At 42.0% G+C, this 288,358-nt stretch overlaps 4 protein-coding genes and 1 long non-coding RNA gene across 7 annotated transcripts; 3 read left to right on the plus strand and 2 right to left on the minus strand.

Annotated features, from left to right (window-relative positions):
• Positions 1-11,472: 11,472 nt before the first annotated feature.
• On the plus strand, positions 11,473-33,348 carry ppm1ba (protein phosphatase, Mg2+/Mn2+ dependent, 1Ba). 2 transcript variants are annotated; one of them, XM_049600006.1, is made up of 7 exons: positions 11,473-11,850; positions 17,895-18,813; positions 20,863-20,980; positions 22,111-22,225; positions 23,160-23,217; positions 28,131-28,147; positions 28,967-33,348. In XM_049600006.1, coding segments are annotated over exons 2-7 (1,197 nt in total). In that variant the 5' UTR covers positions 11,473-11,850; positions 17,895-17,925; the 3' UTR covers positions 28,968-33,348. The 2 variants fall into 2 exon arrangements, with proteins under 2 accessions (XP_049455963.1, XP_049455962.1); XM_049600005.1 differs by lacking the exon at positions 28,131-28,147.
• Positions 33,349-35,869: 2,521 nt separating this feature from the next.
• slc3a1 (solute carrier family 3 member 1) lies at positions 35,870-42,996 on the plus strand. Its single transcript, XM_049600216.1, has 10 exons — positions 35,870-36,388; positions 37,207-37,386; positions 37,494-37,639; positions 37,782-37,907; positions 38,798-38,917; positions 40,565-40,689; positions 41,139-41,340; positions 41,831-42,013; positions 42,205-42,330; positions 42,411-42,996. The coding sequence occupies exons 1-10, from the start codon at positions 35,962-35,964 to the stop codon at positions 42,840-42,842; spliced, it is 2,067 nt and encodes a 688-aa protein (XP_049456173.1). The 5' UTR covers positions 35,870-35,961; the 3' UTR covers positions 42,843-42,996.
• A 20-nt stretch (positions 42,997-43,016) lies between these two features.
• prepl (prolyl endopeptidase like) lies at positions 43,017-51,806 on the minus strand. The gene is made up of 15 exons (XM_049600215.1): positions 51,481-51,806; positions 49,537-49,665; positions 49,364-49,430; positions 48,930-49,110; positions 48,737-48,819; positions 48,518-48,644; positions 48,224-48,440; positions 47,839-48,030; positions 47,309-47,521; positions 47,039-47,214; positions 46,657-46,873; positions 46,270-46,419; positions 45,252-45,378; positions 44,176-44,264; positions 43,017-43,151 (listed from the first exon to the last, which is right to left on the minus strand). Exons 1-15 carry the CDS (start codon positions 51,610-51,612, stop codon positions 43,074-43,076), a joined length of 2,178 nt encoding a protein of 725 aa, XP_049456172.1. The 5' UTR covers positions 51,613-51,806; the 3' UTR covers positions 43,017-43,073.
• A 153-nt stretch (positions 51,807-51,959) lies between these two features.
• Positions 51,960-198,782, plus strand: camkmt (calmodulin-lysine N-methyltransferase). 2 transcript variants are annotated; one of them, XM_049600218.1, is made up of 11 exons: positions 51,960-52,309; positions 53,556-53,734; positions 54,870-54,934; positions 147,889-147,949; positions 149,877-149,928; positions 156,601-156,664; positions 163,358-163,424; positions 167,231-167,305; positions 179,817-179,880; positions 182,670-182,801; positions 195,897-198,782. In XM_049600218.1, exons 1-11 carry the CDS (start codon positions 52,148-52,150, stop codon positions 195,993-195,995), a joined length of 1,020 nt encoding a protein of 339 aa, XP_049456175.1. In that variant the 5' UTR covers positions 51,960-52,147; the 3' UTR covers positions 195,996-198,782. The 2 variants fall into 2 exon arrangements, with proteins under 2 accessions (XP_049456175.1, XP_049456174.1); XM_049600217.1 differs by lacking the exon at positions 195,897-198,782 and adding an exon at positions 191,704-192,567.
• LOC125903346 (uncharacterized) lies at positions 182,668-197,629 on the minus strand. The gene is made up of 3 exons (XR_007451293.1): positions 197,540-197,629; positions 184,169-184,258; positions 182,668-182,794 (listed from the first exon to the last, which is right to left on the minus strand). It is a non-coding gene; the product is annotated as an uncharacterized LOC125903346 (long non-coding RNA).
• Positions 198,783-288,358: the final 89,576 nt, after the last annotated feature.

The raw sequence follows: 288,358 nt of genomic DNA on the forward strand, positions 1-288,358 counted from the left end.
CAGGTGGAAGCTTCTTGACATGAGGCATAAAGATGACACACAGGTCATCTGCAATGACAAAATATAAAAGATTTCTCTATCCTTCAGTCTGACATCACCATCTCAATACTCTCTTACTCATCTGCTTCATGCATCACTTTCTTTCTTTTACAGTACCCCTCCGCCTTTCCTTGAACTCTCCATCTCAAGAGCATCCTTCCACAAAGCCGAAACAAATCTACTGTAACTCGGTGTGTTCCCTTGAGTGAGATCGACGTGACACCACAACCTCAGAGCCGAGCTCGAATGCAGACAGAGAAAGAGCTGGGATCGACTATGAAGATGAGGTAGATGCAGGAATGGAGGTGGCGGCCTTCTCTCTGTCCGCTCAGGGAGAAGATCGTCCTTGCTTTGTTAAACGATTTCTTCCAGCTGAACTCTTCTCCCAATACCAGTCAAAGAGAGGTCGCTGAGAGATCTCGGAGAGAAAACGAGGATTGCATGTATACCCAGAGTTCCCTGGGTCACCTTGGCATACAGCTCACTCAGTAAATCAATCAGCTTATTGCCATTTCAATAGCCATTCAGGTTGTTTTTGTCACTCTGTGCTGTGCACGGGCCAAGTAGACCCCTGCAGAGTATGCTTGATATTTTTCATATTTTATAACTGTAATAGAAAAATAAACCTGTTAGAAGATGTTTCAATGCAGTGATATAAATATCACACTCATATCAGGGAGGTTTTCAGTAGATTGGAGGAGGGGTTCAATGCCTTTCCACTCCAACAAGAGACATATTTTAGGGGACAGGTTCAAGTAGGTTCTCTGCATATCAAGTACCTGAGCCTCTGACACAACCTGTACACATATATGCCTACTCACCAGTGGATTCACAGTAAAATCCAATCAAGAATAAACCTTTTTCAAGATGTATAAGGCATTAATTTTGCCACAGATTGGTATCATAACCAGAACTTCTCTTTGACCCCGCTACTCTCCTCCTCTCCTCCTCCTTTTCACTTGCTTGATCCCCATCTCTCCTATATGTGTGGCAGCAGTACCTCTCTCTCCCACTAGATGGAGCTGTGATACTACTGATGACCCACAGCAGCCATTCATCTCTAACCCGGCACAGTGGGCGCACTTAGCCAGGGCTCTAATTTACCACCTCAGGCCAACCTTTCTATAGCAGGGCATTTTAACAGCACTGTAATTACACTTAAACTGTACTGCACTGCATGGGATTCTGTATCCGCTCAGGTCTCTATAGGCCACTGCAGCCTGAAGTTTACAGAGACAGACTTGTGATAGGAAGGTTGTCGGTTCAGTGTTTGACTGGCAGGATGAATCTGGCTGGGGAAGTGAATCAGTGGCTTCATGTTCCTTTATTACAGACATTTGAGGAGCATTTGAGCAAGGCATTTAGTATCTAGCCATTCAAATCCCTTCTGTTGGACTCACTGTAGATTGTTTAGACTTAAGAGACATGTCAAACTCCATGTCACCTTACTCATTTCTATGGCCCTGTGACAAAGTTCAAGAAATGGGCTGCATGGACAAAATATGGATTTGTTTTGTACTCCCTTGTTTTATTTGTTGAGTTTTGTCTTGTTTCAAATCTCTGTTTCTGGAGTGTGCTTATGTTGACAACCAAGGACAACTGGGTATGTAGTGATAGGGTTTGTAAGTATATTTGTGATGTATTCTATTTTGTACTCTGAGCATTTATGTATGCATTTAAGTAATCTGCAGAAGGACTTAAACTTGCACTCTTTGGTTCATCTCTGTCATTTTAAAGCACTGTTGCAGGATTTTTGTTTCTTCTATATGCCAATGTCACAGTGTGTCTTAGCTATTCTTTATTATCATGTGTAGTTGTTGTTTTTTGCATTTTTTATGCTTCATTTCTAGTATATATTAACCTAATTTTGGGCTTTTCTTTGTAGTAATCTTATTTTATGTTTTAAAGTACTTGTTTTAGAGATGTATATTTTGTATTCTGTGTTTTTGTTCTATGTTGTCTTTCTGTAACTTATGTTGCTGTCTGTCTCGGCCAGGACACTCTTGAAAAAGAGATTTTTAATCTCAAGAGGTTTTTCTGGTTAAATGAAATAAATAAATAAATCCAGCCAATTTAGTGGAGCTGCTCAGTGGTCAATAACTGTGGTTGTATGGCAGCTTCCAGGTCACAGATTAAAATCCTCAACTTCAGCTCAGCATTAATTGTGAAGAGTGTTAAGCTGAGACGTCAAATATGACGCAATAGGAGATGTAGAGGCCAACTTTACCACAAGAGTAAAATCAACTGTGAGTATTTCACTACAGTAAATATTAAAATATTTCTGATTTACCTGAAAATGCAGGGATGGGAACTGATAAGATTTTATTGCTACTAATGCCATTGTTATTTCTGCTTTTTGATCCATTTTTTATTGATTCCCTCTCTGATTCCTGATCAACTTTGTGTGTGGAAAAAAATAGGCCTACACAGGTTTTCAGCGTCACCTTAGCTGTTTTAACTGACAGAAATGCATGCCCACATCGATAAAAGAAATTGACGAGTTATACGATTCAGATGGATCGGAATATTTGGAGCCGGTTCTCGATTCCCATCCCTGCACATCAAAGCAAAGCCTGAGATTATTACAGCTGCAAAAGTCCAGACCAGTTAACCAACTTTCACCATGATGACATTCATCTCATGTTTTTTCAAAGTAGAGCTGGTCCCACAGTGTCACTTGCTGATGCCTGGCGACATATGGCTGCAGCACACGCCCCCCCGACACCACTATACAGACCATGTACACACATGTTCCTGTGGCACACTAAAAGTAGTGGGTGTGCCCCAGCATATGTCTGCTACTGGACATTACATGTGATCAGAACGGCCTGTGTTTGTGTGAGAGCATGCATGTGTGAGATATATTCATAGTATGACATATGCTTGGAAAAGACATGTGTCAGCAAGTGTTGGCTGTGCGTGTGAGTGAAATATGTCCAGGCGTATAGCCCACTGTGTTTACGTGCACTGTTTTCTCTGCGTGTGCACGTGTGAATTTGTACATCGAGCACAAGCCTGTGTGTGTGATAGTAATCCGGATTGGGCAGCTGCGCTCATTCGTATTCAGCCCCCAGGCACTTCTAGGCCGTCTCGCTGATTAGGGATCAGAGACAGAGAGAGGGAGGGAGAAACAGTAAAGAGTGAGAAAGAGAGAGTGAGAGACAAAGAGAGGGAGCTGGAAACAAAGCAGGAGAGAGAGGTCCTCTCCCATTTAGTAAACAGTTGGTTAATGACTCTAATCCCATTAAGCAGGGGGAGCAGCATGCCCCCTCACATAACATGCATTAATATGTATGTGTAAGTGTATGGTGTACATTCTCTTTCTCTCCCTCACACACACACACAAGTGAGTACACTCCATACACCATACCCAGGAAATGAAATTGATTTGCCCTCACAAACATTCGATAACGCCCTAATGTAACATTGTAAGCTTTTAAGGACGCTTGAAGAGCAGACTTATGAAAATGACATGTAAATCAAATAAGTGTTGTATATTTTCAGGCACGATTTGCCAACAATTATTGTTTTGACCCGGCTCCTCAGTTGACAAAAGAAACCTGCTCCCTCTGAGGAGCAGGAAATCAGCTTTTCAAGTGCTCTTGTGTTTGAAGAGCGGAGGGCAAGGCAAGGCGTGATTGCTGCACTCTGCGGAGAGGATCAGACATGGGGTGATTTCATACAAGCAGAGAAAAAGCAGCGAAGGCACTTAACTCAGTGTTTACTCTGCTAACTTGTGCTGATCCGTGGAGAAAAAATAATGATAAAGAAATCTCTCTCTTTCGTGTATTAAGCAGCAGATTAAAAAAAAAGAATTCAACATTCCAGCTTGTGGCCTCCCTCACACAAAGCTTGTGTGTGTGTTTCACCTCATTTATATAATGTCTGGGTGGCAAAATAAACAAGTGCCCGGTGCAGGAGTCTTTAACCCATCAACAGATCAATCCAGCATACTAAACACATGAATATGCGTGGGCAAACACTGGCATCAATATGCAGGGGAAAAAATACATATGCTTCTCATCTGCAGTACTATCAAGGATTAAAGTGAGGATAGGGTTTGTTTCAACATGAATTTCTGCATCAATTCATGTGTTAATGTCTTTAATTTTGTTAAAATAAAAGTCCTCTGCCACTTTCATGTTTGCTTTTGGGTCCTTGGATGAATATTGTTCTCAGCTGCAGCCATATTTGTGAATAGCATCAGCAAAGATTTTGCAAAGATCCTGTAGAGAAGCAGTTACAGTATCCAGTGTTCTGGGATGGAGGGTGGGCAGCGTTGAGCACTTTCTTCTCAGTGGAGCCTACAGAGCACAGAGAGTAGCAGACAATATATAGCACTGTACTTATATATAATGTAAACTGGCCGTGGCCTGAAGACATTAAGTCGGTGTTCCTACAGACAGGCTCCCTTTGGAGACACATAAGTTTAGAGCCGGTCTGCTTTAGCTGTTGTTGGTGCTATTGAGATACATACTGTAGTGGAGAATGACTTGCATGCTATATTGTAGCCTCTGAAACATGCATTTCCTGCATTTCCTTATTAATTATACTTTATTGTAATGATGCACCATATCAAGTATTGATAATACAGACTCTTCCAATCATTTTAACTTGTCTCCTGAAACTATATAGCTCAATATCTCCAAACTCTACACACAAAACTGAAATTATTAATTAACCCCTTCTTCAAAACTCTGCTGCCGTCAAAACCATGTTCTGTCTTCTTAAAACTGTTTCTTTCCACCACAGATATCCAGTGGGCTTTAGTGATGTCTGCATTGCGTAGATATCCTCCTGAGACCCTGCGTCCTCATATGAGGACATCACATTTTGGGTTTACTTGAGCTTATACGTCATTCTCCTCAGCTTAAAGTTCATTTATACTTCTGTGTCTAATTGACTCCACGTTGACGTAGAGCCTCCGCCGTAGCCTGACGTGCACCTCCCCAGAATTCTAACTACACATCCGGTGACACAGACCTCCTGTCTGTCCCTGTATACTGAAACCATTTCCTTCAGTGGAAAGCTTGTAGTTACTTTAATTTCACAGATAAGAAACAATAAATTGTGAAGACAATAAAGCCTCCAGAAAAATAGCATTTTAAGTCTTGTGTGTTATTTATCCTGGCTTCATATGAGGAATTGAGATAAATTTTCCATCCGTCGCTACGCTAATTTATACATTGTAAAATGCCACAGGCTGGCGCTAATGTTAGCATGTTGTATTTGTTTGGAAAATGTGTTTAGTATAAGACAGTTGTTTTGTCGGTGAATGCTGTAAGTTGTAATGGAGCCAAACTGTGTGCCATTACATTTGTTAAATGTTGCTATTGTCCCTGGTTTTATATGAGAAGAGGGAAAGATCACTAGCTGCTAGGCTAATTTATACAATGTAAAATGCCATAGGCTGGCGCTAAAAACAGTAGCATGTTGTATTTGCTTGGAAAACGTGTTTAGTATAAGACAGTTGTTTTGTGCGTTAATCTCGTGAGTTGTAATGGAGCCAAACTGTGTGCCGTTACCTTTGTTAAATGTTGCTGTTGTCCCTGATTGTATATGAGAAGATGAAAAGATCGCTAGCTGCTAGGCTAATTTATACAATGTAAAATGCCATAGACTTGTGTTAATAACGTTAGCATGTTGTATTTGTGGGGAAAATGTGTCCAGATAAACATAAAGTCGATGTTTGTTTGAAATTGTCTCTATTAAGCCATGTTTAATGTGTGTTTTGAATCAACTAAACTTCACAGCACTTCACACAAACCTCTAACGCCAACTAGTGGTAAAAATGCTCACAGTTACAACAGTGAAAGCTACGTGCGTACCACCATAAATTAGACCTGTTGTAGTCCTTCACTGACACTTTTTTGTACCATCTAATGGTAATAAGACCACAATACACTAATCCATATAAAAACATTTTTTGGTTGAAATTTGTTTATTTATGATAAATAATGTTTATGGTTTGATATGGCTACAAATTTGACCAATTTTAGCAACAGTAACAAGCTAAGACACTGTTGATTAGGAAGTACTCTTTAAAGACATTGGGTCTTAATTATCATTGACAATGTTTATGTTTTTTATACTTATCGGTCCTACTGATCCCAAATAGCTAGGAGAAAATTAAAATGACAACCATACAAAAGTTCGGGTCTCGGGAGGATATAAAGAGGCCCAGCCTGTGGATAGCTTCAGAGGCGATCTCCCTTTATCCCTCTCCTGGCGGTAAATGGCAAAAACAAAAATCCTCCGTCATACACAACCGTCCAAACTCCAGCTCCTCTCCCACAGAGCACAGAAGCAAAATGGCGCCACGTTACATTCAATTAAGCACAATGAAACACAGAAAACATACCTGACAGCAAGTGGCAACACAAAATCTTCCGTCACACACAACCACACAAACTCCAGCCCCTACACAAATTAACCGTCACAAGATAACGTTAGCATAAAATGAACTTATAAACATAACTTAACAGTGCTAAAACAAGGAAATTACCACAAATACTGCAATGTCGCTTACCTCTCCCATGGAGCACCACAGCAAAAGGGGAGAGGTAAGGCAGGAGAAAGGTGAACGTAGGGGTACAGAAACTGAGTATCAAACGTTCCGCATATTGTGTATGGAGGCCTAAGTGTAATAACGACTAAAACAAATTTTGTAGAATTATAATACTTAAAATAACAAATGTTACATACGCTGTTGTGAATATATCATATAAATATTCCACTGATGCGATCACTGTACCAGGATTAGATACATTGCACATTTGGCCGTCAAATAAGCTCCATTAGGATTAACCAAGCTGCCCAGAGTCATGAGAAAATGAGATGAATGAGAAACACTATGGTGGAGAATGTCTGGACTGTGTATGGGGGTGTAAGGATGAAATCACTGCACAGATACAAACATGTAACAGAAAATATTGATTTGTTTCTGTAATGCAGTAAAAAGTTCAGTCAGTGGACTTTTGACTGTTAGATCTCTCATTTCACATATGATGGAAACGCTTCCATAAAACCGTTGCCAGAAAAGTCAGTTTTAATTTCACAGTTAAGAACGGCCACTGACTCTGTGTTATTGTGATCATTATTAACTCCATTATGGTAATCTAACCTGGCAGCAGTCACACCTTACCCACAGTTTATATTCGTGTGAACAGTTAGTATTCTGACTCCACCAGTGTTGATTGCATGCTTCATTTATTCAACTGACCTTTTATATGGAAACCTTATTTTGAGTGTCATATTTGGGTGGGGAGTTGTATTACAGCGTTAAGCGTGTCCGATAAATTTTCGCAGCCAGCTTTTCCTCATATGCACATAAGTTATGGTGCTCTGAAATGTAATCTAACCTGCAGGAGGAACTTTTGGTGCCGGTATGAAGTTTATTACATTTCACTGAATGATCACATTCATTATTGATGGTATACTTCAACTGTTCTGATCTATTTATAAACACACAGACAGACACACAGGCGCCAACATGATGACATCATGCTCAGTGTAATATACATAATGGAGGGACATTAAAATGAGTAGTTTGACAGGTTTTTCTTGAAAATGTGTGTTAAATTTACTTCCACATGAAAGCAAAGTAGCAGAAAGCATGACGTGTAGCCTCACTGCCTCAATAACTCCTCTGTGTATAGATAAGACAGAGAAAGTATGGCTTATATTGCAGTCAGTAGAACTTTTTTAGTATTTAGCATTGCAGTATTTTAAATAAAGATGGTTAACATCTGTCGGCTCCAGCACAGGTGCTTCCAATGAAGTAGTTAGAAGCCAAACTGATTGCTCGGCTAGTAGAAAATGGCTACTTCTTTGATATGTTGCTAAAGTTGTTAAGTCATTTCTAAATGACATTAGTGGATTTTACTCTATCATGTCATGTGGTTAGGTGCAACCATAAATAGGAGTTTCACATGTGTGAACAGATCCAGACAAGCTTCTGATTAGTTGCGTAAAGAACACGTGGATCCGCCTGTTGTAACATGTTGTTGATGGGCACTGGAGGTTGGCGCTAATGTTATCTTAATGTGGGAAGAAAGCTTTTGCTCACCCTTACCTGTAAGGGAAAGAAACTACGAACAGAATTATAGCTGCTGCGCAACGATGGGTCGGGTCCGGGCATTTTTAGGCAATTCTGAGCAACAAGCAGAAGAATTGGAAGACATTAAGGAATTTAGCAACACAATCTGCCTTTTGCATCAGCTGAGGCTTGAACTCACAACCTCTGAGACTAGGAATCAATTTCTATCTCACTGAGCTAATTAGTCAGTGACAATTCATGTGTAGCTTCACAAATTGACGAAGCCAGATGTGCAGGTTTAGCAGCCGTCCATGCATGGAAAAGCAGATTTCAAACCACTGTAAAAAAATTCAGTTATCAAAACAAAAATCTGAAAATACACATATTGCATCTAGACAGCATGGAGATGTTGGTAATTTATTTGTAACAGTGATTGATTTGCTCCATAAGTTAAAAACTGATGTTTAACTAGTTGAGCTATGTGCAAAGTGAGAAGCCTCAGACAGTTTCACACTTAAGTATTGACACTGGATCTTTGAGCAAAGTTTGGTTTATTTTCAAGCATGAGAAGGCAGATTTTCTAGCAGAAAAAAGACTTGTAGATGCTGCACAGTGATCAGTCACTCTCAGGCAATTTTAAGCAATAAGCTGGAGCACAAGAAGATGATTACATTACAATATGGATTCTGCACCAGTTGAGACTTGAATCCACAACCTCTGGAACCTAAGTCAGTCAACTACCACTCTGAGCTAACTGGCAAGTAGCAACTCAACAGTGGCTTCACAAATTGAGTAAGCCATTCACTGGTGTGTAGGAAAGCAGCCATCCGTGCATGGAAAAGCAGATTTGAAACCACTGTAAAAAATTCAGTTATTAAGACAAAAATCTGAAAATACACATATTGTATCTAGACAGCATGGAGATGTTGGTAATTTGTTTGTAACAGTGATTGATTTGCTCCATAAGAGAAAAACTGATGTTTAAAATTGCCATTTTTACATCGACTCCAATTGTTCACATTAGAGCAAAATTCAAAATGCTGTCAAAAATTCAGTTTTTGAGATAAAATTCTGAAATTTGCCACACATCATCTACCATGACTCTAGAATTTTGTCATTTTTTTCATGAACATTGAAGATTTATTTAGCAAGAATTTGTACGTATATGTTTACAGTACCGTTTACAGTCAAACATTTTTGATGCACTGCAGGCTCAATTTTTGATAAATCAAAAATCTGAGAAACATAGTTTGTGTAGGACAGTCTGAAGATGCTCTGTAGCAAGTTTGGTGTTAATTGAGCAAAAATTGTGGGAGGAGATAGGTTTAAGAAGTTTTACAGTTTTTGAAAAAAACAGAGTGATGAACTTCATTTCACTTCTTTTAATAGGTTTAAATGTACAAAAGTTTCTTCAGTATTGGGGCTACAGTTTGATGGAAGTTGTGAAGTTGTAGCACGTATGGTTGATTTGTTATGAATTTTCAAAGTTTTGAACTTTAGACGCTTGCTGTAGCGCCACCATCAGGACTATTGGCTTGACTTTACAGCTGAGGATATCTGGCATGAGACTGGACCTTTGTGCAAAGTTTGGTGAGTTTTCACCCATGGGAAGTATGATTTCCTTGGAAGAAAAAAGAAGAAAGAAGAAGAATACCTAGGATTACAATAGTGTCCTGGCAGCTTAGCTGCCCAGACCCTAATGATATTGTAGAGAAGACCTTTCCCACTGTGAGCCTGCTGGAGTACTACCTGAGCAAGGAGTGGCACTTTTTTTTTAAAGATTTTTTTGGGGCATTTCAGCTTGATTTGATAGAGAGGAGAGAAACAGGAAAGGTGAGGGGAGAGACAGAGGATGACTTTTTTTCTACAAAGTTCCATCTTTCAACCGATTCATCCAGCCAATTTTGACTTAATTATTGCATTAATTACTCCCAGTAAGTCCCACTTTTCCCCCGCGACAACAGCGCTCCTGGCTGTAGTGGACTCCTTGCTTTGGATCATGTCCTCGAAGGTGCTTTGCATTATATCCAACCATCTCCTCACAAATATCCCCTTCCTCTTCAGGGGATGAAGTACATGCATGATCAGAAGAAATGTCTTACCATTTTCTGTCACTTACGTTTGGGTCACAGTGGCAACAAGCTAAACAAGGCAGCCAAGACGTCCCTCACCCAGCCACCTGTGGCCCAGTTCCCACATGTTACAGTTTCTCTTGATTGCTAAGACACACTTAATGAAACTGGGATCCTCTTGATCTTCATCATCAAGTTCTTAGCATAGCAGAGGTCTTCTCCTGTAAATGTATTGACACTTTTATTAGTTTCAGACATTTTCCACACCCTTTTTCAAAACAGTGAAAACAGGTCTCATAGAAAGACCCCAAACTCTACTGGATTAACCGTGTTAAACAAAAGGAAAACATATATCAAGAGCTGATGGAAATTACTTGCATAATTTTGAGTATCCAATGCACCTGTCAGAGATGTCTTTACACAATTCTTCAATCAGCCGTCAGTCCGTATCCATGTATATAAGATACCACCTCTGTGTTGCTTTTTGCAGGCATGGATTAAAGAGGCCATGGGCACGCACAAATGAATGAAGGAAACTCTTAGAAAATGTTTTTCTTTTTTTGTATCTCAACAGGGCATCTAAAAAAACACAACAGTGTAGGTGCAGAGTGCAGCAGTGTTTGTTATTTCTAGTAAAATCATCTTCGGGGTACAGAATACAACTCAGGCTGTGATATGCTTGCTTGCCTTTTTGGCACCTATTTTAACTCTGTAAAGTGAAATAAAGCACAAATTAGGGTTAAACTGGTTCATATTGATTACTGTATTTTGTATTTTGTTGTCCAATGTGTAATGATTGATTGAAGCAATATATTCATTCGACCACATGTTGTGTTGATTGATGGAAATATAGCTTTAGTTGTATGTTGTTAATGTTTTGTGACTTGTCATTTTGGCAAGCAACTTTCAGTTTATGCCTGTGTGTGAAAGTGTGTTTTAAAAGTATAACTGCTGAATGGACAAATGCGTTCAAGCAAATGGAAAAAAACTGTAATGTCCATTATTCCACAATCTACATATTATATGTAATACTTTGACTGGCAAATTGTGGTGAAAATAGCATGAGTATGTGTATAAACACAAAAGTTTGGAGGGCATTTCTCTCTCTCTCTCTCTCTCTCTCTCTCTCTCTCTCTCTCTCTCTCTCTCTCTCACACACACACACACTCAAACAACTTCATTTTTACTGTTTACATTATGTCAGAGAAGCTGTTTGACTGACTGATTATTTGACCAATCGTGACTCAGCTTCGAATCAGGATTTGTCCAATCACAGAAGAGAGTGAGGTGACTGCCCCGCCTCCAAACTGCATGTTGAAAAAGAACGTCATCTGCCTCATACATTTAGCTTTAGCCAAAATTAGCTAGTTGTTCAAATCATAGACACATCTCACCCGAAACGAGTGTTTATCTTTCCAACCGACAGCCTCCGTGACGGTAACTTATTCGGTGCTCCCCGGGTTTACCGAGCCGCCAAACATGTATCTAAAAGCCTTATTCCGATGCAGGGACATGCTGAAAGCAGAACTGATCGTGTGAAATGCTGGCTAGCTTAATCAAAGCTAGCTGACGAGCAGGGGCCGAGAAACGAAAGTGGCTAACACTAACAAGAGATAAGCCTATCACAAGAAGCCTGGGTACTTTACCTGCCACTGAAGCCACAGGACGGAGGACTGATAGAGACAGAGCCTTTCCTACAAAGTAAGTGAAGTCTGCTACTCGGAATAAGCAACGTTTCTAGTGAACACCTCACACAAACATCGGCTAGTCACCTGCTAACGTGTAGACAAACACTTTGACAACTTCGCTAGCTGGCTTGCTAGCAGCACAAGTGGCCTCAGTTTCAGTTAGGGACAACTGACGTTCTGCTAACGTGATTATGGAACATAGGAGTACAGTTATATTTATGTTATTGGCGACCATCTTAATTGTGATATTATCAGCACTGATGTTGCGCCAGTTATTAATATGCTGGGTTCCTGTTTTGTTAAGTGAGTTGTTGTTACCTTGTATTTTGCTGGACAAATGTCAAATGCACCATTAGCATCAGTCTGCCAGTGTATTATTAATGACATTAGGTGGTTTAAACAGGGAATGATGTTCCAACTTTTGTTAAATGCGCATTATTTTGGTAAGTAATGTAAAAGTTGTCATGTTATGATGATATATTTGCATCTCTCCTATTAAATACATCCTTGTTTTCATTTTATAATAATAATCTAAGGATAAAGAGATAGTTTGCCAACAATGGTGTGTGTCAGGATTGTTTGTTATACCACAGATGTTCAAGAGGGCAAATGTTTTATGCCAAACTATACCCATGTGGTACAGTTATAGAATTAATATTCTGTTATTTGCAGTTAGCATACATAGCAGAGTCTAATGTCACTAAAAACTAAAGTTCCTTCATGTGCAAAGAAACCCCAGTGCAGGAATTAACTTGTTTTATTGCCTTGTTGTGGGTAGTTTTATTGGGTGGTTGGTGTGTGTGTGGCTGTGTGTTTGGATCTGTGTTTGTGTGACAGTGTGTTCCAGAAATGGCAGCATCATCAGTGGCATGTTTGTGTTGGCACCTTGATGTGAAACCCTGCACTAGCCGTGCTGTTTTAGCCTATGACGACTGCAGGTCTGCAGGTCTGCCCAAAGGCATTTATCTATACACTGTTGGTGGTGTCTGTTGATTGAATTGCCTCGTGCGCGCACACACACACACACACACACACACACACACAGATGTACTTTCAGATACAGTGTTAACTGGCAAGCCTGAAATAACCCAAAGATAAATTTGTCAAGTGCAAAGAGGGGGAGATGGATGAGCTGTGCGCATGTGTCGGCACAGAAAAGAGTTGCAGATGAATTTTATGATAACACTGTTTTCTATTTTAGAGTTAGCCAGCTTAAATGATTATTTATATTTATTATATTTATTATTATAATGTTAAAACTGATGTCCAGAGCATGAATATGGGGTATGCATAATTATCCATGACACTAAGGTGAGTTAACACTTTATGTTATTTACTATCAATATGATCACCATTCACTTACCAAAGGGTTTTGTAATTTAAGATATGCACATCTTGGCTGTGACTCTATCACTGATGTCATCTCGATAGTAGAGTCTCCACTGCTTTAAACCTGTGACACACAGTAACTGTGGCAAGACTCAAGCACTGAACCTTCTGGATACATTTCATTGTCTGTGGCAAGATGCGACCACATGACACGTGTTGTTGCAGTATGAATTAGGATTGCTTTTAAACCGTTTAGTACATGGTAAATGTTGAGGCCTTACAATAACATATCACTGATCCCTCCGCCTCCCTCATCATCTCCCTGTTTCTCAACTTTTGAGGCATGGGAGTCAAATTCAAAGCAATCCATGTGTCTGTACAGAGCGAGCAGGCACAAACACACATGCTCTTCTTCTCCATTCTCTGTACAGCATAACATCACACATATACTTTCCTTCTCCCTGGCTATAGTCTGATAGACTCCCGTCTGGTCAAGTAACGGCCCCAGCATCTCCGACGCCACTGCACTGAAGATGACTGAAACTGTCTGTTCAAAGAGCACTTGTTCCGGGAAATTGACTGCTTCTGAGGCGACTTCGATGATGAGTCATCAAAGAGGGGGATCTTAGATATCTTGTTTGTTCCACCTCTCCAATTTGTAAAAAGAGAGCCCTTATTGAATGGTAACAGTGATTCCATTTTAGTTACAGTTTTGATCATAAGACAGGGCAGTCCCAAATAACTTGAGTGTTCTAGTCTTTCAAATGTGGATGCAGCTAATGGATACTTAATCAGCAGAAAGATCACCCCCTGTCTAAATGGCAATATAAGCACGTTAATAGAAATGGATCATTTTAAAATGTATCCTGTGGTCTAAGTATTGGCTTTCTTAACCAGAGATGTAAACTGCAGAAGGAACTGAGTCAAAACATGGACTTAAATTATGATATGTACACTGCAGCTGTTTATATGCATTTATGTGGCATAGCTTATGTGGCATAGCTGCATTAATATAATTTGGTTTTAGCACTGAGGTAAGTCAATGGAGCCTGGAAGCTCTCCTCATTTTCAACAGTTTTGTTTCTGTCTGCACCATTGTACATGATGGTAGTTAGCTTTTGTGTGTCCATTGTTTTTTCTGCTACTTATTACGTTGCATTGTGGGATAATTTTAGTCCACGACATAGTGTATAAAAACTCTCACCAGGCATCCAGGCAACACTACATTACACAGTCAATGATTCTAGACACAGCGCTGGATCACTGGTCCATTTAAAGTTACATTTAATGCCATTTTAATGCCAATTAATTAAATGTAATCAGGTGTATCGCTGCTGAACCCCAAAATGAACTAGCCAGTCTGACTACTGTACAAACTATACTTTTAGGATTAAGCAGGAGGGCCTTTATCTGGCACCAGTATCCTCTATCCTGGTATTTTTCTTTTGGGAAACACATGCAAATCATGCATGTGTTGATTATTGTTTTATTTCAATCATCTGCTCCTCTATCTATAGTCCTCCAGCACCTGCTTTCTACTACAGCACCATGTTACTTTTCCCATCAGCATGTTCACAAGAGGACTCATTGTGCTCTGATCATATTGTGTTAATTTATTGCTCATTTGGTACATGGCCATAACACAGTTCATTGTTCATTTCTGTCACCTGTCAGTTTCCTATCAAATACAGCACATCTGTTGGGTGATGCTGCCATCTGAAATGTAGATGTAGGCTGTTATATACTTTACACTGCACGTCATGAAAAAGGGAGAGAGAGCTATTGTGTTAGTGGTAGTTCACTGCTGTGTGCAGTCTGTGGTCTGTGTTTGACAGGCTAATCTGGCCCTGCGTGGATCCCATCAGCAGCTGACTGTTAAATTGAGTTAGCTTGTTAAAGCTGCCCTGCTCGTCTGAAGTCTGAGAGCTGCGGGCCGGTCTGTTTGCCAGCTTTCAACTTTGACTCTCAAACAGCATCAGCCGCTCACTTCATCTTGCCATGTGAGAGAAACATCTGTGTGGTGTGAGTAAATAAGAGCGAGGTCAGTTTCTCCACCTTTGTCGAGACCTAGCCCTGAAATGTGTGCGCTTTATATAAATGGCCACATGAATGGACGCAAACACACACAGTGGCATGGCTGTGCAGATCTCTTGTCGCATGCTGCAACCACCAACATCTACTGCTTCTGTTGCTATGGCAACGACTCAGCTGCCACTCCAAGCTGTGTAACCATGGAGACATCAGACTGGGTGACATCACTCCCCGGAGTTCTCGGTGCTTACATCAGAGCTCACAAGTTCTGTATGCTGGCTTATAATTTTTTTATGCGAGACCGACAGCATACGGCACGTATTGTCGCTGTGCGTCCACGATGACTTATCAGCCTCGACATAAAAGGGCCCTCGCCTTGGTACAGTGTGTGTGTGTGGCTGCCTCACAGGTGAAAGAGCAAATGATTTGGTTTGGTGATTGTGTCCATGGCTTTGATATCCGCTCAGTAATAAGTTGAATGCGTGTGTGAATGCATTTGTCGTCAAGGTAATAATTCAAGTGGTTTGGACTAGTGATGCTTCCCAGGCCTTTGATATGTGATCAGTGGCCGTGTGTGTGTGAGTGTGTGTGTGTGTGTGTGTGTGTGTGTGTGAGTGAGTGTGTGTGCGTGCTGATATGCAAACCAAAACACACCTGTTGTATTTCCATTAAATGAATCAAGAGACTGGAAGTTACACAAACCACTTGGGTGCTGATCATAGACCTTTTTTTGTGAAAGTAAACACATAGTTCAAGTTCTTTATTTATCACGTGCACAACAGATACAGAGAAGCAATGAAAACCTCGAGTGTCAGGCTGTTACCGACAATGCTAAATAAATATGTCTAAAAAATGAAAAAGAAGATGACACAAGTGAAAACAAAATGAGGATCTAAACATGAAATGGTACAAGTTAAAGTTAAGTGACTAGACGAAGGTTTTGTGCTACAGTTACAGAGCGTAGATGATAAGGTTTGGGTCAGTTTCGTCGTTGATATCTTTTCGTAACTTTTCTTGTTTGGGTAATTATATTAAGTATTTATATTTGACATTCTCTGCTGAATCAGTCTGAAGCAACCATCAAGTTTGTGTCAGGTCTGAGTTTTGTCTGAATTACTTTTTATTTTAAACCATTATCAAGTGTCAAGTCATTTGTTGCTTGAATCTTAATACGTTGTCTACACCAGCTGCATTGCGAAAGCAGGAAAGGCCTCAAACCTCTGTCACCGTCACACAGGAGCCGTTAAGCCGCAGCACTGCTGTGTACTCTGAATTAATTTTACAGTGCACACAGCCCAATACAGAATCAGGAAATTGCACACAAAAATCAGTCATGCAGCATGAAAATATAAGTGAAGTGCAGCTGTAATGCGGGCGGTGTAGACAGTGGTAGTAGTTAAGATTTAAGTTTATCTGTTCAGTCTGATAAATGCAAGATGGATGACTAAATAAATAGAGCTTAAACGCTTATGTTTCAGGTCATGACATTGTTTCCTCTTCACCTATCGTCATTTTTGCTGGTAAAATATAAACCATGTATTTACCTTCAACCTTACGTCATGGGCCAAAGGAAATAAGAGATAATTTGAACTGGATAGTACTGTTTTTTAAAAAAATGTAACCTTGAGCCTTAACCACTTGTACATTAAGAGACCGGAACATTGAGTATGCCTGCAACTTATTTCTAATTAGCACTTACTGATATTTTCAGGAATTAAAGCACAAGTTAAGAGTACAATTTCCGAGGCTAAGAGGCCATTAAGTCGTGTGACAATCAATAAGGCTGTATAAGTCCATGTTCTCACATTACATATCCAATTAGCATTGCTGGATACAGAATTATTTTCTCCTATCAAGCAGCCTGATGTTCATTTAGCTAATGCAGGTGCAGTCACAGACAGATAACACACCCTCTCGACCACTCTGTGGAGTTTGTTAATGCTCTTAGTAGCCAGCTCTGGCTGGCCAAAGAAGCTTTTAAGCTTGCTCCTCAGTCTCTTATAGCATAAACCAAAGTGGCTGTGCTATTTCTGGATATGATGAGCAATGATCACTGTTTGGTCGAAGTGTTCCTGAAGAAATATTAAGTAAACAGTAAAAGAAATACACAGCAGAAGGCCGAACCACTACAACTGTGAGTGGAGGACGCCTAATATATGTTCACAAGCTGATTCAACAACTTGAAAATGAAACCCGGGCAGTATATGTTATGAAATGCAGTATCTGACTCATAAAGCAGGTGCACTTCTGCACATCTTTCCATTCAGATGAATTCAATTCACTTTACTGACCACACAGCTACGTAGGCAGAATGTGTTTCCAGTACAGTGCATGATTGAGTAGAATTTGAGTGAATATACAGTAACTGATTTTTCAAAATTAATTTTAAAACTTTGGTTCAGTTTTAGAGAGACTTGCCAGCTGAGTCTGAGCCTTTTAATCAACACTCAAACATCAAGAAACACAACTGATCATAGTTCAAATGTCTGCAGATGGAGTGATGTCTGAGTCAAGAGATGAACGTATATTAGAAGACAGCTATTTCTGTGCGTCTGTGTACTGCTTGTGTTAATATGCTAGTTCTGTGCTAATTTTATATTTAACTTTGATGATTAATATGACATTTCCTCAACATTCAAATCCAGTGTCTGGTTTTCTCTTTTCTGTCCTGTGTCTGGTTTTTCTTCTCCCCCTCAGGTAGCAGTGGGTCTCTCTCAAGGGCAGAGCCATGGGTGCGTTCCTGGACAAGCCCAGGACAGAGAAGCACAACTCACATGCAGAGGGCAACGGCCTGCGCTATGGGCTCAGCTCCATGCAGGGCTGGCGGGTAGAGATGGAGGATGCTCACACAGCTGTGCTGGGACTCCCTGCTCCCGGTATGACTGACTGGTCCTTTTTTGCTGTGTACGATGGTCACGCTGGCTCAAGGGTTGCCAACTACTGCTCTAAGCATCTTCTGGAACACATTATCAGTGCTAGCTTAGGGGGCGGAGGGACTCAAGGCTCCCAGGCTGGTTCAGACAGCTCCAGCAGTGAGCCCCCACCACTGGGTCCCCCCTCAGTGGAGAGTGTGAAAGCTGGGATCCGGACAGGCTTCCTGAGGATTGATGAGCACATGCGCAGCTTCTCTGACCTTCGAAACGGCATGGACCGTAGTGGCTCCACAGCAGTGGGAATCCTCCTGTCACCTGATCATTTCTTCTTTATCAACTGTGGTGATTCTCGAGCTGTTCTATACCGCAATTCACAAGTGTGCTTCTCCACGCTTGACCACAAGCCTTGCAACCCACGTGAGAGAGAGCGCATCCAGAATGCCGGTGGCTCAGTAATGATTCAGAGGGTTAATGGGTCACTGGCTGTATCGAGGGCCTTGGGGGACTACGATTACAAGTGTGTGGATGGGAAGGGCCCCACAGAGCAGCTGGTTAGCCCCGAACCAGAAGTGTTTGAGATGGTTCGGGCCCCGGAGCAGGATCAGTTTGTGATCCTGGCATGCGATGGCATCTGGGATGTCATGTCTAATGAGGAGCTGTGCGAGTTTGTGAAATCTAGGCTTGAGGTGACTGATGATCTGGAGAGAGTCTGCAACGAAGTGGTGGACACTTGCCTGCACAAGGTGTGTACAGATTGGTTTTTGAGCATGACATTTGTGTTTTTGTTGTGACTGCTGATTGCTTTTAGAGATTAAAATGTCTGGAATCTGGCACAATGATTCCTCTAAGTAACCAGTTTGCCACAAGTGACTTTGTGTTAATAAGACAGCCACTTCAATTCCTGGCGTCAGATATATTTATGATGACGACATATTAAATGTACGTAGTTCTAAAGACAGTTTTCCAATAAGGCAATGAACATAATAATCCAAAAATAAGGCCTTAAATGTCTTGAATTAATCCTTCAGATGTCTTAAAAAAGAAATGAAAAGTAGGACTTTATCAGGTTTTTTTTTTTGGTTTTTTTTTGTCAGTTTTGGTTATGAAAAATTTGTCTAAAATTTTATCTCAAATGGCATTAACAAAGTCTTACATTTAACTTGCCCTAAGCTACAGGAACCCTGAAAAGTGGTGTGTTATTTAGCTAAACAGGAACTAGCTTTAGGTGCATGGCTGAATGGTTTTGCAGAGAAGCCTGGAGGAAAAAGTGGGGGCGTCGATAGAAGAACATCCTTAGTGGATAGAGCAGGCGCCACATGTACAAAGGCTTCGTCCCTGGCTCGACCCCAGCCTGCGGCCCCCTGCTGCATGTCCCTCTCCTCTCACGCCTAGCTGTCCTATCAATTAAAGGAAAAATGCCCAAAAAAGAATCTAAAAAAAGGAGGAAAAAGTGAAATTAGTACAAGCTTTTAATTTTGAGGTATGAACCCTTCACCTTCTGTAGGCTTGAATGACAGATGTACAAATCCTGCAGGTCCTTATTAATCCTGAACAGCGGCTGTGATCAGTTTGAATTTGGTTTGTTACAATGAATTCTCATAGTGTTGAAATGGAAACATAGCATACAGAGGTGAAGTCCCTGCCCTTCCAAGTGCCCCATGGGAGCTTTTTTTTTTTTTAAGAATAATTATATACGATAGTCAGTGGCAAGAGACAGATTTATATATATTTTTATCCTGCTTGATATGCGCCATGAATTAATTTTAAAGGGAACTTTAAAAGTCAAGAAAGTCTCATTTTTTCGTAGGATAGTCTTCGTATCTCTCAATCAGGAGAGACTCGTTTTGATAGAAGAGAATATTTATGTACATGTGCACACAAGTTTGAAAAATGTGAAACGTCATTGGCGATTAGACCCCATCGTGATGTTATCTATTCCAGGAGGGTGGTAAAGATGTAGTATAATAGGGAACCCCCCCTTAGAGAGTCTAGACGCTGGTGGTGATGATGAGGGAGCTGACGATCTGGATGTGAAGAGGAGTGGACCCTAGGGGGGGAGGAGGGCACGACGATTCCGCCTAAAATGACAGCTGACAGGAGCAGAGAGGAGAGCAGATTTAAAGTTTGGCAGCAGCAACAAGAATGGCTGAAGAATATCGTCGCAAATTTGATTAGCTAACCAGCAGTGGGACCAGCCATAGTCAGCTGATTGGAGGAAGTGGTGGGAGTGGGATAAGGAGAGAATTGTGAATTGATATAGCATAAAGAAAATCTTCCTGATTGAACGTACGCACAAATATAATGTTACCTTACCAGGTGTGTTTTAGCTGGGAAGCAAAAGAACAAGCAAGACCTGTTGCTGGTGTGAGTACATCACGCTACGAAACAAACATGCAGGCATCGTAGCTTCAGTGAGAAAGCTATGACATCACCTGTGCGACTTGTGTAGTCTTTCCATGTATGCATTTAAGTCTTGTACTTCAACAGTATTCCGATGAACTGGGACTTTATCGACTTGCAGAATTGTCTTTTAAATTAACAAACATCATGTGTTATTCATTGCACAGTTCAAGTCCCACAGTGGTCCACCGTAAGGGGGGGGGGATTCCCTTCTCTATTGTACATAAAATAGCATATTTATGTTACGATATTGAAATTGTGTACTCTATCAACACTGACTGTCCCATTACTTGTGCCATGGAAGTCATCTTAATCATTTATTTCAGCACGACACAATAAGTCCTCCTCTTACCTGCTCTCTCTCCGCTCCTTTCTCCTCCCGTCCATCTCAGGGGAGTCGGGATAACATGAGTGTTGTGTTAGTGTGTTTGCCCAACGCTCCCAAAGTGTCGGAGGAAGCTGTGAGGAAAGACGCTGAGCTCAACAAATATCTGGAGTCTCGAGTGGAAGGTGAGAATGGATGGATGGAGAAAAAGAGCCCATGTTTACTGCATGTGCAAAAATAATGTGATTGTTAAATGTTTAAAATGTTAGTTGCTTATAATCTTCAATTTCTCCTAAAAACAGCTCTGGGGTGTTTCAATTTAACAGTATGGGTGGTTAATATTTGTGTGAAATTTTGACTGTAAACCTTGTTAATAATCTTAATACATTTCAAGAATTTTAAGGAGAAACAGTTTTTTTGGAGACACAGGATCTCTCTCCAACTGCAACATTATATCTGTATGTATGTTTTCTCCACTGACTGACCCTGGCACACTCTGTTGTCCAACCTCCGGCCAAGTTATCCCCGGCTCACAGCAGAGGAATGACACCGTCATGACCTCTTCCATTTCAGCAAGCATTTCCCCCCCTTTATTCCTTGTTCGCTCCTCTCCTCCCTCACTCAAACATTCCCTGTCTTGTTTGGATGGATTTAATTTCCTCCCGTTTTTCCTCTGATGAACACAGCGCAGCTTTTCTTCTGGCCACTGTTAGTTTGTGTAAAACCAGGGCTGGTCAGCTGTTTCAGATTTTGGCCAAAGAAACATTCTCTGGGAGGTAAAAGTAGCCTTTACACTTTACCAGTCTTGTCCTGATCAACAGAGCAGAAAAACCTGGGTCTAGACTTTGGAAACAATGTTGTAATATCAATTTTTTATGCAGGTGGTAGTCATGTTTGCTGAATGGTTTGATGGGCACTCCAACGTGGGGTTCAAATCATTTTACATTTCAGGGTAAAGTACAGTTCTGTTGGAGTGTTTGTCTCCAGGTGCTGTCTAATACTGGAAGATAGACAGAAAGAGAGAATAGAAAGAGGGAGAGGAATGCTTTGGCTGAACATTGATCTGGCCTCACGCCACTCTCAACTCAGTTGCAGGCCTCTTTCTGTCACCATCTCTCTCACACACATGCTCATTTCCACAAATTCACTTGTGTGTTTTCCATCTTCACGTCTTTTCTCTCTCATTTGTCACATTTTTGGTCTTCCTCCTCTGTTCTGTTCCTCTCTGCCTCCCCTATCTTCCCCCAGCTGTTCTTGGCTATCACCAGCTGTGGTAATACTGACTTGTGTAACAACATCTCTGGTATTGTTTTAGAGATGCTGTCCCGGCCAGGGGAGGAGGGGTTTCCGGACCTGGTAGCAGTGATGAGGAACCTATCCACTGACATCAACATGCCCTGTCTGCCACCAGGGGGAGGCCTTGCCAGCAAGTAAGAACCGATGCCCTTAAAGCGGCACTCAGTGTTCATTTACGTTCGTTTTCGTCTACGATGTCCAGTCATAACATCTGGAATAAAAATATTAAAGGGATAGTGCACCCAAAAATGAAAATTCAGCTATTATCTACTCACCCATATGCTGAGGAAGGCTCAGGTGAATTTTTAGAGTCCTCACAACACTTGCAGAGATCCAAGGGGAGAGGGGGTAGCAACACAACTCCACCTAATGGAGGCTGACGGCGGCCCAGATTAAAACATCCAAAAACACATAATTGAAACCACAAAATATCTCCATACTGCTCGTCCGTAGTGATCCAAGTGTCCTGAGGCTCCGACATAAAAAGTTGTTTGGAAAAACGTCATTTGAAGAGAGGCAGTGAGGCTAAAAACAGAGTTCAAATGACGTTTTTCCAAACAACTTTTTATGTCGGGGCTTCAGGACACTTTGATCGCTATGGATGAGCAGTATGGAGATATTTTGTGGTTTCAATCATGTGTTTTTTGGATGTTTTAATCTGGGCCGCCGTCAGCCTCCATTAGGTGGAGTTGTGCTGCTACCCCCTCTCCCCTTGGATCTCCACAAGGGATGTGAGGACTCTAAAACTTCACCTGAGCCTCCGTCGGCATATGGGTGAGTAGATAATGGCTGAATTGTCATTTTTGGGTGCACTATCCCTTTAAACTGCAAGGAGAGTAAAAAACAAAAGCAGGTTATCTAGTGTGTGTACTGAGTATTTGTATGTCATTAACTACCCACCTAAGTTTGCAGCCATTACAATACTAGCAAGATGGTTTACTTTTTTGACAGCTACACCTTCCCTTACCTTGTTTTCCACATACGCCCTTCATTGTTGCTTTGATGGATGGTTTGAATTGTATAGCTCAAAAGACCTTATCACATTCTTGTGTCTGTGTTCTCCTGCAGACGCAGTGTTATTGAAGCAGTATACAACCGTCTGAACCCATACAGGGAGGAAGATGGGGTGAGTATCAGTAGATGTGACACTTACACACCTTAAGTTTTTGAGGCCACATGAGTCTCAGTGGTCTCTGAAAACCTCTCACTCTAATGTTGATTCATCCTCTGTGGTGGACCAGACTGGAGATTTGTGTGTATTGTATTTATTTTCACACTCAAAATGAAGTATTATAATTGACTTCAGAGGCTTTGAGCCCAGCACACCCTTTCATTGTGATAAACATTTTTTTTCCTGTGCATAGTGCATGATGCACACCTTCCTGTCAGCCCTCATAATGGGTTATGCATGCATGACAGCACAGCTTTGTCAGAAGTTTTTCTAGTGGAACTGAGAACTTTTTCTCCCTCAACAAAGTCGAGTGAAAGCATTCTCCTCTGAAGTTATTTGCTCTAAGTGGGGCACTCCCTGTGCATCACAGATTTCTTTGATCAGCTCATTTGTTTGCTCTCACATCTCTGTATTTTCTCTGCTCTAACATAAAACATCCCCAGTGGACTCTTAAGCCAACACTTTCCGAATCAGTCTCTATTTATTAGACACTGCAGTAATATACAGAACAATCCCAAACAGCAGTATTTGCCACTGGCACTAGAACAGTGTTCCCCCCTTTTTTTTCTCCGATATTTTTTGGGGCATTTTTAGCCTTTAATGTATAGGACAGACAAGTGTGAAAGGGGAGAGAGAGAGGGAGAGACATGCAGCAAAGGGCCACAAGCTGGAGTTGAACCCGGGCCACTGTGGCAACAGCCTTGTGGGACGCCTGCTCTACCACTAAGCCACCGATGCCCCAGTGTTCCCCTTTTTGAGGATGCCTCAATGTTGTACAATTATTAGCTCACTTTTCCTTTTGTGAAAAACAGAAGACGAAACTAAATATATAAGTATAAATGACAGTAAGTCATGACAAATACGAGCAGAGTGAAGAGATTCAGCGTAACTCCAGGAACAATGGATTGCTGAAAGGAATCTGTTTCAAGTTTCAAACACTGTGTAGGTTTTCAACGCAAACAAAGAGTCAAAGTGTCCAAACATACTTTTCAAACCAGCAGCATTCATCTTCCCTGCTGTCCGTCCCTGTGCTCAAAATGTTCCAGGGACACAAATGTGCAGCTTCTGTTTGTCCTTAGCTCCTTTTACACAGATGAAGCAAAATGGGTGTAAAGAAAATCCACTATTACAGCAGCTTTGCTTTTTTACACTGAACCAAACAACACTGGCAGTATTATGGTGTTACAGTACACCAGGGTATTTAGAAATCTCGAGGGTATCATTTTAACCATCTAAAATACAGATGCTCATGCGAGTTTAAAAATTAACGTGCCACCAGAGGTCAGTCCCTATGAGTACAAAGGGCAACTGAGCTGACAGACATGGTGACTGCAGGTGGTGGGGATAACATTACAGGACTGTAAACAGCTGTGATGGCAGTGAGAGACCAATTATATCATGTAGCTAGGTGAATTAAGGGTTACTTCAACCAAACCAGAGTTGGTGATTGTTGGAACAGAGGATTAACTAACTGGGCAGCTAACAAGACTAAGACGGTTATGGTTTTATTTTGTTTTAGTCAAGTTTGAATAAAGTGTGATTTACGATGAGTTAACAAGGCAGTTCAACTTAACTTAGTCTTACTTTGGTAAAGGAGAGAAACTTGAGTTCAGAAGGCGTACGGTTGTACATATCTGTTTGATTAATAAAGATAGTGGTGCGCACTAATTCAGTCATATACTGTCTACCCTGGTGAAATTTCAGGAAGGTATTAACGTATGAAAAAATAGATTGCGCCCAAGCCCAAAGTGGAACACAACAGTATCGGCTTCTAGCGTGTGTGTGTGCCTGTAGTCCCACCATGCTGGCTGTACCTTTTTACAAAGACGTCAATTTGGTTTTGTTACCACCTCAACTCTGTCTCTCCACTTCATGTTCCTACCTTTTTATACAAAAAACAATAAAATATTCCTTTAAAATTGGAAATAAAAAGCAACGGCATGTTTCTAACAGACTCAAATAAAGACCTAGTTCTCTGTGTATTTGTGATGAATAAAGGCTGTGGCCACTGTTTGGGATTTTATGGCACTAAGGAGTCTGTGCTGAACAAATGTCAAACACTAGCAAGTGGTGTCTACGGATGTAATCGTGCCCACAGATAGGCAATATACACTTGTGTCACAGAAACATGCCCTCTCTGATGTAATGGCCAGGTGTCTATGAAACCTGTGTGTGTTGTGTTTGTTTGTTTGTTGGAGTGGATGGTTGGCTTCATATGTCAGCATCTGTATGTGTTTTTAAAAGATGGATCAGATGTGTCTGTAAAGGTATGGCACACTAAGATGCTGCTGTCCACTTGTCTGCTAGGTGTTACGTCTGGTGTGTTCTTGTCTGTTTATGTGTCTGCTGGTGATTGACAAGTCCTGAGGTGAAGCCAGAGTTGTGGAAGGGTGGAAGGGATCTGTGTGTGTGTGTGTGTGTGTGTGTGTGTGTGTGTGTGTGTGTGTGTGTGTGTGTGTGTGTGTGTGTGTGTGTGTGTGTGTGTGTGTGATGTCTCCTGTTTGGTAGCTCATGTTGGTGGTGAGGTGATGTTCACCTTGTACTGTCTTGGTTTGTCTGCGAGGACGGAGAGTTACTGTGATTGTTTGCTCTATGCAAACACGCACACAGTCACAAACACATGAAAAGGAACTTATCTATTCTGCTTAAAACCACAGTGTGTTAACTTTTTATGTGATTATAGCTAAATTATTGTGATGCAAAGTTTGTGTGATGGAAAATGTGACAGTCCTATTGGGAATCGCTGCTGTCTATGATGCCAGTCTGATTTTCAAACTCTGCATATAGTGGCTTCGAATAGAGTTAAGTTGTAATTGTCGTAGTAGCAACAATGTTTAAGGAATGCTGTAATATTAAGGTTTGTCAAACACTTATAGGTTTTTTTTTATATAATTTAATTTCTAACAGAGTTCTATCAAAGGTGCTATCAGTAAAATATGTCTTTTAATATCATCTTGTGGCGGCTTTGGGAAGCTACAACATCTGGAAACAAGTGTGCTCCTCTAAAACCTTCTGTTTATTAGATATCACATATGGCCCTTAAGAGATTTTTTAATACTATTTAATATCCATCATTGCCAATTTTACAAGGATCCATGTCTGCACTGAGTGCAGTATAGGATGACTCACATTTAAGGTTTAAACAACAACATTAATTTCTTCCTGACGTTCCTGTATAAACTGACAACTGCTACAGTGGAAAAAAATCATTTGCTGACAGAAAACACATTCTGATCGATGTATAAATCATACAAGGTGCAACTCCAGTGAAATGCAGTACCATCAGCTCCTTCAACCTGCATATTGTAATTTTGTACTTTTTGCCTCGTCTTATATCGTAGGCTGCTGCTTTATAACTTTGTGTTTTCAGACAGGCTGCAGCGTGTGTGTTTATGGCGTTCCAGATGGTTCTAGTAATCCACGGTTTCCGGTTGTGGAATAATTTAACTGTAGTTTTGGGTAAAGTTGCTTCTGTTCTACAAATTAAATCCACTACAGACTCAGTGAGCTTATTGATGCCATCTGTGATGCTGACGGTGGTGTCTTGGAACGTGCTCCAGACTCTCTGTGTAGTGCAGACTGTAGGGCGGCCTCTGAGGCGCATGCATCGTCGTTAGTTTCAAGTTTTTTTTTTTTGCTTATCCTTTTTATTGATTTGTCCACAGAGATACATTCTCACATAGAAACAGATCCCATCTAGTCCATCGTAACATTTCTAAATTTTTTTGTTCAGCCACACCTGCTGTATTTCCTCCTTAGAGGCCTCACTGCTTTTTGATGTTGTTTCTGGAGAATACCTCAAGGATTTTCAGCAGAAAATGCTTGACTACGTACATGAAATAAACTTCGAGACCATAACAAAAGCCTTTGGGAGTAAGTCGTTCGTCAAAGTTTTAAAATGGCCACATGGTCGCTCCTTGGTGTATTGCACTGATCCAGAGTGTTTATTGCCCTTGTGGCGCAGAGCGAGCAGGAAGGAAACTGCATTTCAGTAGTCCTACTGTCACACTGGTCCATATTCACCGTAAAACACACACCTGCTTTTTTCTCACCAAAGTCCTCTTTTCTGCCAGATCGCTGTGTACAAATAGTCTCACCTGGTTGAACAGGACAGTACAGCTGCTGATATCTCATTGTTAACTGTTGAGGGCACAGAGGTCGTTCGGTTTATCATTCAGCACCTGAACAAAGGTATGCAGAGAAGATCCATGTGGCCGAGGTTACATCAGTTCCTCCACACTTGGCACAGCGCCTTCAGTTAAGAGATGGATGCAGAGGTGGTCTTTTTGTCCATGTGGTCGGGATCGTCGCTGGTGCTCATCTTCTTCACCTTTTCCTCAATGTTTACTCTTATTTATACATTTGAAAACCTTGTGCGACTAAGTAGGCAAGTTGTCAGGAGGAGAGTGTTGAGTTGATTTCCCCATCCTGATGAGTGTTTCATAGCCAGATACCACCGTCATCCAACGGCGATCACGAATAGCTCAAGGTTGTTTTTGTAAAACAGATGTAGGAGCTTAATCTGCACAGTTGTAGCACAAGTTTCGCGGAGCTGACAGGGAGGAGACTAGAAAGGTGATAAATTGTGTGCAGAAAACGAGAAAGTGATTACTGATGGCACCTTAAACTTGAAAAAACCCAAAGCTTGTTATCAAAATGACCTTAGGGAAGACAAACAAATGAAACAAAAATCAGTGTGATCCTAAAAAATATTTAATCAATACTGAAAAATTAAAAGTGGCATGGTTCCACTCTTCAAATATATATTAACCAAATAGTGTGTGGTAATGTACACACGTACACTCACACACATTGATAAGGGATGTATAGATTTGTCTAACTGTGTGTTCACCCTCTGATTAACGCAGCCCTCCTGTTTCATTTGGTAAGTGATCACATATATAACTGTTACACCCTGTCCCCCCTTTCTTCCAACCCCTCATCTACACACACACACACACACACACACACACACACACACACACACACACACACACACACACACACACACATTCTTACAGGCATGTAAGTGGTGACCTGCTCCGCATATTCCCCCTGTCACTCCTTCATCAGTCTCTACTCCCCGCTCTGATCTACTCTCTGGCATGTGGAGCTCCGTGTAGAATTTAAGGTGTGTGTTTGGACGTCCGTGTGCAGACATCACTGTCCAGGTCCAATGAGGATGAATGGTCGTTGTTTCTGGTCCTGTCTGCCCCCCCCCTCCCCCGTCACACGCACACGCCCTACACGCATGCATCGCTGTCTCACTCAGTCTTTCCACAACTGCACGCAAGTCTATAACAGTCTTCGTTTCTGTGTCACTCCCTTGCAATAAGACGAAAGGCCTTGGAAATGTTGTGTTGGCATATTGCTGCAGAAAGAACCTACACACTGAGATTGAAAATGTGCCCTGGCTTACGCTGCTACTGTAACTGCCATTCAACTTTGTTTTGTTATTTTTTTTTGTTGTTGTGTTGATTGTAGGTAAACCTGGCCTTGAAGTCCAGGTTGGGGAAGAAATTCATTGAATGTGACTGTAATGGTTGTGTTTGTACATTTGATAACAGTGTGCCCTCCTTTGTCACCCTGCTCTCCCTCCTTCCTTCCCCCCCATCTCTCCTTTTCCTGCAATATTCCACTCTCCTCCTCCCCGTCTCTCCTCCCTGTCTCTCCTCCCCGTCTCTTTGTGGCTTTCCTCTTGCAGAGCGGAGCTGAGTTGGAGTACCACTGGTAGCTGTCCAGCACAACTGCCTGATTCCCAAAAAAACAGGACCACTTTTCCACACAAGATCACATCCATAGTCACCTCGTCATTTCCTCTGGGATTTTTATTTTTATTCCCCACACTGAGAGATCAATCAAAGCAGAAATCCTGGTTTTAAAAACAAACACACGTGACATGGAGGACGACACAACAGATTTAGTTTTTTGTAGAACAAAACAGGGACAAATAAGAACAACTGCATTGATAAGTGAAAGCAGAACTACATATACAGCGTATACATCAGAGGAGAGGCACACAAGCACAGTTTCTCTCGCCCCCTCGTTTCCCTCGCTTTCTTTGTGGTGGATTGACGGAGAGACACAGGAGTAGCCCTGCTCTGAACACACTGAGGCTCTGCGGTGCCTTTCTCAGAACTGAGAGAGAAGGGAGACCCTCACAACTCAACATTACAAAACCAGCCACTCGTGGATGTTTGTACCGAATAGACTGAAGTGGTTTGTCGGCTGCATTTTTTTTGGCGTTATTTGTTTTAAAGCGTGAACTTTTCTTGCACCTGAATGGCAGCCATTCAACCACGAAAGCCTGCAACCCCCGCACACCTCAAGCCACGCTGTTCAGTCCAGTCTTGCTTGGGGTTCTGGGCATTGCTGGTACTCAAACTGGGGCACAACACTTCACCTATTTGTGGATGTGGCTCGCAGAACTCCAGGATTTAAAACTCCCCATGTCCTCACGTCCCAAAGACTTCTGGATCAACATCATCACCTGAGGCTACACACCTAGCACTCACAACAGATTGGAGTCTGCCCGGCAACTTATTTCAATCAGCCTCCTCCAAACTGCGTCCAAACTACGACAGGACACGTGCTGGTTGCCTGGCTGCAGAACGGAATTACATGGACATGGTTTGAACTCAAGTGTGATGACTCTTCTTGCACGTCCCTGCTCACCTTCTCCCCTCCTGTCTCTTTAAAGGATGATATCAAACAGTCGATTTCCCACTCTGCCCCTCTGTCTCTCTCGTTTCTCTGTCTCTCCATCGGACACACGAGACTCGGCTGTCATGTGCATTGGCAGACATTGCCAGAATCATAAGCTTTTGAGCCTGCTGTTGTTAAAGACATAGAAAGATAGAAATTATATATTAAATTCATATATATATATATATAGAGAGAGATAGATAGAGAGAGAGAGAGAGAGAGAGAGAGAGAGTGAGATATATATATTTTGATTTGTTTGTTTCATCTTAATTCCCAGCCGTGGTATTCGTTGTGGCCTAATGTGCGTGTGGTCTGGATGTGTGCATACATTTTGTGTGTTGGCAAATTTCAACTCAAAGTTGCACACACGGTGTTCCCACACAGCAGCGTTCCAAAGACAGGGTTTTGGAAAAAAGAAATTCCAGCCTCACCTTTTTCTTGTTCTTCCCCCTTTCTCCTCAACACACAATCCTGCTTGTGCTACGACTTGCCTTTTCTATCTCTCTAATATCCTGTGTACAAAACAATGATGCCTTTTTTGTTTCGATTGAAAAAAATTCCATCTTTATCTTTTTCTTTTTTTAAAAAAAAATTGTGTTTTGGTGTATATGGCTTTTCAGAGTACTGTGGCTGTGGTCCTACTACAGATGGGCAAGGAAACGAAAAGAGGAGCATGAAATACACCTTGTACAGCGGGCGGGGAAGGAAGTAGGTTTTTGGTGTTTCACTGTAGGGACAGACGAGAATAGGCCTGACACCCAGAGATGTGTCCACACTGTCACTGAAATTGCTGTCCTCAGTTTCTCAGCAGCTACCTTCACAGACTTTGCCTGAGAGGCTCAGGACGGCTGCTGGGAAAGCCCTGGTTTCATCGACCAGGAGTCCATTTCATTTCTGTCGACCCAAGCACTAACAAGTGATCGAAACTTCTGAAACAAAGCCTCTTCCTTTCAGTCTTTTTGAAACAGATGTGCGCATAGACAAAGCGGATACACATACTTTGCATGTGTATTCTGTTCTGTAGATGAAAATAGGCGATAAGTATAAGCAAAACTGTAATATACACTTTTTTCCCCCTCAATCATTCAATGGCAAACTCATTGTGCTTTCTGAAGTGGTAGTGTTGAAAGAGAATAGGCCTAACAGAGTTTGCTGGCTGATTAATGTTCTTATGGTACACTTTGCTCTTGGTGCCATACGACAAATAGGTACTTGAATGTGTAGATTTTTTTTGTTTTGTTTTTTTGCAGTTGCGTTGTTTTAATGGGATGATTGGTTTTTCTTTGTTTGTGGTGGAGGGAGTGGGCGGGGCGGGATCTCTATAGTTGTGCATGTTTTGTGATTGAGGGAGGAGTGTATTTGTGTGTGAGATGTACTGGGCGGATGGGGGTAATGTGGGCATGTTCAGTGTGGTGGAACACAATGTTAGAGAGGAAAGGTGACGATAAAGAACAACATGAAGAAATATATGTTCTTTTAATAACTTTTAAACTCATTTAAGGACTCAGTTGGTCAACCTCTTTGTTTCTTAACTGAAAAGCAGTCCACATATTTCACCACATTTGATTTGATACTGTGGCTGACGTTGAGTCCTTTTCATTGCAGACACCTGATTTTTATAACTGCAGTTCCTGACTTTTTAACATTGGGTTGTGTTTCACCACACTGAACACGGTTCTCAGTTTAAGTTTATCTTTAAGCTAAATCAGACACTGGGTTAGGAGAGGAACTAAAGGGATAGTTCTGATCTTTTGGCGAGGAATTGTGTGGGGTACTTATCCATGGTCAGTGTATTACATACAGTTTGGAGAAGCAGGCTTGGAGTACCAACGCAGAAGTACTGCTGTGGATGGGAGGGCCGCAGCAAAATGTATTTTAGCCACCTAAAGAAATCAATATCAGTTCAAGTGTACACTATATTAACAGTATTTTTTACTTTTTAACACTTCTGTCAGGCACCCCTTTCCAGTAGGGAAGCTGTCAACGGCTTCAGTTCCCCATCTATGCGCTTGTCAAAGCCAGACTCCATTGAGAAAAACAGTCATTTTAGCTCACTGAACACGGGAGCTGCTGGTCTACCTCTGCCTCGATGTGTTAGTTAGTTTCTGTTAATGTGTGACTTTGGTTAATCCAAGCTAACCCTTTTAAATATCAAAGTCACACAGTAACATGAAAAGACTAAATTTTGGAGGCAGAGGTAGACCAGCAGCTCCTGTGTTCAGCGACGTTAAATCACTGTTTTTCTTAATGGAGTCTGGTTTTGAAGGGAGCAATAAAACGACCTCAGTTACCGTCTCAAATCGCTGTCTGACAGCAAGGTAAAGCACTGAAAATACTCTGAATATAGCATACACTTAAACTGTCATTGATTTTTTTTCTTTTTTTAAGATGTGACTTCTCTTAGGTGTCTACAATATGTTTTGTTGCTCACTGTCCACAGCAGCACATTGCTAGGCTCCTGTGTCAGTACTCCAGCTTCTCCAAACTGGAGGCATGCCAGTGGACATCTACTGTATATAACACATGACTGGTACCTCATACAACCCCACTTCAAAAGATCTGAACTATCCCTTTGAGGGTGGGACGGAAGGAGAAACATTTATTTTTCTGAATGTAATTTTTCATTATCACACTGATTCCACTGCATGGACTGATACAAGCAGCACTGCAGCATCACAGTCTCTCCTCATCAGTCATTTAATGACAAAACAGGCTCTCTTGGCTCCCTTCGTTTTTGAAAACAAATTTACTTGATCATTATTCTGGTTGTTGAATATAATCTTAAGACACTTCTTAGCTTTCTGAAGGAGACTTTGGTAATTGGGTGAATAATTTGACCCTGAGTTGTTGCTTTGATTTCACGATATGTTAAGTAAAGAGGATTTTACAAAGCATATTGTCTCCTGAACCTGTCAGTTATTCTCAGTGGGGTTGATGTGACCACTAAGACCCCAGCAGGGAAGCGAGACTTTTGGAAGCGGCTACAAAACAGCAAAAAGACGGACATGACATTCCTCATGTGGGCTTTTTAGGACGGAAATGAACCCTCGTGCTCTTTGCCACCTCCTTCCGTCGTCTCTGGTCACCCCTTCGATACAGATGTATGATGGCAGTGATCAAGTCCACACTTGTTTTTATTTATTCCAGTGCTTTTCGGCTCTTCTGAAAAATAATGCTGTATTTTGAAGACATACTAAGGTAATGTGTGATCCACTCACCTTCACCTTTGACCTTTGAGAGGACTAAAGGACAGGAGGTTCATGAGACACCCGGGGTTTCCACCATCCCTTCTTCCTGTACTAATTTCCCAGTATGCTATTGTGATGTTACAGACCATACAGTGAACATAAACGTCAATAAAAGATGGATTTAAGTTTAAAACGCTTTAAACTGCAAGGCTTCTTTTATTTCAGCGCCAACTTCAAGTGTCAGCTTTGTGTCTTTTTGTAAGCTTTCACCGTTCAGTAGCCGACAACACAGCAGAAAGTTTGTACATTTGTTTTGGTGTTATCCTGTGTGCGCTGTACATCGCTCTGTGCCAGTGCACACGAGACGGCTTTGTGAAGAAGGAAAAGTCACCGTGTAGTGTAGAAAAGAATGTAGAAGTCTTTTGGTACGGCCTGGTGTCCTCTAAAGTTTTAACATAACTTGGAATATGGGACAAATGATCGCAACTAATTATTATTTTGCAGTATTTAAATAGATCATACTTGACTGGCAGTCCTCTTTCTCCCAGTGAAATTGAGGCGCCTGCATTATTATTGCGGCAGTTTAGTTACGTAGAGACATATAAATCTCTATTATCTGTTGTTTTAATTGCAGATAACAGAACGTAGGTGTAAAATTTTGGTCCTTGAAATATCTTTTCCACATCCTGGATCCAAATATTGTTGCAGATGGAAGACATACAGCAAATGTCCCAGCTACTGGTGGAGAACAATGTACACAGGAAGGCAATCCAGGCACTCCAAAACTATATCAGTGAGGAAGGAAATATTAAAAAGCCTTTACTGTAGTGGTTAAATCATAAAAAGAGCCTATATTTTTTGAACGCTGTAGGTCATCATCATTGCTTTGAGTATAGGAAATACTTTATGTTAAATATTTATCTTTAAAGGTTGAGATTGTAGGATTTGGGAAGGCGTGTATTGGTTATTCAAGCAAGATCACAGCGATCATACTGTTCGTAGACATGCACCAAGTAGGACCTACGCAGGATTAACTGATGTGTTTTCGTAAAGCAATCCAATGATTACCAAACAGCAGACGTTCCCTGCTAGGTGGCAGACAGGACCACAGAAAGGCCAAAGGAGTGTTAAGCGAGGGCTGCTGCTTTCAGGAGCACTGGATGTAAGATGTGAGAAGCAGCTGGCTCTCAGCTATTTTTAACATTCTTAAATCTGGCCCCCATTCAAAAAGGTTTGGACACCCCTGATTTAGGGGTATATATTGGCAGAAATATAATGAGTATGTTGACTTGTGTCATTGTTACCTCAGAACAAAGGAATACTTTGCATTTCTATTTCCAAACAGGTTTGTAGGAAACGGACAACCAGAACACAACATGTAGAAAAAACTCCTGCACACTGTCTAAACTTGCAAAAATAATGATTTTAATGCTGCAACATTTTGGTGACTAGACCTTCCTCAGGCAGACACCTTTGCCTGGTGTGCGGGAGATTTTTCTACAAGTTGTTACCTTAGAATGAGCCCTTTATATCTGAACAGGGAGCAGGTCCTTGTCCACAGAGTCCGCCATATTTGTACAGTCGCTCAGCACAGATCAGATACATCCGTGTTGTCACGTCAGCTACAGAGAGCTTCTGGAAAAAGACTGAGTTTTTAAATGTGAGACTGCTTTATTTAGTGTTTCTACTGGTTTAAATCACTGTTTTTGGAGAGGAACCTCTGCAGGTAAAAACCTGAACATCTGGATCTTAGTTTATCAAACTGAGAAAAAAGATGAGCACACATGAGCAGGTGCTGAGCTAGTGGCCTGTCTGCAACAAGCTGAACCGTACTGGAGAAACACTAATTTGTAATGTGAAAACGTCTTTTCAATTTCTTTGTAGTAATTGTAATCACCCGGGGTCTCATTTATAAACATTGTGTACACACAAAACGAGGCCTGAAAGAGGCGTATGCTACTTCCCATGCAAAAGCTGTAATAAGAACAGACTTAGTGAGGGAAACTCTGACCCATGCTTACGAACATTTTGGAGAAAGGAAATTGGTGATGCACGTGGTGAGGTAGAAGCCTGATTGTAGAAATTGTTGAATATTTTTTGGGTACATGCCATTTTTGGCTTTTCTCCTTGTTTGTTTTGGAGAGGACGAGACCTCTGTGGATAATTCGGCTAAAACCTCCTGAATAATGAAAACTGAAGGACTGAACCAGACATTCTTGATTGACACACTGAAGAAGCTGGTTGCAATCTGCAGTCCTCACCACTAGATGCAATTAAATCCTGCACACTGCTCCTTTAATGATATGACAACTATTAGTTGAACTGTTGATAAAGACATTTATGAGAAATACTTACAGACGCACCCACTTACCCTTTGGCCTACTACTGATACTGAAGTATATTTTGGTGATGTAACCTAATGTGCATTGGCTCGAGCAATATTTTAATCAAATTACTTTTGTACTAGAGTATTTTCAAACTGTGGTCATGCTACTTTTATCAAAGTTTTATTGGAGTATGTTCAGGGCAGGAGGAATTCTGCACAACAAGCCGCAGCCAACACTGGAGTTAATCTGCAACCATTCACATCCAACTCTGCAGTTTCCCACATTCCTCAGGTGGCAGTGTGTGTGTGTGTGTGTGTGTGTGTGTGTGTGTGTGTGTGTGTGTGTGTGTGTGTGTGTACTCTGACCCCACAGGAGTAGTTAGATTAGTTAATGTTGGCTCCTCACAGTCAGTCGGTCTCTCTGAGGAAGAGGAGCGGTTGTTTTCAGGTTTTCCTCTTCAATATAGAAACTTATTTGAGATGAGTTTTAAGAAGGACACCGGGAGCATGGAGCTGGGGGAGTGCATCAGGAACCCGGAGTTTCAGGATGTAGACGGCGTTGTGACACCGGCGGACACCATCCACGCACACCCCGGGGAGAAGCGCGACTCCACCGCGCTGAAGGTGGACCCGGACGCGGCTGAGGAGGAGTACACGCAGATCAAGCCGTACGCCGGGATGCCCAAGGAGGTGCTGCTGCTGTACTCCTCCCAGGCCAAGTACCGGGTGCCCCGAGAGATCCTGTTCTGGCTGACGGTGGCCTGCACCCTGGCGCTGGTGGCGGTCACCGTCACGGTGATCGTGCTGTCGCCGCGGTGCCTCAACTGGTGGCAGGTCTCCCCGGTGTACCAGGTCTACCCCCGGTCCTTCAGGGACTCCGATGGAGACGGGGTCGGAGACCTCAAAGGTGAGATGACCCTGACCCTGCTGCATTGTTCTGATGATGGAGGTCATGATCTTTCATTAAACCTCCTTTACAAAACTCAGTGTTTCTTTCTTTTAACTCACCCTTTACGGAGGGTTCATAACCTGTAATTAACAGCTGTATTCAAGTCATTTAGTAATGCTTAACACATTAATTATAATTATGTAACAAGAATAACTTTTAGGTGCCCATTTGAGAGAAATCTTCCTCCAACAGGACACTGTATCCTCTCAATAGCTCTTAGGTTCATCAGGTACACTCTTTGGACCACTTCCCTTCCCTTAAAATCCATTTTTTAACAGTGTATTAGCCCATCCAAGGACAACTGAATGCAGTAATTAATTACTAGTTACAAAAACAGATTGATTAAGAAACTTTATTATGAACTCATATCAATGAATAAAGTGGTGCCTTAAAACACATTTTGTACTGTATTTGTCATTACAACTCAAACTATCCTCAATTCATGAAGTATCTCCAGAAAACAATATGTAGCTGGATGTCACCCCCCCCCCCCCCTCCCCTTCACACTAAACAATCTGTCCTGTCAAATAAAGGCAAAAGCCAAAAAAAAAAAATCTGTATTTGCCTATTCGTGTACTGGTGACACTTGTTATTCTCAGATTTCTGTCATCCACATTATGATTTTTACTCGTATGATGTATAGCACCATATGATCTAAATACATGTTATCTCTACTGTTGACAGCACCAGTATGAACACACGTTTTAAACTTATTTGACACTGGCGTTGTCACTGGGACTCCAGTATTCATCCCTGTGGTGCCTCTGGTCCGGCAGGAATTCAGGAGCAGCTCGATCACTTCCAGTACCTGAACATCAAGTCAGTGTGGATCAGTCCGTTCTACCGCTCTCCTATGAAGGACTTCGGCTATGACGTGGAAGATTTCCAGGCCATCGACCCGCTCTTTGGAACCATGCACGACTTTGAGGAGCTCCTGGCTGAGATGCACAAAAAAGGTGTGTGCTGTCATGTTCCCTGATGGTGCATCACCACACCTTGGTTTAGTAGTAGAAGAGTATTTGAATGATACTAATGAATGATAATCTGTTTCTGTGTCCAAAAGGTTTGAAGCTGATCATGGATTTCATTCCCAATCACACCAGCGACCGACACCGCTGGTTCAACTTGAGCCGGACTAGAGATCCTCACTACGAGGATTACTACGTCTGGACTGACTGCAATGAAACCGACCCGAGGCCCAACAACTGGGTCAGTACTGATTTAGACTGACCCCTCACTGATGCACTGCACTATAGAGATAGCTGTGATGTATTGGAATTTACAAACGGATGGTGTGGAGTTACAAAGATGGATAATTTCTTAATGTCAACTAATCCTCTTCTCCTCTCAGGTGAGTGTGTTCGGGAACTCGTCATGGACCTATGATGACGTTAGAGGACAATGCTACCTGCACCAGTTCCTCAAGGAGCAACCAGACCTGAACTTCAGAAACCCTCATGTCCGCAGAGAGATGACTGTAAGATTACATGCCTCACACACATTATCTCCTCTACTGACACACCTAGAAACATTAGTCTTTGGTGACTCATATCTCATCCTTAAACCTCAGTCAGTGTCCTCATCTATTTTGTCTTCTCTCATGTCCCGCGACTGTCGAGGTGTCCACAATCCTGTGTGATCTGTAGCGATAATTTATGATGGCTATCTGATTACACATTAACTTAGACAAGTTAATTCTTATGAGTTTCTGCTTCACACAGCTCAAAGTTCAAGAAAAGAAATGACAGACTCTGCATAAGTGAACAAATGACACTTTGGCACTAATGAGTCTGGTCTCAGGAAAATATCGGTACACTTGAGTATCTCAGTGTTTTATGATACTTTATTGATTCCCCGAAATTTTGGGCCGTAGTGCAGTGGATAGTGCCGGCGCCCCATGTACAATGGCGATGCCTCGCTGCAGCAGTCGTAGGTTCGACTCCGGCTTGCAACCATTTGCTGCATGTCACCCCCGCTCTCTCTCTCTCTCCCCCATTTCACTTTCTCCTGTACATTAAAGGCAAAAAGCCTGAGAAAAAAAATTAATAATAATAAATTGTCCGTAGGTGTGAATGTGAGTGTGAATGGTTGTATGTCTCTATGTGTCAGCCCTGTGATAGTCTGGTGACCTGTCCAGGGTGTACCCAGCCTCTCACCCAGTGTCAGCTGGGATAGGCTCCAGGATAAGCGGTTACAAAAGATGAATGAATGAATGAATCACGACCTGATCTGTGGAGATCTGTATTTCACTCCCATGTATGCTGACTGCGTAATATGGAAGTGACAAATACACCTGATTCAGATTCTGATATATTCTCAGTCATAATGTGGACACACTGTTATATTATATTTCTTGTTTCATTTTAGGACATTATTCATTTCTGGCTGGGGAAGGGAGTGGACGGGTTTCGGATGGATGCAGTGAAGCATCTCCTGGAGGCCACACACTTGAGGGATGAACCACAAGTGGACCCAAACAAAGCACCGGTGAGTGTCACCTCACTCAGTTTAGTTTGGCCACTGTCCCATTGTTTATTCTAATGGGCACCATTTTTGTCAGGCAGCAACATCTGTCTGCATAGACCTAGCAGCTGTTTGTCCTTACATATGCTAATATCTGTCTGATCTGCTAGTTGAAATTGATCCATGTCAAACAATACTCGGAGGGTCTGCTCAGTCAGTAAGGTCTATCTGTTTACAGTTTGTTTACCTCCTGCCACGGCTCTAGTGTCCTCATAACCTTGCAGCTCTTCTTCCTCCGAGCTCAAAGTTCAGTTTCAGTTACCAATCTCTGTTGTAACATTGTTATGCAATTACATTATGATGATATTTTTTGGAATTACATAAAGCGTGACATGTCAGAGTCCAGATTTTAACGATCTGAGGGATAAAAGTGGCCCTGTGGGCAGAGGCAGCTCCGCTGAAGCAGTACTTTCCACAGGAGCCGGTCGGACAAACATAATCAACAGCTGAGTGGGAGAGTCCGCAGTGTGCATGATGTATCATTCATCATTTATCTCCAGCTTAAATGGCAGGGTCATCTTGTGCTCCTCTGGAGAAAATAGTCATACTGGAATGCAAAAGGTTCATGATCCACGCAGAGTTAAGCTCACTGAGAAAGAGTTTTTGTTCCGTGGAGACTGAAGTTATTTCTCACTGAGGACAGATTAGTAGCAAAGAGGCATATTTTGGTGGATTAGCAAGTCACTGGGATTTACTTACCACTGAAGAATAACTCTGTAATACTGAGACTGACTCGTCTACTTACTGCTGACTGAGAGGGAACCTCACAGCAGCACTGACCCACTGATAACCCATGCCAAGCTGGGCTCTGTAGTGGTGTTGAACAAGGGTCACTGTTGGGCACTCAGAGATTTTCATGTGTTTACAAAAAACTTTAATCACTGCATTTCAATAAAAAGTCAAAGCTGTGTGTTTAGTGGGATATTGAGAATTTTACAGCGGCCATGAATATGAGTCAGACAGTCATACCTGAGCAGCTATCTGTGTTATTATTGCTTTAGTGGTTTAGTGCCGGTTTTAGCTTTAAACTGAGACAGTTTGTAATATATATTGTAATATAACGAGTATGTTCTCTCAATTAATAATCATTTAAAAATAAGAATTGTTGTGTTTTTATTATCTCAGAATGAGCTGTTCACATCTACATAGGGAGCGGGTCCTCATCCACGGAAATCGCCATGTTGTGTTACCATGTTTCCACGGTAGCCCAGAACAGACAAACCGAACACACTTTTGGAGAGGGAGAGACCGTTGGGGAAAATTTGGCTCCCTGTAAAAACCTCCTTAACAATGAGCACACCTTCATTATTGATCCTCTCCCCTCTCTGGATCTGGTTTCTACTTATTGTCCAGCTGCCTGGTCTGTGACTCGACCCCGTGCTTTGGCCTGACAAAGGGACTCATTTACACCCAAGCTCTCCTAACTCCTAGTGGGCAGAGGAGAACACTGTTGGGCTCTCTTAACCCACTATAGGTGATGCTCTCAGGGTGGAAGCTTTACTGTGAATGAACCACTAGTGCCCCAAACCAAATGTAAAACCTGACTGTAACACTTAGAAATCCAATAATAGCTACATTACCTCATTTTTCTTTATATTCCTAACACTCCAGGAGGATGTGACATCAGAGTGGGACCTTCACCATGACTACACCACCAGTCAGCTGGGTTTGCATGACCTGCTGAGGGACTGGAGGGCAGTGATGGATGACTACAGCCGAGAGCCTGGCAGATACAGGTACTGAAGGCCATTAGCAATTCAACAATGCTATTGTACAGATGGGAATGGTGATGCTCTTACTTACGAATTAAGTGTAAAACTATCTTGTCTTGGCATGGCAGCACACCGGTAAGGTAAGACAACACGTTTACATGTCGTTTTCTATATGTTCTCTGACATTTATTCTAACGATATGAGGCAGTCTTTGTGGAAAAAAAAGCTTGTTTACTGGACTAACTTTGCACTTGAAGGTTGCCCGTTCACTTACGTTTTAACAGGTCTGACACTACGGCTGTATTTAGGCTAACGGCTAACATGCTAACTATTATTTTTATGTCACTAGTCACTTGAAACAAATTTAGGATGATAGGAGACAGGTTGAAATAAACTGAAATTTCCCTTTAATTTGCATCTACATATCACACATAAAATCAAATCTAGTTACCTGTTAACTTGCTCTACTCCAGGTTCATGGTGACGGAGTCTTATGATTACCACGAGGTGGACAAGACCATGATGTACTACGGCACCTCACTGGTTAAAGAAAGTGACTTCCCCTTTAACTTCTACCTGCTGGACCTGCCTCAGAACACCAGTGGCCTGTGGGCTAAAGATCTGGTCCACCTGTGGATGGCCAACATGCCCGAGGGACAATGGCCCAACTGGGTGGTGAGTCGCCAGTCAAAGTGACATATTAGATTCTTAGCTCCTTTAAAAATGAGACCCTTGTACTTTTCTTTCACCTTTCTCCTCTCCTCCTCATCTGCTGGTTAGTTAAGACCACAAAGTAACTGGAGCACACATAATACACAACATAATTGCTTTCGATTACAGAGTAAAGAATCACATTTTGATGCTAAAAAACAAAGTTGCATGCTTCACTTTCCTTCATGGCTCAGCTACCAGCGGATTAGGATTTCCTTTGTCACAGCAAAGTGTTTCCAGTGTGAGCTACACTCCTCTGTGACAGTATAAGCCCATCTCAACTGCTCTCAGGCTTCTCTCTTTACCTCCATCTATCTTTCCCACCATATCCCTCACTTTAAAACATCAGCCTTTCTTCCATGACCCCAACCCACCCACTTCACCCTGCCGTCCTCCCTCCCAACTTATCTCCCTAACCTCTCCACCTTCTCTTTTATTCCTCCACCGCTATCAGGTTGGGAACCATGACAGGCCTCGGATTGCCTCCAGTGCTGGTCAGACCTACACTCGTGTCATCAACATGCTGCTGCTGACCCTCCCAGGCACAGCCACCACCTACTACGGCGAGGAGATCGGCATGGAGAACATAAACATCACAGACAGTCAGATACAGGACCCTGCCGGCAAATACAACTTGGTCAGTGCTGTGGGAAAAAAATACTCACTGTAACGTCTTTGCCAAATACAGACAAAATGTGTTTAGACTATACATAGTGAAATAAATGTATTCAACTACACCACGAAATACAACCTGGAAAAATGCCACAAAGTACAGTCACCACCCTGTATAATAAAAGTGCAAAAATGATTGCTGTCCTTTCATTGCAGAGCGCCAGTCGAGACCCTCAGCGCTCTCCAATGCAGTGGACTGGCGACATGAACGCAGGCTTCAACAACAAAACCAACACCACCTGGCTGCCTGTACACCCCGACTACAGGAGCGTCAATGTGGAGGTAAAGAACTCTTTCTATACATTTCAGCTCTTGAGAAACATCTCTTATATGTTTATTTTAAAACACGTGTCCCCTTCCAGGTCCAGAAGAAAGACGAAGGTTCTGTTCTAGCTCAGTACCGCTTCCTGAACACCCTGCGTCAGTCCGAGCTCCCCCTTCACCGTGGCTGGTTCTGCTACGTCCACGCTGACGCCAGCGTCTTCTCTTACCTCAGAGAGCTGGACGGGCTCGGCCGAGCTTTCCTTGTGGTGCTGAACTTTGGTAAAGAATCTGCCGTCACTGATCTCTCCTCCGTTTGGGAGTTACCGGATCAGCTGAGGGTGCTGATGAGCACAAACCAAGTCAACGACGGCAAAGTGCTGCAAAAGTCTCGTATCCTGACAGAGGCAGGGGAGGGTTTGCTGATGCAGTACTCCACCCACACTCGGTTTAACCGCAACCACCGTGACCAGTGCTACGTCTCTGAGAAGGCCTGCTATCTGAGTGCCATAGACATACTTTATAAATGCTAATGTAAGTAGACTGTGGCATTCAGTTATACAGTTTCACAGCAGCAATCAAATCGTTAAGAGTCTTCTTAAGTGTTTCCTCTGTAAGACGACTGATAATAAAAAGGATCACTGCAGATACATTAGCTGTTGATATTGTCCTCTCTTCTACTGGCACTGTTGTGTCATCCTACTTGTTGCGGCTGTCATGGTAGATGTTTGGGTCATTGCTGTTTTATTCCTGACTTCCTTCTGCTATCTCTTCCTCTTGCGTGGAGGCTGAGGACGGTCCAGGCCCAGCTCTGTGTACAGGAACGCTAGCGTTAGGGCTTCCTGCATCACGGAGAAAAGACAGAGGTCACATTAGTCAATCTGTACCCATCAACTCAACAAAACTAATGTGAGCATTCACAATGTGAGGAAGGGATTGGGCTAAATTAATAATGCAAAGCTCCAATAATGTAAAAAGAAAGATTAATCAGGTGCAGCTCAGATTCGGCAGATGCTGTGGTCACAAGTAATTTAAGTGCTAAATAGGATACAAAGTCCATTCACCTCCGTTGTATTTCAGTGTCTCCAAACCTTGAAGAATAAAATGAAGACTTCTATCCACAGGGCTAGATACTTCAAGGATAAGACACAAGAGTTTATGTGTGATTTGGGTAAATGGATTTTAAGAGATGTGTACGAGAAACAGAAGATTGGATTCACACCCAAACTGTGCAGGCACAAATATTTCTAGCGTGTCTACAGGTCCTTAAAAAGTCTTAAAATGTCTTAAATTCAATTTTATAAATAGTCTTAAATGTGATTTTGTGAGGTATTTATTGCCACAAACATTTGATCTCATTCCATTTATCCATCTTAATTTGTTTTTGTCTAAGTGAGTCAAACTCTTGTGGATAAAAGTCCACATTTCTCATATTAGAAATCTCTAAAAGTACCACTGAAACTAATCCACGTTTTTGACTTAATACATTAAACACACCTTTGCACAGGACCTTTATACTTACCTGTAATGCCTGAAGAAGAAAATATTTACCTATCCAAAAACTGAGCTTAAATGAGGTTAAAAATTACTTTTAACAGTCTTAAAAAGGATTAAATTTAAGTGTCTGGTACCTGTGGACACTCTGATTTGGCAGTGGGGATTTATAAGTAATAGTCTTTACAATACTGTCATTTTTCAGCATGGATGTGCATTTTAAGTGGATTTAAGAGCAAAATTAGTAATTGAGAGAAAATAAATCTAACACAGCTGCTTGTGTCTGATTTACCTTATCTGTAGTTGCATTTGGAAGCACACATTTAAAAAGCTAGACTTTAAAAACTTGTTTAAGACAGGAGAGAGCATTACCTCCTCCAGCATCAGCTCAAAGTCTTCAGGTCCGAGGTGATTTGCTCCAGGTTGGATGTTCAGAACTACGTTTGGTGCTGTTTCACGTTCTAGAAGAAACAGGAAGAGAGAAGTCAAAGGCCGAGTGGGGAAGAAGATCTCTAATGTTTAAAACTAACTCTCAGTCAGGCATTTCTCTTATCTCGCTGTATGCCCCCTTCTCCCTCTGTCCAGTTGCCCCAAATCTTCTCTCTCTCCCTCTCCTCTGACTCTGTCTTTACTCTCCTTTCATTCATTCGTGCTCCCATCTGATATTGCCCTCCCTCTTCTCAAACCCCACCATATTACCCCCCCTCCCTCCCTGTCTCTGTGGCACGGGCTGTTTCACAAGTGCGGTCTTGACCTTGACAGCTCCCAGTCTGTGGCGTCTAATCTCTTGCTCTGATACACTATCTCTTTACCATGCTAATGGGCCTGCCCACCCGCCTGCATGTGTCTATGCCATCAGCACTTTATCAAAGACTCCGGAGAACAGAGGGAGACAGATTAGGGAGACGTATACACACATACACAGACACTTAAGCTGCCGGCTGTATGTGTGTATGAACAACAGAAAAGTGAGACAGGGGGGAAAAGAGAGAGATAATGTGTGCATCTGAAACAAGAAGAGTGGAGGTAGAGAGAGAGAGAGAGGGGTGTAAAGAGGAGTACCACCAATGTGGGGAAGGCAGATTATAAGTGAGAGGGAGAAAGAGCCTGTCAAGGGGGAAATGAGAGCAATTAGCTGACACACACACACACACGCTATACTACAAGGTGACCTATGCTATAGTTTGGTCATGAACTTCAAACGCTGTTCGCAGTTTCCCCAGACAGACAGCCATACGTCTGCTGCAACGGATTGCACACTGACACTACTATTGGGAGCCGACCCTGAACTATTAAAACCTCTGATGATGCAGAAATTATACCTAAAACGATGTGGAAACAACACACACAGCACAGGCGACTGTACAGTAGCATGCATGGCTGCACACATAAGCATCCAAGTGATCAACAAGTGACGAAGCTGCTGTGACAGCATGCGTGCAACACACCTGACTTTGGCTTCGTGGTGAAGTGTGTATGAATGGCGTTGCTTAGCTGCTCGGCGTATTTGAGGACACCTGCCAGAGGAACCCTGGCGTCATCGCTGTAGACCGTCAGCAGAATTGATGGGTAGCGCTGGCTCACACAATCGCAAACGCACACACAAACAGAGATGGTTAACACACAGTAGTTTACATTACAGTGCTTGGCTAAAGGTATTAATCATTAGGGCTGTAACAACACCAACATCTGGATCAGTATATCGATACATCGATCGACAATCCATTATCACTGATGCAAATTAAAAAAATCTTGTCGTCTGTATCGTCATCTATACGATACGCCATAATTTATACGTTCCCATGGTGATATGATATCATATCGTGGTAAAACTTGTGATTTTCACTGCTATTTATCAATATTATTTGTCTTCTGTTTCCCCGTAATCAACATTTATGAGGCTTTTCCTACATTTTTCAGTGCAGATTAGCACAGTGGCTCTCAACCTTTTTCGTGTCTAGCTCCCTTAAATTGATACCAATTAGGTCACAGACCCCCATTTGATAAGATTTCTCTTCAGAGACCTCCAATCTGAGGAGATGTTTTTGTTTGAGATACGATTAAGACCTGAATTGGATCATTTTCAACTACAGCTGAGGAGATAACTGTGATGATAGTGAAACCTATGTTCAGCATAGTCACTCTTACGATGCTTACTAACACCAAATGGCTTCTATAGTGAATTAAATAGTGAAAATAAACTGTTCTTCATTTTTCTGGGATCATTTTCTGGATGAAAATGTGGCCATTTAACTGTCTGGTCGCTACCAGAACAGGCCAATTTACACTGCAAACAAAAATCAAGTGTGAAACTACATGGCAGCACATGAATCAAATTGACTCTTATAGTAAAACCTTAAATCACAGTATTGATGCCTAAAAAAATCTCGTGCCAAAATGCGTTTCTAAAGCCAGTGCACAACAAACTGCAGCTGCATCTTCTTCCTCTTCCTTTCCTCTCCATACCTGAGGGGTAATGTTGTGAAGGGGACAGTAGGAGGAGATGGTGAGTCTGTGTTCTGGGTTCCCGACTGGGTCCCCCCATTCTTCCCTGTCCTCCAACGTCAGAGGCAGGCTGAGATTCTCCATAGTTCCCAACACATCCAGGAAAGGAGCCTGAGCACAGGAAAAGAGATGGCATTGGATGTGTTTGTGTGTGTGTAAACTGTGGTGTAACAAGAAGGGAGACTGCCCTTCAGTCCATATTTAACCCTCACATATTGGCAAGCGCCTGCTCTGTTAAAGTGCCCTTGAGGAATACACAGAGTTCCTTATATTCTTACATAGAATAAGAGTAAAGCTACACACTCCAAGCACACAAACACACACATCTCCTGTGATTTCACATCTTACCTGCAGCGTGACAGCCCGCATCATGTGTGGGTGTGTGTTGCACAGCGCTCCTGCTGGCACAGCCCCGGCACTGCAGGCTGTGAGGGCGGTGAGTAAAGGAGAGGACACTCCTGAGGAGAAAAGGTGATGGAGGCAGGCTCTGAGGTCCTCCACTCCTCTCTGCTTCCCCTCCACTCGAGCTTGTCTTTGCCAGGACAGACCCCGCTCTCCTCCACCTCTAGAAGTTTGAATTTCAGACTTCATTATCCCTAACAGACATTTTCCAGCAATTTCCTGCTGCACAACATCAGTACATGAACAATTATATAAAGCATCTGATCACCAAATACCCTGCCGAACCAATCAGGTTAGTTTGTAGGTTGCTGGAAAGGTGAGACGTTACCTGATGTGGCAGTAGGCCAGAGCCCAGCCCTGCTCCAGCAGCAGCCTTTTCTCTGGACTGAAATCCATGTTGAGGTCTCTTCCGTAAGCTCCGTAGACATGGACCAGTAGTGGCGTCTGTTTCAAACCCTCCACAGCTGATGTATGGAACAGCGTCACTGGCACCGAGGTACCATCCTACAGAGGAGAGGCAGGATTATTAAATGATCTTCTTTGTGCCTGTATGCAGATGCATGAGTGTGCATATGTCTTATATGTCAAGTGTTCTCACTTGGCTGATGGCCTCTAAGTGTGTCGTGGTATAATTGCACTGCGTCTCTGGGGAGGACCCATCTTTGGTGCTGGATAAAAGTAGTCCATCCTCCAGGTATAGACAGTGGGGCACCGGGAAGTGGACTGGAGATGAAATCAAGAACTCTAGCACACTGCGCTGGTCTGCCATGCCTGGTTTCTTGGTTTGGATGGCACAGGCCCAGGAGGGGAGCTGTGGAGGGTAGAAATAAAAGAGTATAAGAGATTAATACATAAAAGCAAGATATGTATATGTGCAGATGTGACCAAGTGTGTATTTCAGGTGTTGTGTACAGCTGAAAGTTTCTGTGTGAAATATGTACTGGCTCCTTTGGGACATTAAAGACCATCTATCTCAAACTACAAAGCAATTTATCGGAAAAACAAGACCAAGAGGGAGCAAAACGGTGAAGATGCAAATTACATGACTAATCGTGGGCGTGCCAGCAAGGACAGAAGAAAGATATGCACATACAGAAATAGTAATTCAGAGTTTTCGGTCACACTGACCTGCACAGTGTATGCCTCCTGTGGATGTGTCAGTGGGACCACGATCAGGACGAGTTCACTGGCCGGTGTTCTCGCAACCAACACACAGTGATCTCCAACCACGTCCATGTCTTTGATTGCAGTGCCAGGACCAGGGGTAAATACAGGCACCCAGGAGACCATGGAAGGCTCTGAGAGAGGAGCCTGCACCACCTAGTTTTCCATTTTGATTTTAAAATTAAAACATAAAATATTTATCAGCATGCTTTTCTCCTTGCACATGTAATTCTCTGAGTTATCACAGCAGAATCATGCTCATAGAGATCAAGTACTTACACTCTTCCTGTAAAATGTGTGCAACCCATGAACAGTGTGTATCTGTTGGTGTATATTGTACAAACTCTACCTGATACTCTTGTCCAGGCCCTGTATTAGCCAGTATAATCAGATACTGTCTCCAGTGCTCCACATGGTACAGAAGGTCCAGCTGGCGTGGCTGAACCAGTACAGGCTCTAAATGGGAGGTTGCTCTATCAATCAGCAGCACCTCTGAACTGCTCCTGCTGCTGCAGTTGATGCTCAGTATCTGTCGGTCTCTGGAAAGGGCAACCTCCACAAACACACTGGGGAGATGTCGGTGGATCAATTATAGATGATGCGGGAGCTGAAACTGCCAACATGTGACACTGCTTACACTTACTCAGGATGTGTTTCCTCATACACAGACGTGATCCTGCTGCCAGTGGAGGTCAGGTCCAGACGAAACACTCGGCTGCAGCGAAGGCCCTCCAGGGTCGTGTAAAACAGGACCTGGTCTGTTGCCCACTCTTCACCAAAGCAGACACGAACATAGACAAAAAATATCCTTTTAATTTCGCCAGGGTTTTATTGGCTCAAGTGCAAAGTATTTAAAACGTACCAAAGCTTAAGACTTTGTCCAGTGTGAGTACGACGTGTGGAGGATCCAGATGAGGGAAAGTTTCAAGCCTCACAACCACACACCTGGATAGTTACAGGACAACCATTTATTTATTCATTCAGTAACTGTGACAGTTTTGTCGATGAAAGAAAAAAAACACACTGCTGTCAAATGTTTTGTTTGTGTAATTCACCTCGGCTCCTCTCTGTGTGCAGCTTTAAGTGTGGCAGCGAGATGCTTCTCGTGTGGGGACAGACGTATTCTCTGGACAGTCCACTGAAACCTCAGCTTCCTCTCTTCATTATCAAGTCCTCTCCTCTCTTCCTGTTGAGAGACTTGTCCCAGATTTAGCACCTGCTCTGGCTCTGGCTCACCTACAAACGGTGAGAGAAACTCAGCCATTCACAAAAGTGGGAAGGACATTATTTCTAATAAAGACCCAGATGTGGGCATTGGGTAAAAAAGAAAAATGTGCTGCAATATATTTTCTCCTGTTTGTCTCCTGTCCTTGTTTGACCATTTCTCTCGTAAATGTGAATGAACTCAGTGACATCATAGATCTCAGTTTCCAAGTTTCAAGCTTTAAAAGCTGTTAACAGTCGAGCTACATTCATGTTTTCAGCTTACTTTGTCTCTGGTCCATTCTGTAGATGCCATCACCTTCAATGAAATACACATGGTGACGTCCACACACCTGTAGAAAGAGAGATAACAGTGAATTGTAAAATATTATTTTGAATTTCACAAATGCCTAAAGTTAGCTGCATGAATGTAAACCCATATCAGAAGACAGGCCTTACCACTGAGTAATCAGGCGTGTTGGAGAATCTGCGGTACGTGGCCTTCAGTCGTCTTTTGAAATATTTCTGCAAGTCCTTGTAGCGTTCAAGTCCAGAGCTGAGATGATCAGCTGATGAGTTTTGAGTGTCCTGAAATCAAACAACTTTATAATTCATGGAAATACTTTCAATTCAATTCAACAAGCTTTAGTGGCATTACATTTCTTATGTGTTGCCAAAGCAGAATTACGATTTAAGACAGAGAAAATCAAAAAATAATCGACAACAATATTTTATTACAAAATCATAGACATAAACAGAGTGTGATCTGTGATGAGATGAACTACTATTAAATGTTGGTTGTCTCTCAGGCTGTGACATGCACTGACATCTCGCTGCATCTTTGGTGCTGACACTATTTCCTCCAAGGAAATGTTGCATTTTAGTCTGAACAGAGAGTGAATCAAAAATCTTGGAGATTACATTTCATTTTTGTAAAGAACTTTGTCCTGGTGTAGCAGGGAATGTTGCTCTGTCTCCACCTGTCTCTGAGGATGGAGCTGACACAGCCTGTCTTCTATCTCCAAGTCTGCCAGTCTCTATGCCCCGGCTGTGATCACTGAGTCTGTACATTGTCAGTATCTTTCTCAGTTTCTGATCCATCACTGCAGTCAGATAGTTTGCCATCACGTACTGTCTGTTTAGGGCCAAATAGCATTAAAGTTTGCTTTGATCGTTTTTGTGGTAGATGTCCAATAGTTGATGTAGTTTTCTTTTTCTTTAGCAATAATCTGTGACTGGAACGGTCTTCTTCTTTTTTCGTCTGTTCCCTTTAGGGGTTGCCACAGCGAATCATCTGCCTCCATCTAAGCCTATCCTCTGCATCCTCTTCTCTCACACCAACTGACTTCATGTCCTCTTTCACTACATCCATAAATCTCCTCTTTGGTCTTCCTCTAGGCCTCTCACCTGGCAGTTCCCACCTCAGCATCCTTCTACCGATACTATGACTGAAACCGTGAGCTTGGTAATTGCAAAGGCCATTGCTGTTCAAATCAGTATTTTTGTAGCCTGTGCAAGTGTCACTGGGACAACACAGATAGACAGATAGATAGATAGATAGATAGATAGATAACTTTATTGTCTCAGTGGAAATTTGTCTTTGGCTTCTCTCAAAAATCAGAGGTACAGATGTCTCAGTGAAGATTCTCAGTCATCCAGGTCGTGGTAATCATGAGTGCTACTGTATATTGTTTTCTTGAAGACATTTCGCCTCTCATCTAAGAAGCTTCTTCAGCTTTAGTGGCGTGACACTAATTTGAACTGAAGAAGCTTCTTGGATGAGAGGTGAAAGGTCTTCAAGAAACGCAAGTCCAGTTGCCTACGCTAGTGGTTTCTTAAAGTGTAAGCTCATACAGTTTAATATGGGAGTAAGTGATAGGAGGCCTGTTTGTGTTAAACATGTTATTGTAAGATAACCAGAGTACTTAAATTCACCACAATGATTGCAAGAGTCCTAAATTGTTCCCTGATGACATTAGGTTTGGAGAAGAGGATTGGAAAAGTGATTATTTAGTAGGGTGGTGTCATGACATACTTTCAATTCAACAAACTGCCTTGATAATTTGCTCTTTTCAAATTATTCATAGGCTTTATTTGTATCTTTGGAAATGATTATTGTAAAAAGATGAAGACTCTGTGAATTAATTATCCTGTCCAGGAGCCTTTGTGTCCATTTCCTGTGGCTAATTTCCGTGTCAGTGCGGTGAGCCACATCCAAACAGGCTCAGTTTCAGCCCTCTGCCCTTATCTGCGGCTCCGTTTTGTCAGCCTGGTGAAAAGACACCAGTTTTGAATAATGGATGACTTGACGTTACCGACGAGATAGCTTTAACAGTCGGTAACCTCACACCGAGCCTGAGGTGAGTAAAAACAGCATCTTTACCGTTAACTGAACACCCTTACCGACGTGTAACAGCGGTGGACGGACAGGGAGAGCAATGTTATCCGTTGGCACACGGCGAGCTCCCAAAGTCGTAACCGAGCTGGTGTAAGGAGACGAGCAGATGAAGACAGCAGAGAGGAGAGGACGGCCATTACGGAGATTAATCAGCTAAATTAACACGCGACAGCAGCGATAACGTGGATTTAGGTAGCTAACTGCCACTGCCTCGTGAGTTAATATCGGTCAACACGACAATAAACGCTGTATTTAAAGCTGAAATATTCATAATGTCGTTAATTAAATCAAGCATCCTTCCGTTGACAGCAGCACGTGCATTATTTCCTAAACAAAGCCCGCTGTTGATGACGTAGCTTGGATGCCAGGCTAGAATAATCGACTTCCGATACACGCGGCTCGCAGTGTGTAACTGACAATAGGGCATGATTGTCTCGATAATCAATTGCTATGCCTTGAATGCCAAAAGTGTACGGAAGTAGCATGTACCCATTGTGGGTGTAACAGGTGATCACAATCAAGCATATCTGCGAGTATAGCTGCGTTGGTGGAGTTTACAGAAAAAATAAAGCCTTATTTTTGTATATCCACGTTTCTACCGGTAACTGTGACAGCCCTACAGCTATTTAACTTGTTTACAGATCGATTTGCGCCCACATCTTCAAGGATAAAATGGAGAAGCACTCAACCGGTGGAGGAGACAAGACCGAGCCGGCTTCGCCTTTGAGGAAAACTAGTCATCAAGACACCTGCGCAGCTAACTCCCACAGCTCCCGGGAGGACACCTGTGCTACTACTGATGTCGCCAGGGCCAGGTGGACTCTGCTGAGACAGGTATTTATGTCCTCAGAAGAAAGCACAAACCTCCTGTGGCTGTAGACTATTTTTAAAAGCGTATTTATCAAAATATGTCGAGTGTTTAATTTAAAATGCGTGTTGCAGTTTGTACATTTGTTAGAATATGTGTCTCTCATAACTGTGGAGTAATACGGTTAACAGGGGCATATTATAGCAGCCCTGCCATGTTTCCTCCCTGATGTTGGCCACAAAGCTATTGTTTACTAAACTTTGAGATACATTTGCACTATGGAAATCACATATTATATATTCCTAGCTGTGGCTTTATAAAAAATGGAGGGTTATGGTGTATGTGATATACCTACTGGAGCCTGGTACACCAGTCTTGGTTCATCAGTACTCTGTTCTGCTTTCACATGCAGCTTAACCTGAACATTTACTTTCTGTAATTGTATCAACGAGTAGCTTTATAACAGTATATTCCAGATTTTTGTCACCAGTAAGAATGTGTTTTTCTCCTCCGGCTGCACAATCTGATTAGCTTTGCAAGTGCTAAAGCTGTGAACACACAGGAGCAGCAGCTGTGAAAGTGAGGCTTTTACTTTTCCCATAGATGGGCATGATACAGAGGTTACACTCAGCTCCCTGCAGTGGGACCATCCTGCAGTCTGCATTTCTGCCTCCTGGTGCAGCAATGACCTCTGTGTATGGGCTCCACCAGACTAGACAGATACTGTAGATAGAAGTTATGTCATGTTAAGGGTTCTTTTTTTACCATTTAAGGATGAAAAGATGCAAATTCATTCTATACATTAATTGCGTCTAATCGTTCTGGCAGTTTTTACTCTGTTTACAACCACACTGACTTAAAGTATTTAACTTTGGGAAAATTCAACTCAACTCAGGAAAACATGACATTGTTATTGAAATTTTGTTTCCCAAAGGACCTATGAAACATGACTGATTCATTCTGGAAATGCTGACACTTTATAACAGGGATACTTGGGCCAAATCTGGCCCCCGATAGATATATGTATTATATGTATATATATTTGATATATGTTGCCATTAAAAGCATCAAAATAGAGCTTGTTCATCAAATCAAGTGCTGTGGGAGGATCTCCCAGACCCCAAAAAGAGGCCCAGGCTAAGCCCCGAATGTCCTCATATCTTATAGAAACGCCTCTGCATACCCCTGACCTTTGCAGGTCACCCGTTAAGGAATGTGCTCTTATGTGGAAATCCATGACCTCTCCTTTATTTCCACCCCTATCTCTCACAGGTGTTGCGTCAGAAGCAGATGGATGCTCCAGAGGTCAAACAGGTGTCTGTTCGCAGGTTCGCAACGTTTGACCTTTTCAGCAGGAAAAGGCATCTGACACAAGACCCCAGTGATACCTCTGATGACCAGTGGGTGGAGTACAGAAGTGTCTACTTTCCTGAGTACAGTGCCTTTCTCAGGTATATAAACATGGAAGGCAAATAAGGCTCAAGTTTCATCCTGGCGCAGTTAAAGCACAGTGACAGTGCACCACACAAGAGGCTGTCTCACTCGTGGTTCCACAGCACGTCAGACTAGTTGGGTAAAAGTCAGCGTTGAAAAAGTTTATTGATATAACATTTTATCATTTTTATTTTCAAAATTCAGACATGTTATTCCTATGGCTTTAGACAGTCCAAAGATATTAGCAAACCTGTAAAACACTCTCTTATATAAAAAAGCTGAAGTGCCTAAACTCAAATTTTTAAAGTTTGGAGCTGGACAATGGACAATGAATGGGGAAGGATGTTGTAGATGACACTGTGAGCACCCAGGGGAATGCTCTGAGTATATGGGCACATTTCGTGTTTCAGAGCTGATGACATTATAATAGGATAAAGCTCATTTGGGCATACAGTAGAGAACAAACATACTGTGGGTCCACAAAATTGGTCTCCCATTCATCGTCTATGGAGCAGCTCCAGACTTTATACCCTATGACATCACAAGTTTGAGACTTCTCTGGTTTCTGGGTTTTAGAGAGAGCAGCACATGTTCACAAAATGTGATTCAACTTCCCTAGACCATAAAAATAACATCTTGAAATTTCTAGTGTGAAAAAAAGCATGAGTCATGACATCACCTAAAACTATCTAGAGTCTGTGGTTTGCTGTGAATCTAGAACAAATTGTGCACATCATGTCGTTAGTGCATTCCATTAAAACTGGTTGATATATAGTTATTGAAATGATGTTGAATTAATGGTTATGTGTCTTTGATGTCTAAAAAGTGTTATTTTTTCAGGGACAGTTGCCACAAAAGTATTTAAGAGGCCATAAAAAAAACGTGCTTTTAACTTGAAACCAAAGATAGTTATTGATTTGCAGAGATTTATTTTAATAGATGTTTAAATGTAACAAATGTTTTATGAGCCAAACACTTCATATAACTATGTAAATAAATCCTTGCTCAGGTTTTGATACTTTTTCCTTGAAACAATGCCGTTAGTTTAAAATAGTAATTAGGATTCACTGTCTTGTGTCACCGTGTAAGAAAAAAACATTATTTTATTCATCCAGACTGCTGTGTAATGCTCCATATGTTTGTGTCACTCAGGGATGACCTGGGGCCTATCAGAGTTAATGAAGTGCTCAACAGTTTCGACAACACCGGTAATGTCTGTAAGTACACACTTTATCTTTACTACTTGGAGGCATTGTACTTGTAATGTGTTTGTATGTGTGTATGTTCATGCATACAATGTGAATATGTTCACAGAGTGTAATTTTACCTGTGCTACTCCCTGGCTTTTATCCCATCCCACACACACACACACACACACACACACACACTACAGCATCTTTGGGTCAGCGTCATGCTGTGTGCTGCTAGTGTTTGATTGATGGTTTGATGCTTATGGTTTGATTCCATCTCTGTGAATGGGAGTACGTCTCTTGTGTGGCTTCTACAGCGATTTATCATGTACTCATTCCTCCCAACTACCTTCAAATGTCCTTCAGAGGGAAAGTGGGCTGCAGTTTTCTTATTGCTTCAGTCGACAGTGATGAGTGGTTTGGGAGAAAGGAAAGAGCATGACTCGAACAGGGGTTTGCACATGCTCTATGATATGGAGTGGAATAGCATCACCTGAAACACAAGAGCCTTGATTTCACCTTCAGTCTGTCAAGTTGCTGTGAGACATTTATCTCAGCTGAGTTTACTTCAGTTTGAGTTTAGTTCAGTTTTACTCTGCTTATGTCTTTAAATAATGTCAGTGCTGTCAGAGATGTTTCAACCAGACATGCAGGAGTGCAGTTTACATGAGTGGATGCACACACAATCTATGAATTGTGGATAAATCTAGCCAAGAGGGATTCTCAATGAGATTACAGACAATTATACTGTGTATACTGTGTATTTCTTGCATCACTGATATATTTTGGTTAATTTTTGACTTGTATACGATGCAGCACAACTTTATTGTCCAACTTAGGGGGAATTTTTGTTTGACTACACCTCAGCAGTTTTAAATACTGTGACATTACGACAAGAATAATTAAAAACAACAACAACAGTTGTTAACAAGTGCTAAAGGTCCAGTGTGTAGGCTTTAGGGGGATTCAGCAACATCTAGTGGTGAGGATTGCACATTGCAACCAGAGTGAAACTTCAGTGTTTATTATTTTTTCTGTGAGCAGAGTTATCCGCAGAGGTCTCTTCCTCTCCAAAACAAAGGGAACAGGTGATTAAAAATGGTTAAAACACTGAATAAAGCAGTGTCACGTTACAAATCAGTGTTTCTCCTACACTGCTAGCTCAGCACCTGCTAATGTGTGCTTATCTTTTTTCTGATCCAGATGATAATGAGGTTTTTATGTGAGCTGAATTATCTGCGGAGGTCTCTTCCTCTTCAAAACAAACGGCATCAGTGATTTAAACCATTAGTAAACACTGAATAAAACACTTTCATGTTAAAAATCACTGTTTCTCCGAGGCTGTTTGGCATGTCAGAGACGGGCCGCTAGCCTAGCATCAGCTAATGTTTGCTCAGCTTTTTTCTCTGATAATTTAAAATCCAGACTTTTTTACTGCAGAGGTCTCTTCCTCTCCAGAACACTGGACCCAGTGATTTAAACCTTTAAAAACAATGAATAAAGCGGTTTCACTTAAACAAAAATCAGTGTTTTTCTGACTCTCATCATGGAGTTGGCTGATGCAAAGACACAAATGACCCTATGTAGAGCCAGTGTTTGGCTTGTCTGTTCTGGGCTACTGTAGAAACATGGTGGTGCAACATGGCAGTCTCTTGAGGATCCGTCCCTATGTAGATATAAATGGTTCATTCTAAGGTTACGAAAACACAACAGTTTTATTTTTAGGAAATTCTACACTAAAACAAAACATCCTTATATTTTATTCAGTTTCGCCCTAAATCCCACACACTGGACCTTTAATACAGTGATGAAACAGACCTACTCCACTGATAGTACACTGAGATGTGACCCCTTTCAAGTCATTTTGTACCTCTTCCTGTGCAGGTCCACCTTCACTGGCATGTGGCGGGGTATGACAAAGGTCATGGGTTAGTGTTAACCAGCCAGATGGCTCCAAATCAGTCAGGGTCAGAGGTGAAGGTCATGGCTAGGGGCTACTTCACTGCACACTGGGATCAGACCATATAAGTCATGACAGAACTCAGAGCTGCTTCATTCCAACCTGCTACAATGGATAATCCCTTTTCTCTACAAGGGGACAATAGGATCAATACTTTTTTCTTTGTAGAGGTCATCATGTTTTTGCCTTGTGGCCCTCCAGCAGCTTTACTTGTGCTCTTTGTTTGTGCATTCCCTCTGTTCTTCTTTCTCTTCCTCCTGTCGTATCTGTAAAGTTGTCACAGGTCTAAATATCTTCCCCCTTGTTCCTCCTCCCTCACACCAGACATCCACACACTGCTCCCAGTGTACCCCCTCACTCCTCCCTCTCAGTCTACCCATTTCTCCTCTTTCTTCCTCCCCCCTCCATCCCTCTCTCCTCTCTGCTGGAGTCGTGCTTGGCCAGATGGGTAACTGAGTTCCTGACTTGGCCAGTGGATTAGCACAGCCGGAGATGAGAGCATAGAGGTGGGGAGAGGGGGAAAAGGGGGCGAAGGGGAGATGGTGGGTGGGCATGCCAGAGGTGGTGTGTGTGCGTGTGTGGATATATGTGTGGATATATGTGTGTGTGTGTGTGTGTGTGTGTGTGTGTAAGGAATGGAGAGCCACTAGCAACGGGACCTCGTTCCTCAAACAATAAGCCAGCCATCTCCCTCCTGTTCTCCATCCCATGTTTGGGACTAGTAATGCGTGAGATCAATTAGGATTGGTTGAGAGGAGGCTCTGAAAGGCCCAGAGGTGACCCTGTCAGAGCTCTGGGGTATATTTTTGGGGATGGGAGAGAAACCCCTCTAAATACACACACACACACACACACACACACACACACACACACACACACACACATATGTATGTGTACTCCTCACAAAGATATACACTCGTGCATTTACGCTTGCAAAAATCCACACAGTCCTGCTAATGAACACATTTTCACTTGGCCCACCGTCACACCCTCTCCACCTTTCCTGCTATCTTGATAATCCCCCACCCCTGAGGTGTGGACAAGCCCAAATCCTAGGGGTCCTTGTCCTCCTGAATAGCAGGCTAAAAAGCCTGGCCGGATTACCCCACTGCCTCCAAAATGTGTGGACTCAGCTTAAAATTGCTACCCCCTCTCAGCATGAGCCCCTTTCCTGGCCATTGTGTTTGTCCCACCACTGTGCACGTATGTGAACAATATGTTGTTTCTTAAGGTGACGATAAGCTGGAGTCAATGGTTTCATTTCAGGAGCAGAGGAGCAGGCAAAGAGGCTCAATGAAGATGTTTTAGGAAATGGAGTGTATTTTTAGAGAAGACATCATGCTGTATCAGTAGAAGAAGATGAAACTATATACCATTACGAGTAATTAGGATATTGGGGCACTTCTGCACAGAGCTCATAAAAGATTCAATCCTGAATTGAACCTTTTATATGGGTTGACGTTTAATGGTATGTTGGTGTAATCTGCAGCTGTTTGTATGTTTATATCATATCAGTCTGTACTGTGACACAGGGCACTTGGATGAAGACAGTTAATTGGGCACAGTTGAGTAGGAATAAAAGTAAAACGGTAAAATTGACTGAACCAAACAAAGGCTGTAATGACTTTGCTAATAAATTATACTCGGTCTAATCAGGTTGGATCATGTTTCGTTTTACTTCCTTAGGTCTCAGGTCTGTGTCAGTATGTCTCAATATCAACTAGGACTAGGTAGTAATCAATATTATATCAATATTGTGATATGAGGCTGGATATCAGCTCAGATTTTGGATATTGTTTTGTTGTAATGTTGTCTTTTCCTGGTTTTAAAGGCTGCATTACTGTAAAGTGATGTACATTTCTTAAGCTATCAGACTGCACTAGCTGTTGTATTATTTGCCTTTATACACTTAGTTATTTTATTTACATTACTGATGACTATTATTGTGGAAATATTTTGTGAAAACACCAATCGTCAACCGCACAATTAGGGCTCAGATCAATATCACGGTATTATTTTGGGGGGATGCGGTGATGGTATGATATCGCGGTATCGTCTTCTCTCTCTTTTTTTACACCTTAAATAAAACAATTTAAAAAGCCATACAAGTCCAGGATGGAAATTATTTATCGTCAGAAGTAAGCTAGTACAATAAGTACTATGATTGTGTACAAAATGTTATATAGTATGTATAAATGTTAGAGGGAAGAGGGAGGGCTGGCGGCTCCCGGGCCCCCTTCTCCTGCGGGCCTGGGTTTGGGGCGGTCGGCCAGGCCAACTCCATCACGTAGCGAGGGAGGTGTGTGAGGCAGGCAGGCTGGCCGGCCGGCCGGCGGGCCCCGTTCTGCCGCCTAGCCACATGTACTGCGGTATGACGGTAACCACAGAAGCAGTACCGCGTCTCGTGTTTACTGCGGTAAGTTACCGTCACCGCGAATACCGCCCAGCCCTACTCACAATGTTGTCACACTATCAAGGTATGTAGTAAAAATCGTGATATTTGATTTTAATCCATATTACCTGACCGTAATATTGACTCTGATCGCATCAGTTTTATTAAATCAGTAGTCTATGCAGAAAATATATGCTATTGAGTGAAACATTTTTGGAGACTTTGATTCACAGATATTGAATTGTTTTGAAAACATTGTCATTCTGTCTATCGCCTCGTTGGCTACAGAATGTTTGGTTTCCTGCAGGAGCTTAAAATGTGACCTTCTGTTTTATCTATTTTTTGGAGTTAGTTGCCATAACTTTCCATTTTGTCTTTGGACATTATTATTATTGTTTATTGATTGTGATGCTGCTCCTGGTGTCGGTGTTGTCTCTGTGTTATAGTCTGTCTGACCCCATTTTGGCTCTAATCCTCCTCCGGTCCATTTGTTCGGGTCTGACTGTGCTTTGGTCCCCTTTGGATCTGGTCTCTTTAAAAAAAAAAAAAAAAGTATTCATGTTGGTTGTTTGTGTTATCTACGGGAGTGTTTATGGATTGGGTCCAACATTTTGGACCGTGAAGACCTCTACCTGGTGGTACTCAGGTGTTTTATAGATGCATCAGACAGATGACTTTGGTGATATAGATACTCACCTGCATACTCCAAACACAAAGCATCCCCTCTGGTGGTCATTCACAAGCCATTGAACCGCAGTTACATTTGTAACTTGTTATATATTGTCAGTGAATAATTGGGCCTGTTTCAGACTGGTCTTGATCACCCTGAACTATTTGAACTCTGAACTTCCGACCCTCCTGGTTCTTTGGCTGACAGCGGGGGCTTGTAATTGTAAGAGAGCTTTGTACAGCCGTTGTTTGGGGTTTTAGGGGTGCTTGTTTCCTGCTAGGGATCAGGATTTTAGGACACAATACAGGCCCTTGGGGTTGGGTGACTAAGAATGCATCAGAGGAGGTGTGTGTGTGTGTGTGTGTGTGTGTGTGTGTGTGTGTTGGAGAGGGTTTAGGTAGAGCTTGTTGACATTGCAGGGCTTTTGGTAAGAGGGCTTGTTGGGCTGTGGGGTTACTTGTTGGGTTCATGTTGCAGACAGAGGTCACAGTGACAGACTGGTGCGCCCGAACACACAAACAGGAATAAATTAGGGTTGGGAATCCTCCACTGGAGGCCACAGATCCAGCTAAGCTCACACTCATTTGGAGCAATACTTTCCCTGTTCCTTCATTAGTGTGTGTGTGCGTCTTTGTGTGAGTAATCAGGAGCCAAGCATCTTAATGAAGCCTAATAGAGCCTTCTTCACTCCAGCTGTCATTGTGTGAATGGCTGCTGGCCTTTCAGCCTCCCTGTCATCCCTTTTATCTCCCGCAGACTTCACCTATCACCAGCAAAATACTATAAGCCCTGAATGTTTGAGTGTGGTGAGAAAGAGCAGTGTGGAGGTGGACTCTGTGTTTATTATGGCACATATGGAAGCCAAGAAGTGACGTACATATTTTAATTTTAACAACCACTGAATAGTTAATATTGAAATTTAAGCACTAGTGTTTTACTTTGAAAACCATGAATTTATTTGTTCTGAATTCACCTCTTCGAAAATTGAATGCCTTGATTTGTTATTTCAGAAGCTGAATTTGAATATATTTTTGTCAATGTTCACAAGTTCAGGTCCAAAAATTAAAGTTTCTGAGTTTCAAAAAATAGATTCAGGTTGCTCAAATTTTAATTGGTCAAATTCAGATCCAAAAAGTCTTTTTTGAAAGATTTGGCATTTTGCCTCTTTATGTGATAGTACAGGTGGAGAGTGACAATGGGTAGGAATCGAACCCGTGCTGCTGCAGTAAAGACACAGCCTTTGTACATGCGGCGTCCGCTCTACCAAGCAAGCCAGTGGGCACCATCAGATTCAAAAATTAAAGTAAAAAAAATCTTTTTTTTTTTTTTTTTTTTTTTTTTTTTTTAACATTTCTGAAACTTGAATTGTTGGATCTGAATTTGAACGCTGAAAAAAGAAAATCCAAATTCAGCTTTTAAAATTGTAAAACGAGACAATTTATACTCGAATTTCAAACATGTGAATTCAGAACAAATACATTCATTAAAGTAAAATATTTAAATGCTATAAATTCAGTGGTGTTTGAATTTCACTATGAAGTATTCAGGATTGTTATAACTAAAATAGCTGTGGGGTAGGGCTGCAAATAACGATAGTTTTCAGTGTTGATTGATTTTTAAGTTATTTTCTCGATTAATTGAACAGTTATTTGGTCCAACATGTTAAACAATGGTGAAAATTGTTAATCATTGTTTCCCAAAGCCCCAGATAACATCTTCAAGTGTTTTGTTTCATCTGCAACCCAAAGATATTCAGTTTACTGTAACAGAGGAGGAAAGAAGACTTTTTTGTCTTAAAAATGACTTAAACTGATTAGTCAATTATTAAATTAGTTGGTGATTAGCTTAATAGTTGACAACTAGTCGATAAATGGTTGCAGCTTTTGTGTGGTTTGTGACAGGAGGATGATGGTTAAGAGGAGAGAGGATAAGTCAGTCACTGCTGTACATGGCAGCCTTGCTGTCTAGTCACTTCCTGTCGCAGTGTTGGACAGGTGTGTGTGTTTTCTGTATCCAGTGGATCTGTCACAGTCATGTATGTGTGTTTAATGTGTTGCACTAGTGTCTCAGTGTTTTGTGTGTGTGTGTGTGTGTGTGTGTGTGTGTGTGTGTGTGTGTGTGTGTGTGTGTGTGCATGCACAAATAAGCGTGTGTGCGTGTGTGTGTGTGTTGTAATAGGTGCCCCCCGTAGCCTCCCCTTGTGCCAAGCCTTTAGCGGAGCCCTGTTTGCATAATTATGCTAATTCATTGTGCCATAGTGCTAATTAGACCTTGTTAGACAATAGAGCTAGACTGGGAGCTGGCAGGCATACACACACATACACAGACACACGCTCGCTCAGACTGTTGTGTCAATGACAAGGTTTGTGGTCCCCCTCTGCGCTGTTTATAATGTGCTCTCTATAGAAATGGTTCTCGACTGGTGTGCTCTGGACTGAGCTCAGGTGTCTCTTACGATTTTGATTTAAGCTAATGGAACAAAAATCAATGTGAAGCAAGAATACGACACAAACATCCTCACAATCTGATAAAATTGGTCCGTGCCTGCATTGTCGTTCTCTTTCATCCCTCAGAGCTGGTGTTAATTTCTCCTTTGTCAGCAGTTTGTTATATTTTTCTCAACTCCACTTATGTTATCATTAAACACTGTGATGGTAACCAGTAATACACACCTTAGTTTACTGTCAGGTGACCATGTGATTATGAGTCCATCAATGCTTAAAGAAAAGACGAGAGGTTAATTTGTACTATTTATTGACACATACATGTTTTGAAATACTGATTGTCGGACAGAAAGAACTTATGTTTAACTTAACTGCCACCTCCAAGTATCTTGTGATGTCAGGGGTATCACAGTGTTTTTGAACGTAAAGAAACTCTGCCGCAGTGAATTAATAACCCCAACTGGGCTTTGCAATTTTTTCCTCAACACATTTTCCACTTGCATGCTTCAGGAGAGATTAAATAGATGGCGTACGTTGTTGGAAATGAGCTAAACTACCCACAGTTTGTGTTTAAGGACAAAAACCATGATTGGTTTTACTCTGAAGCTTTCAGCCACTGTTGTTTAACATCCTGTGGTGTGATAGGAAGTAATGAGCTCTGAATTATGTTCAGCATCAGTACTTTTTAAGCTGCACTGCACAGTTTTTTATTATAAGACAGGCTACATTCACAGGGTTCACAGGGTTCCCAAAGATCCTTAAAAAGACTTAAAAGGCATTGAGTTATTTAATCTGAAAATAAGGCTTTAATTGGTATTAAACATCTTAAATCCATCTTTCATAAGTCTTAAAAATATTAAGACAAGGGAAGTATGAATGTGACCTTTGTGACCTTCCATAACCTCACAATAATTGGTGAAATCTTTTTTTATCTATTTATTTTGCAATAATTTACTACTCTTGACTCGTCCCTGAGACAACCCCCCCCCCCCCCACACACACACAAAAAGCAATAAACATTTGGACAAAATTGTCCCTAACCATAAGTAATTGATGTTGGTTTATTTTATTTTTTTATTTTAATTTTTTTAACTTAAATTTTGGTCAATGTGAAATCGGAGTCGTCTCAAATTTTATTCTAACTGGCATTAAAAAAGTCTTTAAAAGTCTTAAATCTAATTTGCCCTGAGCTGTAGGAACGCTCATGTACCATAAAGTGGCAAGCGGAGTCGATAAATGTGGCTAGCCACGCAGCCTATACTATCACAGTTACACTGTTTCCGCAACCTGTTGAAATAAATTTGAATAATTGTTTGGTTTTGAATATTTTTTTTTTAATTTGGACATTTAGTTGTTGGAAAGAAAATGATCTTCGACTGTTGTTGAAGAGCATTTTTAGCCACTACTGTCCAAATCAGTATTTTAACCACTAAACACAAAAACACAGTCACAGTAAATGTATCTGGCTCTTAAAGTGTGTGTGCACATGTGCGTACAGTGTGTGTGTCACTTTGTGGTGTAGGAGTGGGGGTTGGAGGTAGTGTAAGCAAGACTTGAGTGGCTTGAAGGCACATTGAAAGAGTTGCCGGTTGACTTAATTGAAAGTAATTGATTTTCGCTTCCTTGTCTCCTCCATTCATCCGCTCACTGGAGGAAACAGAAACAGGGACTTGCCTGAAGTACTGCTGGGTGTTGGAAGCTTCTTGACACTCAAGAACTAAACAGTCGCCACACTATATGTGAACACAACTCACAGCTAACGTGCAGATGCAGTCGGTTAAGTGCTTGCACACACGTGCACGTGCACATTCCCTGCAGTAAACCACCATTGTGACTTGTAGCACAATAGGGATTGAAGGTGAGCTGTTGGGTGTCACTTTGCTCTGGGAGTCCTCTCCCATTATAGCCAGCAGTTGATTATGTGAATTTGTGCATGACTGAGAATTAGTGTGAGTGTGTGTGTGTGTCCAGATGCGTGTGCACGGGTGCACTATTACCAGTAAGCGGTGGGGATTAAGTTCAGGAAATGAGTAGAGCGTTAAAGGGTGCTTCCCTGCCCAGTGCTCCTGCATTGTCACCACTGCTAATACTCAGCTAATTACAAGGACATACTTTAACAGCAAGCTCAGCCCGTAACCCTCACGTCTCTCCACTCCGCTCCCTCCCTTTCTTAGGTTACTCCCTCACCCTAGAATTAGGGGATGAAATGAAAGACAGAAAGAAAAAAGAAAGAGTAATAACAGGTCTCTCCCCTCCCTAAAAGCTCACCCTCCCTCTGGACGGATACAATTATTGGATTTTTCTCCATTTAAGTCACCCAGCCCCTATGTGCCCCTCCTGGCAATGTCCCCCATGGTGCCTAAGCTCAGCATACACTGGCCCCTCTAACCGTGTAACACAGACACACACACCGGAAGAAGGAGAGCTGTGTGATGATTTATGTGTTATAGCTTTCTTTTTTCCACTTTAAAAAGAAATCCATTTATGTTTAAATTACTGTACTTTGAGCTAAACATCACATTCAGAACACGAGCATAATGGTTCATTCAAAGCTATAGACCCTTAAAGATATTCTTTTCTCTGATTATAACTACTTAAGGTATTTATTTTTGATTACAGACTTCCGTGTGGCCTCGATTAGAATCGTTTACATCAGCCTTTCACATCATCACCTGCAGTCACGATGATGAACACTCTCCTGGCTATAACGGCACAATAGTGCACGAGAGTGGCACAAACGTATGGAACTTTAGGCAACAAAGCTACTGCACATTATATAAAAGCTGCTTCTTAAATCACACTGAAGCATGCACCTAGCACAATTCAAAATGCACTGAGGGATCTCACTGAGCCTTTTTCATATTTACACCAAATATCCATTTCTTTTGTCAGTGTGTCTGCTTGCATATTTGTGTGTACCATAAATGTATGCGCACACACATACTAGCTGAGTGTGCTTGCATTAGAGAGCTAAGTGATTAGTGCATGGTAGTTAATTTGCTCTCCTCCCTCTTGTACCCATCAAGTGCACCACCGTGTACTTCCAAAGGCACAAGTGCACGCCTGAAAGTGCATGAGTGTGTGCGTGTTTGTTTGTGTGTGTGCACGTCCCTGATGATGTTTTAACACAAATAGATGATTAATGTGATTAGCGTGTTGGTCTGGGATTGAAACGGCTATAGTAAATGGCTACATGGTCATATGGGAATAGGTTTTGGCTCCACTCCAAACACTCAGTCTGTGTGTTTGTGTGTGTGTGCGTGTGTTTTACAGTATTTTCTTGCCTTGCATTGGTTTCACCATTTTTACCTGATGTAAATCTGTAAAGAATAATTCAGGAGGGTTTTTTTTTTACATTTCTTTTTCAGAATTTTTGTCCCATATTTAAAACTTAGAAGCACAGTTTGCACAGTTTTCCCCTGACAACAACCAGAAAAAAATGTTGGCATTGTGCACTTCTGCAAACCATAGATATGTTTCGTTTGCACGTTATTGCAGATATGTTGAAACTTAACGTTTCACCAACACTGTGGTTAACATGTGATTAGGTTCAGGAACAAAAACCACTTGGTTATGGTTTGGAAAAGATCATGTTTTAGCTTAAAATACTTGGTTCGGGGGGGCACTATCCTGGCAGGTAAAGCAGCATTGTCTCGTTAAAACCAACTGCTTTTAATGCCAATATCCCGGCAGGAAACACAGCATTATCTCAGTAAAAAACAATCGCTTTTTGTGCCACTATTGTCGCTGTAAAACCAGCAGTGGGTTGCTAAGATACATCCACATTTGGGGGCTAAAAAGCCACAGGAAAAACAGCGACAGGTCCCTGAAAAACACCCATATTCGGGCGCTGAAAGGCTGCTAATTAAAGAGCCATGGGTCGCCAAAAAACAGCCACCTGTGAGGGCAAAAAAGCTGCAGGAGAAACAGCGACAGGTCCCTAAAAATCATTTATGTTTGGGGGCTAAACAGCTGCAGGAAAAATCAGCGTTAGGTCCATAAAAAGCACCCACATTTGGGGGCTGACAATATGCTGGAAAAAGAGCCAAAGTTTGCTAAAAAGAAACACACTGTCTTTAGGAGCTAAAAAGCCACGTTGGGTCCTTTTTTAAACACCCATTTCTTGGTCTTGAGCAGTGGTCTGCAGCTTGGAAGGTGACTCAACTAGGTGTTACACCATCTACTATCTCCTCTGCCTCCTGATGACAAAGTCAGATCATGTACTACGTCACATTAGAAACACTGATATGTATGCAACATAATCGTGGTTGCAGGAATGTACAAAAGCCTTAATGGATAGAAACGTAAAGTTTTTCAGCTCCTGCCCCACAAAAGTCGTACCAGCTCCTGAGTAAAGTTATTGGTTTGGCTTTATCTCCCGTTTAATTTACAGCATCAGACGGACATGTAAAATATATATTATTAGTCACTGTAAGTATGGAGAGTTATATTTAATGATCAGTAAATTGATCCTTAGTTGCTGGGACTGTTTCCTCAAAAAGCCCCAACAGAGAGGTGGAGCAGCCTTCAACCTGTCAACATGTCTTTGCAGAAACTGCTAATGTGTTTGCTATTTAGCTAAGGAGCCATTAACTTGCTTAGTGACTCACTGTACAGCTTTAATGCACAAACTGCTACAGTACTTGTTCACTCTGTCAGTCTCTCTCTGTCTGGAGAGACTCCCTAAATAGCCCCACAGGGGCCTTTAACTGTCAGTTGGCTGTGCTAACGCTAAAGTGGGTGTTGACGCTAATGGCTGTGCTAAATGCTAATGTGAGCTAGCGTGGGCCTCTGAGGGGAAAGTTAACAGATTTTCAAGTGGCCCCCTGAGAGACTGCCCTAATCGCTAACTAGCTGTAGGATCTCTGGGGCTCCAGGCTGAGGGGACTAAAGCTGCTGTAACTGCAAAATGACATATTGTGCCGTGGATCTCATTTTGGAATACTATGGGGAAAAGATTTAGTCGTCTGTGTTTGATTGTAGTGGAGGAAGCACACTACAGCAGTCCATGGTGCCACAGACAACACAAATGTATGCACACGTTTAGTCAATTTTCTGATTTTAAAAAACACTACATAGTCGAAGCAAGGCTTACTTTGACGACCACACAACACTGCACTGATAAAAATCAAAAGTTTCCACAAATTAAAACACATGTTTGGGTTATAGGAAGGGGAGGAAGTAGAAATGAAGGCGCAGTGACACCCTCTCAGGCCTTGTGTTTTACCTTCTTTATCCCCTTATCTCCAAAGATACAGGGGCACAGGCCTGATATACCACCAGGTCCTGGTGTTGATAAACAAAAAACTAATTTTTGAAGGCTTATACACACATACACAACAAACCTGTGTGTGATACATGTGCGTGTACTTAACATGTTGTGCGTGTGGGTGTGTCTCAGTGGGGGCAGAAGGGATTACAGGAAGATTGGTGTGCAACCAGGTTGCTAGACGGATCCCCTCCAAACTCTCTGTGCTGCCCCACTGGGCCTTTCATCAAGTGTGTGTGTATGTGTGTGTGTGTAGGGCTGGAACCAGAGAGGGAGGGTTAAGTGTGGGATCACAGATGGAGACATAATTTTTCAGTACCCTACATCTTCTCCCCCCCCTCTCTTTTTCTTTCCTTCGCTTCCTCACATACAAATCCCACTTTTTTTGTGGTTTGCAAACTCCAGTAACAAACATCGCCCTCACCCTGACCTTCACTGTCTTTAAAATAAACCTGAACATAATGTTGTGATTGATGTGGCGATGTGGAGGTACTTGGTGTGGGAGGCAGCGCTGCTTCAGAGGGGCCGTTACATACACGTATGAAAACATCGGACAAATAAAAATCCTGCACTCCTCGGTACAAAGTGTAAACTCTTTGGAAAAAGCTGTATTTAATACTTTTTTGAGGAGCTTGGTTCAGCAAACAGCCATGAATCAAGGTCACTGTAGCTAGGCTAAGCTCACTTCTCACCATACCTTTAGACAGGAGGAAAAGGTAAAGGATTTCTGATACCTGAAGTTGCTAAAACAATGATAACATCTGCATACTTCTTGCCCTGTGAGGATGTGAAATAATTCTTCTTTTATATACATACATTTAGATGCATACTTTGTTTTATTATCCACTTTGACTCTCATAAAAAAATCTTACAAATAAATAATACCTTTAAAAAAGAACCTAGTAAAATTAAGACTTTAAAACAGTAGTGCAACAGCAATGTAACATTCCCGAAATCAGTTCTTCTTCTCTGCACTAAAACAGTAGCTGCCAGCAGATTTACAGCACAACTCACTGGGTTCAGGCTGCTGTTTAAGAGCGGCAAAGAAGTAGTCATTTCTGAGAAAACTGCCATTTTATCTCAGTGTTAAACTGCTTTAAAGTTATTAATAAATTACATAGTCAGATCGGTGTCTTGCAGATTCCTGATCCAGCATTTAAGGCATTTCCGACACTGATATGTGTATCAGAATAACTCTTAGAAAGGGTTTGTGTTATTCTGGATTAGGGCTGAATGATGAGTCAGTTAATTGATGCGTAGATGGATAGAATTCTTTTTATTTTTTACTTTTGTTTTTCAGGCAAAAATGCTCACACTTTGTTGTTTCCAGGTTGTTAAATGTGAGGATTTGGTGCTTATATCATTTTAAATTGATTATATTTGGGTTTTAGACTGTTGTTAGGACCAAACAAGACGTCTGCAGGCATCACATTGGACTCTGATAAATTGTGATTGGCATGTTTCTGCATTTTGTGAAATATAATGTCATAGAGTTCATGATTCCTGAAATAAAAAGCTAATCATCAGGTTAATTGATGATGATAAATAGTTGTTATGTGCTCTGGAGAAGTAGGAAAATATCTAAAACCCATGCATGTTTAATTATTGCTCTGCCCAATAACATCATTAGGCCTACAGTTGTGATGGTTAATAGGCTGCCAGTTTAAGATGGATCCAAATACCTGGTTGAAACCTACAAAGCTTTTATAAAGTAAACACTACAGTTTTGTAGGATTGTTAAAAAGATGTTTCGCTCCTGTGCAGCAGAGTTGTAGCTCACTATGTGAGTGCCACAGGTTCTAATTTTCTCTTCCTGTGCCGCTGGTAACATCTTCCCTCCCTGTTTCATCGCTTTCCACCCTCTCTGCTGTGCTTCTTCCCTCCCTCTCTGCCTTCCTCTCACTCTCTCCACCCACCAGTGATTGCACAATCTTCCCATCACCACCATAATCATAACAGCCCAGATTCAGTGTGCCAGTGTGTAACAACTGCCAGTCCGTGCGCACACACACACACACACACACACACACACGCACACACGCACACATGCACACACGCGCACATGTGTCCTGGAGGAGAAATACAGTTGGAGCTTTTATGCTGCTTTCCCAAGTGGCTGTTTTCGAGCGCAGCCACAATGGAGGGCCTAATGTGGATTTGTTTAGAGAGCTGGTTAATTGGAGTGGGATGCTCTAATTGCACCTCTTTCATGGTGTGTGTATGTGTGTGTGTGTGTGTGTGTGTTTGTGGATGTGTGTGTGAATGTGAGTGTCACCTGGCCTTTGTTTGGACTGTGTGTGGGAAAACATTTGCTCAGCTATAACTACACTACACAAACACTATAAGCTACATAACACACACATAAGGGGTGTGAAGTGTCTAAGTACAGAGAGCGGGAGGGAAACAAATAGAGAGAGAAAGAATACATGAATAGTACGCCTTATAATAGGTATAAGCTACTGTATGTGCACCCCCCCCCCCCCCCCACCCCACCCCACCCCACCCCACCCTCCCCTTTCTGTTTATGTGAATGCACAGCTTGTGTTTGTACACGTGCATCTGTACAGTGCTTCCCTCTGTCTCTTTTTGCTGGTGTCGTTCCCCAGTTGGGGGTGCTCTAAGTCTTTGTATGACTCCGCTGGGTTACACATGTTTGTGCATCGATGCCTAGATATTTGTATATTGAAGCTACCTGCCAGTTTGGCATCTGTGTCTTCATACCACAGTGTCCTGGAATAGTAGTTGTCTGTGTGGTTGTGAGGCCTGCTAGTAGTCAGCTGCCGAGCATTTTACAGGACACATACGGGTGATAAAATAAAGGAAAGACATCTATGGGACATTCTGTACCAGCGTGTTTGACAGTGCTCTCCACCACCATCATCAAAACAAAATATAAGAGACTATCTTTCAGAAGAATCAAAGACAAGGAGCACTGGAGCTGCTGTGGAGGCTCTTACTGACACCTTACTGAGACACTTTATCTTGATTTTCCTTTAATTTGTTACCCATCCGTACAGTTTGTAAAACATGGTTGCCCATGGATTTAAAAAAGAGTGGTTAAAAAACATAAATTAAGCCAAAGTGAAATCACAAATACAGTAGAAGGGATTTATTAATAAGAAAGTTTTGGTAACACTTTGTGTCTTTAATGGATTGTAAACATACTTATAATGCCTTATAATCTGCTGATAGCACTGATTAATTATTATAAGCCATATTACCGTATGATATTATTCTATTTTTTTTTTCTTTAATCCCTCCTCAAGTCTCCCGACATATAGCGCTTATACGCACACTTAATCTCTGTTAAAAGTCGTATTTCAATAATCATATCCTCATAAAGCATTTTAAAATGAAAGCTCAGGCATCACGTATAATAATAGCTGCTGGTTGCTTTTTTTGCAAGGATCATAGTGTATTATAATTCATAGTTTTTAATACATTATCATGTGATATATAACATATTGCTTTTATAATGGGATAAGTCACTATAAGTGGTCATTGTTTGCTTTAAGTTAAGTGAAAAAAGTATCATTAAATCTGTGCAAGAACAGCGCAAAACATTAAAAATATATTTATAAGGTTAACAGGTCATAACAGAAATTCAGCGCTCCACTCTGACACAACTTTTGATGATTAACAACTGAATGATGGACATTTATGTTTCACAAATGTTCTCCTTAAGAACTTACTCTTATGTGCAGATTAGAATGCATTATAAGTATGTTTATAATGAAGTATAGACATGGACATCATAGAAAATTTAAAGTTTTAACTGAATTAGGAGTTTCCACTTCCCTCTTTCTAAAACTTTTCTTTCATACCCATCTTTTGTCCACGTTTGGTTCCCTGCTCGTCCACAGCCATTTGTTTTTTTGTTTTTTTTTACCTTCAGCTTTACCTCTTCACTCTCTGTCTGTCCAGCTCTCATCAGTCTCAGTCCACCATCCACTTATGATGATTGTGTGTGTGTGTGTGTGTGTGTGTGTGTTCCTCTGTGTGAGTGCAAACACATGGCGTGCCCTAAGTGGGCCATAGGCCTAAAGCTGATCAATGATCGTCATTTAAGCCCATTCTCATCCTGCAAACACACGCGCACAGACACACACACAGACACACACACAGACACCGCAGTGCTTTGCTGATCAATTGAAAATAAGTGTCATTCACTTTTGCCTGTCTGCTAAAGAACATGGACGGAGCGGAGATGGTCCTTCTCTGTTTCTCTGATTCTTATTTGTGCTTCTGTGGTTAGTTTTTATTGTTTGGCATTATGACACAAGAGAGTGATCTCTATTATGAGCTTAAGTGTATGTGTTTGCCTTTCTGTGTGTGTGTGCATGCGTGTGTTTGCAGGGTCAGTCTAAATGGAGATGTATTATTAGTAACCATTCTGAGCGTGGTCACCGTAGTTCCCCAGCACGGCAATCAGATCACTTAAGAGGCTTCTTGTTCTGTGGTCTATGGCCTGCAGCTTCCTGTCTCTCCTTGTATGTGTCTCTACCTCTCTATATCCTCTAATGCCCCTCTCCAACACACAAAAACCCCAGCAGCCACGACCATCACCCCTTATCTCCTCTCTCCTCACCCTGCCTCCTCTCCTCTCCTCTCCTCTCTACCACTCCTGCCTCCTGTCCTTTACCTCCATGGGGGGAGAAGGGACAAGGTCATGAAGATAAACATAGAAAAGTGAAAGTGGAAGAGAGAGGGAGACAGAGAGAGCTGAAACGAACCATCTCATTTGGACATTAGCCCCTGGGCAGCTGTGGTGAGAGTCTAGCTAGCCTAGCGGATAATGCCCAATTGTGTATGAGGCATTATTTAGCTTGAGTTAGCCGGCTGCTTTGACAAGCTATTACTGGAAAGAATGAAGAGCAGGGTAATGCAAGACTCCCTGACAGGTGGGTAACTGCCCCTGGGACCCAGTGGCATAGACATCGCTTTACTCACACGTTGCTGGTGCATCACACACAAATACACACTAATGCATGTGTGTGTGTGTCTTGACAGCGTGCTTAGTGGACTGTTTTCATCCATGCATGCACAGTGATGGACGACATCACCACAGAGAGTCAGCTCTTTGTGCTGCACATAAACCCTGTTTGTTTGACGAGGCTGTTTAGTGAGATGTTCCTTAACCTGGTGACAATGAGGAGTTTGATAGTGAAACCTCTGAACCTGTTCACATGGACGCACTCCAGGTGGAGGAGCTGTAGCTCAGAATCACAAATAAACATCCATATACACATCACTTCCTACAAAGATACAAAGGAAGCTAAATCTGTTTTTGTATCTGGAATTATTTGTAATTTCTAGTCCGTTTTAGCCACTTCAGTTTGTGAGATTCTTACTGTTGCAGTGTGTATCAAGACATATATAAAAAAACATAAATAAATGAATAATTTTTAGGCCACATTGCCCAGCTATAGCTTAGCTATTTATCCACAAAGCACTGAACATCCCTCCTGAATCATATGGCTCCACCTCTGCTAGCTCTGCAGTGAGTAATCCTTATTACACAGTTGTTAGTATTTTTGTAATATTACTTGTAATCTTTTACTTATTGTACTGTTGTACAAAGGTAACTCAAAATACATATATTTGAATTCTAATCTACATTTTAGGGCTGCAAGAAGTTATTTTCATTATTGATTAATCTCTTTATATGTTGATTATTTGTTAAATCATTCAGTTTCGAAAATACTGAAAACTTTCCCCGAGCCTAAGTAAATGTTTTCAGGTTTACTATTTTTCCTGATCAGCAGTTAAAAACCCAAAGATAATTTATTTGCAATCATATAAATCATTAATATCAGCAAATCTTCATACAGGAGGAGCTGAAAGTCGTCAGTCATTTCAGCATTAAAGGAGCTCTAAGCGATATTCAGAGCATATGAGTTGTCAGGGCACGGTTCAGAGACTGAGCTGGCGGCTAGCAGCTAACGATGATGACGCCATAAGCAGCGCTTAACAACGGCAACAGTTCTGATAGAGCTAACAGTAGCCATGTTTCCATCAGCCTGTTTAGATGCAAATCTAGAAGTATCGCATCGGAAAATTATGATGGAAACGCCAAAATTCAAATTAAAATCCCCTGATTCACACAAACTAAAATACGCTCACTTTAGCCGGGTTTTGGTTGATTCGAAAAAATGTTGATTCGCAAAACGGGGGATGGAAACAGTTCTGTTCGAATTAAGTCTGATGTAGCGCACCTCTCTCCATGGTGATATCCACACTCTGGGTCGGGAAGGCGGTAATGCATTTACAAGCTGGTTGCCAACCACCAGAAAACGTAGAAGAAGAAGAATGCGAGACTTGTTTTGTTTTCGGTTCTGTGGAAAACTCGCGCGAGTTTGTAGTTTTCACCAAAGTCCGTACATGTAATGGAAACACACAGGATTCGTATTTCTTTTAATGCACATTTCCCAATGATTCGAATCACTTTTGGATGGAAACATAGCTACTGTTGACTGGGGGGGAACAGCAGAGAGACAGAAAGACTTCGCTGTTCCCATATTAGTAGTAACTGTCATATGAGCGCAGTGCAAAGCAGCAGTGACAAGCTAGCCAGTGGGATGCACACATGCATTAACATGCACGCGCCGCCCGACTGTCTTACCACAGCAAACCACAGAGAAGCTACAACAAAAACCAAGATAGCTTTTTTTTTTTTTTTTTTTTTTTTAAAAAGATATTTTTTTGGGCATTTTTGCCTTTACTGGATAGGACAAACAAGTGTGAAAGGGGGGAGAGAGAGAGGGAGTGACATGCAGCAAAGGGCCACAGGCTGGAGTCGAACCCGGACCGCTGCGGCAACAGCCTTGTACATGGGGCGCCTGCTCTACCACTAAGCCACCGACGCCCCGAAAAAAAAACTGAGCTAGCTTAACTTCATTCTCTGTTCAGGACGCCATTACTCGAACCGACAGCCAATTGTTGTTTGCTGCTGTAGAAGTCACACGCAGAACCTTTGATGCATATAGTGCAGATATTGTTTTCAACATGTAAGTTCTGCTTATATTTTTCTATGGACAAAATGGTCCAGTGGACATTTTTCCAAAATTGGAAATTAAAGTTATGGATGTTGTAGGTTTACTGGTGAACTTATTGTCAGACTAATTTTAACAGTATAGATTTACTTGTCAAATGGTTTTCTGCAACTGACAGTGTTGAAGACAACCCAAAAAATAGCAATAACCAACGAGAAGTGTTGTAAATGATACTTTTGATGTGTTTGATTGTCATAGACCCTCTCTGTAATTATGAAGCTAACACAATGGTTCCAAACTGGTGGGTCGCGGTCTAAAAGTGGGTCATGGGTCCATTCTGACCTCAAGTGACTTGCAAATGTGTCAAGTTTGTAAAAATCACTTCATTTAGAAGTATAGTAAATTTCCGGCACAGAGCTTTTATTTTGAAGTGCTGTTTCCTGTTGTAGAGTGAGTGAATAATAGACAGCTACTTAACAGAGACCGAAAACTAGCTCAACAACATGGCCAAACGCAAGTATGACACTGAATGTTTTAAACTGTGTGGACCTTGAGGTAATGACTAAGGAGAAACCTGGACCTTGTGGCTGCACCAGTTAGGAACCACTGGTCTAAATAGTGTTTTCATGCCATCCAACTGTCCCTTGTTTTACTGTGTATTACTGTATATACCTTTACTGTATCATGAAGCTGTACTGTGTGTGAAGCAGGGTTCATTATGTCACTGCTGTCATCAGCAATCACAGCTGTTTCAACCTCTGTTCCTCCTCCTCTTCTTCCTCTGCTGTCAGAAACATGCATTTCCATGATATCCACCATAACACCCATGAGCCTCGCCAACTCCTGACCACTCAGAGGATCAAAACAACTATTATGCTGTTATGAATGTTCCACTTACTGCATGCTTTTCTTAGTGCTGATGTGACCCAGGCTCCTTAACAGCCTCGTGATGCACGCACCTTGCTGCGTTGCTGTTTGAAAGAAATTTACAGTTACCATGTTCGAGTGATCCACTGTTCTGCAAAGTGTTCACTCTCTGTAAAACTGTAAAATGCTCAATCATTGTTTACAAGAAACAAACATTGTTGGGAAGCCCTATGTAGAAGCTGTTACTGAGCGCAGACAGTTAAATATATCTAAATATCTGAGATTTTACTTAAAGTTATGTTGTTAAAAACTCAGATTAATTAAATTATGCTCATGTTTTTCTTAATTTAATGCTGAATTATGGACTTTTTTGTATTTATTTAAAGTAAATAAGTACAAAAACCTCAATAACAGATCAAAGTGAGGTAGTAGTGATGATCATGTCCTCCATGTCTGCACAACAAAGTAAAACATGGATGGGCTCGCAGAGAAGAGGAGAGAGGCGAGAACAGAGAAGAGGAGGATGTCTAATAGAGATATATCATTACACTGTTATACGTGTAATCTATTGTGCTGCCATTGAACAGCAGCAGCGTGGGTTTGGCAGTAGGCCATGCACACACACACACACTCACACATACACACACACACACACGCTGTGCCTCCAGTGGGGCAGTAATAGAGGGTGTGAGTGTATTAGTCGCTACAGTCCAAGTGTTAAGTGCTGGCCTGGTGTGTGTGAGATCGATGACAGCCGGGCGGCCCCTCATCCACACACACATAGACACACACAGAGCTGTGACACATAGCCTGGGGTCAGGGGTCATACACAAACATCTCTGTCTCTCAAACACACGCAGACATCGCTCTCTCTACGTCTGTGTGTGTATATACGTATATGTATCAAAAACACTCTGTGTCTATTACACACACACACATACACACTCACACAGCCATATACCCATCCTGTCCTGTGACCATAGGGAGGGGCCTGCTGTCAAGCACCGGTGGTCCATCGATACTCGGGCAGAGCACTAATGCCTGCTGTCTGCTGATGGACGCTGGCCTGCCTCCAGGGACCATTATACTCACTGGGACACAGACAGACTCACACAACCACACATCAGTGCACTAACATGGAGCACATACACAAACCTACAGTAGTACTGGCCGGCTCAAACACCACTAATATGTGTATGTACAGTAGATACATGCAGACACATTTGCATTTCAGTGTATGTTCACTGCAGATCTTTAGATAAGATGGAACTTTATTTTTCCTGAGGGAAGTGGCTGTGCAGCAGCAAAGTTAGAGGAGTGCAGATACACAGCATACAAGGACTAAAATGACATATAGCAGAAAGCAAGTGTTTAGCAAATATAAAGTAAAAGATCTGGCAATATAAACTTAATATAAAGCTAACAGTAAGGTGTAAAAAAATGCTCATAGGTGTAAGTAGGCGCAAAACAATATGACACAAACATGTTACCAAGTTAGTTAGTTTTGACATTTTAAAACTCACAGTGGTGTCAGATGCAGGTTTGACATCCTCAACATAGATCCAACATGTACAGCAGTACTCACGTTATGGCAGATCTGCAACAAGATAATGCAAGGTACAGTAAAAAAAAAAAAAAAAAAAAAAAAAAAAAAGATGTAAAATTAAAGATACAGTACCATCCAAAAGTCTTAAGCCACTTAGAAAAAAATGAAATTTAAAAAAGTATTATTGAAAAAATAAGCACCTGTAATTTTGGTCTAAACAGAGAAACACAAATAATAAATAAATGTTAGAAAAAAACATTTAAACAACTAATTTCCACTGTGTTTGGAAAATTATAATTGGAAAATATTATTAGCTTCAATATGACAAGGTTAATGGTAAATGGACCTGCACCTCTATCGTGCCTTTTTAGGCTTTCAACCTCTCAAAGCACTTTAACACTACACATTCACACACACACACATTCATATGCTGGTGGTTGAGCTACCGTAAAAGGTGCCACCCTTTACTCCGTAAACCATTCACATGTACTCTCAATTTGGGGTTCAGTATCTTTCACAAGGATACTTAAACATGCAACAGGCCTCTTTTTAGTATGTGTGGATTTATGAATATGGAAATTAGTCCCACCCCTCAACTAACCTCCTGCAACTCTCCTGATAACTTTGGCTTGATGTTATCGTACAGCTGATAAATTATTGGAAATGTTAGATCAACATCGCTCCCCATTGGCAGCTCTGACAAGTTGAAATGAAATCAGAACTTCTCATCCAAAAGATACCTTCTGCTCTGATACCCCCCATTTTTACTGTAGCATTAGGGGATTGGTTCCATAGGTCTGTTTTGTATAGAACCTTGGACGTTAGAATCTGTGTTTTTGAGACAGTCATATGTACTCCGCAGCTCCAAGGTGAAGAGCTCAGCCACAGCGTTAACCGCTTATTTTGCTAATGATATGTCTTGTAGCATTTAAAAAACACCATATGGACATGCTAAGGTTAAACTTGATTTTCACTGGAGGGGGCCTCAAAACATACTTTTACCCACCAAGTTAGTCTGTTCAGATCGGCAACAGTACACATGATTTGCCGCGGTGCGCTGCTGCTGCAGTATTTTCTGATGCCATCCCACACAGTCCTCTTCTTTGCTGTCCTGAGCCAGACAGTAGGGTCATTAGGTCACCAGCGCTCACATGGCTAAAATCACCAGAGTGCTGCAGGATCAAGTGCTATGTTCTGATCCTTTGCCTTGTTACCCATCGAACTGCAATCCAGACACCATTAGAGCTTACTCTTCTCTACTTTACTGTGGCTCTTTAGTCCTTTTCTTCATTCTCCTTTCCTTAGCACCAGACCCCTCGTTTCTGCAGCACCCTCAAATCCATCCAATTGCACACACTCTCACAGGGCTGTATTGCTCACTGAGTGTCAGGCTCAGCGCCTCTTTAAGTGAATTAGCTGAACAACAGATGTGTTGAGGAGAGGAAGATGATAGAACAGATATCTAGGAGACCCTACAGTGGATGAAGTGAAGTTGGTTCATGTGTCTGAACTCTGAGTTGTTCAGGTGTTGTACAGTAACTGCCTTACCTGGTTACTTTCTCATGTAAAAAGCAGCCATGCAAGCTGAGCAAATCAAACCAATGTTTTCTATTGATAGGTTGAGCACCCCCGAGATTATATATGACCAAACAAGTATTATTTATCAATCAGAGGAAACACCATATTAATCTAATGCAGCTCTCAGACACAGCTCGCAACAGTCCTCATTGGACACACCCCAAGAACACATCCAGCTGGGGCAGCTGAGTGGAGTTTTGTCGTTCAAGGACAGCATGTCAGCTCAGACTCATTACATGTATAGTCTGTTTTCAAAGTAAACTTCTGTTTCCACAAGAAATGTATACTTTCTGTTGGTTCAATGCATCGTCTTCATCAAAATAAACTTAGAAGGCAGGTAAAAACATCATTTTTAATTTTACTTCCGTATGTCTAGGCAACAAAAGAACATGGTTAGGTTTAGAAAAAACATCATAGCTAGGCTTAAAATAATTTGTTACAAACATAATATTAAGTCATGTTACATACATGTATAGGATAGTATGCTACACATTAGCACGCACATTATTATTAAAATAACTCCGCTTATATTTGGTTTCACACAAGATATGAGCATTGGGCTCCTGAGTGAAAGCCCATTTGAGTGACCCATCCACGTCGCCTCCTGCCCACAATATATAGACTTTTCCACTCTTCATAATAATATAGTTGCCCAGAGTGTCCAAAAATGCAGCCACCTGGTGGGTCTCAGTGCTGCCATTAAAGGGTTCCTCTGTGCATCCGTGTTGGACGTTGAGAGCTATTGAAAGAGTTGGTATTTAAGACCGGGTTGGGTGGAGCTAACTGAAATGGCAGAGGATCATTACAGTGATTATAAATTATCCTTAAGAAGACATGAATGTGTGCACAAAATTTGTTGGCCGTCCATCCCACAGTTGTTGAGAGTTTCCCCTAAACAGCACAAATGTGAAGTCAGAACATCGCCAATCATCTGTAGAAATATTTCACAGGAAAAGTAAAAACTTTGAGCTGCTGGTTTCGCTACAGAACAAGTCAGTGCATCGCCAGACTTACGAAAATGTATCCCCTAAGCATTCTGAATATCTGAACAAAATTTCAGTTGTATATACTGTAGTCTAGACCAAAAATGATGGTAGATAGAACAAGATAAACAACCAGAGAAGATCTTTACCACAAATTGAGAACTTGAAAAAGAGGCAGAGCATTACTCTTTAAAGCACCTAGTTCACATATTGTCCTTGGTTTATCCGTCTGCATTCATAATATAACTTTAAACATGGACAGATGTGTACGTCCTCCTAATCTCAACAATGTTTGTGTTTAAAGTCAAACAAAACATGATATTTGTCACCCAGGTTGTTGTTTTTACACAAATTACCAAACATTTTATTCCTTTCCAGTTGTTTGCATCTTCCTTTTATTTTAGGAATTCTGCTACTAGAATCCCAAAGTTTACACATCATGGGCATTCCTACTGTTTTCACAAAGTAGATATTTTTCAAATGTTTTAATGGCAGTCCTGCCAGTTTAATCAATATATTTAACTTGAAGCAAAGGACCTTAATATTGCATTTAGGCAACTGTTTCTGTAATTTCAAAGAGAGCAGTATTCCTCTCAGCTTAGCCCCAGAGCACACTCAGTCACATCTCCATACACTCCTGGAGTTGTTTCAGTCTACAGTATACATGATCACTGTATGTCAGCCAGTACGATATGTCTATTTAATGTGTTTTTTTTAAAGGGGCAAAAAGCGAAATCATTTCACCGCTAGATTTGCTGTTGTGCACTGCCTGTAGACCAAAACAAAGTGTGTCATGAGCCACACCTCCCTCTACCTCTGCTCTCAAGCTCCGGATAATTGCATCGACATGGCAACACGTGCCTTACGTTACTATAACACTAACTAAAACAGACATTTGACTTTATGTTGTACCTGTTCAGGAGAAGAAGAGCTAGCTCCGAGTCAGATTGTAGCCCCTCTAGCTCTCGCAGTGCTCTCCACCTTGGAAATGCAAGGCCAATGTTAATCCGAGTTCTGTGCCTTTCTTTATCCGACAACTTCTTAGCCAACAACCGTTGTTTCTTTAGAGGTAATTTCGGATCCTGGTCGTCTTCAGGTGAATGTTTCGTTCTGCTCTCCGCCATTTCGCTTCGAAAATACGCGCTGCCATTGCTCGCTGGCTGTAGCCTTTTATAGGGAGGGAGGGCCAAGGGCTCCAAGAGGAGGAGGAGGGAGGAGGCGGTGATGAACGCGCAGCCGGACCGGCTTGTAAACAATGGGCTGGAGATCAACACAGAGAGAGGGTGTGTGATGTCATGCTATACTCCAGATGAAATTACACCTCTAGTTCTTCACATAGCAATTTTTTAATTCCTTCAATGTAGAAATGATGAATTTCGTTTCTTGCTCCTTTTTAAAGTGTTGGATGGATCAGAAGTTGCAGAAAATCAGGCACTCAGAAAGATATTTACTTTTCAGGGGAATTTATTGTTAATAATAAGCCATACACATAAATAAAGCCAGTTATCCTTTTAAAGTGGAGTGTGTGTGCGTGCGTGCGTGCGTGTGTGTGTGTGTGTGTGTATATATAAAGCATACTATAGTACCAGCCTCTCTGCAGTTGAACAAATGCCTGATTAACGCATTGAAGAAAAGTGCTATAAGGAAATGTAACCGCAGTTTCTTTGTACATGTTAAATTGTTTGGATTGGGAGGGCATTGATCTCCATGCTTGGCTGCATGTTGTCATTACCAATAGATTTCTTTTTCAGATATTTATTTAGTAATATTACGTTTTCCCGACTGAGAGGGCTTTTATGTATAGTGACAATATGACTGATAACAGAGTATTATTATACTTAAAAAATATCACCAAACAGCATTGTGATCTCATTCAGTCCTTTGTATCCTTGGCTGTCAGCAACAGCAAAAAAATGAGTCTGGTTTTGTTCCAATATTGATATCTGTACTCTGTGAATTCCTCATTAGACCAGCTAATTACTACCCAACCCTGCAAGAGAGTCTTTGTTTTATTGGCTCAGCACAATAAAAAGGCATCCCTAGAGCTCAGAGAAACCACAGGCCCATAATATAATAACATAAGGGGGAAAAAGGGAAAGTGAAACAGGTTACAATGAGCTCCTGATGGTGTTTGGAGTAAATCCATATTAGATGAAAAGAATAATTACAGTTGATAGAAATTTATGGCACAGGGGGAACTTGACGTCTCTTGAAAAGTCTGTCTTTATATTTGCTGTTAGGGGTTACATGCTAAGTGTTGAGGCCACTCTTTTGATTTGTCTCTGTGTTCATGAATTAAGAAAACTAAATGCCTCATTAAAGGGACAGTTCACCCCATAATCAAACATACATATTCTTCCTCTTGCCTGTAGTGCTGTTTATCAATCTAGATTGTTGTGGTGTGAGTTGCTGAGTGTTAGAGATATCTGCTGTAGAGATGTCTGATTTCTGTCAGCGATAATGGAACTAGATGGCACGTGGCTTGTGGTCCTCAAAGTGCCAAACAAAATAAATGCAAACCTCAACAGCAATGTCTCTTTTTGCAGAAATCATGGCCTTGTTACTCAAGATAATCCACAGAACTTGTTGTGAGCAGTTTCATGTAGGAACTATTTTCTTTCTACCGCACTACACCCACCAGTCATATCAATGCACAGAAGGAGGCGTGCATCTACAGCTAGATTACCGAGCACCACTGAGCTAGCTAACGTTACACTTCAGCCAAGGAGGACACCATTAATGTTTACATCTCACGCTGTTACGAAGTTTGACTAGAGGTAGGCCTGTCACGATAATTACTTTGTCGACTATTCATCTCATTTATAAACATGATCTTGATGATTTCACTGACCTCGATTTGCCCGTTGTGTTTATGTTTGTTTACCTATGGATGTCATGAGCAATTTAGCCAACATGATGCCACAATAACCAGAAGGGTTTTTAAAACCATAAAAGACTTGGGGGCTATGACTCTTGCTTTTCTTTCTCTCTGCCCTTGCCTACTTGTGCGAGTTAAAGAAACTTTAAACAACACTTCAAAGATGATACAGTGTGGCTTACTGGTAGCCTGAGTGGAAGAGGCACAGTCATGATAGTCGTTAGCTTTCCGACCCCTGGTAATGAGCATTAAAAATAGTGTGAAGTGGGGCGTCGTGGCTTAGTGGTAGAGCAGGCACCCCATGTACAAGGCTGTTGCAGCAGCGGCCCGGGTTCGAGTCCAGCCCGTGGCACTTTGCTGCATATCACTCCCTCTCTCTCTCCCCTTCACACTCACCTGTCCTGTCAATTAAAGGCCAAAATGCCCAGAAAAATATCTAAAAGTGTGAAGTGAACAATATCTTCCTTCACTCTGTAAATCCACCAGCAAATCACCCGGCTCCCAGGTCATCCATCCTTGGTAGCTGACTGGTTGGCCTGATTATGGAGGTAACTGCGGTGCTCCTGGAGCTTCACTTTATTTTTTTTGGCCAAATTTTGTATTAAGTCTCAAACTAATTAATGTTTCGTTACTCGTGTATTTATTTTTTAATTTATTTAATCTTTATTTAACCAGGAAGATCGAAAATCTCTTTTTCAAGAGAGACCTGGCCGAGGTAGCAGCCAATCAAAACACAGTGAAAATGCAAAAATACAGCATATAACACAAAAATCCACAATAAACCAAAGACCATCCAAACATAGTGGCCTCTCAAGAAAAACAAGCACATGTCTCTGTCACCACATTCCTCATGATTCCCTTAAATTCATCAATAAATATGTGTTTCTATAAAAGTACAATAATTTTATATATACTTTCTCGTACTGTATTTAATCGTGTGTTGATCACTTTACTAAAAATATGTTTTTTATATTCCACTTCCAACCTCCAATTATTATTAATCTTAGGAACTGAAAGTTCATTGCTCCTTATAGGCAGACTTATTTCTTGTACCCTTGTCATGAGCGTGAGCCTCTTGTCCATGAGTAGATGCACACTTCCTTCTGCACAGTGATGCGGTTGACGGCTGTAGTGCGGTAAAAAGAAAATGGTCTCTACAAGAAACTGCTCACAATAAGGTCTGAGGATTATCTTGAGTAACCGGGTCATGATTTCTGTAAAAGGGACATTGCTGTTAAGTTTTTCAAATCAATTTTTTTGGTGCTTTGAGCACCACAAGCCGAATTCCATCTAGTTCTGTGATACTGGAGAGAAGGTAGACATCGCAATGGCCGATATCTCCAACACTTTGCAACTCACACAAAAATGGTCTGGACTAATAAATGGAACTATAGGTCAGAGAAAAAAAATACGTATTGCAGATTTTTGGGGTGAACTGTCCCTTTAAGCCCCGCTGTGGACAACAAGCAAGAGCAGAGTTGTAGAGGAGACGAGGACAGGAAGGAGAGGAGTGAGCAACACACAGCGAAGACACGAAAACAGAGTGAAACATGATGAGCGAGAAAACAGTGAAAGGACACCTTGAGAGGAAGAGAAAAGAGGAAGATGGGTCCTGACAGGAGAAGGGGGCTGTCTGCAGATGTGCCTGCATCAAATCCAGGCGCCTGCGGGCATCATCACAGTACAGGCAGACACAAACACACACACATGCACACAAATGCACACACAGATGCACAGTGATAACCCATCAGCACTGGCCAAGTGTTGTTTAATCCAACCTGACTTGCACTCGACAGAAAAAGCAAATTCACTTCCACTCACAGTCTGGAAAACGGAGCGCTCTTCACATAAATGGCAGCGCTCTGAATTACCCCGTTTGTGTGTGTGTGTGTGTGTGTGTGTGTGTGTGTGTGTGTGTGCGCCTGCTGGCATGCACACTCCACAGCTCATGTTTTTATTTTTGTGATGATTTTTTCAGTGTGTTTGTGCGTGTGTGTTTACATGTATTGGTGGTGACAACCTCTTCAGCAGTACCCCCTTCATTGTGTGACAGGCAGATAGCTAGGCTGCTCTGCTCCCTATTGTTAGGGGGCTGTCATCAAACCCTGCTTGTACAGCCAGTTATACTGCTTGTGTGTGTGTGTGTGTGTGTGTGTGTGTGTGTGTGTGTGTGTGTGTGTGTGTGTGTGGGAGAGACAGAGAGTTTGCACTTTGTTGCGCTTCTGCATCTTCATGTGTGCTAATGCATACACCTGAGCATGTTTTTCTGTCTGCGTGTGTTAATGAGTATGCTTGTTTTTGTTTGTGTATATGAGCATATGTGCATAGGTGAGTGTGCGTTTGATTTGTTTATCTGTGCCACAATGAGAGAGAGAAGAGAAGATGAGGGCTGACAATCCATTGTTTGACAGGCTGATAGTTTGGCTAGAGCGCTCTACTGTACTCCCCTCTCCTCTCCATTGTTATGTGACTTGTCATTAAGCCCTTGTTGCCCAGTCAAAATGGGCCGGAGTGCTTGTTAGCGGCAGCACTGTCATTTGTGGAGAGGAGTAGGTGAGCCCGGCACAAACACACACACGCATAAACACGCATGCAGAGATACAAGAGGGCAGACTGGTAGAGTGGGTACCGCAGATGTGGAAAATAATTTTTGCTCAGTATCTATGGTGCTCGATGTATTATTAACATTCTCATATAATATTGTTAAAAAAAGACACAAGATGTGCTGATGAAATTAGGAGTCCTGCAGTGTTGAAAGAGCTCGGGAGAAAATTCCCTACAGTTTTCAAAGAATAACGCAGCTCAGGAAATACAATGGTATTTATGTAAGAGGTGAAAATTGGAGGAGGGAAAACACTTCCAGTGTATTTTCTTCTTGTAAGAAATAAAGAGAGGACAACTCCGTTAACAGGCTTAATGGAGCTTCTTGGGTTTGTTAAGCTATAAAATTGTTGTTTTTTACTTGTGTAAAATATGTTCGGGTAGAGTGAGCGTAGGTAGAGTGAGAGGAATTGACCAAATCTGTCTAAGGTAAATGAAAATAGAAATTTCTGTTTCAGTTTAATTGGCAGTTGTCTTTAACTTTGTATTTAAACTGTGAGCAACATTACTTTTATTCAAACTCAGAACCCATCGGCTACCCTTGGGGGGTGAGGGCCAACATTTTGGGAGCCAGCAGATATCCGAGCAAAGACTTCCTCTTCCGTATGCTGGTCATTTTGTCTAATCTCTACAAGCAGATATTTGCATTTCGGCCAGTGCGTTCTGCCTCTCCACACCGCCTGTTTATCTGCCGTTGAAACGTGATTGCTTAATTTTACTCAGACTACAAATGGACTACGAACCAGAACACTTCTGATACCAAAATTGTATCCTCTTGCCTACAGATTCTGCAGTCAAATGCGAATATCTGTTTATAGAGATGTCGTTTTATTAAAGGTTGAGGATATTTGCATTGATGATATATATGTAACCGTGTAAATCGGTGTGACATCATGATTGACAGCTGTGTGTCAATGGCGCTGCTCGTGATTGGGTCGGAAAGGTGTACGGGTGGGAACTCAATACTGTGGCTCCATTTCCTGAGTGCTTTTGTTCAGACTCTGACGCCAAATGATGAAGATGGCAGCACCTGTATGCGAGGTATTTTGACCCAATATCCATCAAACACTTAACTCCTCATTTACAATTTTCAGTTTAGATCGATGAAAAGAAGATAGACTGAAAGGAGTGATTTCTAGATGCTATACATCTTTCACATAAATGATTCTTCAAAATCTTTAAAAATATCTAAAAAAGAGATCCTAGTGAACATCTTCTGACCAACCCAATGTATGTTTGTCTTTATATAGCCTGTAGAAGTGTGTTCATGGCTTAACACAGCTGTTTGTGAGTGCAACACAGACACATGACTGATCCCAACATCCTTGACATCCAGCTGTTGATGGACTGAGGTACTTGAGCCTCGTGCTGCACTTAGTTTGTGCATTTCCGTTTTATTAAGAAACACATCCAGGACACCTTACAGTACATGATGGTGATCACCTGCACCAGAGAGAAGTACAGACAGAGATGGTTTCACAGACAGACAGACAGACAGACCAATATCCCACTCTGGTCCATTTCCTGTGTCAGGAGGGGACGAGGACAAACATGTGACGTCACTTCCTGCTGAGGACAATCGCACAGGAACAGGCCAGGAGCCTCCAGAAGTGCTGTCATTGGCATAACAACCCCGACCACAGCCAAGAACACACACATGTGCGCACACAGAAACGCACACAGCGACACTATTGTTAGCTCCAAACTCGGCTCAGTTTATTGACATAATTTCGGAGCATTGTACTTTTCTGTCTGTCTGTGTGTCTTTTTCTCAATCTCACTTCCTTTATGCTTTTCCATCTCCCTCTTATTTAGTCAGTTTCAATGCGGCATGTTTCTCTTTCAGTTGGGTACACATTAAATTGCGTATCTCTGTTCCTTCAGCGTCGTGCTGCAACAAATGTGGAGCGGTATCAGTCCTTACTCTTTATCAATAAGAGCACATCAATCCGAAACAGCTAGAAAACACTTTGACGTCTTAAAATTGTAGGAAAACACAACTGTGCAAGCAGTGTGTGCAGCTGGCCTGTTGCTGCGTCCCCTTTATTTTATTTCTTGTCAAGTCTATCATCTACTAGTCTACAAGTGTTACTATCAAATAAAGATGTCAACAGCCTCAAAAGAAAAAGAAAAACCTCCAAGACGTGTTGGATATTGTTAAAAATCTGCACTGCCTGATCAGTCACTTTGCTTATTGTTTAAATTTCGTATCTTAAAGCGTGCCTGTTTAATGACAGAAAAGTATGAATGATATAAATTTATTTATACAGCCTCTCAGTCTGAACAATCTCAACCCATTATATGCTTTGCAAGAAAGGTCATAGGGTCACCCATGAAAACAAACCACAATATAAAACCATGAAAATACATGAATTATACAAAAACATCTGTTGTCCCTCCACGTAATCACTGTAAAGAGGGATGTTTATCGTAGGAACAAAGAGCTGGGACCCTGTAGTAAGAGAGGGCCTCACAGGGCCACAGTGCTCCTCCCCTGACCTGCAGTACCTCCTCTGGCCTGAAGGTGGGAGCAGTGGCTGCAGTTTGACAGCGCTGCTGGAGTAGAGGAAGACCCACAGCAAACACAGAGCAGCTCCTGAACAACTGAATACTTTTGTTGATTGAGTATAAACAAAACATAAATGTGAGGGAATTACAAAGTGGAATTGTGTTGAAATAGTTGCATGAATAATTATCAGTGTGTTTTGTATGTGTGTGTGTCAGATTATTTTCTGTAGTTGATGTGAGGTTTGATGGATTTAACAGTGTGTTGTTATGTTTTTGGGCTGACTTGTCCTGTGCTTTAGGATCTGTTCTCTTCTATTTTCTGGGACTGACTTATAGACAAGGATGCAGTGAACAGTTGATTACACATTGTCACTCTCCACGTATTCGCCTTGATGTGCGCTCTTATGTGTGCTCTTAATTGATTGACCCGTTGTTATGGATCGCCTTGTGGTCGGCAACAGTCAATACTGCCAGGTCTTAGTATTCCTGGGTGAGAGGGGGAGAAGGAGAATGGGGGAGAAAGAAAGAAAGAAAGAGAGAGAGAAGGGGGGAAGATATTGATCAGGTGCCGTGTGCATCGAATTTCAAGTTTACCTGACCTTCCAAACTGCTGCCATCATCACCGTGCTACACCGCTGATGTCCATTCCTCCCTCGCTTTCTTCCTGCTCTCCTCACTTCACTGTCCTTTTGTCTCAGCCCCGTGTGGATTTGTGCGTGTGTGTGTGTGAGCGTTCATGTCTTCTGTGTGTGTGTATGCATGCTTGAGCTGCAGATAAAGCCTAAATTGAGCTGTTTTGATTGTTCACTGAGAGTGCCCACAGCACAAGGCCCCTCGGCTGAGGAGCACACACACACACACACACACACACACACACACACACACACACACTCACACACTCACACACACACACATTCAGCCCCGCTCCAGTCACTCTCTGCACTCCTTCTCCCCTGCTTTTTTATTAAGTGGTGTTGGCAACGGCAGTGAAAATTCTTTTAATTACTAGTCAGAATAACTTTCTGTCTCTGGGATGAAGCGGGCGACTCGTTAACACCAAACACTACAAAAAAAATAACAAGCCTCCTGCATGTCTTAATGTCTCACCACCACTAATCTGGGTTTACACGTCTTGTTTTTAGCTTTAGGGCTAACTATAGGGGCGCTGATGTGTGGAACTTGGAAAAGAAATAGTTTCCTCAGACTTAGCTGAAGATTCAGGCTGTCGTCAAGAATTTCTTTGGCGAATTCATCAGATGATTTAACAGAAAAATTAGTCAAATTATCTCCGTAGTTTCAGTAATCATCTGCAAACGGATGAAGTCACGTTGAAGGACATCTTGTAATATAGTTCTTGTGAAATGCATTGATATGCCAGAGATGTGAGTTTTTCTTAGTTCACCCGAAGGACAGACGAGTTGACTAAATGACTAAGTGGTGGAAGCACAAAGCAGTTTTCACTGTTCCTTGTCTGAGTTCTGAGGGGTTAAGATACACAAAAGAAGTAATATAGACAGAGTGTGTGTTGTACAGCCAGTGCTGCTCACACAGATTCACAGTTACACGTCAGAGTGTGAATATCAGACACTTGTATTTATTAATATAAAGAATATGACCATGATCTAGACGCCATGCTATACGTGCAAGAAACATAAAAATGGAGTGTAATGCAGATATTTAATGATCAATACACACTTTTCGTCACATTTTACTCCAGTAAAAGTCTTGTGAGTTAAATCTGGGGTTTATTATTAGACACTTTCATTGGACCCGAGTGTGCACGGCCTTTTTTTCCCCCTGCATCGTTTTTAAATATATAAGCAATGTCATCCTCGTTCTCAGCAGAGGTCTCCTGTGGGAATCCCTTTGCTCATATCCCAGATTTAGAGAGATGCATTGGCATGTCTGGTTTCGCGGGGATTTAAGAGGAGAAATACATATTTGTTGATTTGAAAAGGGAATGAACCTGAACCGGAGTCCAGTGATACCATACAATTATGCAAATGCACACTTAAAAAACAAACTGCACGCAAATGATTTGGTGGAAACGCTTTAGGAGAGTGAGAGGTGTGTGTGTGTGTGTGTGTGTGTGTACACATGGATGTTGGCATGCAAAACAAAATGCACTGGACATTGTTCTGTGGCTGCGCACACACACACACACACACACACACACACACACACACACACACACACACACACACACACACACTCCAGGGATGATGTCTGGCTAGGTGGATAAAGTAGTGCTATTGTAATTCGATAGATGGCTTTCCCTAAGATAATCTGCCTTAAACAGATGATCATTTTGGGAGTAGATTTGATTGATGTGGGACAGGCAGAAAAAGAACAAGAGGGAGACGGAGAAGAAGCGAGGATGTCTGTATTTTTAAGTCTGTGTGTGTATGTGAGAGAAGGAGGGACAGGAAATTAAAAAGGGTACGTATGGTGAAGAACATTATTTTGTGCCAGCTGGACTCTGAATGATGCTCGAACTGGGACTTCTCTGTCTGTGTCTCTGTCTCTCTTCAGGTCGTCATTGTTCATTTGACCAGTCACACTTTCCTTTTTTCCCTTATTTCATATCCTCTTTTTGTAGCAACGCTGTGGGCCTTGGCGCACAGTCGTGTTTGACTCACGTCATTTCAGAAAGTTTGCACGTGTTTGTCTTATTGTTGCAGCTCATTCACTTTGCCTTTTGTTGTATGACCTGTTAGGCATTCAAAGATATATGTTTATTGCATCTATTGTGGTTTGACTCGAGGTCAGTTTTGGCGTCAGCATGGGGAAAAGTAATTTTAGGCAAGAACAGTTTCACACATGTACGAACAAGACAGGGTTTAAAAGTGGATCGCCAGCTGTTCAGCTCTCAGTCTGATAACACAAACATTACAAACAGAGGTTTTTAAAGGGCCATTTCGTCTAAACTACAAAAATAAAACCACAACTTTCTGGGCCACGCAAATAGTTTTAATTTGTCCTGGCAAAATGCACCAAATCTATCTGCATGGCAAGATAACACTAGAGGTGCCTGACAAAATAGACTTTTTTTAATGTTAGAGAATTGATCTTATTCCTGCAACACTCGCAAACAACTGTTCATAATCAATAGAATTTATTTTCTGGATCATAAACAGATGAGTGTTTTAGCTTTTGCGTTTTTGTCTCTCTCCTTATCAGCTTCTCTGGGGCATGCTCTTCATCCTTACACAACTTTTATCCATCCTGGGGGGAAATAAAATCATTACAGCAGCGTATTAGGATATTTTGCATGGCATATTGTATCGACACATGGACGCTAAATATCAACTTTTCTGTTACATGAATTTAACATTGCAAATGCAAGTGAAACATTTGTAAAAGTACATTTATTTTCAGTCCACTCGATACATTTCGCTGCACTAAAAATGACTGAAGTGAGATGAACAGAATGCAAACTTTATTATTAGATAAAACAGCTGTAGACATAGTCGACATTGGGACTTAGTTGGTGTTGAAGCGTTTAAAATCGTGATAATATCGTGTTGTGGGAGCCTCTGATTTCCACCCCTACCACCCAGCATCCCTCTCTCATCCCTTCTTATATCCTGAGTGGCCTTTCATTTGCTGAAAAAGGGGGAGACATTGGAGTTAGAAAAAAAAACACTTGTTCGTTCCTTCCACTTAGTTCCATCTGCAGTGTATTTAGTGTTTTCCTCTCCTGCTCTCACTCTCTTTTTTCCTCTCCCTCTGCCTTACTTTCCCTCTCTCCCAACATAATCCTCCGCTCAAGCCCCTAGGTTGCCGTAGAAACATCAATAACATTCCTGCTTGACAACATCTTAGTGCATTAAAGTGGTCGTAGGGAGACTCGGCCCAACACAGGCACGCACACACACACAAGACACACACAGACAAACTGAAAGCCATCACTAGGATTCCTGCAAAAATAGCAACGACTGTCGATTCCGAGGAAACGGAAGGATTAAACATCGACTTCAGATACTCGCTCTTATTATCTAATGATCAGGAGTTACTACATTTTAATACAAGTCATTACATTTGAATCCATTATGTCGAATTTTTATGACATTTGGTGACTGAAGACACTTTAATGTGCACATTTGGTGCATAAATCACAGAACAATTTGGGCGGCATGGTGGTCGCCTCACAGCAAGAGGGTTGCCGGTTCGATCCCGGGCGTGGGAGCCCTTCTGTGTGGAGTTTGCATGTTCTCCCCGTGTCAGCGTGGGTTCTCTCCGGGCACTCCGGCTTCCTCCCACAGTCCAAAGACATGCAGATTGGGGACTAGGTTAATTGGTAACTCTAAATTGTCCATAGGTGTGAATGTGAGTGTGAATGGTTGTCTGCCTCTATGTGTCAGCCCTGTGATAGTCTGGCGACCTGTCCAGGGTGTACCCTGCCTCTCGCCCGATGTAGCTGGGATGGGCTCCAGCCCCCCCCCGCAACCCTCAAGAGGATGAAGCGGTTAGAAGATGAATGAATAAATGAATGAATGAATTTTCCACATTTTAATTTCTTCCCTTATTGTGACATCTTTGTGTTACAGATGTGATTATCAGGAGTTAGATCCCCGCTGCAGCAGATGTACACGCTGCTGCTTTGTTGTGGAGCAAGATCCTTATTCCCTGCCAGGTGTGGCTCTGTGACTCTGAACTTTGACCTCCCATGTGTAAAGGGGGTGAAGGTCTTCAGGCTGCAGCTAATGATTATTTTCATTATTGATCAATCTGAAGATTGTCGTCTTGATTAACCCTTTGGTCTCTGAAACGTCAGAAGATAGTGGAAACTGCAAATCAAAATTTCCTCAAGATAAACTATGCAGGATTTTTCTCAAAGTGTGTGACTGTGTATTATTCTGCGCAGACCCTGCCTTCTGCCTGTACAAAGGTAGCGACCAGGTGCCAGACTATAAGCAGCACTCATTTGAGAGACACAGCTCCTAAAAAATACAAATATAGTGACGTAAATTCCAAACGAGAGTGAATCTGGGATTGGATTTTACTTCTGCTTTCACTGGTGACTGTGTTTTACCAAAATATATTCAGTTCATTGTGCTATAAAACACAAAAGTAGCAAATCGTCACAGCGGAGAAGCTCGAACGAGAGAATTTTTTGGCATTTTTGCTTGAAAAATGACTTATAATTACTCTAACATCAAAATAGTTGCAGATTAATTTTCTGTTTCTGTTTTCAGTTTTCATCTGGGGATCAGTAAGTAGCTTTTTTATGTAAGTGATGTTTAAAAATGGCTCTTATTTAGGCACAACTGATATTTATGTGTTTTAGGAAGCCCACATAGTCAGCTTGCTGTTGGTCAGGGGATAAATTTGAGAGGAAAATATATAGCGGGGGTGCTGATGTTGCCTAAAGTGTTTCAATAAACCTTTAAGTGTTGTCCCTACTGAGAAGGAATATTAGTAATCCATATATATATATATATATATGGATTACTAATATTCCCTCTCAGTAGGGACAACAAGTTTCTTCAGGACAGCAGCTCTGGATCTGGACCGCTTTTTTGTCTTTGAAGACAATGTGTGTGTGTGAGGAGAGTGTGTGAGAGTGACAGTATCCACTAGAGTCCACTCTCGGCTCGGAGTAACATCACTTTCTGTCACTTTTTCCTCTGTCTGTCTCTCCTCCTCCCGCCCTCTCTCTTTCTCTCGCTCAGTCCATCTCAATTAATACTCTCCCACCTCCCTTCGAGGGCCTATTATACATTAGCCCTCTAAATCGAATCTCATGGAAATTGCCAGGGAGACTAACGCCGCCAGTTTGACTGACACACCGCTGGATTTGTATTCAGCGTGAAGAACAGCCGAGCACCTACACATGCAAAATTACATACACAGACGCGTGAACACACTCAAGCGGTCAGCCACATGCTCGCCACCTTGCTGAACGTGAAAGTGAGCAGTTTGGACACAAAAACACACACATACAGGGAAGTGAGCGGCAGTTAAAGCTTCTGGATACACACAGGTGATTTATTGTCATATGGTACAGTACAGGGGAACAGACCGTGTGTGTGAGTGTGTTATTGTGTGTGTGTGTGATGATAACGATGCTCTCTCTTGGTGACAGTGGCTGCAGATTGTTCCACGGACAGACCTGTCATCATCCCAGTCAAATTATTCTGATTGGCTGCTGATTTCCTGATGGCGTCCCTCTGTGTGCTATGTGTGTTTGATTGAGAGCCTGTGTGCTTGCATTCTTGCATATGGGATTCGTGTGCGTGTGTGTGTTGTGTGATTTCCTGATGGAAGCCCCTGTTTCATCATCTGTTGCCATTCCCACCTGTCTCCACGGTGACTGTGCTGTGTCTAATCACTTGATGTGATTTGTGTTGGTAAAACAACGTACCTTCCTCTGATGAGGGCCTCCCCCCTAGTGTGTGAGTGTGTGTGCGTGTGTGTGTGTTTGATGCAGGCACCCTTCGGGGCTTCCAAATCAACATTGTCAAGATCCCGCTGTCCCATTATACAGAGACAAACCTTTTTGTCTGACACACACACACACACACACACACACACACACACACACACTGGGCCAGATACATACTGAATTCGTAGCAGATCCTTGTTCAACACTGTGCAGTTGTCTTGTGAAGCAATCAGGACAGATTTTTATACCTTCCCAGTTTTACTTTACCGTTTTACGTTGCTGACTTTTACTCACACACACACACACACACACACACACAAATGCACGCATACCTTGTGAGTGCTCTACTCAGACAACCACATAATGGGCTAAAGAGGTACACGAAACAGATGGTTTTCCAGCTAGCCGCCTCACTAATGCTAACAGGACATGTCACACGGGGAAGGAGAAGAAGAAAGAGGGTGAGAGAGATAAAGAGGGAGAGCAGAGTCGGGAGAGATATTTATACAGGGACAGAAAGTGACAGAGACTGACAGCGTGGAAAATATACTTTCGAAAGGCTATGAAGAGAGAGGTGACAGAGTTGTTACCGAGCGAGAGAAAAAGTACTTTGTGAGAAAGGAATGTAAGTTTAAAGCAACTAAAGCACCACTGCAAATCCTGCTTTAAAGCTGGGTTGCACTAGTTTGGATGCCAGTTACGTGTGAGTATCTGTCCTCCCCCATAACTTGTCAGTTAGTTTCAACTTGTGACAGCTATGGGGCTGCAGATCAGAGAAATGTGTATGTAGCATCGAATGGTTGAAAGGTGAAGGCTCAGTCAGATTTTGAGGCTGGTTTAATCACTGTATTCTTAATCAGATGTATCCCGATCTACATCAGGATTCAAGCTTCAGACAATGTTTATTTTTTCAATGTACTTTTTTGGAACATTTTTTTTTATTAAACACTGATGCATCAAGCAGTTCGGCATATTTAAAGCCAAGAAGTGTTGATCCTGCAGCAGGATCATTTTTGTGCTTTTGTAACAAAGTGACTTCAGAGTCATGTCGTTTTATTTTTACATTATTTTGTCTATTTTGAGCCAGTTGGGTGCAAAGGTGAGTATGAGGACATTGTAACCACTCGGGCCTGTTTGGTCGTCCATTTACGTCAACTAAAAGTATTTGTTTTTGCCACTGACAGGCTCAGATTATTATTCTAGGTGTCAGCGACATTATGGAGAGGATCCCTACCGCTACAAACTTTTTTGTTAAAGAGGAAGATCATTTTTGTTTAACCAGAAACGGCCCTGAAATTGTCATCACCAAACCCACCAGACTCCATTCAAATAAACAGTAATTCTAGTGTGTATAGAGGCAGCATATTTACACATCTAACTGGTTGAATTAAGGGTTTATTTCAACTGAACCAGAGCTGGTGATTGTTGGAAAAGTGGAAACACAAACCAAGAAGGTTTTTGTGGGTTTTGTTTTGTTGCTGTCGACTTTGGATGAACTGTGTTTTACGCTGAGAAAATTACTCTTTATTTAAATGGTGTCTGGTAGGATTGGCAAAAGCGATTTTTCGGCTGTTTCTGGTCAAGTTAAAAGTATCTTACTCTTTAATAAAAAGGTTTATCTCTGTAGGGATACATTCCACAAGTTGTCAGACACTTAAAGTAATAATCTGAGCTTGATAGAGGCAAAATAAATTGACAGTGCAAACATGCCCTGAATAGTTACGTTGCAGCCTGTATCACTCACTCAATACCGGACCAGTTTCAAAAACTGCTGTTCCCATTTACCCCATGGGTCCAGGTTAGAAAACACCAAACTTTCCCTTTGAAGTCAGAAGGATAACAGGAATGAAAATAACAAAATACACTGCGAGACAAAGAGGCAGAAAAAGAGACAACTGCATCTTTCCACTTTCTTTCCAATCTCACCCTCCTCTCCCACCCTACACCCACACTCCACCCAGGAGACTGTGTGTTACCAATCTGTGCCAGGCTGTGAAACATTAGCGCCATGCAATATTCAACAGGACTAAGTCAGGCTTTTAGCATCAGGCGGGTGTAGGCTCTATATGTTTAGAGGCAAGCCTGAAGCAAGAACAATCTGATTAGCTAACAAGCGAGAGCTTTCACCGCTCAGGGTTGTGTTTGATGTTTGTGTGTGTGTGTGTGTGTGTGTGTGTGTGTGTGTGTGTGTGTGTGTGTGTGTGTGTGTGCAGCTGTGTGTATGTCGCTTTTATGGTTATATACTCTTAAAAGTGTGTGTGTGCCGTCATAAAAGATGGTCCTTCCTTTTCAACTCAACTGAGAGGGTTGAAAAGTGAGAAACGGTGCAGGAATTACGTGTTGAATGAAACGCTGAGGACGGCAGTTGTATTTGTCTCCTCACAATTACTGAAGTTGTGTGTGCTTCTTTAGTTTCCTTTCAGTTTTGCTTCCCAATATTCAGGTGTGACATGTGGCACAGTTTCAAAAAGAAGTGAAGATGTTATAGTGTTTGTGGGTGCAGGAGCTGAGGTGTGTATTCTTCTGCAGGCTTTGTGTCAGCCACCTCTGACACTCACACAAACACATACACACACGCACACACACACACACCATCACAAGCGCGCACAATCTCCCCTCCTGCTATATCACAATGCGGTGTGCTTCTTCCTTCAACAATAACCCACAGAAAACCATACAAAGCCCTCTGAGCCATTGTACTGCAGCAAAATACAACACAGACTTATAACTCAGACATTAAAAAGTGTACCAACACTCAACAGCACATATAAATAATAAATCAATAAATTATACAAATAAAGCATCCTCTCCTTTCTTCGGCAGTAACAGTAAGAGATGAAAACAGCACAGACTGAACTCTGAACTCTTTTTGTGATTCTGCCTATCTTGTTTTTAAACTTTCCTCTATCTCATCCTCTCTGCTGTGTGCACTCATTATCCATTTATGGTGGACGAGACAGGTTTTCACCCAATTCTCGTAATATTAACTTTCTCTGCTTCCTTTTCTTTCTTGCCCTCTCGCCTTGATGTTACCTCTGTTCTCGCATGCCCCTACACTTCATATTCTGCATGTAAGAAATCCAAACAGGGATTAAAATGTCATCCAAATGTGTAATAGTTGACCTGAAATAGCTCCTTGACTCTATAGAGAGGGTACATTGTTGTGTAAATACAGGAAATATCTACTGAAGAGTGTTAAACAAATGTCTCTTGTTCTTTTGTATGCATTTTTTGCATGTTGCATGTTGAAATGCATTCATTTTCTCCAATCCAAAAGTTTCCTTGGTGTGTTCTTAAGCTGGGCACACACTGTACAATTTGCACCCATTTCTGACCCAGTTTTTTTAGCCACACAACTAATTTCGGAGTCATTCGCTGTGCAGTGTACAGGGGAGCGATGACCAAACATGGCCTGATCAACCGCACCTGACCGGCTGTCAGACGTTTTGTTGAATTTCCAACATGTCAGAGATTTTGGTCAGCTGTCATGAGGCTCTCCCACAGCTGAAACAGAGCCACCGGACGATTCCCCAACATCAGTGCTCCTGCGCAAAATGGGAAACATGACATGTCATGAGGATGGAAAATAGAAGCCAGTGCCAGAAGAAAATGGTGGCATTGTATGTTTCAGCAAACCGGGAATGTGTTGCATTTACACATTTCATACGTATCATATTAACGTATCTAAGATTATATAGTGCATGAGGTGACTTTGTCATCAAGAGGTGGAGTGGGTGGTGGCTGGTGTCACTTAGGACGCATTTACACTGGCGCTCTTTGGTCTGCTTAAAACAGACCCTGGTCCGCTTCCATGGATAGTTCGGTTTGTTTGGAGTGTTGTGAACGGTCATTCCAAACGAGTGAACCCTGGTCCGCTTGAAAACTGTGAGTCTAACCCTGGTGCGGTTCGCTTACAGTGGGAAATGCAAACTGACTATCCAGTGAACTAAAGAGAGGAAGTGAACCAAAGAGAGGAAGTGGATTGCATTTTGGTGTTTTTGTGGTGACCAAGCCGGCTGAAGGGGATGGATTTCCATTTTCGGTCCTGGCCAATCGATGAGCCGGGTTTTCATCTTCCTCGTGCTTTTATTCTTCCTGGTCAGTGGTTGTTTCGGGCAATACTGCCCTCAAACGAGCAGCTGTTGTCACTGCATGACGTTGTCCAGGTGGTTTGGTCCGCTTTAAAAAGTGCAGTGTGACCAAACCAAACGAAGGTGTGAAATTTTTCGGCATTCCTGCCCAACTGAAGTCCCCAGAATGTTCCTAGTGTTTTTGCGCCCTTAAACGAGACGCCCTTAACCCTAACTCTAAACCTAACCAACAAGTAACATGACCAATCCTGTTTTGGCCCCCGTAGCTGTGTTTCTTGTGGCATTTTAGCCACCAAGCGTGGGTATTTTTTAAGAACCTGTCTGTGCTGTGAAAATCAGTTGGTTTTTCCTGAGGCATTGCTGCATTTTCTGCCAGGATTATGCCCCTTAACCCAGCCATATTTTAGTCAAATCATGATCTTCTTCTAACTATAATCAAGTGGTTTTTGTGCCTATACCTTACCACACGTCATCCACAGCATAGTTGAGATGTAAAATGTTAATGTAACGTACAGTGCCAACATTTTCTCGTAGCGATTTGGGTTTGAACATATGGAGTCCAGGTTGGCTGAGCTGCAGCAGAGCTGACGCATAAGTGCCTCTTTGACTTTGTCCTCCTTTCCTCTCTACCTCCCTCCCTCTGACACCTTCCCCTCTCTCCTCCTCTCTCCTCCTCTCTCCTCCTCCCCTCTCCTCTACGGTTCACTATTGTTTCATTACCTACTGACACTTATTATCTGCCAGAGCAGCCAGGTCTCTCTTATGCACATATATCTCTCTATCTTTTTTCTGTCTTTTTACTCACTTTATCCACCTACACACACTCACTCACACATATTCCCGTCCTGCCGTTGTGAATTCACCGCTCTGGTAAACTGTTAAACCTACCCACGCCATCGAGCCTCACGTTAATCCACCATCTGACTCTTCTCCCTGCTTCTCTTCCTGTCGCTCATCCCTTCCTGGCAAACAGCAGCTCTTGAATAATTGCAGTGAGGAAGAAATTTTCAATGCATACGTGATGGGCTCTCTGAAGCATCTCCCTCTCCCTCCCTCTCCCTCTGAAAGTCTATCCCTTCTTCTTAATCCTACCTTGTCTAACTGAAGAGCCTAGTTTTAGACACACACACACACACACACACACACGCACACACACACACACACACACGGGCTTCACACAATTTGGATGAAAGCAGCCGGGTGCAGGAGGAAATGCATAGGGAGAGAAACTTATCTCTCAGTGGCACCGTGTTACTCGATACACACACTCAGACGTCAACTGTTTGGTTGCACCTACTCATTTAAACACTCACACTGCTGCATACACACAAATGCACACATATAGCGCCGCACACGTTCAGCCGTTCACATACATTCACAGGTCAATCGCTGTTTGTAACATGACCTTAATGAGAAGTGGTTCTCCGTATAACAAAACACTCGAGTTGTTGATCATTCAGTTTGCCCATACATCTATTCAGTAGTGCGGCGTGTGTGTGCACATGTGTGTGTATTTGCGTGAGGTGTGTAGGTGTGTGTGTGTGCAAGATCATACATTATGTGGAGTGTTTTAACACCGTCATGATTAGTGCAGTTATGTGTTGTCAAGTGGGAGGAATCACTTCCATTTCTAAACAGGCGCAAACATAATGATGTTTACACACACACACACACACACACACACACACACACACACACACACACACACACACACACACAGCAACAACAATGCATCCCACAGAGGGATGTTGGAGAGGTAAAGTGTTATGCTCACTTGACAAATAATACAGACAAACCTTAACACCTATGTGGCTGTGAGTGTATGCAACCGGCTCACATCTCAGTTTTACATCAGCTTTACGAGCACAAAGTTGACACACACACACACACACACACACACACACACACACACTTCTCATTCCTGTTCGTTAATCCTCCCTCCCTCCCTCCAGCTGTGCAATCATAATTTAAAGGTGTTGTCTGTATAATTTCTGTGGATTATGTGATTAGGAAGCTATTGTGGCAGATTAATGTGTGAATGAGGTTAACCCGTGATGAAATGGCTTTTGTCAGCCTGTGCCCTCTGCAGCCCATTGTAGCGCTCTGTCCTTGTCCTTTTGTGTGTGTGGAAGACAGAGAGACAGGTGGAGGCCAAAGCCTTCTAATCTTTAAGCCACCGTATTTATTTATGATCATATGTCTCGATTTATTTCGTTAATGTGTTGGGCGGTAGTCCGCTTTAACCCTCACCTCACTCAAACTCTCCTCATCCCTTTTCCTCCTTCCTCCCTCCCTCCCTCCTCTTTTTCTACTCTCCCCACATTAACTCTACGGAGGGAGAGCAACTAGGCGACATAGACACAGCTCAGAGCAAGAGCCGCTGTTGGATCTCGATGGAGCCCTGAAGAGAGGAGGCATGGCCGTGGCAGAGCCTGGAGCCAGCTGTCACAAATAGAACATTTAATAGTGTCTCTCTTTCTCTCTGTCTCTCTGGAGCTGGTCTGCTGTCGGCTCAGGTCATTCCAGATAGGACTCTATCTTAGGATGATCTCACTGACAGCACCCACTTTAGACTAATCACTCCATTTAGACTGGAGTGGCCCTGAGGTGGGAGGGAGAGAGGGAGAGAGAAAGAGAGGCAGAAAGAGAGAGAGAGATGACAGAGATGAACAGTTACTACCCCGCAGGAGAAGAAGGAAATGAGGGAAGATCCAAGCGAGGGCCGCGAATCGTTGAGAGAGAGAGAGAGAGAGAGAGAGAGGGAGAGAAACGCCAGACTGATTCTGAAAGAGAGAAAAAGAGAGATGGCAAGCAAGTTTATTTTAAGAGCTGCCTGTGAAGCATAATAATTGTTAATTGAAATGAGGAGTGTTTTGCTAACCTTGGGATATTTGTGTGAGTATATCTGTCTGAGTCTGTTTATGCAGGCCTGACTATTTGTTCGAGCTTATTTGTGTGTGTGTGTGTGTGTGTGTGTGTGTGTGTGTGTTCGTTTTAAAGTTGGAAAAGTCACCTAGATTGCACCCGTCATCACTTTGTGTTGCTTACCATCGCCGCTATCTGATGGTAGCAGGGTTCCAGACCCCTGAATTGTTGCCCACGTCTCCAGCTTGTTAAGCCAAAGAATCTAGAGTTTTGCTCGATGGAAGTTTTCCCTGTTCTAGAAACAACCAAGCCAATAAGAAGTTATTCAGGTGGGATTCAGAATGGAAACGTCATTGCAAGAGACAGAAAATTCGTCACACAAAATTTTGACAAGCGATTGACTCAACCATACATGTTGTGAGTAAATCTTGAGAAATATCAACTCTTAAATCAGCATGTTGACATGACAAACATTAAGTTACCTGGACCTAGCAGCCACTACTGTGGCATCATGTCAACTACAGTAGATGGATATGTCTTGATCAAAGGTTAAATTGGGCCAGAGCTGTCCGGAGCTCAACCCCAGCACACTGGTGTACACTCTTCTGTGTCCTCAGGAGCCTGTTTACTGAGCACATCTTCAATAATGTATGTATTTTTAAACTTTTCTTGGTCCTGGTAATTCAAACTGTGACTAAAACCCAATTTCTTTGTAGCTGTAGGGAACATATTCCTAAATGAAGTGATGTAAAAACATCAGAACCCATAAAACCTACCTAACAGATCAGAGACCTCAGTCTACGTGGTGGAAATGTACGTAAACCCTGGTTGCCACCCGCCATAGGGGCTGTGCACATGCTGTGTCTTTAAGTGCCTGGAGGTCGGACGCTGGGCGCTACTCTTGAGCCTACTTTCAAGGGCATGGAGGCAGGTTGCTTCTGAGGTTACTTGGCAATCATAACCAGCTTCATATTATAGCCTACTCATCAGAAATCCTAAGTACAGAGCTGATCTTCCTCCAGGCGCTGTTTTGTAAGTGTGTATTAGGTCTAAAATATTGTCCATAGGACAGATGTTAAGCTCTGGGCAGCCCTGCATGAAAATAATCAACTTCTTCATATTTATCACAAACTGATATTTACTGACTTAACTATTATCGGCTGTAATTGGTTGTTTCCCGTCACATGACGTGCGGCGTGCACTGGTGTCCCAGAAGTTCAACTCTATTTATCTCAGAACGTTGCGGCCTGAAAAATAGGTGCTCAGGAATGCATGCACGCCATGACACTGTTGCTCTGGTGTTTGAGCGCGCCTGCTGTGCATCTACATTGAAAACAGTTTATTTGAGGGCGCAAAATTGTGGCATGTGTACGGCCCCATAGAAGGGCAAAAAGAAGCGACCTCAGGGCTCTTGTTAGTCAGTCGAACCCAGAGATTGCAGAGTGGCAAGGTAGGGAGAAAAATAGGTCAGAAACGTACAGGTTTAATAACAAAATTTAAATTGGTCAGATATTCTGGTTTAATAATTTTTTTGCTTTTACAAAATGATTCTACAAATTTAACGCAAGATAGTTTGCGGCAGGTTGCCATCAGTTGTAGTTTTGCACGCTGCCAACAGTATCTAGAATGACTTTGAATGGTATTTTAGTTTTTAGAGCAGAAGGTTGTCTCACCTTGTTAGCCTGTGTTTTTATTTACAGATTTTCAAATGATATCAATCAGATTTTTTTAGTCATTGGGCACACATGTACACCCATAGAAACCTTGAAACCACACACAGAAAAATGTTGGTTCCTCAGTGGTTCTTGAAGGTGGGTTAAGGTGCTGTATAACACCACTGCTACACAAAGAACTTTTAAAAAACACTTGAGGCTCGAGGTAAAGCAAACATCTACAGTCTGGCTGACAGTGAGCATTTAGGGAGGGGCGGAAGCGCACAGCTGTTAGGGAGAGGGGTGCATTGGATTTATAACAAGACAAAACAAGAGCATCATAACGAAATGGAATGCAGCACAATAATCATTTTATCTCAGTTATCTTGTTTTCATAATCGTGTGAAGCCAAAATCGTTATTCAAAAATAAAGTTGGATTAATCACCATGCCAGAGTTTCACAAACTTAATTGGCGATTGAGGATGATCACGTCTTTTCCCTGGATTTTCTGACAGGTTAGATTCTCCTGACCTGCCTCTTCTCCTTTGTAATGAATATAGTGAACATTACTACATAACATAACCTACTAGGTGTTACGCTACATCTGTTGTTAGGGCTCGTTCATTAATTTCAGAAAGTTTCATCAGTGCCACAACGATGCTGAAAGGTTGATTTCTAACGTCCTTGTCTCTGACTGACGGCACCAGTTTGTACACACTACTGTACACTGTATTTTTGCTCCACTGATTTAGGAGTGACATATTTAAAGTCAACAGGACCTGCCTTTATGATATAGTTTCAACGGGACATGAAATAGCTACAGAATACTTGCACATGCACTGTCTATTGAAAGTGCTCTGTGATCCCTGATGGCACCGTCTATTCACTGGAGCCCAGTGTGTGTTTGTGCATGTATGAGGTCTTTTTACTGTATGCCAGCTAATAATGTACAATAGCTCCCTCTCTCCCGTGTGTGCCTCCCGTCCTCTCTCTCTGTGGCCAGATAACCTCCACCTGTCACTCCTCGTCCTCCGCCTCTCCTCTCCCATTCTTCCATCTCTCTTTCCATCCGTTCATCCCTGGGTGTCCCTATTCATCCAGAGTGATGGAGTTGGTCCGACTTGCCATTGCCTTTCAATGCGGGCAAACACACACACACACACTCGCACACGAGCGCATACACACAGACTTTGTGTTTGCCACCCATTTACCTGACTCAATGCCTCTATTCTCTGGCTCCAAATTGACCGTTGGCTGGACAGATGGACGGATGACCCATGGTGGTCCCTCTCTCTTCCGTTCACTCTCTCTCTCTAACACACACACTTTCTCTTTCTCTCTCACACACACAATAAAGATACGGCTTCTCCAAGAACAGAAATGTGTTCAGAATACATTACAATTTTCATTTCTACTTTTCATACCTCAGTTCTACCTGCCGTCTCTCTCTGTCTCTCTATTCAGTACAAATATGCACAGCTTCAGTGTCGCAGGTTTCATAGTTTCTTTGTAAGTACTTAAGACGTGTGATCATTCCCTTTTGCATTATGTCAAAGCTTCAACTTTTTTGGTCAAAACAAATCTATGGGAAGACACTATAGACATACAGAGTAAACAAGAGTAAGCAAAAGTAATCATGTGACAGTTCTGAGCATGCAAGAAAGAAGTAAGAAGTGTTTATTTGCCCCCCGTTGAGAATAGTCACACTGCAGCTATTCGGCTATTTGCGCCCATCACTATGACCAGTGGTGTAGTGGAGGGTATACGCAGGTATACAAGGTATACCAACACATTCTCACTCCAACCTCGTCACATATTGACGATTGGTCATGGACTTTCCATGTCCACATACGATGTGCAAGGTACCCTGGGATCTGGGACACCGTGTCAACTTCTGCTTGTCACATGCATCGTCTTCTTTCAAAATACACTTCCAGTTTCACAGGAAATGTAAGGTTTACACACAGTCTCTTTCAAAATAAACGCACTATGTCAGTACAACACCGCGAATTGGAGTCCTTTTTCCTTTAACAACAAAAACACGTGATTAGGTTTAGGGAAAAAAAACAGGGTTTGGCTTTATAATCTTAGGGGACGTGCACACCGCTCTCTTGGGTGAAAGTCGGTGTTTGTTAGACATATCCACCACCCGTCCCGCCCACCCTAGTTGGACTTTCACCACCTTAATTTTCGTCCTTGTCCCACTGTGTTTCCCCTTGACGTGACCAGGCGCTGTTAAACTATAACGGCAACTGACTGCATATCATGCCAACGTTAAAGGGCGCCTTTGTTTGTTGGTTTCTGACGCCTCAAGTCACTGGCTAAGCACCAGATTTCGACGACTTTGGAGTGAGACTGGGCAAAGTATACCCACCTTTTCTGGCCATTTACAGTATCACCACCTATCAGCCAGAAACACTGAGGTGTCAGAGGTTGGAAGCAGTTAGGATTTTGGCAAAGAGGTCATAGCTTGGCTTAGTACTCGACAATTCTGTATATTCCCTGAGATTAAAATGGTAAATTTAGGAGAAAAACTCACAAATGTACTGCCAGAAAGTCAGGTGATGTAGGATAAAGAGTGGCACAGTCATTAGAGGCAGTAAAACATGGTGGGTGAATGGGTTAAGCAATGTTCTTTCACAGAGGAGACTGCGTGGAGATCAAGTCTTGTCTGATTCAGTGTCGGCTTATTATTTCTAGACTTTGTTGATTTATTGTTTTCAGTTTGTATGATGTGTAAAGCTGTCAAATGCACGCTGTACATAAACTTTACCATAATAGCTGAAAAGACCCAATGGTGTTAACGTCATATTCCAGGAATATACACCTGGGTGTAAATAGCCACATTGGTTACTCCTCCCTGGTTTATTAGTTTCATTACGATGAGTCTGACATTTATTTTCACAGAGAAAAGTTAAAAAACATTACCTTCAAAGTTTTCTAAAGCCCAACTTTAATTATTTTTCTTTTTTTAAAGCAAACAACTGTCCAAAAGACCAAAAATATTCATTACACTGAAAAAAAGCAGGAAATCCTCCCACTTGATAAGCTGGAACCTTGAAACGTTTGACATGTTGCGTTAAAAATAACTTAAATGAGCGACAGATTATCAAAATATTTGCAGATAATTTTTTTGTAGATCATTAATTGATCAATTTATTCTTCATCTAGCACTAAGAGAGATATCAAACAGCTTGACACCAAACATACAGTGTCTATATGCGCAGTGCATACTATTTACACTCTATGAAGTGAAAAATGTACAGCATGTCTGATATACCTATGAAAGGTCTGGCCTCAACATTGCATGCGTATGCTGAGCTCTTGTATCATCCATAACTGTGGCTTTGTCAACAGTCTGCGGGCCAGATCTTTTCCATCTGAGGTTAATCCTACAGAGAGAGAAGGATCCCAAACCTGAATATTACCGCAGCTCAAATCTCCTCGCAGTCAGACGCCACTACTCACATCTCACACCTTCACACAGAGGGGTTTGCATGTCAAGATAAGTGGAAAAGGTAAAGGGAGACAAACACACACGGCGCGGTACACTGAATGGCAAATGCACACACATGCACGCACAGCACATACCCGTATAAAGACTTATTCATGCACACAGATAGACTCATACCGAGAAAAGACACACATACAGTTTGAGCACACACTCATGCACAGACACACACTGGCAGTGGAGCTCATCTGTGTGGTATCTGCTCTCTTCTCTCTGCAGTAGGCAGATAAGTGCCATAGTCAAACCAGCGAGGGAGAAACACTGTACTAGATAGGCCCTGTAGCTACAGCCGGCACTCCCTGCGGTGGCTCTGTGCGTGTTTGTGTTTGTAGGAACTGAAGCAGAAATGTATTTTGAAATGTATGGTAATCCGTCCTCCTGAAATTCAATCAAATTTTAATGTAAACTTTGAATGAAAGTTGCCATTTAAACAAACTTGTTGGAGTTTATTTAATTATATTCAACCATAAGTTTCAAGTTTTCTTGAATGTGCACACAAACTGAAGGTGTTTACTGAGGAAAACAAAGGATTGAGCATTCAGCTGATTGTGGTCAGTAAATACCACAAGGTATGTGTTGTCAGGAAGTTCCTACTTCACCTGCAAAATGACCGTTTGTGTATCAATCACTCACTTTGAATTGCTGAAGAAAACTTTGTGTTTCTCTCATGCCTTCACAGTGAACGAAGAATCCAACAAAGGTGAACATTCTTCGAGTATTGAAGTCACAGGGTCCACGTTTAACACTAAAACTGTATCAAACATTCCATTTAAAAACTCTCACACAACTTGTGCAGTGTAATCCATGTCTCAGGTATCCAGTTGTAAGCTCAGTACTTCCTAAACACATGCATTTTTGCTCCTCGGTCTACGAGGCGTGTGCCCTGAATATTCCTTTGTGTGCCTGAGCATGCGTGTGCATATGCACTTGCCCAGAGTTCAAACGCATGTTTTAAATCAAAATGATTTAGTGAAAATGCATGTGTTTGGGAAATACTAAGCATACTTGGATTATACTGCACAAATTGTGTGAGATTTTGTTAACAGATAGTTTTGTTGGTGTTAAACGTGAACCCTGTTAACTCCAATTCATGAGGACTGTTCGCCTTTTTTGGATTCTTTGTCCACCTTGGAGGCATACAAAAAAAACCACTGGTTTCTTCATGAATTTAAGGTAACATATGGTGAGAAATTGGTACTTTAAAGGGTAATTTTTTTGGGTGAAGTTATCCTTTAAGCTTGTTTTGCTCTTTCGCCACAAGCAAGCGTTACTTAACTGTTGTTACAACCCTCTTATTCCCCTATATAACTCTGTCTCTTAGTACTATTGGACAGCACATCTCTGAATCATTGTACATGCTTCTCATGAACGCTGTGTGCTGGTATTACCTGAAATCAGCTTCTCAACCCTGTCTCCTCTTCTTGCATCCTACCTAACCTATAGAATCTAGAGTCTTCTTAAATGCTTGTTTTCAATGAGGAGAAATGCAGCGGCTTTGCACCAAGCATTTCCAATCATGTGTGCACTGTTGCTCTGGCATGCTCCGAACTTCAAACCTTTTGTGGTACCAGTCTTTTGTGTGCAGTTAAATAGAAGGCCTCATATTTCTGCATCCTACCCTGTTGTGCCCTTCTCTGTGGTGTCCATCTTATTCGGCTCGTTTGCCCTACTTATTCCAACTATCCATATCTCCCCTCATTATTTGTATAATCATGTGTTTACTGTCTGCACAAGGATTAAAAGGACGACCCCAGACTGCTAACAACCGATAATGAGAATGAACCCAGTAATAGCCAGATAACTGGTTTGCTGTTTTATGGTCTCATCTTTGTTTTGCCTCTCTTTAGCCTGTGATCTCAGTGTCAACACAGTTGCATAATTTGACTCTGGCTTGTTACCAAATTTGTTTGATTTAACTCTCTGTACAGTAGACTGAGGCACATGGAAATGCACTGTTGTCATAGAAATTGTCCTGATCACTTTTCTGTGCTTGCAAAATGCAAGTATAATTTAAAAAGGCCGTCTTTTAATCAGCGTCCTGATCCTGCATTAAAAGCCATTGAACCTGTAGGCAATTAAGTGCAGGACTCCTGAAAACAACACAAAGCAAAGATTTAAATGAGGCAGACGAAGGTTAGGATAAAGTGCTGTTTTTTCTACTGTAAAGGTTTTTTTTATTTATTTATTTATTTTTTTTAGGAGCAGCGTATGTGAACCTCTTTGATTTCTCCTCCGTGATTCTGTCTGCCTCTGTGCACTAAGTGTGACCTGATGTGGTATCATACAGTAGAGCATCAGTCTGAAGAGCTCCATTGATCTGTACACTGACCGATAGACCCATAGACTACTGCAAAGCCCTCTGGGTAAAAAAAAAAAAAAAAAAAAAAAAGCGGTAGCAGTTTATCTCCTAGCAACATACAGTAACATCATCCTGAGGTCTTTCTTCTTTCTGTGTCACACTCTTTTTCTTTCTTTCTCCCTCTTCTATTTTTCCCTGCCTCCTCACACCCAACAAACACTTGAGTAGACTCCTTTTGACTGCCACAACTCCTTGTGTGTGTGTTTGTGTGTGTGTGTGTGTGAGTGAGTGAGTGTGTGTCCCTCAGGGGTCCTTGTGCATGTCCATCTTTGTGCTTTCTACCATGCAGGATAAAAGCCTTTCAGCTGTGACTGCTGCCAAATCAGCCCCTGCCACACCACCGCAACTCCACTCCAGCACCAGTTAACTATCACACTGCTGTCATTAGAAACAGAGTGTGTGTGTGTGTGTGTGTGTGTGTGTGTGTGTGTGTGTGTGTGTGTGTGTGTAAGAGAGAGAGAGCAAGAGAGAGATGTAGAGGATGGGGGAGAAAGGAATACCAGGCCAAACAATCTGGGTCACAGGACTCAGATGGCTGAACACCAGTGATATGTTTCTGATCAGGTCCATGGGTGTGAACTCCTCAGCTCTAAGGAAACACTCTGGATAGACTCTTGCATGTGGACACAAGGTTCAGTGAAAGGGGCAAATGTGGTGTGTTATAGGCTGGCTTTATCCACTCACAATCAGAAGCCATTCAGACAGCATCTTACTGTCTTTAAGGAAAAGTCTGGTGGTATTCTGTGTCTTCTCTCTTTTTCTTCTTCTTTGGACAAATCCCATGAAAAGACCAAAACCAACATTTTTTGCGAATTGATCACAACAGCATTGTCGCCTCACAGCAAGAGGGTTCCTGGTTCAAACCCAGGGTGGTTGCTCTCCACGTGTCAGTGTGGGTTTTCTCCAGGTGCTCCAGCTTCCTCCCACAGTCCAAAGACATGCAGGTTAATTGGTGACTCTAAATTGTCCGTAGGTGTGAATGTGAGTGTGAATGGTTGAGTGTGAATGGTTGTCTCTATGTGTCAGCCCTGTGATAGTCTGGTGACCTGTCCAGGGTGTACAAATCTCAAGGGGACTCTCCTGTCCCTCGTCGACCTCCTCGACATTTCTCCTCCAGTATTTACAAAACTATAACTGACTAAAACTATCTATGAACTATAAAAACATGCACTATTGCAAAAAAAGACGAACGATGGCAAAACTATGAACTGGTGGAAACAAGACGAAAACACGGCATAAATAAAACTCAAAAGCTCTCATAAAACCACAAATACTATTATTTACAACACTAAATATTATTTACAGAGAAAACACCACCCAAACTCCACTAAAACTCACCAAAATGCCGCTAAAACACAGCTAAATCACTCTAACTTGCACTCTCCTCGTCAGCTGTCACTCTTCTTCCCTCCTCCACAGGTAATGACATCACTACAGTAATGTACTGTATATCACTGCAAAGCTCCGCTTCTCAGCTTTCAGAATCTGTTGGAATTACGAGGAGTTACAGTAATTTGAAAAATGAAAATAAAATTAAAATTGATTGAGTTTTCCAAATCGATGCTCGCGTCGTTCAAGACAGAACCTCGATGCACCTAAAAATTGATTATTTCCCCCACTCCTAATGAATGATCACAACAGTGTTACCTGTGTAGCCAATGCCTAATATAGCTTATTCATCTGTGCCATAGAGCTCTGTTGTTGTTCAAAAACTATTAAAAAAAACATTAAGACAGGTAACCACCAAAACACTTTCAGTATAGTGCCCTTGAAACCCATCTCTAACTTGCAAAGTCATGTACAGACACCCCATATCATTTTGCATTTCCATCACAGACAGTACTCTTAAATGTAGGCAGGGTTGTCACCGGATTGTGTTAGCTGCAATAATACTCCCTGGAGCTCTTGCCATCTTTCCTCTTCACTGACGATGCAGAGGAATGTCTGCACCAAGTCGACTGTCAGCAGAACAGGGATCACACGTTTAACAAAAAGAATAGTCTGGAATGTTTAGAGTCTGTGGTGCAGTCGATGGGCTATTTAAAAATATCGTGTTTTTGCACTGAGTCCTAGTTGAGCAAGAGTGACGATTCTCTCGATCAGTCAGCTGCAGTGTTTCTAGCTCCACCTTTTAATATCAGATCAGTGTGCCAGGTTCATCAACAGAGGGGTGATGAAACAACGGGATGAAATTGAAAGGTTTTACAACTTTTGACAATGGAAATGCAAAATAACCCCTCTAATGTGTATTAAAACTAACCTGTATTGAAGCAGACTGTTTGGTGGAAACGAGGCTTTAGCTAGTTACACTGTTACACTGGCTGACATGTTCTTTCATCACCATAGTTTGGTTTGGTCCCCACCAAGTCCACATCTGGAAGAAAAGGCTTCAACAAATACCATGTGTACTGCTGATTGAGTAACATTTGCTAAAAGCAACAGTGCCAAGTCGTTTTAAGAAATTAATTTGCTTAAAAAAAAAAAAAATCATTTAGATGTGACTGGGTTTTCAAGATTGATGTCTTCAGTAAGAATTAATGAGGCTGGGTGCCACAGAGTAGAGAAGTCAGAAAGTGTTTAGAGACAGACTAAGCATGTCTTATCATAGTTATTTGAGAAAAGAAAAATCTAGAATACTGACACCATCATCTTTTAATAGCCTATTAATATATATATTGTGTCAACTTTATGTATAAGACGTATGTGTTACTTATTTGTTGTGTTTTTTTTAGAAGTAGTATAAAGATTTTGATTTGATGAAACAAGACAAAATTATGAAGGAAAAAAATATTAAACTGTTCTGGCAATGTAACATTTGACACACACGAGCAAGTATGGGGAATTTTAGTAACTATACGAGTTCCTGAAAATCGCTTTGCCAATATTGTGACTGGAGCTACTTGTGAAGCTGAGTGTGAGGAGCTCTCATAGCTTACAGAGTATCTGTCTAACAGATAATTGAGGTTTAGCAAGTTAAGGATGAGTTAATCAGGGTTAAAGTTCTGGCATTTTGTTTTATCGTCTTTAAGTTGTGCTCCTGAAAACGGCCTTTTTCTTATTTAACCATTAGGGTTTCAGTTGTGGCTGTCCATTAACACAATTTAAAAGGTTAAGGGGACACTTCTTTGTGTTATGTTTAAGGGGTTTAAGTTACAGCCTCCCCAAAGTATCTGACTCTAAGGGTTAATGGGCCGTTGCATTATAAACTGCTAACTTATGGTCAAACCAAAGCAGACAACTTACCGGGTTAAGGGGGCACTTCCACTCTCGACCTCTCCCACTAACCAGCTCATAATCCAGGTAGCTTTCCTGCTGACAGTTGAGTATCAGAGGACCTAAGTGGCTTTACGCAGCTAAGTCCTTTAACAGATCAGACAGCTCTTCTGTATGTCCCATACGGGCCATGTGTAGGATGAGACGGGAGTTGGTCTGTGACTCCAACTTCTGGTAACTGAGATGTTTTCCTGTTTCCGTTTTGACTGTTAAATCCTCATCTTAACCTTTCTGTCTCTTTGTTTAAAATGTGGATATGACAGTAAAGCCCCCGTGCAAAACTGACAGTGACAGAGATTTGGGAACTACTGTGAGGGGAGACTCTGTCTCCTTAACAAGAATACTCCCCATGAGCCTGATCGTGACGAAAAAGTCTTGGAGAAAATCGCGAGCAGGAACGTCAGAAGTTAACAGAGTGGCGAAGAGGTGGGGGGATGAGAGCTGACACATAAATGGAAGAGAGAACAAGAGAGGAGAGAGGAGCGCTTTTTGACAGCAGAGGTGAGGGGTCAGATGTAATCAGCACCTCTGTAATTCTCCTCAGCAAGTCAATTCTCTGTTTGTTTGTTTTTAATATTCTCTCTCCTCCCAACCACGGTGTATTTGTGTGTGTTTGTTGGAGTTGCGAAGGTGGAGGGGGCCGGCTGAGGAACGAGGAGATGAGAGGCTGGCTATCAGATGGCACGTGAGTGTGTGGTTAGCCTCCTTGCGGTTCACGTTTTGGGTCTTCGATTATTTTTTTTTTTCGGGGGGGGGCAACACTGAAATAAATTGTTTCATTTTTATCTTTGTGCGCGAGTGTGCGTCTGTGGGTCGGAGGGGTTAAAAAGATGCGTTTGGTATAAAATAAAAAATACTCAACATTTCTTTTCTTTTCCTCTCTTGCCCGCTCTAACCTTTCCTGCTCCGTCAATCATTCTTGTTGCCACGGTGACGGAGAGGATTGCATTAACATGGAAATAACACATTAGGTATGCTTGAGTTTGTATGTTTGCCATATGGCATATGTTATGTCTCATCCAGTGTGTCTGGTGTTTATGAGTTAACCTCGTTCTCGCTCTCTCTCTGTAACACACACACACACACACATACACACAGCTGCCATTAAAGCACAGCTGACTCCATACCTGCCATATGACACATGACCCTTATGCTCACAAGCAGCCCGCAGTACACTAACCAGCCCGTTCTCCCAGCAAGCACAGCTGGCTCACATGAACGCGTGTGTATGTGTGTCTGGTCGTCCGCGTTTGCATGTTGAGCAGTCAGAGAGCGTCGTTGAGGAAACAACAGGGTTGATAATTGGACATGTCCGTAGAGCACACGCAAACAAGCGCCGTCCCCTCCCTACCGAGGAGCTATAAACATGTAAATGAGAACAACGCCGCTCTCCTCCTTTTCCACTCCCTCGTCCGTCCCCTCCATTCCATCACTCATCACTACGTCCACGCCGCAATCAGCATGTGTGGGGGAGCAGGACACGTCGTGTAGTTGGTCCTAGCGGGGACACTGGCTGAATATGAAGGCAGGGGGGCTCGGCATGGTGATTAACATGTCTGGCGGAGGACAGCATGTGTTAGGATGGACAGGAAGGTGATGGACAACTTATCTGCTGGAGTTAGAACAAACAAGAACAATTGTAGATTTTTCACTTTGCTCAGATTTCAGTAAAACACAGAGAGGGAGGCTGTTGAAAGGGGAAAAAAATCTGTGGCAAACATTGTTTCACACCAAACATATTCACACACTACTAAATGGTTTTGTAGGTTTTGAAGGAAACATAATTGCCGTGTTGACTTTGTTCTTTGGCATTGTTTTTCCAGCCGAGTGCTACAGTGTATGTTCTTGTATCACTCAGTAGTTGTAGGGAGGTAGTCATGGTGGATGAACAGACCACAGGACACCTAAACTGGGCTTCCCATCCTGTGTCTAATATCCTGTGTGCTCTCAGGTTTAGGCTCCACAAACCACTTTGGTTGAGGTCAGGGAAAGATTGTGGTTTTGGTTAAATGTTGAAAAAGTAAACACATCTTATGTCACCATTGACTTTTTCCATTTTTAACCAAGACGGCAATCTTTCCCACACTAGGCTGTCTCACTGTCCATCATTTCAGTGGACAAGGTTCAGTTCAGTTCTGTCATTTCTGTCACTTTAATTCATTTTAAATGATAGTAAGATCCATTTAGTAGCATTTATTTTCATTTATTCATTTTTATTTTTCATCATTTATATGCAGAACAAGCATATAGAGTATGCATTTATAAGGACATGGAGAGAAGACATGATGGAGACACCAACCCTGCAAAGAAACTTTAGACACGAATACCCCTTTTCTACCATGTTAGCTCTGGTTCTTGAACTGGTTCCGTTCGGGATCCCTGGAACCTTGGTGCTATCGAGCAAACCAGCCCGTGTCTCCACCAGTTTTGAGCAGCATCACAAAAGAAACAAGCATGGACCAGCTCTTAATGAGTCCACTGCACACTCTCTGGCGTTCCTGCACTGACTGATGTCATCAGGGTTTGCACCTCAGGTCAAGGAAGACCTGCTATTTTTGGCTCCAGCTGAGAACCGACTTTACTGGTTGTAAACCAATTTATTTTTGGTCGAAATGCTCTGAACTGTTCAAAATTTGGTGAGAGAACTGGATGGTGGAAATGGGGTATCAGCTGCTGTGACATTTTGCAACTGTATGTAGCAAGATAGCCTACTAATGTGATGGCTAGAGCTGGATGGACAATGAGGTCATGCATGTGACATCACCGACAAGAATGGACAATAGGTAATTTATATGTACACACCACCAGCTGAACAGGGGTGGGAATTACTTAAAGTTACAGTAGGTCGCCCTCACTGTTCTAATCTGTCAAAATGACATATGGCCTTCAGACTTTTCCTTAACTTTTAAAAACAATTGGCAAGAACTGGCACTGCGGGATAAATCTGGACCATCTACCTTTAATTTAACCTGACGTCCATCCTCCTCTCTTGTCATAAAAAAAACAGGTTTCTGTAAATAGGTTGCAACAGTTTTCAAATTTCAGTTATTCCACATGCTGTAGACACACTTAATTCAAACATACCATAACCTGCCTCTCAGTTCCCCCTGCAGCTTGGCACTTCATCTTATCCGTATTCTTGTATCACAGGGACACTGACTGATTCAGTTCAAGTCAAATCCTCGACAATAGTGGGGACAGAAAATGGAGTAGCAGTCAGTCAGTCAGTCAGTCAGTCAGTCAGTCAGTCAGTCAGTCAGTCACACCGCAGGCCGTTCAGCCAGTCAAATTCCTGTTGTCTTTCTGTGTCACTAAGCAGCGTCTTTCAGATTCAGTCAATCAGGTAGTTAGTCATGTATCTTCCTGGTCCTCCATAATAAGCAGTATTAGACTAAGTAGTGTTTACTAGTTGTGCTAGTAGCAGTGTTACATTTACACAGAAAAGCTCCCATCAGTATCCATACAACATCAGCAATTGTGGCGTCTGGGAGGCCACGAGAAAAGGTAATTTGAGCAAAAGAAAATGACACCTTGGGAAAAAAAGGAAGATCGAGCGGTGAAATAGAGAAAGCAAGTAGAAAAGAAAAGAATAGAAAAATACATGGTGATTTACGCAAAAGTCCAAATGACAGGGAATTGGCCACAGACACCTGACTGTGTTATTATATCACCATCAACAACGGCATGCTCCTCTGCCAGGGGGAAAGACGGCGAGAGGCTGGAAAGAAAGGAAAATAAAGAATAAAATGAGTGAAGATCTCCCCAACACAAACAACCCCCCCGCCCCTCCAAACAAGCGTGTTTTCTTTTGGCTCGTGCAGCGAGTGCGAGGCTATCAATTCAACCTCCCTGGGTTTTTTCTTTTTATTTTTGAAGCGGCACCATTGCTCGGCTCTCATTGTTGTCGTATTGTTTGTCAGGGTCCAGGCGGGGCCAGGCAGAGGTGGTGGTATCAAGAAGAAGAAGGGACAATTTGATGGATGTTTGTTGATATCTAGACCACTAGGGCTCTGATTGCCTAACATTAAACCAGCAATAACAGGCCAATCATCCCACTTACACCTCCACACGCCAAGCAGCCGAATTGGATCAAACTGGCTTTTTCTCTCTGTCACTTTCTCACTCATCCTCTCTCTCTCTCCGTCTCCCTCTCTCTCAGTCGATTCCTTGCTCTTTTCTCCTCTCTCCTGACATGCTTATTAGCTGATATTGATCCAGGCTGGTCAATTGTCAGCTCCTCTCATCCGCACCGTATTGACGGCATAATCAGTGAGAGAGGAATGGAGGGAGAGAGGGAGGGAGAGGATGATAGGCAGATGAAATTTTCTGTCAGTGGGTAAATTATTGGCTGCTGGCTTGTTGACCCACGAAGCTCCTCATACCTCCTGGACACATTCAAACACACAATCAGTCTCATTCATAAAAGCGAGGTTCATTTTCGAGTGCATTTATACATTTCAAATATTTGCTGTGCGTTAAATGTTTAAACTGATATGGTCATTAGGATTATTAGTAAACACAGCAATAATAAGTGTAAAATGAAGAACACCTGCGCTTTCAAACCAAACCGGCATTGGAAAAAAAGGAAAAATAAGAACTTTAGTCAACGGTAAAATCTGCAGCCAAACATCGTGCACACACATAAACGTATATACAGTGAAAAACACCCGGCCAGATGTGTTCATTCAACACTACCACATTGTGATGCAGACTATGTTTAACCTGAGACTGAAACACTGTGCATGGTGTGCAGAGGCCAAAAACTAAGGCATGTGCTCAGCTGTGCAAAGATCTGTTGTGTTCACCGTCACTGGTTAACTTGTATATCAACATGAAGTAATGCTGCAATTAATGATTATTTTTGTCATCGATTAACAGCCCAGAAATCCAAATGTAATCAGTCTATTTTCATGTATGACAAAGAAAAGCATTGAATTCTTACATTTAACAGTCATGAAACCAGCTCATATTTGGCTTTTTTGCTTAAAAAAAAGTCACAAACAATTATTTAATAACCTAAATAGTTGTGTGTGTGTGGGGGGAGGGGGGGTGTATTATAATTAGAAAATGAAATCTCATTTGATAAGTGGAGTGTCACGTCACATATGCCACTTGTGTTGTGACTGTGCCATCACCCCCTAGTGCCTCCCCTGACTACCCTGCCTGGCTGCCCAGCTTCAGGGCTCCGTCTCTGGGGAGAGAAGCAGCTGGCATGGCCCCTCTCTCGCTGCAGGGCTGGCGCCCATCTCATATTCTCCCTAACGCTGTGCAATACACACACACTTGCAGAAAAACACACACTCGCACACGGCTCCTTCTGCACATTAAGTTTTAATCAGGCACTTAGCTGGGCATCTGTTACGGCTCTGTCCGCGCGGCGCGTTAAGGACCTGTCGCCGCAGGTTACGAGCCCAACAGATCCGCTGACTGATAGACCCCTGGCCCACTTAGCGGCTGACGTCACAGCTGTATCTACTTGGTCTGAGAAATCAGTCTAACTGCTTAGTTGACCCTTAAATCAGAGAGAGTTGCTGGCATTAATTCCATGGCATTTTGCTGTGTGATTACTCTGACGGGAAAATAAAAGAATCTGAGTTGATGCCATAGTGGTGTCATGTGTTTACTGAAGCTGATGTGCTGTTTAAGAGTGGTTAAACAAAAACAGTTGTATACAGTATCATACAGTCAGCAGGGATCAGACAAGGGTGCAAGTAAATTATGGTCATTTTGGATGATTAGAACGACTTTGACTCTTTGTGACCTGATGTATTTGTCTTTTGAGATTCTTAATGTGCAGTTACTGTAAAACCCAGTTCAGACCCAAGATTGGCGATGAGACAAAACCATTTTAGAACGTTGCAGAGAAGAGTTTAAGCAGTGTGAAGCCGTCTGAGCTCAACTGGCTGATGGTGTCACCTGCAAATCAGCTGGTCAAATGGCCTGCGGCTGGTTTTAGAACATAAAGCATGTCACTACAGCCCATCAGCTTGTGGTGAAGTCCGCTAGTCAAGTCATAATGACAGCAGACGGCGTGTTCACTTGCTGTGGCAGGTGCTCCGTCCCCACGAGGCCCTTTGTTTTTTGTTTCCATCCTCAAGGTGTGCCGGTGTAGGGCAGTGGGTCATTGCTGCTGCTCACTGTTTGATTGTTTGTTTATTGCCGTGAGGACGAAGGATCTCCTGAAACGCTCTGTTCTGCAATGCAGTGAAATGAGCCGACTGCTGCAGCTGCTCCTCTGTCACTGCAGGAGGCTGTGGAGAGGGTGTCTGCTATTGTCCATTATAGCTTTATAGCATTATAGCTGTTTCATCACTACAAATGCAACATTAGCCAGTATATGAGCTTTTGCACCCAAATGACGCACATACTCTTGCAGTGCTTGGGAATGCAGGTGTGTTGTGGTAAAACAGGTGTACTGTTCAGGATCCAAGGAAGCATGGTGTTGAGTGAACTTCTTTGGATGAGCTGTAAACAGTAATACCAGAGGCCAAGCAATCTGCCCTCTCTGAACAGGCATGTTTTGAACGGGCACTGCACAAGTAGGTTGAATAAAAGGTGCACCTGAGGCAGGTTGGAAGTTGAGCTGTAGATAGATGATGAATTATATCACTTCTGTTGATAAGCTGTACCACCATTCAAGGTTACTTAAAGTTCAGTTGGAAACCTTGAATTATTATTCAGGGTGAGTTACTCAGTGAAATAAAGGAGAGGCATGGAGGTCTGATGGGTTGTGTGTGTTCATACTGTTGCTCTGGCAATATGTATGACAGAGTTCAGTTCAGAAGAGTGATAGTGACATCTGAGGGTTTCTGAGTGGGAGCCATTGGGTTAGCTGGGTTAGATGGATAGAAAAGTAAGAGCACGGATTGATAGAGGTAACAAAGAGCTATCCCCCGTCAGACCAGGTTGTACACTCCACCCCCCCCACCCTCTTATTTTCATGAGGGACGAGAGGGGGGAATAGGGAAAAAACTAACTGGAGAAAACTTACCAAACTTGATTAAAGGTGGGATTTTAACTTCTTTAAAGTTAGACTGGCCAATTCTCTGTTATTGCACATGCTTGAGATTATGAGTAATGCGAGATTTATACTTCTGCGTCGAATCGATGCTGCAGCTTGACGTGCACCAGAAATGTAACCACGTCATGGCGACCTAGACCTCCTGTCTATTTCTTTAAGGTGAAACCATTTCCCTCGGTGGAATCAAAGCTTTTATTTACTTTAATTTCACAGATAAAAAACAATAAATCGTAAAGAAAAAAAAGCCTCCAGAAAGTAACATTTTAAGTCTTGTGTGTGATTTATCCTGGCTTCATATGAGCAGAGGAAAACTCCACTCGTCGCTAAGCTAATTTATACAATGTAAAATGCCATAGGCTTGTGCTAATAACGTTAGCATGTTGTATTTGTTTGGAAAAATTGTTTACTATAAGACAGTTGTTTTGTCGGTTAACCTTTTGAGTTATAGTGGAGCCAAATTTTGTAACATCACTTTTGTTAAATGTTACTGTTGTCCCTGGCTTTTTTGAGTAGAGAAAAAGTCTGCTAGCTGCTAGGCTAATCTATATAATGTAAAATGCCATAGGCTTGTGCTAATAACATTAGCATGTTGTATTTGTAGGGAAAATGTGTCCAGATAAAGATAAGTGTTTGTCTGTGAATGCTGCGAGTTATAGTGAAGACGATTTGTGCATTTGTGTTGTGAAATTGTCTCTATTAAGACATGTTTAATGTGTGTTTTGGGTGTGTTTTAAATCAACTAAACTTTACAGCACTTCACAGAAACCCCAACGCCGACAGGTGTTGTGGAGGTGTAGGCTACAGCGTAGGCTCTGCAATAGAACTAATGCACAAGTATAAATGCTGCTTAATAGTGAGGGTCTCTGAGTGGTAGCCATGTTGGTGGGGTTAGGGTGGTGTTGAAAGTTTCATTGAGGTCATCAGGTGTGCACCATCCTTCACTGGTGTTTCAATGATAGGCCCACAACACTTCCAGAGGGCTCACTGGCAGCATCTAGCGTCCCAGGTGTGTCCCCCTCTGCCTTAAACCCCTCTGTCCCTGCTGTTATTGGTGTTATTTTGGGGCCCAAGTGGTGTCTCTCCTCTTAACACAGAGCCACTGGCCTGCCTGTTTGGCAGCGCTAGAGAGGGATTTGATGACGATAGGCTTGGCCTCGAATTCCCATTTCCTTGAGCGGCCTGGTAGCACACCAACTTTTCCACCTCATCAGAGTTAAGAACACTTTTCTGTAACCTTTCTCTTGTTTTAACTTGCAGTATCACCGGATATTTAAAAATAAGACTAAGATTTAGCAGCCATGTTAGTGTACACACTGGCTAAATCATATTATTGTGCTATCATGCATACAGCAAGTATATTAACATGATACTTTAAGCAGGTAAAATGATTACTACTATTTTAGTTTATCTTGGTTTTCTCAATAGCGTTAAACATAAAGAACAGTTCGATGTGAAGGTGATTAGTTTCGCAGGTGTTTCATAAATTTAAATTTGGAGCTGATGGTGGAGCCAGATGAAAGAGGTAAGTTATTCATCTTGCAGGGAGCATGAGTACCAAATTTCATGGCAATCCTTAGTTATTTGGTGAGATATTTCCATTTGGACTGAAGCGGTAGACTGGCTCACGGTCTTACATTGCCATCCCTGAACCTCATGCTAGTATGTCTGAATAGATGGATAGATGGAAACTTAATTATACAGAGGAAAAAGTCCAGAGAGAAAAAAGATGTCTTGGAGAGGATGGAAAGGAAACTGAGAGGGATGGAGAGAGTAAGTTTGAGATGAAAAGAAAGAGAGGAGCACAGGTGAAGAGTTGTCAGGATGGAGCTGGGTCACCTTGGCAGGCTCTCCATTGATCAGAGGAAACAACCTGCTCCTTCCACACACACACACACACACACACACACACACACACACACACACACACACACACACACACTCTCTGAGACACTGTTAGCAATGAATCTGACATGAGGAAGTTGCCAAGTATCATAAGAGTTGTTTTGCATGTGTATGTGTGCACACCACACACACATTTGAGCCCACAAAATCTCAGAGAGGGCTCTCTCTGCTCACACACCTGCTACACAAAAACACACTCTGTACATTGTCTCTGCCTTTCTCTCTTCATGCACCCTGTTCACACACATGGTTCCTATTCCCATCTGTCCTACACACACACGCACACACACACCAGCACCTTCCCCTGGGTTTTGAGGTGACAGTGACGTTGACAGTTTGAGCACGGGTTGGGTGTTTTTTTTTTTTTTTGCGACAAGTAAAATTAGCAGTCTGCCAGCAATTCTTTCTTTCTTTCCTTGTTTTTTTTCTGACTGCCTGTCCACTCTCTCTCTGTCTCTCTCTTTCTCTCTCTCCGTGGCTGCTCTGTTCAGTGGCCCGCCACATCGTTTCTCTTCCCTGTCACCATACACACATACATGCACACTGTTTCTCTCCACTGTCAGCCTCTCTGTGCCGCCTGACGACTTAATAGCTCCCAGTGAGTGGATTTGAGCACTCCGCCTTTGTGTGTTTACACGCACTTGTCACGCCCGCAATATTCATATGGTGATGAGAAATATTCATTTCTGGAGGAGAGGGGTGGAAGGTGTTGGCGGTGGCCCGGGAGGGAGGGAGGTGAGGAAGGAGACAGGGAAAGAACTCAGAGCCCTGACACCTACTCTGCTGTAATGCGTTGGTGCCCTTCCTGTGTACGATCTCCCGATCTGTCCTCATGTCCCTCGGTCTCGTTCATCCTCCCTGTCTCTCCTGCTGTCCCCTCTTTCTGTCTTACATTCATTTCTTTCTTCCAGCGCCAAAACATCCACACATCTGTCAGAGTTATCTGCCCATTCCTCCGTTCTTAGTTTGTTCTGGTTTCATGTCTACAACTGTGGCTACTGGAGCACTTGCTGTTAGCTGCCTTGCTGAAGGGCACTTCACAAGTAGATGGTAGAAAAGTTTAAAAATGTTCTTCAAAAATGTCGCAAGTTCTCAGTGCACTCTCTTTCCACATTTGGCTGTCTCAACAATTAGTGGAAAAATCTGAACCTGAAGTCTTGGTTGACACTCATGTTCGGCACAGAATATCTAAAGAAAAGAAAAGTAAAGTTCCACTGATTGTCACACACCTGAGTGTGTGAAATTTGTTCTCCGCATTTGACCCATCCCCTGAGGGAGCGGTGAGCAGCAGCGGTGCCGCGCTCGGGAATCATGTGGTGATCTAACCCCCCAATTCCAACCCCTGATGCTGAGTGCCAAACAGAGAGGCAATGGGTCCCATTTTTATAGTCTTTGGTATGACCCGGCCGGGGATCGAACCCACGACCTCCCAGTCTCAGGGCGGACACTCTACCACTAGGCCACTAAGCTGGTCTATGTGATCTGTTTAAATATAAGGAGACATTTTTTTGTAGTGGTGCAATGACCAATGCAGCCAGTGCTTCCATCATTTGGTATTTCCCTGACCTGGAAATTTGCTTTCTGCCAATCTGTGTGGCATATTGATGCACAGGTGGGAGTAGAGGCACAAACAGGTGGGAGGTTTATTCAAATATGGCAGTGCAAAGCAAGTTGTTGGTATGAAAAATGCATCTTGGACACTTTTCGCTGAGTATAGACCACAGACTGTATATAAAGATGGACAATGTGTCTCCAATTCCTCCTACCGTACAAAAATTGAGTCACAATATCCCGGATACGGCTGCTGCCATCTTGCACTGGTGATGACATTTGGAGCCAGAGTCTGCGCAGTAGTGAGCTTTGCGGTATTGAATCCCCGCCCATACACCCAACTGAACAATCATGAGCAGTGCTATTGATCACAAGCACATATTTGGCACACACAGCAGTCAATCATGATTTAAACCGACATCAATGTGATAAGAATGTCATAGGTTCGAGATATACTCGCTTTTAACTCCGTGTTTGCATGCACGTGATGGCGGCCTTGCATCACCTGCATGTGTTCGGACATTAAGGTCCGCAAGATGTAATACACACATGAACAAACGGGGCATTGTTGGTAGAACAAGAGAAAGAAACTCACCACTGTCAAGTTCTGCTTCATCCATACCAACTATGATGGCGCTGCCGTCACCTCTTCTGCCGTGATCCAAGCTGATCTCAGAATTAACAATCCAGCAATCTCTTCGAGTTGTGCAGTGTTTACTGTTTACATCATGCAAATCTGGAATTTCTATATGGTCTAAGTTCTCTGGTGTGCCCTCTAGTGGAATCCTCCATTAACACGCGTAGTACATAGCCAAGTATGTGAATGATTCTGGTCACGTCGCAGCTGGTTGTCTACGCAAAAAAATGATGACTGGTGTACTTTGAGTTTGTATTTTAGCCCATGTCCCATGCGCTAACATGACAGGGGAGGGGTTTATGACCTATACTGCAGCCAGCCAGCAGGGGGCGATCGAGATGTTTTGGCTTCACTTCTGAGAGCTGTCACGTCATCCATCTTGAAATACGTTTTCTGGAGTGAAGTCATTCTGCTGCCACCTAGTGATTTTGTCAAGAAAAGCAAACTTAAAACTTGGAGTATAAAAAATGCTTAAAAATAACCAAGCCAGTAGATTTAAATCGGCATCAAAATGTTGGTAAGTCAGTACACAGTATCTGCTGTCCACAGCTGCTTCATATTGTATCAAAAGCTGCTCTTCAGTTTAATACATCCTTGAAACCATCTGAAGGCAGCAGGGGCAGCTGTGTTGACAAATCTGCAGATTTAACAGTGCAGAACTGAAAGCATTCTTGCTTTAGTCCCGACTCTTGACCATGTCCAACTTTACCAAATTGCAAAAGTCTTTCTCCTCTCTTGACGTTATGAGATAAACAAACTTACGGAAGAAAGGAACTTCTGAAGTAGCTCAAGTATCAAGTTTCGTCCAAGTACAGCAAGGACATCCTGGGCATTTTCTGATTTCAGGCACAGGAGTGTGTGTGTGCATGAGAGAAATAAACTTAAAGATGTGTATATTCACTGTGGGAGTTTTTTCGCCATTACAAATGAAAAACCAACTGTGAAATTTATATTTAAAAGTCTTTTAAGTTTGTCTTTAGAAGAGCAAAGCTCGTGTAATGTTTGACACACAGGTGACGGGTCAGATGATTTGGTGACATCAGTATTCTAACTTCTGTTAACAGGTTGAGTTCAGTGTTTGTAGTCTAACAAGACAGTTCCTACATTGATACTGGATTGGTGAGGAGAAGCTAACATGCAGAGGCGGAGAGTGAGTCAGTCAAATGTGCCATGTTTCTCCTCTTTTTCTGCTCCTCCTCCTCCTCTGTCCTCCATTGTCGAGCAAGCGGCCGGTCTCAGGACTTATCTTGACACCGGAGCAGCAATCACAGGCCGGGAGATTGAACGCTGTTTATTTTGTGTCAATATGTCCGCTGCGACCCCAGGGCCGTAGGGAATGCAAACACACACACACACACACACAGATTCATTCACAGCCTTGCTCACTCAATCACCACCCACCCCTGTTTAAAATGAATGTATGATATCTCGCCTTTCACTATTCACATCTCTGTTTCTCTCTCTCAGCAGTATGACGCTTAATCTCAGTGTCGCTCTGTTTTGTCTGATACGGGGCAGCACCAATGCATTTTTATGCTCTATCTTATATTGCTTTTTATTCAAAGCCATGTGTGTCTGTGGATGTGGGTGTGTGCTTTTGCGTGGAAAAAAAAGTATATTTTTCTTGTGCTCTGCAAATTTAGACTGAGTGTGTGTGGGTGTGAATAGCTCTGTGTATCTGTGTGTCGACTCCCTGCCTTAAAGAGTAAATCATCTCACTAACGAAGCAACACCATCTGTAACCACTGGTGACCACCAAACCAATGACAGGCCTCGTCTGCTCTGGCTGACAGCTGACATTGTCCCAGCCCCTGCTGGTAACTCGTGGCAACAAATTGGTCTTGTTGGGTGATGATGGGGTGAGAGAGAGAGAGAGAGAGAGAGAGAGAGAGAGAGAGAGAGAGAGAGAGAGAGAGAGAGAGGGGACAGGCGCACAGAAAGAATGAGAGGAGCTTATCCCTCCCACTCAATTACTGACCCTGACTGTGTGTGTGTGTGTGTGTGTGTGTGTGTGTGTTTGCATGCTCTTCCTTCCCTCCCACTCATCTTAAGGCTCTGACAGTTGGCTATTGTCTGCCTGCCTCTGTCACTGATGTCACTTATCAAACAGCGCAAGTCTGTCCAACCCTACATCACCCAAAAAAATTGTAATTTCCATCACTCTGTGTGATCATTAGCACCACAGTAGAGGAGTCTCAAACATTACCTATACATCCGTCTTATCACATTTAACGTCACACTCTCTGATTTTGTTATTGAGCCACATAGAATCCTCACACTCCAAAATGTCCCCCAGATCATGTTTGATGTAAAGAGACTCTGTTTAAAACTGTCCTAGGTTTCACAACATCAACAGCAAGCTGGGAGGAGACTTACCTTTTCTGGTTGTTTTGCTGTTTTGTGAGAACATTTCAAGACTGGAGATCATCTGAAATATGCAGAAATAGACACTGGGATGTCATGCTCTCCCAATCATTGATGTATTTACACTTTATGTATGTGTGGTTAGTATTAGGCTCAAAACCCACTTGGTTATGGTTAGGAGAAGATTATGTTTTGGTTTAAAATACCCGGTTTTGGGGGAAAAATCAGTGCTGTCTCAGTAAAAAACAACCACTTTTTGACGCACTTTGCCCACCAGAAAATGGAGATGAGTCACCAAGACACACCCAAAAAGCCACTGAAAACACAGCAATGACTTGCTAATAAACAACCAGTTTTGTTGTTTGTTGGTCTCAAACAGTCGTCTGCAGCTTGGCAGGCATTTTGCAGAGGTTTCATGCCATCCAACATCCCTCCACCTCCAAAAGTCAGCTCATATACTGCGTCACTTTAAAAATGTTGATGTTATACGTATGAAACATGCACATTTCTTATTTATTTGGGGTTTGCAAAAACACAAAGTGCCAACATTTTTTCCTGGCGACTGGGCTGACGTTATCGATCAATCACTGTCATCTGCTCAGCTGAATCAGACAGATCCTAACACATCACACATTGTGATCATTTTAGTTATTAGATGATGCTGTAAACAGTTACTCAGTCATTAAATATGTGGCCTTTGCTGTGTGATGTACTGTAGTGCCTGTGCTCTATTGCCATGCAGTTTAATGTTTAATTTATTAAAGTGAATATGAGTAAATATTTTCCTCTAATTTCTCCTAAGTGGAGGCGGTCTTTCAGGTAAAGTGGTGCAGCTCAGCTATCCTACGCTGTGGGAAACACTGCATTATATGATGTGAACTCACGAAACATGATGGAAATTAATGGCAAGGGAACTTCAGTATAAAACTTTGTCTCCAAATATTGAAGGATATTTTTTGTTTTCATCTGATTGCACTTTTAAAAAGTAGTAATCTGGTCAGGCTCTTGCACCCTTGTCCAGAGGGGCCAAGACAATTGCACAAATACACATATGTCCATGTGCACACACACACCTCACGGGAGCCATTTCAATAAGTTCCAATCTCGGATATGAAATATTCATCACAACCTTCTGTGCCCAGTTACAGTGCCATGCTCTCTGTATGTTGCCTGGGTTTGGTTTCAGACCAGTGATACACACACAATCTCACTCACACTAGGTGTTAAAGTATTCTTTTCTTGTTGTCGTCCCACCTCTTCTGCCCTTCTCCATTTCTCCATTTCACTCTCCGTTGCTCTGCCACTCTCACACAGACTTTCTCCTTCTTTTTCATGCCCTGTCTTCCCTCCTCGTCTTCTCTCTTTTCTGCCCTTTCCCCCTCTTTCACTTTATATGTGTACACGGCACTTGTCAGTCAACCATGTGATAATCAAAGCAAACTGGATTAGTGATGAGTCTTGGATGAGTCTGGTGAACCATCCAGACCATGTAAAGTTCACCAGTTGGCACTTAAAGGGATACTATGATGATTTTAAACCAGCTTTGTATCATAACAATGTGGGTATGTGTGAATGAACTCTGTTAAACTTCCCACCCTGATCTCCCTGCTCATCTTCCAGCTCAAATTTGTCGGATGACGTGCTTTATGCTTCACATTGTCCAGTGGATCTAGGGCTGTTGCCCAAACTATAAGTTGTACTTGCGCATTGCTGTATGCCTGCCTCCCTGCACATAGAGTATAGAAGCAGATCAAGTGAGAAACCCGCCCCTCTCAACTTCTCTGTCTCTAACTCAGATCAATCTGTAAAACTAGGCGTTGCTGATAGAAAATGACTCAAGATTCTGTTACTGTGTTGCCTATTTCTCACCTAAAAACATATTTTAGTGCACTGTTTGGCTGTAATATGAGAACTTGAGAACAACGGCGTGCTTTTTCCTGTATTGTAAAAAAGCAATGGCGGAAAAATCTGAGATCGAACAGTAAAATTAATCTGTGCTAATTAAATCTGAACAAAGACTGTTTTATTGTGCTGCCTTTTTCTTACCTTAGATGTTTTAAGAAAAATATTTGAGCTCACATTTTAACTGTAATTCGTGATTGTTTGTTACCAGCTGGCCGCCATATCGTTTTTGGACAAACAACTCGCATTATGTCACCCACCAGGTTTTCTACCTCTTGAGCAAAAGCAAATGCTACAACCCTTTATCTGTTTTCTTTGGTCATGTAGCCCAATTTCAAAAGTATTTGCATCTTTCTACAGCATAAACAGCCTAGTTTTATGAAAAGATCGTCCTTTCAGCAGTGAAGTACTTCTTTAAAGGAATGAAAATGTTGAATATCAAATTCTCAACTCCTATGGGCTTAACAGGTGGCTCAGAAAAGTTTGTGGCTCGCTCCTTTGTGGAGTTGTAGTGAGCTTTTATTCAGCTATGACTGTGCCTGTGTCTTCAGTTGGCACAGTGCACCATCACTACTCTCTTATCAGTTCTTTGTGGAAACTGGCATTCACTGCAGTTCAAAATTAAATTATTAGTAACCGTTTATTGATCAGAACTATATTTCAAAATTGCTAAAAAGTGGAATATGTTAAAAATCAGTTCAATTTTCAGTCATCATGAACTGACCAAACTGACAGAAAATGGAATTTTAAAACACCAGAAAAACAAAATTCAATCAAAAAAATGAAATCACACATTCAACATTGTCTGATTTATTCATTTATATGTGTGGAGACGCTGTTATGTGTAATTCTGTCTATTTGTTCAAACAGAGACAATGGACTGAGACGTATTCAGAATTCACTGTATCATGTTTTGTATTTCAGACTCCAAGAAGAATGTAGTGTCTGTAAAGCAAAAACTGAATGATGAAAATTATTATTATTTTATAATATTTTTTCACTCACAAACTCATTTGGCCACATGCACAGTGCAGAGGTGAACATTTCCAATCCAAGTGAGCACTCATATGTGCGCACACACACGGACACACACGCATAGAGAAGGAGGTCTTCTATGGCACAATAAGTAGTGGACCAAGAGGCCACATCCATTATGTTTCAGCATGGCTGTACGAGCGCTCCTTTGTCACTTCACACAATAGACACACTCTGAAGGGGGAGCAGGCAACTTTGTTGTGTGTTTTACTTGGGATTCTGCAGATGCTTTTATTTTTTTATTTCTATGCTCAGTCTTAAAATTGAATTCCAGTGACTGTGTGCACCATTGTGATTTTCCAGTTTGACTTCTCGCATGCAAAATCCTCCATCCTTAGTCACCATCAGCGGCTCCCCATCGCCCCAGTAAAGGCCCTCCCTGCCTGGACATTTGAAAAGAGACATGGGGGAAACGAGGAAATGACCCATGCTTAGCCACTCAACATGCTAGCTGTGCTCAGACAATCAGCATAGCATTAGCAGGACTGCTGAATAGAGCCATCATGGCTGCCTAGCCCTAGGGAGCCGGTGATCTGCCTATGGGCTTTATGGAAAGTGGAGGTCCTGCAGAGCCGCTGAGGGCCAGAATGGAGGCCAGCGTGGGTTCTGTTAGAAACTAGTTGGAGTTGCTGAGGAGCAAGTGTCATTGTGTTCCTGTCCTGTCCTTCCTGTTGGTTGCATCGTAATCTGTCCTTAAAACTGTTCCGAAAGTCTAGAGTGAACTTTTAATCTCAACTATGTTAAACTCAAATATGTGTAGAAATATTGCCAGCAAAAAAAATGAATGTGATAACCTGATATTTCTTAGTCCTTTGGCCCAGTGGTTAAACTACCCACCTGCCTATGTATTATATACATTTATAGTGGTGTATGTATTTAGTGTTCCCTCCCTTTCTTCCATTCCTCAGTCCCTCTCCCTTCCCTCCTCTCCCAGGTGTTGTGGAAGGTATTATTTTGAAGAGACCTGCCTGTGAGAGAAAGAGAGAGAAACAGATAGACATAGCTAGAGAGGGAGTCGGATAGGGCTAAGTGGCCTTTCGTTGCCCCCAGGGTGTGCTCCGTTGGTGTCCGTGGGTGCTCTTTGTCCAGAGCTTTCACTGTGATTAGAGCGTTTGAGTTGACAATTCACTTAAGACCCCCTTTCTCTCTCTCTCTCCCTCTGTCTCCTTGCCCCCCCCCCCCCACCTTCTATCCCCTCGCTCTCTCACACACACACTCTCAGGGTATATTACCTGTTCTTGTAATGCAGTTAAGCTCAGCTAGAAGCCTTTCCTCATAATACCACTTCATTCCCCATGTGGCAGCCAAGGTAACTGCAGTGAGAGAAAGAGAGAGAGAGAGAGAGAGAGAGAGAGAGGTGACCAGTGATGGTGGTGATGGGGTGGGGTAGGGAACAAGGAGAGGGAGTGGGGAGATGAGAGACGAGGAGTGGGAAAGGCACCATCTACTCTGCTGCTGCTTGGTGGGCCCGAGCCATCGACCCAGTGTGATAATGGCTCTGATTGCAGAAGACCAGCGTGCCTCTGCCTGAGAGTCTCATGTAAAAGATGGGACATTTTGTAAAGGCAATAAACACGTGGGGCTTCAAGAAGTGGGAGGTGAAGGGTGAGGGAGGCTTCACTTGGATTAGTCCTCCTGTAATGCGGCATTGCTGACAACCAGGGAAGTCTAAACACTCAAACTCCTGCTGGGAAAATGCAATGGAGCGCTACTTAATGTCAGTGTTTCCAACCAGCAGGTCCAGGTGGGGTTTCAGAAACCTAACCTGACTTCACTGACAGGCGACATCATCTCAGTTGGAGCTACACATATGATGCTAAACAATGGGGCTTAAAATTATTTAAATACACTGATTAATCTTTAAATGCTACTCTTAGCTTCTTGAACAAGCAAATCTTTTTTTTTTAAAGTGCCCAGTTTTCTTCTTCTTTTGCTGAGGTGGATGAGTTGTGTAGATCTAGTCGTCAGTGATATTAAACTAATATCTTTCGGGGATGGACAGTTGGTCAATGTGGGCTTTAAGAAATTGTGATGGACATTTTTTGATGTTCTGACATTTCAAAGATTAGTTGATTAAAGTAGAACCTAATCTGCAGATTGATTGATAATGAAAACAATTGCTGGAATAAAAATAGTTGTAGCTCGGCCTGTTCCCGACTCAGAATTATGTCAGTCGAATCGGATCTCAGATTCTTGTTCAAAGTTCTTTTCTTTTTTCCATACAGAGTTTGAACAGGGTTCAGCGAGATGTTCAGACAGTGACGTTTATTCAATATAGTGAACAAGCCAAGTTAGCCCTCCGAGCTAGTGCATGCTAACCATGCTGACGACAGATCGGAAATGTGCAACAAAATTTCTGATGACACTAGATATCAAAAAAAAAAAAAAGCCAGAGACTGTATCGTATTAAGTTCATTGTAGCCTTTGACTTGAGTACACAGTTTTAATCTCTATGCCGTCAACTAATCAACAAAAGCTCAACAAAATAATTACCATAAACATCAGAAAATAACTGTAAAGTGATTCTGCAGTTTTTTTTGCTGTCATTCTCTCATTTCCCTGTCCACTCTTTCTCCCTAATCTTGTCGCCAGTAGCAGCCAAAGATAGAAAAAGACAGGAGAGATGAGGGGAGGGAACGAGAGAATAAGTAGCAGAAGAGAAAATGACAAAGTGACAGAGAAAGAATGAAGGAAGGAGAAAAGGATAGGGAGAGGGATGAGGAGGAGGAGGAGGGGGTGACATTGCTCCTGGGTTAGTGCTCCAAAACGGAGTGCTAAAATCATTTCAGCTCAGATAAAGCTCTGGCCACTGCCAGGCCGCCCCAGGATATCTGCCCTGCTCATCTGCCTCTCCAATGAAACGCCTGCACACAGGGAGCCTTCAGGCAGCCCGACACACACAAATACGAACACACCCGCACACACAGATGCAAATACACACACACAGTCGGAAATACACACGGGAGCTGCTGTATCACATGTGCACGCACTGGCTGGCCTCTCATGGCGAGTTTGTCGCAGTGCAGTTTATTTCAGTTGAGAGAGAGAAAGAGGGAGGGCGACGGAGAGCCCCAGGGGTCTCCTTCCTCTTCTGAACCTCCCAAATTAACACCCTGCCACCACCACTCCTCCTCCCAATCAGCACTGCCCACACCCGTCTCAATCATATATACTTCAGCCCATAAACTCACCCCCATCTACCCCGTCTTCCTATCCTGCTTTCACCTTCTCTCACAAACTGCTTTCACCCTGCCCTCACCACCAGTCTGTGCTCAGAAGTTCAGCCACATCTTTTCAGTTTACTTACTATCAGGTCATACATGGTGCCTTGTCATCCTTGCTGAATCTCAAAACCAATGTTGCGATCTTCTTAATATTTTTGGAATTGCTGCTGTGACCAGATTCAACAGGATATCAGTCAGATGCCAGCGCAGGCAGCAGAGGCACCCAATGGTTGAATTAATTGCAAATCATCTGTCATTATCAAAGTTTAAATGCACTAAAACATTCTCAAAAAGTCTTAAAAGTATTTTATGTGCAATTCAATATAACAGTATTTGTGTTGTGTAAACAACATGACCGCTTACATAATACAACTTCACAGAAGTAGACTGAATGTAACCAAACAGCATAAAGGGTCCTACAAACAAGCAAGCTGACAAGCAAAGCAGCTGCTCAACTTGACATGCAAGCCACCAAATATGTCCTTAGGAAATTTAAATCAGCCAGCTTGATGTTGGTTGGAGCGTGAAACTGGCCAATCAGGGGCTGGAGTGACCCTGCAGGCAGCCAATCATTCGAGTGGATCAACACAGCGTACGCAGCATATTGACTGTACTGTATTCCATCAGAGGCAGAAAACTTTCTGTAGAGTCGCTGCAGAACCAAATCAGAAGCGTAACTCTTATCTCTTACAGAGTTATAATGCAACAAGCTTATATTTCTAATCGTCTTTGCTCAGTTGTGATCACAGCAAATACTGAATCCTCTCCTCCTTCTCCAGTAACACAGTCAATCATCAATGTGATATCCAGACTGGATCAAAAGTGTTGAGATCAGAGGGTGAGGTGAATAAGACAAGAGCTGAAACAATTATTGGATTATTTGACATTTGCTGCTACTCACCTTATGTTATAGTTACATTCTTCACAATTTTCTGACACTTTAAAGAACAAGCGACTAGTTGAAATAATTCTTTGTATCACCCTTAAAGAAAAATAACTGTCCCCTCCCCTAAAAATTACTGTTCATAGTGCATAGAGTCACATAACCAACCCAATCGCCAGGAAAAAATGCTGTCATTGTGCATTTCTGCAAACCACAGATACTTTACATTTGTATCCTATTATACAGCAGATATGTTGAAGCTTTACATTTCAACAACACTGTGGTTAATGTGGGGTTAGGTTGAGGCACAAAAACCACTTGGTTATAAGGCCAGGCGGGAATGTCACGCAGTCATGCCGCCTCAGCGTTCTGTATAGAAGGTATGATCGCAGGAAGGGATTGAGTTGTCTTGCCTCTGAGCCAGGAGCGGAGGTGGTAACAGTGCCAAAGTGGTGTCTGTAGAAACAGGACCATGGGTGGCACATGTGACGTTTTGATGACGTGTGACCTACCCAGGGCGTAAAATTAACATTTTACCTCATCTGCCATTGGCTAGTGACCTCCAGAAATTTACCAGCCATACATATTTTTCACCAGCCAAATAAAAAAATTGTGCCTTATTTGACGAAAAATAATTACCTTACGTTTTTAGTATGAAAATCCAACTTTAGGAAAATCCAACCCTGTCCTCTGTGTTTCTTTGGCATGCTTGCGGCAAAGGCTGCAGTAGTAGTATCACAATACCACGGCAAAAATGAGGCAGATGTGCCTTTTGTCATTTATAAAAAGATAAATCACTTTTCTATAATACATCAATGATATTTTAGTGGAATAAATTACTTATTGACTTATTCATACTTCAAAAACAGCATCAATGAGTGATTAACATAGGGGGGATCAAAATAACGTAAATAAATAAAATAAAAATCAACCAGCCACCCTCCTCCCCTGACAAGTCCCTTCATAAGTAAAGAACAGTCCCTAAAGTGCGGTGAGGTCTGTGGAAATGTGAACAGCTCGTTTCTCCTCTGACACGCCACATACCTGTGTGCCGCCACGGCTCGGTTGTCCAGGTACTACTGCTGCTCTTGTGGTGACTGAGCTGCACATAAGTCAGGCACTGCTTAGCAGCCATTGGCCAGACCCTCTTTGATGTATTACCATGGGTTATAATATTAACAGCCGATTTACACAGTTAAAACACATTCCACAGTCAGTTTGAAAGTCTGCAGTGTCTCTGTATCCAAAACAGATCTGTACCTTCTTGTTTACCTCCCGCACTCTTCCCTGCGCTCCCTATCACCTCCTCTCTATATTATGTCTTCCCCCATCTTCCTCTCCTCTCTTCTTCTCTCAGCACCTCTTCACTGAGATAGGAAATCGGGGTCTCATGTTTAAGGCATCAGTGCAGTTGTTGGGCAGACTCCTGGATGCTCTCGTAGTGGATGTGATTTCTGTCTCCCTCCTCTGTCACCCACTCCCCATCTCCATCACTCTTACTGAATATATCCTTTTCTCCTTCCCGGTCTCTTGCCTCCCTCTTTGAATTTCGATAACTTTGTGGTATACAACTCATAATCTGTCCCACTGATGTGCGCACAGATGTACGAACACACAGAGGGGCAGACATATTTTCCACTCAGAGCTATGCACACTCACATATACTCATGCATACACCTCAGACTGAGTCATGGTGGAGTGGGTGAAGAGTTTTGTGCAATCATTTCCTGTCAGTCTTATCTAAGTACAATTGGATAACAGTATCTGAGGGTCATGGACCAAACTTTGTTTTGCAAAATTTGTGATGACTGTTTTGAGTGGCTGACTTATCTAAATAAAGTATAACCACACAAATACAGTACTGACTATTTGGAGTGCCACAAGTAAAATACAAACATTATCCAATGAGGAGGTTGTTGACTGAAACAATCTCAGATGGAGTTTCGTCAGTTTTCAGAGGAAGTGAAGATGCTAAACTGTTTTCTGAGTGCTGTAAGGTCTTCTTGTCCATGTTGGCCGTAGAGCTGCAATGATTAGTTGATTTATCGATACGTAAAATGACAGATAATTAACCAGATACATTAAGAAAAAAGATTATTTTGTTATGCAACAATAACAAACCTTTGCCAGTTTTCTCTGCTTTGTATCATTGTAAACTGTTTATCTTTGGGTTTTGACCTGTTGGCAAGGGATTTATAACAGCATATGTAACTATTTCTTACAAAATGATTCAGTGAGCAAATAGTTGCAGCCTTAGTTGGCTTAAAAGTTGTTGCTTTAAAAATAAGGTGGTACTTTTGCAACAAATCATTGGTCAGAAGCAGTGGCGGCTGCTGGTCTTTCAAACAGGGGAAGCTCACTTTAAGTTTACATCATAAAATTTGTCATACTGAGGCAGTAACTTATCAAAGGAACATTTAATTGAAGCCGTTTTCCAACCACACTCATGCCATAGAACCAACAAAACACACAAGATTTTCAGATGGGTTTAAAACGGTGAAAATGAGCTATATGGCTTATGGAAATAAGGAACACCGGACGGCACTTTGTCCGAAGACTCCACTCAAATATCTACGTGAGACTGAGCTCAAAATGCGTCGATGCCGGTGTGTATTTCCAGAGTGCTGTCAATCACAAAGAGGTTCAGCCTTTTAGACAATTCCTCCAATCATCATGCAGACACCAAGCGTCCTCTCCCGCCTACCGCTCCATTAGGTCCCAGGGAAGCTGAGCCTCACTGGAGGTGACAATTTCGTCGCATTTATCCAATGACCGTCTCGCTTTGCTGCATGAAAAAAACCTGCAGTGCTGTCTCATAGGAATGCTTGGAGGCTCCGCATCCACCGTGCTGACACGAGAATGTATGACGGGGAGGTTGCGTTTAAAAACTGGTGATAAACAGCTGATGTTTGAACATCATAGTCATGATGGTAAACGTGTTAATGCAGTGTAAATTCTTATTTTAATGTAAATTCAACAGTGCATATTTGACCATTTCTTCTTTGAAATTTTAGGGGAAGTTCAGCCTCCCATTCGCCCTTGGTCAGAATCCATTTCCTTGTCCTTGTCCTTAATCGGAGCTCAGTTTTAAGACCTTTTTAAGAAAGTGTTTGTCAGAGATTGTGTTTAAAATCACATACTAACAGACTATTTATACAGTGTACGACATACAATTGAATATGTGGTGTGTTCACACTGCATAGTATGTGAATTTTGTGTATGTGAGAAATGCCCAGATATATACTACATTAGCATGAAAATCTGAGTATTATGAGGCACATTGGCCGGCAACAGCAAAGATCTTGAGCCAGGCAAAAACCTATTAATCTGTCACTTTATTAATTTTGTTTAGTTGAGAACGTAACTATTGAGATTCTTAAAAGGTGGTCAGTTTATCCAAATAAGGCCTGTTGGGAGCCTTTGGCCCCGTCAAATGGGTCGTCAGTCATGTGTTAGTCATGTTGCTGGAGTATAATTCACTGGCATAGTTAATTGCTCATTTAGTGCAGACAGACTGAGTATGTCAGCAGTATATTAGTATAAAAATAAGCAATGAGGTTTCAGCAGTTATGATCTGAATGCTGCCAGGTTTTTTTTAAGTATATAATGCAGGTGCAATTATGTGTGTATGTATCATAACACACTCACATGTTTGTCTTTGTATCATTTGCAGATGGGAATTCAATTCAAAGTTATTGACATTTAAATGACATTTATGTAACAGGCTGCCAGACAAGTTAAAAAAGAGAAGGACGTGGGTGAGGAAATGAGAGATAAAGAAACTACTGGTACAAACCATTTTATTGTAATGCTTATAATGTAGAGACACACAGCAGGGACAGAGGTCGCAGACGTACTCTGATAACACCAGACCAACCGACACAGCCTCAGGTATTGGTTCTTGCCTTTAACAATCTCTTTAATTGGAGATTTTTTTTTTGTACAAGGCTCCAATGTTTGTTGAAACCATTGGTGTTGTTGATGTCAAACAGGGTGACACTTGCTTCAAAATGTCTACCTGGTTGAAATTCCTATAGTATCTTGGTATCGTCACACCTCACAGCAATAAAGCCATACATTGATATTAATGTATATTACTTGTGGACTTTGCCATAGGGAGGATGATTCTGATTTTTCCATTTCACATCAGAACATGTTCAGAGAGAATACCGCAGGGTGAAGGCAGGGAGGGGCTCAGTGGCAGCTGTCGTGCTTTCTCATATTTTATTCTTTTTCCGTGATCCAAGAAACAAGAACCTCTCATCAGTCATTTTAATCTCAGCTGTCCTGTTCCTCTCCTCCCTGCAGACGTCAATATCTACCTTCCCCGCTTCCCTTCACTGACTCCCCTCTCCTGCCCCTTTCACCCCCCAGTCTCTCCTCTTTTATTCCACACTTTCCCAACTCTTTCCTACATCTCTTTCATTCTCTGCTCTCCATCTTTTGCGTCTTCAGTCACCCCCAGACCCCTCTCTTTCTCTTTCTGCTGTCCTAATTGTTTATATACATTAACATTCAAGAAACTAGATAGCCCGGTGCAGGTGACACCCTGTAATTTGACATCCTTGCCTTTCTCCAAGGAAGGGGAGAGATGCAATCTGTGGCAATCTACATTGTGGGTGTGGGTGTGTGTGTGTGTGTGTGTGTGTGTGTGTGTGTGCGCGCGCGCACAGCGTAATCTGGGGTTGTCACACGGCCCCATGCCACTCTCCGTATGCTAATCAATGAATGAAGCGCTGCAAAGCTCTCGTCTGCCAGCTAAACCCCACACCTCAGTGCTGATATGTCTATTAGCCACATGTCAAACTCCCTCTTTGTTTCTGCCTCCTCCTGTCTCTCCCCACATCTCATTCCCTCCCCTCTCATTCGATCGTTCCTCCTCTCTGTGATTCTGCGCCGCCGTGTCTCTCCGGCTCCCTCCTTCCGTTTCTTTCTCCGTACTTTATTCGACTCTGCCCCTGTAACCCTCACTTCCATGGAGTTCCTTTGCTCCCGTACACTCACTCTGTAATGACAATGGTTGCGCACTAGATGTAATTTCATCAAGTGTACACTCTCTATTTCTTTTTACTGTCAATGAGAAGTTCAGGGCATAATGGTGAAGGAAGCTGGCTCATAAAACACTGATATTATGTAAACAAGAATATCAGTTACTGCTAGAAAACCCTTTTTTTCTTCGTTCTGCTTCATATTTGAGTAAAAAAGTGGATGACGGAAGTAAAAATATAAAGATGTGTACATTTCCTTTAGTGTATCACCCATTTGTGTTGGTTTTTAAAGGCTGGTATGGAGTCCTTGGTCTACATAAGATGAGACATAAGGTAAAGCAGTATGTAATATCAGGTTTAGTGCTTGCACACTTAATAGGTAATGCTACCTTGGCAGCTTTTCTATCCCATAAAAGAAGTGTATACATCACTAAAAATCATAGAGCATGGAATTTTCCCACATAGACTCCCCATATGTGATTTTATTTATACATGATAACATCGATAAAATGACGAAACACACCCTATAAAAAATATCAGACGCACAGTGCTCAAAAAAACACTCACAAGCAACGACCTCTCAGTGCAAGACAAGTGTCCCTGCTTGCTCTACATATAGCAATGCTCTGCCTTTATAATATCACTCCCACTGCAGTGCTGCCCTCCGCAACAGCAAGCGGCTTCAGATGAGATTCAGGAAAAGAGTCTGTCACGTAGTCCAACACGCTGACAGACAGGTAGAGGTGAGATAAAATGAGACGTAGTCACGCATTTGTCTTAATGCTTTTGCAAGCTTTACGACAGGATGACAGACAGACAGAGAGAAGGGCGTGGAATCAGGCAGACGAGAAGGCAAGCAGACAGTTATAGGGGCAGTTAGACAGGCAGTCAGCCCTGGCATTTTGCAGCAGATAAGTAAGCTATCAGAGGAGGGGGATAAATAGCAGAGTAAAGATTGGTCCCGGCCCCCTCAGAGAGGAGCGGGGGGCCACAATGCAGGCGTGGTGGGCAGATAGCCCCCTGCTCTCATTATACTCTGCCTAATCCAAAACGATGTTTACTCAGAGAGAGAGAGAGAGAAGGGCCACGCTTATCGAAGCCCTGCACAGTCCTCCAAGCATGTGTGTGCGAGTGCGCGCCTGTGTGTGTGTGTGTGTGTGTGTGAGAGAGAGTTTGTGTTAAAATGAGCCTATTCCAATGGAAAAAGGGATCAGGAGTGTCTCCAAGGCAGACTCTGTTGGCTAGAATGTCGATGCTTATCACACATTGCCTGGCTCTTCTGGTGAAAGGCGAATAGGCTATCTAAACTGCCTATTCACAGCATGTGTATTTACCATACCAGCTAGGCAGAATGATCATTCCGTAATTGCTATTATTATTAACACACTGCCATTAATAGTTCAGGCTTTTAGAAAACCTGACCCAATCTGATTCATCAGGGGATGGAGATCCTTAAAGGCCACAAAGCATTTAGCTTTTTTGATTTTGAAATAATGAAATCGGTGATATTTGCTCTTTACTCCTGTTGACTTGTGTTCACGTTACAGCTTCTCTGCTTCCAATCACCTGACTGCAGTCAGCACCTAATTAATATGCTCTTAAAAGGCTCAAACTCCTCTATAATACTTGTTCCATGTCTCGAATCATACTTATAATTGATATTTTGAGTGCACAAGTGCGATTACACTGAGAAGTACGGCAAAATGCAGTGCACTTTGAGTACCTGGATGGTGCACTCATAACAGCCAGAAAGTTAAGTGTGGAATGTTGGACACTTCTCATCCTCAGCAGTCGACATGTTGCCTACGCAGCAGACAGGGCAGGACCACAGACACATTCTGAAGCTGTGAAATGTTGGCTGACTACTGTGGAAATATTGTACGAATATTACGGCTGCCCCCGACTTAGAATCTTCCTAGTCAACCAATAGTTGTCATTTAGGGCCACTAGTCGACTTGAGTTCAAGGTCTGAGAAAGAATAGTATAATGCAAACATTAGCTTGCTAGCCCGCTAACAGCAGCACATTTTGTCATCAGGCTTTGACGTTACGTGTTGTGGCGTAAGCTGTGCGAGTTTTAGGGGATAGGTAGGTCTACATTCGGTGTTCATGCATGTTAAATTGTTGTATCCACTGCAGAAGATTTTAGGATTAGATGTGTGGTCAGATGCTCAACTTGTTGTAAATACTGCAGCAGCTGCAGCTACAGCAGATCAGCCGCGGACATTCACAGATCCAGAAATGTATCTTAAAAACGTTCAGGTAAGTTAATACAGAAATCAAGTTAGTAAACAAGCAGATATAGCAAACATGTATTTTGACAAGTGACAGTCGTTCATCAGATGTTGGCGATAATGTTCCACCTGGTTGGAGTTCCCCAAGTCAAAGAAGAAAAGCTGCCAGATCTTGCAATTGTCTTTTCTGCCAAGTGCACAACGGCCATGTTTGATTTGAAACAAAACAACCCTGGCAAAGATTTCACACTACACGAGATGAAAGTCTACTAACAGGTGTATCTGATTTGAGACACTGATGAGAGTCAAGGACTGAAACGCTTGCTCCTGTTTTTATTCACTCTATCATTTTTTGCACTGTGAACACCTTTTTTTGTGCACAGATGTTTTAAATAGAGGGTATCTCCTCTGCCGTCCTTTCTGATTTGAGACACAACATTGGTGTTTTGTCCTAGCAGCATTCAGATTCTTGGACTTAACTCCTCAGCTATGAGAAATTAACCATGTTTGACATATCATATATCACATATAGGACAAAAAAAACTGCATTGACTCATATATGAGGTTCTATTCAAACATACCCCTAAAGAGCAGTCCTGCAGTTGCTAGTTTTGCTGTGCCCATCAATCCACACACAACACTTGTTGTAGATTGATGCTGTTTTTTTATAATAATGTTTATCAAAATGTTCACAAAATGCACAGCAGTTTGGGAGTCAGGCTTTTGCTGTTGTTCAGAAATACAGAGTCTTATCTGTAAAAGTGTTACCCTTTACAAAGTACCATATTTTTGTAAGTATCATAGTGTTTTGTCGCAGAGATCTCACTGCTCATTGTCAGTTTGAAACCCCTCAACTATTAACACAAACTAGACACAGCAACCAGCTCTCTCGTGCCTCACCGTGGCTCCACGTACACAAACACGTGCACATAAATGCTCACACTTTTACCTCTGTACACAATCTCTGTAAATCTGTCTTTCTTTTTGACTCTCTCTCTCTCACACACACATACACACACACACACACACACACACACACACACACACACACACCACACATGCACACATCAGCTCCGTGGTCTTGTGAACTGTGTGTACACCCTGTCTAGGCTGGCCGGGGTAATCCTGGCCTCCACTAAAGTAGCCGTGTGAGAGGACAGATTGTCAGTTGATCATGGCCAGCCGAGAGCCTTATCCCTTATTGGATCGGCCATGGAGGAGGCTTAGGAATTATCTGAGGCCTCGCTTAATGTGGAGACGGATCACCGCCAGAGAGCCACGGAGCCTGAAGACACGCTGGGCCGGAGGGGAGAGAGAGACACTATGTGTGCGTGTGTCCGTGTGTGTGTGTGTGTGTGTGTATGAGCGAGCAAAACCAACAGACAGGTGTGTGGTTTGTGTATCAGTATGTAATAGTGACAGAGGCACGTGTGTGTGTGTGTGTGTGTGTGTGTGTGTGTGTGTGTGTGTGTGTGTGTGTGTGCTTGCGCGTGCTCAAAGCAACATCACGGCCCACTTAACCCCATCTTGACACCTCTCTCTTTCCCCTTACTTAGTCTATTTTTTTGTCATCCCTTCCTGTCCTCCTCACATTCCTCCTCTTCCTCCTGGCCTCTCCTCTTTTGATTCTTCATCTCTGCCCCCCTCCTTCTCCTCTTGCTATCATTCCTCAGCTCATCTTATGAACCCCTCTAACCCCAGCTCCCTTCCCTGCTTCTCCTTGCACCTTCCTCCTGGCTGCTCTTCTGCGTTCCTTTAAAATTGTTCTCATTTTCCTCATCCACCACCTCATCCATCTTTTGTTTGCTCCACTCTGATCATCTCCCTCCTCCTCGTCCTCCTGCTTCTCCTCTGTGTCCTCTTTTACTCATCCTATCCTTTCTATAGCACCATGCAGCAGCATTCTGTCCTCAGCAGGAGACCCGATAGAGGATGATGAAAGAAAGGCGAAAAACAGACATTTTACTTTGCGAAGATAAAAGAAACGGAGCAAAATGGCTTGCTATGTTAAAGAAAACTGTTGACCGACACCTCTTATCTCTGAGCCCTCCAGTATCACTGTAAATGCAGCAGCTGACATCAGTGATGCATATCACATATCAAAGCAAACACAGCGGTCATCGGCTGTTTTTATACATAACCTGGCCTTTGTGACATCTTTTAACATTCAGACTACGTGAAGAGTGCTTTAACTTTATAGACATTTAAACACTGAAAAGCAGCGATCAATATTGCTTTGAGCACAAGCTCACTTAAGCAGATCCTTTTATCTTTTAAATGAATGTGTTCAGGCTGTGTATAATTAATTCTTGGTGCTGAGGATGGAGCAGCCTTGTCTCAAGTACTGTTAGCTTATCTTGGTTTAGCTCGTGAGTTATTTCAGGTTGTGTTTCCCCATATAGCACTTGGATCCACTTCAGATATTTGAAATAGCCCCTTTAGCTAATTCCATCCCTGCTGCCTGATCCCGGGGCATTCAAAGGCCAGGGATGCCTCAGGAGGTGGTGGGTGGGGAGAAGGATACCCCGGTGACCGGGTTACCTTTCTTAGCCTGCTGCCACCTTGGCCCGAACCTGGATAAGCAGCAGAAAATGGAGGGATGGATGGATAATTCCATCCCTGTGCATGAGATTACTGACAGCTACTGAGGGCAGATTAGCGTTGCCATAAGTCGTGGAGTTCCCAGGGTCACCCCTGGGTCACCAGGATGTTGGGGGGGTTAGGACCATGTCATTACACAATAGATTCAAGGGGTAGCTGCAAACAAAGAATCTGATTGGTTCAGCAGGCCTTCCACCTCTAGTAATGTACACCAGACTTCTAAGCAGGCACATGATCAGGTGCTTGCAACACCCACACCTTACACAGCTGTCAGACTTGCAGTATGTCCTCAGCAGATATTTTGCCACAGCATGGGTAAAGAAAGATGCATGTTTATAGTGAAAACTGTGAAATGCTTCTCTGAGTTAGCAGGTTACACCGGCACAATAAACAAAAGTAACTTTTTACTATTAAATCTTAAAGCACTGGAAAAATATCTGTCAATAAAATAAATGCTAATCACAGTTATTTTTTGCATTGAGATCGTGATTAGATTTTATCCCCATGATCAATCTTTGGAAGCAAAGTAGTTTCATGACATTTAACATTCTACAAAGTCTGAAATCTGCCCTCACTTTGACATTTAAAGGTTCATTGTGTAACTTTTTAAATGTATGAATTGTTTTTTACTGCCAGTGGGTGAACAGGTTTTATCTAACTTAAAAACTGAGACTTTCTCCAACTTTCTCGGTTGCCTATAACAGCCTGTGGACTGACCTCTGCGTAAAAGACTTTTACTGGAAAATTCAAAGGATGTGACGTCATGTATAATCCCACGTGCCTTGCCTCTCTTCAGCTCTGCTACAGCGTTAACTGTGTGCATCAGTGGCTAACATAAGCCAAGAAATAGAGTCTGCGAACATCAACAAACAACCAGCAGCCACAACACAGATTCCACACATGCTATATTACCATTAGATGCATTTGCAGCAGCAGCCAAGTGAGGACCAGCCTTCACTTAGCACCCTGTAGCAATTTAAATTCAGCAAAAGCAAGACTGAGCACTCAAGGGTTTGATCGCGGGCCGCTTTCCCGACTGCCCTGAGTCCCTGCCGGATCAGCAGACTCTCTTTTGCCGACCTAACGGCCTCAGAGAGAGGCGCCACTAATGAGAAGGATTTTCTTGAAGTTACATACAGAATCTAGAAATAATGCACAATTCATCAAGATCAAATGAAGTTGGTGTGTCCCGTCAAATCTAAATATGAATAAATGAATGAATGAATGAATAAAACTCATAAAAGGATCCACATGAAAGCATTTCGTTGGGTTGTGTATATTTTCAGGTTTCCAGCAACGAGATTTAGGTGTGCTTTAAGTAAGCACCAGTGATTCATCAGACTGCAGTTGCAAATAAAATCATGGAGGCCGTTATATATTTTGAGAAGTGTGCAGCTCCGTGGCACAGCAGCAGAAATAAGCTTATTTAAGAATAAAAAACAACTGGCAAATGTATTAAATGTGTATAAAATGAACATACACAAGTACTTTTTATGAAATGCCCTTTTCAGTCAGACTTTACTTTTTGTCCGTCTCACAGGTTTTAAGTTATTCCTAAAATATCAGCATCAACCCAGCGGCAAGTTAAAACACAACCCCAATAAGCCTCACATATGGTTTTCAGGGGTAACACCACTGACAAGGTTTAGTGCCTGGGACCGATAACTATATTAAGCTGACACACACACACATACACACACACCTACACTGCTTCATCTAGTAATTGAAGGTGAGAAATAATTTCATTATCCTCAGGAAGAGTAATCTGCTCTCTACTCCTGATCCCTTCATTTCCTACAGTGCACCTCGACCTGGGAGGCGCACGCACACACACACACACACACACACACACACACACACACACATACTTATCACACATGCATGCACACATGTACACAAACACACAGACACACACATAGTTCCTATCACCCTGGGCTATTAATGTTATTGGAGTTGGGGATTAACCATCAGATTCACATATGCTTTACAAAGCTTTATTACTTAGAGCTGTCTGTCTTGCTCTCTCACACACACATGCATGTGTTCACACACTCACTCATGCACATACACACACGGGCACATAACTTTGTATTAAAGAAAGTTAATCTGGGAGTGTGGGCACCAGTTCATGGACAGGAACAGGCCCTCAGCAGATGTGGTTTAATGAGGATGCACAATCCCTGTGAGGGTGTGTACACACCCCAACAGGACACACTAAATAAAATCTCATCTAAAACTGCAGATGAGAGTAAGGTAGCCATTATTGTTCTTCTTCTGCCAGTGTTGTTTGATGTCAGATCACGCCAGCTTTAATGTTGCATTACCACCCTCTGCTGTTCATCCGCCCAAGATATTCTGGGTGGCCCTTGATGTCAAGTGTCACAGCCACACACACATCTGTGCACACACAGAGGAAGGGCTAAACTGTCATTTCACAGGGCAAAGGTGTGCTATGGGACACCATCACGTTTCATGTGAACACACGATCACATGAGGAGGGGTCAAAGTTAAGGGGGAAGGAGAAATTAGGATGCAGCTTAAGACACACAGTACACCACACACACACCTATTCTAGAGGATGAACAGGGACTGATGCAGCTCTGTAACTGCAGTCACATCCAAATTTCACATGAACATAGGACTTGACAAGAGTATCCAAAATCTAGTATATCGAGTTCAATTGTCCTTGTAATTTTTTTTTTTTTTTTTTACATTGATCAGTGCACGACACTTCCATTATTGTACTGGCTTACTTTTATGTATGTGTCTGTGTTATTGACAGTATGATAAGTTAAAGATTTTGAACTGGAACATGGGCTCATCAGTTGGTGTAATGTCAAGTTAGATGTCCTTGTTGTAGCTTTTTAAATCTAAATTACTGTATATGGGATCCAGGCTCCTGAAAATTAAAAAGCTGAGATGTGAGTAAATTTCAGTAGGCTGTAGAGATTCTCAGTGTTACAAATGTACTTAATATGATTCATTGTCCAGCCCTTCCTTGAAAGGACAGAGCTGGTAAAATTCTATATTGTTCTGTGTATGTCTTACACTCAATCACTTGAAACAGATATCTGCATATGTATGCAGAACCTCCGGGACAACAGGACATGATTTCGGTATCTGAAGCATTTTGGTTTCAGTTTGTAGTCAGAGTAGTACTGACCAATCACGTTTGAGCTGCAGGTAAATGGTCTGTGTGGAGAGGCAGAGCGCGTCGGCCGAAATGCAATCTCAGATCAACTATCATCTGACAACAAATTAACTCTTGTTACCTTTTTTAAAAAATGAATCTGCCTCCATACAGAGATATATGTGTACAGAGATGACCTAAAAATGACCATCACATGGAAATTTAGACAATTTTGTAATAACTCTTAGTCTGAAACTGTTATTCAGTTATCCTTTTCTTTTTATGTATGATTGTTATTATGCACAGTGTCTTTTAATTTCTTTTTTCTGTATTTTCTATACATGTATGTGCAAATAAACTAAACTAAAAGGAAGACTTTACCCAGATATCCACTGGCAACACTGGATATCCTGAAATACTGGCTGTTGCCCCCAGAGGCTCATCTTTGTCAGACTGATGGGTTCCAAGATTGATACTCTCTTAACGATTACACCAAATGTTTGTAAGTCCAAGATGAAAACAGGCCTCAAAACTCCTGTTTGAGTAATGTCTCCAAAAACTACAATGCAGAGCTGTGTAAGGAAATTACTTTGCCTTTTTAAAAAAATGTAACCTTAAATTCTGGGACCCATTTTTAGAGATTTTTGTTACACATAGTAAGAAGTAAGAAATTGCATCATTGGTTTTTTGAACTATCTGAAAACTACAGTATGTGGAGGCTCTTGCACACCTTAAATAATAAAAGTAAAAATGCACTTTATTTATCAGCGCCTTTCAAAGCACTCAAGGACACCTTACAAGACACAGTTTAAACAAACATGCAGCAGTGTATCCACAGATCATAAAGTCTAACAATTTTGTAATATAAAAATTAAATTAAATGACTAGACAAAAAAAAATCGTAACTATAAATGTGAGCTATAAAATCATCATCAGTGCAGGTGTCAATATATGTGTGTCACCATTAATGCCAGCTTGAAAAGGTGTGTTTTCAGATGGGATTTGAGAGTGGAAAGGGAGTCACCTGTAGCAAGGTGCATAGGAGGAGCCATTTTACCTGATGAAGGTCTAAGTACTGAAATGTTGTGTTTTAATAAAGTTTATTGCAAGTAATTGGACAGTGTGCAGGAGGTCTTTTCTCTTACCTTGGAAAAATAGAATAACACAAGCCTTATTCTTTAAACACATACTAATTTGGAAAATAAAAATAGCTACAAATCCAGTAAATATCAAATATAAGGAAGTTTTTGTAGCATTGAAAGCTATAAATGATCTCAACATGTGTTGTTTGTTGTTGTGCATACACACACATATATATAGGCCATTTATAGAATTTTGCCTCATCTGATATTGTCTGTATTTTGCTGCAGTGACCGATGTGCCAGTTGACAGTATAAAGTTTTCTGTGCTGTGTGACAAGCGCCCGGCTGAAGGGGAATAACAGATGAAATTTAAAATGTCACCTTATTTAAGCCTTACATGTCTTGACACTCTCTAGACACACAGTATAGCTACTTGGGCTGTCATTGTATTTGTGCGTGTGTGTGTGTGTGTGTGCTGTCAGGCCAAGACGTAGAAAGCGTGTTTTTTTTCTAATGGGGAAAAGGAATATTTGGACATTTTATCAATAGGCATTATTAAATCCTGCTTGCTTGAGCTAATCTTGGCGGACCGGAGCGAGGGGAAAGAGAGAGAGCGAGAGAGAGGGCGAGTGAGAGAGCTAGGCGCAGAGAGGGCTAGTGAGAGAGCAGTGATGTCTGCCCCATGAGGTGAAGAGAGACCGCCTGTAAGCCGCTTATTATATCGACTACCACCTTTTTTCTCTCCTCCTCCTCTCACCCTCCCGCCCTCCCCAGTTCTCTCTCGTTACCTCGCTCACTTTCTATCTCTGTCTCCCTCCCTCACTTGCTTTCTCCAATTCATTCTGTATCCCCTCATTCTCTTTTCTCAACAACTCCTTCATATAAACACACACACAGATGCACGTGTGCACACAAACACACACTGACGGCGCCAAGCCGAACCTTCTTGTTCAAAGCCAGAAGCGAAAAGCTGAAGTTTTATTCAAATGAATGTTTACTTCTTCTACTGCCAACGTGTGTGTGTGTGTGTGTGTGTGTGTGTGTGTGTGTGTGTGTTGAGAGAGAGAGAGAGAGAGAGGAGGGAAATAGCACCAACTATGCAAGTGTGTGTGCGTTAGTGTGTGTTACATGCACGGCAGAAGGAGAAGGGCTGACAGTAGGTGATAAGCCAGACAGGCCTGCACGCTGTGATTATCACCCACTGGACCCCCTGTCACACACACACACACACACACACTTGCATACACAGTGCCCAATGAGAGAGTGTGTTGCAAGGATTTAGGATAGACAGACGGATGGACAGACAAACAGAGACAGAGAAGCCTTGGATCACAGGCAAGGTGGAAACCACAAGAGAAGCAAATGAACACAGACTGGAACACACAATGCATCCAATTATGTTTCACTGAACACTCATTGTCTTTATTTGGGTTTTATATCAATATTAAGGCGTTCTGATGTTGAGACACTGGAATCAAAGCGCTCTGTCACATCGGCGATGCGAGATAAACGCCTTCAAATAAAGATCTGTCACTGAAATGGATGAAACATCACTTGGTAACTGAGTCTCTAACTCTCTCTTGGTCTCTGTCTGACTCAGGTGTGTGGCCGTCTGAAGAGGTGATGGCTCATTACTGCCTGCAGAAACGCCACATGTTCAAGTGAGTTATTCCTCTTTTAAAACCTGCTCGCTCCATTGTCAAAGCACTCAACAAGAACTAACAGCTGTAAATAAGTACAAAGATCAGATATATATTTTTTTGAGGTTGTATTTAAAGGGACAGTTCATCCCAAAATCAAAAATACATATTTTTCCTGTTACCTGTAGTGCTGTTTATCATTCTCAAGTGTTTTGGTGTGAGTTGCTGAGTGTTAGAGATACTATTTTATGTCTGCCAAATCACGGTGCAGAGGGAAGTCTGCCTCTACTCGTGGACACGAGGTTTGAACATTAATGGCGTCCTCCTCGGCTGAGCTGTGACGTTAGCTAGCTCAGTGGTGCTAGGTGAGCTAGCAGTAGATGCACACCTCCTTCTGTGCAGCGGTACGGCTAGCGGGTGTAGTTTGGTGGAGTAATTTTTTCTTTTTTAAGGAAATTAAGGGCCTGTCCTTATAATGTGGCCTTTATTATAGAGTAAAGTTACAGCTTTAGTTTTCAGTTTTAATTGTTGTATTTTACTTTATTCTATTGTATTTGTAAACTTTTATTTCCTGATTTTTTTTTAACATTTTATTGTTGTAATTTTTTAGTCTTGCAATTTTTTTTATTATTATACTATAGTTTATTATTTTGAGGTTCTTTATTTTATTTTATTTTTTTGTCTGTGTTGTTTTTATTTTGCAATGAGTCGAGAAAGAAATTTCTTCCTACGGTAAAACTGCTCACAACAAGGTCTGTGGATTATCTTGAGTAACCGGGTCATGATTTCTGGAATGAGACACTGCTGTTGAGTTTTTCAGATGTATTTTTTGGCACTTTGAAAACCACAAGCTGAGTGCCATCTAGTTCTGTTATATTTGAAAGGGGGCAGACATTTCTACGGCAACTCACACCAAAGCAATCTCGAGTGATAAAATTGTACTACAGGTAAGAGGAAAAACATGTATTTTTGATTTTGTGGTGGACTGTCCCTTTAAGTTAATTCTGATTTATATGGTTAAGAGTTTTTGATTATTCTTTGACAGTCTGTTGCATTACAAACAAATGAGACATTCAGAAAGATGTGTAATAGAATGTAATGGCCGTCCTTCCACCATGTTTGAATTTTTAAAAACCTGCTGCATGACAGTAAATCGCTTTATGACACAAATTAGTGAGAGGGCCTCAGAGCATTACATTTGTTGTGATAACAGAAGGTGTGACAGTGGAGAAAGGCTGTTGGATCCCCTCTAATTTAAATCCAGCAGTAAACGCCCAGTACTTGTGTCATTCTGTGCCTTTCCATGCCACGCTGTGTTGTCCTGTGTTGCTCTTTCCCCTGCTCTCGTTGGCTGAGCACCGGCCTGCCCTGCGGCACGGGGCTGAAAAGCACCCAGGCACCTTTGATTTCCACTCAAGGTGGAACGTCACCCTTTGATTTCCTGTTTTAACATTCAAGAGGCGGGAGGCGAGGAAGAGAGGGGTATTGATCAGAGCAGCGTAGTGAAGGTCAGCGAGAGAGGGAGGGAGGCAGGAAGGGATGAAAGAGGACAGGGGAAGAGATGGAGGGGAAGGGGAGATGAAAGGAGGAAGAGGATGGAGAGAGGGGTTGAATGAGCATGCAAGCTACAGGACTCTGTGTGTGTGTGTGTGTGTGTGTGTGTGTGTGTGTGTGTGTGTGTTCTCAGATTCCTGCTGATTGAGCTTGTGCTTCTCAATGTTCAGTATTCAGCTTTCAGGTTGATGGTTGAATTGATATTTCTTACCCTGCTGTGTTTACTGTGTGTGTATGTGCATGTGTGTGTATGATAGCTTGTGTGAGTGTGCATCTACTGTACAGTATGTGTGTGTGTGTGTGTGTGTGTGTGTGTGTTGGTGCTAAACTGCTGGGTTTGGCTCAGCAAGGTGAATCTCACTTCCACTCTTTGCTCTCTCCCTCTGTCTCTCAGGGGTGCAGTGTGTGAGTTAGGAGGAGGTATGACTTGTCTTGCTGGGCTCATGGTAAGTGACACACACACACACACACACACACACGCGCACACACACACACACGCACAGAGATTTACACAGATATCTGCAGGAGAAGTGGTTTGGCTTCTCTAATGAAATTGACCCTCACCGATCAATACCCAAACAGCATGGGCACACAGTATCCATACCTATTCATATACAGATCATTCACTTCTTGTGTGCCTGTGTGTGTTTTGGTACCTCCACAAGTGTATGCAGGCACACTCTTTACCCACATTAGGCCCAAGCCCTGCATATGCAAGCACATGTGCATCGTGAAACCTGTAGGTTTTTTTTCAGTGCCCATGTTACCAGTTTAGAGCAGCCACACTGCCCGCATGAGCACTGCTTTCTGCACGATGAACTCAGTTCTCAGCATAAATAGGTCGTGAAAATGGTCTTTTGATAATCATATCGATATTATACCACAAAACTACAGTTTTAATGTTAATATTATTTTATTGTAAAATCTTTGCTTGACTGTGGTGTTGACAAAACAGCTGTCTTGCTTGCATGACTCCATAAATGAGTGGAGTATCGGCTTTTAATTGTGGAAATTCAGTAGATGCAGCAACAGGCAACTCTGCAGCACCGCTACAGCAACAACGCTGCATGTGTGAGCCCTAGCAGTTCTGCAAGGAAGCTAACAGACACCGGTCATGCATGCACTGTGGCCTGGACCTTAAATCAGCAGCAGGTTACATGTCTGCTCCTCAGTGTTAAACACCTCAGGCCATAATCACAGAACATTTTATATCTATGCTCCTTACTTGCTGAATAAATTGTTTTGTGGCCTGAGAAATTTACAGTGTGCATTAGTACTGAAAACAGCTCCTTAATCTATCGACAGTCTGACAGTCTGCTTCATTATGGAGTCAATGTTTTGGAGCACTCTAACAGTGCTGACCTTTTAGACACATTTTTAAAGTAAAGCCCAGTTGAGACCAAGATTCTCAACGAGTCGAGTTGAAACAGGCACCGACTTGCAATGCGCTGTTCTGCAACTTCTAAGAACCTGCCGGTTCACACCAATGCATAGATGAGACTGCGTATCATCTCTTTGCAACAACTCTCTGTACTTCTGTTCTGATTTCCAGCTTTTCAGGTTTATTTTGTGGCTGAATATAATTTGTAGCTTCTTTAGATATTCATGATAGTGATAGTGAGGTAGTGGCTACAGTTGCATTTGTAGCCACAATAATATAAATAACCAGCACCAATTAATCAGTCAATGAGTGAACTCTACAAGCTGATTGGCCAATTAACACTGCTGCAACTTTTCTCTGCGACGTTCATTCATCTTGTTGTGAATCTTTGGTCTGAGCTGGGCTTAAAAATTCAAAGTATGTTGTTTTTTTAGATGCAAGGACGTTCTCAGGGGTGGATTCCTTCCTATAGGGTGCCATATTCAAATTTGAAAACATCTAATAAGGGAAAATGATCTAATGCTAACAGGCAGACTGTGATAGGTGTACCACCCCTAGTCCTGGCACTGCTCATCACTGCCAGCACATGGTAGGAGCACTGAGGGGTGTGGTGGGGTGAAGTATATTTGGAGAGCATTAGTGTAAGAGCAAATGAAAAGGCAAAAGACATCCAGGGTACAGTACAAAAAAAATGAATTTTGCACCTTATTTTGTTATTGCTTACTTTTTTTTTTAGCATTGTTTGTCAAATTTTGTCAAATTTGTTGTTGTTTCTTTTGGTGAGGTGTGGGGAAGAGGGGAAGCTTACCTGCCGACAGCACTGGGCTTTCTGATGACAGCTCAGTTAGTCATATGAGAAATAAAAAAGACAGCATCCTGTCCATTGCTAAAGTACTGTGGAGTTTGAATTTCAGACATACATATTGCCCTATTGAAAGATAATGATATGTTTATTAACTGTAACGAATATCAAAGCAAATCAACACAAGGCAAAGTTTCCAGGCGGGAAAACGCTTGCTGTGTCTGTGTGTCCCTGCAGACTGTGACGCCTCATGTCGCATTCACACATTTAATTTATTACAGCATGTAAGCTGGCAGATTTTTTTTTTTTTTGTCAATTAGCTTTAATTTGCTCTCCCGTTTGAATTATGTTGGTCAAACACATTCCTTAATTGTTAATATGGCAACTGTATTTGTACCTCTTGCTATTGTATTATTATGGTGAATTCAGACGCAACTCAAAGACTCAACAAAGCTCATTCATGAAACACAACATTATCCATAGTAACAATGCTTTTTCCTCTCAGCTTTAGAGTTCCCTGCTTAGCAAAAATTGCTCTCAGTCAGCAGCATTGTTAAATGTCTTAAGAGAAAACATTCAGCCAGCAACTGTAGATGTCATTAAGGTAGACTCAGTGGTGAGATAAAATGCGTTGTGAATGTGGTCCAATTTTCTTTCAGTACCGGCCTACAGAAGGGAAATGCATAAGGAATCTCACTTACATTTGATTGTATGAAGAGCAGAACAAAACAGTGTATGTGGGCATTGATGCGTCTTATCACACCTGTCACTTGCTTATTTATTCAACTTGTTTGTGGATTAATGGCAAACTGTAATTAAGGCACCATAAATAAACTGTCTGAATATTGCAGATTTAATATGACTGACAAATGGCATCCAAACAATTTTATATTTTCACTCACCCAATCACCTGAGCAGTGAGTCCTAGCTATATAAACTAGCTTGGGTCCAAAAAGCTGTCCTGTATTGACACAACACACACACACACACACACACACACTGACACACTCAGATATACCGCAGTCTGTCAGCCATAGGGTTTATTAGCCAGGGTCTTAAGGGCCCCTCCACATAGCAGGCGTCAGTGTCCCATCGATCTGCTAGATGCCATTCTCTGGTGGGTGTGCGGTAGTGTGTGTGTGTGTGTGAGGGTGTGTATGTGAGAAAGCCTGGTTTTATCTCTTCGCAGTCAATACACCATGTTTTGACATTGGTGGCTTGAGATGGAATCCTTCCTTCACACCTCTCCTTGTCCTCATCCCTCCGTCATCCGTCACTGACACCACATCCAACGTTTTTTCTCTGTTGTCTGTTTGAACAGTTCATTAATTATTCCTTTAGTTGCTGAATTTCATCCCTCCCTTACACCCTGTATTTTTGTTATGTATTCTCCCTCTTTATTTTCGGTTCTGTTCTATTTTCAGGCCCTGATATCAATTCCTCCTTCCTTTCTTACACATCCTCCAGCAGCATCCTGTTAAACTGCACTCTAGATTTTAGGATAATATTAAATGTAATTCCCTGTCTTTATGCTGATGATATAGACCAGTCCATCGTGGGTAGCATTCATTTAGTGTACAGTTGCCCTGGCCATTTCTAGTCATGGTTAACTCTTTTTATCTACTCTGCTTTTAAAGCTATGATCTCTATCCTAGGGTTTTTAGCCACCCTACTGACATGGCTCTAGGGATGGCAATGCTGGTCAGCCGTTTGGTCAGTCTATCACCTGGGTTGTGACAAACGGGGGTTCATACAGTCATGAAAAACCTGGAAAAGTCATGGAATTTGAAGACAGCAATTTCCACGCCTGGAAGAGTTTTGGAAAAATAAATAAACCCAGAGAGTTTTGAAAAAGTCATGGAAATATGCTTCACAGATACCTGTATAATACGGTGTTAATGTCCAGGCAGATCAGTCACGACACTTGACATTATGTTGTACGTGGGTCATGGCAGACTTGGACCTGAGTCGCAGGTGTAAATTCATGTAACACCATGAAAATGCTGATTTATTAATGTCTGACTTGACTTGGACAAGTATAAAGCATGAGATGAGAAAGACCAGCACCTGGGACGCACAAAATGTGGACTGTGTAGTTAAAGTTTTGACATTTTGAACATGGGAGAAGCAGCGCTAGCTAGCTATGCTAAAGGAGCTAAGTTAAGCAGCTGCTGCCGCTGTGCGATACAACTCCCATTACCAACATTTTTACCACATTGACCCACGTGACACCCGCTGCCAGCTGCAGTGCTTTCTTCTCATTCACCATAAAACAAGGGACCATTTTGGGTGCTGTGTCCAGAAATTAAACCATAATTGTAAAAGTACTATGGGTGCTAAAGGTGGCTAATTCTCACCAACATTACTCCTGAAAGTCATGTGAAGACACAAGGCAGCTTTTTCAGGTCATGGTTTTCCCGACAGATAGATAGCTCCCAGATTTACATGCAGTGAACACAAGTGCTCATATCACAAAAACATTTCAGAGAATGTATGAAAATTTGCCTCAAAGTCATGGAAATGTATTGATAAAACTATGTATGAACCCTGGACATAGCTCAACAACTATTGGACTGAATTTTATGAAGAAATGTATAGTCCTCAGAGCAGGAATGCTGATACCGCTCTTGATCTCCTAACTACCTTGCACCACCAGCAGGTCAAATTGAAAAATGAAAATCACTTACTTTCCATCAGTGTCATCATCAGACTGACATTTGCTTAGGAATAACATGTCTTGACAACATTTAAATGGATTGCCTTGAAATCTGGTACAGACATTCACGTTCCCAAATGTGATTCCCATAAATCTCAGCTGTACTTTGTGTTTAGTTGTAATAATTTAGCAAACGTTAGCATGCTAATGTATTAAACTAAAATGGGAAACAAGGGGACTATTGGGGTGCCTCAGGGATACATGCTTGGTCCCCTACTCTTCCTATGGAGAGTGTATTGAACCACTGCAGAAGTGCTGATTTTTGTGATAGCATGATACTTCATTTCACAGTTGTATAAATATAACAAGTTTTCAAATTAAACATCATAATAAAGACTTCATCCGTGCTCTTTAGAACAACACGTGGAAGTGTTTTATGATCTGATACCACTATCGACAGGATGACATAATAAATCAGTGGCTTCCAAAACCAATATATTGATATGAACCGATATAATGATTCAGTCATCAACAATACAATATCATGAATGCAAATTGATAACACTGATACATATTGCCATCTTTAAGATACACCTATATTTTGAAATGGCATGCCGTGTCACTATTTCCTACCAAACACATCTCCCTCCTAAACAGTGCTAGCAGCCCACCAGGCAGGCACACAGTGACGAGCAGTCAAGTAAAGACAATGAGGATGTTTACTGATATTTGCTCATATCGATCACAGGCCCCTCAATTGAATCAAATTAGAATTGTGTCATGGCAGACTTTGTGATATCAGCAAATATTGCATTGTTGTCCAAGGAAATCAACATAATATCACAGCGTGATGAAACTTGTGATTTACACCCCTAAAAAATGACTGTTAAAAATCAATCTGTTTATGATGTGACATCATTGGTTTAGGGAAACATTGTGGTTTGAGTTTAAATGACTACTATGCTAAGGTTTGGGGAGCTTCATTGTCACTGATACAATAATGAACCCTGAGTGAAGGTTAGAGAATGATCCTAGTGATGCTTGAAAAAACAATTTGACTCCAAAGGTGTGGTTTTTGGTGTGATATTGGATTACTTACTTCACAACAGCGTGCAGAGTTTGACATTTAGATAACCTTTGTTTAGATTAAGATGTTTGTGAGCATGTGATGGAGCCTGATTGTGCATGTGTGTACAGTGGTGTTTGAGGGTTGTTGCAGCGTTGAGCTGCTGATCTTTCAGCTGGATGCGCTTGTTCAGCCTGGAGGTCCCTTCCTGCATTTGAGCAGATGGTGGGACACACAGCACTCAGTGACCCCCTCACACACCCTGCAGGGCCTTAACATGTGTGTGTGTCTGTGTGTGTTCATGTGTGTCAGAGCATGCATGTGTGTGTGTGTTCTGTTTGCTTCAGAAATTTTCATACACTTGATATGCTCCATCATGTATTTTCCATATGCCATACGAGTCAAGATTACATTGAATCAGCCTTATAGGATTTGTGTGCATACCAACACAATAGCTACTTGCACTTACACTCACCCATGGGTATATGCGCACGTACACACTCCTTAACAGAAATTGACAGCCTGACACACACTTGCTGATATAAAAAAAGCATCTGCAAAGAAAAGAGAATGTGAAATGATGAGGTTATAGTAAAGCACACACCTCTCTATCTATATCTCTCTCACACAGAGACACACAGCGCAGCACAAAGCTTTCTATCCATTCTCCCGTCTCGCTCCCTCTCCCTCTCTTTCTCTTCGTCTCTCACAGTCTGCACCGCAAAGTTATATGAAGGGCATCAGGCAGGCCCGGCGAGCCGAGTGCAGAGTGACAGCGGCGAACGGAGTGATGGCTCGGCCCGATAAACACCCAGCGTCAAATGAAAAGGCTCTGCGCTTGCCATCATCCCCTGTCACAATGCAATTACTGAACAGAGTGATAGCAAGATAGCAGCCCCCACCGCTAGCCACAATGATAAAAGTATTGACTGATTTGATTGAATGATTAAAATAATGCAGACATAAAAATGGGGTGAAGATAGAGAGGGAAATGGCAGAGAGGAGAGGGAGCAATAGAGAGAAAGGGTGGGGTGGGCTGGGCTGCCAAGAGTGAAGCTTTGTAGATATGGTTATGTCATTATTGTGTGTGTGTGTGTGTGTGTGTGTGTGTTCGTGTTCAGATGTTTGCTTCATCTAAGGGTGCTTTTGGTTTTGTTCTTTTGTTCCGTGTTGTTTCATTTCTCTGTCTCTTCCCTGTCTCTCTGTCTCTCAGGTTGCCATTTGTGCTGACGTGAAGGAAGTTCTGCTATCAGATGGGAACGAGAAGTCCATTCAGAGTATCCTTTCATCGTCCTCTCTCCTTCTCTTTCTGTCTATCTCTTTATCTCTGCCTCATTCCTCCAACTCACATTTATTTATATGCATTCATATGGGTTTATTGATGTGAAAACTTTTCTGTTTTTATTGGGGTTTTAATTAGGAAATTGGTCGTTTGTGCATTCCTGTACACAAAAATCACACTTGAATTCATCACATGTGAAACAAAGGGAGGGACAACACTCTTGCATCTAATATCACATGTATAACAGCATTTGACATCTGATTAATCGACATTAGGGTTGGGCAATATGGCCCTAAAAAATATTGCGATATTTCACAGCGAGAGAGGAGAGGGAGAGACGCTGTGCTGCTGCCAGAGGAGCTGCTGAATGAGTTCCCTCTGAGCAGTAAGTCACTAAAAGAGTCTGAGAAGTCCGGGGCTGTTCATAAAACATTCAGGACGCCACAGTTTGTTCCACACTACTGAAGCTGCTCCTCTCTTTGGAACCACCGCAGAGTCGGTAATAATTTTGTTTTCAACCATGCTTGTTGACATTAATATGTCAACAAGTTGAAATATCCAGAGTATCACGATATTATTTTTCACATCATATTGAAAATTATACCTGTATTATCGTGAACAATATGATATGGCACAGCCCTAATTGACACATTTCACATTATGGAAAAAAAAATAGATTAAGTCACACGTGGTTGTCAGTCACACCTGATGTGCGCTGTAATATTTCCAACGTGTTTTCACCCCTAACTCGTCAAATACGGCAGCTTGGTCAATGGCCCTACACTTCAAACTGTGGCGCTATGACCGTACTGCTGTAGCAACAGTTTTGTCTGTTTCCGTGTCAGTTTCCGCTTCTGACACACATAGTGTCTTTTCAAAATAAATGTCCATGTTCACAGGAAATGTAAGTTTAGGCAACAAAACTACTTGGTTAGTTCACGTACGACATTGTTATCAAGTACGTCGTGTGACGTTAACTACGCTACATTTCTAAAACAAAACTCAATGTTGACTCCTGGTTTCACAGAGGTCATGAGCACTTGCTCTTGGGTGACAGTCCTGTGTTTGTTTGACCCATGTACCACCCCAACCTTTGTCCTGGACTTTCTTGCTTTTTACACTACCTCATTGCCGTGGATGGGTTTACATGTGAGTTAGCTGAAAGCCTGATGTGTCTCATACAGACACTAAAGGGTGACTTGTGTGTTGGCATCAGACGTCAAGGGCCACTTACCACACTGCTGTATTTGACATGCTGAGAATGAGAATGGGTTGAAGGCTTCACATTTAACATGTCCTTTTGAGTCTGTTAAATAAACAGTTGCCAGCTTATTCAGTACACCAAGCTACAGCTAATAAAGTCTAATACAACAGCCCGGCAGTAAAACTTCATTAGAGTTGTAATGTTCAGTTTTTGTTTTAGAGATGTGTTGATTCAACTTCATGGCCATTTTGCAGGCTGTGGTTTGTGCTGCAGTTAAACTTTAATGACATTATACTGAAAGATGTTTGTATTATTTTACAGCAGCACACGATGCATCGTCCAAAATGATCATATGATTCACTGCAGGACTGCATTAGTTTCAGATCTAATAAACAGGCAACTGAGTGAACACTGATGAAATTATTGCAACCCTTAATTATATTAGTCTTATTATTTATGCTTAATCAGTCATAAATCATTGTGGCGATTGTTATTGTCTATTAAAAACAAAAATACCTTGCAATCTAAGCCATTATTAGTATTAGTATTTATTTATTACCAATTAGTATTTTAATCTCTGCCACGCTTTGTGATCATGATTATTGTCCTATGTGATCTGTTTTTGCAGTGGCCCTGCTGCAGCGGTACTGTCTCTCTTAACTGCAGTATCATAAACAAAAAGTCGACAGCGTGCTGTAACCTTGGTGTTTCAGCCCTGAAATCAGAGACTGGCTTGGAGTGAAGCGAAGAATAGCCGACCACCTCTTTTATCTTTAGGCAAAAGCAGCAGATGGGGCACCCACAGTGACAAATACCCGGCACCAGCGCTCAACATGGCATCTACCAATCCTAGCTGCCCACAATGCCATCTTAAGAGCACAGTAATTGCCATCCTGTCAGATTTTGTTTGAGACTTCATCTAATGCTAAGGCTAGGGTTAGGGCTTGATGAATGTTTTACAAACAGGAACAATCAAGGTTTGTTTAAAATGTTTGTGTGTGCTGAAGGTTCAGGCCTGTAATTAAGTTTTTAGGACAAATCTTTAGGTGAGATTTTTTGCCAACATTTGTTCTTTTGAGTGGGTTATTGATCAACTCTGTCAGCTTGCAAACCATCTTGCTTTTTTTTTTTTTTTTTTTTACCCATTTTACACTTCTCCTTGTCTGATCGCCTTTGTAGCCTCTTGTTTCCCTCCCTTTTCTTCCAATCTTCTTTCATCATTCTTGTCCTTTTTCTCCCATCCTCCCAGATCTCACTTTATTCACTCAACAACTTAACAGACGAAGAGAAAAAAAATCTCTGACTCGCTACAGTTGTTTCATAAAAGCAGGAAATATAAATACACATTTCTTCCCCATTGACCGACATGGCACTTCCATATTTAGCTGTGCTTACAATATCTCTGTCTCATCCGGCTACAGTGCTCCTTTACTGATCACAATAAGAGCAAACAATAACATTATGGAGCCTGTAAAACACACACACGCACACTTGGGCACACAAACAATACGCCATTGACCGGCTGCTTTGTTTCGCAGAACAAACACATAGAGAGAATTGTAAGTGAAATCATAGCAAGAATGGATCGAACACACACAGAAAGAGAGAGGGAGGGTTGAGAAAGACAACAATAATTTGTTCTGGGCTCAGCCAAATTGTCCCATTCACACACTGCAGACAGTGTGTGGCATTTCCTCTCGCCAGGGAAGCTGTTGGTCTTAGCCGTGTGCTAATGGCCACTGTTTGTCTCACATGGCCTTATTGTGTGGCCAGTGTTAACAATGGAAAGAGATAGCGGGCTGTGATATGGTTCAGTTTTACAGTGAAATAGATGAGAAGATATGCAGAAAAAGAAGTTGTGAATAGATGACATTTAGAAACGTCTAGTGAATAGAGTTTCTCCCTTTCCTCAGGCCCTGTCTACACTTCTACAGATACTTTTGTGAACAGATATTTTCCTCTACGATTTGGCCTCTCATCCACACGCAAACAGAGATTTTTTTAATGCCTTCTACAGTGCAGATTTTTTAAAACTCCAGTTTCTGTTCATCTGTGTGTACGTGTAAAATGGAGCATGGAGTCATAATCTCCTAAATTTGTGCATGCCCTCTGTCACCATGAAATGAGCACATGCTAGAAACAACAACAATGCCGGACCTCTGGTTTGGTAACGTTTTGTTAGCACTGCTTGGTCTAATGACTACTGTACACTTAAACTCAGTATTGCTGCACCACTTCACAGACAAACAGAGGCGTCGGCCCTTTAGCTTCTGAGAAAGGTAAAGCAAAAGTTTGGCAGAGTGGGGTGTTGTGTCTTAGAAGGACCATGCTGTGTATACTTTGTCTTGAAGGTGTTTGCCCAACATCGAGTGTTAAACACTACTTTGAGAATAAACACAAGAAAACTTCCAAGGAAAAGGCAGACAAGGCTGAATCTGTTAAACGTGCCCGATCGAGGTATGGGAGCAAGGAAACACCTCAGAAGTCTTTGCCACTGCTAAAAATTACATTTGTAACCACAGAGGGTAAAAAAAATATATATATATATTTTTTTTTCTATTAAGTTTATTACTGATGAACAAAATTGGAGGAAGGCAGGTAGGATATGATTTCAATTCAGATGAGGATGTTTTAATATGAAGGGCAGGCTTCTTGCACATACATATAATTATATGACATAGTGGTGTAAAGTAGTTATGACGGGCCCCAGTTTACTCTATCATGATGGGCCCTAGTTACTAGTTATGAAGGACACACACACAGTTTAAGGAGCATATATATTTTACCAACAGTGTTGCTTACTGCCGCGTTTATCTTACATCCACTTGCACATGTGCCCAGCTCGTCAGACTTGAGAGATTTTACACCTAAACTCGCTTCTGTAAATCGTCTCGTCACATGATTAAACAGAGACTTGACATTGTACAACATCAACATACATGTTACACAGCAATCATCATTACACATCTGTATATGACAAAAACTACAAAAGACAACATGAAATTCTTAGTTTAACTAGTTCAATTATAGTTTGTTTTAATAGATTATGTAGAATAAGCATCTAATTTTGTCACAGATTGATATGAACAGAAAACCATGATAGAGATGGGTTTGCCTTTTTGAAGGCATATATAGAAAATCACACCATTTTTTTAATTTAATGTGAGGTCTTTGAACACAAGTGTATATCCAGGTGGCTATCAGGCCTGTCCAGCCTCTGTCCCCTGTGCAACTGCACTGCCTGTACACTATATTTACACCCTGATATGACAGAGTATGACAACATCATGATTATGAGAGAACATGTTTTGTTTATGTTGTTGTGCACATTGCCATGGATGGAATAGAAAAGTCATAGTTAAACTTAATGTTAGCCGTAATGTTGATATGGCACGCTGACTAACAAGAAAATTAAAAAAGGTACTTGATATCAAACAAGGTCGCTGACCTCTGGTGTTGAGCATCACTCCTTCCTCCTTGATATCAAAGGAGAATCAATGGTGCTTTTAAAAGGCAACATTAGCCTGTACACTGAACTACCTTTGTGAGGAGGGGAGACACCGGTGAGTGCTTAGGGTCGTTTTTGTGTTCTAGTGTGGATGGAGATATTTCGTAAAACAAACATCCTGTGGACAAAATTATTTTGCCAAATGAATGGGTAAAGTATTCGTTTTCAGAAACATCTGTAAACGTGTAGACGGGGCCTTAGAAGTTGTTGACCTCATTTATAGTGCAGAAACACACACAACCACACACCACAGAGAGGAAAGACTGTGACCTTGAATACTCATGTTGAAAATCAATTGAAATGTTCCATTAAGAATGATTGATGCATGTCATTGGCTGCTACTTGTCTACTCCAAGTGATGGGAGCAAATATTCCTCCACTTTAATGTTCAATAATACTCAAATTGCCCTCTTTTACTTTTGCGTGTGTTTTCAACTTGTGTAGGTGTGTGTGTGTGTGTGTATTTGTGCATGCACTGACCTCTCCCCCAGTGGTGTGCTCGTGATGAGATTACAGTAAGCTGCTCTGCTCTTCGCCCTGTCATCCCTATGCATAATACACTGATGCACAGGTGTCCAGCATGCGTGTGTGTTGTGTGCTTATGCCTGTGTATAAATGTGTGCTGTCCTCCGTGTCATTATGTACGTGTGTCTGGGAGGCCTCTTTGATTTTGGATTGGCTCTCCAGCTATCAATGCATCTATCAACTTATCACGCATTCCTGCTCTCTCTGTCTTGCTCTCTGTCTCTGTCGATTGGATTTGTCTCAGCTCTTTGCAGGCTTTAAAGACAAGGAAATCCTAATTGAATTGCTTTGCAACTCCACAAGCCAGTGTATTACTAGACAACTTGACATCAATCGCCCTGCCTTTGTGTGCGTTCATCTGCGCGCATGTGTTTGTGTGCCAGAGGGAAAGTGTGAGTTTGTGTATCTGTGGTTAAAAGCTTTCCCATTGATCCAACCGGAGGCTGCTGTGATCTGCTTCTGCAGGCTGCTTCTCTATCCCTGAAGATCATCTCCGCTCACTCATGCTGTCTCCATGTGGGCGTCTACACTAATATGTGTTTTTACCTAAAGAGCGTCTTGATGTAGCTCTTTTGCAACATGACACACACACCGCCACAAAAACCTAAAACAGAATATCTTTTGATGGGAAAGTCGACAGTTTGAATCTCTTGATTAGTGAGAAAAATGTAGGCGGTAGAGGTAGATGATCAGTGTCTTTGATTCATCCTCAGAGCCGTGTTTCATGTTTCAAAACATTTGCACTTGAAAAAAGATTCACTATATTATCAAATATATATATTTAACCCACATACACTGTGTAGAATTTTATGTGATTTTAACATCTTTTAACTAATGCAATGGCAAATAATTGTATCTCTAGGAAAATACTACAAGACAATCTTACTGAGGTGAAATGCATTCACTTGAGGAAAGAAATCTGCTCTGTTTTTCTGAATTAACAAGATTATCATCTTAAAATTATAAAAACAGTTTTTTATGGAAACAATGTTCTTGTTTCTCTGGGGGAAAAAAACGAGATAATAAACGTGCTAATTAAGAAAAATGGAATTTACACAATTATTATCTCTTTAAATCAGAAAATAAGCAGATTTTTTTTTCATGACAATAACCATTGTTTTATTCAGAAAAATAGGACTTTTTTCTGAAGTGGATGCATGATGCACAATCTCACCTCTGTTTCGACCATTTTTCATAGACACAGGAAATCTTCACATTCAACACATGGTGGCTTTTATTTGGATTTAAGTCCAGTAGAGGCCTCACTGCAAGGATTTGATACAAACTTTTGTTAATGGTGATTTTTATCTACTGCAAACATCTCTGGCCCTATGTACTGTATGAGTATAGAGAGAACATTTATTTCATGTAATACTGGATCTTTATGCATGCTCTCTCAGTTGAGGATGTAATGTGTGTGTGTCTTTGAATCCTTGACCGTGGCACGTCAGATGTACGAAAGCTGGCCGAGAGAAACAGGCAAGCTGGAAAGTTTGGGTCGACGCAGGTATCTGCCAGGTGAGACCATTTTCTCAGCTCTTTATCTGTCTTAAAATGTTTCAGCTTCCCTTCTTAGATACAGGGCTGCACATGGATCTTTTTTTTTGTTGTCATTGCGATGTCGTCTTGCATGATAAACGCATCACAGAAGACTGCGATATTGTACTCAAGGATTTTTTTGAGTAAACTAAAAGAGAGAGTCAGTAGGAAACTGCACTTGTGGGCAGAGCAGGTATCCCATATAGAAAGGCGAGGTCCTTGCTGCAGCTGCTGCAGGTTCAATTCCAGTCTGTGGCCCTTCACCGCATGCCATCCACTGTCTCCGCCCTCCTCACACCCAGACTGTCCAATAAAGGCAAAAAGCCAAAAAATAATCTTGAAATAAAAAAGAAAAATTAACTATTATTTTTAAAATTGGTGCCTTTACTGTTTGGTTTAATGTTCAGTCTGTTTAATAAAAGAATGTGGGAAATAATTTCCTTTCATTGTTTTAATTCAACAAGCAATTTGTTGTATTTTAGCAGCACAGTGAAAGCAGAAAGGCACACCTGAGTATTCTTTAATATCTGCTTATCTGTCAAAAGTAATATTGATATTGCAATACACAACAATGTTATTGTATACTGCATATCTTCCTGACAATGTGCGGCCTTATACCTAGGCCTAATCATCACTCTGACATCAAGTCCTGTGAAGTATTTGACTTAACTGACTGACATTTTCTCATGAGACACGGGGAATTGTTTTGTCCAATTTGTGCTGTTGTCAAATATCTGTAGGTGATGTGTTTGGACCAGCTGTATTGTATAGATCTCACTTGTATGAATTGCTAACTTGAAATTCAACAAATTCGATTTTTTTTTCTTGAATAAATGTCTCAGTTTTATACATTTTTATGTCTTTAAATAAAATAAGAACAACAAAAGATTGAACCTTGTTAGCTACATACTGTCATACCCATTCTTCAAGTAGAATGTGTGTGTGAGTACGTGTGTGTGTGTGTGTGTGTGTGTGTGTGTGTGTGTGTGTATGCGCACATAGTCATCCAAGCAAAATGATTCCCTTCGATAGAGATCCAGAGAACTTTCCACCACCCGCACACACACGCAGAGGCACACCTTATATGCAAGGACGGGCTAAAACGTAGTTAATTGTTGTCCCTGTCTCATGAAAAAGCATTTCACCATTGACTGACTGTTTTGCTCCCCTACCTCTTCCCTCTTTTCCTCTCTCTCTCCATTTCTCCCTCCTGCGCATATTTACATGAGTGGAAGATGGAGTGAAAAAGTAAACGTATAATTAGGCTACATTACTTTGATTGTTTTCTTTTCAGATTATGCCTGCTGTCATCGACGCACCGCAAGAGAGGGCGAAGGGCACGATGCGATTGGACAAGGGGAGGGAGGGGGAGGGGCATGTTGCGTGATGGGGTGTGCACATGCATGCATGTGTGTGTGTGTGCGCGCGTTGGGACCTCCTGCCGTGAATCGAGATTGTGTTTCTAGCGGGGCCTAATGTTTTGTTTACTGAGTGTTAATAATGCCTAATTAATAATCCCCCACTCTGCCTAACAGTCTGAGAGGGAGAGAAAGACGGAGAGAGGGGAAAATGGTGTGGAAAAAGAGACGGAGGAGAAAGCTGTGAGCAGTACAGCCCTTACACAATCTGCAACAACCAAATTATACTGAAGAAAAACACTTAAACCACTAACTTCAGTGCTGTTTAGCGCTGAACAGAAAATAGCAAGTAGCAGATTTTCTGAGCACCGTACATGTCCAGTAACTGAGAGAGACATTAATGAAATACACACCTGGCTTTAGACAGCAGACAAGACACACTGTGTCAGTTCTGCCAACAACAAGACACAGAGACAGAGTGTCACTTCCTGCTCAAATGGCAAGAATTTGACTCTCTCTACCAAAACGGCAAACCAAAATGTAATATTGAATTGTGTGAAAACTGACATTGCATTTAAACATGACATTTGAAAGCAGCACCATACGTCAGAGCTTGAAGGAAAACCAACAGAAGAACACACAAAACTTTGAAGCGATCGCTAGAATAAATGCTGACATTATACATTTCTGCAAACCATGGGTATGTAACATTTGCACCTTATTATGTAGCAAGTATGTTGAACTTTACATTTCAACAAGTGTGGTTATGTTTAAGCACATAACCCACTTGGTTATGGTCAAGAAAAGATTGTGTTTTGACTTAAAACACCTGATTTTAGTGACACAATCGCTGCTTGAAACACTGCAGATGTCTCACCAAGAAAACCACCCAGTTATGGTGCCATAATGGGAATGCTGCTGATGTCTCGCTAAAATGCAGCCAGTGTTGTTGTTTGGTGGCCTTGATAAAGAGTTCATAACAGATGATGTTTAATTCTTTTTTCTATTAGTGAACCCAATCGCCAGAATAAATGTTGCCATTTTACGTTTTGCAAACCATGGATATGTCACAATTATACACCATTATGTAGTGGATATGTGGTAACTTTACATTTCAACAATGCAGTGGTTAACATGGTTAAATTTATGCACTAAAACCACTGGGTAATGGTTAAGAAAAGAGCACGTTTTGAGTTTAAATACTTGGTTTTGGCGCCCCAGTTAAGGCTGAAAATGTCATAGATGCTTGGGTAAAAAACACCCAGTTTTGGTGCCATAATCGCCGATGGGAATGCTGCTGATATCTCGCTCTCGATAAGGAGTTGATAGCATATCATGTTTAATACTTTTTTCATTTTTTTGTGAAACCATTCACTAGAATAAATGTTGGCTTTGTATGTTTATGCAGACCATGGATATAAAACAGTTGTACGTTATCGTGCAGCAGAAATGTGGCAACTTCATGTTTTTTTTTACGTTTCAACAGTGCTGTGGTTAACGTGTGGTTAAGTCTAGGCACTAAAACCACTTGGTCATGGTTAGGAAAAGAGCACATTCTGGCTTAAAATTCACAGTCTTGGTGCCACAATCACAGCTGCAAATGCCGTCGATGTCTCAGTAAAAACACCCAGTTTGATGCCACAGTTACAGCTGGACATATTGTTAATGTCTCACTAAAAAGAAACCAGGTTTGTTGTTTGTTGGTCTCGAACAGTGGTCAGCAGCTTGGCAGCCATCTTACTTAGATGTCAGGCATCCCCTCCACCTTCCAATGACAGTGTCCGCTCATATACAAGTAATCAGAACTCCGGCCTGGTAAAATTGTTGATATGATCTGTATGAAATGTACAAATGTAGCATATCCATGGTTTTCAGAAATGTACAATGCCAATTTTGGGCTGCCTTCTCTTTTGTTATTTTAATTTGATCTCTTCTTTTATGGTTCTCACCATTCACGATTAACGATAGTTCATCCTATCGTATACATTGTCTTTTCTTTGATAGGTTTTCTCCTACATTCTTAATCATTATATTTATATCGTAAAACACGAGGAACCTATTTTGGTGGTGGCCGTGCCGATAACATAAGGGCGGGGGGGTGTTGAATAGCCACATTTATGTTTTGTGTGTGTATGTGTGTGTGTTCACATGGTATAAATGTCAAGTGTCATGTCAGAAGCTCCCTCTCTTTACCTCACAGATGACATGTCTTCCCTCCCTGACACTTTCTGCAGGTCTCTACTGAAGCAGAAAAACAGTGGGTGTCAGAGAGAGAGAGGTGTCATGGCGCTCAAAGTGTTAGAGAAAAGAAGCGGTGAAAGACCAACTGCTGTCGCTCGCTGCGCGGCTTCATGAACGCCAGCTTCCTTCTGTCACCGGCTCTGCGAATACTAAACTTTGGTTTCTGTTTTATGTGTGTGCTTACAGGGTGGTGAGGTGGGACTGCGAGTCAGACATTTCGGCGCTCGAGGGTCACTTTGACATTGTCGTGTGTGCAGACTGGTAGGTACACTTACTCTCTGTCGCACACACACACACACACACATGCGCACACACAGATTTATCTCAGTGTGTGCGTTCATGGCATTAATTTTCACTTTTGCGTGACAGTTCTTGCATGGCCCCCCACCAGCGCTTGGACCTTCCCCTGCCTTGTCCACACACACACACACACACACACACACACACACACACACTCATACATATGCTCAGATGCCCGCCTGCCTCCATTTTACACCAAATTGCCTCGTTTTCATGCTCGGTGTCCCAGCAAATGGATGACTTAGGCAAATTGCAAATAATTGCGCCTTGACAAGGAAGGAGACACAGTAAGATAAAGAAAGAGTTGAGGGCGGATGGAGGGAGGAGTAGAAATGGAGATGGAAATGGAGAGATAGAGCAACATAAACATAACAATTAGCCCATCGTTCATTGAAATGTAGATCTTGTGGCCAATTGAGAATAACATCTATTTTATCTCTCGGTTGTACTGTGAGGTAAAATGCATCAGGATTTTTTTTCTTAGTGTACCCCGCACAGCAACATCCGTGGAAAAAACAAGAGGAATAGAAAGATAGAAAGAATGATCGGTGAAAGCAGTTGAGAGTTTGCATTGCTCCTCTGAAATGTGATTCCCTTCTTTTACTGTTCTTTGTCGCAAATCAATCCAAACCGACGGATTGTGCAACCTCAACTTGTTTATACATAGACACACACACACACACACACACACACACACACACACAGGGCTGTGGTGGTAAATAAAAAAGAAAGTACACCTTGCTTGTTGCAACTGCTGCATCCTGGGTGCAGCCAGTGCTCACCTGCAGTATCTGCTAGTGCAGCTCAGTTAGCAGATGAGAATATTGGCGTAATACGCTTCTGCAAACCACTGATATGTTAAATTTGTACATTTCATACATATCATATCAACATTTCTGAAGTGACGTTCTGATTACATGTATATGAGCCGACTTTGTCGTCAGGTAGGGTTGCAACGGTATCAGATTTTCACGGTATGATCACTGTCTCAGAAAATATCGCGGTATTAAGGAATCGTTATTATCATTTGTTAGAATGACCTTTAAAGGAATAAAAATGGAAGGGGTTTTTTTGGTTGAGGAAATGTTTTATTACTATAATTGAAACTTGAAACAAATTTTCAAATGGAAGTCAATGTAAAAAGTCTCCTCTTTGAAAATAACTAGGTGAGATAGATAAACAAATACACATGGCATGATTACCATCCATTTTCATATCATGGTATACCTTGAGACCGTTATATTGCTGCAACCCTATCATCAGGAGGTGGGGGGGGACTGTGGATGACGTGGCACTGTTGAAGGTGAGATGGCTGCCAAGCTGCAGACTATTTTTCAAGACTAACAAACAACAAACCTGGGTGATTTTAGTGAGACATTGGCCGCATTTCCAGCTGTGATTGTTCCACCAAAACGGGGTGTTTTGGTGGAATATGATCTTTTCTTAGCAATAACAAAAAGGTTTTTGTGCCTAAACATAACCACACATTAACCAAAGTGTTGTGAAACATAAAGAAACGCAGAGTTTAAGAATATCTTGTAGAAATGTGACATGTCCGTGGTTTGCAGAAATATACAGTACCAGCATTTATTCTGGCGATTGATTTGACTAGAAAGAGAAAAAAGAATAAAACAAGATCTGTCATGTACTCTGTATCATGGAGACGTGTTCGAAATTTTAAAAAGAACATCTAAGAGATGAAGAATTATAAAATATTGTGCTTGTGTGCTGTAAAATGCCAGGTTAAAATCTTTGACATAAAAAGGATTAGAAGATGTTAAGACCTAAAAAATCTAAATGATGGGCATATAAGGGAAATCTGAAGTTTTGCCAACTAACCAGGCTAGTATCTCGCTTCAGTATAAGTTAGTGAGTTATGAAAGCTCATAAGGCAAGGTATAGTTTTAAAAATTACAAATAGATACTTACGTAAGTGATACTGAATTTGATAGCCTGAATATGAAAGGAGTGGCATTAAGTATAACCATACTTTAAACTGTTTTGGTGGCATCTCTTCACACTGAACTGCCAGCTTGACTTCACATTACCACAGACTGTATGAGACCTAGCTGCAGGTGCTGAGTGTGAGCTTTGCACTGAGGACAGTCGTGAGAGTCCACACAGTGACAGGGCAGACTGTTAGCATTGCACAGCTAATGTCACCCAACGTTATTATCGAGTTAAACAACAGAGTTGAGCCATTTTGGTGTCAGTGTGAATTTGTTGAGACCAGTTAACGGCTCAATGTTGGATACTAGCTGCTGCTGCTGCTGCTGCTGCTGCTGCTGTGTTAGCCCGTGCTAACTGGGTAGACGTTGAACAGTTTGCCAAGGAGAGTGGCTCTAGAGTCTGATCTAGCAGGGAGTTGGGTTGGTCTGAGATCAGACCCCCAGTGCAAAAGGATTGAATGTAGGTATCCTTTGACTGGAAATACACCTATTCCCAGCCCTAGTTGCTCACAATCTGTAGCTATGATTCATTACAAAGTGAGAAAGTGTCATCATTTGGAGTCTGTGGCCTCTCACAGTCTTTTGGTGAGTCCTGCACAGTGACTCTGATGCCCATGTGGGCAGTGATATTGGAACTTTTAGGGGGGTTACACATGCAGCAGACCTTACAATCACAGACTGATAGGCAGGCAGGCCAGAGGGTGTACAGGTGTGGGAGGAGTTCACACAGGACATAAAGAAGGACTTTAATTCTGCCTCAACAAGGTTCAGGCAAACCATTAAATGACTCTGGAGGGAGAGGCAGGGGCTTGCCCAGAGTGTTTTAGCAGGAGAGATCTGCTGACCTTGACTGGCGATATTGTTGGACGATGAAAGGAACACTTTCAGGAACGCTACCCGACTTCCTGGTGGAGCTCACTGAGGCAGTCAAAAAACTGTGATGAGTGGTGAGGTACCAGGGATGGATGAGATTCACCCTGAGATGCTGACGGCAAGCGCATTTACGTCCATTTACCACCACACCTGCACACTGACACACACTCACTTTCTCACACACACACACACACACACACACACACATATACACATGCTGAGAAGATGGACATGCTGTTGGTTGAAGCGAAAGTACTTGACTATTTTCCAGCTTCACAAACACTGAACAAATTTAGCCTGTGCACAGTGTGTGTGTATCTATCTGCACGAGTGTGTGCATGTGTGCTAAGTGCAGCATTAGCAAACGCCGTTATCATTGTTGTAATGTCACGGTCATTACAGGTAATAGTCAGGTACAGGACCCAGAGAGAGAAAAAGAGCCGGCAGCTAATAGAGGATATTTTACAGTGGACTGGCGTGTATGCACATGTGTGTACGATAGATAGAGGCAGATAGTGTGAGAACAGAGTAAATTACATGTGAATTTTTGATATTGCAGGTTCTTTAGATTTCACATTTTCCTCAGCAGATGGATGCTTTAGTCATGCATCTGTGTGGTGTGTGCGCTACAAGACGTTTTTCTCCGTGGCGCCGTCTTTCCTGCGTGTGTATGCGAGTGAGTGACTGTGTGATAATTGCAGTGGTGGTGGTTGAAGACTGATGGCTGACCGATTAACGGGCACATCGTGGTGATGATCACCTGCGAAAAGGTCAACAACGCGGCTTCCACTCCGATTAATTATAGCTCCCACCAGTAGCAACGGAACCACCGCTGAGAAGCGAGGGGAGTAGAGGAGAGTAGGGGAGCAAAGGAAGGAGAAGAGTTTAGTGGAACATTGTGTATCAGCAGTCCATTATGTGCTTATTTCTTTGGATATCCTGCCTATCTTTGAGGAGGGGGTATTATGCAAAAGAAGAATTGTCATGTGGAGTGAATGTTGCCGTCAGAGATGTGATTTAAGTGTTGTTAAGTGTGATTCTGGTTCCACTCACCGCTTTGGGAACTTTTAAACTTTATGAAATTGTCTATGTACATTATGAACTGCCTTTCTATGTGATGTCACAGCTGGGAAAAATACAGTTCAAGAAATCATAGGTCATATACTGCTCGACGTCTCTAGATATTACAAGTCAAGGCCAGCTATACTGCCAGCCAGTCACAATAGTTGTTGATTAAAAAATAGCGGTTGGTAAATGACTTCTGCTGAAAATGAATGCCCCTTAGTGAAAGAATCTTACCAGTGACCTTCATATACTGTACAGCAGCCCGACCAATTTGTCACAAAAATAGGAAAATAGCCCACCACTGCTGCTGGCAGTCATTTTACAGAAAGTCACCCACTTTCGGTAAATAATGAATCTTACTCTTGAAATACATTTGTGGTCCTTCCTGTTGTGCCAGTTAAGCTGTTTTTGCTTAGACAAGTTGAAGGCCCATTTCCCCATCATGGAGCAAACAAAATGGAGTTAGACCGTACAGTAGAGCTGTAGAGGATGGTAGAAAGAAGATGGGGAATGAAACAAGTAGACTACGGAGAGAATTAGAGGCTAAAAGAGTCGTCAAAGAAATGAGGAAGAAAACCAGTCAAGGGAAGGATTACATTTAGCCATTCAAAAACGTGTTTTGCTTATTTTTTCTCCACTTGGATGTTTGACCTTCACCATTCAGTGTTTAACACCAGCTGGCTTTTTTCACATTCATCTGCTGAAGAAGTGAAGTTCCCCTGCTCTCACCTGAAATCTGAGTTTAACACGTTTATGCACAAACATGGTTATGATCTAGGATGCAACTTTGCACAAGTGCGATGTGGAAACTTACACTGCACACACACAAGAGATGTGGACTTAGACACGAGTTGCACTTGCATTGTACACACAGTGATTTGAAACTTGACTTGAGAGTCATCCCCAAAAGACTTGAGACCTGACTCGGCCTCAAGATTTGGGACTTGTGAACAATCTTTTTTTTTTTTTTTTCCCAGCACATTAAGGAGTCTCGTACACCACAGTGTTTTTTTGAGGTCGTTTTATTAAATTCTTTGCAATGGGAGCACTGCGTATTTACACTACTTTACAAATGCCAGCAGCGTGACTAGGCGCTGCGCTTAAACTCTGTGCTGAACTTTGCCGGCTGGGTGGTTTTTTTCCTGAGTTGAAAAATGTTCAACTTTTGGTAAAATGCTGCACTTGTCACTGTCACTTTTGACCCAGCTGATCAATCACAGTGGAGGAGGGACAAATTCCACAAAGACAAACCATCATATCTTACATGTGCAAGTGCGAAATATGTTCATATACTGTATGTATATTAATATAAGTTTCGGGTCTGTCCTCTCTCTCTGCACGCTTCAGCCTTCCCCTCATCCAGAGCAAGTACTCTACCTTGTGCCGACGTGTTTACTTCCGCAGATATTCCGTATCATAGCAACCAAAGCATCTCAGCTGGAAAAACGCTGCGCCTCCAAAGCGCTCTCAGGTGCTCCCAGTTGGGCTTTTCCTGAGGAGCAACTGGCATTTTAAACTAGGAGAAAGTGCTCTGGTGGACAAAGGGCCGAAGATTAAAAATATGTCTGACAAGCTCATTCCCTCCCTTACTATCATGCATTATCTTATGTATTTGATGTGTGCCGCCAGATATGACAGTAAACTGCAGCAACAACACCATGTCGAGAATACCCGCAGCATCCGTGCCATTCACCATAATCTTTGACTACAATTAACTTTACATGTGGCCAAAACAAAAATATCACTAAATGCCACACTGTGGTATCAAAATAAAGAATGCTGGATTGACGGTGGTATTAAACTTTAATGACTTGAGACTCGACTTGAATTTGCACAAAATGACTTGTGAGCATCTCTGACGACAGTGGACATTTCAGTGAAGCAGGAGACATCTTGTCTTCAGTACTGAAACATTTGAAATGAGCTTGAATTTTCACTGACTCCTGACTCTGTTCACTGAGGGGTGAAGGGTTAGATTTGGATTTCAGACATTTTAACAAGTTATCTGAGGAGATATGACCGTCAGAATCTGGTGATTCACAGAGCGTAAGACAGACAGTGGTGAAGGAATAGTGTAGTGGTGTGTGCCTCCACTCATCTATGTGTGGGTGAGAGACACAGAGAGAGATTCCTGCAGTGGGCATGTGGGTGGCAGAGGATCCTTGGCTGGGATGTTGGCATGTCTGCTTCCTCCAAAAGCTGTCCATGTGTGGGCCCCGAGATAAAGCCCTGTTTGTGTGTGTGTGTGTGTGTGTCTGTGAGTGTGTGTGTGTCTCTGTGTGCACATTTCATCTGTTTTAGTACTATATCTGTATATGTCATTTGCGTCTCCTGTACAGTCACACACATGTGCACTTCTTAAGCACACACACTTCTTTTGTGTTTAACTTAAGAGCAGACTTTCATACCTAACCAGATTAGATTAGAAACTTTGCACACATTGCTGGTACACACACAGAAACACACAAAACTCAACCACATCTCTGTTGAGAGATCTATGGGATGACTTGGTACAGTAGAGATCAGCCTGGACAGAAGGTCAGAAATATTTGTTGGCAGTCGGTTGCACGTTTGATGACTTTGAGACGAGTGAATTTTCGACTTTGATAGTATAAAAAGAGATACGCTATGCCTTTGACTACTACAGCAAAAAAGTCCTACTTTTTCATAGATCGTATTGTTTTAAACTCCAAACTGACATTATTAGAATTTTTGTCTGACATCCTGAACATTTTAACCACACCAAACTAATGAGAAAATTTTTAATTTTTTAATATAAGTTGATGGGCTAATTGTGTCAGTGAGAAATATTTGATCAACCTAATGTCTGTCACTCAGATCTCATTCAGGTTGGAGCGACCACACTGTTGAATGTATATAACTATTTACAATTGTAGTAATTCAGCAGTTTTTGCTGACGAAAGCTTAAAACAAATCTCAGTGGTATTAATTTAACTCAATTTTGATTCAATTTCAGTAGATATAAACAGGAAAGTTAAGAGATGTCCAGCTGTGTTACCACTTCAGCAGTTATTACACTTTTCTTTGCCAAGAAAAGTGTAAGTCGCTTTCCAAGAATGACATTCAGCTGCACACGAGAGTGAAACCAGTGCTGTGCTGCCTGATAGTTTTGGTATTAACTCGGAGGGTCTAGTTTAACAAACTTACTGGATTACAGTTCACTAGCTCTATATTTAGTGTTTGCGTGTGTGGTTTTGTTTCTTTTTGTGTACGTGGTCACGAGGTTGTGTTGCTATTCTGATCTTAAGTGGCTTAGTCTTGTTTTCCTGAATTCCTGATCTGAAACCAAGAAAATATATGGCAACATATAACTGGCATCACACTGAAAGGGTTTATTTACTGCCTGATAGCTGAAAGGTTGTCGGTTCAAATCATGAGGAGGGAGTCTGGTTCAGAGATTCATCAGACAGATGATGTCATGTGTTTCCATGGGCTCAGCGTTGCAGCATTGACGACATCCTGCGTGTTCACATACGTGTGTAAGCAGACAAATATAGCAGCAACGCCCTCACACACACACACACACACACACACACACACACACACACACACACGCCCTTTTAATGCCCTTTGACCTCCAGTCAGTTTTGACTGGAGTTGTCTGGGCTGTCCTGGGTGGGAGGGGTCAGCGTCAGACAATAGGTCTCTGACAGTCTGGGGGCGTCAGAGGTGACCTTAAAGGGGGAGTCCACTCAATTAGAGAGTCCATAAATGTTACACTGGCATCATTAAACTTTGGCTCCCTACCAAACAGTTTGATAGACTGTGAGACATTAAACTGTCCCATGAGATTAAAGTTTGCATTGTCTTCATTGTATTATAAGTTTAAAGCGAAGTGAGGCCAGAAACTTCTATAATGTCAGTATCTGAATGATGTTTGGTGGTGAAATAATAGCAGTTGAATGTAAATGAATATTTTTATACACGTACAGGTACTACCTGTAAAATAAAGTAAATAAATATAAAAATATAAAAAAAGTATTAGGATTAGGGTGATTGTGGTGGTGCTAGTGGTAGTTGTAGGTTTTTTACTCTACCTATTATTCCATCGAGTAATTGGATAAGAAATATTTTGCTGTATTAAAGAGCAATAGGAAAAATACAAAAGAGAATATCTGACAGGTCTCCTGTACATTGCATTCATTGAATAAATAAAAAATCGACACATTACGTCGTAATTACGAGAGAATTAATTATGAAATTACGAGAGTTTATCTCATAATTACGGCATAAAATCTTGTAACTACGAGACAAGGTGTCCATTTTTTACCTAATAAAGTGAATGCAATGCACTTCCATGTGTGCGTCAGTATGACTATCACAATGATAGCATGCCACTTCACTCCCGTGCGTGCCACCTCCTCCCTATTTCGCCAGAAGGAAACTGTGCGAGCTTCAGATATGAAACTGTAGTTAGCAGCTGTAGCAACTCTTATTCAGCCAACACAAACCCAGGCATCGGGGGCCTTCATCTCATCTTGCAATCATATTGATTTAGTTTCAATGCTAATGTTACCTTGTGTTGAGTCGCTCCATGGACTGGATGTAGACTGGATGCAGACTGGATGCTCTCTGCTGAGATCATGAAGCAATGACAACATGTTATTGTGGTAGGCTAGTTTGGTTTTACAACAGACGTACTGTACGTAGTTTTTATTTTGGTTCAGCTTGAAATGATCCCACAGTTTTCCAGGTCTGTATCTTCTCCTCACCCCTTGCCATTTTCTCTTTCTTCCTCCATTTTGCAATTCTACACCATCAAATGAAATCACCTGTCACAGTGTAGGCGTGTTGTGTGACAGTAATAATCATCTGTGTGAAACACCTGTACATACGTGGATTAAACAAAGCTTTCATGCAAAGAATACGATGAGTTATTCGAGTTACTCAAGTTCCGTGGGGAATCGTTTCAACCTGTTTCAATTAGAGCTTCATGGAAAAGGAGATAGAGTCTGAAGAAGATGCTGCAAAGGTGGCTCATGTTTATTTTAATGATGATTAGCAGCATTTGTTGGCTGTTTAAGAAGTCAAAGGCAATCAGCTCTCGCACCTAAGACAAAATACAACTAGACATTAATGATAACAACATGTGCCAAATGTTAAAACTGTGTCAAACACAAACACTGGGAGCAAGTTAAAATTAACCAACAGGGATATATGATGGGCAGATACAACATATGATTCATAGGCAAACTGCAAAGTGCCATGCATCCTGATGCGAACCAACTTTTTAGCAGTGGTGGGTTTTTTTTCTGCTTTAAATTTTTACCGACTGCACGCTTTTTTGACTCACTCTCTGGATCAGAACATTTTGCATATTTTGTTATTCATACCATTTTTTTTTGTATTCCACAAACTTTAATTCATCCTGTTTTTTTTTTTTTTTTTCAAATTAACAATCCCCTCCCTGCAATAATAATCTTAAACTAATGGCTCCACCATCTCTCATAGATATCTGTATATGACGCATAATTTAATTAGCAGTTAAACTTTGGATTTTCTCTGAATGATGCACAGTAATTAGTAGTTTTTATTAGGTTTACTTACTGTAGTATTTGTCACATCATAATGTTATAGCTGTAGACATTATTAAAGGAAACCTTTTATCAGCAATGACTTTGGCTCTTTATGTTATTTAACTGTTGCCCTCTTAATGACATGGTGTCCTTTCTCTGACCTCTGTGTGTGTGTGTGTGTGTGTGTGTGTGTGTGTGTGTGTGTGTGTGTGTGTGTGTGTGTGTGTGTGTTTTAGTTGATGTCTCCACCCAACTAGCTCACTTCCTTGTTTTCTTTAACACTCACTTTTCCCGTGAATTGATATCTGTGGCAAAACAAACCAAACGCAAACCTCTCACCTTTCAAGTCAAATAAACTTTGCACTTCTGTCTAACCTTAGAGGAAAAACAAACTTCACACATATGTGCACACATCCTGGTTGTGATGGTAGGCGCTGTATTTGGTATTAGGTACTGTATGAGCATGAGATGCAGCAGAGCAGATTCTGTGACGTGCACCTCTCGTCCCTCACTGGGATCAGAGGATTTTGACTGAGGAGAGGTCAGAAGCTGTGATTGGAAAGTTATGTCCAGATTGCCACTCCACTGGCCAGTTGGACGGATGTGTGGGATTATTTCAAATCTGCAATGTATTGTTGCATTTTAGTCAAATTACTCCGCTCTCATCTGTGATAATAGGTACACACAAACACGCTGACACACACACGCCGCTCTACTTACTTGCATAATGGATTGAAATTTGCCTTTGCGGACATAGAGACAGGTGTTACTTTGTTTAGAGTGATTGGAGCCGATTTGGGCCTGCGTGAGCGTGTGTGCGTTGCATTTATCTCCTGTCCCATCTAAAAACTCACTGTTATGTAAAATCAACTTGTTTAAAAAAGTAAATTATGTACAGCAGAGATAGTGGAAGAAACACTTTATTGAAACCTAATTTATGTTTGTTTATTCATATCAGAATTAAAAAATGATACAGGTTATTTTCAATGACCTCCCTCAACACATAAATGACCTTTTTTTGTCAATATTGAACTCACATTTCGTTTTTTGTCCACTGAATTTTTAGTTCTAAAATTTGCAGGCTCTATGGCTGTTAGTGGAACTACAGATTATACTCATGCATTTTCGTTTGCCCGCCACCGCGGACACAAAGGTGTGCAGAACTCGATCAAGATCTCTTTCTCAAAGTTAGACCAAATTCTAATCCAACTGTGAAACTTGGCGGTGCTTATCAAATAAAAACCAAGATTTTGTTGCTGTATTTTCTATTTCTCGCCTCAAACGTTGCCAGAAACATATTTTAGTGCACTCTTTGGCTGTTGTACAAGAATTAGTGAACAAGAAGTGGGTGTAATATTGTTTTCAGTATTGTAAAAACAGATGCTGGAAAAAATTGAGATGGAACGGTAACACAAAGAGGTGATGAAGATTTTGTTCCTGCACTGCCTATTTCTCTCCTCAGATGTTTTCGGATACATATTTTAGCTTAATGTGTAACTGTAATCAAGATTGTTCGTTACAAGCCAGCCGCCATATTGTTTCCTGTGTCAAAACGGACAAGCTTGTATTATGTCACCCACAACCCGAGCATTTATTGGTCTGGTGTGCTGCAGTGCATTCTGGTAGTTGTAGGTTTTCAACCTCTTGAGCAGAAGCGAAAGCCACAGCCCCGGTTTCTCTGTTTTCTCTGGTCATGTAGCACCAATTTCAAAAGTATTTGCATCTTTCTACTTTTATGAAAAGACCACATTTGTAGCAGTGAAATTCTTCTCTATGAAGCCGTTTTTGTCCCTTTAACAAAAAGCATCCCTTCCTTCTCTGGTTCATACAATTATCCGCCTCAGAAAAAAATGTCCTGTAGAACAACTGGTGGGTCACAGTCTAAAAGTGGGTCGCAGGTCCATTCTGAATGGACCGCAGCTGACTCAAATGTGTCTAGTTTTACAAAAACACACTTCATACTTAGGTACAGTGAATTTCTGGCACAGAGCTTTTATTTTAAAGTGCCATTTCTGTAGTTTGGGAGTGAGTAAGTGATAAATGGACAGCTACTTAACAGAGACAGCAAACTAGCTCAATGACATGGCCAAATGCAAGTATTACACTGAATGTATTAAACTGTGTGGACCTTAAACTGATGACTGAGGAGAAATGGGCCCCGTGGCTGGACCAGGTGGAAACCACTGCTATAGACTCATTTTGACTCGAGCCAGCGCTTGTTCTCTTCATCATCCCCTCAACTGTAAATGACTTCACTTCTTCATGCAAACATACTGTCACAAATACAAACATGAATGCACTGCAACATGTACACACACTCCACCATAGAGCACAGTTTATCTGACATCACCCAGTTAAACTAATACTGAGTTGTGACTTATTTATAATCACACAGTGGCAGTATGATAGCTTGATATATGGTATCTGAATTATTTAAATGTGGTTCTAATCATTTTGTTTGTGAAGTTGTACAAATGGTGGAAAAAAAACAAACATGCATGTACAATGCTCTACTTCACATGTACACACTCTCACCCACACACCAGTTACAGTACAGTGGTGTTTAATGCACAATGGAACCAGTTAATTAGATTTTATTGACATTTATTTTCTGATTTATTTTTCCTTTTGTGTGTTGTTTTTGTTCTTCTATCTTCATATTAACTTCAGAGCTCACACTCCAGGTATTAATTCCACAAATTCAAGGTGCTTTTGCACCGCTTTGAAGTGTCCCAGTAAATGCGTGTATGTGTGTGGGTGCACGTGTGTGTGTGTGTGTGTGTTTAATGTTGCCGATTGTATCTGTGCGTGTTGAATTTTCTGATGTTCTGCATTGCTCTCAATGCCTCAACAACAGGCTGAGGTGAATACACATGGAAACTCAAACGCAAACAAAAAGGGAAGAGCATCTTACTCATGCAAATTGTTTTTCCCTTCTTCCTGTTGGTGGATTTATTTGTGAACAAAAGAAAATAAATAGCCTGCTGCTTTATCTGGAGCTGCTATCATAAGAATGCATTCTAACCTGACTCTCTCTCTCCTTCTCAGTTTGTTCCTCGACCAGTACAGAGCCAGCCTGGTTGATGCTATAAGGAGATTACTGCAACCCAACGTAAGTGTGTGTGTGTGTATGTGTTTGCCTCTGTGTGCCCACTGTATATATCTCTGCTTATCCCCTTCCTCTAAATCACCACCCACTCTTCTCAATCATAATTAGGCCTCGCCCAAAACCCTATACACATTAATAGTCTGACAGGATTAATATCATGTAATGCTTTAATGCTTATTATGAGCAACTTGAATGCATCGCTCTGATCTCCGTCTCTTTCTCTCTTGCCTCCCCTTAATCATAAATCCGAGGCAACTTCTCCCTTTTGGCCTCGCGATAAGACCCCACGCTGTGACAGCCAAAGCAAATGGGGGGAAAAAAAGCAAAAGGCTGGAAGAGATAGGGTTGAGGTTTCTATTCATCTGAGGGAAGAGGGGTGCGTTTTAAGTACAGAGGCCAGCCTGGTATAGGGAGCATCTGTTTATGAAAAAGAGGTGAAAACAGCGCTGGAGGGAGGAAGATAGGGGATAGAAGAAGGAGGAGGAGGAGAGAGATGGATGGAAAAGACGGAAAGTGAGAAGAGAGAGAAAGCGAAAAAAATGGAGGGAAATTTTATAGAGAGAAACTGTGTAAAATAGATTTGTCTTTATTTAAAATCCCAACACGGATCTTGTTTGAAATCTTTTATATATGACAAACTAGAAACATGTAGGTTTTGTTGATTTCAGTTCAACAGCAAGTCATTAAAGGGCCAGTTCACCCATTTACAAAAAACAAAGCAACAAGAAAAGGCAAAATTTAAAAGCAACCTTTCCTCTCATAAACACTGTGCCTGTGTCTTGGATTAGTCCACAGTAGAGCTCTGATCAGGCCCGACTCAAGCCCGATCCACGGCAGCAGTTTTGGGCCCGAACCTGATTGAAACCACAAATTTCTACTGTTAAAAAAAAACCAAAACCACATTATATTTTATATATTCCGACACATATTTTTAATATCAAAACATTTATCACAAGCTAAGGGCTGCCGTGTCTCCTCACACTACTTCTTCTTATCTTTCTTCAGTTGTTTAAATAGTTGGTCGTCATGCACGGTGGTTCATGGTGATGCAGCGCACAGATGATGATCTCCATACATCTCTTCCACTGCTGGAGAAGCAGAGGCAAACACTGCCAACTAAGTCACTTTGAAGCCTCTCTCCCCCCCCCCCTCTCGTTTTCCATCCGTCTCTCACACAAGCTGTCTCTCCCTCAGATCTTCACTACATTGCGTCATTGTTCCGTCACTGTCCCACTTCCCCTTCTCTGTGTTTCCCTCTTGATGCGGTCGATTAAAAACACTACCATTTACACATGAGAACAGCCAGTTTAATTGGATAAAACAAACTGGTAAATTGTTGAGAACCCGACCTGATTCAAGCCCAGGATGATAAAAAAAATTACAGCCTGGCCCAAACCCTGCAGGTTGAGTCCGGCCCAGTCGAGCCCAGGCTGTGAATCAAAGCTCTAATCCACACACCTCGCTGTGACCTGTTTTCACTACAACTACTCTCTACAGAAGAAATAGTCTCAGTGAAAACTGCTGACCACATGTTCTGTGGATAATCCGGCACAACTGGGCCACTGCTTCTGGGAAGAGATGTTGCTGTTGTATTTCTTAAATGTCAGTTTTAAATGCTGTCAGCACCTCAAATGAATTTCCATTCACTTCCATCTTACTGGGGGTGGAAGCAGAAATCAGCGACAGACATCTCAGAATCTGGGCACATATAACTGAACCTAGCTGCTTAGTTAGACACCACAATTTGGTAAATGAGAAAATATGTTTAGAAAATAGGTGAACTGACCCTTTAAAATCCAGTTTCTTTATTACAGTTGTCACAAATGACAGAGATAACTAGACATACAAAAGGATTATATTATTAATATAGCAGTCGACAGTGACACGCGTTTCCTCAGCTGACATTTCATACAGTGACATGCGCAGAAACACCAACAACCTCAATATATGTCTCGGTTGCAGCTGAACGCAGAAGCTGCTGTTGTCGAATGACAGACGTGACATCTGGCCATTGTTGTACATCTGTGTGTTAAGTCTCTCTTCATGTCTCTGTCTCTTTAATCCAGTGGAGATAATTCAGGGGCTAATATGATTTGAGTGTCGGCCATCAGACTGTCGCTGCCACAACAAGCTTTGCCAAATATTTAATAATTTGCTAAGCTGATTAAGCAATTAACAAAGCAATTAATTCTCCCATCTAATGGCACTAATTTGTTGTTTCTGACAAAGGTGGTCCATCCGGTGGGCTGGATCCCCTTAATCAGCTGATTAGTGCTGGGAGGAGCTGTTTGTTTGCTTCTGCTGTGTGTTTTTAAAGAGAGAGGGGGATGTGGGGAAAATGCAACTGGATATACTGATGAAAAATCATCCGTCAGCCGTTGTGATCTTGCGTTGTGTGTATTTGCTGTTTGTGTGAGCATCCGTCTTTGCTCCATTTAATTAAAACAATAATAACATGATCAACATGAAATACAACTGAAAGCTGAAGGATTTCAAAGAAACTTTGAACCTGTTGGTAATCCTCTTAGTATTTGCAGGACGTCTGTGATGCATGTGCACAACTGTCTCTCTGTCTTTCTCTCTCACACACACACACACAGTCCTGCACCTCACATACACATGTTCATATTATATTTCTGATTTATTATCTCATGTACTGAAAATCAAAGGAAAGAGAGACATACTGGTAAATAACAGTGTATGTATATGTGTGTGAAAAGCATGTGTGAAGTGGCCCATAACTGTACTGTGCCACTTTATTCACTATCCAACTCCTCTCGTTCTCCATCCAGGGCACGGCGTTGGTGTTTGCTCCACAGCGAGGTGAAACTCTGAGACTGTTTTGTCAACTGGCCCAGCAGGCCGGACTCTGCGCCGCTCAACACCAGCAGTACGATGCTCAGGTCTGGGATGTTCACTTAAAGGTAAGAAGCATAAACAAGAATAGAAAGACACTCAGACAGTCAGCATGTCTCCAAAACACTGCATCTCGTAAAGTCATTTTGTACAGAGATCACAATATAATCCAAACTAATGCTATCAAAGTCTGCAGGCAAGGTGTTCATAGAATCAGTTATATAAATGTTTGTCTACTTTCTCACCATGAGGAAAGTTTCAACCAAGACAACAGTAGTAACAAAATGTTTTGGTTAAAATTCAAGGATGTATTTAAATTATTTTCCATTCCATATTAATACTATACTAACATGCCGTATGTTTGTTCCTCATGAGGGAGCATTTCTGCTCTGCATGCACAAAATGAGGTCTGCGAGCACAACGCTGTGACGAGTGCGCACTCGTCCCTCCCTAAAAGCCCGTTCACTTCTGCTCAACACTTGCATTATGTCAAAAGTAGCATGATGCGAAAACCTGCATTTTGAGACTGGAGGCGGGGACAGTGACTGGGGTCTCTGCTCCTTTGATTGGTCACTTTGGTCACACCAGTTTATTTTTGCTGACAGAATCATCAGACAAGATGCCGGAGGAGAAAGAGGTAACTTAACCGAAGAAATTCTAATCTGATTTCTACTTTCCAGACTCTCTCTGGTTTCTCAACCGTCTTTGACTTAACCTAAATGTGAGGAACACCACCTCTACAATTCCCTAACCAAAATGTTACATATTTGTGTTGACAGCAGTGTCATATATGATTCATGTAGTTTTCAATAGTGCTAGCCATGGATGTAACTCCTGCTAGCTAGCAACAGGGAGTGCTTTCAGCCATTAGCTAATATTACTCTCTTACTTTTTTAAGTGCAAGTGGTCAGTCTAGTTGATGTTGTTTTCTTTCTTTAACTTTGTTTTGAGCTCCACAAAATGAGCTCATGGTATGGTAGACTAACGTTAATGTTCCTCTGTCATGTGGACTGTTAAGGTTGGTTTAGAAACCAGAGAGAGTCTGGAAATTAGAAATCAGAATAGAGTATCGTTGGTTAAGTTACCAATTTTTCCTCCAACATCTTCTTGTCTGATGATTCTGCGCGCAAAAAGTAACGCTGGTGTTGAAAGTGACCAATCAAAGGAGTGAAGACCCCAATCACTGTCCCCATCTCAAAATGCAACTTTTTGCATCGCGCAAGTGTTGAGCAGAACCAAGCGTGTAGGGAGGGTCGAGCACGTTTGTTGGGAGGGTCAAGCATGCGCTGTTCTCGCAGACCTCATTTTGTATGTGCAGAGCAGAAGTGCTCCCTCGCGAGGATGCTTTTCCACTTGCTGATACTGTTGTGTGTGCGCAGGTTCTGAGACTAATTTAACGCACTGCTACTGTGAGCTTAGTTTCCAGAGCTCTTACTTGCTCTCCTCCTGAGAATGGTCTCCATGTAGCGGGGAGAGGCGGGCGACTGCAGGATGGCTAGCTAGCTAATTCTTGTCTCATTGGCATCTGGTAAACAGACAGAAAGCCAGAGCAGGATGAGAGCCTGAGGAAATTAGTGCGAAATACACGGCTGTTTTAAAGACTAAAGAAAATAGAAAATCAACAAGTGGTGGTCAATGATGATATAAATCAAAGTATGGGAAAGACTGCAGGGACAGCAACATGCAGCAGCTTAATTTACCTCAAAAATGTATTTTTTATTCCAGTCTATTGTATATATAATGTACATTACAGTAAGTACACAATCAATTGTAATATCAAATAGCAACACTTAAAAAACTGTAATACTAGGGATGCAACGATAACGTGATAACTGATAATTACCTGCTTCTCATGGCCGATAACAGATACGATAATTTCACATTTTTGGGTTTTAAATACACCTCAGGGTAAGAAGGGCTCAGATGTAGTGAGAAAATATGGCTATCACCGTCCCACGATGGACTAGCCTACAACTACCAAGTAGAATAGTGATGCGCTATCGTACATAAGCGTACATATCACATTGGCACCCAGGAATCATGATAGTATCTAACTGAAAGATCAGCATATTGTCCCAGCTCTCGCAACTACACTGTAAAAACCAGGGAATCCAGAGTCTGATGAAGCCGCTCATTTTGCTTTATAGAGGCCAACAACATGTGAGTGTTGTATTAAAATAGACGTGGATAAAATGCCGGTTATTACAGTTCAGTTGCTTTTTCAAAATGTGCAGAATCTGTTGCTGCATAATGAAGAAAGCAGCAACAGTCCAGGTTGAGTCATGTGCCCTCAGCTTTAATAAAAACTAGCGGATTAGCCTGTCGTTTGATGTTTAGAGACACTTTGTGAGACACTTTGTGAGGCACACAGGAGCTAAAAAAAGCTGCCTTAACTCGGCACCGTGAGGGGAAGGAGAGAGAGGGACAGAGAAAAGAGAAGAGGAGTGACAGAAAGCACATGAGTAGGCAGTGTTAAAAGAAGTGGTGTCCAGCTGTTAACTCCATTACACACAGCTACAGAAGAACAGGACAGCAAGGAGTGGGCTAAATTGGTGCACACATTCACCTGCACTGGTGGGGCAATTGGACAGACTGGTCATTAAAGTGCCTGTTAAAGTGACTCAAACCTCAGTGAGGAAAATCTCCCTCCTCTCTCTCTTTACCATTTTTCCTTCACCAAATTTAGTTTTACATTCACTCACATTCTATACTGAAGTGAGTCTTTCAAACTGTATTTTGAGCGAGCACACAATTACAGGTTCAAGACAGGTTTAAGGCTCAGGTCAAGTCGTCCCACTCACATCTGACACTACCCTGCAGCAAGAGGGTCGCTGGCAACTGTTCTCATGTGATACTGTGAGTCTGTGCAAATCCTGCCTCTTAAAATGTTCGTTAATATACGAACAATTTGAATTAAAAAACATTTTTTGTTTTTTTTGGAAACATAATGCCAGCCAGGTCACATTTTATTTATCAACATAACAGTGAAACTGTACCCTGACTAAGAATTTTCCTTGTTGACAAATAGTCATCATTTTGGGCCATTAGCCGACTAGTCGCCCGCACGTTTACGATATTAATTTAATTATTAAATGATACATTTTGGGTGGCGCAACACAATGGTTTAAGTTGAAGGTGTGAGAAAGAATATCAGATCAGGACTCTGCATCAAAAGATACTCAACGTTAAATAATAACAATATTCAAATAAATGGTATTGGGAGTAGGGACGGGTCCCAAAACCCGGGACTAAATTATCAAAGACCGTAGTATTGATAAGCTCTGATGGTATCGGTTCTTTTATCGGTACTTTTACACATTTTGGTTTAATTCATTATCATCCTGCAGCCTCACCTGCGCTCTGAGCCTGGGCTGACTTCCTACACATCTACACACACACACACACACACACACACACCTCCTCGACAAGGTGGTCAATGAACAGCTGAGTGGTTGCGGTGGAGACAAAGTGAAGATAATTCGAAAAAATTACTCGGCAGCTGCACTTGTTACTATAAGTGCAATTAAACCTAAGCGAGTAAGAAGCCAATACTTAATCAGTACATGTGTTCAGCAGCATGAACATGTAGACAGTGATATTCAATATGCTCCGCCCTCAGTCTCTCATCCACCCTCACTAACGTTATGTGTTACACAAGGATAGCACGCTAGTTTGGCTAATAGTATACTGTTACTAAGAAGCTCAAATGACAGCTGTCTGTATGTTGACTAACTTAGTTTGACAGTTAATCTTAAAATTGGGCAGATACTTTTAAACTTAGCTGCTGGCTGAGACAAACAGCCTCTCCTCCCTCTACCAGTGCTAATGATACCTGCACGCAGTGAATCACATCAGCAGAGAGGGAGCAGGACAGAGGACAGCAGGACTGACTTACAGTGACTAATAAATACCAAACTTCACTCAGTATTGTGAAGTCAGGAATATTATTAGATGGTGAATTTGCTGTTGTAAAAATTACTGTTGCTGCTCTAGAAACAACAATTTGTTCTATTTAAAATATTCAATAATCCTGTTCTGAATTTTTTTTTTTTTAAATTAATACATTTTCTAAAAAGCAATTATTTAGAAATGAAAAAGAACCAATAAGAGTATCGATAAAATCTTAACCCTAATTACAGGCAAAAAATACTTGATCAGGCCATCCGTACTTTTTGCTGAAGAGCTCACTGGCTAAAAAATCTCATCTAATATAATGAGTTTGTTTGCTTTCCTCACTTTCGTTTCTCTTCTTGTGCACTAAGCTGAACTGCCAATCAGAATGATCAGAGGGTCTGAAACAAGTTAACATGCTGAATGGGCTGGAAAACAGCTGGCAAGAGCTGAGTAGAGCCAATGGTGACGGACACATCACAAAAACTAGGGGACAGACGCTCGCGATGGCCCAACACTGACTGACAGCCGAATATCGGCTTGGTGTGTCAGGGCTTTAAGACCACAAAGGACCTGCTCTGTTCGGTGTACACTTACTCATCCACCCTGACATCCTCTAACATGTGTGCAGTACAATAACGTCACATTTCATGAACTTAAAAAATGTTGTCAGTAAGTACATTTCAGGAAATAATGACATTTCTCGAAAAAGAAACTGGCAAATCAAGTTAGTGGTATATTAATGTCTTTTGTGCTGAGTTTTATTTCTAAATTTAGTGTGTAACTCCTGATGAATTGAGGACAAAATTAAGTTTAATCTTCTGTTCAGTCTCCTCTCTTAGTTAAAACTGGGAAGAAAATGGACAAAATAGGTCAGATGAAGGGATTAATATATAAAGAGAGAGACCACGGATGACTTTTAGTATAAATGGGACAAACACTTGTACATTGTACACAAGTACATTGAATTGAGGACTGGCCTCCGGTTTAAAATCCTAAAGGTGGTGGTTTTAAGCATAATTATTTTTAGAAAAGGGACCAAAATTCTAGGAAAGAATAAAAACTAGGGACTTTAAGGAGAGAAAGAGAAAAGGAATTTAAGAAGGACAGAGAGAGAAGGAGCTCCGGTGGCGTTAGAGTGGATGCTGCCATTGACTTAAATCTAAAAGAAATACAACTTTTTTTGAGAAAGCTGCGGAGAGAAATGATTCGGCCTCAAGGCCACAGAATACAGTCATTGAATAATTCTAATGGTTCAGCACCTCAACTGCTTGGGAAAATTGCCACTCAGACCTGTTTAGTGAGGAGAGTTGCCTGACAACAGAACATGAACAGTGAAATTCAGACTAAAATTGATATGGGATTTTTTTTTTTTTTTTAAAAAAAGGGACCTGAAAATATGTTGGGTTTTCCTTCCTTTCTTTGGCATGTAAGGGGACCGTCGGACCTTTCAGCTCACTCTTGAAATGCACACTTCCATCTGCGTGACACACACACACAGTCACACGTACACACACATGCACAGTGGGGTCAGGTGCTGCATGTGGATATGAGGACAAGTTGAAGTGCCCCCCTCACATCTGAAGGTGATTAAGTCTCCTCCGCTTATCTTCTGATGAACACTCTGAACAACCCCTGTGTGCTGGTTTGTGTGTGTGCTTGTATGTGCCTGACTGACCATTCTAGACACACACACACACACACACACACACAAACTGTGCACACACACAGCTAAGAAACAAGCTATATCACAATCCCGCACAGACCAGACATCACTCAGACAGCATATTGGCTAGACATTACACACAAACACACCTCATGATGATATCACAGCGAAACATACACTACCATTGTGCGTGCACACACACACACACAAGCCCCCAAATGAGCAGCTGCTACTCATTTGCACTACAGATTAGCTTTCTTTAGCTATATTTACTTTCAGTGGGTGGATCAGAACACAAGAAAAATGCCTATCAGAACCAACAGTGGAACACACACTATGGATTTTCTTTCACTGTGGCTTAAAACAATCAAAGACCAAAAGCAGGTGTATCAATTTTGAGAAGAAAAACAGGAACTGAAAAGCCTACGTGCTCTGTCTTTAATACTGACGATTCTAGCTGTTGCAGTGTCTCTAATTTGTGAGCAACGCCTGCTTAAAATGAACTTTTACTCTCAGTGCCCCTGTTTTTAATGAGTTTGAATGAATGTTTTACATTTTGTAAAATGTTAAAATGTGTCATTAATCTGTTGATTTGATCAGTAATTTTTAATGTTTCTAATAACAACAATAATAATAATAATACAAATAATAAATTAAGCCTGCACATCTTTAATTTTTTTAACTAAAAATGTAGTAATGAATAAACAAATTCTGTAACCTGCTGTAACTTAAACAAGGCACAAAATGAAACGTGTAAGACGCAGAAAGAGCAGAGTATCAGTTTACCAGGAGGACAATGCATAGTGTAGCTTAAATATTTGTGACATGCTGGTGTAAACAGGGTGACATGGGTAAAGTCAGTACAAAGATATTAATGAGTAATTTTTTACCAGTATCAGTATAACATTAAGTAGCGGCCTAATCGTTGACCAAACGTAAGTCGACCAAAAACATCATAAGTCGGCAAGATTTCATTGGTCACTTAGTTGCAGAACAAAAAAAAAAGTGCAACTCTATTAGAAGCTGCGCCTTGTCAAAATCAATCAAAACCTATAATCACTGGAGCATGTGTGAATTTACTTTGAAAGGACAGACACAGGAAGTGTCCATGCTCAGCAGTCAGACAGGAGTCAGGTTAATCTCCAGGGCTGGTACCTGCGGTTATTCCACAGGCTAGTTAATAACATGTTGGGCAGGAAATCCAAAGTGTGGGATCATTTTGAGAAGGTGAAGGACGAACCCAAGGTGATATGTAAACTCATCTTCATTGGTCGACTACAAACATGACGTATCATCTGAAACATGGAAGTAGCTACATGTCCATTAGCCCACAGCGTCATTAACAGGCGGCTCGCTCAGTGTGTGACGTGCACTTGGAGATAAAATATAGGCCTATATTAATGAAGGTTCATTAGTACGGTTTTGTATTTCTCTGTAATGTAGCACAGTGTTAACAATGTTACTGATACTATTCTTTCTCACACCTTCAACTCAAACCACCAAAATATATCATTTAATAATAACATCGTAAACATGCGGGCAACTAGTCGACTAATGGTCCTAAATGACAACTATTGGTTGACCTGGAAAATTCTTAGTTGGGGGGCAGCCTTACTATTAAGTCCTAAACACTAGCTCATAAATTAACAAATACTAATATTACAGTAACATTATTCATTATGCATAAAAGGATATTATTAGTTACTCTTAGACAAGGACATTTAAACTTAGTGATCGTTCTGTGACTCCAACTTGCTCTCATCTAACGTCAGTCACCAGCAGTCCAGCACAACTGAAACTGGGACAGTGTGATCACACGTGACAGGTTTACAGATACACTAGCAAGTCAAGTCAAAAAGTCAGGCATCCAAAATAGTTTCAAAACTGACCCCAAAAAGTTGAGTGCCAGATATGCCAAAGGTAACTGGCAGATATCACAGATCTACAACAAGCTTGGCAAACCAGCTGAAACGTCTTGCAAAGTATCCTTTGTCTCTCGCTTCAATCAATCACAAATATTTCTCACTGAAGCTTCCATGCCCAAAAACTGATATTCAGTATTCAGGACAGGCAAAATCAATGTAAAACTAGAAAGGTACTCAAAGAGCTTAGACCTCCACCAACGCCAATAGTCCAGTGTTCTATGATATGCAAGTATAAGCGCAACTACTACATGTCTAGATACACAATATTATACAATTGGCTATGTAACTATTGAGCCATACTGCCATCACATGCCATGTCTTGCAATGTTAACAAAAGTGACAATCTATGTTTCCACCCTGTGATTCAGATCCACTCCTAAAATTAATGGCCTCTCCTTTGGCCCACCCTTCCAACAAGTTTCATTCAAATCAAGTCTTAATCCTGCTGACAAACAGATAAACAACACTAAAAACAGAACCTCCTTGGAGGCAATAACCAGACTGATGTTCAATGAAATTCACTAACTCTTCAAACAACACCGTCACTGGCTCATTGTCCCAATACATGTTGTTTACGAATCATTAGTATCGACAGCAGAGCTTTGTAAACCTCTACGATCATCTCATACCACTGATAAACTAAGTTATCACCCGACTCTGGCGTCAAGCTAGCACCACACTTCCATCAAAACTGAAATCATCACACAACAATATCTTGTAATTGGTTGAGTTTCCTTGTCTGTCATTTAGGCAAAGTTTACTTCTGTTCATTCTCCCACAGCGACTCACAAGCCCCTCCATCTGGCACCGACGCCGTTAAACAAACGTACCCCTGGTAGCTGTGAGTGCACTGGCATTCCTTGCTGTGCCAGATTCGACACACGTCAGATTTGATTTTGTTTGGAATATGCCGCCTGTCTTAATGTTTGCTTTGTGTGTGTGTGGGGAAAAAAAAAGAGCAGGGAGTGTTTTTAGCCGTTCTTTATAAACCATCTCTAGACCCCCAGCTCGCTACTCTGCAGTTTTCCAAACATACACACACACACACACACACACACTCGAGGGACTGCAGACAGCAGGCAGGCAGGCCCGGTGTGCAGCGGTAGTGTGTGTGTGTGTGTGAGTGTAAGGCGTGTGCTGGGACGGGCAGACAGGGCTAGCGCGTTATCCTCTTATCCCCACTGTTGTGGAATAGAGAGGCAAGCAGCTGGAGGGACTGCAAGCAGCCTGATAATGCCAGCGCTATTTTCTAACCCGCCATCTTAATCTTGTTACTCAAATGGTTGTGAAGAGAGAGTCATGAATTTTAATTTCTCTCAAACACACACACACACACATGCAAGAGAGTGTGTGTGCACATGTGTAGATACCCCGTCTCCCTCACATGCATAAATAGTATCCCCACTGTGTCCATGCACTCACACTCATTTCCCTGCCTCCTTCTTTTCTGTCTCCCTCCTTCACTCTCTTTTTCTCTCCCCCCCTCAGCTGCCTGGCTCCCCCCTCCCTTCCCCCCTTTTCTCTGACATATCTTCCTTCACCCTTCTCCACTCTCCCTCCCTCTGCTCCCCTCTATCTTCCCATTTCCTACATCACGACCCACTTCTCTATTTATTCAAGCCTGTCCTTCTATCCCTTCCTCTACTCATCTCTCCATCCACCCAATCCCTCATTCTCTGTTTCCTAATCCTGCCGAGAGAGACCCCAGACATCCGGTTCATCCGTTCCTCCCTTGTCTCAGAGCCCCCTCCTCTCTCTTTTTTCCACCTTGTTCACTTACTCTCCTGTCTATACAAGCAGGGGAAGAATAAAAAAAAAGAAAGAGGCAGAGAAATAGAGAGCACGAGAGAGGGAGACAGAAGCTGGGGCGAAAGTGGCAATAAAATAGATGACTTGCACCTTGGAAAGGAGGAGAAATAAAAAGAGAGAAAAGATTGTGGGGTCGGTGGGGTGGGGGGTCGCGTTGAGAGCCGATTTAGCCAGCCACCCATGAAGCTGATTAGGCAGCCTGCGATCAGGAGGAACAGCTTTGCTTGTTAAACTTTTCACCTCTGCGAGCTCTCAGCCCTCACCGTGTTAAGGCCCCCTCCCTCCCTCCCTCCCGCCCGCTCTATCCCTCCATCCCTCCATCTATCGCTTCCTTGCTCCTTCCGCCTGGTAGAATTTGAATGTGAATGCTGGCCGTGGTCCCCATAGCAGGCTTAGCACAGGGGGCAGGCAGCTGCCCCTCCACGCCCAACCACCCCCTGGGCCGTCTGCTCTCGCTCTCTCTGCCTGCCTCTATCAGTCTCTCTCTCTAGGGGTCAGAGGTTCAACCACCGGCCGGTGCCTGGAGGGATGGCCACAGGAAGATAACGCACATGAAGGGCACTGGGGGAGAAAGGGAGGGACGGAGGGAGACAGGGAAGAGGCAGACACGAGCGGTTTGGAAATGAGAAAAAGGCAGAATGAGGAGAAACAGTGTGGAGGTGAAGATCTCTGACTCTGTTAGGACGAGGAGTGACGAGACGGGAGAGGGGTGTGTCAGGTAGCCATTTATAACATACAAACTGATTGTTCTGTGACAAGAAATGTTCAAGATCACCACTTCTCTGGTTTTACACCTCCAACATAAACTACTGTAATACATTAATAATTAACAGTTATAAAGTAATCTACCAGGAATGCGTTGCAGATAAAAGTTGGGCCAGTTTTTTGTGGGATAATAAAATAGTTTTAATTTTGTATATTTAAGTTTAATTCTGTCGAAATAATTTTGATATATTTTAAATTTCCCTTTAAAGCACTTTGGTCAACACCTGTTATTTTTAAATGTGCTCAGCACATAAATGTAACTTTTTGTTTTTTTTGCTGGGTCCTCTGTGTGGGCACCCTGCTGTGTCAGCACAGTGGTCTCATTGAAATGAATAGGGGATTGCGTTTTTTCATGCAGTGCTAATGTCAGCCTGAACACGGCCTAACAACCACCCAGAGGAAGCTTTAAATACTCTGATTATTTCAAATGTCCATAGTCCTGTTAACTCTTTGTACTCAACCGCTGCTACATGCTACCTGCACAGACACTCTGCATATCACGTGTTTATAACTGTGTACGCAACTGTCCTGTCAAAGTATTACAGTATATTTGTCTCAATACAGCTGAATAAAGTGAGAGATCTGAAGGGATTGTAGCTTCACTGAGATCTACCTCAGAGCAGAAGAAAAACTTTTGTTAAGGAGAAGTAGTTCTTCTTAAAAATTAATGACTTAGCCCTAAACTGTTAGTTATTAGCGGATATCAAATTAACTAAATTAACTGTCATGTTTAGTCTTGATTTAAATAAATGTTTCTACATGCTCCAATACCTGCATCAAACTGCACAACACATAGTTGGAGTTTCACCCACGTCCTCTTCGAAACTTCTGTTTCCAGGATAACTGAAATGCTCACTTGAACTTTGGCTCATAAAATTTGTCTTTACCTGCCGCTGTTTTCTCAGGAGTGCACGACCGCTACTGTGCACGGCGATGGCTCACTCCCTAGCTACTTCAATCATCAGCGCCGGAAAAAAAAGGATGTGTTAATTAATTTTTTACCACTTGTCCAATCAGGCAAGGAAATGTTATGTGCCTCGGGCAATTAGGAAATCGTTATTGTTGAGTCACACATCACTGTTTTATGTCACACTCTACAACCTAAGTTAAATGATTACGTCTTGTGGTATTTTAGTTGCAGTGCAGAACACAATTAAAGGACTTATAAGCTGCTCTGGATATTTTGATGCTGGGAAAAAGGCCGCAACTTAATGATTTTCACTACTTTCACACAATGGCTTGATTTGTTGTTAAAACAGCACACAGTCAGCGTTTGAGTTCGTAGTGTAATTAGCCTGATGGATGATCACTTCCGTATTACTTACATGCCGCTGACGGGAGTGAATTTGAGGTCAGTCTGAGTTTCTGTTTGTTGTGGAGAAACCTTTTCACACAGTCCTCCCCTATCCTGGTCTCACCACACACATGCACACACAGACAACCACACACTCTCACATGAGCAGACCCACTAAACTCACTTTCATAAGTCTCTGATCATTTGGCCAGACGCTGGGCGAGCTGATTAGCTGGTGCATGCCCAAACTGCCAAGTCTGCTTAAAAGGGCACGGAGTGGGCATCCCACAAAGCTCTGTGTGAGTGTGTGTGTGTTTGAAAGTGAGAGTATTTGTGTGCGCAAGAGTGTGCACACTTGAGCTGGAATTAATTAGTCAATTGATTGATTTAAAGTAAATGAAGAAGCAACTATTTTTCACGCAAAGGTGTCAATTTTTCTGCTTTTCCTAAAAGTCTTACATTAGGAACTATTTTCTGAGGTTTCACAGATCTAATAGTTAATAAATTAATTAAGAAAACAATTGGCAAATCAATCAATAATGAAACTAACTGTCCATTTCAGCCTTAATCCATTTATTACTGCAGCGCCATGTGGCATACTAACCTCAATCTTGATGGTGACTAACAAATTATTAGTATTACTGTGCATAAAAATCCATAAAAGTTTTTCTGTGTGTCAAACTGGTGTGATTTTAGGCCTCTAAACCAGAAATCTGCAAACTAGGATGAAGAGCAATTTAATAAGGAAAGGCATAAAAACTTCCATTAAGAGGTCTGCGGTGGTGATATTTCATACTAACTGTTAAAGTGTTCTTTTTTAGTTTATGATACATGTATCCACAGTTGATGTGCGGCCCATCTTCTTCAATAGCGTCTGCTTTTGAGCTCTACAGCGTTCTTTAATTACACATCTCAGTCTGAACTGTCATGTTGCAGGTTTGATGTTATTGACAGGGTTTTTTAAATTGAAGGATCTCAGAAAATACTGAGAAAATTAGAGATTATTACCTCACTCACTCAATTTTCACAGTAATATTGATCCATCTCAGAGTAAACTTGCGTCATAATCTACGTGACATTTGTTAATCTTGTCACACGCTACAGAAAGGAGCGCCAATCACAAGATCCCAAGCCCATACAATAGAGTCAACCTTTGCATTATACTTTGGAAACAATCTTAAGAATAACTCTCTAGTCGGCCTTCCTACTTACAAGGATGAGATCCGGGGGTGCTACACACATATGCAGGGTGTTCTGACAAATTGAGCCACCAGCTCAGAGAGACCAACCAGAAGTGATCACACTGGACTACTACCTCTGTAAATGTAGTCAACAATAGAATGACTCATTATGTCAGGTAGGAAGTATCTATGTGATCGAAAGTATGGGTACATCCTTAAATGCACTGCAAATGCTCACATCATGATGGTAGGTCACTCTGAATGGAAGCTTTATTTTAGAAACCAGACAGCAGTGAAAATGCCTTTGCAACTCTAATCGCCAACTGCCACTTGTGTTCAATAGCAGTCCACCTCCATGTTTTGATGCACATGAACTGTACTCAAGACCACCTTTTTAAATCTGGTCTGCTTAATTTCAGTAGCATGACACTGGAGAGGTGAGCAGTTAAGGGGTTGCATGCAACACAGACCCAAACACACAGTCAGCATCTTAAATCCCTAGGCAACCATGACGCCCCAAAATACAGATGAAATCAGACAAAATATTCCACCAAACTGAAATACGTGTAAATACTCTGTGTAGAATTTATAGTCAGTGTGGATAACACTTTGCATGATTGTTTGTTTTTCAGATGCTGACAGAAGGAAAAGACGCATACGATGAGAACATCCACTACCCTCTCCTCATCACCTTGACCAAAGGACCTCAACCTGTCAGCCACATTCACTAAACCAAAACAAATGAGCCCTCCGCTCCACACAGTACCACTCCACATGCTTCTGGATATGTGAGACGGAACGATGCTACAGAGTCGTGTCAACAATGTGAACCACAAGCGATCACAAGTGAGGAGGAAGAATTGCACTGAAAGAGCAGTATTAGAAAACAGTAGGGTGCATTTGTCTCAGTGTCAAGTGCTTAGTCGCAGAAAGCAAATCAAGCTGTGGTCATATCTGAGATATTTTTCATACTAATACTGGCCACTGAGAGGATTTATTATCAGATGATGCATGGCTTTGGACAATATTTGAGCGTGCATGTTTTGTAGTGGAGTGTTGAAGAACGTCTCATTTCCGAAGCAGTGGGGATACTTTCGCTGTGGCTGAGGAGTAAGAAAAGGAGAGGCGGATCTACTCCACCCTAGTATGTTTCAACCATCTGCCATATGCCAAATAACTAATGTCAACCTCCACGATATCACCCGGCCCTTTAATCAGTTGGCCTGTCACTCTGTTGACCAATCACTGCTCGGATCAGCTAATCACTCATCCCTTAAGTTAATCAGCCATCCAGGAAAGTGAGCCACGTTGCCAAACAGTCATCTGACCAGCCAGACAAGTAACCCAGTCCATTCAGTTACCTAATGTGGTGGTTAATCAGCCAGTAATCCATTCATCATTCCAGCCAACAATTCAGCCACATGTGTAGTCAGTTAACAGGTCAGTCATTAACGTGGACATTTCCTCCGTCAGTCCTACTGTAGCTGTCAGCTATTCAGTCAGTTGGCCCTCTTTAACCAGTCAGTATTAACCTATGCCACTGTGTTTCTGGCCCCAGCATGGAGGCCAGCTCTAATTCATTAACCATCGCAGACTGTGGAGCAGCTCACAGTTTCCTGTATTTCTCTTTGTTCCCTTCTTCCCCCGCTTTAATTTCTCCTAATATAACTCATTCATCCCAGTCAGAGGTCAGTATTAAGGATATTTTGTGCATTACTTACAACAGTACATTAACATATTAAGGCGCGTTCAGACGAAGGAGCAACTGTTGCTGCCCAGGAGCTACAGCTCGCATACTCATTTGGGCAGAGCAACATATCAGTATCATGATTCATGTCATCTTAGATTCTGGATATCATAAGTGTTGTCTTTCTGGCTTTAAAGGCTGCATTGCAGTAAAGTGATGTAATTTTCTGAACTTACCAGACTGTTCTAGCTGTTGTATTATTTGCCTTTATCCACTCAGCCAGTATATCCACATTACTGAGGATTATTTATCAAAAATCTCAGCGTGTAAATATTTTGCGAAAGCACCACGAGTCAACACGACAATATCGTCGCAATCTCAATAGATGTATTTTGTAAAACATGTCGAAATACTTGATTTTCTCCATATCTCCCAGCCCTAGTACACAGCAACATCACATCCTGCTTTACTGCTAATTTGTTAAAGTTTTAAACCGCCACAGATCAAAGTCCATGCCGTCATGACCCCTCCAGGTTGCACTGACAGCAGTTGATATCAAACATATTTGGTAACGGAAATGGGACTCACCAGCTGAAGCCTGACTCGTTCACAAACATTCAGCAGGTCCTGCGGCAGCTGCTCAGCGCTCCTCGTCTGAACCCGCCTTCAGGAAGTGAGTCTAAAGAGAGACAGAGAGAGAGAACACATGCACATCAGTGTGATGACTCCTACTAATGGCATTTATTGACACGTGACCCCAATACTGTGCAATAGATTTGTTGTTGTTTTTTAAACGTGTGATACACTGTGTGGAACAGGATTTATTTGCATATTTTCTTTCCTTTTTTTTTTTTTTTTTTTTAAATAATGCAGCCCTCTTGAAAATCTCTTACCCCCCATGTCCACTGGGTGCAGACAATCTACTGCCGAAATTCATGATTGGCAGGTCTATGATGAGCTACATTCACTTTTGAATGTATATAATGCCTATGAATTTAAAACTGCATTCACTTCTTTACAAATATACAGCAAAACTATATCACCTGTTTATGTAATTTCTCTGATAAAAAGGGAAGGAATGTCACAGTTTTCCTCTGCTAATTTAGACTACAAAACAAAGTATCTGTGATCATAAACGAGCTGCAGACATGTTTTCAGTATGCATGAAAAACACAAAAAGTGTCTGCAAACAAAACACACTTGAATAGAAACCAGACGCAGCCACATCCAGTGGACATACGGGGTTAAATAGGATTAAATATTGATCAACTATGTGCAACCATAGTTCTTCAATCTCACCAAGAGCAGAAACCTTCACACATTTCAGACCAATTGCTCCTTCATGTTCTGTTGGCATTCTTTTCTATCAGCACAACTAACTGTTTTACTCAGGTCTTTTTCCATGCATTTATCAGTTTCTTGTTTCTTGTGGTATTAAAAAAAACGCCAAGTGTCAGAGGATCACCTGAGCCTAAAGTTGTACCTATCACTAGTAAAGTGTTTCCATATTTCACTGTGATCCATTGCTGTATGCAACAGCCAAGAAGCTATGCAGTATCTCTCAGTGGCTGCTGTTTACATTCCTCATGTTGAAAAAAACATAATCCACCTTCAGAAATGAGCGGTATTCCCTGTGTGTAACTACTCAGAAAAGTAAATTAAGCCAGTTTTATCAGTGGTCTCAATGCTTTGAGGGCTTAAATTGCATTGCAAAAAATGTTCCCATTGCAAAGGTTTAGAAGTGTGTTTAATTACATTTTTATCTGTAATGCAGTTTGCTGTATACCTTTGATATTTGTGGGCTAGTGCATAAATACCATCCCAACTGTGACTGTGTGTAGTGACTTCATCACTGTCTGCTGTGACATCACCACCACTGACTGTGGTGTTTGCAACACTTTGGCATCAGGTGCCACGGTTTACTGTTGCTGCTTCTTGCAACATCACTGCCTCTATCTCCACCTGGTACACAAACAATCTGCTGTGATCAGTGCTCGTATAGGGCCAGTACTCGCTGGCATGCAGTACCAGAACTTCCACAGTTACTCTTGGGTGTGACATGGCTTTTTCTTTCGTGCCGGCACATCTCACAAGCTGCTGGTAGTCTTTTTCTGCCCTCTCCATATCAAGTTCTCTGGGAGATTCAGAATGGCCTTAAATGAACTGCATTACCCAGAGGGCACTGGAGGCACAACGGGATGCTCACCTGTCAGCTAGTCTAAGTACCGTTACATGACAGTAACGTTGCCCTGGCTGCAAAAGCGTAGCACAAAAACAACACAAACAGAAGAAGACAGCAGGCCGAGAGCAGCAAGCTAACATGAGCAGTGAAGAGCCCATTGGTGTATTGGTAAACGTTATCATCAGTAAAACCACCTGTGTCTGTCGTCACCATTAGTGATGAGACGACCAGACCACCTAGAAAATTAAGTAAAGGTTCATGTCATTCACCTGCCACGAGCAAACCAACCCATGAAACACCGATCCCTGACACGCCAACATGTGAATAAGTACCGGCACTTTTTTTTCCATTTCGAGCACTGGCGGTGATGTCACATTTCACACAGTGATGCCGTCACTTGTTGTTGTGATATTAGTGTTGTGTGCTAGGACACTTCTCACTGTGACATCAGCAGACATTTAACAAAACCCTGGTGGTCAGTGTCACACACTGGCTCAGGGAATGTGAGAAAGAGGGAGTTCACGCAAGAGGTTTACGCAAAGGAATACTTCACCCCATGATGACCATTTGTGTATCAGTTACTCACTCCCTGTTACATTTGATTTGTTTAGGAAAACATTCATTTTCACTAAAACTGTTAATGTATGTGTGAGACCGTTTATACAGAAGTGATTTAAATATTGCAGTTTGAGTGAAAATGCATGTGTTTAGTTAGTACTGAGCGAGTTTTGCTGTGTTAAACATGGTCCCCTATGACTTCACTTTATCGAGAATTTCCCCCGCTTTGGATTCTCTACATGCATTGATAAACAAATGATAATGTGTGGGGTGAAGTGTTCTATTAAAACAAGCAATTTATTAAACTATGATGAACAAGACAATAAGGGTGGAGTGAGTAGATCAACAACGAAAGCAGCGAATGTGTTTTCATGTGCCTGTCTGTGGCGGTGTTGAAGATGCAAAACCAAAAGAAGATTGCTCAGAGTGGACGTTAGATGTAGGAAGGGAGAGACAGAGTGAGCACAGGGGCCAGCATTTATAGCTAAAGGGCCCAGGTGAGCCTGATCAGCTGACAACCCACCCATATTAGCAGACTGCCTGCTAAGTTTGGCCGGGACAGTGTTATTCAGAGAAGGTCATGTGCTGCAGCTGAGCAAACATCATACAGGAGTGCTTGATTCTGATAGATTTATGTCACTGTGTTGTGGGATATCTCAGCTAGGCTATTATTTTATTATCAAACAGAATTGTTGGTCATTTTACAGGCCATGTCCACACTAATCTAAACGACACTGCTCCTTTTTCAACCACCAAACCCAGAACTACAAGAAATTTCTCCAATTTGAATAAAGTCGACGCTTCTTCTGTAGCATTTTACTTTGTAGGGACAACAGATACTTTCAAAAATACGACGTACAATTATCATGTGGTTTATATAGTTTTGGGACTTGACACAAGAACAAAACTGTAGTTACTTAAATTACGTATTTTAATAAAATCTATTTTAGTGTGGACATGGCCGCATATATTGACATTCTTCGTTCATATCAAATTCCCTCTGCTTCAAAGTAATCAATGGGTAATGAATGTTGTACTTGACAGTCTAAGAGTGGGTGATTTATTTGTGAATGAAAAAAATAAAGAAATTTTCCTCTAGAAATTTTGGACTCTGGACTTTTCATTTTAAAGTGTCCATTTAAAAATGTACAAAGAACAATTTAACTCATCAGCTGTGGCTACAATTTAATTTTGGTAATAAAACTTCTTGCAAAAAGCTGCTAATAAATTTGATTATTACAAATAAATGTTTAATTGCTTTGATAAGTCAGTATCACAAAAACAAAAAAGACAGTGTATTCTCTGTTACCTTGCAGATGTCTAGATTTTTTTGTGATGGTTAATATAACATTACTACTACTACTACTACTACTACTAATAATAATAGTTGGAGCTGGTTGGAAAAGCTGCTTGTGTAAAATGTGTGTGTCCCATTATTAACAATTGAGTGTTAAATGTTCACAGATGTAATAAAGTTTCCTTCGGGCCCTGATCGGCTGTGGCCTGTGTTTCAAACACAATGGCCTCCTGCAGGCTAAGCTGGTGCCAGACAAGGTAACACACACAGATACACACACATGTGCTCACACACACATATCAAGCCCAGTCAACAGTCTACCCCTCCACAGGAAGAAAAGAGAGAGGGATAAAGGAGGGAGGGAAGGCCGTACACAGCAGCTAATCCTGCAGGCTCACTCTTCTGTTTATCAGTCAGAAGGAGGGAGGGAGAGTTGGCAGAAAGGGAGGGACCAGCGAGGCCTCCTGATCTGTCTTTTGATATTTTAAAGAGGTCTGTTCTCTCCTCCCCAACACTCTGCTGGGGAGACAGAGAGGAGAGATAGAAAAAGCTGTGGAGAGAGGGAGAGAAAGGCTGAAAAAAGACAAGAGGGCAGAGGAGGAGGAGAGAAAAGAAATGGGACAAGACACACTGAATGGCTTGTGAGGAAAGGCGAAGTGAGACCGCTGGAAATGAGGTGAAACTAGATCGAAACAGCGGGGAAAAAAGCTTCAGTCGTGAAAGAAAAGAGAAGCTGACTGAGAGACTGAGATTGACTGACCGAGTGAGTGATCGAACAGAGAAAAAGAGAGAGACAGAGTGCTCCCGGCTCGACACAAGGGCCCCATTAACTTGACCACTTGCCCTTTGCACACAAAGGCAGGGCCGGCCCACTGCCCCTCCCACCCAATTATCCACGATTAGGCTCAGTGCACTGTGTCAAGATGGAGAGGGGAGGAAAAGAGGAGAGGGGGAGAAAGGCGAGCACAGGGAGGAGGAAGAAGAGGACAGAGAGAGTAAAGACAGGAAGGACGCGAGGGGATGATGAAGGGTGACAATATTGTAGCTAACGTGAAGAGATTTAAACATTTGATTTAGCGCCCTTCATGCAAATGAGTGTTCTGTCAGCGCACTGTGTCCCCTGGAAACTCCCTCTGCCGTGACATACAACTCATCTGTGTTATGTGTGTTTTCCTGTTTGCAGCGTGGTTCCATATATCCTGCATGTGTTATCAAACTGATGTCTATTTGCTTTTGATTTATTTGAAACATGTCGTCAAAGAACAGTTGTTTGAACTCAATTCATTTCACTTGATTCTGGTTTTTGGGCCACTTTGGGGCAACAAAATAAACTGTAAACACAACAATGACATAAATGTTATCTCATGCAGTTAAGCTAAACGTTTAAGCAAACAGTTGGCTATCTATACATCTAGGCAGTATGGTGCAGCATTAGCAATTATTTTAACTCAAGTTTTTATCCCTGTAAGTCCACTATGAATTCTTCTTTTAGCTCCGTTTGGGCCTCTACCACCTCCTGGAGGAAATATCTAGCTAAATGCAGCTAAATGCTCCTTTTCTCCTACTTTTCTGTCTGCTGGTTGGTATTGGCTGCATAGTGTATGGTGGGTTTATCAAAGCTTTGGTGCTAAAACAGCTGCCTAACACTGGGTTCACACTGGACGTCGAAGCGCTGCGAAGTGCACATTTTTTTTGCGGAGCACAGACGTTTCCTTTCAGCACCTATGTTAACCATCTGAGCTGGAAACACTGTACGTGCCGCAGCCCCAAGCTATTTGGCGGGCTTGTGATCTGCAGCAACAGTTTCAGTGTCTGCTCTATTTTTTCCAAGAGCCATGAGTGAATTTGGCAAGAAAATATACTGATAATCTATTATGAACAATATAAAGCAGTGGTTCTCAAATGATGTGGCTTCTGATTCTGTGATAACCACACTTTATTACTGCAATATTCAACTGGGGCTATACGAAAAGCTGTAAATGAATTTTTAATTTCATTTTGATTTTTAAATCAGAATGTTGTGCACATCCATTTCCTAAAAAAGAGGCACACTCTACCTAAAAATGTAATTTACTTAAGTTTAAAAAACCTACACAGAGGACCTGTTTGTTGCTGTTCGCCCGAGGGAATATAAGTCTGACACATCACATTATCTTACATTATTTCAGGTTTACATTTCTGTGTTATTGGTGCTTTGATGTAATATTATATTATCTTTTTTTATCTTATAATATAAAGTTTAAAATTAATTCTTGAATCATTTTGTTAATAAATATTTCATAAGTAATCATTGGTTGTCAATATCTATTTGTTATTAGTAAATTAAAAACCAAACATTTATGTCGTGATAAGTGTGATAACACACCTTATACAAGACAAAGAAAAAGCAATGAGCTAAAAGACACTTAAAGAGGACCAATGCTCATTTTCAAAATTTATACATATTATTCCTATAACCTAAGGGAGCGCAAAAAATACTAGTAAACATGAACAACTCTAAGAGAGCACTAAAGAGCACTAAAACTCAAAGTTGTGACGTGATCAGGTATAGAGTCTGGAGCTGCTCCACAATGAATAGGGAATGATTTTCTGACACAGAGACACTGAGAGCAGCCAGGGGAATGTTCTGAGTATATGGGTACATATAGAACACTACAACAGAATAAAGATCATTTGGGTTTAAAAACGAAAACAACCATTCTTTGGGTCAAAAAATAAATAAATAATTAAAGTCTCCTATTCGTTGTCTATGGAGCAGCTCCAGACTTTATATACTTTATATTTGATGACATCACAAATTTGAGACTGGTTTCTGGCTTTGATGAAGAGCTTTTCTAGGCCATGGAAATAATGTATTGAGATTGGAAAAGCTCCAAGACGAGTTCAAACCAATGGCTTGTGACAAGATGAAACCATTTTAGAATGTTGCAGAGTAAAGTTGCAGCGGTGTGATCTGGCCGGTCTGAGCTCAGTTGAAGCCGGCTGATGGTGTCACCTGCGACTTAGCTGGTCATATTGGCTGGTTGTAGAATGTAAAGCACGTCACCTGTTTCTACAGCCAGTCAGCTTGTGGCTAAGTCTGCTGGTCAAGTCAAAATGACCGCAGGAGGTGTGTTCACTTGCTGCAGCAGGTGCTCCGTCCCCACTGAGCCCTCTGTTTCTGTCCTGTTGGATGATTGGTCACTGCTGCTCACTGTATGTGCTTATGCCCCCCCACACACACATTCTCATTGAGTGATTAATTGGCGCTGGTTATTTATATCATTGTGGCATATTTATTATAAATGCAGTCCATCTGACGCTCATTTTATTTTTTGGCCGTTTCATCACTACTACAAGTGCAGCTGTAGCCAGTATCTCACTATCACTATCCTCATTCATATTTTAAGAAGCTACAAATTATATTCAGCCACAAAATAAGCTTGGAAAGCTGCAAATCAGAGCGGAGGTACAGAGAGTTGTGGACTAGAGATGATACACTGTCTCATCTAGTTGCATTAGTGTGAACCAGCAGGTTTTTAGAACGTTGCAGAACGGCACATTGTAAGTAGCTGCCTGTTTGAACTTGTCTCGTCGCGAATCTTTGGTCTGAAATGGACATTAGAAATTAAGCGGCTGCAGAGTTAGGTGATAATGACACCATGAGCGACTCCTTCCACATTACATACAGTCATTAGATCCACTGTTTACATAAAAATACAGTATAGCATCTTTAAGTTGATACAGCTTTAGTTCCCTTAGACACTAAATTACAAGTGTGTGCATAAAAGTGTGTCGGGTGCAAAAAGAGTGATTTTTTTTTTCCCTTTTACTCAATGACACAGCATCCTCCGTCCTCACCCTATCTGTACCCACACACCATACAGTCTACACACTGTATAGTGTCGGCCGATACGATATGCATAAAAAGCCTCGACATACAAACACACACACACACAGACAAATACACAAATGTTCCTCACCACACTCACCATGGGCTCAGCTGCAGTCCAGCCATGTTGTGTCATGTTGTGCTTTGTTGATACTCTGCCGCCAGCTAGCTGGCATCCCCAGGGCCTTGGGCTGGTTGCCACTGCAACATGGCACAGCACTGCTCACTGCAAACACACACAAACACACACATGTACATACTGTTCACCAGCACAGTCTCTGCCCTCATTTTGACTGACATGTTTTTGGTGCCACAATTCCTGCGGCTCCCCAAAACGTCTTAACACGTCTTAATTTCTGTTTTTGAAGTACAAGGTCAAATAAAGAGGCATTTAATTTGATCTGGGCCAAATGGATTGCCTGCTTTTGTTCAGCCTTTGTATTTTATTTCATTTACTTTCATTTCACAACACTGGCAATTTTCATTCCATTGTTGGATATTTTTGCATGAAAAATAGTTTAGACTACTCTTTATAGGTGGCTGCCTTGTGTGGCCATGACCTGCAATTTAACCAAGAAGAACATGTTTATGCTTTTTTTATCTTAAGGCTGAAGTAAAGAGGCGAGCTCTTTCCTTTGACGGCTTTAACAAGGTCTTAAAATTCATGACATTTGCCAAAAATTGCTCCGACAGTATATTCAGGCATGCACAGACACTTTTTCTCACACTCAATGAGATAAAGACAGTGTGTGCCAGGTGGACTCAGGTGGTCAGCTACACCTCTGACTCTTTGACCTGCACGCTCACAACCACAGCCGCTATATGCGTCAGTGTATATACTGTATGTGTGTGCATCTCACAGCCAAACATGTTTACCCGCTCCCTGCTCTATTTTATAACCCCTCCCCTTCACCACTTCGTCCATCGCCCAAAATCTCTCAAAACCTTTCAAGCCTTTTCCTCTCTCTTCTCCTCCTCAAGGCAATTTGAGGAGGGCTTTTTAAATGATCCGCTCATTATCGGTTAGTGGAGTCACTTTGGTTTTTCAGCTCCGTCTGCTTGCCTTCCTGCTTCCTTCCCCCCCTTCTCTCCTCTTTATCTCCCTCTGTTTTTAAGGGGGTTTTTTTCTGCTTGCTTCTCCCCCCACACCCACCCACAACCCCTCTCCCACTCCTCCCTCCAGAATGGCTTTTTGGTCCGTTTGTTTGTGCTCATGAAGTGGAATGCAGCAAAGTCCCTGAGAGCATTTTTTTTCTTCTTTTTTTTTTTTTTTAAATTTAGAAAGCCATTGAGTATGAGTTGACATGGCAGAGTGGGAGCTACCCCCACCTCCCACACACACACACACACACATTCACAACGCACACCTGATGCTGGCCTTGACGACAATAATATTTTCCATTACAGGAGAAGGAATTGAGAAATATGTGGCGGTGGAATTCTGTGCTATTAATGTAGTCACCTGGAGCTGGGTGGAATAGGATACTGTCTATACAGAGTGGGAAACGTGTGGGTTTTAGTGTGTTTATTATTGTGTATCTTTAAAAAAACAAAACAAAACACTTTTGTCGCTTGCAGACATGTTTAACAGACGTAAACACTCAAAATCAATTGTGCATTGACTCCCATCTTTTATTTCTGAGGCTGTTCTGGCTCTATAGGCTGCTTGTAGTTACCCCCATTCACCTGTTCAGCCCTTCCGTGTCTAATGCCCATTAAACCTCTCCATCTGGACATGCAGGAGGCTATTTCACCAACTGACTTATTAGCTGACTGACTGAAGCGAGCTGAGGTCAGTCTGGAGGCTGGCAATATATACATGCGCACATGCACATGCACATTCACACAGTACAGTGATGCTTACACATGAGCTTATAGCAACGGGCTGCTAATTAAGGGGGCTGTGCTGTTGACGAAAGCACTCAACTTCTCGCTGATTAGGTCAGGCTGGGTGGAAGCGACAGACACGGAGAGAGAAAGAAGGAAACAGACTGCGAGACATATAGAACGACACAAGTGGTTTGTGTTGGTCGAGAGTCCTTCCTATAAATGTTGACAGTCTCTCGTGGCAGTGTTTACCCTTCTTTTAATGGCAGAGGGCCGACATCAGCCACTGTAGGAGCCGCGCTGAATTAACACCTGTCTCTCTGCATACAAGCAGCCCCTTTCTGTGCTATTGTCTGCCCGTGACTTTGTCCGTCAGTTAATCAGCGAGGCCATCAATCAGTCTGTGAAACAGCTACACTGTGAGCCAGCTTTACATTTAATGAGTAAGACGGCCAATTAGTTAAATCGGCAACCAAAAAAGCAGCCAGTTGTTTTGTTCAGTGTGTTCTTTGAATATGATTATGTATTTTTACACGAGTATTTGACGAAATAATTGAGCTCTTTGTTGATATTCAACTAATATTTATTTCAAGATTATTCACAAATGAAAATAAAAACAGACACCATGAATAATCGGCCCCCTTGATTCATTTAAGACCCCCTCCCGACATATAGTTACAAATAGCCTACACAATAAAATGTGCCAGAGGTTGGGTGATCATTCCTGTGGAAGCCCGGTATCCAGGTATCAAGCCCTGCTGCCATAAATCTGTTGGGCCCTCTGACAGGCAGCCTAGCCCTGAGCTAACTCACCTTTAAGGTCCCTTTAATGCCATGGCTTGCTTAGAAGTGCAGCCATCATCCCTACCCAACTACATCCACTAGTCCTAGTCAAAATGCACCTTTAAATCATCCTTAAATCTTACCTTCACCCAAGCAAAGAGCAGATGCTCTGCAGCATGGAACGACCTTCTATCTACACTGTATCTGCTGAGGTTAAACTATAGTGGCTGGCCCACTGGGTTGATGGGTAAATTCATCTGCATGCCATGCCCTGCTCAGTAATGTATATATGGTTCCACTAGCCTTACCACCAATAGCCACTTATTAGCAACCCATCTACTATGAGAAACTTTACTAATGCAAGCCAGCATGCTTTTCTGGCTCCTCTAACCCACAATCCTCTGCGCAGTGCAAGATATGTCACACTGACTGAGCTGCAGACAGATGGCGGAAGTTGTAATGACTATAAACAAACCCGATATACGACACGATATAAAATCAAAGAAAATAGTGCTTCAGTTTGTCTCCACTTGCCTTCACATCTCAACTTGTGTCGAGGGATGAATTTCGTTCAGGCGCAACAACGGAACAGAGAGTGAAATCAACAAGAAACACAGAAAGCAGCACCCAGCCCCCACATGGCTGAACTGGGGGAAATAAAACACCTGATGGTTGAACTAAAGGATTCGCTCTCAAAAGAAATCAAGGATTTTAGGATAGAATTCGAGGACTTTTGAGCAAAGACTGAAAAACACATCAAGATAATAATGCAACAAACTACAGAATTACGCCTTGATTTAGACAAAACAAGTGGCAGAGTGGGACAGGTGGAGTGCCGACTTGGTGAGGTACATGACACTGACATCCTGCACCATAAATTGATTAAATATCTGGTGAATGAAGTTTCAGAGACGAAAGAACACACTGAATACCTTGAAAACAAGACCAAACAAAGTAATGTGGGTAGATTCAACATACTGGAGAAAAGTCAAGGCAACAACATGACAGCCCTCCTCAAAAAAACGTTCACTGAGTCAGATAACTGGCGATATTAACATCATCAGAGCGCACCGTGTGTACAGAGAAGGCAGCGATCAGATCAGACCAGTTACTGTTGCCTTTTGAAACTTTGAAACAAAGAAGCTATGTGTGCTACTGCGGTAATTTCATTCATCTCAGACTGATTTAGCGTAGCACGTGTAACATATAGACCAATGCCGCACTGTAGACTAGTTAACTGACAGATTAAATAGAGGAGCAGCCCTGTGTGTTGCTGGAGAACTTGTGAGGGAGCGGGTGGAGCAGAGCTGTGCGGAGAGTGTGAGAGGAGAGATGCATGCTGGTATGCGTTATGTAGAGCAACTCACCCTACGTATATCAATATAAACGGTGTTGTCTAAGTTTCTATCTTGCTCGAAAATATATCAATGTATCATGCACAGTCGTGATATCACCCAGCCCTAACCCCACCTCTAAAATTCCACATATATAAAACATATAAGAGCTGTGCCACCTGCAATTTATGTGGGAATAAAACAGCACATTGGGCCTTTAACAGCTCTACAGGTAAACATTTGCTCACTGGCATCATGTTTAGAGAGGATTTTAGGGTTTATTTTACAATGGATTTACTCCAACACAACATACATTATGTTGTGTATTTCACTTGTTACAGTAGAGACTAGTCCCATGGGTTGAAAGAAAAAAACAATAAGTTGTGAAAATTTGGAAGGTGCAGCTTCAGTGACCTTTAATACACATGACACCAGCCTCACTGTTAATCTTCCCAAACCTTCATTTATGATTTATTGTCTGTCTGCCTCCTCACCTTGCTCTGTTTCCATCCCTCCATCCACCCCACCCCACCCTCCCTCTCTTCGGCCTATGTGCCTGTGGTCGCCAGGGCAACAGCTCTAACCTGCCGACCCATGTTCCCGTGGGCCAGGGGGCCATTAGGGGCCAGTCAACAAGCCTCTCTTCCTGCCACAAGTGGTGCTGGCGGGATGGAGAGGGCCCTCGTCTCTGCTTTGAAGGTCAACGAGGCCGCAGCCCGGCACTCTGCCAGTGACTCTTAGGCCCCCCAGACCAGCACGGCAAAATACAGCATTGAAACGAAGGTCCAATTCAGCCTCACGCAGATATAACCATTGTTACAAGTCCTGGGGCTTGAGTGCATATCCTGGATTTTACAGTGAATTACTGCTACACTTTTACCCCATCCAGTGCTGAAATCAGTTAGGTATTTCAAAACGTCCTGTTTTTTGTATCACTAAGTGTAGTCTGACAGGCATACTTTTGAAAGGCTCAGGTTTTGTATGATCACTTATTTTACTGGTGGAAAAAAGTGGAATCTGGCAGTAATTGCATCGCTAATAGTTGATAGTTGCTCGGAGATGTCACTGTAACCTCACCAGACTAGTGTAGAGTTAACTGTCAACTATTAAATTACATGCCCACTAATTTGATAAACAAATAATCAGTTTGAGTAATTTTTTAGAGAATAAAAGTTGAAATTCACCAATTCAAACTTCTAAAATGTGAATATTTTCTGTCATATTTTTTAAACTGAATGTTTCTGGGTAGTGGACAGAAGAAGACATTTGAGGATGTCAGCCTGGGCTTTGGGAAATACTGATTGACATTCTGATGTTCTATAAAATAAAAAACTAATCGATGAATCGAGAAAACAATCAGCAGATTAATCGACAATGGAAATAATCTTTGGCTGCAGCCCAGTGCCTCTTTCAAACATGCAACCCTGACGTTATCTGGACATTACCGAGAGGAGCTGTATGTGGGAATGCAAATATCCGAATTAGCTGAATAAGACATTAAACAGACTTTACCTTGCCATCTTTCAGGTACAAAGTCTGTGTAATGTCCGATGGAGCTCCTTTAAGAATAGAGCAGGTAATCATCTGGAGATTTCACAGTGAGGTGGGCGTGTTGATGATGTTTCTATCGTGGCTCACGGAAAACCGTAAGAAAATAAACTTTCGAGGATGAAAAAGACGGGTCATTAACACAAAGACAGTCACGAAAATGTCTAACTGGATAGATGATGAGATTCATGTACTTCTGTCAGTAAGGGCGAACGCCAAAAATCGTCAGACCAACTGAAGGAATTACAAGAGACTCTGTCGTTTGTAACCAAATCACAAACCAGCTACAGAACTGCGGTGTAATCAGCATCATGTCCTGCCACTTGTTGCCTCAACCAAACGGAGTATTTCTAGTCAGAGAGAACACTTCACTTGACACAGACAATCTCCTGTTGTTTGCTACATGTGTCAAAGAAAAACTCTGAATATTGTCCAGGCCTGATTCTACGGAAATTGTTGGAAGTTAATATAAGAAAGCAGCTCTAAACTAGCTCTGTTGTAGCTTTTGCTTTTTACGTCTCAGTGATGTCCACTTCTGATCCCTTTCCTTAAGTTAATATGTTTATGAGTTGTAAGATGTACAAAAAAAGTTATTTTCCCCTCTTAAACGGTTTCATATTAATAATTTTAGAAGCTTGGAGGGGCAAAACTTTCCTTTATTTCAAGAGAAACATAATGATTTGAGCTTTCTATCACTTTAACCCTAGTGTGACCCTTCAGATTTATGTTGCAGCCCTTTAAAAGGCTCATTTATGCTCCTTTTATGTACGAAAATCCATCCATTTCAAACATTGTAAACTTCTCTGCCCTCATACTTAAGTGTAAAAATCAGGTAGAAGGCGTTTTAGTTACGTGTACATGTGTAAATATTTATGTAAATTATTTAGGGTTATTTATGTAATGGGTTTTTTCAGGTGTGTTTTTAATTGCTGACCTTATTTTTGGTACATGCCAGAGATGGATCACAGAGGCTCAGGTGTAAAAGCCAGTAAGTGTGTGTATGGTGGTGTTGGTGCTTGAAAACATGGTGCTGGAAAAATAAAGACAAGACTTGCTGCATGTCCCCTCTCCTGTCTGGTCTCCTCATTGGACACCTCCACCGCACAAGCCAGTAAACATTCAGTGCTTCCTTTATGGTGGCATAGATATGGCCAATACAGTCAAAAGTTTCTGACAACAAAAAACAAGGCGACAGTGGAGGAGGTCATAATATTGTACCTTTTAACAATATTACCAATTTGTTCTGTTACACTATTACTTTAATTTCTTCGTCATCTCTTACGCTCATATTTTGCTTCAATTACGGTACACTGACTCCATGATTTCTGGTGGTACTGCTCCTTTTCATCTGAGAATATGTGCACAAATACAGACAAAATGAACGCAGAGTACAGACAGAAGGCTCCCTCTGTCTCCATCTCTAACGCTGAGCATAAATGAGCCCTTAAAGTCTGGGACCACTGTAACAGACTGTAGACGAGGTGCATTTACAACACTGTTTCTTTAATTTGCTGTTTTGTAACTGAAGTATTGTGTTCGTCTACAGGAGCATATGAGGTGCTTGAAAAAAAATACAATTAAATCTAAAAATAGATTAAACAAAAGTAATCAGAATACAACGTTTCAGTTTAAAAGTATTAAGTCAGTCAACAGCATTTCTCTCCCAGCCCTCTCTGTCAGCTTAGCGGGTGGCATGCACCTGTTCCAAACTATTTTCTGCCTATTCTGTTTGGGGGAGGTAAATACTCCAGTAGCCACTTGTCTGCCTCCTTAGGGGGAAATGTACATAGATTATGTCCACACTAATCCTTCTGCGACAAAAAGGCATTTTGCTTCAATACGGCGGTTGGTGTAAGGGTTTCAACAGATACACTCATCCTTACAAACACACACTTGCACGTATACACACACACAAATTTGCCGTCCATATGTGCACAAGGACGCCGGTGCAATTAACCTTTAGCTGATTCAGTCCTGGTACTCTGTTTGATTGAATAGAGCTGGAGTGTTCCCTAAGCCATAACCACAACCTCGTGTGAGTGATTGAGGGAATGTGTGTGTGTGTGTGTGTGTGTGTGTGTGTGTGTGTTTTTCTGAAATACTGAATGTTGAGCTTTAAGTAATGAGAATAGGGGAGGTGGCCTATTTCATAGCTTTCTTATAAATTCCCATGTGTCTATGCCTGTAAATCTGTGTCTGTGTGTGTGTGTGTGTGTGTGTGTGTGTGTGTGTGTGTGTGTGTGTGTTTTTGCCCCTGACTCGCCATAAGTGCAGCCACTTCTCCAGCCAATGAGTTTAGACTCTGAGCTTCAGTGTTATGGCCTGGGTTTATCCTGCAGAAGGAGAGTCCTCTGCTCCAACTTGAGTCCAGCCTGTGGCCCTGGCAGACTGTCATCTGTCAAGAGTCTACTAGCCTCAGGCTCTCTCTTTGTTATTGGCTCCAATGGATTGAGCTAAGTATGTGCTGAAATTATTGGAACCCCCCAGAATATTGGCATGATTCAGAAGAGCCAGCTTATTGTTGCCCTGCATGTGTGTGTGCATACACTGTATTTCTTTTTTCATGTTTCTCACTGACTACTTTTACCAATATTACTCCAAATACAACAATATTCCAAATTAGATATAGGTCATGTAAACTGCATATTCCATCTAGATATTCCGAGTCAGGCCTTATTATAGGTGTTGCACTCTCTGATTAAGACATGGGATCTGCTGAGATTATTCGGGTTTTAGGAGCCTTCTTTAAATATGTATATGTACGCCCAAAAGAAAAGCCCAAATTTCTGGTTGGAAGGAGAAGTCCACCTACTTTTAAACATTATGAAAGACTTGATCAGCAACAGGTATTTGGGTATGCGCAAATATCGCAGTGCTGACCTTTTCAAAAAGATGGTTGAAGGAACGAAAGATGGAGGCTGTGTGACAAGTAGGAAACTTTGAAGAAAACCTATTTTGACGTAAAGAAGCAAAGTGGCACAAGCAATTCCAGACGGTCCGTTTCCGTATTTTGACGTGATAAATGACATGTTAGGGCTAGAGTTCTGATACCCATAGAGGTATCTAAAATGCTCCAATACTGCCTAAGATACTGGCTCAAGTATCAGCAAGTACACAAGTCAATGTACCTGTCCGATGCCAGATATTTATTGATAAACTTTAAAGTGGTTTCACACTTCAGACAGATTTCCGCGAAAATCAATTCTTTGTCACTCTAAACACTAGCCTCTACAGCAAGTTGCACTTAAAACCCCTAGCAATTACTGTTTTACAGCAGTGAAGAAGAACTAATTTCCGGTAAACAGTGTAACGTTAGCTATTAGCAAAGTCAAGTAAAAAGTTAAGTCAAACTAGATAATGATGCTTTTACAAACTGTTCAATCGTAGCCATGCCATACAACAATGATGGCACTCATTTCACATTTATACAGGGTGAGTGCTACACACCTCTTTTTTTGTTTTGTTTATGTTAAAAAAAAAAAAAAGGTACTGATCGATGCTCAGTATTGGCCGATATGTTCAGGAATGGTATCAGTAAGGAACAAATGGCATTGGAACATCTGCAATTAGGGCACTGGCCCCTGACGAACAGCCATAACTGAAAGCACGTAGGCCAGAAAATTTGTGAAATCCATTTCCATTCCTACAGCTTTGTAGGAATATTGTCTTTTCTGGAGTAAGGGCAGAAAAAAGAATATTTTGTGCATGTAAACATAGTCTTTGTTGTTGCTCTATTTACTCGTACGTATCGTATCATATCTGTGAGTACCTGCACACCTTCTCACTGAATGCTAAAAATTCAGTGAGCCTCACCTGGACCTCAGCCATGCAGGAGTAGTGATCCATTTGTCTGTAGTGCAGTTTGTGCCCTTTGCTGCCAGCTGATTCAAACAAGTGCCCAGATGGAGAGGTAAAAGCTGAGCACTTTACTTGTAGCAGTTGCTGGCCTGATTCCCCTGCAGCTCTGCTGTGCCAACGAGCCTTGATAGGACACAAGAGTGCCAACTATTGACCACTTATGTCTGCTCTCGAGTTTTATCAATTTGGTTTAAGTATGAGCTATTGATTTATTAATACATAATCACCTCTCATGCATGTTGTGGCAATGTATGGTCTGAACACTGAAGGGTTTGCATCACTTCACTGTTCCTTTTGTCTCAGTGGACAGAATTTTCAGGGCTGCAACTAGTGCAACTATAAAATGTCAAAAATAGTAAGTCCTGGCTGTCACAATTCCCCAATGCCCAATATGACGTTTTCATCTGGCTTGATTTGTCCAAATAACAATGCCAAACCATGCATTTATTATGAAATAAATGGACTTTATAAACTAATTAGTGATTAATTGATTATGAAAATAGCTGCTGATTAGTTACAAAATTTACTGCACCTGTTGGTTTTAGTGCAATAACATATCTTCAAGTTAAGAATGAGCTCCTCCTTCACCACTGTCTTGCTGTCTGAATGTAGCAGCATACTGGTATAAACCAAGCGGCAATCTCTTGATTGCTCCCACTTGAGGCTGGGCGAGTCAATCTCCATGGACACTCATGTTAATGCTCCAAAATTTACAGTAGAAATAAACATGTTTACAGCCTGATACAAAAATGGTTTTGGTATCCATAGCTAATTTCCTCCATGACAAGAGAACGTAACGTAAATTTTTATATCCTCCCGAGACCATTTGTCCCGACATAAGGACATCACATTTTGGGTTTACTCGACCTTATACTTCATTCTACTTGGCTTAGACCTGTTGTCCTCATTTGTGGACACTTTTTTGTGCCATCTAGTGGTAGTAAGAGCACAACACACTAATCCATGTAAAAACAAGATGGCAGCCATCTCTGCCAAGTCGGTCTGCAGCCAATCCCAACACAAACGTGGACGAGGTCCAAAACCTGATCACATTTTATGGTTGAAACTTGTTTATCTATGATTAATAATGTTTGTAGTTTTTGATATGGCAACAAACAAAGCTAAAACGCTGTTAATTAGGAAGTACTCGTTTGAAAACACTGGGACTCGTTTGTGGAAACTGGGACTTAACTATCATTGGCAATGTTAAGTTTTTTATACTTATTGGGTCCTGTTGATCCCAAATAGCTAGGCGAAATTAAAAATGCATACCAAACAAAAGGTCAGGTCTCAGGAGGTTATAACTCTCCCATTTATATTTTAATAAGGCTTTACATTATGCATAATTAAGGGCAGGGTCACTTAAGCGACAGGCTGTCAGCCAGGCTTCACCACAGTCCACAAGTCAGATCTACCCCTCACTCATCCACAGCTCTAGCCTCTTGTCCAGATATGGCCACTTCAGGCTCCAAAAAAAACAAGACAGCAACAGCCAAAATGTCAACTGGAGGCTTCAAAATTACACAATTATGGGGGAAGATGGAGGAATCAATGTTACATCAGCTTGGATGGGAAAAAACACGATGAACCTCTTTTTGTCTAGAACAGATCATGGTGTACTGATACTTTGAAAAGATTACTGAAAGAAAATTATTAGAATCTGTTGAAAATATGAAGCAGATAAAGGCAGAAACACAACAAACGACAATTCTCTGTGACCACCACTGAAGTTTTTAAGACGAATGTGCTAAAAATTCTGTTTTCCATCAGTAATTATCGATGTAAAGCAGTGTGTTTAGATGTTGACTGAACTTCCCTTTTTACGGCAGACCTTCAGTAAGTGTAGTTGTGCCGTGGCATTTGACCTATAATACTTGCTGTTATTGTCTGGCTTCTACATAAATGTGCATGTGTGTATAAAGTAGTTTTGTGTATATTGTATGTTTGAAGGTAACTTGGTTTATGCCTTTGTAAGTATGTGTATACAGTATGTGTTCACATGTATCTGTGTGTGCATGTACCTATATATGTGCATGACTATATGCTCCTGTATCGGCCCGTCTCCCCTGCAGCGTACTCATGCTATAACATGGCTGTGCTAGCTTAGAGTCATGCAGCGTGCTGTTGTGCGCTACTAACTCACACAGCTCTATTAATTAGCTGTTTGATGCTGTTAATTGGGCTCCCACTGCTGCACTAATTGATAACGCCATTGCCATTGACAACACGAAACACAAACACAGAGAAGTCTCTCGCCGACAACCTATTCAAGCACCAGAGAGTGAGAGTGGGTCGGGTGAAAAGCGGGAGGAAGTGAGGGATGAGAGTCAGCAGCGAAAGGCCTGGGGAGGAGAGAAAAGAGAGACAAAGAGAGATGAGATGGGGGAGTAAAGACAGGGCAAGATGTTAGATTTCTTCATGTTTTACAATGCAATGTCTAAAAGTTTTTCTCCATATTGATTACTGTTTTGGTATTCACGACTTGTGGCTAACTCTCACAAACAACAGTCTGTGTTTAGGTTTCCATTGGATGAAAATGTAAATGCAATCTCATGTGTCAACGCCTGGTAATAGCAATATCATCTTTCTATTGCTCTGTGATCTGCATAGCTCCACATCCCTCCCCTCTCTAATGGCACTGTTCAGCTATTCATTGAAATGTCTGTTATCATATATAGCGTGTGTTTTTACCTGTCACTGTCTCAGACCGTGAGATGCCAGCGCTGAACATTGGAAGCCAAAACAATATTATATGAGCCGTCACATTAGAAAATTCATTTTGAGAGAGGGAATGTTTATATCGGAATTTCACCAATTAATATTTCACCTGGGTGCCACGGAAAAGTTCAATAATTGTTATTTTTCTGTGAGCGAAACTCTGCAGAAGCTCTGCTTTTACAGCTGCAGCCAAAGAGTCACTGACAGAATGCCTTTCATTTACACTTTTTTAAATGGATCCTGATGACTCTTGAATTTATATAAGCTGTTTAGATCTCTGAATTTTGACACCATGTATTATCAACTTGGTAGGTCTGTATTTCATCCTGAAAGCACAGATTATCAGTTGTCGTAAGAGCAGAAGAAATAATTGTCAGTTTTAAAGGGATAGTGCACCCAAAAATGAAAATTCAGCCATTATCTACTCACCCATATGCCGATGGAGGCCCTGGTGAAGTTTAGAGTCCTGACATCCCTTGCTGAGATCGGCAGGGGCAGCGGCTAGCACACCTAATGGCTGACGGCGCCCCAGACTAACGTCCAAGAACACAAAATTGAATCCACAAAATATCTTCATACTGCTCATCCATAGTGATCCAAGTGTGCTGCAGCCCCGACATAAAAAGTTGTTTCGAAAAAAGAACTCTGTTTTTAGCCTCACAGTAGCCTGTAGCCGTGTTTACATCACGTGACACGTGCACCGCAGGAAGAGACAACAGTAACCACAGTAGCTAAAGGATAATTTGCACTACGGTCTTTTAGTAAAGGACAGCCCAACATGTCTGAAGACTTTGAAATTGAGGAGGAACAGCATTTCTTTGTTGAGCTGTATTTCTCTGAGTCCGAGTATACGGACAGAACTCAGGCTACTGGACGAAGCAGCCGCCGCAGCTCATGAGCCTCAGCCAGCCGCAGAATACCGGAGTCGAACACTGGAAACCTGGTGGTGTAGTTGTTTCAAATGCAAAGCAATGCCAACGGATGAGGAAAGTCTTTGCTGCTCAGACTGGGAATTGGCGATGCCTGCACTTGAGAATCTGGACATCAGTACTGACGAGACTGCAGCTCTTCAGAGACCGTGCATCACCGATCACCCTGAGCGTGGGCACACGTGAGCGCGGAGCACAGAGAAGCAGTCAGAGCTACAGGCTACAGTGAGGCTAAAAACAGGGTTCATATGATGTTTTTCGAAACAACTTTTTATGTCGGGGCTGCAGCACACTTGGATCACTACGGATGAGCAGTATGGAGATACTTTGTGGATTCAATTTTGTGTTTTGGACGTTAGTCTGGGGTGCCGTCTGCCATTAGGTGTGCTAGCCGCTCCCCCCACGATCTCCGCAAGGGATGTGAGGACTCTAAAACTTCACCAGGGCCTCCGTCGGCATATGGGTGAGTAGATAATGGCTGAATTTTCATTTTTGGGTGCACTACCCCTTGAATAGTATGTGTTTTTAGCTACACTAGAAGTGCGGTTTTGGGGATGACACTGGTTGGTTGGTTGGTGAGTCCACCACTATGTTCCAGACTTACATTTCTTAAAAAATATGGGATACATTCCCATCAAATTTTACACAGATATTTATGGTCCCCAGAGGTTTAATCCTAATGACTTGAAGGATCCACTTACCTGTCATCTAGTACCATCAAGAGATCAAAGTTTTGCATATCTAGTGAAATATCTCTACATCTGAACTGGCACACCATTTGGTACAGATATTTGTGGTTCACAAACAATGAAGTCCTCTGACACAGTTTAAAATATCTTGATAACTATTGGACGAAGTCAATATAGCTGCACCTGGAGCTGCTACATGATCCGCCCACCTAGGCTTCATACCACAATCAGCCTCTTTACACCCTGGTCTGGAAGTGGAAGTTCTGAACAAATCCTAAGTAAGCATTCAGCTAGATATGGTGTGTAAGATTAAAAGAGAGGTTACTTGAGGTTTGGTTTGGGGTTAGGTTGGGTTACATTTAAACGCTTAGGGTGAAGGTAAGGGTTACATCTCACCACTGGTTGAATCACACCATCGTGTATTGTGAATTATAAAGTGCACCACTGCTATGTTTGGCCTCATATTTATTTACTACAACATCGCGTTGTAGCAGGGTTCAAATAACTGTCGCATTGGCGAATGTGTCTTGCACTGGTGGTGGATGTATTATGCACTAATTGCATTAACAACATGACATCATCAAAATTTGATGGCACAGGGTGAAAACAGTAAAAAGGATCAAGGAAGGTGGAAGTGTGGGCATTACACTTCAATGAAAATCCCGTTCCGCCACCACTAGTTAGGATAGTGTTATCAGCCGTAACCACTGTTTAAGTGCCGTGCAAAGTGGCTTCGATTAGGTATCCAGTGGGATACTCACACAGGGACTCCCATGCACTAACATGCACGCGCAGCTGGACAGGCTACCACAACAAAGAACTGAGATCTTCAGATTACGACACACACACACAGGGAGCGTGACTTCATTCTCTGCTCAGGACGCCATCACTCCACTTTATCTTTACAATGTAAATAGCTGTTGGCTGCTAAATTAATGCTGTGAATGTTGCACACAGGTCCTTTAACATTCTCATTGTCCGGATGCTGCCACAATAACGTTAGCATTTAGCTCAAACACTCTCACAGAGCTGAAGCGTGGCTGCAGATCCATAATGTTGTTTCTCCATTGTACTCACATTTTCTTTTCTCTTCCATAAAGGGGCCTAACTAGAGGTGTGTGTGAGCGCACATGTGCTCGTGTCCACGTGCGTGCATCTGCTGGTGAGTACAGCACTGTCTTTAATAGTGGCAGTGGTGGCAAATTACAGACCAGACCATTACTCACACACACACACACACACACACACACACACACACACACACACACACACACACACACACACACAGAAAGAGCTCTTTGGACATCTGGACACACACCTGTTACCCACCTTATGGTAGCCAATACAGCACCCCCAACTGTGCACACACATACACACACTCACAAACACTCACACACACACTCTTTCACTGAGGCTTTTCCATCCATTTTCTAAAGAAAAGTACTCTCACTCTTAAGCTGGTATATGGCCTTCCTACTCTCTTGCTATTATATGTCTTTCCATTAGAGGCAATTACTGCTCAGACTACAGTGCTAGCTCCAGCATTCTCATACGGTTTTATCACTTTTGGTCAAAGAGCTGGCTTGTTCATGTCAAGTATGCATTGTACACGACGGAAAACAAGTTACATGATACTTGAGTCAATAACAGCATGTACATGGGAATTCTTTTAATTTTTTTATTACATGTATGTTCAACTGGTACTTAATTTTTTTATTGTTTACCATGTTTAAATTGAATGTAACAGGTCTGGCTATAAAATGACCGGAAAAAAAAAGACTAAAATGCAACTGATGTGCTGCTCATTTTTACCAATAATACCTGTTTAGCAAAATCAAAATCATGAGATTGAATGCATGATAAACACTATCCTGCTGTCAGAAACAAAAAATATAGAAAGTACAATATCTTGATAACTTAAAAAGGAAAACGTCAAGTAGAAACCCTCAATTTAAATCAACATTTCTCTAAACATCCTACAGTAATACACTTGAGTTAAACTCCCACCGATCCTGAGAGACTCATAAACCAGCCGTGACCTGACAAAATGGCGTCCGACAACATGAAAGACAGCTTCCTGTATTTGGCCCTAGTGCCCAATAGCGGCCTGCTCCCGCACATCAAACAGAGCTCAATAGGAAATGTCCCTGTGGAGACAATAACAACCTTGATGGCTTTGATTTAGCCGGAGACCTCACTGTACAAACACCGCACGCAAGGCTGTGTACGGAGGCACCCACACCTACCAAAGCTGGATGGAGGCTTTTATTATGTTCAGTGTCGGACTTCAGACACTGTTTGAACTTCCTGCCGGCAGACAAAATATGTTTCCTGTGTCACCAGGCCACTGTGTTTGTGTATGCACGTGAATTGTATTATTAGCCCTCTTTAGCTTTTTGTGAACCATGTGCATTTGTCGGTTTCACAAAAGAATTCGATCTAGTTGAGTAGCTTTTCTCCAACAATATGACCGCCTCAAAGGACCTTTTGCTCACAGACTGTAAACGAGAGTTTCTTCTCAATTAACCTGCTTTAATAAACACAAAGAGATTAACTGACTCCAGCAAACACATCTCATCACTAAATAATCAGATTTTTGACCTTCTGTTGCATATTCCCAGAACAACTCACATCAAATCTGATTAATCCTAAAAATCTCACAAAAGAAAACTCTGATTTACTTGTCCTAATGAACAGGCTGTGTTTTACAGTCTATGCTGTGTTTTCCTCCCCAAAAAACAGACTGTAAGAGCAGAACAGAGTCTTCCACGGAGAACAGATTTGCATATCTGCCATGCCTCCCGACAGGCAGAGAAGTGCTATCCTGACAGGCCTAATGAACTAGCCGTTTAAGTGGTCAAATTATACACTCATCCCTTTTTATCCTCTGATATCCCGTCTTTGTACAGGTGATGGAAAGGCAACTTTCTCCATTCACACCCCTTTAGAAAAACCAACCTCGCCTAATCCCTACTCCCTCTCTCCATCTCTCTACCCTCTATTCCATGACATTGGTGGAAAGTGCAAGCATTCATAGAATAGAAGAGAGAGAGAGGGAGAGGCAGAAGGGAAAAGGCAGTGCTCTGAGGCCCTTTGTGGAAAGAAATCATGTCGAAAAATAGAGCCGGGGCAAGAGAGAGAGAGAGCGCGAGGGAGTGGGAGAGAGAGAGAGGCTGTCACAGACCTCAATGGCAGCATTATGTAAATGGCTGACATCCCCTGATGTAAAGCTGAATAGAGAGACATTAATGTCTTGTGTATATTTAAAAAGCCTGGGCCCAACTCCTCAGGATTGCGAGCGGCAGATCCCGTAATCATGTTGACGAAGTAATGGCAGAGAATTAGTTGTCCATTAAAAGTGTATTATGCACCACGCTGGCACATGAAATTACTCTCAAATAGTGGAATGGCTGAGGGGGAGTGACGAGGGAGAGCAAGAGAAAGATGGAGGGGAGTGGGAGGAGGAGGTTGATGGATAGTTTATGCGTGTGTGCGTGCATGCTCGCGGGGGCGTGCGTGTGCGCCTGTGTGTATGAATTCCCCTGCTCTGACTAGGGGAGGCAGGTGATTGACATCTTTAGACTTTGAGAAATCAAAGCACTGTGAGTGTGTGTGGATGGGCGCACAGCGGGACCTGAAAGATTCTAATGAGGTTATAGAGGGCTGGGTGTCTCACACACACACACACAAAGACACATTTACATATGCACGTGCACACTCGCTGCTCCACACACAAGTATAGATATGTGACAAGTTAAAAGTATGAGAGAAGAGCATGGAATGGGATAATAAGATGGGGGAGGGGGTGCAAACGTCTTCCAAATTAGTGAATAGATGGAGGCTCATTCTTTACCCCCTTGGCTTTTGTTGTTCTCTCGCACCACATGAACCACGACTGGCATTAACGTAGCACTTGATATGAAGGAGAAATATCTCTGTGAGGCGAAGCCAAAAGGCAGAATCTTGCTGTACATGGACAGGTGGTGTCAGTTATCTCATCTCAGTCGTCTTTGAGCGGCATTCTTTAGAGTCTGCCGTCATGTTTGTCAGATTGTCCCTTTGTCAGGCCTCATGTGTGGTATCTGTCGACCGCAGTGTGTGAAACTCTTGAAGTTTCTTGGGGAAAAAAAACTGCTTCCAAACCAAATTCCCCTGCATCTGTTGCACTTGGCAAATAACACGAATATCACTTTTCTGTTAGCTCCTTCCCTGCAGCCATATTCAAAGAGCACATGTCACCGGCACAGAGGTTTGAGTTTTTTAGGTGCCAGCCAAATACAGTGAAGTTAAAATAAACATCTAAGTGATGGTTTGCCGTCCCGCCTCCCTCCCTCCCTCCTTCCTTCTTTCTTTCTTTCCTCCATTCTTCTCTCGTGTCTGAGGCGATAGAAATGTAATTCAGATGTCAAAACGCCCCGTCTCGCTCTCTCCCTCTCGCCCTCTCCCCCATCTCTCTGTCTTTCTCTGTCCTTTTCTAGTCCGTCGTTCCTATTGTTCTCGCGGCTGCTCCTTTATCGAGCGAGACATCGCCGAGAGGGGGAAGAAAAGAAAAAGATGACATGCTTTCTCAGCCCGTTGCGGCGCGTCCCCGGCTAGAGTGGCTTGTCATTTGAGCGATAGAGGAGTGACAGCTTCCAATGCAGAGGGAACACCCCTGCGCCATAATGGGACTGACTGGGCTGCCACAGACCTGTCTGTCTGCCTGTCAGTCAAACCTGTCCATCAGCTCTCTGTGACACCAACCTGTCTGTCTGTCTGCACTGTACAGCGGTCTGGCCTTTTGCCTGTCGTGCTCAGCCTATAAGAAACTCTATAAGTAACACAGCTTGTATCTTTCTTTCTCGTTTTGCGGATCTGTCTTAATATTTACTTGACTGTAAATAACGCGGTCTGTATTTGGCTGCTGGTCACTGCGCCGTATCTGCAGCAGATCTATGTCTGCCTCCCAGTTTTCTCTGGAGCTTTTTCACACTGAGCCTACATTTACCAAGCATCTCTCTATCACATCACACATTCCCATCCCTTCCAGTATGTATCCCACCATCCAGCAGCCAAATCAGCTGTCAAATTACCCCTTTGACGGCCAGTTGATTGCTATGACATTTCACTACATATCGCCATCCCCACTGCACCCTACAGAACACGACATATACTACAATAAGATGCATATACCCTCCTCCTGTTCTCAAGAACAATGCACGCTCACATCCGGTGAAATGGAGTTGCTGGAAGTGTCTGAATGCTTTGGGACTGCAAACAGTATCAAATATAGATGATACCTCCACAGTCATGCCAAACACACTGATGTAATTGCGTCACACGATGCAAGGCCAACTATAGAGCTTGTTCATGCTCTGATTTTCTTTTGAGATCATTTTAGGCCCTTTATGGTCTTATGAGATTGGTTGCCGTGGAAAATGGCATGAAAGAGAGAGACAGTGGTGTATGACAAACATGATAAACTGAATTTGTGAAGTCAATTGTCTGCCAGGTCACAGGAACACACCGGCTGAGATGAATTTAACTGGGACTCCATAGAAGAAAAAAACATTAGGAAAGGGGGCCAGAGGCATGAGACTTGTTTTAGATTCAGGACTAAAACTGCGTATCCACAGAGGCAGAAATCTGCAAACGCATTGTTCTGTCATATTTATAACGCTTTGCACATGTACACCTCATTTCTTCTCCCACATTTTGTCATAAATGGATGTAGAAACACCCTTAAACATGTTTCCATATCAGTACCTGTACCCCTCCTCTATTCGTTACACCTGTCGATGAGAAATATGATAAAGAAAGTGCAATTTCACAGACAGTGTCGCATGTGGCGAGGTTCTCCAATGATGCCAGAGCAGCTGTTATTGCACACGGCTGTTGTTATATATAGTGTCCACAACACTAATTGATAACACTTCTGCAAATCATCACTGCAGTAAAATCTCTATCAGTGTCACTATTCTATGTCAGTATGATGATCAACGATTCGTTTATAGAACTCACGATGAAACTGACTTCACAAAGTGCTTCACAGGATAAACAATCCCTAAGTGGGAGCTGAATGTAAATAAAAAGAGTGATTAAGTTCATCGCTCATAAATAATTTCAAGTTTATATATTTGCCTTTCACAGAGCACTGTGGAGCCTGCATAGATAACACAATCAGTGAAATTGGCAAACAACCTAAAAACAATGTTATCTGTCTCCCAATGGTCGACTGATCTCATCATGTCACCTGCAGCTATCTCAGCTAAAACCATGTGTACACCTGGTCTGAAGAGTGCGTGAGGTGCGCACATTTTCACTGCACATTCTTCCTTTATAAATATGAGTTTATGTGTAAGAAAAAGCAAACACGTGGTTTTTGCGTGTACACATCATCTATGCATCTACAGTATCATTATTTAGGCCACACTGCACTGGTGGTAAAATACAAATAAATATAATTTTCAAATTTATAAAGTTTAAATTCTTTTGTCAGATGATGAAAATGTGAGCACTTTAAGGAGATGTAGGTGCTCGACTGAAAATAAATATAGGATTTGTTTGTTTTTAGAATTACTCAGTAAAGCCATATTTGTAAATACTGCTGTCAAATTTTACATTGATGCTTTAAATGATGTAACATTGATGCAACAACATTATACATCTTATGCCTTCTACAAAGAAAGATCATTTATAGACACACTAGTGCCATCGTATTGTCAACTAGGTGTGCGATCACATTCATTATAGATTTAATTAGAAACAACTGACAGTCACTGTTCCCAACCCAGTGTCTTTTATTCCTGTGCTACTTTCTTCAGCAGGGATGCACTGATTATGAAATTCTGGGCCAATACCAATGTTTAATATAACAAATAACTGTTTTAAAGTAACACTACTTTTTAATTAGCATATATTCAATCATACAAATTTACAATAACCTTCTTTGATACTAAAAACTTTGTTTTTTTAACTGCTGCATGAGCTTTTTAACTTCATATAATTTAGTAAAAAAATAATGTCATTATTCCCTCTTTAATATCTGTTTTATATTACTGTTAAACGTCAACAGATTTATTTTATTCAAGTTTCTTGCCAATAAAACTACATTTTACAAGATTACATTGGAACACATCATGCCAACGATATAATGTGCTCATTTTTACCAAGCAGAGCTTTAACACATCATAATGTAACTCAGTGCAACCTCCGTTAGCTGTTAGTTCCCGACCTCTGGCTACTAACAGCTGACGTCAACTAGCTCTCCTTCAAGCGATTTCAACACTGATTTGTTGTTCACAATGTGGCATTATCAGGAAACAAGTGGACGCTGTGACGTGTCAATAGTGGGTTTCCTGGGTCTTCTCGTCCCAAAAGTATCTGCGTCTTTTATTGTCCCCGGGACAACGGGACGACGTTCGTTAGCCTGCGCAAAATTGATGTGACGCAACAGAAAAACATTGGCCAATGCTATCAGTGAATTCCATCCTGTATGCCGACAGGCCAATGGCAGTCAACAAGGTGAATATCAGCTGTTTAAATGCTTGACCGGTGCATCCCTATTTTTCAGTGTTCACACTTGCAGTAGCTTCCTTTCTTTAAAAGGCAAGTTTCAGTCATATGTTCTCTACTTTCAAGACAAGAAAATTTTATTTTCCATGTCAACTTTGCTAGCTTTCCTGACCCTTGAATTTCTTCCTCTCCTCTCTCCTCCTCTCCTCTCAGCCAGTCTGGCACCAACAATAGCCATCAGAGCCCCTCCAAGGGAGGCCATTGGGGCACAAAAGCACAACGGAAATGAGGGATAACTTCTGGGAAGTCTGGCCTCTCCTTCTCATTACCTCCCTCTGGCCCTCCTTCCTCCCCTCCAGTATCTCTCTCCCCCACACTCCCCCTCTCTCATTTGGAAATGAGTGATAACCTCTGGGGCAGATTGGCCTCTCCTGTCACACTTGTGCGTCCCTCCTGACCCGCTTGTCTTTCTCCCTTTCTCTGTCACCCAATCCATTGTCTCTTGGTTTCTATCTTCATCTGTCCTCCTCTCTTTCGTCACTAATTTGTAGGGAGTTTCACTTCTCACACACATGCACACACACAGGCACAGGGCCTTTGTGACATGGGTTAGAGAAGTCGTAGTTAAGAAAGGACCTCTTCTGTATGTGTGTGAGTGAGTGTGTGTGCCTGCATGTGTGTGTTTTCAGGGGTTACAGAGGAGAGGAAGGGGGTCAGGAAAAGGAACAGAACTTTCCTTTTGTGTTGTTTTGTGTTCTCTTGTGTTGCTCGGAGGAAGAGCACAACAAAAAGGGGAGAACCCAAATGATTTGTCTGCCCTTCCCTCCTTCCGTCCCCTCCTCCGCCCCCCCTTGTTCACTCACTTACTTATGAGACCCTGTTGAATGGGCAGAAATGGCCTCGAGGGTGAAGAGAGCCACACAGACAGACGGACCACAGTGTGGAGATGTTTGTCCAACAGAGAAGGAGAAAGAGTAGGAGAAAGAAAGATGGAGTCAGGACCACCTGAGTGTCACCCTCACCCTGTCTCCCCCTCTCTTCCCCTTCCTCCTCCTTGGCAGAGGGTCACCATTCAGCCCAAACCGGTGACAAAGATGTCCAGTGTGTATTTTGGAGAAAAGAAGTCAGTGTCTCAACGGCAGCTTGACTGCATTGCTTTAACCTCAGTGTGTGTCTCTGTCTGTGCGTGTGTCTGTCTGTATGTGTGTGTGTGCAGGGGGTAGGGGTGCAGACCACACATAATCAAAGCTGGTGACAGTAAGACAGAGTGCAGGAGGCTTAAGTGACTGAATATAATGCTTCCTCAAAATAAAATATCAAAGTCAAATGACATTAGAAATCTGAAGAGAAAACGTGTGACAGAGAATCATGTGAATGAGTTGCTGGGATATTGTAAGATAAAAAAAAAGTTATCCCACATTATTTACTTCACTTACAATTTTCTAATTTGAAGCTCAACTGATGAACTCACAGTTTAGTGAAAGTGTTTGTTGAACTGCAGTTTATTTTTTTTATTTTGGGTACTTTCTCCTAATTTCTAAATGAACAATGGGAAATACACACTTCCTCTCTCGTGTGATTCTGTTCCCACTCACACTTCTTTATTTGACTACAAGTGGGAGTTTGTTTTCAGAGCTGTTGTAGTTTAGGTCTGTCGTTTTTAGACGTATGTGTATTGAGAGATGTTTTTTACATTGATTATTATTGAGGGTGATTAATTCTGTGTTATTGTGACGCATGTCTACTGACCTACATTGCTGAGATGGAGCTAAAATGAAAAGGTGCAGCAGTTATGTCAGGCTGTTATGTCTCAATTTAAATATTCTATCCTCACGACCATTTTGGTGCAGTCTTTTGTTGGCAAATCCCGAATGAAATTCCTCCTGTAAAGCTTGAATACAACCGTTACTAGATCTTCAGCCTCGACCTCATCACACAGTATGCTACATTTATATACAGTGCTGGTGAAGTTACTTTGAAAGCTAACAATCTCTTCACACTGGAAGACGCTGAACTACAGCAAAGCTACCCCAGGGGAGAAACCTGGTTTGGTTAACTAAACTACTTAGAAAAAGTATTTTAAAACTAACTTGTGGAAAAAAGTGATGTACATTATGATAAAATATAATGCACAAAAGTCACATGGCGGTACAAACTGCCACTGAGTTGAGTTTTTAATGCAAAAAGAGCTCACTTGTTCACAGGTACTACAAAACAAAAAAAATCTGCAATATTCATGGGGAAGCACAAACAATGCCCGCTTTGGTTTTGTATACAATGTCCATCAGTTGGACACCTGTCCTCCAGAGACTAGAGTCCAGGTGGGATGTACCAAGCAGCTTAGCGAGCCAGGTAACTTCTAAAATATCATGCAACAACTTTTATGAGCATTTCCTAAGAAATAGCAGTAAACAATACTGTGACTAATTGTGGTCTATGGGGTTTAAATTACAACAGAAGAGTTTCAGTAGGTAACTACACCAAAAAAATGGCATAAAAAAGTTATTTAACTACTTGAATCACAATTCAACTACGAGTGTAGCTGAACTAGCAGCAAGACAGTGTTTATATTAATAAAAAAAAATGATACAGCAAGTATCGCAATATTTTTGTGTGGCAATATTGTATTGTAACACAGTGCCAGGTATTGATTTTTTTTATCTTATAAATGATTAATATTACAAATACAAAGTAAAATTTTGGTAGCCTACTTGAATAATGAAATCAGTGCCAATAAAATGACGAAACAAATAGACTGAAAACTTTATCTTATTGGATAAAACATATGTTGACAAAGTTTACCTTTGGGGACATGATTTACAGTTGGAAAAAAGTAATAAAACACAATATATCACAATATATTTTATCGCAATACTCAGCATATCACGACACATTTAAAATCCCAATAAAGGAAGGAGGAAATGTCATGCCACCTGGGTTACACATTTTAATCAACATCTTGAGGAAATATTATTAGTTAATATTTCAGGCAGGTCACAAAATGCTGACACTGAATCTGTCAGTAAAACGTTCACTGACAATGTGCAATTTAAACTGTTGCTATACAATATCCTCTCATAGCAACTAAGGCATGACTCAACTTTTTTTTTTTTTAATGTTAAGGCACCACAGGACCTGGTTAAGGGTTGGTAAAGATCATCGGCTTGGTTAACACAGAATATATGTAGAGTCCCAGCTGTCAGTGTCATGCTCTTCATACAAAAACTAAGCACTTTGGGGGAAAAAAGAAAGTTGCCTGTGAACAAAATGTATGTCTTAGGAGACAGGGTTGTCACAGAAACTATAATGTAACATGAACCTGATGAAGCCTGTGTCAAAATACTTTGAGTTACACAACCCTCCCCTGTCACATAGATCTCTTTAAATAATGGCTGCTTTGAGTTAAAAATATTTATTCAACATTCTATTTGTCATTTTCAAGTTTCGCCTCTAAGCCTCTAGTTGACCTCACTGTTTTCCAGTTCATGAAAATGTTTGTTGAACAATGCTAGATTAAGTCTTTCATGTAAATCCGACCCAAACCTGCCCGCGTTACCTTCCAGTTGACATCGTCATTTCACTCCTCTCTCTATCACTTGTTTCCATTCTCTGTGTCTTGTTTTCATTCTCTGTTTCTCAGAAAAACATTGAGTTTGGCCACACGGTGTGTTGGGTGCACAGTGGAGGGAGAGAGGAGGAGAGAGGGAGGCCTGCGTCCCATTAATCTGCCACATATGGTGGATCTGCAAATGACAGATCCTTAATGGTAAACATTGACGGATAGCGTTTGCTTGTTTCTATTGGTGAGCTGGATGGGTACACTTGTGATAAGTGCTCCATTGCCGAGGAGAGAGATGGTGTAAATGGGGCAGGAGAATACCACTAATAAAGCTCCCCCCCCCACCTCTGCTCCTCAAGCTAGACCTTTTGTCCCACCTGCTATTCTCCGGCTGTGAAATTAGGCTGCACCCCCTCCTCTTTCTCAGTCCTCCTTTCTTTATCCACCTCTTTTCCTTTTGGGTGAACGGCCATGTGAAGAGGTTCATTACCGCTGTGGCTGGCCCTACTCAGGTATGGCTGGGTCTGTTCCCACTATAGGCCCATCGCTCTCTCTCTGTCTGGCCCCGCTGGCTCCCTGGAAAAGGGAAACATGGCACACAAAGGTCCTGTTAGCACTTCCTATGAAATCAGCAGTTTTCTCTAGAGGTACAACGCTCCAATTACCTAACACTCAGAGGATGCTATACCCCCCACAACACAACCTAGTCCTTCAGTGTGTGTGTGTCTGTGTGTCTTGGTCCTCCCCATCATGGTATTCTTCAAGGAAGGGCCTGTGCTAGGTGGCTAATTAGCACTGAAGACACTCTCCTCCTCCTTTTCTCCCACTCATCCTTATGCTTTTCTGCTCCTCCCCTTCTTGCGAGTGCATTTTATTTACCATTCTTTCTCTGAGATGGTGCCCCCTGCTTCCTCTTATACTCTCGCCTTGACATATTGTGCACTATACAAGCAACCCATCCACAATCACCCAGGGCTCTACCCTGCTGAAATGCACAGTGGAGACCCTGGAGGAGCTCTTCATGGCTGAGGATGCTACTTGGAGATCACGGGTCCTGGCTCCCTGGATGAATGGTTGCCCTCCTTCCTGATGCTGTTACAGCCTTGTTAAACAGCCCCATAGGGCCTATGTAGACTTTGTTAGAAGGAAGGTTTTCCTGATGAGGTAATTACATGAGCTGAGCGGTTCCTCTACAATCATCATAAGACCCTGACAACATTCCCTGTGAAAATGAAATAGCAAAGTAGCCCAAAAAAGCTACAATATATAGGATGAGTTGTGTTCATGCCTTATTTTTCCACACTATAACATGCATTAGTGAGTTTCAACTCTAAAATGCTGAACCAAAAGAATGAATAAAATCCTCCATTATTTAAAGAATAGCCAGATATTTTAAACAGCATATTTTGCCAACTCAAGTGTCATCCATTTATTGCTTCACTTGCATGCCACTCATCAACAGGACACGTGAAACTGATTTTATTTCGCAGTGGAAGTCATCAGCCAAACGTGACCTGGAGGCCGGTACAGTGAGAACCTGGGTGGTCTTAAAGATCACCATGAGAGTTAAGTGCAGTGAAAGCAGAGCGTAAGTGAATCAGGAAGAAGGGATAAGAGCGTCTCCTCAGTACAATGAGACAGGTGTAGAGAGGCAGGGACTGCAGGGGTGGAGGAGGGGACAGGACAGATGCATTCACTGACCACAGACCTGGACTTATATTTCAGTTTGGGCGAAAAGGTCGCTGCCGGACTGACGGCTAGTGCTGTTATTTAAACTTATGTTGTTGTTTTTTCATTACAAACTCATCCTTTATGCATAACCATAATACAAAATAGTCTGTAATGAAATGAAACCAGCCTGCTGAAGTTTAAACAAAAACTAGAATTACTGCTTTTTTGGTTTTGAGCCTCTGTCACATAGTCGCACCCATCAAGTTGCAGTTTACATCCACGTCTGTGTGCTCAGACTCATAATATATGTCCGGAAGACTTTGAAGGAATTTAATAAAATGTATTGTGTGTATTTTTGGCAAAGTGGAAGTTATTGTTCATGCTGTCTTTACTTAGACACTATTTTTACAGAGGTGCACAGAGGACTGATAGAGAGCTATCAAACGAAGCTCAATATCAGCAAAACCAGTGACCTTGTGGTGGACCACCAGAGGAACAAGATAGAAAACAAAGCTGTAGCCATGACAGGAGACGATGCTTCAAATATAGATACTGCTGTAGAGAAGCTACAAATTCTAAAACACGGATGTTTTACACACATCTTCAACCAGGCTGCACAGATCTGCACAATCAGCAGTTTCAACATCAGTGTCACCAATTCAGTATCTGACCAAATGTCTCGCCTTCTGTTCCTGTGTTATGGTGTTGAATAACGGCCAGAAAAAGTGTTTCTGCAGAACATTATGATGTCACAGTGAAGCTGACCTTTGACCTTTTGGATTTAAAATGTCATCACCTCTTTATTTTATCCTTTCAGACATTTGTGTGAAATTTTGTCATAATTAGCGCACAAATTCCTGAGCAAGCCAAAAATTTGTTTTGTGAAGTCACAGTGACCTCTGACATCTGACCAATAAATAAATTCTTATCAGTTTATCCAATCCAAGTGGACGTTTGTGCCAAATTTGAAGGAATCCCCTCAGGGTGTCACTGAGAAATTGCGTTCACAAGAACAGGACAGACAATTTGAAAACATAAAAAAAGATTTACCTAGGAAGCTGCTGCTATGTTATTTAGCACAGCTTTCTATACTGACCATTAATGATCCAGGATGTAACTAATGTTTGGTCTCGTGTTGTCTGTCTGAACTCTTTTTACAAGCTCCAATCACACAGAAACAGTTTCTGCCCTTTCCCATAATCTACTATTAATCCTCACAGCCTATCAATCATCATGGGCTAGATCTATAACCAGATTACTTAGAACGACCCTATACACACACACACACACACACACACACACACACACACACACACACACACACACACACACACAGAGGCAGACACACACAAACAGCCACAGAAGTATAGATATTATTACAGAAACATTACCACTAATGGTATTGGTGGAGATTTATCCTATCTCGCTTCCTATCATATCACTAGATTGGATTAATGGATTCCTGAGCGTGACGCTTGAATTAAACTTCACTCCCTCCGTGCTAGGTGTCGAGATAAACACATACCAGCAGCAACTCTGCCCATCTGCCACTCAGCTGTGCGAGTTTTAGACCAAGAGCACAATGATACCGTGCTCACCATGAAATTATCAGCCGCCTAAAGCCATGAAGAAAACAACCTATAACTTAAAGCAAATGATGACGAAGTAAATTCATCTTTCTTTGGAATGAACTCACCATATTCTCTTTTTATTTATATTTACTAATAATGCCCTCCTTTACGTTCCCATAGTGGTTTAATTTCCTCATTCAACACAATCAATGTTTATGTTCCCTCTGTTTTTTAAAGCACATTTTCCGAGCCAGTTTGAGGATTCAAAGGAGTCAAAACACCACTTCTTTATTCTCCAGGCCTCTGCTGCTGACTGGAGCTGACAGGGTAATGTTGGCTGGCTCACTTTACTGTTTAATCAGGGGAGTGTTTTGTCCCCCTGCCAATGTGCAGAGTCTGAATCCACAATAAAAAGACACACAGACAGAAAGAGAGAGGGACTGTGATAAAGAAAGTTTTACACCTCGACGTCTGACGTCTCAAATGTATGCATCTAATCTGTTTTCATTACTCTGAACCGCAGGAAAGGGAACATTTCTGCAGCTGATGGGATGTAAATTCAAGACAAAAGAAAACTTGCCAAACTAACTGTGACATAGCGACTTCTCGTGTATATATTATATATATTTTTAGCAAGTATATAAAAAGGTATTGCACCATTTGCAGTTTATGAGTCAGTTTAGCCTTAATTTTGTGCTGAGTAGCAGCTTTATAGAAGAGAAGAAAGTATGAGAATGTTTTAAAATATATTTTCAAACTATTTGCTACCTTATTTCATAATTAGAATTAAAATAAATTAGAATTTAATAAGAGGGCAATTACAATTAAATGAGAAGGCTATAATTACTGGCTTACACATGGAGATGCATCTGTCTGAATATTTTAAACAACAGCTTTGGTTATTTATTAATTTACACCACTACTACTACTACTAATATTAATAATACTAATAATGTGTATTATTTATTATAATTCAAAAATTAACATAGTCAAGTTATTTAAAGTTCTTTCCCTTTCTGTGTGTCATCTATTTTCGCTCACAGTTAAATATGAAGAAATGAGTTGCAGCTCCAGAATAAAAGCGATTAAAGGAGAGAGGATTATTTTGAATGAGGTCAGTGTTGATGTGAATTAAAACAGCGTCTCCACTGGAGGCCTAGTCACTCAACCAGACAGTGCCGAGGAGGCTTATATTGGGAGAGGCGTTAAAATCCGTTTGCTCATCTCTCTCTCTCTGCCTCTCTCTCCTCCTTGCACCACCTCTTCTCCATCTCTCCCCTCGACTGAGAGAGCCGAGTCCTGAAAGACAACCCGCATCATCATGCCATTAAATATTTAAGCAAAACACTGAAACTATATGAAAGATTAAGGGTGCATAAAAATAATTAAGGATTATCGCAATGAAAAATGCATGCTCGCTGTAACCTAGGAGTTCATGATATGAACAATACAATATTAATGGTCTGGAGTGGAGGGCTGTGCAGGCAATTCTGTAGCCTCATTAAAAGGAATGTGTTTGTGTCTGGCTCAGGCAAGGCTGCAAGCTACAGATACCAGATCAGCCTGCACTGTTTACAGGTCCACAAAACAAACAAAGGTAATGAAACCATACAGTGTAATAAGGTGTGTGTGTGCATGTGTGTGTGTGCTGAGCTGGGGATACCTTACTACAGGCCTTTCCTAATAAAACACACTGATATGACACCACCCAGCAGGCTATTTGTAAAACAACATTTTCACGTGGCATCAGTGACACTGTCTCTGCGCCACAGTCACTGAAGGTCATTTTCAATGCAGGTCGAATACCGAGGATATATTCAGGGGCCACGGAAATTAGAAAGCACCAATACCTTAAATCACATTACCATGAACAGACTCCATTTCTTTCACTGAATTATAAAAGCTGAACAGCCTCATATATCTTTTATGGCCGTGGCCCATTTTTGAGGAGAAGTGCGCTCATTTCTCGCGGGACATTGATATTTTAACAGTGTTTTAATTATTGGACGAGAGAAGCTGAAGGGCCGGCGCAATGATGAGGTTTCCCCACATCGGTGGTTTTCAACAATGTCAGCTCTTTGACACATTTTCAGGTCATTCCGCGATGAATGAAATACAAATGAAACCCATCGCCTATTGGAATAAGGTATCAATAATTGCCGGCGCAGCGTAAAAAGGCCGCGACCGGAGAATTTGGGAGATTTGACCTCTCCTGAAGCGGAGGATTAGGGGCCAAACATAATGGGGAAGTCATTGTGTCAGCGGATTATGCAACTATCTGTAGGTGCCAGCGCAGACCTGATATATGATGGAGAGGAAATGTGTAAGTTTGAAACGCGTCAGATAAATGTCAATAAAAAATACCCTGTGGTACCTTGTGGAAAAAATGCACTGTGCGCGCGTAAAATGGCACGCGCTGCACAACAGCGGTTATTTCACGTCAATTATTGTGTCTTAAATATATTATTTTCCTTTATGATGATTTCGTCCAGAGTAGTTTTCCCTTTTTAATAAAACAATTCTCAAAATTCCTGAAACAATCAGAACCTATTAACTCGAAAGTTAAATTAACCGATTAATTTAACTTTCGAGAAAACAATCTGATTTATAAAAGAAATGACGCATTAAGATTCTCTCTCTCTCTCTCTCTCTCTCTCACACACACACACACACACACACACACACACACGGTGAAGTGCTCCTGTCAGTGCCTCCTCAGTGAGATGCTCCCCTCCATTAGTGCGGGTGACCGCACATCTCGGCTCTGCGCGCGCTCCCCCGCTCGAGCTGCAGATTAGACGCAGATTCTGCCGCTATTATGAATTCAAATACATCCTCCCGTGATTGAAGGGAGCCATTACAATAAGTCACGGGCTGCTGCTGATAATGGCACAAGGTAAGCACAGCCTTCAGCCGCCGTGACAGGATATTGAACGGAGGTGAAAAGTTAACAAAATTATCAAATAGCCACAGAGCGCGTGCTTCCTCAGATGTCACTGGGCCGAGAAATGAAATAATAGTAAGAGAGAGAGAAAAAATATGCGGGCTCCTATAAGAAAGCCACAGCCTCGGAGTTTAAATCACAGACTTTGATTTTGCTGCTGAATAGCACAGGATGTGACCAATACTTTAAATAACATGGATCCATTCATGCAGCTTGACATGTGGTGGTCATACATATAATGTGCCAGAGCTCGTCATATGCAAGGTAATGAATAGTGTACGGTGAAAGGGTCTCCCGTTACAAGCTAATTCCCAGTCCTTTCATATTTATGTCCATGTCAGTGTGTTCTTATTTTTAACCAAATGTGGGAATTAAAAAGGGCGGCCTTGCGCTGACGGTCTATTCTGTGCGCAGCAGACACACAGGGGCAGCAGCAGCTCCTTAATCATCTCCCTGGCTTGTATTGTTCCTCTGTGGCGTCATTTTGCCCAGCAGTTGTCAGAGTTAGGCTGTAGCATGTTCTTAGACTAGGAGGGGGGGAACCTGGGGAACAATGACAGAATCAAACAAAGCTTCCTCTGCAGTTTGGAGGAGGTAAAATGATGCCACCAGGGTTAAATATTTAGCCCGGCCCTGCTGTATAGAGTGACAAAAGTCTGATGTTGTAGCCCTCTGTGATTTGCAGGTGAGTATGTTTTTAAAAGGTGATGCTGTCTGTCTTTATTTTTGATATTTCCCCACACAGGAACAGCAAAAGGTAGAGCCAAAGAATGGGGATGCTCTGTGTTGTCGCAGTAGATATTTATGCTAATGTCTGTGTGTGCGCGCGCCTCATGGAGTCGTTCTGCGGGGAGAAATGATAGTCGCATTAACCCTTCAACTCTTATTTCATGGCTGCCTCGTTAAGAAGCTTGTGGATTTAATTACCGGCGGTGGAGGCTGGGAAGGTACAAGGCCCCGTGTCGCCGTGTAATTGGAAGCATTTCTCTCTACACCCAACTTAACATTTTCCACCCATCTCTAATTGTCGAGTACAATTCACACTCATTAATAAGGCGAATTATGTAATTTTCAAAACAGGACTTGGGTGTGGATGATGGAGGGGGGATGTTGAGCAATAGACTGATAATTCCTGCGGACTTGCAAGCCACAGTCAGCACAGAATACACGGCCCATGCTGCTGCGTATAAGCAAAGCTATAATTAAAACCACATCAATTTTAAAAGGCGCCTTTTGTGCATACATAGCATTAGTGTTGGGCAAACTCTAAGTGGCCATACACTGTGCATGCATACTATACTTTGGCTTGTGAAGTCACTATATTTTAAACTGTCAAGTCACATCATGGAAACAATATGGATATCACCTAACATACAGTAGGGCCATGTTTGACAGGTTAAAGGGTCACTTTGCTCAAAATAACAATTCATACCAGAGGAGCTCTCCTTCTCTGTACACTGATAAATTAAGCTGTGCCTCCTCAAAGTATCAAACTGGCTCAAATGGGCTTCAAGGTTAAAGCTGCATACATGTGGGATAAAAAAAAGCCGCTGTGCTGAATATCAAGACAGCATTTCTTCCTCCTTTGCTGAATTCAGAGACACCAGTGTAGTAACTTCTGCCAACAAATAAAAAAACTGATCTGGTATTAGACGTTACTATAGAAGAGATGATCTGAGGAATTTAGTACTTGAAGAATGCTGCAAAAAGGATGAGAGTGCTAAAAAATATTTGGGCCTTGGGATATGAATTAGTTTGGCTATCACAGGCTTCACTGGAGCAACTGTACGGCTGTCTTCTTCTTCATTAATTAACTCCACCCCTTCTGTCCTTATCACTTCCTTCCTCTTTTTATTCACTTCCCTGCTCCGTCTCTCCTCCCTGCCCTGCCAGGTATCAGAGCCACGTGGCTTTTTTCAGTTTGCTCACACGGTCATATCTTCTCTCTCTCTTGTTTTAATCACCATTCAATAACCCCCACGATGACTGTGTGAATGGCGACGTTTAATGGGCCGCACTTCATTTGCTCTTTCAAAATTGGCTTGCGTTGATGGCAAACAACAACGACAGGCCCTGCCTGGAATAGAGAAATCACGCACGGTGACAGTCACGGCGAGGCGAGGGCCGAACACTGCTGCAAATGAAGTCCTCAGCCACAAGACTCCATTAAAACGTCGCAATGTGATACCAATCTGCAACTTTATTATTGCTGCCCCCCTTCTCTACACCAGCACCGCCACCACTGTAGCCGCCGCAGTACTCCATTCTGCATTATCAGAAAACACAGTCATTAAAAAGCATTTGACCTTTTTGTAGCGAGTATCGAGAAATTACCTTTCCTGTTTGGTCCCCCCCCCCCCACACACACACACCACCCCCCCTCCTCCTTCCCACCTTGTTCGGCGAATAAATCACTTCATGGCAAATTGTAATGCAACTCCTCCTTTGCTCTGAGTGGCGTTAGGTTCGCTCTGCCTCGACAGCGCCTGAGGAGATACCGCCGTAATTAAATGTTACATCTGCCAATTGTTTCACAGGGACAATGAGGAGGGAGGGGACGGCTGGAGAGCAGAGGAAGAGAGGACGGGGGAGGAAGCGGTGGAGGAGACAAGTGGAGGTGAGACAATGCTCCAGGGTGGACTGTTTGAAGAGAAGATTGCAGAGGCCGGCCAAGGAAAAAGGGAGGAAGAGAAGGGAGTAGACAGGTAATAGGAGGAGAGGAGAGGAGAGATTGGAGCAAAGACAGACAGATAGAAAAAGCTCTTGGCCACACATTGAGCATCTCAGTGTCATCGTCCTAGTCTGTATTGATCTGATGTGTGTATGTGTGTGTATCCTTGTGCGAGTGTGTGTGAATGAGACAGACAGATGAAGTGTTAGAAGTGTAACAGCGTATCCTAACACTTTGAAATCCTCTGCTCAGACAGCAGCTATCTCACATATCTTGGCCTCGCTGCCTTTCACCGACACCTGGAACCAATCGCCTCGCTTAGTGGAAAACAACCAAAGGGCCTGTGGCAGCGCGTGTGTGTGTTCCTGTGTGTGTGATGATGAATATTTATTGTCTTATGATGCATCTCATCATACACCTCAGCATCCACTGACACAACACATGCACACACATATTAAGGCTGTGTACCCACACCCACCTCACATGCATACACATCCAATGACACACACTAATGTAGCACTCGCACACACACGGCTCCTCCCCATGTCTACAGAGCGAGCCTTTGTTTACCCCTGGTGAAATGAAAACTGCGACGGGAGTTGCTCTAGTTGTTACATATCACCCTGTGAGCAATTAGCAAACTGCACAGGGGGCGGAGGAAAAACATACACCGTCCCACATGACACCGCGTGTCTATGTGTCTGATTTCTGTAAAGTGCAAGTGTGTGTTTCTCAGTTGGTGTGTGTATTCTACCTTCTTTGTTTAAATTAGATTATTTGTGGCCTTTTATGCCTTTGTAGACGAAAACAGCAGAGTGTCATAGATGAGAAATAAAATGGAGTGCAGGGGCCACATTTGAGTTTACCCACATTGTAACAAGACATTTTCACACTTGCGTTTGGCTGCATCAATCTGAGTAAACAGTTTTTGTTTTCTTTGCTCTAGTTTTGGGAGCTCTGAAATTTCTGCTGCCACCCTCAGACAATGAACGTGAATGGAATTTCCTTTGTGGTGCTCACAGTATTGAAAAACGATCTCTTGGTTTTTCCATCAGGAATATTTCTTTGGTAAAAAGTAGCTCCAGTGAAGAACGGTTCACAGCGAGGTCTGTGGATTCAACTGATTCTGAGAAGAGGTGATGAATTTTTAAAATGAGATCTTTAAGTCTAACAAAATTCCATTCACCTCCATAACTACAGAAAAAACTATATCTTCTTTTTTTTTTGATAAACTGGTTGAATGGAGCTTTGAAACACAGCCTAAACCTATGGACACAATTGTAAAATTAGATTTCAGGTGTACACCAGAGGTGGGAATCAGCAGAGGCCCCACAATACGATATTATCACAATATCATAATTATCATAATATTTAAGGTTTTATTTTTTAATTGCAAATGATGTCCCAAAAGGGCAACTTTGCATTTGTTTTATATAATAAGAAAGTTTTTAGCACTGTATGTTCATTTCACTTCAATCTTTTTATTGCATCCTAATGTATCTAGTGGACTGAAAAATCAATAGATTTTATTTTTAGTAGGCTAATAAGAGTTGAATTTGTATTTGCAATCTTAATAGAATAAAAAAAAAATCAATACTTGGCATCTGTGTATCAAAACGTTACGACACAAAATATAACAGTTCTATGCTGTATGGATTTTTCCCTCCTCCTCCTCCTCCTCCTCCACACCCAGAATAGTTTAACTTTTTTATTTTATATAAAGATTTTCCAGTCATTTTAGTGAGGTAAACTATATGGCTGCTTCATGCCACCAGTGATCAATAACTCCAGCACACACCTACAGTATGTACAGTGTTATGTATGTACTGTGTTGTGCTGTACCCCCAGGCTGCTGTTACATCAACCTAAGCCGTGCCACCGTAGCAAATCAACAAGGGGATGAGGGATGGATAAATGGAGGGGTTATGTGGAATAAACCCTTCCGTATGTGCTGGAGGGAAGAGATGCATTTCCATAACAGCGATAAATTGGATTTAACGGCAAATCATAGACAACAATGGTTGAGGACGCTAAGGGCTGTTGTCTGTCCCACCCTACAGCGAGGATCTACCAAAGACCTCCGTGTGCGTCCGTGTGCCTAAACCGTCTCGTCTCGGTTAAGGTATGAAATCGCTCTGACCGTAAGCACCTTCTCTTTCCAGCCGTGACCTGTTATCCATTTAGTTGAGGAGAGTCAGGGGAGTCCTTGTTTCTGCCCGCAGGCGGATGCCAGCACAGACTCGACCTGAACAAGCCCCGCCAGGCAGACTTTAAACTGTGGGAGCGCCTACCTGTTACACCTGCTACTCAGGCCTACAGGTGCCACGAAGATAGAGAGATACTGGGGCCTGATGATCCAGATCCATTTGCTGGTTTGGTGGAGCAGTGTAAGGCTCCAAACAAGTGAAGTTAACAAAATTACATCTATTATTTTTCATAAATTGCTTCCAAAATAAGCAATTAACCACAACGATTCAAAGTATCTTGGGTGTATTTCTAGTACTCTTCATCTCTACTTCACATTTTAATACCATTTAACAAAGAAATGTCCCTCAGCTTGTGAAGTTTGAAGTGTTTCATTTAAAAAACACAGATACAAATTGTGTCAAAAGGAGTCCTCACACTCAGTTTTAACAGGATGGACCTAATTGTAAAAAGCAAAGAACACAGAGGATGATGACACACTCACACTCACACACAAATACGCACACCTCCCACTGACGGTGATAACAAACAGTGATTAGCATGTGAAAAACAACACAGACGGGGTGTAAGCAAGCAGATGCCTGTTCCCCTATTAGCCATGTTGATTAGCCTACTGTCTGGATATCTTTGTTTTGGTGGATGTGTGTCTCTCTCGCTCTTTTCGGCTCCCTCTCTCCCTCGTCGACACACCCAAGGCCACCCTGTAAAACCCAAACTCATCCTAAAGCCAATTCCTGCCTCTTTTACCCAGAAAACAAATACACAATCAAACAACACTAAGCCAATTTCCTCCCTTGCCGAAGCTTATTCACAGACACACTCACACTCACACTCACACACACCCACACCCCCCCACACACACACACCTCCTCTAATTTCCTGGGGCCGTGGTACTGGCAGGGAGTGTGTTGTAGCGCCAACAGAGCTCTGTGTTTGGGGTAATTGCTCTCGCTGCGTTAGTATGGAAATCTGCAAATGTGTGACAGGGCCAGATAGCTTCCTCCAATGTTGTTCTGATCCTGCCTCTAGGCCTGCAGCCAAACTATTTTATCTCTTAATGCATTAGAGTGATCTTCCAATTAGCCCATGCTCATAATACTCCCCCATTCCTGGTGGCTGCCTGCTCTGGGCTGCAGAGAGACGGGGAGGGAAGTGGCGCGTATGTAAGCGTGTGTGCAAGTGTGTGTGTCCACGTAAATGTGTGTGTTCTGCGGCTTGATGGGATGGGGCGGCTGAGGAGGTGGAGGTGGGCGGGGTTGTCGACCAGGAAAAGTGAAGTGGAGAGGATGCGGCGTACGTTTGTGTGTAAGTGTGTACGCGCATGCAGGCGTACAAGAGGGGCGGGTGGGTAGTGGGTGGTGGTGTGGCGATAGTTCTGCTTGAGAGGTGAAATGAGGTGCTTATTGTGCGCGGCGTGGGGGTTGCGCCGTTAGTCCGGGGCTCCTGTTGTAAAGTTTGCTGATAAGGGGAACCCGGCCCTTGAGCATCCATTCTCCTCGGTGTATTAGCGCTCCCTTATCAGGGGCCCAGATAAAAACCGGCATGCCATTTGCCTTCGGTGGAATTAAGCCCTCCTCCTCCTCCTCTTCCTCTTCCACCCTCCTCCCCTCTCCTTCCCTTGTCTGCCTTGGCTAACCGGGCGGGCTGCGATTAACCTCGACACTGTCCAATATCCTCGGCAGACTCCCGCCCGCAGATTAGCCGCTATTAGTTATGACCAACTAAATTAACCACCGCCGCTTCCCTGAGAAAGAGAGAAGGAGGGAGTGGGAGATGGAGGGAGAGAGGTGGATGGAGGGAGATGGAATGAGCATGAGGAGGTTCATTTGGAAAGAGAGGGACAAACAGGGGGAGGCTGATGGAAAGAGGGTGAGAAATGAGGGAGGGAGGGAGAAGGAGAGAGGGATAGAAAGAGAGGCCAAGTGCTCAGAGCAGTGTGTGTGTGTGTACACTCTGAAGTGGCTCATTCTGTATCGCACACTCTGGGACGTACGTATTGCAAGCCATACACACACTGTGGTTGCGCTGATATTAGATGATATGTGCACATGGCACACCAACATTGGCATCGCCAGAAAATATTCTGAGATCAAAACAAACTGGAGTGTTTGAAAAATACATAATTTTATCATATTTATCAAAGCAAATGCAAATGTCTCCCATAAATGTTCATGCACTCTCACACACGCTGGCCAAAACATTGCTAATTACCACAGTCATTTTGTGCATACTATGCAATTTCACTTATTTACTTAATGTCATTTCACTTGACTCCATCTCAAATTATAGAAAATCTAACCATTGTCTCAGTAGACTGAGCCAATCATCACGATAACTTTGCCTTTGAGTAAAGCGCTCTCCTTTTCAGCAGTGTCAGTGCCGCTGAATAGACCGCCAAGTGAAAATGAACACAATTTTCCAACACTGCTAACTGTCACAAACACTCTGCGGCTGACAGCATCTCTTTGGTTAATGAGCCGCAGGGTTTACAGCAGGAAACGTTCTCACATTAATGGCATTTCTGGGTTTGATTTTTTTTAATTGCATTCAGCACCTTGTTGGAAAACATCGGGGGAATTCAAACAATGGACTCACTCAATGAAAACAACACGCGCACACACACAAAGGCGCATGGAATGATATTGTGTTGGTAAAATGAATGTTATTGGAAACACTTTAAGGCAAGTTTTAATTATTAAAATAATAACAAAAATATGATTTGTAATTATTTCACATGAAATGACTCAGTGGTGGTTTGAAGAGCACAGAACATTTATTTTCAGTATGTGTGGGTACAATCTGCTTTTACACTATAAAAATCAATATTCAACTTGTTAAATAAATTTTGATTTTACGCTGTTTTTCATTTGAAATAAAGGGTGATTTTTTTTTAAAATGTTGTCTTTGAGTTTCCATATAATTATATCAAATTCTGTTATAAATAAAAAACAACCTAAATTAATTGTGTTTGTTATCCTGCCCAATATCTTCATCTCCTTCTGTTTGTTTTGCTCCGAGTCTGTTGGTCCTCAGACCGGCCTGCCTGCTCTTGACAGAGGGTCACAAACTGTATGTGTGTGTGTGTGTGTGTGTGTGTGTGTGTGTGTGTTTGTGTTGACTTGGGAGATAGACACGGTGGCTGGGGGCCATGGAGCGCACACACTGCCTTTCTGTTTGCATGAGTTGACCCCTCACACACACACATCCCAAAGACACACACTCACAGTGTCACACCACACCCTGCTAAGCCTGCGCTAACAGTATTAAGCCATCACATCTGGGCTGTATTGACAGGAGATGCGACAGGGCAAAGCACGGCAGCAACCTGCACGCGGCGGCTGCAGCCTCTGCACCCCGGTGCGATCGTCTCCCCTCTCCTCGCGTTTGTTTCTTCTCTCGTCTTTCCCCCCCTCGCTGTCTTTTCTCACAGCTTACCATTTGCAGATATGATACTGGCATTCACACAGCCCTGAATAGACACAGCGTACGTGCAAGGACAACCTCACACATCCAAAAATCCATACTCAGCAGGTTTATTCATCCAAAGAGCTAACTGCAGTATTAATTAGAGATCTCTTTAAAAATCAACCCACTGTTTGCTTTTCAGATCAAGACTGTGAAAATTTGTCTGTTGGATTTTTAGTTTTTCAGGGGGAAGATTGACCACACAGAAAAGTAATAATCAGAAATATGTTTTTATATTTAAATGATGTGTTTCTACATGTGGAAAAATAGCAGGTAAGTCTAAATCTTGAGGCTGTCTTCACACACTTAAATCGTCTACCCAAACACTATTAATTGCACTAAATGATTTGATACAGTTCAAATTTAAAGAAATCTCAAGCTAAGTGAAAAGACATTTAAAACCCCAAATTGCTGTTGAATTCTTTGACAATAATTCTATATTTTTTCGTACTAAAAACAAAGAATTTCTCTCTAACATGCTCTATATTGTCACTGTGTAAAATACTTGTGTCACTTTGAAATGTAGCCCATCAACAATACAACCTAAGCTGCAGTGAGGACTTGCATTAAACAAACATGTCGCTGTTGTATTACAGGAAAACCAGGACAACATTGCGAGAGTGCGCTGCACATGCTCTCCTTGTATTTGATGTTGGTGGTACAGTGGTGTGTCTGCTTCACAAGATTGCTCGGTGACAGTATGCCTTCCCAAACCAGTCTTCTCTTTTCCCTTTTGTACTTAGCTGTCACTCAGAAGCCTTGAGTATTGGATAACGCCATTGAAAACGGCCGCTGTAATTTTAATGGGGAACCAGTGGGCTTCAAAGGACAAGAGAACATGGCACGGTTGTTGCCCTCCACCGTGTAAAACGACAACAGGAGAGTAAAGCCGGTAGCCCCCGCTCCCTCTCCCGCTGCCACCCTTGTCCACAATGGAGAAACCTGTTTATCTCTGCGTACAATTAAGAGTGTGAAATTCAAACATGCAGAATTAACTACGAAACCCCGCTTTTGTTACAAAGGAAACAAAGCCTCAGGAGAGAAGAGAGAGAGAGAGCAGGGACAGAGGAAAAAAAGGATTTCTCAGTCATGAGAGAGAAAGACAGCGTGGCTCACTGATATCCAGAATAATCACATTTCCTTCAAATAAATCAGACTGGTTGGCATGTGGTGCAAACAGACACACACATACTGTAATGCATCTACAGACACAAACACAGGTTTAAAACCAGGAGAGTGCTACATTTTCTATGACTTTGCACGCTGACTTTTTATTTTCACCATCCTGCTCAAAAACACACACCTAAACACGGCGCCCTGAAGCGATATGACAACGTGCCAACCCCACCCTGTGTGCTTCTTCATTCACCTACTGTTTTGGCCCGCTATCAGGCCCCTGGCATCGCCAGCCAGCCAGACCACCCTGACCGCCCTCCTCTCACCATCCCCTCCATCTTCTCCTCTCCCCGAGCCAGCAATCAATCCAGCCAGTCAGGCTCAATGTGGCTTTACTTACTGCCATAACAACACCTCACATTGCCCCACTTCCACCTTAAGAGAATGAGTAATCAACAAACCGGGAGCCATTTGCTGACTGTCAGTCAAATCCAGGACTCCGCTACGCTATCAGTCCTCCGCCCGTCACCAAGCCCTCCTTTCCTTCCTTCCTCTCCTCTAATACCAATTTAAATCGTTCAACGTGCCTTTCCTCCCGCTGCCATTATTCAAAAAGATCATAATAGTTTTCCCTGTGCCCAAAGCACAAAAATCAATTATTTCCCCACAAAGACTTGAAAGTACTTAGCGCGGGCCTGCGAGGGGAAAAGCTGTGGGTTATATCAAATTGAAACTGCACTCATTACACAGGCACACAATTAGTTACCTCTGGTCTGCCTGCCGCTCTTTAATTTCCGAAACGGCATATCTGTATTATAACAGAAACAAGCATGCAAATGCTATTGTTGGGGATTTAGAGAAATCAATAGGACGGCTGGCGAGAGGCGTTTGGTGGCGCTGTCACTCAAAATCTGCTGCCGGCGACTGATAAAGGTCTGAATTCAAATTAGCGCCAAAGCCGGCCAGTGACATCAGAAGTGACATCCGAAATAAAAGGGACGGCTTCATGATATATGTAATTATTCTCCTCGCATTTGCGCTACATTTTTTTTTTCTTCACTCTCCCTCCTCTTTTCCTCCCCTCCCTCATTCTCTCTTTTTCCTCATTGTGTGTACTTGTGTAACTGTGTTTTGCATAAAGGGATTAGGAGTGCCTTAATGAGAAACTGTAATTGTTTTTTTCAGCCTCGCTCTATGGATATGTTCACATGTGTGTGTGTCTGTGGATATTTGTGCGAGAGACACAGACTGAAAATATGTCTTGAATGAATGTGCCTTGTTTAATGCAAAATGAATACAGTATTGAAATAATATGTTTTTTTTCCTCTTCCATATCAGAGGACTATTGGTGTGAAAGCCAGGAAGGTCTGGGAGAAAACTATGTTATGGAATACATTTCCCCACAATAATGAGCCAAGAGCTGATACTGAACAATGGAAACATAACCAGCCTCGGCTTCAGTTTGTCTCAGATACCAAATTATTCACATCTTTTCATTTTCAGTGTTACCAAACTTTTCTGTTTTGCAGAAATCCTGATAAGGTATAATAGCTACCAACACAACTCGAGCGAATGCATGAGGGTAGTGACGTGTTTAACACTGGATATAACACACTGGGAGCCATTTATCAGTGTTTTCTTCCATTAGACACTGTTGATAAGCTCCAGTTCTGAACTCAAGTCCCTTTAAAGTACATTTCAAATGTAAAAATGGTAATTAGGGGCCGAAATGTTTTGATTCATCTGTTAAATAACATATTTAAACGTTGCCTAAATATACATAAGAATATATTTAGTAACTATTTGGCCGAGGGTTAATTAAGAAATAAAAATCACACTCAGATAGATGTTGACGCTTTCTGTGTGCCCTCAAGGAGTTCAAGATTTGTAATAAAATGTTGTCATTTCCTTTATAGTGATCATGTTTTTAACTTAAATATGTCAGTGACTTCCTACATTTCCCAGAATGCCTTTTAACGAGGCACTCAGGACAACAGCGCTGCAAGTTTTCACACTTGAGGGAAGTTGAGAGTGGAGAGACAATAATGCTTTAATGCAGTGCTCGTTAAACGAGCGCGTCATTTTAACTTTAGAGGAGACATCCACTGGGAACTCTTCAGGCCACTACAATTACAATCTTTAACAACAAGAGGGTGATGTAATGGACCTTTATTCATGTCAGTAATACACTGTGCTTTTAACTTGATCATCTGTAAAATAATAATTTTGACTGCATGGTGGGCAGCCTATATTTCTCTTTTAAAAATTAATCATTTGTTGACATTAAGACAATGATTCAAATTTAAGACATATTAATAGATTAAGTACTAATATTTTAAGAAATTTGAATTTACAGCTTTTTAAGGACATGCAGACATCCTGCCACCAAAATTAATAAGCGTCAACATGAGTGTTTATCATTTAGGTAGTAGGGAATGAGTGAACGAGGGAGTAATTTGGGTCCCAGAGAGGGTAAACTATCATGTGATGCCTCATAACTCAGACAAGTAAATGTAGTTTAAATATAAAGTAGCTGTCACCTGTGGCATTTTCTCCCCAGTTAAAACTCCCACTGATATCTCAAGTCAGGGGTACACAGTTGTTGCTGGGGAAAAAGACCCGGGGTTTGATTCCCAGCAGCAGTACCTCTGGTTCTGACAGAACTAAGGTGGGACGCCAGTGAGGAATCATGTCCTTGTCAGCACGCAATCGACTCCTGCTGGTTGGACCACCCGCACATCGGTAGGAATGGAGGGGACAGCTGGGGAAGCTCATCACTGGCAGGTGAAACAGGTACGTCACAGAGGTAAAAAATATCTGTGTACACTTTTCCCAGGCCAGCTGTGGAATTAGAAGGGACGAGAGCCAGGGTGCTGGGGAACTGAGATACTTCTGAGGGTGACATTGTCAAGGGCACTTGAAGTTATTGAGGGAGAGAAATCATTTAAATGAAATTATTGGGAATGACATGTCTCCATCTTTCCCATAAAACTACATCTATGAAGACTGGATTATACCTTCAATCAGGTGATCAAGAAGTCACTGAGAGTTAGAGTGATACTGCGCTCACATGGAAACGGGGACAGCAGACGGCAAACTGGATATCATTTTGGTGGATGAGAGCAGAAAGGTAAAAGTAAAGGCCGGCAGAGAACAGCAGCACGGATAACAGTAGACAGTACTGCTGTTAAAAGTTAAAATATTTTAACTTTTGCCGTCCTCTGCAATGGGATTTACAACCGGATGTTGCAAAGCTCCTTCACACGAGGCGAAAACATGAACCATCTGGACAATTACTGGATATTACTGGAATAATTATATCAAATCAATCAAATTTAAACAATTATGCTGTTTCTTGCGATACATAAGTTCTTTAATTAACTGCATAAAGGGCGGGTAAAAAAGTCATCATACGTGCCAAAAACAGAGGCTGTCCAGTGTGCCCGTGGAGAGGCTCTTCAGCTCTCATAAGCACAAGGACGAACAAATCAGTTGGTTCTTGTCGTTGTGCACAGCTGTTCTAATATTTCTACATGTTACTGTACATCTTTATGTTTTTAATTCTGTTCTTGTTTGGCTTTAACTTTTTTGTGTGCTGCTGTCTTGGCCAGGTCTCACTGGGACTTACCTGGTTAAATATGGGCTGATAAAATAAATGAAATAATAGCGCCATGGTTTGGTGAGGAGCTTGTGTCAGTGTGTTTGGCCTATTAGATGTACTACACATGCCATTTAAACATGTTTACCGTTTTCCTTTTAAGTCTGTGTCATCTAATGGTGTTAGGAAGGCTACTCTCTTATTTTATTTAGGCCTACTGATATGTTATTTTGAGGCAAGTAATATATGTACTGGGCGGTTTTAGGTCAGACTCTTTAATACCATTTAATATAATGATATAGTTTTATTTTGAGGCAATTATAGCCTACTGCAGCTCCGTCTTGATTCTCCTGAGCCTTGTTTGGTGCTGAAAAGGGCCCATATGTGAAGTTTAATGTGATGACAATGGCAACGCATCTTTAGGGGATGTTGTAGTGTTATGCAAAAGTAATATAACGAGTTGTGTAATGACTTTCTTTCGACAGGGAGTAATTCAATAAAGTAATGCCTAAATTTTATCAAAAGTAATGAGGTACTTTTTTTGTGGAAACAGGGTTAGGTCATGATGGTTTTGTGACCTGTAAAGCAGTTAGTCATCATCATCATGTCCAGTATTTCTGCATTCCAGCCCCTCTCCTCTCGTGTCTGCCCTTCCACCCCTCTTTCCATGCTGTGATGCTCACTTTGGAAGAGCGGAGCGATCAGCCATATTTCTGCCTTGTCCCGGAAACAAAGCCCTCTGCTCTGGGCTGGGCCAGAATGAAGTGGGGCAAAGTATGCAGGGGAGGGGAGAATGTGCCCTTTGTTGCCCCCCTGCCCCATTCTCTCTATCTCTCCATATCCTGCCTCCCCCCTTCCTCCCACCCCTGCTAGTTCTCCAACACTGAAGGGAATGGCGAGGGAGGGAGGGAGGGGGGTGGCTGGTTCATTCAGCATCGGTTAAACGTTTTCACAGCGGCACAATGCCGGTAGGCAGTAGGCAGGTGCAAGCCAGGGCGAGGGAGGAATGGAGGGAAAGGCAGAGGGGGAGAAAGAGAAAGGAAGAGAGAGAGCGGAAGAGAACAACAGGTTGACCTACAACGGACCGTAATCATGTAGCACCATTAACCCCGAGAGACCCCCCACTCTCTGTCTTTCTTGCTTTCTCACTCTTTCTTTCTCTTTCTCTCGCTCCCTCACCAGTGTACACAAGCTTACTGCCCCGGCACTTGTAAGACCAACCAAGGACACACACACGCACACACACACACACACTGGCAGAGCATACAGGCAGAATGCATACAGACACACTCACACCTCAGTGGCACATTTGCACTCATTTCACATAGATGGCTAGTCAAGTGCGAGTAAAACACACATTCACGCGCGCACACACACCAACAACAGAGCAGGCATATAATACGTCAAATCACACATGCTAAGATAAGCACTCATGTCATAATATGGACACACTCAAGCACGCACACACACTGGCTTTCTCCTGGCCCAACCAAGTGTGTGATGATCAGTAGGAAGGCTGCGAGAAGAGGAGGGAGTGTGTGTCTGGGTGTCACTGTGTGTGTGTGTCATTCATCTGCTGCCAAGGAGCAAATCTTACTCGCTAAAGGCCTGTTAGAGTTTATTTGTGTGTATGTGTGTGTGCATGTTGGTGAGGCGTGTGTGTTGTGTGTGTGTGTCCAGTCTAACTTCTTGGTGTTCAGCCTTACTCCCTGACCTTGCCACAACAGCAACATTTTTTTTCTTTGTGTACACAAACATGGTGATAATTGAATTTTTTCATAAACAGACCACAGATGGAAACAGTTCCTTGTATTTAACTTTTACATATGAATGGAAAGGCCAGGAAGCTTTGTTATCTTGTTTGTATACAGGAAAGGTAAGGAAAATAAATAAGATGGTTTTCAGACTTGATGCAGAAATCTCTAGACACAAACATACACCAATATGTCTTAAAATTCTTTAACAATATTCCAACAGTGCTTCATCTTGATCCTTGGTGGTCTTAACGACGGGAATGTGCATTGAGAGATCAAACAAATAAAATCTGAGGTGTTGTAAAGTTTCCTGTTTTATATCGAGTCTTCTGACTTCAAAAATCTACCTTAACCAGGGCAGAGTTTACTACGAGTTTCAGTGGTCAGTAGAGTATGTCAGCAAAGTCAAAGTCACAACCAAAACCAGAGAGATAAAAAATATACAGGCATGGGCGCAGCTCTGGTCTAGAAATTTGATATTGAAAAAGCCTTTCCAGGAAACTTAAATATCCCCTTAAAAATCTCCTTACAAATAAAGAAGTTGGAAAAGTCTGGCCTTTGGCAGTTCTCTTTATTAGGTCACTAGAGAGGACAGATACTCTCCGTGGTGGAAGAAGTACATAGATCCTTTACTTAAGTAAAAGTACTAATACCATACTGTGAAAAGTACTCCAAGTACTAGTTCTGCAATCAAACCTTACTTTAGTAAACGTACATAAGTATTATCAGCAATCTGTACTTAAAGTATGAAAAATAAAAGTACTGATTGTGCAGTAAAATGCTCTATGTCAATATTTTCCTTGAATATCTGATGTTTCTGGATTAACATTACTGCTGCACCAATGCGTCTGTTGCATTTTACTGCTTTAGATGTTTAAGACTGTGCTCATTTTAACTCCTTCTGCTTGTCTCTTAAAAATGTACGATATGTGGCCCACCAAGTAATATTGGTCAATTAATCAAGTTCACGTTGAATGTTTTCCCCACTCACCTCACACTGGCAGGACTATTGCACAGTTTGTGGACACTTTCAACAAGCAGGAACTACGCAGATTAACTAATGCATTTCAGATAGAGATGGTAAAGAAGCAAACTAACGGTTACCTAACAGCAGATATGATCACAGCTAAGAAGCATAAAGTCAACAGTGAGGGCTGCCACTTCAGGAGCAGAGGAAAGGTGAATACTCCTTCACCAAAAGATAAAACAGGTGCATTTGCCTCATTTGTGTGTGATTTTGTTTTTTTAAAACAACCCATATGATGCGAGAATGACCTGGCCCCCAGCTGTTTTTCCATTATCTAAGTTGGCCGCCTTCAACAATGTTTGGACACCCCTGAACTACAGAAATGCATCATCGTATGTTTGTAGCATTGTTGTCCTGTGAGCACCATATCTCCCACAAACCAACTTTTCGTGATGTCAGAAAAACAATCCTCTTTTCAGCTTTGTGACGATGCGTTTTCCAGCTGATCCAAGAGAGTTTTCAAAGAGTTAATCAAGCTTAAGAAGTAGGAAAAAATTCTTCACACATGAAGGAACACCTCATCACACATTCAACATCAACGCAATTTGGAGGTACACTGTTTTCACTGGACAGGAAAGGTATGAAAAATTCAGCCCAGTCGCCAGAAGAAAATGCTGGTGGTGTACAATTCTGCAAACCCTGAATACATTACATTTGTACATGTCGTATAGATCATGTCAATGTTTCTAAAGTGACAGTATAGCTCACTCTGTTGTCTTGCAGTGGAGGGGATGGTGGATGTTGTGACACCTAGGAGAGGTGCCTGCCAAGCTGCAGACCACTGTTTGAGACCGACAACAAAAATCAAAATCAGTTGTGATTTGAGGACCTGTCACTTTATTTCTTGCGGCTTTCTAGCCCTCAAATATGGGTGTTTTTTAGCGACCCGTTGCTGTTTTTCCAGCGGGGATAGTGCCACAAAAAGCAGCTGTTGTTTTTTTTACAGAGACATCACTGCTTTTCCAGGCATGACTATGCCACAGAAAGCAGGTATTTAAAGCCAGAACGTGATCTTTTCCCGCACAAAAGCGAAGTGGTTTTGTGCCTAAACCTGACTGCATGTTAACAACAATGTTTGAATGTAATGTTTCAACATATCTGCTTCATAATAACATGTACATTGGTACATATGTAACATACCTGTGGTTTGCAGGAACTGTACAACACCAATGGTGATTGGGTTTGAAAAATTATAAACTGTAAAGTAACTACAGATCATAAATGCAGTAGGGTAAAAAGTAAAATAAGTACTTCTGAGATGTGGTGGATAGAAGTATATAGCCCAGCTATACTAGTGCTTCAAAATTGAGTACAGTACTTGAGTAAATGTAGTTAGTTACATTGCACCACTGGATAGTCCTGCCCTTGAGGTGTTCAAAGCTCACTGTGAATTCAATGCTTTCACGACAGAAACAGCAGTCACAGCAACTGTTGTCTGATTTTGATCTTATGCTGTTTTTAGTATTTTTCAAGTGGCTGTAAACTAAGTTGTGTAAACACAAGAAGAGGTGCAGGCGTCTCTGCAAAAAGCCAACAATAATCTGATTGCTTAAATACATGTAAATGCTCTCAGTGTCTCTCGCTCTCACAAAGCCCTTGAACATCACACAGAGCCTCTAGGCCTCTGTGTGAGAGCTGATTCTGTGTCGGAGCTTCTTTTACTAAATCTCCCCTGAAACTGACCTTGAGTGTGCCGGTTTGGTTGACAGAGGGCAGCTCATTTCTACACTGCATCAAAAACACAGCTCAATAATTCATCTGTTGCCTCTCCTCTCCTGCAATATTTGAAAATTCCTCCTCTTTCTTCCACCCTACACTGTCCCTCTCTCCTCTTTAACCTCACTCCTCCACACCTCTTCGCTCCCCAAACACACCTGCTGCTCTTGATCCTTTCCTCCTCTCCATCTCCCATAGGTGATCGATGACCCTGTGAACATGAATCTTCCATTAAAGCTGAAGCAACCAGGTCAGGATACACTTCTTAGTTTGCGTCCTCTTTTTTTTTTTCATCTTTATACCCTTCCTGTCGTCTTTGCACATTTTTTCTACACTTCTCCTCTTTGTCTTTCCCCTCTTCTTCCTCTCTCACCTAAAATCTATCCTCCCCTTTTTCTTCCATCTCTTCTAGTCTTCCTCCTCTCTATCCTCGCTGTCACTTCGACACAGGTTGATGAGAACTGTCAGTCTCCACCTCCCATATTCTAGCTCTCTGGGTTGGAGGATTTGCACTGTGTAATACAATATGATAAACTGCATTGTACGTAGAAATGTGGAGTATGGAGTACTCTTGCATGCACATGACCACACACACATCACACACATATATGCACACAGACAGAAGCAGTAGTGCAGTACCATTAAGCAGAGCAAACAGTGGCTGGAGTCCCATGTGTCTGCCTTGCTAATTTTGAAATGCCATGTGATATTAACATAGGCAAATCAGGTCACATCTAGCTCAACTCTGGTTTGACAACCACACAATACGCTCGGGCTTCTTTATCTCGAAAACTGCACTACCTACTATTCTGCTCCCTCATTGTCTTCAGCGCTGGCTTCACTATTCCCAAGACAACATAAAGTGATGACAGAGCCTGCACTCTGGGGACTGTTTATCTAATCTGGGATTCAGTCATACACAGTTAGACCACGAACAGCGGATGTAAGCAACCCATTAGCTGCCTTGTAAAACCAGCTGCCAGCAAGAAGCCACTATAGCCTTAAAAGAATTCACTGGTTCCAGTTGCACTTCTGCGCTGTTGTCAAGGAGACTGACCACTGTGTTTGCTCAGTGGAAAAATAATTGTGCTTGCAGTTTTTCATCCCACATTTGCCACACTGTACATCGCTGCATTCGGAGCTTGATTGTTTTATACTTGATCTTTACCTGAATAATTTACTGGCCTTAATTCTTCTTCCCTCACCAAACTGACCTGAAATCAACACCAGACGTGAGACTTCAACCACAGTTCTGGCCACCAGCCTCCTCAGAACCAGCTCTCTTTACCATGCTGGCTAACCACGCTGATCAGAAATTCAATGGGTACGTCTATAATTCAGTGTTGGTGGGAATCTCCAGGTGCCTCACCATTTGATTTGATTCTGATTCAGAGGGCAATGATGCCATTATGAAGGCAAGCTGCGAGCGTTTAGACACACAGAGCCGGATTGGCGAGTTTATCTGAGGTGCCCAATTTTCCGCCACGTAGATGTAGACATATTGGCGGAACCTTTTTGGTTTAAAAAGAATGAGGCGTCCTTCCGCCACGGGAGGGGCTGTTGATGACTTGTGGGAGGAGCTGTTGATGATGCCACACGTGCGAGCCACTGGCGGTGGATAAACAGGAAACAGCTGGTTGCAGGAATTAGCGAGCAGCTAGTAGCAAGTGGGAAATGCAACCCTGACAGACACTGTAAAGATGAGCAACTGGGGAGACAAGGAATTGCGCGCCCTCCTTGTTCTTGCAAACAAAGAGACCATTAACCGCTAGATGACGGGGACGGTGAAGGACGGGCCGACTTACGAGAGAATCGCCAAAGGGCTGACCAGCCGCGGCTTCCTTCCCACATCACTGTTTATCTCACACGCTGAGCTACACGTTTTGTTACTTGCTCACGCCCCCCATTGCCCCGAAAAAGGCACATTCTGTATAAACAAAAGTGTGTAGGTAGCATTTCACTATTTTGTTTTTATACTGCCAATGCTGAAAAAGACTGATTGGGCTTTCCTGCAAATTTGCACAATTCCTATCTAAAAAGGGCTATTGTTGCATCAAAGTTTTTGATTTTCTTTATGTAACCAGTGGACTGACCAGTGATGTCTGCGTTGTGTAGATATAAAGAGGTCCAGACCGTGGCTATCTTTGGAGGCGATCTCCATTTATTCCTGACAACAGGCGGCAAAAACAAAAATTGTCCGCCACACACAACCATACAAACTCCAGCCCCTACACAAATTAAGTGACACAAGATAATGTTAGCATAAAATCAATTTATAAACATAACAGTGCTTTATTAAACTAGGATGTCTATGCAGTGGAAAGATGTAATACTTCTGGTGTTGGTGCAATAGAACCCAAGAAAACAGAGAAAAGGGAGCTCAAGAGAAAGAACACGTACAACTACCAGAATGCACAGCGCCTCACCAGACCAATAAACGCTCCTGCTGGTGGGTGACATAATGCGTCCATTTGAAACAATGGCGGCCAGATGCCAAGAAACAATCTTGTATTACAGTTGAACAGTGAGCTAAAACATGTTTCTGAAAACATTTAAGGCAGAAAATAGGCAATTTGGTCACCGAATTTTGGTTTATATTTCATCGGTGCTACTTAGTTTTACTGGTTGACCTCAGGTTTTACCTTGCGGGAAACAGTATGGCACCCACTTCCTGTTGACAAACTCTCGCTATTACAGCTAAACTAGGCACTAAAATAGCCAGTGTAGTAGGCAGTGCAGATGAAGGGGAGTTTACCACAGTTCATTTGAACATACTACCCACATTGTTTTGATACAAAGCTGGTTAAAAATCAGCAAAGAATCCCTTTAAGTGTGATACCTGTTGATCACGCTCAGCCATCTTCACCAAAACTCAAGCCTAGCCTAGTAGCCTCGTGGAACATAATCACAAGGCAAATGTTTACACCCATTACGGTTTTAAATTCCCAATAATTTACTTTTCTGCATCGAGACACAGTCTTTTATAAAATAATTGCTATGTATGTAAGAATCTATATTTTCCCCACCCGCCTCTATTCAGACAAGACTACATGATGAGTATGAAGGAAGTAAACTGCATTCATTTTATTCACTGACCTTCACCCACTGTAGCTCCATATGGTCATAGTGAAACTGGAAAGATCATATTCACTAATATTTGATATACTGTTGATAGATTAACATATTTATTGCAAAATGTAAGGATAACCCCTTTGAGGTGAGCCATCTCACTTTTCGGGGACACTAAAATATAGACATTTATCAGCAGAAGTTGATTTGTGTGATTTGAATATTTGCCTTCCTGCCTACCTTCAGTTTTCAAGTAGTGTTACCAATAGTCATAGATCAAAATGCCACCGGATGCAACTGGATAGATCAAAAACCAATAAGAGCAGCGATACATGTGATGTAGTGCTGAGCGCCGAACAAATGTAAATGAACTATAGCATGCAGAGATGAGCTGTGATGGTGTAGAATCAATATGTCTGAATGAGTGTTTCTGTTTTTGCCATGAGTTTGAAAATAGGACTTCATCAGAAACCTCCACATCAGCTAAAGCCATCTTTGTTGTTTTTAACCTCAACGACACTATTAGCTTATGTTTGCTGTCGTGCGAGGGTGCCCAAATTTAAAATTATGTGGTATTTTGCATTAAGTGCCAAGGCTCCGCACATCCCATATCAAATAAACGGTTGTAGTTGGCCTGAAGCAGGCACAGTTGGGTGGAAATCTGTTTGAACCCGCGGGACCAGACACTTCTGCCAGAGCAAATAAAACATGAGTTCATAAATTCATCCGGCTCCCAGGCAAGTGGATTAATATATTCGTGGAAAAGAATTGTTTCAGTCCCTCGATACAGACAAGTGACTGACGTCTAAAACACTTGGTGTGTGTTGCCCTGTAGTCAACCTTTACGGGAGGTGTTTGAAAGGTGCTGAGTGTTGTTTTGATGCACAGCCTCTCATAATCTCAAGCATCACACATTAATGGCTTATTGGACTCATCTCCAATTACTTATCTCCACTATTCAGAGTCAGCTGGGAACAATAGTCACAGCTCCGAATGTCACACCTCTGACTTTGCTCTGAACATGTCTGGACAGCCACAATGCACTCAGACGGATTCACATCTGAAAATATACTTTAATTGTTCCAGTCGAGCAGGGATTCCCCTTCTGCTCAACCCCATGCTGCTAGAAATACAATGACTTGTTCTCACTGTTTATCCAAAGTGGGGAGTTTTAGTTTTGGAAAGGCATTTAGAGGATTAACTGGGTGCTTCTAAACATTCCTGTGTAATTAGACACCGCCGCTGTCAGTCATGCAGAAGCAAAAAGCTGATTGGCTGAGTGTCAAATAAATCGCTGCCTTTGGGAATGTCCCTGGTGGAGTGTCAGTAGTTAGTCTTTGAGCCCTTGAGTTCACTCACCTCGACTGCTTTATTCAAAGTCACTGAAAGAAAAAAGACCTGGGGGCGAATGAGTGTTTGAGTTAGTGTGAATTTAGGAGTGAGAGAGATGAGTAAAGCGGACAAGGACAATCAAGGAAAGCCCTCTTTAAATAGTTCAGAGACATTGCTGTTGCAAAACAATGAAAACATTTGCATGATCATTTAAATCTGACTGATAAGAGTGGAAGTGAGAGTTAAGTGGGGAGAGAAGGAAAACACAAAAGCAGACCTTGCGAGAAAAGAGTGAAAGAGACAGAGCAGATACAGCGATGAGCCAACACAGAAACAAAGACGTAAAATGAGTGAGACAGAAACAAGTGAAACCGAAAGGCAGACCCAGAGCGAGGGGTTGAGGGAGAGAGGGAGCATGAGGACACAAGGGAAGCTAAATGTGGATCATCTGATCTGGATCATATAGTCAGCGCTGATGAATGATAGATGAGCGGAGCATTACCACCCCTCTGCAAACGATGGCGAGGAGAGGAGGCAGGCAGAAAACAGCGCATCAACAACAGTCACGCTTCCTCCTGGAACCCCTTGTCCCCCCGCTGACCCAAACATAACTGGGACGTCTCTCTCTTTGTATCTCCACATCTATCTCTGTCAGTCCTTGCAAGAAGCGTGACAGAGTTTTTCATTTGTTCGAATGTCTAAAACAAAGTTATGTATATCTGATGAGGGCCTCCTGCAGCCGTGTGAATTATGACATTTGACAGAGAGAAACAAGAGCAAAGTAAAATGACAAATCACGTGGACAGATGGGTCAACAGAGTGTGTGACTTCAACACAGGAGTGTTCCTTGTCTTCTGTAATATTCACTACACAGAGGTAATAAATCACTGGATACAATCAACATATAAACGGCTCATGTAGGCCAGGCCGACGCTTTTTCAATGAGATGAGATAAATTGACCTCAATAATACATATGTATTTAGCTATTAAATTGTAAAACCTTCAGTCATAGTAGGACATTACAACTTGTAACTTCAAGCCTATTAAAAATTTTAATATAACCGTGGTTCCCAACTGGTGGGTCGGGGTCCAAAAGTGGGCTGCAGGCCCATTCTGAATGGACCACAGCTGACTCGCAAACATGTCACGTATGTAAAAAAAAAAAACACTTTTATTTTTAAGTACAGTGAATTTCCAGCACAGAGCTTTTCTTATGAAGTGCAGTTATCTGCTATAGAGTGATTGACTAACCAACAGCTACTTAACAGAGACAGCTCCCAATATGACTCATTTAATATTGATTAACACCCGATACTGAGTCCCGATCTGTTACTTCTGTTTTCCTCGATAATACAGCTGCACAGTGCACAATTCAAGTACTTCATTAAAATCAATTTAATGCATACGCTTCACAACTGAAAAGCTATGCAATGCATTAAAAAAACATTTCTTAATTTAATTAACAAAATAAGTGTCCCGGCCTTTTGTTGCATCGCAGTGGCATAGTGAGTGTGGCTGTGTGGCGGTTCTGTACCGCTGTCTGTCTCTCCTCCTGCCCGCACATAAACACCATGCACCATAAACACACCAGACTTTGTCACTGAGCTGAAATTAAACAAGTGCTCATAATATTGGTAAAAATATTAATAAACAGTCTCATACTGCATTTTTTGCTGTCTGCTATGGCGTGTGGTGTTTTGCCACAGCCCATGCTCTTACACACACAGTAGCACACAGCAGAGTGGAAGAGAAAAGGACAGCAGAGAGTTGGAGTTGACTGCTCCGCCTATCTCTGCATAAAAGCGCTTTGCAAGTAAAAACACTTGTGGTGTGACAGCTGACGTTAGACACAGGATCAGAGCCTCTATATAACTCAATACATCCTCTGATCTTTGAGATCAGGTCAGGACATCACGAATAAATATGAATCTTACTGATCTCCAGTCAGTTACGGAATCAAACCACACAACCTAAACACTCACTTCGTCTCTGCTATTCTAAAAATATTGAGATAACTCAAGGTCTCACTCGTTAACTGTTCCTGCTTCAGCTTCCAGGTCATGATCGAGAAGCACACAAGAGAACCTCTGCCTCAACACCCTGCTCTGACTGCATCCACCATAACAACACATTTTCACTCCAACCTTGTCACATGTCGACGTTTGGTCATAGACTTTCCATGTCCACACATGACTTGCAAGGTACCCTGGGTGAGTTGGTTGTTGATGTGCTGGGATACCATGTCAAGTTCTGCCTGTTATATAAAAACATAAAAATATATCTGTTTTCACAGGAAATGTACCGTTTGCATACAGTCTTTTTTCAAAAAAACAAGTGCTACATCGGTACAATGCCACAAATTTTGCCAACACTTACACGTGGTTGGGTTTAGAAAAAAAGAACAGGGTTTGGCTTTACAATGTTAGGGAAGTGAACACCGGCCTCCTGGGTGAAAGCTGGTGGTTGCTGGACCCATCCACCACCCCTCCCGCTTGCCCTACTTGTACTTCCCCTACCTTAACTTTCTTTGCTGTCCTGCCACGTTCCCACTGATGCTGCCAGGCGCTCTTAAACAATAATGGCGACCAGCCGTGTATCATGCAGAAGTGAAAGGATGACTATTTTTCATTGGTGTGTGACGCTGCAAATCATTGACCAAGCAACAGTTTCTGACGACTTTCATGTAAGATCGGGTTGACCATAATGCTTTGTCTCTCGTGTGACCACACACTTGCTACAGCAAACAATGTAATATGTAAACACATGGACTGCATATACAGTACAGGCCAAAAGTTTGGACACACCTTCTCATTCAATGCGTTTTCTTTATTTTCATGACTATTTACATTGTAGATTCTCACTGAAGGCATCAAAACTATGAATGAACACATGTGGAGTTATGTACTTAACAAAAAAAGGTGAAATAACTGAAAACATGTTTTATATTCTAGTTTCTTCAAAATAGCCACCCTTTGCTCTGATTACTGCTTTGCACACTCTTGGCATTCTCTCCATGAGCTTCAAGAGGTAGTCACCTGAAATGGTTTTCCAACAGTCTTGAAGGAGTTCCCAGAGGTGTTTAGCACTTGTTGGCCCCTTTGCCTTCACTCTGCGGTCCAGCTCACCCCAAACCATCTCGATTGGGTTCAGGTCCGGTGACTGTGGAGGCCAGGTCATCTGCCGCAGCACTCCATCACTCTCCTTCTTGGTCAAATAGCCCTTACACAGCCTGGAGGTGTGTTTGGGGTCATTGTCCTGTTGAAAAATAAATGATCGTCCAACTAAACGCAAACCGGATGGGATGGCATGTCGCTGCAGGATGCTGTGGTAGCCATGCTGGTTCAGTGTGCCTTCAATTTTGAATAAATCCCCAACAGTGTCACCAGCAAAACACCCCCACACCATCACACCTCCTCCTCCATGCTTCACAGTGGGAACCAGGCATGTGGAATCCATCCGTTCACCTTTTCTGCGTCTCACAAAGACACGGCGGTTGGAACCAAAGATCTCAAATTTGGACTCATCAGACCAAAGCACAGATTTCCACTGGTCTAATGTCCATTCCTTGTGTTTCTTGGCCCAAACAAATCTCTTCTGCTTGTTGCCTCTCCTTAGCAGTGGTTTCCTAGCAGCTATTTGACCATGAAGGCCTGATTCGCGCAGTCTCCTCTGAACAGTTGTTCTAGAGATGGGTCTGCTGCTAGAACTCTGTGTGGCATTCATCTGGTCTCTGATCTGAGCTGTTGTTAACTTGCGATTTCTGAGGCTGGTGACTCGGATGAACTTATCCTCAGAAGCAGAGGTGACTCTTGGTCTTCCTTTCCTGGGTCGGTCCTCGTGTGTGCCAGTTTCATTGTAGCGCTTGATGGTTTTTGCGACTCCACTTGGGGACACATTTAAAGTTTTTGCAATTTTCCGGACTGACTGACCTTCATTTCTTAAAGTAATGATGGCCACTCGTTTTTCTTTAGTTAGCTGATTGGTTCTTGCCATAATATGAATTTTAACAGTTGTCCAATAGAGCTGTCGGCTGTATTAACCTGACTTCTGCACAACACAACTGATGGTCCCAACCCCATTGATAAAGCAAGAAATTCCACTAATTAACCCTGATAAGGCACACCTGTGAAGTGGAAACCATTTCAGGTGACTACCTCTTGAAGCTCATGGAGAGAATGCCAAGAGTGTGCAAAGCAGTAATCAGAGCAAAGGGTGGCTATTTTGAAGAAACTAGAATATAAAACATGTTTTCAGTTATTTCACCTTTTTGTTAAGTACATAACTCCACATGTGTTCATTCATAGTTTTGATGCCTTCAGTGAGAATCTACAATGTAAATAGTCATGAAAATAAAGAAAACGCATTGAATGAGAAGGTGTGTCCAAACTTTTGGCCTGTACTGTACCTGTCCATGGTTATTTTCCCACGGTAGTAATGCAAGCATCAAAGGTTGCACATGGCATTTTACAAGTGTTCGTCATCCACCCTTATTGTCAAATGGCACATGAAGCGTATGGCAGCATACATGTGAAGACAACAGGGCCAGGTGTTTCCAGTTGTTTTTGTGTTTGTTTATTTGTTTTTTTTAAATCGCAGCTTTTGCAATTAGAAAATTGTATTTAATTACACTACAATGTCGGTTTGAATGCAATTATTCGTTCAGCCCTACTAAGCAGGGAGGTATGCCTACTTATTGTTGTGTTAATATGTTGATGGTTTGTATAGTTTTTGGCTTTTATTAAATTTTCTCATGCACCTCTGGCAATGTAAAGCCATTCTGTTGGTTTTCATAGGGACAAGATCTTTGGTAGAAGTTAGTTAAAATGGAAACAGTTGATAGTGGGCTCTGTGGATGATCCAGAGTAACAGGGACATTGTTTCTGAAGAGAGATGGTAGTGTCAAATATTTTAAATATCATTTTTCAATGCTGTGAATACCTAAAAGTAAATTCCATTCAACCCCCAGTGTTAAAGAGAAGGCAGAAATCTCAAAGTCAGATTTTCTTGACAACATTTTTGACATTAGTAGACTACAGAGGATTTATCCACAGTACCCAAACAATTGTATTTAAGAAATTCATACAGCGGTCACATCTAAAGTAAGTATGAGTGAGCAGAGAAAGAGAAGTAGCCAAACCCTTTGACCGAGCGTCTTCTTCATCAACATGGCAAGGTTGCTTCAGACATGCACTAAAAAACACACTGTGCTCCAGCGCCAAGGTGGTGAAAGGATGAGAGAGGACAGCACAAAGCTCCATTCACTGATAGCCCGCGCACAATAACATTCATTTTCCACTTCTTAGCAAAATATTATCAATTCTTAACAAGATTGTGGACCTCCACTTCTCTCTATTAAATGGTCACAAAGGCAAGGATGCGCCTCTCGGGGTTAGGAAATGATGACATTCCTGTGGCGACATCAAAGTGCTTTGGAAGCAGCACTTTATAGTAATAATGTCACATCACCCGATGAAAGGGATAGGTGCCTGCTGGATCTTCAGCAGCTACTGCTGTTGTTTGCAATCCTTTCTGAATATAACTTTCCAACCTTGACAACCGCAGATTGTCAACGTTAATCGTTTACAAAAGGGAAATGTTTTCTGTGGTACTTCCTAATTCTACATGGAAAGAGATGGAATTACTTTTGAAGCATTCTGTCTCTTTGTTACTGTAGGTAGTCAGAAGTTTTCAGCATCAGCTCAGTCGCCACAAGAAAATGTTGGTATCGTATGTTTCTCAACAAATATGTAACATCTGTACGTTTCATACATATCATAACAATGTTTCTAGAGTGACCTGCCTTTGTCATCTGGGGGTGGGAGGGATAGAGGGACTAACAACCAACAAAACCAGTTGGGATTTAGCGAGTCATTGATGTGTTTCTAGTGGCTTTTAAGGCATAAAAAGAGGTTATCTTTTACGGGACATCCCTTCTTTTCCTGCTGAAACAGTGGCCCAAAAAGTTGTCTATTTTTACTGAGATATCACTGCTTTTCCTGTTGGGATAGTGGCCTGAAAAGAAGTTGTTTTTTACCGAGATATTGTCACATTCTAGGCTGGGATAGTGGCGCTAAATGCAGTTATGTTTTATGGAGACATCACTGATCACCTGGCTGGGATAGTGCCCCAAACAGCAGTCGTTTTTTTACCGAGAACTGCTGTGTTTCCAGGTGGGATAATGCCACAAAAAGCAGGTATCATAAGAAAAAACATCATCTTTTCCAAACCATAAACAAGTGTGTTTTGTGCTGAAACTACCACGTTAGCCACAGTGTTGCTGACATGTAAAGTTTAAATATATCTGCCACAAGTACACGAAATGTAACGTATCCTTGGTTTGCAGGATCATACAATGGCATCATTTTTCCTGAAGATTGAGTTGTTTTGCACGTAACATCTGTGAAACAAATTTTTAATAATGATGAGATTGACTCATGAGTTTTGATGGCATGACTGAGGCTTAAATATGAGCTTGGAACATTTGTAGTTGAGTAATAGACACCTAAACTCAGAAACTGGAGTCTTGGGCCGTGAGCACATTGCCTGTGTGGCAAATGTTCTATTTTGCAAGAAATTCTGTTGCTTAGAGGAAAGATTGTGGCTTTCAGTTTCCACTTTGTCACCCAACAGAAGCTCTTCCAAAAAAGAAAGAAAAAATTAAATGAATTAAACTTTGATGGCGACATTTTAAGAGGCATTAGCAGGCACTTTCCTGTTTATCTTTCGTCCAAACTTTTAAAATGCCGCGATGTCTTTTCACTTATTTCTGTGCTTGCTAAAACTTTGAATTCCAGCTCAAATATTTTCTCAGGCCTTGTTTACCTGCACGTCGCCGGCAAAGCCTCACTGCCACTCAACCATGATTTATCAAAGGAATTTGACCTTCAACCGAGGCTTACTGCTTTTCTTCCCAAAAGGAAGTACATTTAGTCCTTAATAGCAATTCTGTATGGAACATTAGGCCCGACCTTATCAAGATATTACTGTGAAAATAATGGGGCATTGACCTACAGCGTCAAAAGTAGCCAGATCACTGCTGATTTTAAAGTTGAATAAGATGAATCCAAGTGATGAATTAATTTTGAGCTGCTCTTCCCATCACTCTCCTCTAAACCCAGTCTGCTCTGCCTACGGCAAGTGTCCTGCTCCGCTCGTTCAACTGAAGAAAAGCTTTAACTCGCCCTCAGGAAAGGATGTTTCCAAGGAACCCACAGTCTACACACACACACACACACACACACATACACAGAACTAAACACACACACACAAAGCCCCAAACACACCTGCAGAGCAGCAGCAAGCTTTAAAATCCAGTTTTACGTTAGCTTAACATTAGCATCTGTTTAGGCAGAGCTAATGAGGAGCTAAATGGTGAAGTGCCATGAAGTGTGTCGAGAAAGTGTTGACACTGTGTAGATAACAGCTCAGATAAGGCCAGCTAACTAATTAACAACTGCAGGTTAAACAGACAATTTGCCTAGGCTACTGTTACACATGTGGAACAAAACAATTAGCTTATTTCACCATTTTCACACAGCTTATTTCATCGTTTGCCTTTCACGAACACAATGGATACAGTCAAGGCAGTTTTTGCCAACACACAATTATATTGTGTTTGCAGATTTATCACTAGTTGGGTTTCCATCCAAATGTAGTGAAATGTTTTTTATAAGATATTTTCTGTGGCTTTTTTTTATTTGATAGATATAGCGTGACAGGGGAAGAGACAGTGGGAATGACATGCAGCAAACGGCCGCGGCAGCTAGGTTACAGCCTTTGTACATGGGGCGTACACTCTACCAGGTGAGCTAATCGGCGCTCCTTGTCGTGCAAATTTCAACATGATTTTCAAAAAACTGGCAAAAGAAAATGCCAATGTATGCGCTTTTCTATCCACCACTGTTACGTACATTGCAGTGGGCGGTGCTAATTCTTCACTCAGTTGCCACTGCTTAAGAGGGCGCAACAAGATGATGTAAATAAAAGAGCACCAGTCAAACCTTAAATAAAGGTTAACAATGGATGTTTAATAACTGAGAAAACACTGGGCAATGGAAATAGAGAGTTTTGAACAGTTAATATTACAGCTACATGCTCCTGGCAGAGTCCTGTTAACAGCCCAGTGTGCTGACATCAACAGGCAAGATTTCGTGGCATCTTTTGGTGAGGTTGAAGAACTATAACTTCTCCCATGAGCCAAGCATGTGGCAGAACTACAGTGGTTGATGCGAAAACATGAATTGCCCTATCTGGGGCCAGTGTTTGATTTGTCCATTCTGGGCTACTGTATAAACACCATGGCGGACTCAAAGAAGAGGACCCACTCTGCATGAGGATAGAAATGGCTCATTATAATGTAACCAAAATACAACAGTTCTTATAGCTGCCCACAAATGGCATAACGCAAAAATGATGAACTCACTAGTCATGTTTCCATCAGCCTGTTTAGATTAGGAAAATTATGATGGAAACGCCAAAATTCAAATTAAAGTCCCCTGATTCGCACAAACTAAAATACGCTCAGGTTTTGGTTGATTCGAAAAAATGTTGATTTGCAAAACGGGGGATGGAAACAGTTATGTTCTAATTAAGTCTGACGTAGCGTACCTCTCTCCATAGTGATATCCACACTCCGGGTCGGGAAGGTAGTAATGCATTTACAAGCTGGTTGCCAACCGCCAGAAAACGTAGAAGAAGAAGAATGCGAGACTTCTTTTGTTTCCAGTTCTGCGGAAAACTCGCGCGAGTTCGCAGTTTTCACCAAAGTCCGTACATTTAATGGAAACACACAGGATTCGTATTTCTTTTAATGCGCATTTCCCAATGATTCGAATCACTTTTGGATGGAAAGCTACTGTCTTTGGTTTAGTTTTACTCACTGTTTGATGATCCAGGTGCTTCGGTTGGTTTTAGAGTCGACTGATTTGCAGGATGTGTGGGGAGTTGCAAGATGATGATATGAACTGATTGTCTTGACTGTTGCGTTCAGAAAATGAAAATAAAACTCCCCAAATAAACAGGACTTTAAAAAGTTTCAATCAATCAAACAATAACCACCAAAATTAACCAAAAAACACAGCGGTCCAAGACTGTAACCCTGTGGCATCTTCCACGCACCTCACTCACATCAGCACACCTGCATTTAATTAAAGATTCCCGCGATGCCAGGTCAGGTGGCACATTAGGGTGACTCATAAAGTAATAAGACTTACTAGAAATGGCTCTAACAATTCTTATTTTCGTGCGTATAAACTACTGAAAACATAGTATGAATATAATGTACCATTTATGCCAACAGATGTCTCTAAATCCTACACAATCGATTTTTAAAAGCCATCCTGCAACGACGAGGAGAGCTTGCATGTTTACTAAACTCAAAACTAATAAACAAAGTGGGGGGAAAAAGAAACTACGCATAAAAAGATAAAGATAAAAACACACCCACTGTCAGCTATATTTCCCATTTAGGAACTTCTTTTTTCAACATGTGGCCTACTGGTCAAGAGCAAATGATCTGCACCACATGATGCACCCACCCTCCCCCCGAGGGATAAAACCAGTGATGGCTGAAAGGTATGCTCTTTCTTGATTTCTGTAAGGGTCAGGATTCAGTCAAGTGGCTACACTGAAGGTCAACAGCATGTCTTTAGTATTAAATATAATATAAAACAATCAATGTAATGCTGGTTCTCCTCTCACATTTTTAAATCCTTTTATTACAAAATGTGCTACTTGACTCGAGATCTCTATACAGCATACATGCCACACAATTAAGCAAAAATGTTGCCTGTGACATACGTGACTTTTTTTTTATTCGTGCTGTATAATAAACAATATAATACTTGAGCTGAGCAGCCAAGGCAAGATTTCCTTTTATTACAACTCAAAGGCAAGTGAGAAAGAGGAGCACATTTCAGCTTCTTTCAGCAGCTGGTAAGGTTAAAAAATAATCTGAACTGAATGTTAACATTCATGTCGTGTAATTAATCACTAAAAATATATATTTTGTACGATGCAATCATGTGCTGAGTTTTTGAGATACTATGTTATAAAATTTGGCAGACAGTGGCAGTGAATTCAATCTTGTTTTGCTGCTTAAAGCTTTGTAAAATCACACTTGCAAAAACACAACATCAGCACGTCTCACCAGAAACAGTGTTCACTTTACAATAGTTACTCTGGTTAATCCATACACATCCAAAAATATCTATTGTGCAAAATGTTGACGGTTTTACTTTCTATCACAACGCTTTTGTTAGTCTATAGCAATTCCATTATGATGCAGTGAAGTGACTAACAACACAGTGAAAATAAATGTTGAAATGCACCAAAACTGCTGCCGTGTTGTTGTGACAACGACCGGTCAGCATTCAGACACCTGAGAGACCTACCTCATGACACACAACACTGAGCAACATGTCTGGATCAATGTGAAAGTATAAATTCAGATAATATGTTCGATCTGAATTATAGTAGTTTGATTTGAAGAAAATATAATAACTTCTCAAAATCTCATGGCCTTTATCACTGCATCTAATCAACTGCCATTATTTTTCAGTGTGACATTTACAGTGAAAGGCAGACACAGACTGAGACTGTCTGTGTTGTCTTCAGCCTCACATGGTTTATAAGATTAGAAGAGAGAAATACAGTAAATGAATAAGGCAGGTAAAAAAGAGCCAGAAAGGTGTCCAATCTTGATGCACATATGGAACAAGCAAAAGGATGGTGAATATGAAAATACATTTTAGGTGAAAAGTTGATTTATCATTCTGATCCACTGCTATAAGATCCGGAGATCAATTCTTCCACAAAAAGAATGATAAAGTTGGGCTTTGGTCATTAGTTAACATTTAAGATCAGTGTCTCCCAACTCCATCTGCATCACAGGGTGGATGTCTTTGAGTCATGAGTACTTTAAGCACTGTTTTAACTCACATCTCAAACATAACTTGACAAATTGATGCAACATGGAGGGAGGATGCTTCTTCATATTCCAGACTCATACTGCATCCAAAATCTACAAATTACTTCATGTCCAGAACTTTCCTCACAAACTTACCCATTCTTTCAAGTTGTACTAATTTTTCTAATGGAGGCGTTGTAATTAAAAGGTAACGTATTTTAAGTTTAAATGATATATTGATAAGGACTGCTATACTTAAAGCAGTTTTGACTGCAGGAATAAAACTGGGCTGTCTATGCAGTAGAAAGACCAAATACTTTTGGAATTGTTGCTACAAGACCAGAGAAAACAGAAAAACAGGACTGTGACATTCACTTTTGCTCAAGATGTCGAAAACTTACAACTACCAGAATGCACTGCCCTGCACCGGACATCAAAATGTAAAATTAGGTCTCTCTCTCTCTCTCTCTCGCTCTCATCATACCAATGGAACCAAAAGTAACCCTTCAGATATGGTACCTAGACCCTGGGTCCGCTTAGCGTTTCCACCGCAAACAGTACTCTTAAATGTGGGCAGAGTTGCTGTCACTCACTACTCCATCACACCCCCGCTGTATTTCCTTATCGGCAGTGACACAGATGTTTGCACCTCGTTTCTTGTCACCGGGACAGGGTTGCACACTGACATTTTCAGAACAAAACAGAACAGGCTGCAGTGAGAGTCTCTCTCCATGAGACATTTAAAAGTAGCAGCTTTGTGCATTTAGTCCTTCTCAGGCAAGCTCAGGGGTTTAGTGTTGCTGGAGACCACAGGAACACCGCTCCACGACGCATTTTTTTTTTATCAGGGTGAGGAGTGAGATATATGCAGTTCACATAATCCGGTTGATTAATTAATATAAAATCTTGAAGATCCACTCATTACTAGTCATTGTCTGTGTCATCCAATAGAGACAATAAAAAATAAAGTGATGGTCAAAGTTGTCACAGTGAAATTTAAGGTGTGCTGATGGACTGACATCATCAACTCATGCATTGAGTAACATCACAAGTAAATGTTCCACCTTAAAAGTTGCCGGCAGTCAGCCCAGTGACTCCGACTCCAGCTGCTGTGAGAGGCAGCAAAACATCCTTTCATTTTATAGTTACAGTTTACTAATAAAACTTTCCACAGTATGAACAGTGGTTACATGAGCCTCAAAACCAGACACAACTCAGTGTTCACAGCTCCACCTTTTAGTACCAGATCTGTGTGCTATGTACCCCAACAGAGGGGGGACCAAAAATGGGGACGGTACAGAACGATTCCATTGGTACCATCCACAACTTTTCACAGTGGAAATGGAAAAAAAGCGTACCGAACAGAACTGAACTGAACTGAACTGTATCATACTGCTCAGTGGAAACGGGGCTTGTGTGTCCATGATGGTCGGCATAAAACGTGGAAGTACAATCTGCAGTTCAAGCAACAGCCCCACAGCCAGCAAAAGTCTGCTGGATGACACATTATGTGAGGCTCATGAGGAACAGGGAGACCTGGGTGCTGGCAAGATGCAGGGAAGTTTAACATTTCATTTACATACACTGCCCACATTGCCATGATACAAAGCTGGTTGAAAATTGGCAGAGTATCCCTCTAAAGAGCAACATATCAAACATTTTAAAGCCACAGCTTGTTTACCAGCAGTCTAGTTAAATGGAGGTTAAGGGGATGGTGAATCTTCTTATGGGATTTTGTAGTTTCGATGCAGTTTAAACCCGAGTTTGAATTAAGGAAGACGTCTGAAAGCTGTTGGCTTACCTGCTCAAGTATAATGTCAAAGGTCTGTCATAAAATTATATCATCGCGTGCATGTAAAGACTTGAAAAGTTTTATGAAACCTTAAAAATAAAAATACCGTCGAGCAGATTCTGGATTGATTTTCCATTTGAAGATGAATATCTGGTCGACTGCACCTGACATTCTCATCCAGTGTGATAATTACAGTGGAGAGCAATAGACGGGTAGCGAGAGAAAAGATCACTGATTGAATAACACAGGAAAGATGGGGATGAGTCATGAGATGCTGATTATTAGAACAGTGGCTAAGATGTTAGACTTACAAAAGGTCATTAAGATATGGCAGCACTGAGATATCACAGATGAGAGCGGTAAGATACTCAGACAGAATGATGTGCAGACAGGAAAGAAAGTGAGTGGTGTGGATAATGACGCGTGTGCATTTTGTGACTGTCCAAACATCTTTTTGCATTCTCTCTTTTTCTCCTCCTTTCTTAGCTTCTCTTTCCCTCTCTCCCCCTCCCTTGCTTTTATTCTGTCACTCTCTCCCCTAAATCTCCCTATGAAATCTACTCTTGCCACGGGTAATTACAATGAACAACTTCATATGGCTGCTCCGCCTGCTGCCAAGATAAGGCGGGGTAGCACAGCGCGTGCGCACACACACACCACCAGCCCTATCTTATCTCCATCGTCACAGAACAACCGCCTTCTGCCCAATTCTGCCCTAATCTTCTGCGTAAACAATACTGATATTTCACCGCCGTCCACAATGAAAGGAGGAGGGAGGAGGAGCAGAGGAGGAGGAGGAGGAGGACAGAGGGGAGGAAGGAGAAAAGGACTAAGGCAGGATAGATGGTAGATGGAGGAAAAGGGTGCAAGAAGAAAAATCACTCCTTTATAAACACTCGCCTCCCGTTTACATGATTTATCCTCGGTTTGGCTCATCCACATTTATGTGATCGAGTCTGTGTGTTCATTTATCCATACCATTTGTCGGCCATTGTAAAGATACACTTTCACTGTTGCAGCTCTTGTTATCTTTGCTACAATCACTTTGAGAATCCTATTAGTGGCAATTTATTAAAGTACTTCAAAATGATGTAATTCTCGGCCAAGAATTTTACTCTATACCTTTGTTGGGTTGAGTGCGCATTTATTTCCCTCGGATGCCACCTTTACATGGTCTTGATGTTATGAAAAGAGCTCAAGCTCACAGGTATTAGCTCCTTTTCCACCAACATTTCTAGGAACTTTTATTTCCAGGAATTTATTTACCTGGGTAAAAGAATTCCTGGAAATCTGTGTGGTTTGCGTTTCCACCGCACCTCAAAGTTCCGGAAAATTTATTCAAATCAGGCAAATTTTCATGAATTTATTTCAGCATGTGCCCTATATTTAGCTCCACCAGCTTATCTGCAATTCTTCCATAGCCTCGGTCGTTTTGAGTCGCCCACTCAAAATCCATCTGAATTTCTTCATCTGTAAATATGCTCAAAAGAGCCTTTGTGCTCCACTGTCTCTCAGATTAACTCGTATCGCAGCGGTGCCTGGATAGTGTGACGTGTGAGGTTGTGCTGCTGCCGTGGTCCCGCCAGATGCCTCCTGCTGCTGCTGTTATCATTAGTCATTAGTCATACTTCTACTGTTATTATACACATATGACTATTGTCACACATGTATACTGCCAGATATTAATACATACTTTCAACATGTTGTATTACAGTAGCCAGAACTATAATTATAATATTATTACTTTCATTAATGTTGTTGTAAGCTACTGTCATTACCGTCTGTCCTGCATCTCTCTCTCTCTCTCTTTCTGTCTCATTGTGACATACGGATTACTGTTAATTTATTATGCTGATCTGTTCTGTACGACATCTATTGCACATCTGTCTGTCCTGGAAGAGGGATCCCTCCTCTGTTGCTCTTCCTGAGGTTTCTACCGTTTTTTTCCCCCGTTAAAGGGTTTTTTTGGGGAGTTTTTCCTTATCCGCTCTGAGGGTCCAAAGGACAGAGGGATGTCGTATGCTGTAAAGCTCTGTGAGGCAAATTGTGATTTGTGATATTGGGCTTTATAAATATTCGGTGGAGACATGCCAAGGCTTTTCAAAATCCGGGGTAAATGATAAAAGTTCCTGTGGTGGAAAAGGGGCTATAGTAACCCAACATCCTTAAGAACTACTGCAGTTAAGGTAGAGGCTCAATTAAAGTGTGAGTAGAAACTCCGCTTAACTTCATACTTGATTTGTTTAAAAGAGAGCTCTGGTCCACAGAAACTTAATTGTTGCCATCTTATCTTTACTAATACCACTGTATCCACTGAGTTAATGTCAGAGATCTAGTAGTGCAACAACATTGCTAAAAAGTCTTCCATGTTCACCTTTTCATACCTGCTATATTTCTGTACAATGGGGGATTACATCTGTAAAAGAATATGTAATGTAGAAGGAAAAAAATGGGGCGTGCTGCACTGGGTCAAGACACTTGGTGAAGGTGAACTGTAAAAAAAAAAAAAATAGGTGCTCTTCAAGGATAGGGCAAATAGGCACATAGACTTTAGACAGTGTTCATCGGGGTATAAATTTTCTTTCTTTCTTTCCTGATGAAGACTGTCTGAAGTCGAAACATGTTGGTCTATCCTCTGTGAATAAAGGATTTTCAATTATAATCAGAGTACTTCGGACGCCTTTTTAGACTGCAAGCCCACACCATGCTGGAAAGCTGGAACAGTCATTGCTTTTTATTCCAATATGCAAGGCCCTCGAACCACTTTCTACGGGTCCCCAAGACACGGCACGTCTTGCACTGTATATTCACACCCCTGGCCGGAGCTGACCACAGTTGTGCCAGGAGGGCTTATCCCTCCAGCTCCCTTACAGTCAAGATCATATTGTGTCCAACTTTAGTGGTTCATAACATACTAATTTTCTATGGCTGTCAGTGTTTGAGCCATGACGAAGGCCAAAATGTGGTCTGCTACAGTGGGTAAGGCTTCTTGTTTTTGCAGAGATAAATTCCAAAATTGCCTTTTGCTCTATGCTTTGGCTACGTGATTTTGATCATGACTACCAGCAGGTGAGAGGGGGTGGGGAGTCAGTAGTCTATGATGGTAGAAAACAGTCAGTAAAACAGTTTTTTTATTAACTGTCAATCACTGCAACCACAAGAGCTCCTTGAGCATACGATCATAAAAGTGCACACAAAATATTAGGCTGATTGGTCCAGTAATATGTGAGATTACCTGCAGACATACAGACACACTCACACACGTACATGACTAAATGTATGATCCCCTCCAGGCTTAGGCCTAGCAGACATAACAACACTCAAGTTGTAATACATCAGAGTTACCCTATAAGAGTCGATCTGAAGTCAGCAAAAATGTGTAGCCTACAGGCGAGTGCGAATTACAATATAATAGAAAAATGGAATGTAAATGCACTGACTGAACAAATCCTGGCATACACCTACATCAGCTTTGACTGACATCCCACTCAACAAGCTTCAACACAGGCTCCTGTTGTGAAAACACTACTGTTTGCTTTTAGTGACCTCACTCTATACCTCAATGTAAAATAGCCTGGATCCTCCAAAGTGTCTTGGCATTTAAATAGTTTTAGCTGACCTGCAAGTCCGTGGGACTGAAGCGATCTGAATGCTGAGGCTTTTAAGAGGATGCCCAGCTCTAGCGCGGAGCAGCACAAACTGACAACAGACCAAGGTTTATGTATATATTTAGATTTATAATTCAGCTCCTACACTCAGCCAGCTTTCTTCCCTGAAGCCACAACCAAAGGAACACAGACATGAGCCGCGTGACCTTTCAGCGGAAGATTGCGAGAGAAAAACGAGAGCGATGTCAAGGAAATTAAAGAAAACCTCTGTTACGACTAAAAGCCCCCCATCACGCTTTGTGTGTGATACTTTGCATGTATATCTTGTTATTTGTGCCTCCATTAAACTACAAAAGCAGCTTCCAGTCTAAGCAGTTGAATCTCTCCCCCTCTCTCTGTCACCCTATCTCCCCCCTCTCCTCCGCCCTCAGCAGTGATGGTGCAGGATAACCTCGGGGGTCTGAGGAGAATTAGAAATGAAAGTTGATTTAATCAGCCGCTCGCTCACATACACCTCCTCAGTCCAGGTTAGAGGGGGACAAGGTTGTGAGTGTGTGTGTGTGTGTGTGTGTGTGTGTGTGTGTGTGTGTCATCAAAACACGGCTGCTCACTCCAAAGTCCCTAAATCAGCCAGGACATTTCTATTGTCAACACAACACTAACAGCAGTGCTGAGGCCATCTGTTTTTCATGGGAAACTGTCCAACAAGCAGCTTTAGAACCTGTTCATTCACATAAACATGTTGTTACTTGTACTGTACATTAACATGAGAATGAGATTACAACATAATTGCCTTGTAAAAAATATTTATTGCTAGATTTTGTTTCTCCCAAATGATACAGTATTAGCCAGGCTTGTGAGAAAGTTGAACATGCAATGTCATTAACATTTTTTTGATCTAAGCCTGGTATAGCTGTGGTATAATCCAATTTTCCTCAGGATTTCTGATTGAGATGATGTCTTCTGAATAAAATATAAAGATGAAAGATGTAATTTAACAGAAAAGTAGTGAAGACTGTAGAAATACATCTCATCAGCTATGTGTGTCGTACGTCTGTGGCCTGATGCTTTTTCCTAAGATTTACCAAATCTCAATAACAATGGCTGAGCTTGAGTCTCCTCAGTGAAGCCAGCTATAGATGCCAAATCTGAAAAAGAAAACATCTCGGACACAGAAAATTTCATAGTGAGTGGACAGATTGGTTTGCTGTCAGCACATTGCAGAGTAGGTACTTTATTGTAATACATATTGAATGAATATGAATGCTCATTTAGACCTATTAGGAATGTTTAAAGGCTCACTTAGATTAATTATGCTGTATTGCCGTCACTTTAAGGCACAAATATGTTTTGCGGCTCCAGGCAGATTTTTTTTCTTGGGGCCAAAAATGGCTCTTTGTATTTAGGTGCAAAAAAGACAATGTCATGACTTAAAATTCCCGCTTTTGGTGGCACTATCCCTGCTGGAAGTTCACCAATGTCGCGTTAAAAACTGGTGGTCGACAGTGGTCTGCTGCCTTGGTGTAACTCCATCTACCGTTCCCTCCATCTCCCAATTTCAAAGTCAGCTCATACATAATCAAAACCACGTCACAAAACACTGATGATACATATGAACCATACAAAAGTAACGTATCCGTGGTTTGCAGAAACATATGATGCCAACATTTTCTTCTGGCGACTGGGCTGGAATACAGTTTCTATGCCTTCACACTGTGAGGAAATACTGACCTTTTATTTTTTGTTTTGTCGGTGTAATCATAGTGAATTTTAAACAATACTGAGTCTAAATATACCGAGATAAAAAATGAATATTCTCATCATTCTAAAGTTTCAGTTGTTGTGGAATATAAGTTCTTCAACAGGTCTCTAAAATACTCTGGAAAAGAAGTATTGAATGAAAAACACATAAAACACAAAGGGCCTCAGTCTCCTCAGTGGTTGCTACAAAGCCTTACAAGCGGGCCCCTTTTAACAATGTGTTTGCTGAATTCAATATCAATAAATTCATTAGTAAAATTAAGACTATTTAGAGTCTCTTGATGACAGATCTGAGTTTTGGGCAATACAAAATAAATCTTATTACATCAGCTACTAACATAACAGTATTTAGTTATTAGTTGGATATTAACAAAAAACACAACAGGCTCCAAAGAGCAGCTTACTTGCCGTTCCCTCGAGGGATGAATACTTGTTTTTGCAGCCTGTCACACAGTAAACAATGCGACATGTAAAAACATTGTACAGTGGGTTTTAAACGTGTCATTATTAGAGATAACAGTGGCTGATACACGGAGAGGCGACTCTGTGACCCGTGTTCTTTGACAAAGTTAACAGGAGTCAGATACAGGAGGCGTCTCTTGTTGACAGATTTTCAGTGGGTGATACCATGAGAGCCCATTTCAACCCGGTCGGGGGTGGATTTCACTGTGTGCTGTCGAAGCCTATTTGTTGTGGAAAGGATTACGGTGACCGATCTAGTCGCAAACAAGATTAGTGGCAGCGGATCATGTTTGATTGGGAAGCTCCAAAACAGCTCTCACAACTGTGAGACAAGTTGCTGTCCTGCTTGTAGCCAGCGGGAAGGAAATAACAAAATATACATGCAAATAAATCGAGACAAGAGGACAATCTGTGCTCTTTACTTCACTCTCTCTCTGACCGACCCTCGTCTGTGTGTCTCACTGTTTCATGTTGATGCAGATCTGTCCAGTTCACTCAGAAAAGCAAGAGGCAACAAAGCACACTCAGAGGTAATTTTGCCTTTGATTTCGAGATTGAGCTGTAGAGTCGTGTCTTTTTATAGAGCTGGCCTCAAACACACAGAGATGCACACACACTCACACAACCACGGTCACACACACTCAGGAGTATCTGTAATCCCTAGTTGAGACAAGCAGACACCCCCGGTGCATCACTCTCCCGTTCATTTCATAGATCTGTCATCGTCCCTGGACAAAAGCACCTCGCCAGGATGACTAATCTGCGCTCAGCTCGCTGTCCTGGCTGACTCAGGCTGCCATGTCGATTCTATTTCAGACGTGACTCAGTGATCGCTGAGGCGAGCTATGATTGGAATGGAGACAAGTCACACAAAGGGGAGACAGAGACAAAGATGGACAGAGAGCAAGAGAGAGGGGGGGGAGAGGGGAAGTCTATTTATTCTCAACTCATTAAAACTTATTCAAAAGCTGAAAGATGACTGGAGGCATAGCAGCGCTTATATCACTCTGCGTGTGTGTGTGAGTGTGGAAGAGAGTGTGTGTGTCTCAGTCCTCCCTCGTCTCCCCTCCAGCAGTGACAGTGAAGGCTCCAGGGCTGACACAGGGGACAGCCCACCTCAGCCTGGCCCAGAAACCCTCACCTTGTCTGGGCCACTAAGCACACCGCAGCCCCCTCAGTCACCAGGCGTACCCATCCAGACAGTGATGCTGCCTGGCTGGGGAGGCTGGGACAGGAGTGGTTTTGGGAGTTGGGGTGCAGGCTGACAGGCTGTCATAACAAACGCGCATGCACACACAGACTCGTAGAGAGAAAATAAAATATCAATATGATGATATGTGAGAGAAACTACATCACTGTTTCTCCCCTCACCATGCTTTCCCCCGACCCCACCCATCACCAAAACCACCAACCTGCAGTGTCCTGACATATCATCCTCAACGGCCTGAATTGGTGAGGTAAGCAGAGTCTGATGTGCATACACACCGGCACTTACACACACACACAGACACTCCAATGTACACTGTACCAAGACACACAAATGCTTCCTTACACACCCTCATACAGCCACGAAATGCCTTGCACAAAGAAGCAAATTAATAAACTGCAAGACAAACCTCCACATAAAGAAATGCACATTCACTTATTACCAAACACACACACACACTGTGTCTATTTTCCTGAGAGCCACAGTTGGGACAAACACTGAGTTAGTTATTCAGATACTGGCTACGGTTACATGATGGCTTCTCTTTCGGAATGAAATAAATCTGAATGAAATCATTCGGAATTAAAGTCTTTCCAAGTAGTTTACATGAGAAATATTCATTCCGAATGAGGGTTTACATGGGAGATCAGTTCAATCGCCTTTATTCAGGTCTGCGCAAGATTTGGGGCAGGGAAGGTTTCTGATTGGATAGGGGGCGGATGTTACGTGTTTACGTTTACCGGAAGAAAACACTGTAGTCCTCGTTCCGGATAACAAGATGCTTGACGCCGCCGTTCTTAGTGCCTTTTTTCGGGCTTGTTTTGCTGATATTCTTGAAGCAGCAGTACGACAACAACCTTGTTCTGCTAATGCATCATTTGTTGAAGAGGAGAAGAGAGGTAGAAGGTCAAAGAAGGGAGACAGAAGACCGTGCTGTGGCGAATGGAAACCGGTGAGTACAACGAGTCCGACTGCTTTATCTCAGCCCGTTGCTATGCGCGCTATATACGTCATCGTGCCAGAAGGGCAAGGAAACGAGCATGCGCAGAAAGAACGGAATGAACTTAAAGAGGAATGAGTGTATACATGCACACAAAATTCTTTCATTCGGAATGACAAACGGAATAAACCACCCCCTTTAATCGGATTTAATTTTCAATCGGAATGACCGTTTACATGACCACTTTTAATCGGAATGGCCTTTCATTCTGATTAAAGGTGGAATTAAACTGTCCATGTAAACGTACTGACTGTGGATAATTCGGCTCTGAGTAAAAACCTCATGAATGACTGGATCTTAGAAGAAAAAAGGTGAGCACACATTAGCAGGTGCTGGGCTAGCAGCCCGTCTCTAATATGCCAAATAGTGTCGCAGAAATGCTGATTTGTAACATGACACTGTTTTACTTCATGTTTTTACTGGTTTAAAACACCAAATCCATTTTTTGGAGAGGAGGAGACCTCTGCAGGTAATTCAGCTCCCAGTAAAAACTTCTTTAACATTAGGATCTAAAATAAGGTGAGTAAACATTAAGGTGAGCACATATTTGCCAACACATTCTCACTCCAACCTCATCACCAACCTCAGACTTTCAACGTCCACATAAGACGTGCAGGTTACCCTGGGTGCGTGGGTTGTTGACTTTCTGGGAAGCCCTGTCAGGTTCTGCCTGTTACATGGATTGTCTGATTCCAAAATACACTTCTGTTTTCCCAGGAAATGTACCGTTTGCATACAGTCTCTTTCAATATAAACACAATATACAGAACATCGGTGGCTTTACAATCTAACAGGAAGCGAACACTGGCCTCTGTGTGAAAGTTGATGGTTGATGCATCCACCACCCCTCCTGCCCACCCTACACAGACTTTTGCCACCTTAACTCTTGTTCTTGTCCTACTTTGTTTCCCCCTGATGCCGCAAACCATAACAGCGACCAGCCGCGTATCAAGCTGACATGAAAGGATGGCTTTTTTAACCGGTGTCTGACGCCAGGTCAATGAACAAGCGCCAGATTTCAACGACTTCGGAGTGAGACCAGGTTTGATTTGCAAGTGGTGGGCTGCAACCTTCCAAACAGCATGGGAGAAACATTGGTTTGTGACATGAAACTGTTTTATTTAGCATTTTTTACTGGCTTTAATCACCTGGTCTGTTTGTTCTGGAGAGGAGGAGACCTCTGCGGATAATTCGGCTTACAGTAAAAACCTCCTGCACAATGACCACTGAAGGAATTCTAACCGGGAGACGTTTCAGTGGGTTGCAATCTGCGATCCTCCCGGCTAGATGCCACTAAATTCTACACACTGGACTTCTGAAGATTGTTACTTGGAGAGAGCCTTGGACACAGGTTTGTTCAGGATAAATCATTTGACCTTTTTAAAGTGAAGAAATTAAATATTGTATGTTATTTCCGCCCCCATTAGTTTGCTGAAGTGAAGTGAAGGCTGATGCCTGATGTTAGAGACCCTGTATTCTGGCCTCCGTCTCTCTCTCTCGTCTCTTTCCACAGATACATTGCAGATTGGTGGGCCTGCTGTCTTTGCCAGGCAGCGGTACACCATTCCTGCTGAATTATTCACGTCTTGCGGAGAAGAGGAGCAGAGAGAGACAGACCGTATAAAGCCAAGCTAATTAAAGTAGTGGTATTAAAAGTGTGCCGTGTCTCTTCCGAGAAGAGAGGAAAGAGAGATCAGCGGTGATACCTTTCCTCTCTCCGCGTCTCTATCACTCGTCCCCCCGCCTCCCTCCTTCTCTCGCTTCACTTATCCCCCTCTTCCCTCGGCTTTCTCAGGAAAATTACAACCTGACTGCTCACTTTAATATTTCAGCATCTAAGTGAGTGTGACAGGCTCTCCTTTGTGTCGCTCTCTCCCCCCCCACCTCCACCTCCTTCATGTGTCCCTACCTCCCTCCATCCACCCACCCCTCTCTCTCTCCCACTGCCCCAACCTCCTCGTGTCACTTGCTTATCGTTCCCCCGATGGTTCAACTTTTTACCGTGTGACAGGAGAGAGAAGGAGAGAGGGAGACAGAGGAAAAAACAAAAACAAATCAGGCTCAAAGCGAGGCCTCTCTGCCAGGCTATCAGGCTGTCTCTCTGCGAATTTCATGACACGTACACGACCATGAACCTACAATGAGGAGAGGTATCGCTTCGCCCTGATGTACGCCACTCACACTCAGGCTTAGACGCACACAGGCAGTGTTTCAGAGTGACATAGAGGGTAGTGATCTCATCCACAGAGACAGACGTGGACTCAGAATAGAGGTGTGTGTATGTCTTTGTGTGTATATTAGAAGTCACCTCCTATACTTGAGCCACTTCAGCTCATGAGCTCCTTTGAAAAGACGTTGCCGCAAACACAACAGGAATGGTCTTTTGTATGTGTTCATCTGCGCTCATATGTATCATTGTGAGTGAATATGCATGTGTGTCTGGACACACAAATGTATTATACATGTTGGAGTGTGAGAGGTGTACTTGTTGGTGGAGTGATAAGAGCGTGTTATCGGAGGTGAATAGCCAAGAAGATGGCTCAGTGTGTTGTGTGTTCATAGGCACTATGATACACATCAATAATTTAGCTCGTCTCCCCTACTCCCCATTCATTCTATTTTCATCTCTGCCATTTGATATCCCTGTCTGTTTCCACTCTCAAAACACACCGTATTATGTCCAGAAAGCCAGCGAAAAATATACAAAGAGCCTGAGGAAACAAGCCCTTTATTCCAAGAGGTAGAAAAGTAAATGGTGCAACAACAGCACGCCAACAATGTATGCACAAAAGCACTCAGGAATTACATATCCGCACCTACACATGCGCTGGTATGTCTGCACACACACAAAGAGAATCTCACACACACAAACAGATACTCTCGACGCAGTGAGCAGGTAGTGACATTGTACACAACATTGATCATATAATTTACTCCTCTCTATCAAGCTACAAGGCTATTGATCAAATAATTCCATATGCGGGCCTCGGCCACTGCCAAATTGCTAAAATGGGTCTGCTCTACTCAAAGCGTGTCCCATAATGGTTTTGGCATTGATCGCGGCTCTCCCTCACTCACTCCCAATGCAAACAAACCGCATTTAACTGCAGAACTTGAGAGCGAGAAAGGGTATGTGAATATGGGAGAAGTGATCGCACAAATCCCACGTGCACGGCAAACATAACACTGACACCTCAACATGCTTATACAGGCCATGCACACACAAGCTGTCAGCATATGTCCTGGTGTATATTTGTGTGTTCATCAAATGTTGAAATGAACTATTTGCTGTTGGTTTTTGGAGTAGAGCTGCATTGTGGAGCGGTGGGCGGGTTTTAGGAATGATTGGAAGATTAAGGCCAGTTGAAAGGCCAATTTGACCCCATTTTTACTCTGATGGCTCAGCTCGCCAATTTCCTGCCACTGCGTCGCCTGGAGGCTGGAGTCACGAACACACACACACACACACACACACACACACACACACACATACAGTAGGTGTGTTAATTCATGTGTGCAGCACAAGTGCTTGCATGCATATACATACAATACCTGCAAGTGTGCGCATGCATGTACACAGATGCCAGTTGCTGTTGGTGACAGAGAGTGTGTGGTGGAAAGTGAAAGGAAAGGAAAAAGACACAAAAGGATGAGTGAAGCAGAAAGAGACAGAAAGTGATGATGATGACGAGGTCTAGGTCATAAACTCTCATAGAGGGCCCTCACTACACAGCCAAAGTGTTGTTCGGCAATGTACATGTATTTTCTAATATTTTCTTTCAGGCAGAAACATTGTGAAGCACCAAAATAAAAGCCTATGAAAGTCACTTTTGTCTGTCAGGAATATGTTTCAGCTGTGTGTTGCAGCTGTCCATCTTGTGCATCTGACGTGACAGATACTTTTCTATTTAATCAATACAAGCCTTGTTATTGCTTGTGTTTGACCTGTATTTTTTATGATCCAAAATATCCCCTAAGGCTTTGTTTTACAGCCCAGTTGCTAGAATAAAATGCTGGCACGGCACGTTTCACAGATATGCAAGATTTGTTATCACATAAACATATGAAATAGTAGTAATGTAATCCCAGTCACTTGTATAAGGACTTAGTTTCTCATCAGCAAGAGGAGGGATAGTGGGTGGTATGAGACACAGCAGATAGCAGCAGACCACTGTTCAAGACCAATAAAAGCAGGTATTTTTAACAACTCATCAGGACATTTCCAGCAGTATTTGTGGCAACCAAATCAGGAATTTTATGCCAAAACATGATCTTTTTCTAATCATAACCAAGTGTTTTTGTTTTTTTTTAAAGATATTTTTAGGGCATTTTTGCCTTTAATTGATAGGACAGTCAAGTGTGAAAGGGGAGAGAGAGAGGGGGGGTGACATGCAGCAAAGGGCCACGGGCTGGAGTCGAACCCGGGCCGCTGCAGCAACGGCCTTGTATATGGGGCGCCTGCTCTACCACTAAGCCACCGACACCCCATAACCAAGTGTTTTTTGTTCTTAAACCTAACCACACATTAACAACAGCGTTGTCACAACATAAAAACAAATATCTGCTACATATTAAACATACAAATGCAACATAATCATGGTTGCAGAAACGCAAAATTGCGATATTTATTCTGGTAAGTTGAGCTTTACATGTGCTAAAAGGCCAGTGACCAAGTCTAGGTGCTGTGTCTGATTGTATCCTGCAGACCTGTGGTTCCCAACTGGTCCAGATTTCTTCTTAGTCATTAGTTCAAGGTCCACACACATTTAAATACATTTGGCGTCACACTTGTGTTTGGCCATGTCAGTGAGTTAGTTTGCTGTCTCTGTCAAGTCTGTTAGTCTGTTACTCTACAGCAGGAAACAGCACTTCAAAATAAAAGCTCTGTGACAGAAATTCACTGTACCTGACGACTCTGCGAGTCACTTGCGGTCCATTCAGAATGAGGCCACAACCCGCTTTTGGACCATGACCCACCAGTCGGGAACCACTGCTGTGGACAGTGATGGAGGACTGAAGCTGCTGACATTCTGCTTTCCTCACGCAGCCTCCATAAACACGACATACACCCACACTAAGCTGCACGAAACTCATCTTTCCTCTCTCAGCCAACTGTTTTCTCCTTAAAACCTTAAAAACAGGAAATTGAATCTTTTCTAAAATGATTACATCAGCTTGTTTGGATGCTGTGTGGAAATAAGGTTGATAAGAACAGCTTCTGTTTGCCTCTGACTTTTAAAATGTATGTAAATACTGAACTGTGAGTCTGGCTGTATTGAAGCATAGTTTAGGTGATGATGGAGGAGACTTAATGGTGTCCCACTACTCACCAGGTGTTGGCTGTGGACAAGAGATTTAGCGACTCTTGTAAAATTATTCTTCATGAAAATGACGTAAAAAGCACACAGTATTTTCACACATAAACAGTGTTTTCAAATGAGAGAGACGGCAGATCACGTGAGATCTGTTGAGGGAGAGAGCTGAGAAGTGTGACAGTGGAAACGCAGGAAGGGAGAAGAGACACGCGGGACAGCAAAGGATGGGAGAGAGATAGCGTGTGACAGAAAAGGAGAGAGAAGGAGAGTCCAGCTGGTGGCAGAAACAGAGAGAGATGTAAGGATATGACACCTCCTGTCTCCGCACCGGCCCTTGCTGGCCTTTGCTGGGACATACATGACAGCCCTGTCACACTCATTTAGCCTCTCTCCTTATCAAGAGAGATATATGTTGTGAGGAGGAGAGTCATACACGGTGGGCGAGAGGAGGACGGACAGAGAGAGAGAACAGTAAGAGTGAGAAGGAGACAAGGGGAAAGAAAGACAAACAGAAAGAAAGAGAGGTTAAAAGCAGGAGTGATACTGCATCAACTCACTTTCACGTATCTTCCACACTGGTGCCTCTCAGCACCACCATGCCTCTAATGTCCTTGACACAGCACCAGCCTGTGTGCGGTGCGTGGGTGTGTGTGTTTCCACTCCTCATAAGGTAAAAAAGTATCATTTAACCATGACAAACTTTCTAAAGCTTGTTCACATCCACTGAACGTTCACAAGCATCTCTCTCAAATTAGTTTTAACCTTGGACAAAGGTTTTAATTAACAAATGAGCGACTGCTCTTTGTGCACTCTCACGGTAACACTGTTGATTCACTGTAACTGCACACGTCCCTCCTCTCTGTCAGAGGCTTTTAGGAAGGTACATTTGTGTTTCCAAAGCACTCACATGAAGAAGAAATGGGAAATAGCACTGTTACTGTGTAATGTGCTGGTCAGGATATGTTGCTTCAGGCAACAGTAAGACACTGAATTACTATACAGGAAGGCTGGTTTGAGTAACACAGCCATGAGTTTTAAATATTCTACATACATGCAAGAATTAAATTGGCCCATGTATTGTGTTGCTGGGTGATGTTACACTGCACTGCAGTAAAAGCTGAGCCAGGTGAAACTTTTTTACTCAGCAAGTCTGCATGTTTTGTTCTGTGTGTTTGTTTGCTTTTCGTTGGCCACCCCACTGCAGCAGCACAGGGATCTCACTGAAGTAAATAAGGGGGGCTGCGTTATGTTAGGCTACACCATGCTAATACTGGTCTGGAGGTTCACAAATGTTGAGCAATAAGGCCTCTTCTCTATTAAAAAAAACCCAAATAAATAAAAATGATAATAAAAAGATAGAGAATTAACAACAGATTAATAATGTCAACGAGACAAGGAATAAATAGAAATAAATAAAAAATAAAAAGAAGAAGAAGAATTGATGTGTGGCTAGATGGACGGGAGTCAAAATACAACCAAAAAAATAACTCATAGTAACAACCCAATCACCAGAATAAATGCTGGCATTGTACATTCCTGCAAACAACAGCTTGTATTTGTATGTTATAGGGCTGCAATGATTAATCGACTAATCGATGTCTAATTGATTCTTAAAATAATTGGTGACTATTTTAGTAGTCGACTAATCGGTACTGAAGTAATCTAAAGTACTGTAAAATTACCCCAACATACTCTTATTGCAGCTTCTTACGTTCACATATTGGCAGCTTTACACACTCTCATGACGGTGAACTAAAACCGTTTGGCGTGAGTACGAAACAAGACATTAGATGACATAATTTTTGGGTTTGGGAGAGACAGACCGACATTTTTCAACATTTTAACACATTTTTCAATGAAATGATTAGCCGACTAATTGAAGAAATAATCAACAGATTAGTCGACAATGAAAATAATCGTTAGTTGCAGCCCTAGTATGTTACTATGTAGCAGATGTGTTAAAACTTTACAATTTCAATAATGCTGTGCTTGATGTGTGGTTGGTTTAGATACAAAAACACATGGTTATGGTGCATAAATGTCGTGTTTTGGCATAAAACAACCACTATAGTGGCACAATCACAGCTAAAAATGCAGCAATGTCTCTGGAAAGAAAAAAAAAATGCATTTCGTGGCACAATGCCTGCAGGAACTGTCCCCTGCAGAATCATAGTGATGGGTCCCTAAAAAAACATCCACATTGGTGGCTATAAAGCCAAAAACGACACTGGAAATGCTTCAATGACTCGCTAAAAATGAATATTTTTGTTGTTTGTTGGGCTCGGACGTCAGTCTGCAGCTTGGTAAGCATCTCACCTCGACATGGTGGCCCCTGGGCACAGATATGCAAAAGGCCCCATCACCATCAGAACAAGACAAGGTTTTGCCTCTTTTTGTATCTTTTATCTTTGCAGTTGTGGTTCTGTGTCTTTTGGTGGCAATTATGTGTCTCTTTGAAGTCACTTTGTGTCTCTGTGCAGTTTGTTTGCAGTCATTTTGAGTCTCTTCCTAGTCGGTGCATGTTGATGTGAGTGATGTTTTGTAGGTGCTTAGATGCTTTGGGCCCCTGGGCCTGTGCCCACTAGGCCATTCATTAATCTATCCTTGCACCCAGGTGTCACGCCATTCACTATCCCCTCCACCTCCTGATGACAAAGTCAGCTCATATACTATGTCACTTTCGAAACGCTGATATGATACACATGAAATGCACAAATGTATTCAGGTTTGGAGGAACATACAGGGCCAACATTTTCCTCTGGTAACATTACTATTAATACATCTTACAGCCCTCTTGTTTTTAACATCTCTAACTCTGATGCTTTCTGCAGGCCGGTCAAGTTCTTCTACACCAAACTCAGAAAACAAAGAATCACTTCATGAAGCCCAAAACAAAAAGTGCACCAAAGCACTTGTGGCAAAATGCAGAATGTATATCCATGTTCACTCCCTCCTTCCCTCTCCAACCCTACTCTGCGCCCACCATCCATATTCATGCCTGCAGAAACAGCCAGGAGAGAAAACATCTCTGGGTGTCCCATGATTTGCATGTGATAAATAAATGAGGTGAACCAATCAAGAGAGCTCTATCTGTGTATGTGTGTGTGCTCGTGTCTGTGGCGCTCAGCTGGTTAAAATTGCATGACAGGAGGAGGGGAGGAGGAAGGGGAAAAAAATGATCGGTCCAGCACGGTAGTTAGTTTATGTAAAGAAAGAGAGACACTGAGAGAGTGAGAGAGAGGGGAATGGGAAATGCAGAGCCTTGGAGGGCCCTGTCGCACCGCTCGACACAATAATGAATTTCAAATAAGTTATTCACTTCAGGAGTAAGTGGCTGGCACCCACTCCTTACAGCTGGTTTGTTGAGATAATTGATTTTCAAATAGTTTTGAGGACGAGGAACGGGGACGGGGGCTGGCGGAGGGAGAGGAGGGGGACGTCAGTGAGTGAACAGGGGATGACAACTACAACAGGGGTAGTGTGCATGTGTGTGTGTGTGTGGCACTGCTACTTTTGAGTGTGTGCATGTCAATTATGTGTGCGAGAGAAGTTACAGGGATGCTTTAATTCGCACAGGAAAGAGGCCGTGTCGGAATGGAGGCTAGCTGTAATTAAACTGATACAGCTCTGCAGGCGCACACACACTCATGTAGCAAAGATTAATTTTTCATGTCTCGCACGTCTACTTCATCTCCACTGTCTCTCCTCTCTCGTCCTGGCTCAGGGCGTGTTGGCTAGCTAAACTTTGCGCCGCTTTTCGCAGTGCTGTTAACATGGCAGCCCTCCTCTGCTGGCTGCACTGACACAGATAACTGAGCATCCGGGATGACAGCGACACAAACTCAATGAGATGCATTAGTGGCAGGATTTGAATTGACAATGTAATTTACCACATCTCTCTCTCCCTCTCCTCTGCCAACTCTCTCTCCCTCTCTATCTGTCTCCACCACCCTCTTCTCGCTATCTCTCTGTTTAATTCATAGTAAGAGGGAGAAAGTGAGGTGAGGAAACTCAAGCAGCCGCCGGGGTTTCCATCATGAATATGTTTAACACGTTAGACATCATACGGGAGAGAGGCGGAGATAGAACAACAAACACTGTCCAGCAAAACAGCTGTTGTCCTCTTGCATCAGATCATTTGAAATGGATCTCCTCAAAGCAGATAATACATGTTTGAATGGTAATTTAGACTGTACCAAGGCTGGAGAGAACTCTAGAGTATATAAGTACTGCTGCTTTAAGATATTTTTTACTCAAGTACAAGTAAGAGAAGAGAATTCCCGCACACTGTCCTATTTATTGCAATAAACTGAGTATTTGATCTTTGTGTTGTGACGGCCTGCCTCACATGTGAAGCTGTGTATGTGGGGTGGTGAGATTTACCATGAGCCTGACATGTTAGACATCGACGGCACGGTGATGCAGTGGTTAACATTGATACCTAACAGCAAGAGGGTTCTTGATTTGCATGTTCTCCTCATGTCAGCATGGGTTTCCTCCAGGTGCTCCAGCTTCCTCCCACAGTCCAAAGACATGCAGGTTAACTGGTGACTCTAAATTGTCCGTAGG

This window comes from Epinephelus fuscoguttatus, linkage group LG16 (assembly GCF_011397635.1).
Source record: "Epinephelus fuscoguttatus linkage group LG16, E.fuscoguttatus.final_Chr_v1".
Taxonomy (NCBI): Eukaryota; Metazoa; Chordata; class Actinopteri; order Perciformes; family Serranidae; genus Epinephelus; species Epinephelus fuscoguttatus.

Bases quoted from the DNA above. Each gene is read 5' to 3' on its own strand.
- ppm1ba (XM_049600005.1), top strand. From the start codon at position 17,926: ATGGGTGCGTTCCTGGACAAGCCCAGGACAGAGAAGCACAACTCACAT. The intron at 20,981-22,110 runs GTGAGAATGGAT...GTATTGTTTTAG, and splicing joins TCTGGAGTCTCGAGTGGAAG to AGATGCTGTCCCGGCCAGGG. The intron at 23,218-28,966 runs GTGAGTATCAGT...TTCCTCTTGCAG, and splicing joins CATACAGGGAGGAAGATGGG to AGCGGAGCTGAGTTGGAGTA.
- slc3a1 (XM_049600216.1), top strand. From the start codon at position 35,962: ATGAGTTTTAAGAAGGACACCGGGAGCATGGAGCTGGGGGAGTGCATC. The intron at 36,389-37,206 runs GTGAGATGACCC...CTGGTCCGGCAG, and splicing joins CGGGGTCGGAGACCTCAAAG to GAATTCAGGAGCAGCTCGAT. The intron at 38,918-40,564 runs GTGAGTGTCACC...CTAACACTCCAG, and splicing joins TGGACCCAAACAAAGCACCG to GAGGATGTGACATCAGAGTG.
- prepl (XM_049600215.1), bottom strand. From the start codon at position 51,612: ATGGCCGTCCTCTCCTCTCTGCTGTCTTCATCTGCTCGTCTCCTTACA. The intron at 48,031-48,223 runs GTAGAGTTTGTA...ATGGAAAACTAG, and splicing joins GGCCTGGACAAGAGTATCAG to GTGGTGCAGGCTCCTCTCTC. The intron at 45,379-46,269 runs GTATGGAGAGGA...TGTGTGAGCCAG, and splicing joins TTCACAACATTACCCCTCAG to CGCTACCCATCAATTCTGCT.
- camkmt (XM_049600217.1), top strand. From the start codon at position 52,148: ATGGAGAAGCACTCAACCGGTGGAGGAGACAAGACCGAGCCGGCTTCG. The intron at 156,665-163,357 runs GTATCCTTTCAT...GTGGCACGTCAG, and splicing joins GAACGAGAAGTCCATTCAGA to ATGTACGAAAGCTGGCCGAG. The intron at 179,881-182,669 runs GTAAGTGTGTGT...TTCTCCATCCAG, and splicing joins GGAGATTACTGCAACCCAAC to GGCACGGCGTTGGTGTTTGC.